This window comes from Chanodichthys erythropterus, chromosome 9 (assembly GCF_024489055.1).
Source record: "Chanodichthys erythropterus isolate Z2021 chromosome 9, ASM2448905v1, whole genome shotgun sequence".
NCBI lineage: Eukaryota > Metazoa > Chordata > Actinopteri > Cypriniformes > Xenocyprididae > Chanodichthys > Chanodichthys erythropterus.
The window spans coordinates 4,899,333-5,124,060 of record NC_090229.1 but is presented as its reverse complement, the minus strand read 5'-3'; the positions used below and the strand labels follow the sequence as shown (position 1 = coordinate 5,124,060).

Sequence of the window (224,728 nt, the reverse complement as noted above, 5' to 3'; positions counted from 1 at the left end):
CCATGTGGCCGGACGTTGTTTTGTTGGTCACTTAAGCTGATTTGGGTCATTCAACAGAATTGGTTTAAAGACAGAGTTGGAAACATCTTGGGAAAAAAAATGTCTTTTTCCACAAATTTTGTATGTATGCAAATTATTTTAATATTCAAGGTACACATTTCTGGTAACTGTACAGTTAATTCTCATATTGTATTTTCAGAAAGTTTTGGAATATTTTCCTCTCTCCGAATTTGTTACTAATGAAACACAATAATAAATAATTTAATAAAAATATTCTTTTTAAATTATTATATTCACAATATTTCAAGTGTAATTTATGAGATTTATTGTATTTATTCTTTCTTTGTAAAAGGCAAAAAGTAAATCATACTGATTTCAGAGTGAACGATTCATTAGTTTGAATATATATTGAAACGAAACACTATAATAACATATTGGTTGATAATTTAATATACTTTATTTTTGACAAAACATCCCATGTTTCAGTCGTGACTGCACATTTTCAGTAGTGAAAGTAATGTGTTGGTATTGACCACATCACGTTACACAATTTTAACTCGCATACTAAAACACCAATAAAACATTAAAATATTAATGATTTGCATAACCAGGGCTGGGTGGGTTACTTTTAAAATGCATTTCACTACAGATTACAAAATACATGCTAAATTTGTAATGATCATCCAGTAACGACAGGACAGTTAAGATTCAAGAGTTTGTACATTTTTTAATGGGGCAATTTTTATAAATTCAGTTATTTTGTCTTGTGGAGTGTATGTAAACATCTATTATGTGAAATAGTTTATTCAGGACAGGACTAAATAAAAATAACATGCAATTTTTATGATCCCTCTTATTTTGTTAAAATGATTTTACATATTCTGCAAGGGGTAAGAAACTTTTAAGCAGAACTATAGCTTAGGATGCTTTTGCAGACTGTCAGAGTCGGAGAATCACCAATTGCTGTTTTCATTAATTGCCCGCCACAGTTTAGATTAATGTTTAAATGACATTAAAATTCAAAGTAATCACTTTGGTAATCTAAAATACTTTTCAGATGTAATTGTAATTTGATTACCACCCATTTAAAATGTAACTGTAATGAAATACAGTTACTCAATTTTTTGTATTTTAAATGCCTAACTTAAGTTACGCATTTTTTTCTTTACTTCCCAACCCTGTGCATAACTGTACTATAATTGTATTTATCTCCCCCAAATAAAGGATTATTCACTTTGTCACTACCAAAACTTCACCACGTTTTGGTCGTGACTGTTTATGGAATAACGACCCAAAAAGTTTGCTTAATTGCAAATTAGTGCAATTTAGTGACGTTCCTTGAAGTTACACACAGATTTTCAGACTTTAACTCAAAATTATGGACTTACTATGAAAGAGAGGCTATGAGAGAGAAGGACACGCAAATATTTCCTGATCAAAATGTAGAAGTGTGTTAAAATCAGTCTCAGCCAATGGACTAAAACATTAGTCGGAAGTGACATGAAAATGTGGGAGTCAGTTTTGTTTTGTTTTTTACATGAAGATTCATGATTTAAAAATAAAATATAAAATATATTTTTTTTAACTTCACTTTAAAAAACAAAATCTATTTTTAAAAACATTGCAAAAAATTGCAAAAATTATTTCAATATTTTCACAAGTTGAAATTAAGGGGTTAGGGTTCAGGACAGCCACCTCCCGATTGAAAATAGCCAATAAATGATGATTTTAAATATATTAAGCATACTGATATTTTAAATATTATTGTGAGTTTCAATAGATAATAGAAGGATCTTAGTAAACATCTAAAAATTTGAATACTTAAACGCTTTTTAAATGTGTTTTTTGGTTGTGGGACAGCAGTTTGCACCAATTCCGTAGAATGGCCCATATAGGACCGCAGCTTGCGTTCATTTCTGAGACCCACACAAAGAAAAAACATAAAAATATTTTACAAAATTACAGACACAATCACTTCAGCATGATTGCTCATAATGTATGTAGCAGCTACACATACAATTCACCCTTTACCTGTACAAACATCACCACATTCTCTCATGTCTTACCTTTAACCCTTCCTCTGATAACTCCAATCCGACATCGCAAAGAAAAAGAGAACATCCTCCTTTTCCCTTTAACTCCTCCAGCCAGTCCTTTCTTCACAGTCCCCCATGTCTGGACCCCATCCGGGAGCAGTTTAGGATTAACCGAACAACTAACACGCCACATGGCTCCTCTTTCCATCTCCTCTGGCCCGTACCACACGAATCTTCAACCTAGTCTTTGCTTTGAGTCTCTTCCTCTCTTATCTTCCTCCTCTCTTCATCCTGCGAGAGCTCTTCGTTCATTCTCTGTGGGAAATCCTGTAGCTTACTCAGATTCGAGGGTTTCAGAGAAACACGGCTGATCTCATTTCACCCTCTTCAAAGTCAAGTCATGGAAATCTGGGTATGACTTAATAACAAATCCAGTTATATAGTGGGCAGGGCTGGTAACGCCGTTGGGGTGCATGTGTGTTTTTTGGCCGCCCAGAGATGAGACAGATGGACTGAAGCGGCCTGCTACAGAGACACAGGCTGCCTGAACCACAGGAGACAACAATAAAGTACCAGAAACTACTATGGTAGTACCATGTTTTGTTTTTAGATGTGTAACGTCTGGACCAATCAGCCACACAATTATTCATTGTATTTGATGAATTACCCATAAACTCACTCTCACTATCAAAGTTCTCTGAACTCATCCCCCTAAAACTATAACCAGCATCCCAATGTTGCTAGCACACAGGCCAACCTAGGTGTCCTGTTACAGTTATATGGTACTTTTATGATCCAGAAGAATTCTGGAGAGACTAGTGACTCATTCTTCCTGAGAAGGACGAATAAACTCTCTTAATCCTATGTATTCTCTATATAACCACTTGGGAAATGTATAAACATGTATCCAATTTTCCCATCTCATGACTTTCCTTTTATAGGCTTTATTCTATGTATTAATTCTCTCTTTTGAACTATTTTGGTATTAATGTTCCATAGTTGCAAATGTATAGTTAACTGAGATCACATTGGCAGCATGCTTGGTATCTACGGACTCCAACTTTCATTTCCTATTTGGTAATTTATGTTACATGTTACTAACTCTGTGACACATTAGTATTATAAGAATCTAGAGGGTTCTTCTCTCAAACATCCAATCCAGTGTCTTATGCTAATATCTTGTTACAGAACAAAGACTCGTAAAACTTCCCTCCGAGGGGGCAACTCCTTATTGGCTCAGACACCTCAAGAGGGTGTGACATCTTCACCCCTTATATTTACTGATCACAAGACCAAGCCTTCTCTTCCTGCTCTTCCTCCTCTTCTTCCTTTTTTTACTGACAAATGCTGACGTTAAGATGATGCTGTAAGAAGCTAGAAGCTTCTAAGGAACCCCAAGCTTGTGCCAGGCCTCGGCCTAGACCTTCCATTCACCAAAGATCCTCTGAATCCAACTGGTTCTCTTTCATCAAGACAATATCAGCAAAGATTCAATGGGAGCCTCCACAAATTGCATCAGGACAGTTTTAATTCAACTTGGAGAGACATGCAAGTATCAAACTTAGTCTCATTATCGGATACATTGAGTATCCTTACCCCTTTTAAAGAAGGGCCTGTTAAAACTAAACTGATGGTTTGCTCAAGGCTGTTGATCTGCTGAATGTCCAACAATGCTGTAACTTCTTGCTTTCCTGTACTCTGCTTTAGCTCTCTCTCTCTCTCTTGGTAAACTGTATGCATGTATGTGTGTGAATGTTAGAGTAGTTTAAGTGTTTAGTCTAGTTAATAAAGTCTTGTTCATGTCACATGTAAGGTTGTCCGTGTTTTGCGCTCATATACGGGAGTCCCTATTCATGTCGGTCCTGACTACAGGCTTTTAGTAGAATAAGATTGTTATTTCCCATAACCTGGAAATGAACATTTCTTAGAATTAATAAACAATTAACACTGTGTGTTCATTGAACAACAGGTTAATTGATTGTAATATTAATTTTATTACATTAAGTTAATTGTATTAACTGATTAAAATATTAATAATTAATTATAACTAGTTATGATTAATTATTCATATTTATTTTGAGCTAATTTGCTACAGATGTTTAAATACCATAGTGGTTACTATACAATATAATTGTGGAGAGACTGGGGCTAGCTGTCACATGAAAAAATTGTCAAAAGTTCTGTATCTCAGTCAAATAATGATATTTGTTATAATCAACAAACAATATATCATCACATTTTTTTGTTTCGGCTCAATGAACAAATAAAACCACAGTAAAAATGCAAGTTAATTAAGTCAGGTCAGGTTGTCATCTGGTGTAATTTTATATTCATAATTAAAATATGTTAGCCAAAACAATGGTTTGATGAATGTATTTTTTTATGTTATTGTTTGCTATTTCATAAATCATTATGTGCATCATAATTATCATAATTATCTCATAATTATCTTATAGTGTGAAATAATCCAAAGAAAATCCAAACACGTCTTAATGTTTTACCTTTCCTTGCAATTCAAGGTTTATATAAAACACATTAACTCCTGAATACATAAATTCTGTTTCAAAAATAAACCCGCTGATACGAGATAAGTGTAAAAAGTGTGACAACTAGCCCCGGTCAGAATCACGAGTACCACTCACCAGCTCTATAAAACGCGACACTATGGAAATGTTCTACAGCGTGTTCATTCAACTTAATATTTAATCAATATCGCGCGAGCAAGAGTGCTGTTGTTTACTGAATGTCTTTGTTGTTATTGTTTTACTCTGCCAATGAAAATAGTTCCAGAAAAGACGCCAAAGTAAGATATGGAAAGTATGTAGTGATGCTAACAGCGTTTAAACGTCATAGTGCTGATGGACCCTTGGGAAATCTAATTAGAGCACAAAAACTAACTGTTGAATAAATATTTTTTGATAGACGCAAATATAACAGTTCAACAGCGCTGGGATTTTCGCTGTTTGTATCGCTTTTGCTGTCTGTGGAGGCTTTCCAGACAACAATATATCTAAACTCGCAATTCCCTAAGTTAAATGCTTAGTTCACCCAAAAATGAAAGTAATGTGGTTATTTACTCACCCTCATGCCGTTCCACACCCGTAAGACCTTTATTGATCTTCGGAACACAAATTAAGATATTTTATAAATCCGATGGCTCAGGCCTGTATAGCCAGCAATGACATTTCCTCTCTCAAGATCCATTAATGTACTAAAACATATTTAAATCAGTTCATGTGAGTACAGTGGATCGATATTAATATTATAAAGCGACGAGAATATTTTTGGTGCGCCAATAAAAAAATAATAAATAACGACTTATTCAGTGATGGCCGATTTCAAAACACTGCTTCAGGAAGCTTCGGTGTAATGAATCTTTTGTGTCGAATCAGAGGTTCGGAGCGCCAAAGGCACGTGATTTCAACAGTTTGGCGGTTTGACACTCGATCCGAATCATAATTCGACACACTGATTCATTGTGCTCCGAAGCTTCCTGAAGCAGTGTTTTGAAAACTCACGGAGCCATCGGATTTCAACAAAAATATCTTAATTTGTGTTCCGAAGATTAACGAAGGTCTTACGGGTGTGGAACAGCATGAGGGTGAGTAATTAATGACAAAATTTTTGGGTGAACTAACCCTTTAAGATTGACAGGCGATGTGACCAATCATGACGCTAAATCCGCCATTTTATCTGACAAACAAACAGTAATAAATTAATGTTAGTGGACTTAAAACTTAAAAATGTGTGTATTGACGTCTTTCTGCAGTTGAATATATCATGCAATTATTTATATCTCGCAAATGTGAGAAAAATTGTGAGATAAAAAGTCGCAATTACCTTTTTTATTTTTTATTCAGTGGCGGAAACAAGCTTCCATAGTTGTTCTGCACATTTTATTAAGGCAGAAACACACCAAGCCTACCGTCGGCTGAAGTTGGTCCTCGTCTGCTTTTTTTCGGCCGATTCGACATGTTAAATAGGCATCGGAGCTCATCAGTCCGCCGGTCCATCTGATCATTCTGATTGGCTGTTCAGCTACTGCCACCTGCTGGTTCGGAAAGGCATTTCATCTTACGCAGGTGCAGAACGAACGTGCTATTTGGCCGTCGGCTGTCAAGCAGAGGTTTGTTTGCTTTCGTCGCCACTAGTTCGTTGGCATCAGCTTGGTGTGTTCCTGCCTTTAGACATGTATAATTATCGGTGGGGATTTTTCAGTGACTGCTGGTGAGTGTTGTTGTATGTTTATGTGTTTTATGTGGAGCATTGCTGCAAATCCAATTTCCCTTTGTGGGACTAAAGGTACTTTTACTTTGACTTCCTACCTATTGCTCCGACAAGCGAATACTCACACTTGACTCTTTTTGCAGGTTACATTGTTACACCAGTAGGTGGCGCCAAGTGACCGTTTTCGAAGCATTCACACAACTGAATCTTTCAAAACATACTGATTCATTAAAGAACAAAATCGGTACGTTCCAAACGGGATATATCGCCCTCCGAAGGGCACTTCGGAGTGAAAATAATCATGGCCGCCATGTTGAAGGGTCATTCCAAACCGAAGTGCTCAAAACTAGCCACTTCAAAGGGCCCTTTGGAATGAAGGATTTCAAAGGGTACAACTGATGGACACTTCGGGCCCCCATGATCCTTTGCACAGGGAAGTTGTTTGACATCACAGAATGGGTACAGGAGGTTATAGGAGTTTGATTTTAACTATAAATGTATAATATTTTTCTATACTACTGTAATATTTATACTTTATCAGTCCATTCAAATGTTTAAAATACATAGATACAATATAGCCTACGTGCTAATAAATAAACTAACGTTAAACAAAAGGAGCCGCTTGCACAATCTACTCCTCCTTGATCGTCTCGTTAAGATGACGCAGAAGTGCGTTTCAAAAGAAGAGTTTTTTTGACCCCTACACCCTTCATCCCTTCGAAGCTTTCACTCCGGAGGGTAAACCCTTTGAAGGGATTAGGGCATAGGGATGAGCCCTTCCGAATGGAACGCAGGGAATGTCTTTATGAGTTGAGTCATTGAGTCATTCATTCAACCGATTCATTCAAAAACACGGCATCATTCAGTGACATTTATGAGTGAGTGTTTACTGCAGTAACTTATTTAAAATTTGTCATTTAACTGTCCTTAATATTTTATTATATATACAGTTTATGCATGCATTTATATTTATTTATATATTATTTAGTAAAAGCAATGGAATATTTTAAGGTCATGCTGTATTGTTGTGAATATAATCACTCTGTTGTACACCTTGACTAGGCATTCATCAGCAGAATGACTATGGAAAAATATGTTCAGTAGATGAGGAAGAGCACAGCTCCCTCCAAAGGTTTGGGAAGGAATTACACAGAAAGATTGTTGTAGCCTTCTTATATAAGTGCTGTATGCTTGAGAAGATGCTTCTTCAACAGCTCAACATCTGCAAAAGTGTGGATTGTGTAACAGCATTGAGAGTCATTGTATTTTCTCTTAGGCCTGGTAGAAGAGAGCTGTGGGATAGTCTCTAGTTTAGGAATATGACTCAGAGCATTATGTAAACGCTCATGTATTCAGCAAAGAGCTTCCACAAATGTATTATAAATCAATCATACTGGAAAAATAATCATCAGGGCATTTAGAAAGCCCACGTCCTCCAGAGCTTTCAAGAGCGACTGAAAACAAGTACTGATATCAAATTAAGCTGATAATATGAACTGAACAGTTGATATGTTAATTGATTCATATTAAAAAAAAAAGTATTGCCATACAACATAACAAAAAGATGTATTAAATATTTTAATTGTAAAGATGTAACTGAATGTGTAGTAATGTACAGATTTAACATGCATTCAGAGGAAATTGCTTTACCATAGAACAGGTTTATGAAGTTGCCTTGAAGTGCAGCTATTTAGGCGATATATTAATTATTCAATTTATGTTCATGAATAAATGTATCACACTTACTTTTTTAAGGCTGACTCAGAAGAAAAACTTTCAGCATCTTGCTTAATTTGTTAAGTGCACTTGTTTTCCACCAGATGGCAGTATTGCTCTTTGTGTTTGTGGTTCAGCTTCATGGCTGTGTTTAGAACTGAATACTTTTTTTACTGCTTATTGCACAGTATATAATGTATACTGCCTAAAAGTTTCATTTTGTATAGAAATGTATTTTGGCAGATTAGATAACGATTCAACAAAAAGATGTTAAAATTACTGCTACTATCCATTTAAAGGGTTAGTTCACCCAAAAATGAAATTCTGTCATTAATTACTCCAAAGACTAGAATAACACAAGACAAGTGTATTGTTTTTATCAAAAACATCAACCGGTATTTTATGAGTGCAAACAGCTAATATAACAAATTGAAGTGTCTCAAAATGAATGAATGAATGAATTTATTTTTTTATTTAATAGTATGTTTTTTTTATTTTAATTTTTATATATACATTTTCATTTAAAAGATTTTTTTTTCTTCTACATATTTTTTATTTACTTATGGCTAATTTGTTTACTTTTCTCCATGTTTACATTTGCTTTGTTTTTCCTCTTTCAAAAGAATGTTCGTTTCTAGTATTTAATGTTATTGCACTTCATTATTTCTTCTCTCACTTGACCGGTTTGTTTCCGATGTTTTCATGCTTAAAAATTTGTATCATAATAAATATCTTTACATCCAAATATAATTTTTAATTCGACATGTGACTTTGAGGTGCATTAAAACACACTTAAAGTCAGTGTGAAATCAAAATTGACAATTCTTGTTTTTGATGAAATATTACAGTAATTGTAATAAATTATTTATCCATGCACATAATTATTTTTTAAATCTTTAATCAAAATAACTTCCCCTTCCTTCTTGCCATCTCTTCTCTGATGATGAGGGTGGGGCAACCTGTCACTCACACGAGATCCACCAATAGCAAACCACAACAATCCAATCAAAATCAAGCCCCGCCCTACATTTGTTCTTGTTCGAGAAGCCATTTCACTCAGATATACATCAGAATAGGCAAGAAAAGACTATCGCAACTTCCGTTTCATGCCGACTTTAACAAAAGCTCAGCAGATTGATCATCAAGCATGTGTTGAATAGCGAATGCGTTTTAATCTCAAGGATTACAAAGGCAGCCTCAATCCCCTGAAGCTCCTACTCCCCCAAACATGTTGTTTTCTGCCGTTCATCCTTCAGTAAATGAGCCGTCAGTGATTGGATGGCCAGTCTTGGGGTTTGTGCTCTGGAATGACAGTGACCCACTTTCCTTTGTATGTCAATATTATGGTCCACAAGTATAGCCTTTGTATCTCAATAATCCCTCATTCTTTCCTGTATGTTTCCATCTCTCACTGAAACACACTCATCACATGGTGCAGGAGGAGCACTGAACCATTAGAAAACACTGAAGCACTGAAGCATGTCTCACACTAGGACGATTGCGGTCAATATTGTGAAATGAGATTAAATGAGATCTGTTAGCACTCAAGCAGATTGAATCACTGGGAATCATGTTTTCCCGACAGTACTGATGTGCTGCTGCTGTTGGGGAATGTTTTCAGTAATCTGAATGTTTGTAATATGTTGTTTGTATGATCATACAGAAACCCCGCTGTGTCATAATGAGGTCAAACCCTTTCAAACACAATGACTGTATCAGTGTGTGTGCGGCTGTCATTACAATTACATTCCTGTCATTTGCACATTTGTCTACAGTGATCAAACAAAGTTTGAAACTATTTGAACTCAACCATAATCCTGGAATAATTCAATGTAATTAAAGGGTTAGTTCACCCAAAAATGAAAATTCTGTCACACCCTCATGTTGTTCCACACCCGTAAGACCTTCATTCATCTTCAGAACAAAAATTAAGATATTTTTGATAAAATCTGATGGTTCAGAGAGGACTGTTTTAAATATGTCTTTAGTAGCTTTCTGGGAACTGAAAGTGTAAATTATCTTGCTGACAATGCAGGCCTCACTAAGCGATTGGATTTCATCAAAAATATCTTAATTTGTGTTCTGAAGATGAACAAAGGTCTTACGGGTGTGGAACGACATGAGGTTGAGAAATTATTGAACAAATAATACACAAAGTAGAATAACTCAATGTATTTGGGAATTCATTGCTGGAACATTCATTGATATTCTTTCAAGAGACCTAAAAGATAATTAGCTTCTAGGAGTAATTTCACTTATGTGTGAATTTATGCATCATACACTATAAAAAAGGCTGGGTTAAAAACAACCCAAGTTGGGCTGAAAATGGACAAACCCAGCGGTTGGGTTGAATGTTTGCTCAACCTGCTGGGTAGTTTGATTTAACTCAACTATTGTTTAAAAATTACTGCATTGCTTGCTTAAAATATACCCCAAATATGTTGGAAATGAATATTTATTAATATGTTTAATAAATTAACATTTATTAATATGTTTAATTAATAGTAATTAAACAAAAAGCATTTATTAAATTGCTTATGAAAATGGAGAGGATTATTGTTGCCTCTAGTAATTGTGTGTCTGATTTTTAATTTCCAACCTATTTTGGGTTCATTTAAAGCCAGCCATATAGTCATTTTTAAACAATAGTTGAGTTAAATAGCAGGTTGGTCAAACATTTAACCCAACCGCTGGGTTAAAACTTCCCATTCGCTGGTTTTGTCTATTTTCAACCCAGCATTTTTTTAGAGTGTAATGTTACATTCCACAAAAAAGTAAATTAAAAGAAAAAAAAAATAAATATTTTTTTAAATTAAAATATATAAAGTTTTTACATTTACATCCACAGATGTTTTACTTTTGAGCTTGTTTGTAGTCTCATTAATGTCAAGAACACTTCTTATTATATTCTCATGACTGTAATACGGTCATACAACTCATTATGTGCAGACAAAACGTTTAAAAAAAATAAATTAAACGCAGTACAACAAATATGACCTGTTGAATAAATTTGTTATAGTTTAAATAAAATTTCTAATAATAGTAATAATATATAAAATAAATATATAATGTATATCCAAACCAGTCGAGTGAGATGGGAAATAATGAACTATGATAATATTAATTATACATTTTTTAAAAACTGTAAGTGGAAGTAATAAACAGAAAGCTAGAATAATTATTCAGACATTTTTGATATATTTTTGCAGGACACTATAGTTCATTTATGTAAGTGAGGATAGCAAAATAAAGTAAACTTTGACATATTATACCCAAAAATTATTCATACAGTGGACTACCAGTAAAAATTTGGGACCAAAAATTATTCAGATTAATTCATTTCTGACACAGTTTAACTCTGAGAAATTGTAATATTTTACTAACACATTTTTAAACTATAGTGAATAAACTGTATTAATGAATGAAATGTTCAAAGTGTCTGAATAACTTTTGGTTCGACTGTGTATATATACACACACGCACACAGGAAAACAGCTTATAAATCATACTAAACGATGTTTTTTTAAAATGTAAAAATGCATAAAGTTTTCTGTGATGGGTAGATTTAGGGGCGGGGATAAAATATACACTTTGTACAGTATAAAAATCATTATGTCTATGGAATGTACTCATAAAACATGAAAACACTATAGGCCTGTGTGTGTACAGCTGATTCAACTCTGAAGCAGTATTGGGTAAAGGCCACATCAGTCTTGAGCTTATCTAAGAGAGGTCATTAACCATCCAGAACATACTGTGATCCCCAACACACCATCAGCAGCAGCAACATTCACATGTCTTTCACCCAGTTCTTCTATAGCATATGGCGTTATCACAATTGACCAATGGGCGGCTACGAGGAGCAGGTTGATTAGCTGACGTCACGGGCGCAGAGAGAGCGCGCGCGGGGTTGGGAGGAGGCTCGCGCACGAGAGCAATCCGTGTATTTGTGTGTCGTATAGGCCAGGGATGTGAGCGAGGGGCGACGATAATGGGGAATAACCGGGACCCCGGTGCTCTGGAGTGGACACAACGACTGGACGGTGATCATCAAGGGGGTTAACGTGAAGATCAGCCAACTCTACAGTGTTTTAAACAGATTCGCAAGGCTTGATGGATTTTATTGGGTTAAATGATCAATTGATTGTCACTGGAGACGTTGAGGCAAGACACCAGATAAAGCTCACATAACCATACTGGATACGATTCACCCATTTCCATGGCGCTATCATCGACCCAGAGCCGAACAGGTCACCCGGACCCAGGACTAAAGCGGGTTCACCGGGTCTAAAGCGCTCAATCTGTCGTGTTTCCGGCGATGTCCGTGTCCTGCCTCGATCTGCGCAGCGCGATTTCAGCACCACCGCAGCTGGACAGCGACCGCATGGAACGAGCGCTCGATCCCAGCCGACAAAGCTCGCCAGACACCGCCGGGGAATATCAGACCCTCACGCTGCTACACACCGCGCCCGGGGGGCTCGGCATGGCTTTGGAGGAGGAGCTGGCCATGCTCACCGGAGAACGGGAGGAGGATCTGGAGGTATCCGCCTCAGAGACACCTGTGAGCGGACAGGACTCTGACCTACTGTCGCTCTTCCGGCAGAAAGAGAAGGACTTGGTCCTCGCTGCTAAACTGGGCAAAGCTCTACTTGAAAGAAACCAAGACCTCACAAAGCAATATGACAAAATGACCAAGGATTTAAACGACAAACTGGAGGTGAGGAGATCTAAAACTGCACTCGAGTTTAGAACAGGGTCCAGTCTTTTGCTCAATAAACTCCTAATTTCTGCTTATGAATAGTTAGTAAGGTAGTTAAGTTTAGGTATTGGGTAGGATTAGGGGATGTAGACTATGGTCATGCAGATTCATATGTGCTTTATAAGTACTAATAATCAGACAAAATAATAGTAATATGCATGCTGTAGTTCATGGTGAGATTTGAACCCTATAGGCTAAAGTGTAAAACTAACTCTTCCCATTAAGTTACTAGTGAAAACGTGACTACAGATGTAAATAAAACTGCACTGGGTTAAAAACAACCCAAGTTGGGTTAAAAATGAACAAACCCAGTGGTTGGGTTAAATGTTTCCCCAACATGCTGGGCAGTTTTATTTAACCCTATTGTTTAAAAATGACTGGCTTAAAATGAACCCAAAATAGGTTGGAAATTAAACATCAGACACATAATTACTAAAGGCAACACATTTTAATCAAGCAATACAATCATTTTTAAGCAATAGTTGAGTTAAATAAAACTACCCAGCACATTGGTCAAACATTTAACCCAACTGCTGGGTTAAAACAACCTAATCGATGGGTTTGTCCATTTGGTTTTAACCCAGCATTTTTTAGAGTGTGTCAAATGCAACCATAGTAAGTTTTGCATGCTGGGAAGAGGACTGAATCAACTGAAAATAGAGAAGTAACCACCTCCAAATATCAATAATCAAGTGAATTTATTGGTAACACTTTATTTTATTGACGTAGTTACACGTTACACCATGCACTTACTATATTACTTTAAAAAAATAGACAAACCCCGCGATTGGGTTGTTTTGACCCAGCAGTTGGGCTAAAATTTGACTCAACCGGCTGGGTAGTTTTATTTAACTCAACTATTGTTTAAATATGACTATATTTCTCGTTTAAAATGAGCCCAAAATTGGTTGGAAAAGAACATTTATTAATTTGTTTAATAAAAGAACAATTATTAAAATTTCATAAATAATAATTAAATAATAAAAACTGTTTTTATTATCACCTATTTTTAAGGTTATTAATAATTCATTTTAAGTGAGCAATATAGTAATTTTTAAACAAAACTGTTCAGCAGGTTGGGCAAACATTTAACCCAAACGCTGTGTATGTCCATATTTAACCCAATTTGACATTTTTTGGAGTGATTAATAATAGTAAATTATGCACAAGTAACTAACCATAAACCAAACCCTAACTTTATAGTAAGTATGTAGTTAATTAATATTACTTAGTACTTACTTGAGTAATATAACTCCATCACCTTAAACTTATTTTAAGGTGTCTTTACTACAGTGTAATTATACATTTAAGTACTGAGTAATAATAATTAATTATATGCACTTGCTGTAGAATTAGGGATTGGTTTAGGGTTAGTTGCATGTAGTTTTGCAAAAATTATAGTTATTACTAAAGTAACTACATGTAACAATGACACTAAAATATTTTTAAGAGTGTAATTTAATATTTTATCACTAGTGCTGTGATTGATTTCATATGCATGTGTTGTTTACATGTGTATACAGTCAGTCTGCTTTTTAAGGTATTAATCAGGAAGATGTATGATAATATTAACAGCATGATGGAGCAAATCATTTAAATGACTTGAACACATTTAATCTCATACTGTGCTAGTATGTAATATTATTCCTCATGCTGAACTCCTGAATATCTCAAGACTAAATCCACATTTGGTTTTTAAGACTCATATTATCTCTTTTATACAGTCATAAAAATGATAACTAAGGCATGTCTATGATGGTGGACGGCATCATGAGAACACCAGAGCGAACGGCATCCATACATGCTGCTGTTCTGCATCTGAGAAGCGTTTATTGTCATTAAATGTAGACCGTGTGAAGATGTTGAACCTCGTTCAGATCTGTATGGGCCTTGATGGTCGTTTCAGCGATGCTGCAAGCAAAGCTAATGCGCTTTGGCTGCTCTCACCCATCTGAGGGCCAGACGCTCGACAGATCCCTGGCAGTTCTCCATGCAATTGTCTCTCAGTTCACATCTTTGACTTAAACCCCTCGTCTTAATCTACATCTATTCATTTTATCTGATGCTATTTCTTTCTTTACTCATATTTTCTGACAATTGAGGAATCCTTATTTTTTCATATTAACATCCTCTTACAAAAGCAAATAATCAGCACTGAAATGACTTCTAACGGTTAATTGGTTTGATAGACTTCACAGTGGATTTCACAGGCTTTAATCAGTGCCAGATTTCATTTTCTGCAATTACAGCTAATGCTCTGAGAGGTGCCTGGGACTGAACCTGCATGACCCTCCATAACTTGAGAACTTTAACTCTCAAACCATGAAATCCATATGCTGGCCCACTTACACAGGAATAAGACCATATGTCCAACATGTAAAGCGACCAATCGCATGCTGTTCTTTTACATGCCATTTAGGGGCGTGGTTATTTAAAATAGTTGATGCCATGATAGCTTAGCAGGGTGGAGATAATACTGATAACACAGATAAACAGAAGTTTAATTAGAAGTTCTGTCTGTCCAAAAGTACTAAATACAGATTATTTCACAAATATAGAAAAGTTTGCGGTTGGTAAGATATGAGTTTTTGGAAGAAGTCTCTTATATGCTCACAAAGGCTGCATTTATTTAATTAGAAATACAGTAAAAGAGTGAAATATTATTACACTTTCAAATAACTATTTTCTATTTGAATATGTTTATTATAATTTATTCCTGTGACCAAAGCTGAATTTTCAGCATCATTACTCCAGTCTTCAGTGTCACATGATCCTTCAGAAATCATTCTGATATGTGGATTTGCTGCTCAAGGTACATTTATTATTATTATTATTATCAATTTTTATCTATTATAATCGCATTTTTGTGGAAACCGTGATGCATTTTTAATTAGGATTTTTTTCATGAACAGCATTTATTTGAAACAGAAATCTTTTTAACACTCTTTACTGTCACTTTTGATCAATTTAAAGTATCCTTGCTGAATAAGGTATTAATTTCTTTAAAAAAAAAAAAAAAAATCATACTGACCCTAAACATGTGAATGGTAATGTAACTCATAAAAAGGAGAAACATACTGTAGTTTTATCACTTTTACAAGTTTATTTGCTACTAAGAAGCTTGAAGAAAACTATAACTTTCAAAGATTTGATGTCACTAACCTGGTAACTCCAGTGATTAGTTCATCCTCAAATTCAGGATTTCAGCTGGTATTTCATGACCCTGTTTTTCTTCCAGCTCCTGGAGCAGGAAAAACACGAGCTGCGGCGTCGTTTGGAGAATCGCGAGGGTGAGTGGGAAGGCCGGGTGGCCGAACTGGAGACTGATGTGCAACAACTGCAGGGGGAGCTGGAGAGACATCAGGTGCAGCTGCGCGAGGCCGACCGCGACAAGAGCCGGGCCATCAGCGAGCTGTCAGAACAGAACCATCGCCTGCTGGAGCAGCTCAGCAGGGTGAGTGTGTAACCCCTCCAGTTCTACGGGACGCGAAGTTCACTTACAGTTTGCAGTGGGTCAGATGGGGACAAAACACATAGAGGGGTTTGCAAGAATGCAGCTTTGCAGACCTTGAACTAAACGATAGAGGAATGTTTTGAAAACTTAATGCCGAATGGATAAATACTGATTAAAGGGTTATTTCACCCAAAAATGAAAATTCTGTCATTAATTACTCACCCTCATGTCATTCCACAGACCTTCATCATCTTCAGAACACAAATGAAGATATTTTTGATAAAATCCGATGGCTCAGTGAGGCCTGCATTGACAGCAAGATAATTTACAATTTCAATGCCCAGAAAGCTACTAAAGACGTATTTAAAGCAGTTCATGTGACTACAGTGATTCAACCTTAATGTTATGAAGTGACAAGAATACTATTTGTGCGTCAAAAAAACAAAATAACGCCTTTATTCAACAATATCTAGTGATGGGCGATTTCAAAACACTGCTTCATGAAGCTTCGAAACTTTACAAATCTTTTGTTTGGAATCAGTGATTCGGAGCGTGTATCAAACTGACAAAGTCACTGAAATCACTGTTTACTAAAGTCATACTACTGAAATCATTTACTGAAATCATGTGACTTTGGCAGGTTGATACATGCTGATTTGAAACAAAAGATTCGTAAAGCTTCATGAAGCAGTGTTTTGAAATCGCCCATCACTAGATATTGTTGAATAAAGGCATTATTTTGGTTTATTGGCGCAGAAAAAGTATTTTCATTGAACAACTGTAGACACATGAACTGTTTTAAATATGTCTTTAGTAGCTTTCTGAAAGTGTTAATTGTCTTGCTAATGAAGCTTTGAAGCTTTATGAATCTTTAGTTTTGAATCAGTGGTTCAGAGGGTGTATGAAACTGCCAAAGTCATGTGAGGCATTGAAATTTCTAAACATTTCGAAACACTTACAACGTAACGAAGCTTCGTTTACTGAAATCACGTGACTGTCAGTTTGATGCGCGCACCGAATCAGATTTGAAACAAAAGATTTGTAAAGCTTCGAAGCTTCATGAAGCAGTGTTTTGAAATCGCCCATCACTAGATATTGTTGAATAAAGGCGTTATTTTGTTTTTTTTGACGCACAAAAAGTATTCTCGTCGCTACATAACATTAAAGTTGAATCACTTTAGTCACATGAACTGTTTTAAATATGTCTTTAGTAGCTTTCTGGGAATTGAAAGTGTAAATTATCTTGCTGTCAGTGAGCAATCAGATTTTATCAAAAATATCTTTCCGAAGATGAATGAAGGTCTTACGGGTGTGGAACGACATGAGGGTAAGTAATTAATGACATGAATTTTAATTTTTGGGTGAACTAACCCTTTAAATGCACATCCTGTAAGCTTTGGTTAAAACTGTCTACCAAATGTAAAATGGCACTATGAAGGTGAAGTTCAATGGTAATGGCTCTTGATTTGCTCCTTATGGAGATCAAACCAGTAAATCATTGTCTAAAAACCACATAGGTAAAGCAGTGTTCTCATAAAAAGCCAGAATTATTATTCTGGTCATTCTTTGAATTGAAATATTGATTATGGTGGCTGCAAATCCAAACAGAGGCAGGTAGAAAAACATGCATGCAGCATGCTATGAATAAATTTCTTGGCTCTGGTACACAGGATGTCCCCTCACCTTCCTGAGACACTACCTTATGCAAACTCATCAAAATTACACCACGCTCTGTTCCGGTTTCAAAATTATGCAATCTACCTGTTTCACAGTCCAGCAGGGCGACCTTGAAGATGCACAGGACATTTCACTGCGGTGTATCTTTAAATTGTGGCCAACGAATAAAGCTGATGGAAAAAAGACTCAAGATTTTGTATCTTTGGATGTTTTGTCTTTGACAAAGACAAAATCTGTTCGGTAATATGCATTGTGTGAGAGAATGCAGTGTCATATATCACCTCTGGTTTCTTGATTGTGATATTTGAAACATGCCTTTTCTGTAAAGATGCTTTGAAACAATTTGAAAATACTTCAAATGAAGAATATAAACATTTCACTAATGTAATCATTTTATATATATATAAAATATCTTGATATCAATAAATAGGATTTGCATGATTACATGTGTCTCACTTCTAAACATGATGAAATTTAAAATGATTACCTTCAGAGAAATTATGGTTTATCATTCTAAATCAGTGAATGTGTAATGATGGGAAACTGGGGTTGATTGATTTGGCAGGAAATTGAGATTTAAATGCCACACTGAATTTAGTTTGTGTTTCAGTAATGGCTGGTTCTTTGTGCGACTCTTGTTCACAGACACATTTGAATTGTCATTGAGTCTCATTGATTTTGCCCCAGGATGGCTGTGGTGTTGTGGCAATGACGCAGCTGAGGTCAGACAACAATCTCTTCCTTTATCTAAACACCAGCGTTCCCCTGACAGACTGATGTTAATGTCCTTAACGTTCAGATTTACTGCAGCTGTCCATAACACTCACACTCATGCCTCATAATTCTTTAAAGCTGTCAATCCTAGTCAGTTTCATTCACTCCGACACACACACAATACACACGTCCTGTTATTACCACATGGGGTTATATTAATGGTCACACATAATGGCAGAAAAATTGATGATGATGAACTAATCAAGACTGGCAGCACAAGGGCTTCCAGCTGAGGGCAATAACACCAGCAAAACCAGAACATGTTCTCAGAAAATTATGAAAAGAGAATATAGGCCCACATCAGGAACTATAGTAGTTTAAAATAAAAAAATAATAATGAACCTCATTGGTTCTTGGGGAAGCTCAAACGTGATGCGTAACACGAGAATGAACCTCATTGGTTCTTGGGGAAGCTCAAACGTGATGCGTAACACGAGAATGAACCTCATTGGTTCTTGGGGAAGCTCAAACGTGATGCGTAACACGAGAATGAACCTCATTGGTTCTTGGGGAAGCTCAAACGTGATGCGTAACACGAGAATGAACCTCATTGGTTCTTGGGGAAGCTCAAAGTGATGTGTAACACGAGAATGAACCTCATTGGTTCTTGGGGAAGCTCCAAGTGATGTGTAACACGAGAATGAACCTCATTGGTTCTTGCTGAAGCTCAAACATGATGCGTAACATGACAATGAACCTCATTGGTTCTTGTGGAAGTTCAAACGTGATGCGTAACATGAGAATGAACCTCACTGGTTCTTGCTGAAGCTCAGACAAGATGCGTAACATGAGAATGAACCTCATTGGTTCTTGTGGAAGTTCAAACGTGATGCGTAACATGAGAATGAACCTCATTGGTTCTTGTGGAAGCTCAAACGTGATGCGTAACACGAGAATGAACCTCTTTGGTTCTTGCTGAAGCTCAAACGTGATGCGTAACACGAGAATGAACCTCTTTGGTTCTTGGGGAAGCTCAAACGTGATGCGTAACATGAGAATGAACCTCATTGGTTCTTGGGGAAGCTCAAACATGATGCGTAACACGAGAATGAACCTCATTGGTTCTTGGGGAAGCTCAAACGTGATGCGTAACACGAGAATGAACCTCATTGGTTCTTGGGGAAGCTCAAACATGATGCGTAACACGAGAATGAACCTCATTGGTTCTTGGGGAAGCTCAAACGTGATGTGTAACATGAGAATGAACCTCATTGGTTCTTGGGGAAGCTCAAACATGATGCGTAACATGAGAATGAACCTCATTGGTTCTTGGGGAAGCTCAAACATGATGCGTAACATGAGAATGAACCTCATTGGTTCTTGGGGAAGCTCAAACGTGATGCGTAACACGAGAATGAACCTCATTGGTTCTTGGGGAAGCTCAAACGTGATGTGTAACATGAGAATGAACCTCATTGGTTCTTGGGGAAGCTCAAACATGATGCGTAACACGAGAATGAACCTCTTTGGTTCTTGGGGAAGCTCAAACATGATGCGTAACACGAGAATGAACCTCTTTGGTTCTTGGGGAAGCTCAAACGTGATGTGTAACATGAGAATGAACCTCATTGGTTCTTGGGGAAGCTCAAACATGATGCGTAACACGAGAATGAACCTCATTGGTTCTTGCTGAAGCTCAAACGTGCTGCGTAACACGAGAATGAACCCCATTGGTTCTTGAGGAAGCTCAAACGTGCTGCGTAACACGAGAATGAACCCCATTGGTTCTTGAGGAAGCTCAAACGTACTGCGTAACACTAGAATGAACTTCATTGGTTCTTGCTGAAGCTCAAACGTGCTGCGTAACACGAGAATGAACCCCATTGGTTCTTGAGGAAGCTCAAACGTGCTGCGTAACACGAGAATGAACCTCATTGGTTCTTGGGGAAGCTCAAACGTGATGCGTAACACGAAAATGAACCTCATTGGTTCTTGAGGAAGCTCAAACGTGCTGCGTAACACGAGAACGAACCTCATTGGTTCTTGGGGAAGCTCAAACGTGATGCGTAACACGAGAATGAACCTCATTGGTTCTTGAGGAAGCTCAAACGTGCTGCGTAACATGAATGAACCTCATTGGTTCTTGAGGAAGCTCAAACGTGATGCGTAACACGAGAATGAACCTCATTGGTTCTTGGGGAAGCTCAAACACAAGAATGAACCTCATTGGATCTTGCTGAAGCTCAAACATGATGCGTAACATGACAATGAACGTCATTGGATCTTGCATGCTTGCTTCTGTTTACCATAACTGATGTGTGTGCTGATGAATGTTCATATGTGAACATAAAAGTAGAAAGGTTGCTAACTAAATTGTTTGGTTGGTTACCTTCAGTAATTCCCCTGGTGTTTTCAATTTTTTAAAAATGAGCAGCTAGTTGTCTGCTGATGGTGATGTTCTCTGAAGCAAGAAAGAGGCTCTGAATATGAGATAACTAGATGGGCTTGACAAATCTGCTAATGGATCTATTGCAGCAGACTCAGATGACCTTCCTTCTGTGGGACAAGCAACAGGAAGTGACATAAGGCAAAGTGACACATGGATGAACTCAGGTGGGATTAGGGTTTAATCCAGATCCTCTTTCCTTTACCAACAACATAAGGTACAGCCGACTGAAACAGAGCAAGAGAGGACAGAAAGAACTGTGTGCTGTTACATAAACAAGAACAACCTGAATGAAACAAAATCACAAATGAGATCTCATTAATATCAGCACTAAGATTTATTTAGGAAAACAGACTCCTGCTTTTTACAGTAGATGTTTCTCCTGAAAAAGAAGAGTTTTAGAAGAGATATTAAAAGCTTTGCTCTCAATATAAATTTCCCAGTATAGCACTATACTTTTATTATATGCAACAATTGCATTTTTAATTTTTTGTCTCAAGGAACTTTTAGTATAAACATCGATAACACTTTACAATAAGGTTCAATTTGTTAACAATAATAACTGCTTTATTTAACAAACTTATAATGAAACATATTTAATAGACCTGAGCTGACATGAACTAAACAGTTTTTTTTTTCTTCCCGGGTTAGTGACATCACAAACCCCAAAATTCACATAAACCTGCCCCTGAGAACGCAACAAAGGGGGTGGGGCCATGTTGGGCTGCTTTAGAGAAGAGGAAGAGTTGTTGTAGTAGAGTGTTGTTGTCATTTTACACCGGACTGCTTCACAAACGAGGGTCAATTCAATGCAGGATTTGCACAAAAGATGAACATGACGGCACATGCTAGTGGATGAGTTGAATCAACTCCACAGCAACTACAGAAATGTATCCACTAACCATTCAGAAACGTCCAGTTTCATTCTAAAAGTTGTAACTTCTTCCTGAGTCTCTCCATCAGTGTCGACTCCGGTTTGAACAATGTAAGGCTGAACACCGTTACTGACAATCCTCATTTTGGCTGCGTGAGGTTCTCCAGCTTTGTTGTTGTTGAGCTGTTAAAGCTCCGCCCTCTTCTGGAAAGGGGGCCGGGAGCAGCAGCTCATTTGCATTTAAAGGGACACACACAAAAACAGAGTGTTTTTGCTCACCCAAATAGGGGCAAATTTGACAAGCTATAATAAATTATCTGTGGGGTATTTTGAGCTGAAACTTCAGACACATTCTGGGAACACCAGAGACTTATTTTACATCTTGTGAAAAGGGTATTATAGGTCCCCTGTAATGTTCATATCATGTAGTTAGCTTTGAAAAACAAACATTGATATGAAAAACAAGGATTGTAGCCGCTTGCATTGCCAAATGCTAAACATTCTATAGTTGCCTTGACAAGAATTTTTAAGTTCAAAAGACTACCTGTTACTCATTAGATGAACAAAAGTATTTAATTTGACTTTAATTGGAGCAAATTGATTGAGTTGACTTAACTTAAGCTGAATGTGATAAGTTGCCTTAGTTTTTCAACTTAGCTCAACAGCATTGTTAGTTAATGCATTAACTAATTGTAAAAGGTTATCAAAACATCTGAGTCACAGCTGACATGTAAATAAAATATTTTCTTCTGGAGGGACAGTGACAACTTAACTAGATAATGAAGTAGAGCTTAACAAGTAGGTAAAGCCTAGCAAATACAGACAGCATAACTGTTTAGCTAATGTACTGAACATATTGTGTTGTGTTGGACAGATGCTTTCTGTTGCACACACACATACACACGTCTGTCTGCCAGTCCTGGAAGCAGGGGGTTGTCAAAAAAGCCAGAACCCCAGCAGCCTAATCTGATCAGTGAGAAGCATTTCACTAATTACATTACAAAAGGTTTAGAGAGAGAGGGAAGGAGGGTGAGGGGAGATGGACACCGAACAAAATAGACTTACATTTCATTATCAAGATAGGGTGATTTTATAAATGATCCCATTGATTATATGTTCACTGGTAGATTGGAGTGGGCTTCATTGGAAATGAATGGCAAAGTAACATCAGTAACAGGTTGTGGGGTCAGACAGCAGAAGCGCTGATACAGTCGTTCAGAAGAAGGAGAAAAACTCTAAGGTTAACCTTGCTGAGACGTATATGATACTGAGTCGAGTCAAGAACCCATTACAACTACAGTAAACTAGATTTTTGAATGATGCAAAACTCATTGCCATGATGGTGGGGTGTTGCCAGGGTGTTGCTATGGAGTTGAGATGCTAGGTTATGCTGTGTGGTTGCTAGGAGGTTGCAGAATCATTGCTAGGGTGTTATGTGTGGTTTCTAGGTGGTTTATTCCTGCCTGTCTGATGTGAAAAGGTGTTGTGGGTGGTTGCTAGGATGTTGCAGAATGGTTTCTAGGAAGTTCAGCGTTGTTCAGAATGGTTGCTAAGGAGCTCAGAATAGTTGCTATGCAAGTACCAGGCTGTTCTGTCTGGTTGCTTGGTGGTTTCTTCCTGTCTGTTGTAAAAACAGCGTTGTTATGTTGTTGCTAGGGTGTTGTGGTTGGTTGCTAGGAGGTTGCAGAATGGTTACTAGGAAGTTCAGGGTTGTTTCTAGGTGTTTGCAGAATGGTTGCTAAGTGGGTTATTCCTGTCTAGTGTGAAAAGAGCATTGCTATGCAGTTGCAAGGGTGTTTTGAGTGGTTGCTAGGAGGTTACAGAATGGTTGCTAGGGAGGTCAGAATGGTTACTATGCAGTTACTAGGCTGTTCTGTCTGGTTGCTTTGTGGTTTCTTCCTGTCTGTTGTGAAAACAGCATTGCTATGTTGTTGTTAGGGTGTTGTGAGTGGTTGTAGAATAGGAAGTTCACAGTTGTTTCTAGAAGGTTGCAGAATGGTTGCTTGGAAGTTCAGGGTTGTTTCTAGGAGGTTGCAAAATGGTTGCTAGGAAGTTCAATGTTTCTAGGAGGTTGCAGAATGGTTGCTAGGAAGTTCGGAGTTGTTTCTAGGAGGTTGCAGAATGGTTGCTTGAAAGTTCAGGGTTGTTTCTAGGAGGCTGCAAAATGGTTGCTTGTAAGTTCAGGGTTGTTTCTAGGAGGTTGCAGAATGGTTGCTAGGAAGTTCGGAGTTGTTTCTAGGAGGTTGCAGAATGGTTGCTAGGAAGTTCAATGTTGTTTCTAGGAGGTTGCAGAATGGTTGCTAGGAAGTTCGGAGTTGTTTCTTGGAGGTTGCAGAATGGTTGCTAGGAAGTTCTGTTTTTTTTTTTTTTTTTTTTTTTTCTAGGAGGTTCCAGAATGGTTGCTAGGAAGTACAGGGTTATTTCTAGGTGGTTGCAGAATGGTTGCTAGATGGTTTATTCCTGTCTGGTGTGAAAAGAGCAGTTGTGAGGGAGTTCTGAATAGTTGCCAGGTGGCTGCTAGGGTGTTGTGAGTGGTTGAAGAATGGTTACTAGGAAGTACATGGTTGTTTCTAGGAGGTTGCAGAATGGTTGCTAGGAAGTACATGGTTGTTTCTAGGAGGTTGCAGAATGGTTGCTAGGAAGTTCAGGGTTGTTTCTAGGAAGTTGCAGAATGGTTGCTAGGAAGTACAGGGTTGTTTCTAGGAGGTTGCAGAATGGTTGCTAGGAAGTTCAGGGTTGTTTCTAGGAGGTTGCAGAATGGTTGCTAGGAAGTTCAGGGTTGTTTCTAGGAAGTTGCAGAATGGTTGCTAGGAAGTTCAGGGTTGTTTCTAGGAAGTTGCAGAATGGTTGCTAGGAAGTACAGGGTTGTTTCTAGGAAGTTGCAGAATGGTTGCTAGGAAGGACAGGGTTGTTTCTAGGACGTTGCAGAATGGTTGCTAGGAAGGACAGGGTTGTTTCTAGGAAGTTGCAGAATGGTTGCTAGGAAGTACAGGGTTGTTTCTAGGAGGTTGCAGAATGGTTGCTAGGAAGTTCAGGGTTGTTTCTAGGAAGTTGCAGAATGGTTGCTAGGAAGTACAGGGTTGTTTCTAGGAGGTTGCAGAATGGTTGCTAGGAAGTACATGGTTGTTTCTAGGAGGTTGCAGAATGGTTGCTAGGAAGTTCAGGGTTGTTTCTAGGAAGTTGCAGAATGGTTGCTAGGAAGTACAGGGTTGTTTCTAGGAGGTTGCAGAATGGTTGCTAGGAAGTTCAGGGTTGTTTCTAGGAAGTTGCAGAATGGTTGCTAGGAAGTTCAGGGTTGTTTCTAGGAAGTTGCAGAATGGTTGCTAGGAAGTACAGGGTTGTTTCTAGGAAGTTGCAGAATGGTTGCTAGGAAGGACAGGGTTGTTTCTAGGACATTGCAGAATGGTTGCTAGGAAGGACAGGGTTGTTTCTAGGAAGTTGCAGAATGGTTGCTAGGAAGTACAGGGTTGTTTCTAGGAGGTTGCAGAATGGTTGCTAGGAAGTTCAGGGTTGTTTCTAGGAAGTTGCAGAATGGTTGCTAGGAAGTACAGGGTTGTTTCTAGGAAGTTGCAGAATGGTTGCTAGGAAGTACAGGGTTGTTTCTAGGAGGTTGCAGAATGGTTGCTAGGAAGTTCAGGGTTGTTTCTAGGAAGTTGCAGAATGGTTGCTAGGAAGTTCAGGGTTGTTTCTAGGAAGTTGCAGAATGGTTGCTAGGAAGTACAGGGTTGTTTCTAGGAAGTTGCAGAATGGTTGCTAGGAAGGACAGGGTTGTTTCTAGGACATTGCAGAATGGTTGCTAGGAAGGACAGGGTTGTTTCTAGGAAGTTGCAGAATGGTTGCTAGGAAGTACAGGGTTGTTTCTAGGAGGTTGCAGAATGGTTGCTAGGAAGTTCAGGGTTGTTTCTAGGAAGTTGCAGAATGGTTGCTAGGAAGTACAGGGTTGTTTCTAGGAAGTTGCAGAATGGTTGCTAGGAAGTTCAGGGTTGTTTCTAGGAAGTTGCAGAATGGTTGCTAGGAAGTTCTGGTTTGTTTCTAGGAAGTTGCAGAATGGTTGCTAGATGGTTTTTTTCCTGTCTGGTGTGAAAAGAGCTTTGGTATGCAGTTGCAAGGGAGTTCTGAATAGTTGCCAGGTGGCTGCTAGGGTGTTGTGAGTGGTTGAAGAATGATTACTAGGAAGTACAGGGTTGTTTCTAGGAGGTTGCAGAATGGTTGCTAGGTGGTTTCTTCCTGTCTGGTGTGAAAAGAGCTTTGCTATGCAGCTGTTAGGGAGTTCTGAATAGTGAATAGTTGCCAGGTGGCTGCTAGGGAGTTGCTAAGTAGTTCTGTGCGGTTGCTAGGAGGTTTCTTCCTGTCTAGGGTGAAAAGAATAATGCCGCAGGACGACGCACAGGATGATACACAATACTAATACTTAGTGTTAGAGATTTGATCACATCACTATCAGCACTAATAGTAATGTTCACCTTAGACAAGATTAGTAATTTACAAAAAATGTTTGTCTTTTTTCATACTGCTTTTGCCACAGGTACCCCCCCCCCATTTCCGTTAAATGTGGTAAAATCACTGTGGAGCAGCTTGTTTTTGCGATTCAGCATGTGAACTGCCCAGCAGTCAGACATTTCATATTGAGTGTCTCCAGTTTATATTGCAGAAATGTCACAGGTTTCCTCCTCTGACAGTATGACTAAGGGATGTCTCAGCACCTCCAATCACTATTCCCACATATCGCTATGGCAACCCCAAGTGTTATGTTCAATTCCATGTGTTACCATGGGAACGTGATTTCCCCCCTCCGTCCGACTCCCCCGAACCCCCACCCCCCACCTCGGCTCTAACGGATAAGACACTCTAAACGAGTCATTGTAAATCTAGATTTTAAAAAATCTGTATACTGTAAAAAGGGGTTCCTTTAGCAATGCTCTTTGTTATGCAAATGAGGTAGAAATGAAAGAATAAGAGCCGTTAAATGCAGGTGTCCTGGATCCGCAGTCATAAAAGAACATGCAACCTCACATCGTTCCACGTGACAAGCGACCGAGCGCGTACCATGTGCCGTGGGTCATGTCAATCTGTGAGTGCTTCCCTTCTCCAGCTCCGCCCACATCCATCAGTGTTTGATCAGACACGATTCACACTGTTGAATGGACAGCCACCAAAATGACTAATGGCTTTCTGATTATCATTTGTGAAGATGATGCAAATGTAATTACACTTCAGTTTTAAATGCCGTCATGAATGATGCTAGATCCTGTGGGAAAGAAAAATCACAATTAAGATTCAGCAGAGATGTTAAATTAAATCTCCTGCTTCTCAGATTTCAGTCCTGGGAAAAAAGACCCCAACAATGTCTCAAACTGTGCTCAGATTTGTCAAGACATCAGTCTGCGATCAAAAAGTCAGATCAGTTCTCATCAGCTTCTTCACTGAATGATCTGAGCTGCTCCACATTCATTATATAGCTGTATATTCTTACTGTATGATAACTATTGACTCATTTATGTCTTTTATTAAAGTTCCCCTGTAGTTCTGTAATTTTATCCATTAAAACTTATCTTTGATCACCAAAATGGCATATTTAAAAGTTTTTTTCATCTGAAAAAAAAAAAAGATTTCTTCATGATTAAAAATAGCTTGAATGTAACTCTACACCTTAGTATATGCAGATCTATGAATATGCTAATTAGCCCCGCCTCCACTCACTCACACAGGCTCAGAGATCTACATGGTCAAACGCTGCACAATGGTATCACTCTTTACAACAGTAATTAATATGATTAGCCTTTTGCTTGACTACATTATCAAACAGCTAATAATGTGTTGCTAAGTTTCCTGAGCAATCACTTTCATCTCGGCTCAATGCAAGCTTGAAAAAAATCAAAACACTATCATTGTAAAGGTAAACAGGAAGATACATATGACTGTCCTTCCTGTTTAACCACAAACCAGCAGATGTTTATTTCGGTCAAGACTATAAAGTCAACTGTAAACTGTTCTCAAAAGATACCAATCATTTTTGGATCTCGGGTTGTGCCTTTTAACCAAGGTTATTATCATTAACTAAACTTAAAAACTTAAAAACATTTCTGTTAATTGAAATAAAGCTGAAAAAAATGTTTATCTACACTAAACAAATATTAAAAATGCAACTAATTGAAATACGTTTAAAGGTGCCGTAGAATGTCTTTTCAAAAGATGTAATATAAGTATAAGGTGTCTCCTGAATGTGTCTGTGAAGTTTCAGCTCAAAATACCCCATAGATGTTTTTAAATAAATTTTTTTAACTGCCTATTTTGGGGCATCATTAACTATGCGCCAATTCAGGCTGTGGCCCCTTTAAATCTCTCGCTCCCTGCCCTCCTGAGCTCTTGACTATAAGTGCAGTTATACAGTGCATAAACAAAGTTCACACAGCTAATATAACCCTCAAATGGATCTTTACAAAGTGTTCGTCATGCATACTGCATGCATGGGTCGAATCATGTGAGTATAGTATTTATTAGGATGTTTACATTTAATTCTGAATGAGTTTGATAGTGCTCCGTGGCTAAAGCTAACATTACACACTGTTGGAAAGATTTATAAAGAATGAAGTTGTGTTTATGAATTATACAGACTGTAAGTGTTTAAAAATGAAAATAGTGACGGCTCTCTTGTCTCTGTGAATACAGTAAGAAACGATGGTAACTTTAACCACATTTAACAGTACATTACCAACATGCTAACGAAACATTTAGAAAGACAATTTACAAATATCACTAAAAATATCATGTTATCATGGATCATGTCAGTTATTATTGCTCCATCTGCCATTTTTCACTATCGTTCTTGCTTGCTTACCTAGTCTGATGATTCAGCTGTGCACAGATCCAGACGTTAATACTGGCTGCCCTTGTGTAATGCCTTGAACATGAGCTGGCATATGCAAATATTGGGGGCGTACATATTAATGATCCCGACTGTTACGTAACAATCGGTGTTATGTTGAGATTCGCCTGTTCTTCGGAGGTCTTTTAAACAAATGAGATTTATATAAGAAGGAGGAAACAATGGAGTTTGAAACTCAATGTATGTCTTTTCCATGTACTGAACTCTTGTTATTCAACTATGCCAAGATAAATTCAATTTTTAATTCTAGGGCACCTTTAAGTTGAAGCACTAAAACAACTAACTGGAAATAAACAAAAACTTAAAGGTGCAGTAAGCAATTTCTGAGAAATGCTGTTGAAAGTCAATCAGACTGAACACACTTGTAGCCAATCAGCATTAAGAGGTGTGTCCACTCATGAGGGGGAAGGTGCCTGTGTTGCATAGCATGTTTGTGAATTTGGGGGCGGAGCTATCAAGGTAGGGGCGTGTTTGTTTTAGTGATTTCAAATATCAAAAGCGTTTCTCAGAAATCACTTACTGCACCTTTAACTAAAACTGCCATAAAAATCAATTAAACCTAAATAATAATATAAAAAATATAAAAAATTACAAGCATGTAACAAAATTACTAAAAATTAAACAAAAATGAAAACTGAAAATATAAAAGTAAAATCTAATTTAAAATATTAATAAAATTATATAAATAACATAATACTAGTATATAAACAACACTGCTGTCAACAGAGTAAATACAGATAACAACCATACTTGAACTTCCTCAAATCCCCTCCTTGCTTCTCCATCATTTCATGAATCAGCCGGGCAATTAAGTATTCTTGATGGCTTAAACCTTAAACAAAATCAAACTAACAGGAAGTTCAGCAATCTGATATGAGTCAAAGCGCTCCACAAGTGAAAACCTGCTGCTTAAAACATTTCTGTATCTGACTCGAGTCTTTATCTTTGGCAACAGAGAATTGAATCCAAGGTCAAGGTTGGTGACGTTTTCTGAAACAGTTTCCTCTTTGTTCTTAAAATAGCTGAGAATTATTTTTAGAAAGACTCTTATCAGGAGATTCCTCCTGCAAGGGAAAACGAGACTCAGAATGAAAAAATGAATACATTTAAGAATCTATAACTTAGACATATTGTGATGCATACTGTCAGAAAAAAAAATAAAAAATTTGCAGAAATTGTACTTTTAGTGGTACTTGTGACTTGTCAGTATATTTAAAGGTGCAGTAAGCAATTTCTGAGAGATGCTGTTGAAAGTAGATCAGAGTGGGCGCCACAACACATTACAAAAGAGAAAAGGTCAGAGGAATATCACTGGGAAGCTTTTGGACCTGCATTAATCAGAACCAATCGGAATCAAGTATTCCACAAAGCCATGCAATAGAGTGTGATAGTGCCCGCCCACTTTTTCAGCGGCGCTGGTTCCGGAAGTATTTTTTTAATTCATTTTTCCCATGAGGATTTTAAAATTGCCTTGGTTAAAGAGTTATAAGCTGTGAAGCAAACCAACCAGCTACTCAACAAACTCTGATTTGAAGCAAAAAGCTTTTTGAGAATTGGACAAAAAGACAAAGGTACAAGACTGTGTACTTAACGGTTCTAGTGAGGGAAAGAACTATAACTGTATAAAAACAATATTTTTTACGTTTTTTGCAAAATATGCATATATATACCAACATTTAATTATTTTAAGAGCATGCTTCATTGGAGTGGGCGGAGCTAAAGAGCTATTTTGGAGTGTGTTGCCTTTCTCAACTCTGATTGGTGTAATTTTCTGTACAGCATCATGGGTAATGTAGTTTTTCACCAGGAATTCCACTGTTAAACATGATTATTTTTGCAGAAGCAATTACCACCGGTTAACAAACTTGTAGCTCGCAGTAGGGCTGTCTTGAAAAGTTTATAAGTAATCATTTAAAATCCTTATAGAGAAAATGAATGGAGTTTTACTTCCGGAACCTGATAAATAAAATTTGCATGTGACTCTACAGTATGTGAGTTCCTGTGTATATATGAAAAGACAATTAAAAGTGTGCATTTTGTGTGAACGGCCCCTTATAGGTTATTGTTAAATCACAGAGCAGCAGGTTACTGGATCCTGTGCTTAATCTGATAAAAACATGTTCAGTGCGAGATATTGCAAAGTTCATACGGACGTGAGTGTCATTGTTGTTTTTGTACGTAGCCAGGACTCGTGGGTTGCCATGGTGACAGTCACAGATTATGTGAGTCAGTTTAGCGACTGCAGTCTCACTGATGGTAATGAGTGTTTCTCACAGCTGCAGTGGCCTGATCGCAGCCGTCCAATCGGCTCGGAAAAACGCAAGGATCTCGGCTGGAATGTTCTACAGACGCTCCAAAATGCCAAGTGTGATCAATGAGTGTGTGTGTGTGTGTGTGTGTGTGGGAGGGGTTTCTCTGTAATATGACTCATGCTCATAGATTATTAGGGCAGCAGCAACAGGCTTCGTTTTTCTTTTAATACATTTCTGTATGAAATAATCTAACGCTAGCTGGCTTACTGTTAAGAATGTGTTATGAATGTGTGTGCTAATGTTATGAAGATACTTATTTCATGTAACAGGCTCTGCTAGTTATCAAGCAATATCTAGTTAACATGCTACTAATTTCTTAATTAATAACTTAATGCAAACTGGCAAACTTTAGCTAATCCAGTGGCTCAAAACCACCTATAGTATCAGTTGGATAACTTGTAAACCTGATTTTGTAATACATCAATCAAATAAACAAATTGTTAAATACAGTGACTCAAAATCAGTCATAGTATCAGCCGGGACCTTGTAAGAAAGAAAGAAAGAAAGAAAGAAAGAAAGAAAGAAAGAAAGAAAGAAAGAAAGAAAGAAAGAAAGAAAGAAAGAAAGAAAGAAAGAAAGAAAGAAAGAAAGAAAGAAAGAAAGAAAGAAAGAAAAGAAAAGAAAATAGTTGAAATTTGAAAAATGGTCATAGTATCGGCTGGATATACCTTGTAAATCTGATTTTGTCCAAAAAAAAAAAAAAAAAAAAAAAAAAAAAAATATATATATATATATATATATATATATATATAAATAAATAAATAAATAAATAAATAAATAAATAAATTTATTGTTAAATACAGTGGCTCATAGTATCATAGTATCAAGGTTTGTAAATAAAATAAAAAAATTATAAAATAAAATAAAAAAATCAAATCAAATCAGCTGGGTACCTTGTAAACTTGGCTAAAAAACTTATTTGGCTAAAAAAAATAAAATTGAAAAAAAAAAAAAATAATAAATAATAATAATATTAAAATAAATAAACATAATGTTAAATACAGTGGCTCATAGTATCAGCCCCATACCTTGGAAGGTTTGTAAATAAAAAAAAAAATAAAATATAAAAAAATAAAATATAAAAAAATATAAAAAAATAAAATAAAATAAAATAAAATAAAATAAAATAAATCAGCCAGGTACCTTGTAAACTTATTTGGCAAAAAAAAAAATGTAATTTTAAAAAATAATAATATTAAAACAAATAAACATATTGTTAAATACAGTGGCTCATAGTATCAGCCCCATACCTTGGAAGGTTTGTGAAATGAAATGAAATGAAAAAATAAAATAAAATAATAATATAACATAATAAAATAAAATAAAATAAAATAATATAACACAATAAAATAAAATAAGGCAGGCACCTTGTAAACTTATTTGGTAAAAAAAAATTAAATAAAATATATTTATTTAATACATTTTAAAATGTATTTTATAAATAAATATATTAAATATATAATAATATATAAAAAATATATTTTTTAAATAAATAAAAATATTGTTAAATAAGGTTTGTGAAATAAAATAAAATAAAATAAATAATATAATATAACATATTAATAAAATTTTTTTTTTAAAAAAATTTAAAAAAAAATCAAATCAAATCTGCCGGGTACCTTGTAAACTTGTTTGGCTAAAAAAATAAAATTTAAAAAATTTAAAATAAATAAACATTGTTTAATACAGTAGCTCATAGTATCAGCCTGGTACCTTAGAAGGTTTGTGAAATGAAATGAAATGAAATGAAATGAAATGAAATGAAATGAAATGCTGGGTACCTTGTAAACCTGATGTGGCCGAACAATTAAAATAAAATAAAAAACTAATTGTTAAATCCAGTGGCTCAAAAACAGTGTCAGTACTTTGTAAACCTATAATAATAAAAAATAATAATAATAAAAATGAAAGAAATAAGTAAATATAAAAAAATTGTTAAATCCAGTGATGATCATATAGAATCATCCCCCCCCCCAAAAAAAGAAAAAAGGACCCTGGAAATAAATGCTCATTGCATTGTGGGATACAGTACCTCGCAAACTGGTTGAAAGTCAAGTACAGTATGCTGTTCCAAATTCATCCAGTGTGCTCTGACTGTATACTGCACCTTATGGCAAATGTCCTGATACTACGTGCATGCAGGCGATTGGTATATTATACTGTAAATACTGCACAAACTGTACAAGTAGCCTATATAGACTAGTTATCTATGGGAAGCTAACACAAGTTTCTATGTTTGTGTCCACAGGCCGCCGAGGTGGAGAAACAGTTGTCTACTCAGGTTCATTCTTTACGGGATGATTTCAAAGAGAAAAGTATCTCCACCAACCAGCACATGACGCGCCTCGAGACCATACAGGCCGAGGTGAGGCACTACGGGATCTGGACTATTTTTATTTAATGAGAGTCATGAAACCATGATATATTTCAAAATCTGCTGTCATCTGTTTTCCTTCCTCAAATTATTATTTGTCTCACGCACTAAACAGCAAGGGCTTGAAGTAAGTGCTCATGAACCGCTTCCTCTTTTCTGCATGCTCATTCTGGATGTGTGTCTTCTGTGATGTGATCTCATTGTGCGCTGCTGGATCATATCCTGATTGCTTTGTAATGTCAGAGCTTCAAAGCAGCCCGAAAAAGTGAATGCGAGTCTTCTCGCTAACTCGTCTATGAAAGACGGCCATGTAATTGGCTCCTGGAGTCTTTGATGTGACAGCGCAGGACAAACAATGTCAGTGTGAGTTTCACAGGCAGTCATCAATGGACGCTGGTCTATTCAGAACAACTATCTCAAATCAAAGCTTTGCTAAATTCTGAAATAACACACCTAAGGAAACTGTATTAAGCGGAAAAATGTGGATCTGCTTGGAAGCTTCTGCCTTCCAAGATATCAGTTTTGCAATTTGTGTCCTTAATAAAGAAGGCCGTCCCAGAATGCAACGAGTCCGTGCTTCCCGAAACCATAAAGTTCCAACACATATTCACAAACATCATCGCAAAGTTGTGTGGAAGTATAGTTTCTTGTTTGCATGACATTTGGAGTTAATAAATCGTTATCTTGAGGAAAAATAGCAAGCTGACATTCAGTACAATCTCTATCATTTATTTTGAATGTATTCATTTACATCTTTTAGTTTGTCGAGAGATATACAGCGCCGTTTTTGAAGAGTGTGCATGTGCGTTCGTGCTCTGGTACAGAAGAAGGAGCCTATGATTGAATCTGGAAATAAAGCAGAATAACTGAGAAAAATGAGAATTAGTCCTCAGATGCCATATCTGTCATTTATAGCAAAAAATCTAGCATTAATTCAAACTCAAAAGGATTCATTAAAAGACATTATTACTATCATCACCTGCGTGACGTCTTTCACCAACATGGTTGAACGACACATTTGCGTCAGTACGGTTTCGGGAAAGAGTCGTGACTAGCTAGTTGATTTTTTCAACGATGCATCGTACTATGGTAGTTACGAGAGAGTTACGAAATCTTAAATTTAAGCAGGGCTGGGTAAGTTACTTTTAAAATGCATTTCACTAAAGATTACAAAATACATGATTTAAAAAGTAAACGTATTTCGGTAGATTACCCAAGTTTTGTAACTTAATTTAAATACTTTAGAATACTTTGGAATACTAATAAATATGTAACATAAAAAGGCAATTGTGACTTTTTTTTGTTGTCTTTATATTGTGTGATATAAAGTTGCAATCGTGAGTTGTAAAGTCAGAATTGTGAGATATAAAATCAATTTTGAGAAAAAAGGCATAATTGTGAGTTAAACTCATATTTTTTCAGAAAAATATCTGAATTTCAAGAAAAGAAGTCATAATTGTAAGATTTAAACTCGCAATTGTGAGAAATAAGTAGGAATTGCATGTTTTTAATCACGCAATTCTGACTTTATAACTTGCAATTATGAGTTTATCTCACAATTTTGAGAAAAAAAGTCAGAATTGTAAGATGCAAACTCGCATTAGAAAAAAAAAAAAGTCAGAATTGTGAGATAAAAAGTCGCAATTACCTTTTCTACAATTACAAGGGACTCTCAACTATTGCAAAACATGAAAACAGTCGTAGATCATCCAGTAACGTTTGTAAGAGTTTGTAAATTTTTTAATGGGGCAATTTTTATAAATTCAGTTATTTTGTCTTGTGGAGTGTAATTAAACATATGTTATGTGAAATAGTTTATTCTGGACAGGACTAAATAAAAATAACATGCAATTTTTATGATCCCTCTTATTTTGTTAAAATGATTTTACATATTCTGCAAGGGGTAAGAAACTTTTAAGCAGAACTATAGCTTAGGATGCTTTTGCAGACTGTCAGAGTCGGAGAATCACCAATTGCTGTTTGCATTAATTGCCCGCCACAGTTTAGATTAATGTTTAAATGACATTAAAATTCAAAGTAATCACTTTGGTAATCTAAAATACTTTTCAGATGTAATTGTAATTTGATTACCACCCATTTAAAATGTAACTGTAATGAAATACAGTTACTCAATTTTTGTATTTTAAATACGTAACTAAGTATTTCGTTACTCCCCAACCCCGTAGACAGCACAGTTTTGCAACAGAACTAATGTGTCTAGAAGATTCACTATGTATTGTTTGTACAGGAGAGTGTTTTATTTATTACAGCCACATTAACAGACGAGCGCCCACATTTACATAACAACACATATTCATCATTCAGCAACTTGGACTGAGCTGATGATCAACAATATAGAGGTTAGCCTATCATAACAAACATCATTTATGTAGAGAAGTCTTAAAGGTACAGAAGCAAAACCAGCCTGATTAAGAGTCAGAGAGGGGAAGGAAAACGATCATAAAATAAAATAAAAAACGATCCTTCTCAATGTCCTAAGTAGATTCCAGGAGAAAAAACAAAATGCCAAAAGAGGAAAGAATATGGATCCTTTAAGGAAAAAAAAACTCTTCATACATACACATCTAATGCATGTCTGGTTTTGTATGCATGTGTCAACCATGTTGTCTATATTTTGAAAGGTTTAAAAAATTGGTGTAGGATTTACTTTGAAACAATTTTCACAAATAAATGAATTTAAATGTTAAATTTTGAAGTAGAAAGACTGAAATAGTATTTTCTTGTAAAACATACGTATATAATCTTTTTTTATTTACAACTTTACAGTGTACAGTGGAGCTGCATAGTCAATTCAGAGCTTAACACAAGTTTTGCACCTTTGTAAAGTGAAACTGTCTGCTCTTAAAGGATTAGTTCACTTTCAGATGAAAATTAGCTCAAGCTTTACTCACCCTCAAGCCATCCTAGGTGTATATGACTTTCTTTTCTGATGAACACAATAGGAGATATTGTAATAAATATCCTGAAGCATCAGAGCTTTAGAATGGCAGTGAACGGGACCAACGAGTCTGAGCTGAAGAAAGTGTCTCCATCCGAGTAAAGCTTGGGCTAATTTTCATTTGAAAGTGAACTAATCCTTTAAGTGAACAGTCCACACTTCTCCCAAATGATTACTGACTGGCAAGTTATCCTGAAACATATCTGGTCAACCAAAGGGGCTGTTTACACCCGGTCTCTGCATGCGATTTATGGTACTGCCACAGTTTAACTCAGAAGTCATAATATAGAGAACTACACAAAACTGAGATGAAGTGTCAGGGTTTACTCACCGAGGGTAATTAGTCCCATGATTAGTGTTCGATACAGGGATGAGCTGTCCGTCAGACCAGAGCTGATTTACAGGATCAGCTGAACCGTCCGTCAATCTCTCTCTGATCAGATACAGTAGAAAGAAGCAGTGAGTTAGAGACAAAACATATAGCAGCTAGACGTACACTCACCAACCACAAGTACACCAGTGCCTGGTAACGAAAATATCTAATCACCAAATCTATGGAAGCACATGTGTAGCAATATTCAATTTAAAATGTAATATGCAAAATGGCAATGCATTTCTGTATTTAAATTTACATTTTCCATACTATATGTGCAATGTTTGGAGCAAATTCAAATTCAATAATATAATTAACATTTGCTGTTTCCTACACTAGTTTTAAAATATAATTTAAACATATATTTTAACGCTTTATAAGTTGCAAAATTAAAATGAAAATGTATTACAGAATGATTATATGTTTAAAATGTTCAAGCAAAACGACCATTTAAATGTTATTTTTTTATTTGCAATTTGCACTCACAGTAAAGACACTTGCGATTGCATTTTCATTAAATGTGATTTAAGTGACTTTGAACATCTGAGTATTTAAAGGTGCCCTAGAATTAAAAATTGAATTAATCTTGGCATAGTTGAATAACAAGAGTTCAGTATATGGAAAAGACATACATTGAGTTTCAAACTCCATTGTTTCCTCCTTCTTATATAAATCTCATTTGTTTAAAAGACCTCCGAAGAACAGGTGAATCTCAACATAACACTGACTGTTACGTAACAGTCTGGATCATTAATATGTACGCCCCCAATATTTGCATATGCCAGCTCATGTTCAAGCATTAGACAAGCCAGTATTAACGTCTGGATCTGTGCACAGCTGAATCATCAGACTAGGTAAGCAAGCAAGAACAATAGCAAAAAATGGCAGATGGAGCAATAATAACTGACATGATCCATGATATCATGATATTTTTAGTGATATTTGTAAAATGTCTTTCTAAATGTTTTGTTAGCATGTTGCTAATGTTCTGTTAAATGTGGTTAAAGTTAACATCGTTTCTTACTGTATTCACGGAGACAAGAGCCGTCACCATTTTCATTATTAAACACTTGCAGTCTGTATAATTCATAAACACAACTTCACTTCTTATAAATCTCTCCAACCTGCAGTATGCATGACGAACACTTTGAAAAGATCCATTTTGAGGGTTATATTAGCTTTGTTTATGCACTGTTTAAGGCAAGTGCGAGCTCCGGGGGCGGAGAGCGCGAGATTTAAAGGGGCCGCAGCCTGAATCGGTGCATTTCTAATGATGCCCCAAAACAGGCAGTTAAAAAAATGAATTAAAAATAAATCTATGGGGTATTTTGAGCTGAAACTTCACAGACACATTCAGGGGACACCTTAGACTTATATTACATCTTGTAAAAAAACATTCGATGGCACCTTTAAGAAACTGCTGATCTACTGGGATTTTCTCACATAACCATCTCTAGGGTTTAAAGAGAATGATCCAAAAAATAGAAAATATCCAGTGAGTGGCAGATCTGTAGCCGAAAATGCCTTGTTGTGGTCAGAGGAGAATGACCAGACTGGTTCAGCTGATGGAAAGGCAACAGTAACTCAAATAGCGAGAGCATCTCCGAATGCTCAACACATCCAACCTTGAAGCAGATGAGCTCCTGCAGCAGAAGAAGCAAACTGAGGCTATAGTTCACATGGACTCACCAAAACTGGACAATAGAAGATTGGAAAAACATTTCCTGGTCTGATGAGTGTGGATTTCAGCTGCAGCATTCAGATGGGAGGGTCAGAATTTGGCGTAAACAACATGAAAGCATGGATCCATCCTGCCTTGTATCAGCGGTTCAGGTGGTGTAATAGTGTGTGGGAGATTTTCTTGGCACACTTTGGGCCTCTTAATACCAATTGAGTATTGCTTAAATGCCACAGCCGACCTGAGTATTGTTGCTGACCACATCCATCCCTTCATGACCACAGTGTGCTCATCTTCTGATGGCTTCCAGCAGGATAACACACCATCTCGAACAACTTAAATGTCCTCCACAGCCACCAGATCTCAATCCAATAGAGCAGATTTAGGATGTGCTGGAATGGGAGATTCATATTCGACAAATCTGCAGCACTGTGTGATGATATCAAGACAATATGGAGCAAAATCTCTGAGGAATGTTTCCAGCAGGTCCAACCTGACACTAACAAGGTGTACCTAATAAAGTGGATGTTGTGTAGATGTAAAGGCTCTTTAGAAGCGACTCTCCCATGTGGAGTGTGTGTACTCGAGCGAGGAAAACTTCTGTTCTATTTTAAGAGCAAATGCTGCAATGTCTGGGTGTTCCCGAAACTGCAGCCAGTGCCAGGCAGAGAGAAATGGGCGTCTATTCCAATCCATGACGCTTCTGATCCGACCGGGACATAAATGTCACTGTCTGGGTCGGCTGATTCAAAATTAAAGTTTGAAGATCAGCAGAAGTATGCATTAAATGTCCAGTTGTTCTGTAGGCATACGGTTAATCACACAGAATCCCTCAGTGCTGGTGAACTGGGTTAGCAGATCTAGGTCATAACATGAGGGAGAGACACCAAAACTTCTGCTCATGTTTGTTTCATCTGCTGCTCACACAAATCAGGACTGAGAGGAGGAATGAAAAATCTTTTTTGAGTGAATCTCATGAAATCTTTGTCTGTATTGTGACATTATTTTCAAGACAATTGAAGACATTAATGTAAATGTAATGCAGCCAGATGTTTTAATTCTCACAATGATTCTCTTTCCATTCCCATCAGGGTCATTATCATTATCTAAAACTATTAAAAAAAAATCTGTTAATTGAAATAAAGCTGAAATAAAATGAAATATTGATATTAGTTGAAAAAGTAAAAATTAGAACCTTGGTAATAAACTGAAATAAGTTAAGTTGAAGCACTAAAAATATTATTTGGAAATAAATAAAAAGTAAAACTAACTAAAACTGAAAATAAATTAAAGTGGACCTATAATGCCCCTTTTCACAAGATGTAATATAAGTCTAAGGTGTCTCCAGAATGTGTTTGTGAAGTTTCAGCTCAAAATCCCCCACAGATCATTTATTATAGCTTGTCAAATTTGCCTCTATTTGGGTGTGAGCAAAAACACACCGTTTTTGGGTGTGTCCCTTTAAATGCAAATGAGCTGCTGCTCCCGCCCCCTTTCCAGAAGAGGGCGGAGCTTTAACAGCTCAACAACAACAAAGCTGGAGAATCTCACGCAGCCAAAATGAGGATTGTCAGTAATGGTGTTCAGCCTTACATTGTTCAAACCGGAGTCGACACTGATGGAGAGACTCAGGAAGAAGTTACAACTTTTAGAATGAAACTGGACGTTTCTGAATGGTCTGAATCTATTGTGCAAAACCCGTATGGACGCCCACTACACATCAGGTACCAAACAGAGCCATACACACCAGGCTAACATTTATGATTGCTATCAAATGCTGTAAATGGTCTAATATCTTTTTTTTCAAAATATCGCTTGGACAGAAACGCTCCTTTTTCAGTAACCAAGCTTGCCAGGGTCAACTTGCAGAATATTCGAGCTAACGAGACTCTAAATAGTGTCTGTGTTCGTCTGTGCAGCCAATGACAGAACAGTTTTCTGCCATGGCGTTAGAACTGGTTCACCATTTTCACTTGCGAAAACAAAATGGCGGCGCCGAGCGGATCGTGGAAAGGCTTGCCAAAACAAAGCTACTGGGTTGTCCTTTTTCACGGTTTTTGGGTTGGTAGCGAAAAGCGAAAATGCGGCTGCTGCCATCTTAGCTGCGCATCACCACACATCACTCCCGGATAACTGAAAATGGGCAAAGAGGCGGGACGTGGTTGGAGCCCCATGATGTGACTGGTTGCTGAAACCACGCCCGCCTAGCACGACGTGACCATGTTAGCAGGAGCTATCTATCTTACTATCTAAAATATTAATGAAGATCACAATATCATTAGAAAGTACTAAAGCTTTACAGTCAATCTACAGTGTTTTTATTTTATTTTTTCTTTTATAAGATATAGATGCTCCAACACCAGTGATTAATTTGTGTCAGGTGTGCAAATAACACGAAAAATCAAACGTAACTTCATACCTTCATAATGAAATAGAGATTGCGAGATGAATCCAATCTGTGGCACTTGGGTAAAATGTCCATTGCAAAACAAAAAAAACAGTACTTTTTGTCCACGAAAGCGTTAAATTCATGAAATATTGATATATTATCCATTGTTTGCATCACATTTCTTCTGAATGATCTGCTCTCCATCATCGTTCTTCAAGAAATAATGCAATCTGAGCAGCGTTTATGTTGTAAAACTGTGTGTGATCGTATCTAACAAACAAATGAGCCCGTGTCCAAAGTATAATTTTTCAAAATAGTACAGCAGTTTTCGTTATAATATCCAAGCAGTGCTGTTGTATATCCTCCTGCTATTGTCATTGTAGTAAATATCAGGAACTTTTAGCCAATGCCAATCCAACAACGTGTGTTCTGTCCCGCATGCGAGCACATCTAGACGCGCCTCGACTATTAATGCAGCATGCCATATATTATAATTGTAATAAAAAAAAAAGGAGAAAAAAAGCACAAATACGGCTGAGATGCCAAATTCACTGGCTGAAATGAGCTGCTGAGGTAACATGACGGCTCACTGACAGCAGCGGCAATCCACCTGTCACTCAAGTGACCACGCCCTTAATTATGCAGAACTTTAAGGCTTGGTATAATTTAAACGGATGAGTTATAAAAAAATTCACCCCCCTCAGAGTTGTCATGAAGAGCAAAATTAGCTATACAGATCAAAAACACAATTTGAACCAGACTGTGAACATGTTTTTTTTCTGCTGTAAACTTGGTTAATTTAACATGATGGTCAATGAGATTCTGCTCTCTTCTGCAGCCTGTCCCTAGCGGCCAGTTGATGAATCGCAGTTAAGTCACTTCCGTATTGGCTTCACAAGAAACTGGGGGAGGTTGCCGCTTGACTTAAACATGGAAAAAGTCAGATTTTCATGATATGTCCCCTTTAAACCTTAAAAGCAATATTTAATAATAATAATAATAATAATAAAATTAAAAAAGCACATAAAATTTCTAAAAATTAAACTAAAGAAAACTACAAATATAAAAAAGCTAATTCAACATATAAATAAAACTATAATAAAACTCAAATAAAAACTAAAATAACACTGATTCTTTTAAAAAAAAAAATATATATATATATCCCAAAAAATAAAAAATTACAAAAATACAAAAAATTCAAACTTTTAAATGAAACAAAAATGATTGGAGTATGTTTTACTATTGCTATAGAAAATACTATTTCAGTTTTTCAAAATATCAATGTCAAATTTTAATTTTAATTTATTAATGTGTTACTTGTTGTGTGAAAAGTGTGAAAATTGTTTCTATATTGTAGAAGAAACCAGTGAGACAATAGTTGAAACACAACTGAGAAGAACTTCTGATCAACAGCATTTTCTTGGGGCTGTTTTGAACAGAAATATTCCCGTTATCAAGCGCACATTCCTGACTATGGAGGTGTTCGTGACTCCCTACTGATGATGCCTGGCAACACGGCATTCCAGAGTTCAACCTAATCCACTAAACCACACTTGAGTTTTTCTTGAAAGCCTGATAAAGGCTTAGATATATTGTGAAAGTTTTAAGTCAAGCATTATTTTTATAGTTTGCAGTGTTTTGGTCTGAATAGCTCTGAATCAGAGACTAAAGCTGGATAATGAAGATGATGATGTCCGTAACATGGTGTTTTTCCCGGTCTCGTTGGGTAGATAAAGATGTTGTCGGAACGTAAGCAGGAACTGGAGCGACGTGTGAACGCCATGCTTGAGGAAAACGAGCAGCTGCAGAACACGGTGGAGGAGCTGAGAGAGCGAACGCTGGTGCTGGAGAAACAGTGTCACGACAAGGACTTACAGGTGAGCGGCTGGTGCACTGCAAAACAAACATGTTATTCATCAGTGTTTTTGTCCTGCTTTTCACTAAACAACATGAGAAGCAAAACTGGATATGAGTGGACTGGCAAATTAATGAGCATACATGTCATAAATGCAAAAATGTTTCAAACATGAAAAGAATGGAGATAAAAATAAAAAAATAATAACTCTTAATATATTTTGCTTCTCCACATGAGAGTTGTAAAATGCTGCAAAACCATTCGAAAAAAATATTTTCAGATGCACTTAAAAATATACAAATAATGGCCAAAAATATATTATATTTTAAAATATATTTACAGGTACTTTTAGTACATTTTCTCATATATTTTTTTTTTGCCATTTTTATATACTGTCAATCTAAATATATGTATACTGTCTAATATACAGTCAAAACAAAAATTATTCAGATATTTTTGATATATTTTTTTACTAGTGGGTGCAGGACACTATAGTTCATTTATGTAAGTGAGGATAGCAAAATAAAGTGTGACATATTATACCCAAAAATTCTTCATACAGAAACAAATGATAAAAATTTGGAACCAAAAATTATTCAGACACTTTGACCTGACCATGTTTTGCTTAAGTGTTATCTGACATTATTAATTATTTCTGACACAGTTTAACTCATATGTTTTTTTAAACTATAATGAATAAACTGTATTAATGAATGAAATGTTCAAGGTGTGAATACATTTTGGTTTGACTGTATATATGTATATACACAACTTTGCAAATGTACCCAATATTTGCAAATGTATTTTGCCTCTTAAAGTACATTTTAGAATATGTTGATATTTGAAGGTTTGAGTGAAATATTTTGAATTTAAAAATATATATTTCATGAAACATGCTCTGTTTACAACATGTTTGAAATATATTATGCCCAGAATTTTAAGCCAAAAAAAGTAAAAACATTGCAGTGCATCTTGTGTTACTTTGGGTGAATCTCATGAAATGTCAAGAACACAAACAAGTCCATGTCACAAATATATAATATTGTTTATAATAAAAGAAACAAACAAGACATTACGATTAACAAGAACCATTAAGATTAAAGGTGTGTTCACACCAAGAACAATAACTATAAAGATATATATATATATATATATATATATATATATATATATATATATATATATATATATATATATATATATATATATATATATATATATATAAAAATATAAGAGAATCCGTTATAATTTAAGGGCTCACGCATTTAAAATGACATTGAGGTGAAGTTAATCGCAGAGGTCCAGAAAAAGTTACCACTGTTCAACAAGTCAAACCCCCTTTTCAAGGATACTTTAAAGAAAATTAATATATGGAAAACAATTGGTTATACCTTCGGAATAAATTATCAGAAGTATTAAACATGAGATCATTATTTCAGGCTAGCAAACAGTGTAAAATAAAATTACCTCAGATATTCAGCGCTGGTTTTGACAACTGCTTCCTCTGAAGTTTTTATTCCACTATATTGACTTCGTCAGTTAAATTCACTGTTAGATTAGATCGATTACACTAGCTATTCACTCCAAACAGAGCACGCTGAGGACATCTGCTGGTTAAAGCGTGTAAATGCAACAAGAATTTGAAATCGTTCATTGGTGTTATTGTTATAGTTATCTTTATAGTTATCATTTGTTGGTGTAAACGCAAATATAGTTATTTTTATAATTATCGTTCTTGGTGTGAACGTGCCTTGTTCTGTATTGTGACATTATTATAAAAGACAATTAAACATATTTCCCTCAAATTCTCATTACTGTAATGCATCCGGATTTTTTTTTTCTTTTTTTTTTTGTAATTCAGTAATGAGAATCATTATTGAGAATAAAGAGAAATACAGTAATGAGTTTTTATTATTATTAAAATGACTACATTAAAAGCAATACAAAAATGCTACCATGACTTATACAGTAAATTACATTTTTGCACTCCAGAAATGAGAATATTTGGGGTAAATGCATTTAATTATTATGAAATAATGTAAAAATTCTTAATGGCCTTGTAGAAAAATATATTTTATTAATTTGTACTGGTACTGTACATCTTGACAAGTTTTGTTCATTCATACATTATATTAAGATGACAAAACCAACTGAGAAGTTTGTTCTGATTGATCTTCGCTTGAAATGAAATACGAATGAAAGGAAATCATTGAAAACTCAGCAGATAAAAGCTGGGATGGAAAGAAAAATAGTCATTCTTTTTCTTGCTCAATTTAATTCTGTGCTATTGTAGATTAGCAGTTCATTGTTTTGCCAGAGATTATTATTATTTGTTTCGCTAGACGGCCTCTTATGGTCTGTTTAATATTTACTGAACACACTGCTCTTAAAAGGCCATTCATTGCATCATTAAAAAGATTTACCACTAAATAAATGAAAAGTACTTTTTAGAAATCGTTTTAAAGTAATGGTCTAAAATAGAGCATAACAGTGAGAGATGAATCACTACATTAAAAACACTGATTTATTTCTATTATCAGACACTTCCGGTTGTGGAATGAATGAATCATAGGTGATTTACACAATGACACACGTTTCAGATGATATATAAAGAGAGAGTGGCGTTCAGCTCGTTTATTTCTCGGGGGTGAATTAAATCAACTAAGCATCCCTCGCCGACCAGCTTGTTTTTTGTACCCGGTAAACTCTCGTGTTTCCCTCAGGTGTGTTTTGTGTGTGTGTGTGTGACTCTCCCGTGTGTTCGTACCAGCTGCGGCAGAGCCAGCTGGAGCTGCAGGAGGTGCGCGTGTCTCACAGGCAGCTGAGCGCTCGTCTGGAGGAGCTGACGGAGGAACGCAGTCTACAGGGCTTCAGTCCGAACCCACACAGCCTTCTCTGTGAGATCGAGCAGAGTATGGAGCAGGAGGAGCTGGAGCAGGAGAGAGAGCAGGTACATCATTATAACAGCATACAGACGGCTCCATGTTACTGATTATTCTGGACATGAGACTCTCTGTCTGACACATACAGCCATGGTTTGATTTTTGCGGAACTTTTCATGGATCATGGGTGGCCAAGGCTCATTGATGCACGTGGAGAGCAAAGGATGGCCCGTGTGGTCTGATACAACAGATGTTAATGCTGGTTCTGATAAAAAAAAATAAATAAAAAAAAAATATATACATTTATGTTAAAAAGTTTTCTATTACAATAAATGCTGTTCTTTTGAACTTTCTATTCTTCAAATAATCCTGAAAAAAATGCATCAGTTTGACTACCAAATCAAAGCCAAATGTCTAAACAAGTTGTGTTCCAAATTTGAAGTTGATATCACAAAAATTAAAGTTCCCATGAGATTTGGTGTAGGCGCTGTACCAAAAATATCCACCAGGTGTCAGTAACATTCTATTGATTTTTTTTTTGATGCACTCTTTGGTAACAAATCCAAATATCACTTCTATCACAAAACAATCAACAAATATGGAACCTTGAGACTCAGACCTTTCCGACGATATGTGTTTTGTAAAGATTAGAAAAAGTTTTTTTAATTTAAAGAAGCTAAAACAAAATTTAATATGAAACCTGACACCGCCCACTAGGGGAGGAGCCCGCTAAAAGAAATTAGAGTACCGTTTCCATGGTAACGTTTTCACAGGATGAATTTTGAGTTCGTAAGCTTCCGGGTGATACCTAATTTATGATGATTTTATGAAAAAATGCACTAAATAAAAAGAGCGCCAAGCCTTTACTTTTAATCCACATAAATACCTTGTAAAATGGACAGAATTGACCCTTCGCCAGGAGTTTGATTGACAGGCGATCTAACCAATCATAACGCCGAATCCACCATTTTGTCCGACAAAGCAGTCAGGGGAGTTAGCATATTAACGTAGATGGACTTGAACTTGAAAAAAAGGTGTGTACCGATGTCTTTCCGTGATTAAAACAACATTTCTTAATTTCTTTATGATTTTCATTCATGTTTATTTGATGAACTAGTAGAAAGAGATGATTGGTTTCCACGATGTATTTTTCACTGCGTGAGAACATGATGTGTGGCGAGAGATTTGCATGGCTTGTCGGACATAGCAACAGTAACTAAAGGGGGCGGGTCTTTGCAAACTGTCAATTGCTCTCCTTTTACTGAAGACACATGGATTCAACAGTCTTGGAAAACCAGGAAATATCAGGGAATTTTAATTTCCCAGTCCTGGAAAAGTCAAGATACCATTTTAAAAATTTATGGAATGCATATACTATACATCTTATGCTCAGCTCTTGAAATATTTCACAAACTAAAGTTGCTTTTCACATGAACAAATTTCTGTAAAATGATCTTTATAAATTGCCATCACAAATGCTCTCTCCATCCCTTTAGCTTCGGCTGCAGCTGTGGGAGGCTTACTGTCAGGTGCGTTCCATCTGCTCACAGCTGAGAGGAAATGACATCACAGACTCCGCCTTATCCACAGACTCATCCATGGACGAGTCTTCGGAGACGTTGTCGGCAAAAGACGTCCCCATGGGTAGTTTGCCCGCTAGTCTTGTGGAGCTGCGCAGACTTACGCAAAACCTGCTGGACGGCAATGAATCCACGGTAACAAACGTCACATCGAAATCTGCACGTTTTATGCGGAAAAATTCACATTAATCTTGTTCAACGTGTTTTGGATGCGTTTAGGGTTCACGGCGCAGTGATGAGGAGGTTCTAGAAGAGCAGGTTCGTAAATTGAGCGAGGAGCTGCGCGATCTCAGAGAACTGTACGAACAGGAGCAGGAAAAAACACGCAACAGCCAGGAGGAGGCGCTACAGCTCCATAATCAGGTACACACACACATTTTCTAACAGTTATTATATGCATTTGTAGGAGTTTCCCTTTCAGATGTATTTAAATGAATCATGCTAAGCTTTGCACGAGTCAATTTACTGCTATTTGCGCCATTATTTACCACCCAAAAAAAGCACGTCTTAAACCAGATTGCGTTGGTCATTATGGAAATGATCCGGCTGCGTCTGTGTTCTTTAATAGGTTGTTTGCAATCACGTGGTTCTGGTGACGCGCGAAATTCCAGTGGAGGGCAAGCAGTGAAAATTAGAATGGAAGAGATGGGCAAAAGTCCTTTCTTTGCTGGTTTAGAAAGGTATAAATAGAAAATCACAACACATGTTGGACGCGATCCTTATGCTATGAAGAGGAGCGACTTTTCCGCTTAATTAAAAGACGTTCCTGCCATCGTGGAGGCAGATATAGAGGATGTGAAGCTGCCGTCACGCCGTGTTCAGTTCTAGTATGGTTTTTTTTATATCGCGCTGCCTTTCTACTAGTGACGTTAGAGCAGTATTTTGATTTTCTGTCGTGATTGTGAAAAATGTCGCCATTGTAGGTCATTTATGCTGAATTGAGAATTGTAATAGGAACTCACGATATCGTTCGTGGAAAAAAAAAATGGATGGTAGGCTAATACAATTTTCGCCTTGGTTGAGAAGGTGAGGGAAGACGACTAGCAAATGTAATAATGTCACTAAATAAACCCACTGCCTTTCACTTAAAATAATCACATACTTTGCTGAGTTTTGTATTTGGTTTTTGTGTAGCCTAATAATTAACATTATGTTTTAGAGTATGATCACTCGTCTTGTGAATAATTATAACTTGCACACAGCCACTTCAAAACTGTTCACGAGCTTCTATGGGTTTGATTTTGGTTGTCATTTGTTGAAATAAATACAAAAATACAGTCTGTGTCCTGAACGTGACCCTCCGATTCTCCTCCGTGATCATATGGGAAAGGGAATATTTACAAAGACAACATTAAAACTAAGTTAGTTACGTTACGTTTACACGCTTCCAACAAATAAATGGATCGACTTCTGTCAGCTTGTTGAACACATTTATTTTATTTGGACATTTTCTACCATACGACGGCTGAAGCAGCAGCGCGTGACACTGTTCTCATGGTAACCAGATCAACATTGTGAACGGAATACTACAAAACTGAAGTGAAAAAAACAAAAACAAATTATAATTAAATAGGATAAAATATCTTCTCCTCCCTGCAAATGATAGCATGAAGAATGTGAATATTTAACCAAGTCAAAAAGTAAGCAGGTATCCATATTCATTTAAGTATCAGCAGACGCAAAACGCTATAAAAGGCGACAACTTTTAAAGTTAAAAAAAATAAATAAGTTATAAAAAACAGTATAAGTTATGTAAACGATATAAACAACTTCTGGGTTCTCTATTTTATCGATTTGAGCAACCATAAACGACGTAAAACATGCGAATTTTGAGTTTTTGATAGCATTCCTATGGAGTCAAATTAATGCCTTAAAGTTTTGCACAAAAATAAAGTTTTGCAAAACACAAAAAAGAATTGAGCAATAAAAAAATGTTTTGCAAACAAAAATAAAGAATTGCAAAGGAAAAATAAAGTATTGAGCAGAAAAAAATAAGTTTTGCAAACAAAAATAATAAATTGCAAAATAAAATAAAGTAGTGCAAAAATAAAAATATAATCAATTACAAAAATCAATGACAGCTGTAATCCTATTTTATCCTTGCCACATATTTTTCATGCTCAAACCTACTAAATCATTTGTAACGCTCATTTTATTCTGCGTTTCAGTCAAGCGCGCGCTCACGATGCGGGTTTTCTTTTGCGCTGCACTGTTCTGTGCGGATCTCTTTATGGCACTGGTTTGACGTGGGGGTGGAGTCAAGAAACGGGGGCACGCCCCCGCGAAATACATTGGAGGGGAACGTAATCGGCGACAGGTGAAATAATTCTTTGACATGGGTAAAAATAATGAATGGTTTGTTTTTTTTAGCATATGTTGTCACCGATTACGACCCCCTCCAATGCATTTCTTATAGTAATATGACCCGTTGCACTCTGTCTCACTGCCTGTATCCACTTTTGTGTCCTTAAATATTCGTTTTTTGGGGTCGACAGCTTATAAAAACTTATTTCTGGGTTTTTTAGTTTGTTAGCTGTACACCTTGTCACACAGCACCTTTTAGGTATTGTTCTGTTTTTTTGTAATGAGTCAGAAAAGACAAGAAGGCAGCCTCACGTCAATGGAGACGGTTGGATTGTTTTTCCCTCGGTGGGCGTGGTTTTCAGATTATAATAAATGCGCTCTGTCTCTATCTGCGTCTCCTGCCGATGACGTGTTTCGCAGGGGCGTGCCCCCGTTTCTTGACTCCACCCCCACGTCAAACCAGTGCCATAAAGAGCGCAAACGAAAGCCGGTATCGTGAGCGCACGCTTGACTGAAACGCAGAATAAAATGAGCGTTGCAAATGATTTAGTAGGTTTGAGCATGAATAATATGTGGCAAGGATAAAATAGGATTACAGCTGTCATTGATTTTTGCAATTGATTATATTTTTATTTTTGCACTACTTTATTTTATTTTGCAATTTATTATTGTTATTTGCAAAACTTTTTTTTTCCGCTCAATACTTTATTTTTCCTTTGCAATTCTTTATTTTTGTTTGCAAAACATTTTTTTATTGCTCAATTCTTTTTTGTGTTTTGCAAAACTTTATTTTTGTGCTAAACTTTAAGGCATTAATTTGACTCCATACATTCCTATATAGAAACATCACTCCCTGCCCTCCAGACTCATTCGCGCTGCTGCTGTGACGTCATGTGCAAACAACCTATTTGCATGTTGTCAGTAGATCACACGCAAAACTTTCCACTCCCATCAATGCTTTTATGGGATTGCGCTCTCATGCTTATTTGCCTTCAGTAAATCTGGTACTTAGGCTCCACTTTTAGACATACACTCGCAAACTTCCCTAAGCACTTCTCCAAAATGGATTCCCCGCCGTCATTGCGTTCAATTTCGTCAAGTGGATGAGGGAAGTTTATTTGGACAGACCTTCAACCACTTTTGTCCGAGGGAGTATGTCTAATCATTTGTACACTTCAAGCAGATCCATAGACCACAATACAACACGATTGTGATGTCACATCAGCAACCTAATTTACCCACAAGTGATCAAGGGCTTAGGGCATTCCATTTAAACGCACTGAAAGGGGTCCGCCAGTAGTGGGCACTTATGCAGCATAAGCAGTGGTGTATATATCCGAGTGAACGAGATTTTAGTGAGGGAAGGGCATAAAAAAAGTGGCCTTAAACGCAGCCTTATATAAACACCTGAGCTCATCAGTTCATCTGTCCTCTGGTTCTTCTCTGGATCCTGTAGGTGGCGCTGCTCTCTGTGGAAGTTTCTTCTTCAAGAGAAGAGAACGAAAGGTTGAGAGCGATGGCCGAAGTACACGAGCCCAACGAGCAGTTACAGAGTGCTATACGAGACAGAGATGAAGCCATTGCCAAGTACGAATGACACACATATACATGTTTAGAGACTTCCTGCTAAAAGTTATTTTTTGACTGGTATTTTTAGCCATATTTTGGGGTAGTGATTTGAACAAACAAACACTAAATATTAAACTTCAGCCTGTAAGTACACTTTAGCATACTTTTAAAGAGTTAGCTACATGTTACAAAGATTATACTTTAAAGAGGATACTTAAGTACAGATTGAATGTTGTTTTCAACACTTAATTATGTTAAATGCAAATGTATAGTTTAAATTTATATTAAATGCACTTAGCTGAACTTTAGAGTGCTTTTTGACCCACTTAAGTACATCTCTATATGTAATTTCTTAATTACTTTTGTTTTATTTGAAATAAGTGTACTGTTAAAGGTGCCGTAGAACGTCTTTTTACAAGATGTAATATAAGTCTAAGGTGTCTCCTGAACGTGTCTGTGAAGTTTCAGCTCAAAATACCCCATAGATTTTTAATAAATAAATTTTTTTAACTGCCTATTTTGGGGCATCATTAAATATGCGCCGATTCAGGCTGCGGCCCCTTTAAATGCTCGCGCTCCCTGCCCCCGGAGCTTGCACTTGCCTTAAACAGCATAAACAAAGTTCACACAGCTAATATAACCCTCAAAATTGTTCTTTACAAAGTGTTCGTCATGCAGCATGTCTAATTGCCTAAGTATGGTATTTATTTGGATGCTTACATTTGATTCTGAATGAGTTTGATAGTGCTCCGTGGCTAAAGCTAACATTACACACTGTTGGAGAGATTTATAAAGAATGAAGATGTGTTTATGAATTATACAGACTGCAAGTGTTTAAAAATGAAAATAACAACAGTCTTGTCTCTGTGAATAAAGTACGAAACGATGGTAACTTTAACCACATTTAACAGTACATTAGCAACATGCTAACGAAACATTTAGAAAGACAATTTACAAATATGGATTATGTCAGTTATTATTGCTGACATAATTATTTTTCACTATTGTTCTTGCTTGCTTACCTAGTCTGTTGATTCAGCTGTGCACAGATCCAGACGTTAATACTGGCTGCCCTTGTCTAATGCTTGAACATGGGCTGGCATATGCAAATATTGGGGGCGTACATATTAATGATCCCGACTGTTACGTAACAGTCAGTGTTATGTTGAGATTCGCCTGTTCTTCGGAGGTCTTTTAAACAAATGAGATTTATATAAGAAGGAGGAAACAATGGAGTTTGAGACTCACTGTATGTCATTTCCATGTACTGAACTCTTGTTATTCAACTATGCCAAGATCAATTCAATTTTTAATTCTAGGGCACCTTTAAATGTACTGACAAGCAACTAACTAAAATACACTTTAATGCCATTTCTATGTCACATACATGTATTTAAATATATTTGTAAATACACATACATTTTGCAGTGATGAAGTTGCTGTTTAGTACATTTGAAATATATTAAAACTTCAAAAATTAATATCAAATGACATTTTAAACTTAGAATAAAGTATGTATGCTTTAATAAGTTGGTCAACACATAAAAATAAGTACTTGAACGACTTGAAAAATAAAAATTTAGTTTAAAACTTTTAAGTAAAACTTTTAATTTGAAATTATTACAAATTGCACTTTTTAAAAGTGTGTTAAGAATCACTCTAAGCAAACTTAAGTGGCTTTTATTTAATTAATATTGTATTATCTGCAAGTAAAGTTTTTTAAAATGTTTGAGATTTTAAGATTTGAATCACACTACAAGTGCACATTCAATACATTTAAGCCATTTCTTTTTAAAAAATTTGCCCTACAGACATGAATAATTCATCAAATCAAATGACTTGATCCGATTTATAATTTTACCTGTAAGCAACTGCATTTAGCAATGAATTAAAAACTTTTCAGAACACCTTAGCAACATCCTGGCAACCACCCACAACACACAACTGTTTGCATTTTTAGAACAGAATAAAGACATTATTTAATATCGTTTGAGAACTTCTCCAGACGGGTTTTCTCTGATTTACTAGACTCTGGGTCATTTTCAGAAATGTTGTACAGCTACTGGAGATTAGACACTCACACACTCACGTTTTTGCAGCCTGTACCCGTGACACCATTCTGTCAGTCACAAGATTAACCGGAGATGCAGTTGAGTAACTCTTTTGTTTCTTCTTTTCCCCGTTACAGGAAGAAAGCCGTGGAGATGGAGCTGGCAAAGTGTAAGATAGACATCATGTCTTTGAACAGTCAGCTGTTGGATGCGATACAGCAGAAACTCAACCTGTCTCAGCAGTTAGAAGCCTGGCAGGTTAGTCTCGCTCTCACACACACACATTAACGCACAGAAACGCCTCAAGTTCAACAGATCATGTGAACCTGAAAGAAAATAGTAGGTCAGAAAATCTGATGTGTGTATAACATGCACTGATTAAGCGGCCTGGGCTTCTGGAATTATCTAGAAATAAAAAAGGGGGATTAAGAACCAAGTATGTGAATGTAAACACTAGAATATCATAATGCAAATACATGTTGCATTCTCAATATTGTCAAAAGGGCCGCTTTAGCAGCATTAGCATTAACTGTCTTCCTCTATAATCGGTTTTCTCTTTCAGATCAACACAAAATTTATGAAAACGTCGACAAAATTACTAAAAAGTTAACTAAAATTGTTCAGCAATATATAATAATAAAAACGAATTCAAAATATTAATAAAAACTATTATAGTATCTCGATTATACTAAAATAACACTGGTTGATATATTAATTATTAATTCACAAATAAAAAACAATATTTCCTTTTACTTCAACACTAATAATTTTATTGTTAAATATATCAAACAAAATCTGGTAGGTGTTGTTATTGGAACTTAAAGATAAAAAAATACATAAAATATAATATAATAAGGGATTTTAATTTAATAAGGTTAACCAAATAACAAGTAAACAACAATTGTAGCTTTTTTTAATATATTTTTCCCCTGTTAAAATGACTAACCTTCTACAGTGACGAATATAATCATGCTCTTTTCCCTAAATTATGTATTTGCAATAGAAGATAATTATCAGTATGACTTGAGGCACCACTTTCATCAGAAATACTGAATTTATGTTATCATAATGTCAGCTATATATAAAATTATAGGAAAGGGTTATGCAACGACTTCATGGTGGTTTGATTGTGACACATCACATCCTGAATGGTTAAAAATGGCAAACAAAGTGACATCAGAGGGTTAAATACATCAGGACTGCATGCTTGAAATACTTAAGTCAAGCTTTCATGTCTGCATTTGCATACTGGTTTATAATGTGTTTCTGCTCAAACAACCAGCTCTGAGATGAATCGCATTACAGAAGGTTATTAGACACAAAATATCAGAAACAAATACAAAGGTAAAACCTTCTGTGCTTTTTGTGCACATGCATGCTGCGAGATTTAAATATATATATTAGGCATGTGACGGTATCAAATTTTCATGTTGCGATTAATTGATGAAGCTTTTATCACGGTATACGGTATTATCACGATATTAAAATAAGTTGCAAAACCATTTTTGTCAGTTTAGTAATAAAACAAAACAACTCTGACTGAAATTTTCAAACAGATTAAAATGCAAAAGAATTAGGCTATAAAGAACAACAGATAACACTTTACTCTATTTAATGCATTAACTAAGATTGAGCAATAGCTACATTTGTTACAGAAAGTGTTATTTTTTGTTAATGTTAGTTCAGAAACACAACTGATCATTGTTAGTTTTATCTCAGGTCCATTAAATAAGTTATTTTGATTTTAGTAATGTTATTAAACAGTAACTAAGAAATTAACATTAATTAATAATAATTAATACTTTATAAGTATTTTTATTGTCAGTTTAGTGATAATGAATTAACATGTTAACTAATGAAGCTGTATGTTTTCAAAGTTTTACTGAACCATAACAAATAATCAGAACATTTCTAATCATTAAGGCATGTTGTAGTCAAGATTAAAATATAAAAATGTTTAGGTTTGAAAATAAATATCCTTTTAAGTCTTTTTTCAGTATTCAGTATTTGGTGCTGTGATGAACAACACTGAGATTACAAAAAAATGAATGGCTGTTTGAAGCATTTTAAAAACTTCACTAGCGCAGTTACTTTGTTTGCACAGTTTCCGTGGTAACCGCTGCATTCTGCTGTTCCATCAGCGCCCTCTGCTGTCAGAGAGTGAACGCGCACTTTCATTCAGCTCGTCTCCTTCACTCGTTCCGTCATGTGCTTCTCGTGCACGTTGGGATTGTTTACATCTGAGTGCGTGTCCTTTTGACGCAGAATACAGCGGTGTTGTGCATTTTATACGACTGATGGGTAAAGTATTCTTAATTGCCTTATAAAAAAATTAATAATTGGTAATAAATTATTATTTACGGTATTCTGAAGTGCCGACGATTACAATATCGTGCATATTCATTATCGCGATTTATCGCATTACAGAATATATATATATATATATATAGTGTTTCTTGAGTAGAGAAAATACTGTACTTATTAAAACAACCAGTTCTTTATTTACGATTGCATTGCAAACAAGCAGAGATGCTCCACTAAAATGTGTGTTGCACTTCATTCATGATTGAGGCGGGATGGAGTTAGGAGGTTTGACTGACAGTTTGAGGAGCCAATGAAGTTACGAGGTTTAGTCACAAGCTGTTTTTATACTTTCATTGGTTAAATATTTGCAAACCCACAAATGTACAGGGTGACCAATATGAAAATAATTTTAAAAATGGCGAAATATGGATACACGATGCCTGACAGCAATGATTTTTTACATGTTATTAATTTATTATCAAGTAATTGTCTTACAAAGTTTTAGCATTAGTCAGAAATAATAACAATAATTAAGAAATATATTATTTCTTCTCATTATAATTGAGCCCCCTGGACGTGCCTAGAACGCCTATGCATGAGTCCGGCCATCCGCAGCCTCTAACAACACTTGTTAGTGCGCCTTTTGAAGCCAGGGGAGCGAGGTTTACTCGCACAACTCTTACTAGCTGGCCTCTGTTACACTCACCCCTAATACACCTCACTCCCATCCGGGTCACGGCACCAACGTAAGCCCTCCGGTTCCACTCGGACCGCTCCGAGGCTAGAGGCTGTGCTCTTTAACGTCCTTGTTTGCGGGGAGGGGTTACACTGGTGCCATTGGGTTACAATTAACGATACTTCAACAACTCCAACCTGTGAATACTCACCACTGTACAAATAATAGAAAGAAATACTTGCGAGAATACATGCTACATTCATTAACACAGTAAACAAGCTTTTTGCGACGCAAAACTGTAATGAATCGCAGCGGTCAGCCTCTTTGTCTGTTTCTCTCCCCTTTTGCCCTTTATGCTTAAAGTCAACATGAAGTCAACCTTATTTACTTTAAGACACGTTCCTGATCTTATTGCACACAACTCAACTTTTTTCCAGCAGTTTTGTATATACAGTCTTTGGTAACACTTAACAATAAGATTTCATTAGTTAACTAACATGAACTAACAATGAACAATACTTCTACAGCATTTATACATTTTAATGTCAACATTTACTAATACATTATTAATGCCAGTTACAGATGTCAGATGTGTTGTGAGTGCAGTTTCATGTTGACTTTAACTCTCAGTATGTGTGTGTTTGAGTGTATGAATGTGTGTCCCTTTCCTCATTTTAAAGCCAAGATGACAGCGGTTCTGTCGCTCTGCTTCACCCGTATCCCGTGAATGTGAGTGTGTGTGTGTGTGTGTGTGTGTGTGAGTGTTTAACTCTTAGCTTCCCTTCTCTCTCTCCCCGCCTGCAGTTTGCCTCCTCAGGGCTGTTCACTGTGTGGCTCTTGTGGTTTCTGATCTAGTGGCCTTTCTCAGCTTCCATACAGACCCCTTCTCCCCTATGGTAACTCCCTTCTGCCTTAGAGGTGAGCTCGGGTTCGCCGTCTTACCCGTATCCATGTTCATCCCGGGTCATGAGGTCACGAGGTCGCCGTCATGTCATTGTGGTGTAGTTCTTCACCTGTTCTTCAGGGACTTTTCACACTAGAACAAACATGACAAGTGAATGCTTGTGTGATAAGAGACCTGAGGGGTAGAGAAGGAAACAGTGTTATTTTACTATTATTTATATAGTTTTATAATATTAATCTTTTTAAAATTAACACATTTTTATGTTTTCAGTTTATTTCATTTTGTTCTTTTGTCATTTTTATTATTATTTTTTACAAAGAGTTCTAAGTTAACAATACGCATTAACAATGAGCTATACATTTGTTAGATTATTAATCTTTGTCAACATTAGTTAATAAAATACAATTTATTAACAGACAACTAATGTTAACAAATGAAACCTTATTGTAAAATTTTTTATATTTCTAATTAGCTATTAAATTATTTTTATGTTAGTTATGGAAGCTTGTTTCCGCCACGGATTAAAACAATTTAATAGATAATTGCGACTTTTTATCTCAAAATTCTGACTTTTCTCTCACAATTACGAGTTTATTTCTTCCAATTCTGACTTTTCACGCAATTGTGAGTTTATATCTTGCAATTCTGACTTTTTTCTCACAATTGCTTGTTTATATCTCGCAATTCTGATTTTTTTCTCATAATTGTTTATATCTCGCAATTCTAACTTTTTCTCACAATTCTGACTTTTTTCTCACAATTGCAAGTTTATATCTCGCAGTTTTGAATTTTTCTTGCAATTGTGAGTTTATCACAATTCTGACTTTTTTCTCACAATTGAGTTTAGATCACAATTTTTAATTTTCCTCGCAATTGTTTATATCTCGCAATTCTAACTTTTTTCTCGCAATTGTGAGTTTATATCGAAATTCTGACTTTTCTCACAATTCGGACTTTTTTCTCACAAATCTGACTTTTTTTCTGGCAATTGCGAGTTTATCTCTCACAATTCTGAATTTTTTTTCTCGCAATTGTGAGTTTTTATCGCAATTCGGACTTTTCTCGCAATTCTGACTTTTTTCTCACAATTGAGTTTATATCTCGCGGTTCTGAATTTTTCTCGCAATTGATTTTATATCTCGCAATTCTAACCTTTTTCTCGCAACTGCGAGTTTGTCTTCCAATTCTGACTTTTTTCTTGCAATTCTGACTTTTCTCCCAATTGTGTTTATATCTCCCAATTCTAACTTTTTTCTCCCAATTCTGACTTCTTTTCTCAGAATTACGATTTTATATCTCACAATTTTATATCACGCAATTGTGAAAAAAAAAAAGAGTCGGAATTGTGAGATAATAAGTTGCAATTCCCTTTTTTATTTTTTCTTCAGTGGTGGAAACAAACTTTCATAGGAAGGGAACTGAGTTCTGGTTCAGACCAAACAATGTTACAGAAGTGTGAAACAGCCGTCATGTCCGCCGCTCACACAGGACTCATGTTCATCCATTCTCACTCCACCTCAGACTGTCTGCTGTGGCCGCTTTTCTGTCTTTAAATCAAGTGCTGATGTCTTTCTCTCTCTCTCTCAGGATGATATGCACAGAGTTATCGATCAACAGCTGATGGATAAACACCAGGAGGAGTGGAAGGATCCTCCGTTCTCCTTCAGCGGGTCACGAGGCGGAGCTCCTTCCAGACGAGCGCATCGCCTCTCGGACGGAGACAAGCGCCTCTTTTCATTCTTCAAGAAGAACTGAGATTATCTGAAGACATGCAGGAAGAGAGTGTGAGAACAGACATGACAGAAGGGTACAACAAATGAAAGATAGAAAGTCATTAGATCAGTACTTCTCAACTGGTTTTTCTCACTTATTGTGCAAACGTAAAACGAATATCGTAAAATCAAATACTAAAATGCATTAATTGATTGCATATTTAGGCCTAAATTTAGATTTGATATATATTTATATATTTTGATTTATGTGTTTGAATTGCATATAAAATTCCCATGCATTTGGATTACGATCTAATAAACAGCATTCATAAACTGAATTTTTTAAATACACAATAACCACATTTATATATTTATCATCAATAAATCCAGTTAGTTTTTTTTTATCTCATACATTTGTATTTGAATATTGCTGGTTCCACAGAGAAGCCATATTTTAGTCATGTTCATACTTTTTAACTGAAAACATATTAAATTAGTGCCCAATTCTCACTATTAACTAAGACTTTTGCCTCAAACTCCTAATTACTGCTTATTAATATTTAGTAAGGTAGTTTTTAGGTTTAGGTATTGGGTAGGATTATAGGATGTAGAATTTGATCATGCAGAATAAGGCATTAATATGTGCTTTATAAGTACTAATAAACAGCCAATATCCTAGTAATATGCATGCTAATAAGCAACTAGTAAATAATGAGAATTGGACCCTAAAATAAAGTGCTAACAAAAATATGATTATTAAAATCAAATAAAATGAAAATTGTTAATAATGAATAACACCATGCAGAAAGCTCAATATGCATCACATTAAGTTTATTAGTTTATGTTAATGTTGTAATCTAAAAAGATGGAAATTTTATATGCAATTCAAATACATAAATCTTATATTTTTTTTAAACAAGCATCAATAGTTTTATGCTCTCGGCACCCAAAAATTCACTGTCAAAACACAGAAATCGAGGCATTTTTGGGTCACGACCCAGCGGTTGAGAAGCACTGCGCTAACAGACGAGCCCTCTGACGGCTTTGAGCCATTTTGCACTTTATCTGTACCCTCAAACCTCACTCAGAAAGCTTCAGGAGTGGAGTAGAAATCTTACGAGACACGCTCTGATAGGGTGAAGCCCTGCGTCAGGGTCTGTTCAACAGGGTTCCCAGAATTCTCCAGTCCTATCAGAGGTCAGTTTCCCCCTGCGAGTGCCTCGGAAAGCTTGTCCTCACCTCACTGCCAGAAACTGACGGAGACACATCCGCTTACAGACAAATCACGGGATTCGCTAGAGACTCAACTCAGGATGAACTTCAGACGGTTCAGGACATCACGCTGTAGTTACAGGCCCAGACGGAATCTGTGAACGTCTTCTGCAGTTTCTGTGGGATAAAATATGAGCGTACTACAGTATTATTCAAATTAGCCAAAATATGGATGGCGACATGGATGGCGTATATTGGCATACATGTGTCATTTTCGGACACAGATTCCGTGTTGGCCTGATTATAGATGTTTGAATGCTGCAACAGTCGTTCTGCTCTTGGGTTCATTCACAGAGCCATTTTATATATATATATAAAAAATAACCAGATGAATGTAATTAACTTTCTAACAACCATATGGATATTATATAAAATTAACTTTCAGCAGCTGCTTACATATATATAAAAAAGATCATTATACAGTAAGAAAACACCAACATGAAAATAATAATAATGCAACAGGAAAATGTGTTGTGGCTATTTTATCAAAAATACCTGCTTGTTTGTAACAAATTTCTTGAGAAAAGCATTCAGGACAGTATTATGGCTGTTTCAGCTGCTTGATAATAAACTTCAGGCCATCAGCATCATGATCTGTGATGTGAATGAACCAAAGAGCAGATGAGTCGAGCTGTAACTGAGGCTGTAGACCGTATCTGAAAAATGTCGTTTACACACTTACAAACACACACGCAGCAGAAATCAGAGAGAAACACCAAACTGAATACCATTAGAAAACAGCAGTCCTCCGAGATGCACTAAAACCACGGCTGTGTTCAGAATGCAATATTAGAATACTGTGCAGAATATACTACATATTATATATTTTTAAAAATAGTGTGACACTGTAGTGTGAAACAGCTTGTTTCCAACATGGAATAAAAAAAAAGATAATTGAGACTTTTTATCTCACAATTCTGACTTTTTTCTCACAATTGCAAGATATAAAGTTGCAATTCTGAGAAAGTCTTTTTTTTTTCCCCTCAGAAATGGACTTTATAACTTACAATTGCGAGTTTATATTTAACAATTCTGAGAAAAGTAGTCTGAATTGTACGGAAGAGGATTAGGGCCAAGCACTAAAACAATAAATAAAACCATTTCAAGATTAAAGTTGTTAAATTTCAAGAAAAAACTCGTTGAAAAAAATGTTGAGAATAAACTCGCTAAATTACGAGAAAAAAATCGTTAAATTTCAAGAAAAAAGTCGAGATAAAATTTTGAGAATAAACTTGTTAAATTATGAGAAAAAGCTAATTAAATTATGAGGAAAAAGTCGTTAAATTATGAGAACAAATTTTTAATTTAACGAATTTGTTTTCGTAATTTACGACTTTTTCAACATTTTATCTCACTTTTTTCTCGAAATTTAACGAATTTGTTCTCGTAATTTACGACTTTTTCTCATAATTTAATGAGTTTCTCAACATTTTATCTCTACTTTTTTCTCGAAATTTAACGAGTTTTTTCTCGTAATTTAATGACTTTATTCTCAACATTTTATTTTGAAGTTTTTTCTAGAAATTTAACAACTTTAATCTTGAGATGGTTTTATTTTTTTTATTATTGCTTGGCCCTAATCCTCTTCCGTGGAATTGTGAGATATAAAGTAAATTCCGAGAAAAAAAAAGTCAGAATTGCAAGTTTGTATCTCGCAATTATGACTTTATAACACGCGATTGCAAGAAAAAAAGTATGAATTGTGAGACAAAAAGTCGCAATTACCTTTTTAATTTTTTTATTCAGTGGTGGAAACAAGCTTCCATAGTATTCAGAATGTAACAGTATTTCAAAGAGCAGTTTGCTACATTGTAGTAAAAAAAATTACATATTTTAAAAAATTCAATTTAACTTTTAGTAATCCAATCAAACAAGTCAAAAAATGTTACTAGAGATTTTTATTTTATTACTTCCAGTTTATTAGTCATACTGTAAATGGAAGGCTAAGTTAAGTGCATTGCATTGTGGGATAGTATTCAATGCAGTGAATAATATATATGGATAATGCACATTTTGGCAACTGTAGGAGGTCATTTCAGTATTGTTGCATAAAAAAACAGCGTGCTAGTATGGTATTCTGAACACAGTCAGGGTCATTTTTAGTGTGTACTTCCTCCAGCCACTGGTCATGTGGAGATCCCAGCCTATGAGAATGAAGGGAGCACTTGTGTCCTGATTTTGCGCTGTAATTGTTTTCTGTTTCTTTGAAACATGCTTGGTGTGTGTGTGTGTGTGTGTGTGTGTGTGTGTGTGTGTGTTTGGGTTCAGTCAGTGAAAGTTGGGCAGATTTTGAGCAAAGCTATGCAGCTGTCTTCTATCTCGCAGAGGTGATTTCTGGTTTGGAGAAACCCAAAGAGTGATTTTTTTATTAACGTACAAAGACACAAATAGGTTTGGAATAAGAAAAGGAATCAATATATTTGTAAATGTATAACTTTTGAATGATAAATCAACACTTTTTTTAGAGCACTCTCCATGTAAGCACGTGTCTGTCATGTTGTCTGATTTGTACGTGTGTCTGGAGGATGGATCAGGTCCGGTTCTGCTCCGCTGTCTGATTAGAGTTGAATGTAAACCATCTAAAACCACCAGAACTCCAGACTCAATAAGTATCATTCTATATTGATCCAGATCAATGTGAAATAAGATGATCAATCCAGTCTGTAGGAGAGGTAATACAGGTGAACAATACAAAAGTTTTGTTGTGACAAATTCATATGAATATTAACCATAGTGACTGTTTTCAGTATGCAAATTAGGCATAATCTTACTAAATTTGTAAAAATATGCATAACAGATTGTATTTGATTGAAATTCTACAGAAAAGATCAGCTGAAGTCTTTAAAAGGTACACTATGTAACTTCTGGCCCTCTAGTGGTTAAAAAATAAAGCTGCATGTATTTTGTGGAAGAGCATTGTTTTGGTTGAGCTTCGGCTCTGCATGCGTGACTGTGCGGATGAACATGGTTATCCTGCTCATAAATCATTCCTTATTAATCATCCCTCAGTTCTCGCCGTCTCTGAAAATCCAAGCTAATGTTGATTCTTGTTTTATTACGAGCTCTGTCGCATTATCTTTTTGCCAGCAGACTCTCCTCTGTTTGACATTCGTTTAAAACGGGTGTGTTATAATGACCATTAATGTCTTTTAAATGTCATGGTTCATATACTAGTATATCACTGAAGCTATAGGTTGTGAAATCAAGCATTTCTCGGGGGGTTTTGAACAAAGTTACATAGTGTACTTTTAAGTATTTTTTTAACTAAATACATGCATATGTGCATGTAAATAAACATTCTGTTCCATTTTAGAAGAAAAACATCCTGTTAAAATATTTAATTTACTCTGAATTTTATTTACTACATAAGCAAATTGGGAGATATAAACTCACACTTCAAAGAAAAGAAGTCAGTCTTTCTTCCTCAGAATTGGATTTTATAACTTGCCATTGAGTTTATATCTCACAACTGTGAGAAAAATAGTCAGAATTGCGAGGAAAAACGTTAGAATTGAGAGTTTATATCTCACAATTGTGAGAAGTCAAAATGGTGAGAAAAAAAGTCATAATTGTGAGTTTATCTCAGAATTGCGAGAAAAAATTCAGAATTTTGAGTTTATATCTCAGAATTGCGAGAAAAAAAGTCAGAATTGCGAGTTTATATATCAATTGTGAGACAAGTCAGAATTGCAAAAAAAAAATCTGAATTGTGAGTTTCTCAGAATTTTGAGTTTATATCAGAATTGCGAGAAAAAATTCAGAATTTTGAGTTTATATCTCACAATTGCAAGAAAAAAAGTCAGAATTGCGAGTTTATATCTCAAGTTATAACACGCAATTCTGACTTTGTTTCTCACAAGTGTGAGAAAAGAAGTCAGAATTGTGAGATATAAACTTGCAATTGTGAGAAAAGAATTGGGAGATAAAAAGTAAAATGATCTTTATTTTTTATTTCGTGGTGCAAACAAGTTTCCGATCAAAATGCCACTTCAGAAAATTGCTTTGAAAGATCCAAACTAATGCTAATGTATATGCCAAAAGTGATAAAGGAAAAAGAAAAGGATCATGTTTATAAATGATTTTGGAAACCTGTAGTGTTTCTCCTGACTGACAGCGAATGAATTAAACATGTTGTGGTATTAGCAGCAAGTCAAACATAAATCACTGATGTGGTTTAAATCTCCCAGACAGCAGCCGCAGCCTGAATCGCTCCACGTTTAGAGTATTAATCATCTGTTTTTCTGTTGTTCTCTATGTAAAAACATTTCAATAAGAGCCTCTTCTGTCATTTCTTTAGATTCTTTTCTTGCATTTCACACACACTGTTATGTAAATGTCTCATGTCACATTGACTTTGTACTATTTGTCCTTTTGCCATTTAAACACTGTTTTTGCAAGTCTCTCCGGTGTGTCTTAAATCTGTGTGAGCTGCTGTTGTGAATGTTTTTCCTACTGCCATCTCTCATTCCCAGAAAAAAAAAAAACTCTAAAATGTCACCCAAATTAGCAGTACTTGTTCCTTTACATGCATGTGAGTGGATGTGCATGTCTTTCTATGTATATTTCATTCATAAGACAAAGTTCTTTGAACGCAATCACTGAACTTTCTAAAGAAATATTGTGTATTAAGCAATTCTGTCCTGATCCCATTGACATGATTGTTATATAAGCAATTCAAAAAGCTTATTTTACATAGAAAATTGAGGAAGAAATTTATTTGATAAAAGGATGAATTTAATAACTATGTGAGTAAAACAAATATTAATGGTTCTCACCAGCCTTTCATTAGTGCCACATTTCCTTCCCTTAAATGCACTTTCTGAAAATTAACGTATTAAAAACTCTACATATATATTTATCTTTGCAGTAAATCTTCTCAAAAATGGCTGCTAAAACATCAACTTCATATAAACATGAACCTCACTACATTTACAGTAAAAATCATAGTCAAGTCTGAATTATTCATGCTGATCAGAACAATCGTCTGTTATTGATTCTCAAAAGAAAGAAAAAACAACAAAATGTCATGGAATTATAACACAGATAATATTAAGCTTTTTGTAATATTCTTCACTTCCAGGCAAAGACTGCAGACAAAAGTGTATTTATCTGTATATTTGTAAGTAACATCATGGTAAACATGTAAATATTAAACATATTTTTTACTTTACATAAATGTATGCTATTTATACTCATAGTAAGTACAATACGGTGTATGTTTTTATAATGATCAAATTCTTATTTTTCCAAACAGATTCCTTGAAAATACCAAGTTATATACAAATGCAAACATGTCCATGTTGAAAAAAGCTTCCAATGTCTTTGCGTGGAACGCACTGTGATGTATCACAATAAAAATACACATGCAAAACGTTCTCAATCATCAGTTATTTCAGTAAGAAAACTGAGGAAGCGCTTTAAACATCAAGACAGAAGAACGAGGAAAGCTTGTAAACAAGATGCTTAATAAAGACGAGGACAAAAATGCTTGTGTCAAATATTAATTCTTTAAAATATTTATTAATGATTTAATTCATAAAGGGGAGGTCCATAATACATTTCTCCAGTGTATAATATAACCACAGCTGAAAAAAAGTGTTTCAACCAGCACAGTTTGCATGGACGTGCTAATATGTCATACGTGCAAGTATACGCACATATACGATGAACACAAGTCACATAACCGGGTTGAATTTGGCTCACAGCACAGCCAGGGCTTCTGGTGTGTTTTGGCTTACTGAATTAATACTAATAATGAAATTATTCCTGTTGGGGAATCTCACAAAAACGCTCAAAAGAAGAAACGAAACCAGTGAAGCACATTTTAGGTTCTTTGTTTTGCATATTTCAATTGTAAAGCATTTGTATATTATTATACTATTAGTTGTAATGACATTAACGCAGATCTAAATTTATTGCATTATATATATATTTTTTTTTTTAGATCATTGTATTGCAGCATTTTTAATTATCTGCAAAAAACACAATTTAACAAAAATTAATGTGCTTAAAAATGGGCTTCTTTATTTTCTTTAGGGTTGAATTGTGACATGGTCACGTTTTGGTGAGATTCACCTCCGATGGAGAACGCCAAAGGAATATCAAATCTGTCAAAGGATCTGCCATAAGGACTCTATTCAGTAAAAGTGTCAAGAAAATTCAAGAAATTTGTCCGTTTAGGGATGAACACTAACAGATTCACCCCTTTGGCTTAAACACATTAACATAACATCTCCCGTCCACATATAAAAACATATTACATTTCATATTAGCAATATACCCTTTGCAACTGTGCATAAACATGTTATTTTTTGGGGGGGATCAGAGTCTTCTGAGTACAGATGAGTTGAGGTCCTTGTGCTCCATACAGGACTCGTAACAATGTGTTACAACCTCGTATGACACAATAACATCAGCAGACCAAATCTTGACATCAGCTTCAATCAGGTGCATCCATAAACCCAAAGGTGCGACTCCAGCGTCCGTATGAATACTAAACTCTATGGCAACACTGAACGAGAGGGCAATTCTGTCATCATACCATCTGAGATTATGGCAGTATCTTCCGCCCGCATCGTTTTCATCTTCATGGGAAGCACAAAAGCAGAAAAACACAAGCCTGAAGCGGCAGAAGACGTCTGTGAAAGCTGTCCTCGGCCTGAAGACATTTATCCAGATCACTAATGCTGTGAATCTCATGAAAACATGTTGAGCCCTAAATCTAAAGGACAAAAAGAAACTACTTTTTACATGGCCTATTTTAAAGCCAAGAATTTTAGGGTTTAAATGGACATTTTCATGATAATGTAACGCATCCACATGTTTTAATGCGCTACAGTACAAAATGACTGAGGCAACACATTTTTTTTAAATGAGCACTAATTAAAGGCAGTACAACAAATAGCATTACAAATGATAAACCATTTTTCTTGTGTTTGGGTTGTGCTTAATTGTCTTGGTCTTAAACGGATTTAATTTTCTTTATGCAAAATATTAATTTCACATTTAAAACATGGACATGCTCATTTTGTGAGATTCACCCAATGAAAGAAAAAAGATCAAACGAGAGAATCAAAAGACTGATATTTTGACGGATCACTGATTAATATGGTCTAAAAATGAGCTAAAACTGAAAAAGTTGTTGGCATCTGTCTTGCATGGAGTCCACGATGAGCGAATGTCTTTAATTGCATGATTTCATAAAAAAAAAAAAAAAAATGCAAAAAGGGAAAAAAGGCTCAAATTGTTCTTGCAGAGGAAAAAAAAAAACACGTGGCATTCCACAAAAAAAAAAAAAAAAAATGAGAGAAAGAGAAGCAAAATGAAGAAGAAAATAAAAATCACTCCTGAGATGGTGGATAATAGAGAGTAATTCTGAAAGCATACAGAAACCTGCACGGTTTGGCGATCATGTCAGCTTGCTGGTCCTTCAATAAAGAAGGAGGATCTTTTATTAAATATCACGAATTCCACATGAAACTCCTCGACTCCGATAAAATCTGTACATTTTCTTTTAAAAAGTCTTTGTGGTTTGTCTCGGTCCAGAAGGGACTGCATTCTGTCCGCACTGTGTTTGTGTGAAATCGCAATTGAGACGATCACAGTCCGTCTGCATGTGCCGACCGCCGTGCAGAGGAACGTCTGTTCGTGCACTAGCAGCATTTTTTCTTTCGTTTGCTATTCTTGCCGAGTTTAATCACATCGTTCTGCTGCTGTTGCTGCTGTTTGGCCACAGACTCTTTCTTTGCCCGGAGCACCAGCTCTGTGATGCAGTTAAACATCTACACAAAGACCAGAAACACACACGTACACGTTACTGTACCATCTAGCACTGAATTTGATGAAGATTAACACATTTTATTTAACATATCCAGCTGTGTTTGAAGCCGCTGTAAAATAGATGACACACAACACATATACAAACACACACACATACAATGTATACATATAATTTTCTTTTAAAGGGGTGGTTCAGTGCGATTTCACTTTTTTAACTTTAGTTAGTGTGTAATGTTGCTGCTTGAGCATAAACAACATCTGCAAAGTTACAGCGCTGAAAGTTCAATGCAAACGGAGATATTGTCTTTTAAAGTTATGGCAGTTTAATGCCTACAAAAGCGACCGGTTTGGACTACAACGAGCTTCTTCCTGGGTTGGTGACATCACAAACCCTGCAAAACACGCCCCTGGGAACACACAACAAAGTAGGCGAGGCCATGTGGCGCGGCATAATGGAAGCGGAAGAGTTGTGTACACCGGACGCGAGCAATGCGACACGTCAAAAGATAATCTGTGATATTTTCTACACTGGATGCGACGCTGAAGACTCGCAGAATCTACACGAGATCAATGCTGGATTTACTGAAAGAAGCAGTTCTCACTTTAAAAGCAGAAGCTGCTGTTTATTGGCTTCAAACTGTAAGTAGGTTTTATTGTTTGTACATGTCTTTTAAACATAGTTCTGTAGCTATTTTTGGTTGCATCAATGATGTAAACAAAGACCAACGCGTTTTTGCTTCGTTAGCCAAAAAACACCAACAAATGTCTCTGTTTATAATAGACAAACAGTTGTTCATGCTATAAATTTAACACTACCTTTACAAAAATGCGACTACTCAGTCATGTATTCGGCTACAGTAAAGCTTTAATCAGGATAAAACTGTATATTGAAAGCTAACAAACAGCAGTGACAGCATCTAAACACTTTGACACAAATACTAAATGAAATACCATTCATAAACGTCCTTTAAAAGCCGCGATTACAGAGGTTCTGCTTGACTCTTCATCTGGGTCTGATTCGGCTCAATTTAATAGAGCAATATAGATGCCATTATTTACATTTCCACTGAAGCACATGTAATGGCTCTGGTAACAACTAATGGTAAGGGGCATGGTGTTTCCGGACGCTTCAGCGAATCACAACACAATGGGCCAGCTACCCAATCTGAGCACATTACGTATTTCGGAGGGAGTGGCTTCATAGAAGCAGGAAGTCAAACGAGCCGTTCGAATGACAGTAGAAACAGAGGTGTAGAATAGAGGGTATGCACGTGACGTCACCGTCGACCGTTAGGACTGCGGTCACGCACGCTGAGTGGCAAAAGACTGAACAACAGCATTGGTTTTCAGCGTGAATGTCCCGAAAAACACACAAAACACATTCAAAACGGGAAAGAGCTTTGTGGCTGACTGTACAAATAGATTTGACACAATCCCTGAGGTATATATTTAAAAACGAGAGAAAGCAACAGAAAAAGAAGCAAATGGATCACTGCAATTCACAGAAACAGCTCGACTCCAGCAGAGAAACATGGATTTGCAGTTATCATTTTGTCGAATTGTTGGATTTTGAGTTAAAATCGTACCTTATATATTGTATTGTTATATATTATGTTGACGACTCATCAATTAAATATTTTCCATCTTATATTCTGCATAATTGGGTGTTTTTAAATAAACAACACTGTCAAAAACTATACTATAAAACTATATATGTTTTAGGGCTGGACAATATGATGATATAACATTGATATAAGTGATTAAGCAGATTTTAACCTACCGATATTGTAGTTATATAAAACATTCACAGCCAGATTTGCTTTATGTATTTCCCCGACGTCAAATCAGGCACATATATAAATGTCAGGAAACACGACTCCTGGCTGCATGTCAATATCCATGGATTAGGTTTATTTGACAAGTTGTAAGAAACACTTTTGAGTCCAACCTTTAGGGTAATTCGTTAGGAGAAACGGCGAAAACGCGAGTAAAACTACTATTCCAGTTACGCAGCAGGTTCTTTTGCCACTCAGTCCAGCTGAGGGAACGCGTTTTCGGCGGGAAAGTGATGTATACCCTCTATAAAAGGTAAAATATATGAAAAATACGGCTTTTTTTTAAAAAACGAAGCATTAAGACATGTTAAACTGTGCCCCAAAAACACAAATCAAGCCTAGAAAAAAACACTGAACCACCCCTGAAATTTCAATGTTTAGTTCATTTCAATGCGCCAACTTTAAACTAGGGATGCACACAAGTAACTAATTATCTAAGTACTCATTCTGTGAAATTTGAAATACCTACAACAGAGCAAAACTACATTTCAGTGAATTTTCCAGACCCAGAAGCTGCGCATATTTGTGATTTTACCAGTCGGGTGTGTTTTAAGTGTTTTTACAGCACAATCTGAATGGTCCTGAGACAGAACCCTGAGGAACTCACCTCCTCCACGTTGACGTTCTCTTTTGCACTCGTCTCAAACAGACTGATTCCCATCTGCTCTGCGAACTTCTGTGCGTCATTCGTCTCCACAACCTTAGAGTTTGGATCGTCGTTTTTATTGCCCACTGAAGGGAGAACATGACAGAAGTGGAGAGAGACATTAATACAGAAGCCACCACTGGACTAACTCGGTTCATTCAAGACAATTCTACTAATTCATGTACTGAAGGTGTCATATCATGGAAAATTGGATGTTTTTTATTTAAATAAATAAAAGTTTCACTAATTGCACCCCCCACTCCCCAGTAAGCGAGAAAATGACTTGTTAGACGCCCCAGTCAATACCAGCAACCTGTTCACTGAACTCCGCACCCATTATCCTGTGGATTTACCCACTATAAAGAGAGTAAGTTGCAATTATTTTGCTAGTCCTGTAATGAGAAATGTTAAATTAACCTGTTAACTGCCTTTTATATTAGCATCCCTTGAGGCTTTTAGTCCAAAAATGTGCTCATTCGGATAGAAACTTACGTATTATTTTTCACTAAAACAGGGCGAAGTGAGCTAATGTGGAGTGCTAAACTCTCACATGTAATATGTTTTATTCATACTCGACACCGGAGGGAGCCCACAAGTGAGACCCAAAGAAGTGTTCAACTTTTGACGTTCCAGGAAATTCCTAATATGGACAAATACATCTATTGCTTTAGCTGAATAAAATGCAGATAGAGACGTTTTGACTGATTAAACATGAAGAGAATTAACACACCATTGTGACAGTATATGGTTTATCTGTGTTCTTCAAGCCATCTTGGGTTATTTTCGTGAGGATAATGTATATTTATAATCAACATCACCCATCACTATATAAAATACTATAAAATAATCAAATTTTTGCCTCATTCTGTGATAAGAAGCCACATCAGTTCACAGAAGGATGTTATTTTAATCACTCGACTGATGCTATAAAGCGTTTTTGGAGTAAAATATGCTGTTATTCTCATAAGTTGCATTTTCACGCTGTGCTAAGCTAAAAACGGTTAGCGTTTTTGAAGTCCAAAGCCTTCATGAACTATGAATTTCAATTTAGGTAAGCCATTTCAAGGATTTGGGTTGTGTTTAGTTGTGTTGTTAAAGCTTATTTATAATGCTGTTGAACAGTATTTTTTTCCCTCCTGGTTATTTCTTAGGCAGTATCAAAGAAACTAAAGAAAGCTCAGTTGTGTGCAATGGTTTGATTCATTGGTAAACAAAAAAAAAGCAAAACACAAAGTTAAGTAGAGATGAATTTGACTGATAACATTGTTTTTTCCCCAAGGTTTCTATAGATATCGTGATATATTGTTAATGGGAGTAATTTTGGTCACGATAACCGTGGTGTGAAAAATCTGATATTGTGACAGCCCAAATCAAAATTGAACAATTAATATATAGAAGTGGACTTGAAAATATATAAAATAAAATGTAACATGTAGAGTCTGCAATGGTGAACTGACCCAATATTCGACAGACGTCATCGCAGTTCTGGTTGATTTCATGCAGCCATCGTTTGACATTGACAAAGGACTCGGCACTGGTGACGTCATACACTACTATGACCCCATGGGTTCCTCTGTAATACCTGAGAATGGAAAATCAAGAGTAAAGACATTAGTTTAGTTTTTAAAGTAAGAGTTTAGTTTTCAGTAACCAACAGAGAACAGAGGAACAGGCCTCTGACTTTAAAACACAGGCCATCTTCTGTCTCCAACCAGAGACACAAAGAAAAGTGCACACACAAAGAGCTCTTTGAGAGGTCTGTAGGGACCAAGCCCTTCTGTCATTGGCCGAGCCTGTCACAGTTCAGCCTTAATAGCAGATCAAACCACATAAACATGCAGGAACATGTACTCACACTAATGAGACACTAATGAAGCGACATACATTCCCTTGTTAGCTACGTAATGACCATCCAGCCTCAGGCCATTATACACAATGTCGCCACATTAAAGGTTTAGTTCAATTCTGAATGAAAATTTCCTGATAATTTCCTCACCCCAATGTCATCCAAGATGTTCATGTCTTTCTTTCTTCAGTCGGAAAGAAATGAAGGTTTTTGAGGAAAACATTCCAGGATTTTTCTCCATATAGTGGACTTCACTGTTGAAGGTCCAAATGTCAGTTTCAGTGCAGCTTCAAAGAGCTCTACATGATCCCAGACGAGGAATAAGAGTCTTATCTAGACAAACCATCAGTCATTTTCTAAAAAAAAAAAAAAAAAAAAAAAAAAAAAAAAAAAACGTAACCACAAATGCTCATCTTGCACTGCTCTGCGATGCACCGCGCATTACGGAATCACGTAGCAACGGTCACACGTGATGTAGGCGAAAGTACCGCAGTAGGGCAAAAAACTCCATCTCATTTTCTCCAACTTCAAAATTGTCAAACATCATTGTTTTACCTTTTTTTTTTGTAAAGGCCCTTTGACTATGTCTTTGCACGTTCACTTTGTAAACACTTGCTCCGTACTTCTGCCTACGTCACACATGACCTTTCCAACATGATTACGTAATGAGTGGCGCATACACTCAAAAAAATGATTTTAGCTGCTTGCTCAGTTTATTTAAATAAAATAAGTTGAACCAACACAAATCTTTAGTTTTTTACTTAATTGGCATTTGCACTCAATTGTATTATGTTATATGAAATTAAATTTGCAAAATGTTAGGTTAACCTAAACCATTTGTGTTGGGACTACATGAATCATTTATGTTACATTGATTGAAACTGGGCAGTGGATTTCTAGTTCCCAGCATGCTTTGTGTAGGGATTGATCGGGACAGTAAATGTTGAAATTAAGTGTTGTTTAATGTGTTTTTTAGTAAAGGGAAATACTTTTTAAACTTTGATTTTCAATTATATTTGACATTTAACCACAGTCTCCACAGACCCCAGGCAACAAAATGCAATTTTGTAACAAAATACTTTTTTTTTTTTAACAAATGTAATTTTATTCTGTTTATTAATATTTTTACTCCATGTTTGTGCAGTTTTTGGAGAATTTATCATATTTATTAAATTTATATAAATACATTTAAAAATATTTTTTTAAATAGGTTTTTGTACAAAAACAGCTTTTTATGTAAAATTCACTTTATAAAAGACCCACATTTCTAAATTTCATTCATGGGCATAACATGGATAATTTGACATGGTTTAGTGTAAGATTTTTGCCCATCTTTTGGAAAATGCAGCTTTAAAAGTAAAAAATTATCACTTTATCCAGTAGATGCTGCCCAACTCCACTATTTGCTATTTGACTGACTGAAAGACATCTTTTCATAAGTTTTTTTAAGTTGGATTCATATCTAAATATTCTGAGATCACAATTATAACAATAAAGCTACTTTTTGTCAAAGTTTACTACTATTTGTAATGGAAAATAAATCAGTTTTTCAATATTGTTACATTATGACGAGACTCCACTTAGAAAATTGACAAAATTCATCCTCAAAATCAACATTTTTTTCAGTACATAAAAAATGCTAAACTTTGACAAAAAGTCTTTTTTATTGTCTTTTATTGCCATAATTGTGATTTTTATAATATTTAGATATGAATCCAACTGAAAAATACTTGTGAAAAGATGTCTTTCAGTCAGTCAAACAGCACATAGGAAATAGTGGAGCTCTGCAGCCGTCTACTGGTAAAAGTGAGATTTTTTTTTTACTTTTAAAACTGCATTTTCCAAAAGATGGCCAAAAAATCTTACACTAAACCATGTCAAATTATCCATGTTATCCCCATGAATGAAAGTTAGAAATGTGTGTCTTTTATAAAGTGAATTTTACATAAGCTGTTTTTGTATAAAAAAAATATTTATTTATTTATTTATATAAATTTAAAAGATATGACAAATCCTCCAAAAACTGCACAGATATGAAGTAAAAACATTAATAAACAGAGTAAAATTACATTTGTTTTTTAAAAAAACTATTATTGTTACAAAATTACATTTTGTTGCCTGGGGTCTGTGGAGACCCATTTTTTTTTACACTAACATAAAAACAAAATATCACTCCAGTTCTTTTTTTCTTTGTAGATCTAGAAAGTGTTAACAACTGTACAAAGTTTCATGTCATTTGGACAAAGAGAACATTTTTTTTAATTGAGCAAACGTTGTTTGGGGTCTGTGCAGACCCCAAAGACCCTATAAGGGTTAAAAGAGTTTATGTTATGTTGATTTTTTGAGGTTACCATTATGCTGAAGTGTAGACCTTGTGGTTAGGCTCTGGGTGGCTACATAAAATAAATCTATGTTGTTCTCAACAAGCTTTAACTGTGCTAAAGCCAGTGATGAGAAGTTCTTTTTCTGATCATTACTTGCATGCTTAAAATGTTACACTTAGCACATGAAAAAGTGTTGTTTTAGTTTAGTTTTTATAGAAATAAAAATAAAATAGTTTGAGGGCCAGCACATAATTTACACAGTTTACATATGGTCATCAGCTTTACCCCTCTCAACGGTCATGGAACCTGTATGTCTGTGTACAACAGCTACTCACATCTTCACCACGATGGTAACAAAAAAACCCAAACAAAAAACATTTTATACCAAACTCTTTTAAATGTTCAAAATAACTAAACATTAAACACTTAAATGGAAACAGGTCTTTCCATTTCCTTAAAAGCGCAGAAAACTTGAGCAACACTGCACAAGGGCACCAGTCTGAATTGCAATAGCACTGGTTGGATCAACAAGAGTGAATTATGTTCAGGAAACATTCACAGAATACATCAAACGAAACTGGTGTGATATCATTCAATTATGATGAATTTTACTCATCAGTACAATTAACCTAGCTTAAGTTCAAATAAATCAGTTCAACTGTGTGGAAATGTGTCATAATTGAATTAAGATAGACCAACAGGTTATTTTTTGAGTTTAGCAAAGCAGTGCAAGATGAGCATTTGAGGTTAAAAAGTATATAATTATTTTTTTTTTTTTTTCAGAAAATGAGCAATTGTTTCTCTAGATAAGACATATTCCTCATCTGGGATCATGTGAAGCTGCACTGAAACTGACATTTGGACCTTCAACCTGTTGAAGTCCACTATATGGAGAAAAATCCTGGAATGTTCATTTCTTTTCGACTGAAGAAAGAAAGACATAAACAACTTGGATGACATGGGGGTGAGGAAATTATCAGGACATTATCATTCTGAAGTGAACTACTCCTTTAACACAAGTCCAAATCCTACAACAACAACAACAACAACAAAAAAAGTCTTTCCATTTTGACAGGCAAAAATGTAGTTTGAAGTCTTTAATGAAAGCCATATGTTTTCAGGTAAAGCTGCTTTTAACAATAATCCCCCCAGAAATCTATTTTAGTAAGCATTTTCTGTACGAAAGCTTCTACACAAATGAAGTTTATTACGTAATGGTGTGTTTTTCGCCAGTTTGTTGTTTGCAAATGTACAATGCATCCAAACATCACAGTGAATGAATCCTCTCGCCACAGGAACTGTGAACTACAGCCCATGGAAAGCTTCAGTCCCAGAGTACCAATGGTAGAAATGGATTCTCAGTCAAACTGCAGCTATAAAATGTTACACAACTAATGAGAAACTTCAAACAGATTCCCTGAGGAGTTGTTAAAGCCATGCTGGCACACATAAAAACCATCTTGAAACATCCTGTTCACTTTCTTAAGTAAAATGTTATTACTGAATCTAAGAGTGAAAGCACTAATTCAATTCACTGTAAAGAGAACTACTAAAAATAATTTATTCTGACCGAGCGTTTGGTTTGATATCTACTGGACTGATTACTAAGAGCTTCCTGTCAGACAATATCAAACACAAACTTTATTTGGGCATGTTTCAGTTCTGTTCATGTTTCTCAAGAAAGCTGAATACTAAATCTGAAAATGTTTAAAGAAACCCCTTTTGTGTTACGGTTTGTTTTGAAATAGAAAGCACACGTGTGAGTAGACGTGTTCAGCTCAGCAGCAGGAGTTTGATCACGTGTTTGACTCACGTAGACGTGATGGTTCTGAAACGCTCTTGTCCGGCTGTGTCCCATATCTGCAGTTTCACCTTCTCTCCGTTGATTTCCACCGTCCGGATCTTGAAGTCGACTCCAATAGTGGTGATGTAACTACCTACAACACAAAACAGCAATGAACAATGGACAATCATAATAGATTAGGTTGGGCTTTTTCTACCCCTTAATTTTTAGTTCTTCAAACATTGTCCAGAAGGTTATTTTAGGAACAGCACACTGCTGGCCTACATTGAGCTTCCACATCACATGACACGAGACAATGATTTCAGCTTAAACAGTCAAATTTAAGAATCCCTCCTTATATTTACAGTGATAAATATTTTCATTTTTGTTCTTTGCCTTGTACAGCAACATTCTATAGTCTGGGGTCACTAACAATTTTGAAAGAAGTCTCATGCATTTATTTGATCAAAACACAATAAAAACAGTAATATTGTGAAACATTAAAGTAGCTGTTTTCTATTTAAATATATTTTAAAATGTAATTTATTCCTGTGATCAAAGCTGAATTTTCAGCATCATTACTCCAGTCTTCAGTGTCACATGACCCTTCAGAAATCATTCTAATATGCTGATTGGCTGCTTAAGAAAAAAATATTATTTTTATATCAATGTTGATATAAAAATAATCAGGATTCTTTGATGAATAGAAAGTTGAATAAAAAGCATTTATATGAAATATAAATCTTTTGTAACATTATAAATGTCTTAACTGTAACTTTTGATCAATTTAATGCTTTCTTGATGAATAAAAGAATATTTGAAAATATATAAAGTCTTACTGACCCCACAATTTTGAATGGGAATATGATTCATAAAATTATTTTATTTCTATTTGCAAATTAGAATAAGAGTTACAAAAGTTACTAGAATTTGTTAACTTCCATTAAAGCTGCAGTCCGCGATTTTTCCTCTTTGTCGCCATCTCTGTTTGAAACATGCGATTGCAGTCATATGCGGAACAGTTATCTGTACGTGCGTTGGGCCTCGGCACAGATGAATCTAATGTTTGCTGTCAGTCACCGCACCGGTGTGGATAGTGAACTTCAGAATCACAGATTCTACATCTTGAAAGTATGACCAATATAAGAATTTTCACTGGAAAATATCAGCTGAACAAGAAAGTAACATTTCTGCCACTTTTGTTTTGACCAACTGAGGAAAAAAGCATTAGGCCTACAATAAATGATGATTAAATCTAATGATTGCTTAGCTTGGATCACGCAAAACCGTGCAAATTATTATTGCTGTTATATTGTTCTCAAATCGTTATTGTTAACAACATCAGCACTGCGTGGCAATGTGTATTTAGTGTGTATTAGCGTTACCTGTAGATTTCAATTTCTGTATCCACTCCACAGTCCGAAGTCTTTTGCTTTTTGGCTAAGGCTGAATCTCCAGTTATCACTGATGATTGTCATTTGGATCTTTCTGGATTACAATCCGCCATCAAAATGATAAGTTTAATTATTTCAGCTGCTGAGAAAAGGCTATAAATGATCCGCTACCGGCAGCATCCTCACATGATATAACTGACTAGCCTTTCGACGGGACTCCTTCCTTTCTGTTTACGGACGTGACGTAATGACGCACAGACGAACTGCTGCATGCTCAAATTTCCCGCGGAAATCCACCATGTCGCTATTATTATAAAACATTATTACAAGATTACATTGAGAATCGAGACAAGATAATTAGATAGTTTTGAACACTGGCTGGTTATGTACTTGCTCAAAAATTGATTTTGGATCATTTTCAACCAAAAAAGTTGCGGACTGCAGCTTTAATTAAATAAGATTTGAACAAGAACTTGGTATTTTTTGTTTGTCCACTACCTGCCGCTCATTAAAGGATTAGTTCACTTCAGAATTCAAATTTCCTGATAATTTTCTCACCCCCATGTCATCCAAGATGTTCATGTCTTTCTTTCTTCAGTCGAAAAGAAATGGTTTTTGAGGAAAACATTCCAGGATTATTCTCCATATAGTTGACTTCACTGGGGTTCAACGGATTGAAGGTCCAAATGTCAGTTTCAGTGCAGCTTCAAAGAGCTCTACATGATAAGAGTCTTATCTAGAGAAACCATCGGCCATTTTCTAAAAAAAATTTAAATTATATAATTTTTAACCACAAATGCTTGTCTTGCACTGCTCTGTGATGTGCCACACATTACGTAATAACGTTAGAAAGGTCACGTGACGTAGGCGGAAGTACCACGGCAGGGCGAAAAACTTATCACAGAACAGTGGAAAACAAGCATTTGTGGTTAAAAAGTATAGAAATTTGTATTTTTTATTTATTTTTTATTTTTTTTAGAAAATGACTTTCTCTAGATAAGACTCTTATTCCTCGTCTGGGATCATGTTGAGCTCTTTGAAGATGCACTGAAACTGACATTTGGACCTTCAACCCGTTGAACCCCAGTGAATCCTGGAATGTTTTCCTCAAAAACCTTTCTTTTCAACTGAAGAAAGACATAAACATCTTGGATGACATGGGGGTGAGTAAATTATCAGGAAATTTTCATTCAGAAGTGAACTAAACCTTTAAATAAGCATAAACAAAAAAAAATTCTCCAACACAAACAGCAGCTGTAACATCGTCCCGCCCCTGGCTTCAAAAAACATCAGGGCTGTCTGTACTCAAACATGATAATAAATCAAACAGATGATCTTACCTGAAAAAGTGTTGTCTGCAAAACGCAGGAGAAGACTGCTCTTCCCAACACCTGGAATGAAAGACAACAAACAAAACGAATGATGCAGCACATTTCAGATGAATATGATAAATACTGACTCCAGCAAACCAGACAAAACCTCCAGACTAACGCCTGCTCACCATGTGGTTTCTCACAGCTTTCAGATTTACTGCTTGCAGACAAAACCGTACATTTGAGAAATGTGGTGTCTTTAGTGGGAACCTTTTCTCAAATAAAGTTAGGAATAGGAACAAAATCCACACTGCAGATTATTGTAAGGAATTTGAGACTGTCTGCAATATGACCGTGCCACTTTCTTCAGCTCTCATGGGTTTGCAGGCATGTCAAAATAGCAAAGTCATCGATCAGATTGGAGCAGACTGAGCTCTTGAGATATTTCTGTGGAATACGTAACAGGCGGTTTATGAAGGGTCTGTGGACGTGCCGTCTGAGACTACAGCCAACTGACACACCGACCGCGGACTCTCAGAAAGGAAGATGAACCAAGCAAACATCCTCTCCTGACAAATGACATCACTAACACGCAGGATAAAAGAGTTCACTTGCTTTATTTAGTGAAGGACTATAGAAAGGCATCCAAATCACTTGGATAAAAAAATACAGATACAGGAAAAACATGGACAAACATGAATACAGGACTTGGACATCCTGAATTTTTATTCTGCAGAGAGATACTCATATCAGTTTCAGGTCTCTCAAAAAGAGCACATAATCTAACAAATCTAGCCACAATTAAACATATCAAATGTTCAGTTTAAAACTGAAATCTTGAGTTATATTACATGCTAGACAATCAGTGTCCAAACTGAGCCTCGGTCAAAGAACAGCAGATATCTTTCCTCACAGACTATAGATCTGCAGCATTTCATTCAGTCCCTTTATTAGAGTTCAGATCTGAGCCAGAGGGCAAATAAAAGTCCTCAGAGGACAGAAACACTGAGGCCTGTGTGTCCATCTACTGTACCGTCAGCAGCGGACGGGACAGTGTCCATTATTCATGTAATGTATGGACAACTGTGGTGACTCGGGCTGGGACGACATCGATTCTCGTTCGATGCAATGAATCTCTAATCGATTCTGAGCTTAGTTTTAACAGCAGATGGCGCTCTAGGCTAACTGCACACTCTCAAACGCTCACAAAGAAGACTGATGGACAGTTCTGGTGTGTTCGGCTAAAGAATATACACTAACAAGATGCGACACTCAATAGCTCGTTCCATTGCAACACTGACGCCCAGCACTGCGTTTCCGCCATTTTGGGGTGAAAGCGAATCGTCAGTCCACTAGTTTCTATGGCGATATCAGCTGCTTTGTTAAAAAAAATGTACATTAAAGCTGAAATCCAACCTGAATGATGACAACACAGAATAAAATACTATCACTAGTGATCATCAAATCCTTTTTACACACTTTGTGTTTAAGTCTTCCATTTTTTTCACAAAACCTTTGCTCTCTAGAAAACCAGTCAGTTTGGGTTAAAATTCTTTAAAAGGCTTATAAACACTGAATTATTACCAACATATGAAATTAAATTAAGGACATGCATCAGAAAAATTGGGAATGTTGGACAATAAATATACGAGTTGCACTGTTGTCTAATGTCTGTTAAAGCAAAAGTGTACAAAAGTGGGAATTATGGGCTAACGGACACAGCAATGCATCATGTGTTATAAGATCATTAAGTTTGTAGCGTGATCCATTAAAACATACATTATAGCCTATTTCAATTCAGACCTAGATATTATTATTACTTTACTAGGTCTGAAATATATAGTTCGCTGCAAACATGATGATCTTAAATGGATTAATTATTAGTTTACTATTAATAAATGTGTAAAGTTGCATGAAATGGAAATACTCAATAACTGTTACCTCAGATGGATGAATAAGATGGATGAATACCTCAACTGGTAAAATAAAACATATATAAGACAATACAACATTTACTGTAGGAGCCATACTACTGGTGAAAAAAAACTTCTATTGCGCTTCTGATTTGGCAGTGAAATTCGCCATTTTTGGGTGCGTAATAGGGCTGCACGATATATCGCATGAGATTGTCACACGCATTTCGTCAGTAAAGCCGGTTCCCTGATTACCGCTAAATCGGCATCACCTGCTTTCAAATGGAGCGGCATTTAATAGACAGAGCCGTAGTTCACTGAAAAGCCACGCAATATCGCGTTCATTATCGAAGGCGATTCATCTGCGATATGAACGCGATATTGCGTGGCTTGTAAGTTGGCCGCTCCATTTGAAAGCAGGTGATGGTGATTTTTTTAGCGGTAATCAGGGAACCGGCTTTACTGACGAAATGCGCGTGACAATCGAATGCGATATATCGCCCAGCCCTAGTGCGTAAGATGTGAAGGATTCAATGATCCAGTTAGTATTTTCACCCCATAATGGCGGCCGCTACCTGAGCGCCATACCCACAAAGTATCAAAGTGTCGCCTCTTGGGTTCTAAGCTCTTTGGTTCGGCTGAGTCTTGTAAGTGGTTAAATATACTTGCACCTTGGCTAAAAATGCTTTTATGATGCAAGATTTGTAATTTGCGTCAACCTTTTCGAACTTTATTAATGTATTATTTTAGGTTTAAGTGGCTTGTGTAAAGGAACTGGAAGCAGGCAGTGTACGAGTGTTTCTAAACACGTATAGTAGTGCCACATGCTGTGCTCAGAATCGATTTGAGAGAGAATCGCGATACATCTGTAAATACCAGAATCGCTCCAGATTCTTTATATCGCGAATCGAGATTGGATGTATTATCCAAAACCTAGTGGTGACCAAAGACAAATTGTCAATATTAAAACATATGACAGTAAAGAAATTCTGTAAGCTGTCCCTGACTAAAAACAATAAAAACACTATGTCTCCAATGATGTGTATATATACATATACACACACACTGTATGTATATATAAATCTATACACATGATGTGTTTATATACACTACTGTTCAAAACTTTGGGGTCAGTATTTTTAATTAATACTTTAATTCATCAAGGATGCATAACATAAAGAGAATTATCATGTTCAGTGTTGGGGAAAGTTACTCTTCAAAGCAATGTGTAACAATACTGCATTACATCCTAAAAAAGTACCTAATTGTGTTACTTAGCTACGTTTTATGGAAAGTAATGTGTTATGTTACATTTTGCTATTTATCATCTGAGCGCGGCAAGCTGATTTGTTTTTTTATTAACAAAAAAACCCCAAAGTTCTATTTTTGGCAAGTGTAAAGACCCTTTCACACCAAAAGTGCAAATGCAAAATGAAATGCAAACTCATTTCTGTACAACAGAGGGTGCAGCCCAAACTAAAAACTTTCAGCTGTGCTGCCATTCTGGATTGCAATAATAAAAAAAGAAACACAAACGTGATGTTTAGTTAAAGTCATTTTTGCTTATTCGTATGGTTGAACTGGATCATTCAAGGTCAGCAGGAAAGTCACTGGATAGTAAAGTAAGATTAAATGCATGTAGGCCTGGTTTCACAGACTGAATTTCACAGTTTTTCTTCGTTTGGAGGAATACTGAATCTGCTAATGAGATTAATAAATGTCTAAACATTAGTCTAAAACTACAACACCACCTCTGCACTTTTACTCTGGATTTCTCTCAACATGCAGACAGGAGAGCTGTCAGACAGTAAATGGGAAAACAAAGTCTTTTTTGAAAAAGCAACTCAGATATGTAATGCATTACTTTACTAGTTACTTGAATAAAATTATCTGATTACATAACTTGTAATGTGTTACCCCAAAACTGATAGTTACAAATGATTTAAATTTCAAATAACTGTTGTTCTTTTGAACTTTTTTATTCATCAAATTAACCTGAAAAAAAGTATCACTTTCTACAAGAACTATTTTCAACATTGATAATAATCAGAACTGTTTCTTTTGTTCAGAAATGTTCTTCAGTTGTTCTTGAGCAGCAAATCAGCATATAAAAATGTTTTCTGAAGGATCATGTGACACTAAAGACTGGAGTAATGATGAGAAAACGATGAGACGGCAGAGCAAGTATTTGGACTATAATAGTCAATTTCTACACATTTAACGCTGTTGTTGGTTATATCAAATATCTAATAGATGAACTCACTCCTCAGTTGGACTCATTTATTTATGCAATCAATGTCAATCATGGTAAAACTTGAGCGAGTGAACATATTCAAGCAGCTACTTTAATCTGAATGACAAAAACATTTCAGGATTCACACTTGTAAGCAATTGCTGCTCTAAATCCCAAAAAGCAACTGAACACAGCCATAATAAACACCTTTCCTATTTAGGTCTACACTGCATAAACCTTATCTTTTGTGATCAACAGCTAATATCATTAGGTAAAAGTTCATACATAGATTAGTTACGGTTATTATTAATTGGTAAATTATTTTTTATTGGTCAATGAAACACAGGATTAATCAATTATTCAGTAAATAATCGATTGAGTGGGCAACAATTATATTAAAGGTGCCCTAGAACGTTCTTTCAAAAGATGAAGGTGTCCCCTGAATGTGTCTGAAGTTTCAGCTCAAAATACCCCATAGATTTTTTTTAATTCATTTTTTTAACTGCCTATTTTGAGGCATCATTAAATATGCACTGATTCAGGCTGCGGCCCCTTTAAATCTTGCGCTCCCCGCCCCCTGAGCTCTCAACTATAAAACAGTGCATAAACAAAGTTCACACAGCTAATATAACCCTTAAATGGATCTTTACAAGATGTTCGTCATGCATACTGCATGCATGCTTCGGATCATGTGAGTATAGTATTTATTTGGATGTTTACATTTGATTCTGAATGAGTTTGATGGTGGTCCGTGGCTAAAGCTAACATTACACACTGTTTGAGAGATTTATAAAGAATGAAGTTGTGTTTATGAATTATACAGACTGCAAGTGTTTAAAAACGAATATAGCAACAGTTATGTCTCCGTGAATACAGTAATAAACAATGGTAACTTTAACCACATTTAACAGTACATTAGCAACATGCTAACCAAACATTTAGAAAGACAATTTATAAATATCACTAAAAATATCATGATATCATGGATCATGTCAGTTATTATTGCTCCATCTGCCATTTTTCACTATTGTTCTTGCTTGCTTACCTAGTCTGATGATTCAGCTGTGCACAGATCCAGACGTTAATACTGGCTGCCCTTGTGTAATGCCTTGAACATGGGCTGGCATATGCAAATATTGGGGGCGTACATATTAATGATCCCGACTGTTACGTAACAGTTGGTATTATGTTGAGATTCGTTTTTCGGAGGTCTTTTAAACAAATTAGATTTACATAAGGAGTAAACAATGGTGTTTGAAACTCAATGAACGTCTTTTCCATGTACTGAACTGTACTGCAAAGGTAAATTAAATTTTTGATTCTAGGGCACCTTTAAGTTAATCAAAAAAAAAAAAATCTATCTATTACATTTTATATTACAATAGAAAAGTTTAAACTTTTTAAACAAATTTAAACTGTAGAACTATTTCACATTATGGATTTTACTTTATTTTTGATCAAATAAATGCAGCCTTTGTGCAATTAAGAGCCTACTTTCAAAAAAATGTGTTAAAAATCGTACTGAGCCCAAACTTTTTTTTTTTTTTTTAAGATTTCAAGAAAAAAAATGTATGACATTATCATAATACTGATAATATACAGCTCCTCCAAACAGCTGGATTGACCTCATTTGTGTCGTCTGCTTCACACAAGAAGGTGCACAAACTCAAACCACAAGAACCGCAAACTGTGAAGTGTTGCTGGTTGTTAACCATACCATGAAAACAGGACACACTCGCCTTCGCTTTTGTGCAAAGACTAAAGCAAACTCTAGATCTCCTTCACTTCAGTTGTCACACACCACTGACAGACCATAAAACACACTGTGTCAAAATCAGCACTTATAAACACTTCAGATTTCATTATGTCTGAATGCATCTCAAATTGTTTCGGTTTCTTCATTATTCTTGCATGAATATATATATGAAGTCAGTTATCAAGTGTGGAGAATCACATTCACCATCAGAAAGTTTCACAATACCTTGTTAATTTTTGACTAGACCTATAATTGTATCATTTTAAACCAGCTATGCAAGTTGTTTTGATTGTAAAGTGTTTAAATAAATGACTTTGCTTTGATAATGTGTTATCTAATGACATTCAGACACATTAAGTGTGACTTCAAATACTTTCAGGGGTCACTTAAATCAATGCACTTCTGTTCTAGGACTGAATAAGTGATGCTACAGCAGGACTGATGAGCAGCAGATCAGACTGTGGATCTCCGGCCTTCGCTGGGATCAGCTCGATCAGCCCATAAAGCAGCAGAACAATGACATAAACACAATCATCTGTTCATTAAATCAGACCTGCGTTCATTTACAGCCTCTCGGACCTCACAGCTTCAATATGAAACACTGAAACCCCCACAGAGCCTCGCCCCGGCCCGCTTCCCGTCACACATCCGCGGAGTCTCTTACCGCTGTCACCGATGATCAGCAGTTTGAAGAGGTGATCGTAGTCGCGGGCCATGCCGGTGGAGTGTGGCTCAAACCCCGCGCCTTCACTTCAGCTTCACGCCTCTCTCCAGCCGAACGCTTGGCTGGAAGCCGTCTGACGTCCCGCCCGGATAAGAGCGGACAATTTCACCCCGATAGAAGCCAAAAGCAGCGGGTTTGTCGTCGGGGTTTGGCGGTGTCAGCAGTCAGTCGCTCATTACCGGAAACGGCGCTTCCTCCTCCTGCTGCAGCAGCGCGGCTACGGACCAATCAGAGCGCGCCGACGCCATATGACGTAACAGTCCTCAACAACATATCTATATTGTATGTCTATGGTCAACAAGCCCGCGTCGAGGTACAAAGGATCACCTTTTTGATTTTATATATTTTTTTAATATATATTTTTTTGTTGTCTATATGTCTATATAATGATCTTAAGAATAATAAAAAAGAGAGATACAAAGGATCAAAAGATGTCAATAAATTATTATTATTTGAAAAAAAAAAACATAAAATAGGTCAATAACAAATCCAAAAATATTTTTGAAGTGGTGTCAGGATGTCATTTTTCTTTTGAAAAACGTTGTTTGAAGGGAAAAAAAACAAAAACGCTTATTTTGGAAGAAAAAAAAAATTCTACACATCAACAAAAATAATACTTTATTCCTTGTTTACACAATACATAATATTATTTTCAAAATATTTTTCACGTTTTTTTCTTGAGGTTACTCCATTTTCTAGCATCTTTATTTGTGTCTTAATGTACTAAATTAGTGTGACATTAGTAATAGAGTCATTCCACACATTTTTAGAATTTTTTTTTATGAAAATGTATTAGTTTTCTGAACACCACACAACATTAATGACATATTTAACTTCCAGAAAAACATATTTTCCCATCTCAGACATCAAATCCCTATTATTATTGGTCATTATTTTAAGTTATGGACACTATGGGAGCTCTCTGAATATTATTTGTGATCAAATCATCATTGTCCTATTAATCAGACGTCCCTCATACTAATTCAGTAATTACAAATATAAAAGTTACATAAAATCTCACTTTTGCTATTAAAGCCTGAAATGAGCACTTTTTGTGACAGCAACCTCATCATTTTTGATCAAAGGCTTAACTTCAGAATTTGAACTAAAATCAGTTTTCTTATGATTGCTCTGAACATTTCAGAGTTCAACTAACTTTAAATTACTTTTTCATAAACTTAACTTAATAAAAAAAATAAAAATAAAATAATAATATAGGTGTGACGGGGTTGAGATTTTTTGCCCAAATTGGCCACTGCTCTAAATCTAGTGAATAAATGGCATGCATGATATTAAGAAATTATGAATAATGTTGAAATAACAAAGTACTTATTTTCACAAGTAATCTTTAGTAACAGGGCAACGTTGTGCATTAAGGAGTACTTTTCGAGGATGTTTTAGACAACACCTCACATTGGCCACAATGTATTATAAGAAGGGAAGATGCAGGGTTCCTGGGTGTGCAGGAACACTCAAAGTGATGTGCAAAAATTGTAAAATAAACCACTATGTCACAGCAGAGAAAAAGTGCTTTTTGAAGTTTCGTACAGAGTGAAATCTTACCACATGAAGTACATTATATGGCATAGCACACTACATGATACAGACATATGCATGTATCAAATTCAATATATCAATGTCTTTCAAGTTTTTTTCCCTTTTTACTTAATGATTTCTTGATTTTTTTTTTTTTTTTTTTTCAATAAAATGTTCCCAAATGAACCAAAAAATGATGTGGAATATGACAGAGAAGCTGTCAATCTCAGCTGTCAATCATGACGTCAAAACCTGTGTTTTTATAGCATCAAACAACTTACTAAAACTTATTTTAAGAAGGAACACTTTAACTAACATCAGTGTGAGGGTTAGGGTTAGATAAAAACTATCCTAACCATCTTTGGAAAGACATATTTGAAGTGTAATAATTTGACTTTAGTTTGTCTCGCGTCCCGTTAGATTACAAGGTTAGGGCGACCTATACTGCATCCAGCCACCTGAGGCGATCGAGACGCTTTGGCTTCACTTTTCAGGACTCGTATGGCACGCTTGGGCCTTATATAAATGTAATATATGTAAATTTGTATTTATACCATCATTGCAGCAAAATGAAGCTTTTTACCATCCACTAAACCTTAAAGTTTGAATCTGTCACTGAAATTTAAGGCACAAAGCTCAGATTTAAAGTCACATACTGATAATGTACTAGCTATTTAAACAGTTTTAATGGGTCAAAATATTTTATTACCACAATATAGCTATATAATACCGTTTTTTAAAAAGTACATTGCATATACCATGGTATTTGAATGTTACTCATTAGGGCCAAGGACTGTAACGGCTGCCATTTCCACTTTGCATTTTTCAAAATTTTCATTAAGAACAAACTTTTTTTAAAACAAACCTATAACTTGAAAGAGATGTTAATCCTCCAAAAAACAAACATATTTTCCCACCTCAGACACAAAATCTTTATTAATATTATCCTTTTTATTCAGGCAAGGAAGCCATTCTGGTACCACCCCGTCACGGACAATATGTATGCCATAGGAGTAGTAAAACAAGAAATGGATTTTTAAAATCTAACGTTTTCCTAACAGTAAAATGTCCCTTTTTTAGAAACCATCAATAGAAAGTCTGTAATTTAATATATATATATATATATATTTTTAATCTTAGATTTTTAATCTTGAAATATGAATTTGACATTTCAATGGCCTCATTGTTTGTACTGAAAAAATGAATTCAATTAAGAAATACAAATAAAGTTACATTTACCTGACAAGAACATCATTCAACATTCATTTATGAAATATTTCATTTTCTTTCCATAAACTTTTAACAAAATGAACCTGTGACAGTGTGGTAACTGATGTGACGGGGTGGTATGGACGAAGTGTTTCTCTATATTATCTGCTGGTTTTAAACTTTAAAAACTAGGGGAGGGGAGACATTCAAATTGAGTAAAAGTGTGTGAGTGATATAGTGAGTGAATGAACCAAACAGTGTTGCCAAGTCTGTGGTTTTCCCGCAGAATTAGGCTATTTACACGGTTGCCGCAGGTTGTTTTTCCATGTCCGCAGGTTGAAGCGAGCCCAAATAACATAATATTTAGCCCTTGGAATGCACATTTTACCAAGGGAACCCGCCAAAAAAACGTTTTACCCCACAGAACGTGATTTTTATCAGGGGGACATCTTGGGATGAAATTTACCACCCTGTCACAATAAAACATGACAGGGTGGAACATTTTTTCCCAAAATGTCTGCAAATCCCCCATGTGGTCAAATTTCTCACCTAACATACATGCATTCAATCTGAAATATAATTTTCTTTGTATTAATATTGTAAAAAAATGAATAAAAAAAAAATTCCCTATCTATTTTGTGTGACGGGGTGGTTGGGCCCTGCTTAACATGAAAAAGCAACAAATAAACAATGTTTAAAAAGTTACATAGTTGCCTGCTTTAGTTCTTGGCGGCTATAAGGCTCAAATGATGTCACTTCTGCTTTGTGATGTCATTTAAAGGAACAGAGCATTATTTAGTTAGTGTGACGGGGAGGGGAGTCAAACTGAGGGACGCGCACCAATCATGAAATATTTACAAAAACAATAAGGGTCTATTGTGAATAAATATATCTTATGTAAACAGGGACACACATATAATCCTCAAAACAGCATATGTTCGTAAAAATAAAGAAACATAACTTATTTGGTGATATTTTAGATGCAAATATCATGTTGGTTAACACGGACATGTGAAATTGGCTATGTAATAATGAAAAATGATTAAAAACAGTATGTTAATCTTCAAAGAAAACCCCACATTTTATCATATATCATGTTAAAAAGAACACTTGGGGACTTTTTTTGTGCCTTATGCATCCGATCAAATGTTGCAAACCCAAATGGCAGCCGTTTCGTAGAATAACTCTGCTATAACTGTTGGAAATATTACCATCTGATACCATGGTACCACCACAGTGCCTTTTTTAAGCAATCTCTCATTCTTTCTTCCTTTGTGCCAACACAGAAATACATTCATGTCATCTCAGCGAGAGCCAGAAAACTTTTCAAAGCAGTTTAAACTTTGACAGCCTGTCAGAAAACTGTAGATTGTATCCCAGAGGATCAGCTGAAGCTGAATTATATCACATATGGGCTCAATATTGACATGAAGATGGGTTTGTGATAGCACTAAATTTACAGATGTGTTTGATCGCTCTTTACACCTTCAAACCTTTCAAAAAATATTTGGCTTTTTGATGGAAACTCTTGTCAACTCCTTTACCTTTTCTTTTTGTCTTATGCTCTTATTCTTCCGTAATAATTCACTTTTAGGTACACAATCAGTCTAATGATTTCTCTTGAATGACGGTACTTCAGTGGAGTTATTAATCTTGTGTTAATATGATGCATGAAATGTTAAGCATTAAAACACAAACACAGAGGTCATTTCCTTAAGTCAAACCGTTTATTAAATCAAGGTTTTCATTTTCTGTTTATTCATACAACCATTATTAGTGGACACAGCGCTAACTGGAAAAATCAGCATCACATCCTTTGGGTTGTTAATGGCTCACACGTCTCTCTGTCTCTCTCTCACACACACACACACACATTTACAACAGCCGGACACAGCGAGAAACTGCTCACCATCAAAACTAAATAAAAAAGGGCATCAGAACATCAATGTTTGTAAAGAATTGGCACAAATTAATACTTCATCTCTCAGAAGAAAACCAAACGAAAAATATACATTTACAAACTACCAGCCAATTAAGGAAAATGTCAATTTTAGATGATGATTTTAGGGGCTCGGCACAAATACTTTCCCAGGCTTTACTTGTGGCGTAAATGATGAGGACAATCAAAGCTAGCGTGAGGAGAGCGTGTATGACCGACTGACGCAGGTTCTAGAATGATCCCGAGCGGGGCTGAAGCTGTCAATCATGTGAGGATGGTGTCATCGATCTCTTCGTTGGAGTCGGGAAGACCGGAGATCTTCTTCAAGGATCTGCGGTAACATTCTGACAGCAGCTCGTTACTGGCCGAGTCCAGGATCGCACTGATGCTCTGAAATTAATATACACATGCAAATGTTATTTGAATTGCTGCACTGTGATTGTTCACATGGAAAAAAAAGCTGTGAATATTCGCCTTTGGATTGCTTAGTCAAAGTTTGAAAGACACTTAATATTCAGTTATATTATTATTAGAACCGAATTCTACTGAACAGAATTAGATTTGACTGCACTGACACTATCAGATGAGAACAAAACTTGAACTTAATTCAGCTGGATAATATGGAAGCTTGTTTCCACTACTAAATAACAAAATAAAGGTAATTGCAAGTTATTATCTAACAATCCCGACTGTTTTTCTCGCAACCATGAGTTTCTGTCATGCAGTTCTGACTTTATAAGCTCGCAATTCTCACATTTTTTTCTCAGAAATGTGAGATAAAAACTCACAGTTGTGAGTTATAAAGTCAGAATTGCTTGATATAAGTCAGAATTGTGAGTTATAAATGTTTATCTGAGATAAAAAGGTGCAATTACCTTTTTTGTTTTTTATTTCATGGCGGACACAAGCTTCCATAGGATAATGACCAGTGTTTGGGGGTAATGCATTAAAAATAACATGCTTCGAGTAATCAGATTACTTTTTTGATGTAACCAGCAAAGTAACTTGTTACTAAATTCATACATTAAAGGGATAGTTCACCCAAAAATGAAAATTTGATGTTTATCTGCTTACCCCCAGCGCATCCAAGATGCAGGTGACTTTGTTTCTTCAGTAGAACACAAATGATGATTTTTAACTCCAACCGCTGCCGTCTCTCAGTCAAATAATGGGAGTGAATGGGAACTCTATTAATAAGAGTAAAAAAAACAAAACATGCATAGACAAATCCATATTAAACCCTGCGGCTCATGACGACACATTGATGCCCTAAGACATGAAACGATCGGTTTGTGTGAGAAACTGAACAGTATTTATATCATTTTTACCTCTAATGCACCACTATGTCCAACTGCGTTCAGTACTCGTTTAGAAAGGTCTGATCTCGCTCTGACAATGGCAGTGATGTCTAGCACTCATTAAAGTATAAGCGCGAGACATCACCGCTGTTGTCAGAGCGCGATCAGACCTCACTAACCGAGTGCTGAACGCAGTTGGACATAGTGGTGTATTAGAGGTAAAAAAAATTATATAAATGATATATGGTATAAATGATGTAAATACTGTTCGGTTTTCTCTCACAAACCAATTATTTCGTGTCTTAGGACATCAATGTGTCGTCACGAGCCACAGGGTTTAATTTGGATTTGTCTATGCATGTTTATTGACTCTTATTGATCAAGTTCCCATTTACTCCCATTATTTGACTGACAGACGGCAACGGTTGGAGATAAAAATCATCATTTGTGTTCTGCTTAAGAAACAAAGTCACCTACATCTAGGATGCCCTGAGGGTAAGCAGATAAACATCACATTTTCATTTTTGGGTGAACTATTCCTTTAATGTTTGGGTAACGTTTTTTTAAAAAGTAATGCACGTTACTTTTCAGTTTAATTAATTTGCAAATGTTTAAACTGCTGAATTGAAAATCTCTCTTCTCCATAATGTGGTGAGAATATAATAATATTCTAAATGTGTTTTTAAAAGAAAATGGAGGTGATTGTTGTTGAATGCATTACACACTTGCAAAAAAATTAGTTTCTGCAGGCTTTTACGAATATAAATTAGTTATAAATTATAAAACTTTTTTTCAGGACCTTTTTAAGACTAAGTAAAGAAAATTTAAGGAATATATTGAAAGGAAAAACAATACGTCAACATGTTCTCTAAATGTAAATGTCTAGGGAGAAAAACAATGAGTTCTATTAGCAACACTTCAGAGCTTGAAAATACAATTTACAACAGATATCCATGACTTTTTAATTCATTTTACAAAAAAGCAGCTTGAATACTAGAATATGGACAACTTTTACTGTATCTTCTGATCACACTGCAAAAAAGTGATGTTCCTCCTCAGTATTTTGTCGTTTTCCAGTGCAATTGTCTAAAGGTTCTTAAAATTAAGAATATAAAGTCTTGTTTTCTGTGAAATTGATAAAAAAGTAAGTTTTGCATAAAACAAGAGCAAGCATCTGCCAAAGGGGTCAGAAAAATCAACTTACTTCAAAGGGACAGATATAACTCACTTCATTTTGTTAGTCAAGTTTTCAAGACTTCATTTTATATTTGCATCTCAAGTAAATTAAAGATGTTTGAATATTTGTATTGGAAATTGTACAGGACAAAAATACAGAGAAAGATACGCATTTTTTGCAATGCATGCAACATTTAATGGCATAACTTTATTCATTTTAGATTTTCTGCTCTGATTTAAATTTGTGTCAGGGTGCATTTTTAGGACCTGCAGAAATCCTGAAAAAATTATCTGCAAGGCCTTGAAGAGAGCGAGCCTTGGTCAGATGAGAAAAGTAATGCATAAGTAATGTAATTAGTTACTTTAAGGATGTAACATATGATTGTAACACATGGCTTTAAAAAGTAACTTTAACCCAACACTTTCCCAAATCTTCAGCAGATTTCATAAATGATGAATTTTGCACCATCGACACTGTTATTGAACTGAATTGAATCAACAATGACTCAAGCTGAATAACTAATGTCTTCTGCATGTATTGTATAAAGCACTTTATAAGAAAATGTGACTTGAATCGACTAGCATTTTTGGTTTTCCAGGAAAGAAAGAAACCTCATGCGTGTGAGTGAACAGTGACTGACCTGCATGCCCTCCTCTCCCTGGCGCAGTCGCAGCAGGCTGACGAGGGTGTGTTCGCTCTGGGCTCGGACGCTGGTGTTCTTGTCCTTGGTGTTGTCCAGCAGGGCCTTGATGACCGGTTTGACCAGACTGGGCTCTAGAGTGGGAGTCTCCGCCTCCTTACACACCCACCACAGCACGCGCTCCGTCACCAGACGAATGTCGCTCGACTGGTTCTGCAAACTCTGTGGGAGGAGCCAAGGCAGAGTCACACAAACAGATCACTTTAGCACAAATTCAACATTTCTGATGTGTGTTTGTTTAGGTTTGCAATGGCATGCCAAGAAGCATCTTTCCGCCTGCATCAAGCGTGACTTTTCCTATGTGATTATGTAATGTGTGGCGCATCACAGAGGAGTGCAAGAGCAGCATTTGGGGTTAAAAAGTATATAATTTTTATTTTTTATAGAAAATGGCCGATGGTTTCTCTAGATAACACTCTCATTCCTCGTCTGGGATCATGTAGAGCTCTTTGAAGCTTCTTGTGAAGTCCACTATATGGAGAAATATCTTGGAATGTTTTCCTCAAAAACCTTCATTTCTTTCCGACTGAAGAAAGAAAGACATGAACATCTTGGATGACATGGGGGAGAGTAAATTATCAGGAAATTTGAATTCTGAAGTGAACTAATCCTTTCAATGAACCTGAAACTTTCTTGACTGAAGAAAAAGTTCAAGTTTACAGAGTTTTAGTGTCAATATTACATTAAACTACCGTATATGTTGTTGAATATAAATGTATAGTAATGCAAAGGGGGAATATTTGTGGTTCCTGATAATGCCAAATGTCTTATGCTACCAGTAAAAAGTGGCCACATTATTTTAAATATATCTAGTCAGTGACAAACAAGTAAAATAATTCTGTATTTTTAGTTTCAGAATCATGAATATTTTTATTCTGGTGTCACCACTGTCCTGTGCACTGGGTTACCAGCACCAAGTTCAAGCCTATTCATTTCCACCCTCAATGTAATACCAAATTTAGCATTTTAATAAACAGTTCATAATTATATAATTCATTTGTTACATTAGTTAACATTAACTAACAATGAAAAATATTTATTAATCTTCATGGTAATTTCAACATTTACTTACACATAACAACATTTACCAACAATAAAATCTAAATTTCATATTGTTTAAAGAATCTGAGCTAAAAGTTGCAATAGTTAAAAGTACAACAGTCGTATGCAGTATGAAGTGTGCAGTGTAACATTATGCATCAGGCTGTACACTAGTTTATTTTATGATAGCCCACAACACCTGTTCTGGACCGTAGGCCGTTTATCTCTGGGTACGTTGGCGTCAGACTCACCTTAACGAACTGTGTGATGACGCGTGGCGACACGGCCTCTGATCCTCCTGTGCGGAGCTGGTGTCTCATCAGGTAACCCATGGCCCGGATACCGCTGCAGGCGATGGGGATCTGCAGAAGACACAGACATCCATGTGAATTAAACATCTGCACCACTTGTCTATGCAGTATTTATTATAAATGTATATTATTTTTATATTCATGTGCTTCATAATCTTGAATCAAAATAACCTCCCCTCCCTCTTGCAGCGAACTCTCTTCTCTGATGACGAGGGCGGGCAACCTGTCACTCACATGAAATCCACCAATAGCAATGGATTTAGCACAGTTTGTGAGGTTCAAGCAATGAACAAATGTCTGTATATTCAAGCATTTCGACTGTTCTCATGTTTTTCAGATTTACTTGACACACTGTAAAATGCATTTGGTTTACAGCATGAAGCAGACTTTATTCTGATATTACAGCGGCTCTTACTCGGTCTGCGGTGGCACTAGATAAGACGGCCTCCAGCACAGAGGAGCTGTATTCATCCGTACACAGCTGATCAGGAGCGGACTTCACTGCGATGGCCAGAGCCAGACTACGGCCATGACGCACCATCCAGTCCACACCAGACACATCCGCTACAGAGACAAACATATAACGGAGGAGAATGTCATAATATGCCACATGTCATAACATGCCACACTATTACCAGGATGATGTGTGTGATCTTACCAAGGACATGCTGCTGTAAAACACTCTTGAGCTCCTCTTCTGACAGGAAGGCACAAAGTTCACCAACGCAGCCTGCAGAGGCCATTCTTGTGGCATCCTACACACACACACACTCACAGGTAAGGCTACAATGACACTCTGACAACCACATCCTGTGCTAGATACTGTTATAAAGACGAGAAAAAAAACATGCATTGACGTTCTCATGTCTCAAAGTGTAAAAATAAAAATGAATAGGAAAAAAAAAAAAAAAAAAGATAACATTCATAAATGCATTTATATATTTTATTATTAAATGTTAAAACATTTAAATATTACACAAAAATAAAAACTGTACTTCTATAAAATGAACAAAGAATCTGCATCGTGTGTTTTGCTTTTTATGTTTTTAATTAATTTATGAAGCCACTGTATACCTTATCGTATTGTTGTATTACAATGCTATCAAATTTTGTGCAGGCAATTAGCTTATTTTGTTACACACATTTTGAAGTATTGCATCAGAAATGTGTGATGGAAACGGGGGGGTGGGGGGGATCCCTTAACTCGCAAAAAAAGTTTACACATTTGCTTGAGGTGGATTTTGACTTGCGAATAATGGGTGATGGAAATGCAGTTTCCGAACAAATTCTGATGTAGCAAACATTAAACCCACCATTCTTTTATTTACTGTTGGGTACCACTACCACCATCAGCTCGAACAACGAGATGGAAACGCACCTAATTCACTTTTTTTTCCTGCAAACTTTGAAAAGATTCGCTTCACGTTTGGAAACCCAACTAATATCACTGCTAAATACCTTTACGTATTGTGATATTCCGCTATATTTCTCTCTGACACAAAGAAAATCCTGAGCTTCCCACTAGTATTTTGTGGCGGCATTCATATGCATTCAATTCATAAAGTCCCATGCAATTGTTAGTGCATGGGAGTTTATTGTAAAGTACTACTTTCATTTTGAACGATTTTTAATATCTCAAATAAAACAAAAACAAAAATGAAATACTTGCTTTACCTCATCATGTCCCAGCATGCCCAGCAGTGTGGTCATGATGTTCTTCCTGATACTAGGGTCGACCTTTGCCCCAGCTCCCTGGATGACGAAGCGCAGTGCCTGTAGCATGGTCTCCCTGCAGCATATACAACAACAGAGTGACTGACAAATACAAACTAGAGTTTTACATTTGACAAACATTTAATGTAATAAAGAAATTGTCCATATGCATGGTTACTTCCTGGTTTTCCTTAAGCCAGCTTGGGCATTTCCGGTGTACTGTTAGGTGTCATTTTTAATTGCTGTATATCGACACAAAACCATTGATGTTTGAATTTTTAATGCTGTATCTATATTTTAATGCAGTTATCACATTTGCCAAATTTGCCAATAAACCAGTTTAATTGACTGCAATAAATACGAAGCTATTGGGAACGTTTGAATAAGAAACGCGGTGTCTGTAATTAGACTCGCACATGCAACGTTTTTCTAGCACTTCAAATTAGGGCTGTCCAGCGATTAATCGCATACAAAATGAAAGTTTGAGTTTGTATAATATATGTGTGAGTACTGTGTGTAATTAATATGTATATATAAATACACACAAATTAATGTATATATTTAAGAGAAATATGTTATTAATGTACAAAAAAATGTATTTATATATAATATAAATTATATAAAAATATAAATAAATACATATACTTGTAAATATTTCTCAAATATATACATGGATGTGTTTGTATTTATATATACATATTAATTACACACAGTACACCCACATATATTAGGCAAACTCAAACTTCTATTTTGTATGCGATTAATCGTGATTAATCGTTTGACAGACCTAGATGACCACAAACATTATTTGTTCATCCTTCTGAGATTGTAACTATTTGTAAAACCAAACATTAACATCATAAGCAGCAGAGGAGGATTTATTTAAGCATATATCAGACACTTCCTGTAATAGTTTTTCACTTTTGAATAAATGTTAAACATTATAAAATCACTAGGTTTAAAACTACATTTTGTCAAGGTGAAATACTCACAAAATCTCATGAAAAACAATAACTTTTCTTGTGAATTAATTACACAGAAAGCGCCGCACTTTTAATTTGTAATCACAGCAGCTGTCAGTCAGTGCAGCGCAAGCTCAATGATTTTGGTGCACTTGTGAAAACTCACATTTTATTCAATGAATGAAGCGAAACGATCGGTCATTTTGAAAAAAAATGTAAATGTATATGCTTTATATAAACAAATGATTGCCTTCCAAATGCTTCCGCCAAAACCACACTTTCATATTCTTCAAAAAGTTGACGCTGTATGTCCTACGCCTTCCCTATTCTACTTACGGAACGACTGCAGCGCCAGTTTTGAGAAAAACATTCCAGGATTTTTCTCCATATAGTGACTTCACTGGGGTTCAACGGGTTGAAGGTCCAAATGTCAGTTTCAGTGCAGCTTCAAAGAGCTCTACATGATCCCAGACGAGGTATAAGGGTCTTATCTAGCATAAAAATAAAGATTTATATACACTTTTTAACCACAAATGCTCATCTTGCACTGCTCTGCGATGTGCCACAAGTTACGTAATCATGTTGGAAATGTCACGTGTGATGTAGGCGGAAGTACTGATCCAGTGTACCAACCCATTGGTAACTGCTGAAGTCCACTATATGTAGGGCTCTACAATATCTGCGATCATGGAATCGCGGACGGAATTGTGGAATCCAGTCATAAAAACGGAATTTACTAACCCTAATGCGGAATGTCACGGAATTTGTCACATTTTTGATGAATGAATTAAAAGCAGGTCAGCACACATAAATTAAATCGTGATATAGACTAGTGACTGAATATTAAACCGCAAAAACACTGTTAAACATGAATCCTGCATGCCTGTGTGCCTCTGAAATGAATGACGCGGAAGCGCAGTTTAATTTACCTCACACCACCTCACACCGCCTCACACTCAATCGTGCGGGCACACACACGCACGCTGAAGCACATGCGACGCTCACGGTGTTTCGTTTTCTCACTATATGAATGCACAAATTAATCTCCAGAGCTGCTCTGAAAGTCATTTAACCGCTTCATTTGAGAAAACTACCGTCATAAACACAGAGAAAGTCAAAGCTCTAGGCAAACCGTCAAAATAAAAGTTCGATTTAACTTGACAGAAACATATTTTTAGATAAGAATTTAGATAAGTTAATTTAACAATAAATTTAAATATATTTTAAACAATCTCAGTGTTCTTCCATGTTTTAATTTTAACAGTAAAGCTCTGTTGTGCAGCACACTGTTTGACAAAAAAGTTTAATTCCATTATTAAAAGATAAATTAAATGGTATGCGTTCATTTGATTGCCAGAAAAACAGAACTTCTGAAGAAAAAAAAAAATCATAAAAATATATATTTTTTAGTTAATTAATATTGTTGTTTTTAAGAATTCAATTAATTAGACATGCTTTTTGATTATTAAACCATTAAATTGGAATCCAGAAAAAAAAAAAAACGGAATTTGGGAAAAAATAAAACAGATTTTATAGGGCCCTATATATGGAGAAAAATCCTGGAATGTTTTCCTCAAAAAACCTTAATATCTTTTCAACTGAAAAAAGTGAACTAATCCTTTAACAAGAAATAGCGTATTTGCAATCTTCATGCCTACCTGACTCCAGAGTCCTCTGCGTTGCGTATGGCCGACAGCTGTTCGGTGAACAGCGGATCTACTTTAGTGTGTATGGCGACCAGCTGACCCAGAGCCTCTGCCGCCCGCAGCCTCACCGCCCGGCTGGAGTCCTGAAGGGCCTTCAAGAAGGTGGTCTGGAGCTGCGGCAGGAAGGGTTTCAGAGCGATGCCCACCTGCACGGGACAGAGAAAACAAGCAGAGTGTGAATGAAGGGTCTAGATAAGCATAAGGACAGAGGCATGATGGATACTGACTTTGGCCAGCAGTAGAGTGAGCGTCTCGAGTAGAGCGGTCTTCACAGTCCAAGTGAAACGGTCTCCTAAGATACGGATGAGCGGTCCAGTGATGTTGACCACAGAGGGCCGGAGCGCCTCCGCTGATGTTAGTTTAATAACTCCTCCCAATGCACGAGCAGCTTCCTCCTTCTGCTCCGGACTTCCTGTCAGCACGCCTTCCCTCAGCACGGGGAGAATACACGTCACTCCCTGAAGAAAAAGACATGTTGAGTAGAGAGCACACACAACATTTCATATCAGTCTTACTAATATTTATATACTATTAAACTTATTTTTTGTTTTCAGTTTTTCATTTTAAGTTTTAGTAATTTTGTTATGTGCTTTTTTTACATTTCATTTCAGCTTCATTTTTATTTCAGGTTTAGTCATTTTTAGGGAAGCTTATTTCCGCCATGGAATAAAAAGGTAATTGCGATTTTTTTTATCTCACAATACTGACATTTTTTCAGAATTACTAATTCTGATTGAGCTTATATCTCACTATTCTGAGAAAAAAGCTCACAATTGTGTGATAAAAATGACCTTTTTCACTTTTCATTCCATGGAGGAAACAAGTTCATACATTTTAGTACTTCGAATTAAACATTTTACTTCAGTTAAGTGTTTCATCTAATATTTATATTTTATTTCAGCTTTATTTCAATTAATGAAAATGTTTAATGATTTTAATAGTTAACAATAAAAATGCTCTTTCATATTATACATAGTGCAGTATGCTAGTACTACTACAGTATTTGAAAAATAGCATGTAAAATTGTGTGCAAAATGTAGTAAGTTTGTTAGTGTTATCAAATGACATCACTAAGTTTAATTGAGCAGTGTTGCCAACTGGTTTCAATTGAAAGTAGCTGGTAGCTAAATGTCACGAGATGCATCATAATGGCAAATTCATTGATCTATATAAATATGAATAGGAGATCAGTGGGTAAAATAAGAATCTAGAATCTTGATTGGTCCCTAAACAAGTCTCAAAAGGGGCGGGGAAGTCACTAAATCCAGCGACAAAATCCCTAAATTGGCAACACTGTTAGTGAGTGGCCTCCAGTTATAATCTTGACTATAACAATTGTTATTTTGCACTTTTAGTCTAATTTGGGTGGCATTTTATTTTACAGTCCTGTTCTGCATGTACATACTATGCAATTATTATAGTGGTTGTAACAACTGGGTAATAACTAGGTACTAACCCTGAACCTAACCTTAACCCATGGAGTTATTACTTTCTTAGGGAAGGCAGTATGTCATTCTGAACACTTGTAAATTGATTATGTGTCATTAGAGACGATATGTGTGGACCTTTGTTCTGTAGTTTATCTCTCCAAGTGATGCTCACCTTCTTGGGCAGACAGAAGCCAGGTAAGTGTTGACCTTTGACCTCAGCGGCAGCAGAGCGGATGTCCCTGTGTAGGTCATCGATCATGGACAGCTGGCTGGCAGCATCCAGTTTCTGTACAAACACACACAGTTTTATATTCACAAATCCAAACACAATGAAATGATGAGAAATGTATTAACTAGACAAAGATGCCACAGTCATATTTCAGCACATTTCCTGTTTAATCCTAGTAGTAGCAAAAATTTAGTAATAAATATAAGTTGTCTCTTTTGCTCAACAAGGCCACATTTATTTGATCAAAAATCAGAAATCAGAATTTCAAATAAGTTTTTGTATTTGAATTTACTGTAAAATATAATTTATTCCTGTGATCAAAGCTGAATTTTCAAAGTTTGAATGGTAGTGCATATAAAACAATATAATGATTCTTAGTAGTAACAGGGTTCCCACTCTTTCATGAACACCAGATTCAAGCACTTTCAAGGACTTTTTAAAGCACCGTTTATTTTATATCAAGCACCTACCAAATTCACAGCCCAGCATATGGAGCGTCATGAACATTACAATACTTAACATTTTAACCCTCCTATTGCATTTGCATCCATTTTAACCAGGAAGAGGTACAGAATCATTTGTACAGTAATTTTGGAAATATATTAAAACCGTTTGCAGCTTCCTTATCTCTAATGATAACAATCTTTTCACACTAGATTTGGTTTTAATTTTTTATGGATCATTACTTGAGTAAAAACATTATTATATAGAGAGAATATTGTAAAAAATAAGTTTTGCAATTGATTGGAAAAATTATATGGGTTTTAAGGATTATATGGATCGTAATTGTGGCTTATAAAGTTAGAATATATACAATATATTATATAGATATAATCTTGCAATTCTGAGAAAAAAGTCAGAATTGAGAGATATAAATGAGCACTTCTGAGGAAAAAATCAGAATTTAAATTTATATATCACAATTCTGACTTTATAAGACACAATTGTGGCTTTATAATAACGCTATTCTGACTTTTTAACTCGCAATTGTGAATTTAGGGCAGAGTAAACGTTATTTCTTCAGAAGCAGATCGTGGAGACCTTTTAATCATCCATGATCAAAATTGCACACGACATTCGCATCTGATTGTCGCATTTCGCCCCCTAGCGGCAGTCGCACAGAACTTTGAAATTGGTCGTGAAGAAACCTTTCCTCCCGGCTTTAAACCATGGCAAACAACGATTTTAATGAAAGTAACATTAATGCATGTATGAATATATCCAAAATGTATTTCAAATTTAATTCAAGCACTTTCAAGGACCAATATTTGTACTTTCCAGGCCTTGAATACATGTCTCTGAAATCCAAGTACTTTCAAGGCACGTGGGAACCCTGTAATAAACTGCATGGATGTAAGCTTCGTTTACCTTAGTGATGGAGTTGATGGTGTCCCAGCTCTGGTTGAGCACTTCAGGGTTGGGGTCGTTCATGAGCCGCATGAGGCCGGACAGCAGCGTGCGCGTGTGAGTGCTGTAGTCCAGTCGCGTTCGCGAGAAGTAGCCGTTGAGGATGGTGACGGACGCCTGTCTCAGCCCGGCGTCTGCTCCTCTCGTGGCCTCCAGGAGATCGTCAATGATAATTCTTTGGCCGACTTCATCCTCCACCGAGAGGATCACAGCCTGACAGTTGCTCAGCTCCTGCAGAAGACCATGAAAGCCACATTTACACCATCAACCTATTGTGATTCTTCATCATTTCGTTTTCAGAAAGAGCTGATAGATCAGTATGAATGATTGAGAGCTGCCATGTTCACCTGCAGGCACTCTTCTGAGCCCAGCTTGTCTTTGAGAGAGGAAAGCAGCGCGGGCAGAATCACCCCAAGGTGGCGCGTCAGAGCGTCTCCTGCCACCGCCGACAGGAAGGCCAGAACACGCGTGTTTACAGGAGGAGCCGTCAGCTGTAGAGGATCAAAATAAACCATTAAATAACACTGGAATAGACTCCAAATTTAACAGTAGCCTCAGTCTGAGACAAAACACCCACAAAAACGTCAAGAGCTTTCTATATTAATGGTGAGATTTGCTATATAGCATACATTAGTGTTCTGCATGTGTGCAGGTAAAGTAGGATGTACCATATTTACAACTTTTCTGACCAATATTTTGCTGATATAACAAATCAAGCAGTTTAGATTATTATAAAGTACATACTGCTTAATGAATTTTACTACTACTGTATGCATATCCAACCTTACCCAGATGCATACAGTACTCTCACATTATTAATTAGTTAATTTTCATTGTGTGGTGATACTAAATCTGTGTGAACAGGGAAACAAAGCCGGATTTAAAGGCACAATATGTTGGATTTTTATATTAAAATATCCAAAAATCACTAGTATTTTGTTGACTTGTGTACTTATAGTACATTATCCCAGATGTTTCCAAGAATGTTTAAATCCAGAGAAATAAGCAATTTTAACCAGGACACAGGCTTGTCCTTGTGTCGCCTATCGATGACATCATACCCGCATTACCATGGAAACACCAAAGATGCATTAATATATTATGTACACAGGTGAGCAACTGTTTGGATACATTCATCGACAGAAAACTAATCATGTTATATGGCTCAACATGTTTAGTCTTAATTAGGGCTGCACGATTTGGAGAAAAAAAATCTAATTGCGATTTTTTCTGGTTAAAATTGCGATTTAAAATGCGATTTCTTATAAAACGTATGACTTTTCTTTTTTTTTTTTTGAAACGATACCAGGCTTGTTTTGCTTGTTTTTAGGGCTGCACAATTTGGCCCAAAATTGTGTACTAATATATTATTTTGACTAATAATTTATTATTATTATTATTGCTAAATAAAAATATTAAACCAAATAGGAAATATTACTGTTGTAATAACTTTCATTATTAAAGCATTTAGCATTAGAATTTAATTATAAATAACTATAATAATTAATATTTAATAAAATAATATTTAAAACTTGTATGACAAAATGTGGGGTAACCTGTTGATATGCAAGCAGCATATCTATAAATCATTAGAAAGGTTTTATTATCAAAAAAAAAAAAAAAACATGCACATGCTGGAGAAAAACATATTGATTATATATTTCCCTCAAAGTTCTTTAGAGAGAGGAATTATTTTTCCTATTTTTACCCTGAATAGGATTGAGTGAGCTTTACTTGGCCCTAAACATGTCTGTTTCATACTGTATATGCAGATACTCCAAATATTATGCAATATAACAAAAGCTGTTCCAGGAAATCCCCAATGGGCATCATGCTATCGCTGTGACTGAATAAAAAGAAGGTAGAAACGCTTTGATTGATCAAACATGAATAAAATAAACAGACGACTACAACAATACATGGTTTATGTTTTCTTCAAGCCTTCTCAGGTTTTTCCGTAGTAATAAAGTATATTTACAATCCAATGCTAATCAAAATGCTATTTCAAACACTCACCTGACGTTATGAAGTGGGTTTGGAGTAAAAGCACATTAAATGTTGTCTTTTGTTAGAAAAGAAGTTCATATAGGCTTCTCATGTTTGGAAAGTTTGTATATTTAACATGTGCTGCATTTCTAATGCAGTGCTCTCAGATGGAGCGTCATTTACTACTGATCACAGAGCAGCTCTTCACTAACACGCTGTGTACATATTTATATCATTAAAAATCGCAGCCTTTGCGATGTCATAATCGCACTGAGCCAAATTGCGATTTCGATTCAATTACGATTAATCTTGCAGCCCTAGTCTCATTGTTTAAATCTCGTTTTCTTGATTTACCGTGAGTACCACGTTTTACCATGCCTAATATCGATCTAGCTTACTGCAGTGACCATTAAGTGTCTCATAGCAGCCGCCGCGCGAACGCAGAGTAGCACTATAACGACTTTCAACACACAAATGTATCTAATATGATAAACAGCGCTGCGTTACCCCACAGACGCATGACTGGAAGAAGCAGAAGCGCTCATCTGCGGCATAATAAAAGCTCTGCTGTTCTCGAGCCGTGTGTCGCACTTATCTCTCATTAATCGCTCCAGCGGCCTCGTTCTGCTCCACCACCCTGCTTTATACCACAGTAATGTTAATAAATCTTTAATACATTAGCTCATCCATTAATATGATTTCTGCTTGAGTCTCATCCTGATTCTTTTCCACAGGCTGTAGACATGAAGACAACACCTCCCATGATTCCACCAAATCAAGGCGCCTTTGTTTTAAAAAAGCGACCTCTAGTGGTGAAAATTACATATTGTGCCTTTAAGGGGTATTGGGTGGAAATTAGCAGCAAGAGAAACATCATAGTTTACATTAAGATATTTAGAACAAGTAAACATATATTGTAAATAATGACATTTAACCCCCCCCAAAAAACAAACAAACAAACAAACAAGAGAGCAGTTCTTGGCCAGAGAAAACGGCTTTTATGGAGTTAGTCAAAGCCTGTATACATAAGTCTACAAATCTGTGTTTATGCACAGATTAGTTCAAAGAGGCCACTAGTAAAGAGAGCTCACCTTGGGAACCAGATAAGGCAGGACTGACCGACTCTTCACAGCCATGACCTGTTTCAATCCATCCAGCGCAAACTCTGAGGTCTCCTCGTCCTCCTGCAACAAAAAGCAAGTAGATTTTAGTGCTTTTCACAAAACATATTGCTTCAAAGCAGCGTAGGTGGATAGAAACTGGCAGCTAGGGATAGAAGTTTGACATTTTTAAAGAAATTAATACCTTTATTCATCAAGGATGCATTAAATTGATCAAAAGTGACAGTAAAGACATTTATAATGTTGCCAAAAATTCAACTTCAAATAAATGCTGTTCTTTTGAACTTTCTATTCATCAAAAAATCCTGAAAAATTGTATCACGCTTTCCGAAAATAATATTAAGCAGCACAACTGTTTTCAACACTGATAATATGAGCAGCAAATCAGCATATTTCTGGAGGATCATGTGACACTGAAGACTGGAGTAATGATGCTGAAAATTCAGCTTTGATCACAGGAATAAATTACATTTTTAAACATTAAAATAGTAAACAGTTATTTTACAAATGTAATAATATTACCCAATTTTACTGATTATTTACTGTATTTTTGATCAGATGAATGCAGCCTTGGTGAGCAGAAGAGACTTCTTTCAAAAACATTAAAAAATCTTACCGACCCCAAAATTTTGAACGGTAGAGTACATATACTAAATCTACTGAGTACAACTTAAATTATTTATCCTTTTTATTTTTTAATATCGTTCTGTCTCTTTAAACATCACTACTGATTGTTATTTAATTTTCCCTGCGATGCAAGGTAAAGCGAGGATTGTGGGTAGGAGGCAGTACCAGTTGTCTGAGCAGTGCAGGCAGGATGTCGTCGAGGGCCTGGTGACCGATGGTGGCGTGGAGCTGCTCGAAGGTTTTGGCAGCCGCTTCACGAACCTCCTCCAGAGGATCACACAGGGCCTTCCGCACGGTGGGAACCAGAGACTCGGAGAACACCAGAACCTGACACACAAACATCAGTCATATGATCAATGATATAAACATAACGAACCTGTTGAGCATTATATTATCAGCTGCAACTCACTGCATCTTTGCTGGTGGACTTCATAATCTCGCTGAGGCCGATACACACGCCCTGCCTCTCGTCGCTCTTATCTGAGCGCAGACCCTCCTCCAGGATGGGAATGATCTCAGGCAGGATCTTCTCACCCAGTTTCCTTACCAGGTCTCCCAAAGTACGAGCAGCGATCTGGAGCAGGATAGACGGGAAACACAGACCATAAACTTCAAGAACACATGCAATGCATTACTGACTGTTATTCATCAAAATCTATGATGAAAAAAATTCTATTAACATTACACACCGATTTCAAAATGACAAAAAAAATCCTACTACAATTCACTGCTGTATTCATCATCATAAAAAAATATAAATAATCTAGACCAAAAAAATAATTATAATAATTTAAATGCCCATTAAGGCACATTGCGGATAATGCTGAATATGCAATGCTTTCCAAATTACATAAAAGTCCTACTACAATTCATTACTCTATTTTATTAATCAAAACCTAGACCACCAAAAAGGTATGCATGTCTAGATAAATAAATAACATTACAACACAATGTGTATGATGCCAAATCCACAATGGGCTCTTTTCCACTGTCGGGCCAGTGTGAGCAAGGGCTAACAGCATGCCGGGTGGGGCCAATAGCCTCTGACCTAGAGCTGCAAGGCCAAAATCAAGCTGCATTTCCACTGTCGGACCAGCAGCCCCGCAGTGCTACCCTAAAACCCGCCCATAACATGAAAGACGTCACACAAACTCCCCATATCACCAGCTGACTGAAAACTAGCTAGACTGCAAAATGAACATGACAGAGTGAATGTTTGGTCCTTACTTAAAGACTACACATTCCAGCATTGATATTTGACCAATGATTCACACAAAAAAAAAACGTTTAAAAAAATAGAAAACACATTTTTCGTAATAAGAATGCACAAAAAAAAACAAAAAAACATAGGTGGTTTTTAATATATAGTATATTTTCTCCACAAAGTGGACTTCACTGGGGTTCAACGGGTTGAAGGTCCAAATGTCAGTTTCAGTGAAGCTTCAAAGAGCTCTACATGATCCCAGACGAGGAATAAGAGTCTTATCTAGAGAAACCATCGGCCATTTTCTATAAAAAATTATTTAAATACCATTTAACCACAAATGCTCATCTTGCGCCACACATTAAGCAATCATGTTGGAAGGATCACGTGTGACGTAGGTGAAAGTACCGCACAAGGGTTTACAAAGCGAACAGCCTTTACAAAAAAACAAGTAAAACAACAATGTTGGACGATTTTGAAGTTGAAGGGAGAAAATGAGATTGAGTTTTTGGCCGTACTGCGATATGAAGTCCACTATATGGAGAAAAATCCTGGAATGTTTTCCTGAAAAAACCTTAATTTCTTGTCGACTGAAGAAAGAAAGACATGAACATCTTGGATGACATGGGGGTGATTAAATTATCAGGAAACTTTAATTCTGAAGTGAACTACAATTCATAACTGTATTTATTCATCAAAATCTAGACCCCCAAAAAAGTTATGCATGTATTGATAAATAAATAACATTATGCCACAATGTGTATGATGCTGCTACATACACTGCTTTCCAGTTGATATAAAACTCCTACTACAGTTCTGATGTAAATGTTCGCACAGAAACCAGTTTCTAAACACCATATATACATCTTTTTCTGCTCAGACTAAAATCAGACTGTAGTCGGATGTGTGTTTGTACCGTTCTCTTGTCTGGGCACGTGGAGGCCAGGAAGCCCAGCAGCAGCGTGAAGAGTGTTGGCAGGATTTCTCGAAGCGTGCGTGGCGTGTTGGACACCACAATCTTCCACACATGGAGAGACGCCTGTCTCACCACCAGCTGTGTGTCTGAACGGCCCATGTAGAGCCCCGAAAGCACCCGGTTCCGTCTCTCTGCACCCAGCGCTCCAATGATGGCCTGGGCAAAGTCATTAAAAATACAACATTTACACACATTGTTTCCTAGAACACGGACACAACAGGAAATGAGGAATATATTTTGGTATTCTAATGAAAGCACAGCTGTCAGAAGCTGTCCTGAATGTCCTGGGGCTCATTACGTGTTACCTTATTAGACTGGGCAGTGCCAAAATTGTCATCCTCTGATGCCGTCTCTGTTGTCATCTTTCCCGATACCCCGGAGATATGGAACAGCAGGTCTCCTAGCAACTGCACCGAGCTGAATCTAAGAGAACACAAACCCTCAGCATCAGCATCCGTCGCTATGACAACAGTCTAAACTTCTGAAATGATGGAGGGACCGTTTAAAAGGCTGATGGGAGAGAGTGTGTGTGTGCGGTACCTGATCCTCCAGAGGTCGTCAAACAGGCCCTGCTCCAGCTCCGGCAGCAGTAGAGCGATGGCGGTCTCGGCGTACATGCTGATGATGCGCTGGCCCGCGCGCAGGGCCGTGTCTCGCACATACTCGTTCTCATCGGCCAGAGCCTGAACAAACACACAACACACAGATCTTACTCTACCCCAGAGTCAATCACACAGAACAGCTTATCTGTGTTTAGGAGGCTTCAAAAACTAGATGAGAACAATATCCCTGTATAAACAACCCATAAAAACAGTAACAGATCAAAAATCATGTGCAATTTGAGAGTGAAATGATATTTTGTGGGAAATAACAGGGAACGAACCAAATTCCAATTGTGAAAAGTAGTCTAGGATATTACTGGTTAATACTTTTTCCACCCACACAGCCTTGTTCAAGTCAAAGAAAAATACAGGTAGTGAGAGTTATTAAATTATAATTAATGTTTTACTTTAGAGAAACACGGGCTGATCCATCATTGCACAATAACCAGCAACATTAAGAAAATAAATATTTTCTTGCATTTATTAGGAAAATAAAGATCTTAACATTTATTTTCTTAAATATTATAAAAATAAACATCAATTCATTAATTTAATAATTTTTTACTAATAAAATGACATTTTTTCAATTTAAATGATTACTTTAATAATAATAATAATAATAATATATAATAATGTATTACTAAGAAGATATCTTAATTTTCTTAAATATTATGAAAAACAATTCATTACTTTAATAATTTATTACTAATAAAATTAGTTAAATTAAATTACTTTAATAATAATAATAATAATAATAATAATATTATATTACCAAGAAAATATCTTATTTTCTTAAATACTATGAAAATAAACAATTCATTACTTTAATAATTTACTAATAAAATAACTTAATAAAAATAATTTAAGACCTACACGACGCATTACCAAAAAATATTCAAATCAAAGAAATTCTGAAAAAAGTCATTTTATTTCAATGAATTCAGTCATTGAAGAAGCATTAATTTAATTTACAGATAAAACAATCACAATAGTAACCTTCCACACACATCAATGTGCCAAAAGCCCAAAACCTTAGGCCCAAAATGAAAATAGGCTAAAACAAACTTGCCCTCAAACAGAATAGATTTCATCTCATATTTATTTACATTACAAAACAGCATATTAATAGCCTAATAGAGATTGAACAGGCTACTCCAACCCATGTAACAACCAATGTAGCGCACACACACACACACACACACACACACACCAGATAATCCATTTTAGATAGATAGATACTTACCTCGGGATGATTAAAGTATCTATCTAACATGGATTATCTGATATATGTATGCATGTATGTATGTATGTATGTATGTATGAATGAATGTATGTATGTATGTATGCATGAATGTATGTATGTATGTATGCATGAATGTATGTATGTATGTATGAATGAATGTATGTATGTATGTATGAATGAATGTATGTATGAATGAATGTATGTATGTTTGTATGAATGAATGTATGTATGTATGTATGAATGAATGTATGTATGTTTGTATGAATGAATGTATGTATGTATGTATGAATGAATGTATGTATGCATGAATGTATGTATGTATGTATGCATGTATGTGTGTGTGTCCTGCACTGTCCCATGAACTGTGAGCCCAGGTACCTCGACTTAACAATTCCATTGTTCCAGAACAATGGTCCTGGTGGTCTGATTTTGGCTTTCATTGAACGTTACGACATACGGCCCGGTAAGAGTACGAATCAATTCCCTCTATATAGCCTAAACTCCCCCAATCCAAATCTCGCCATAAGCGATCTTGTTGGGCCCGCAAGAGAACAGCTTCGCGATTACTGAATCAGGGAACATCACTTGGAAGAGATCGCTAATCTCACTGTTGAGTGGTGTTTGTTTAGTCACCTTGTGTAGTATACAAATCACCTCGGCTTTCGATGTGTCAGTCGCTCCAAAAGTACCCCGAAGGTTGTTCGACGGAGCTGTGATGATATTGCGCTGGAGACCGGAGGGACCAGGCATTGAGGAGGACGACAGCAGTGGTGAGGCTAATTGGCCGAGTCCGCTGAAGGGATTTTGCGGCTAGCTTGTGTTTCTCCGCTCTGGTGTGTGACTTCAGCGCCTTTACACCGCTTCACACCCAGACTCTCTAGCTGATTTTTTTTTCTTCAAAGTTTGCAGTGAGCCTCGTACCTGGAGCTGGGTACCGCTTGTAACCAACAGCAGTAATCGCTGTGATCTAGCCATGTCTCGTTGAAAGTACACTCCCATTTTCCACACATAGCCGAACTTTAACAAACTCTGAGGAGATGCAGACGTATTTCACGGGCAGGTATTGCATTTACCACGGGATTTGTAGTTTTATCACAGCGTATACCAACACCAATATACCCCAGAAAGAACTACGACTCGCTACTTTTATGCTACTTTGTAATAACTTTCAGCAGGTAGTGTTTCTGGAAATGGGTAAAAAAAAATGTAAGACCTGACTAAATGAAATTTAAGACCTCGGATGAATATCTGGCTGTTTTTAAGACTTTTTAAGGCCTTAAATTTAAAGGTCAGAATTTTAGACTTTTTAAGACTTTAAGACCCCGCGGAAACCCTGTTTTTATTTATATAATTACTTTAATAATAATAATATTATATTATATTACCAAGAAAATATCTTATTTTCTTAAATACTATGAAAATAAACAATTCATTACTTTAATAATTTACTAATAAAATAACTTTTTTTTTCAATTTAAATAACTTTAATAATAATAAAAATGTATTACTAAGAAACTATCGTTATTTCCTTTAATATTATAGAAAAACATTAATTCATTACTTTAACAACAATCTATTAAGAAAATAAATACCTTAATATGTATTTTCTCAATTTAAATATTACTAAAATGATGAATATTACTATTAAGTAATTCATATTTAAATTGAGAAAATAAGTACATTTTAGTAATAAATTATTATTACTAAGAAAATTAATTTCTTAATATTTATTTTCATAAATATTAGATAAATAAACAGTTACTTTATTAATAATTTATTACTAAGAAAATACATTTCTTAATTTTTTTTTAAACATTAATTTTTTTTTAAAGTAAACATTCTCATAATAAATCTATTTATACTATTAAGAAAATAAATAGAGCGTCAAACTTTTTTAACTTCTGCTGAACTTGAAAATGCAGGAGAGAAATTATGCGAAATTACTAAAAAGTATTCAGTCGTGTCGTCTTACCTTTAGAATGCAGGGAATGATGGGACCCACATACGGGGTGAATTTGTCCCCAAAGGTCAGAGGGAGGTAGATGAACATCATGATGTATCCGTCTCTGACGTGAGAGGCGATGTCCACTTTACTGGCCGTCTGAACCACGTCTGGCATCAGTTTATCCAGCTTCTCCACACCTAACGCTGCCATCACCTCAGCCAGACCTAAAGATGAAGATAAAGAGGAATAAAACACAACATTACATCAATATGCTAAAGCAGAAAGACAAACACATGTATGCTGGTGTAATTATTATTTAAAGTCCTTCTTGGGGAAAAAGTGCACTTCAAGCCCTGGTAGTTTGTGTACTGCAGCTCTCTGCTGCCCCCTAATGGTGCAGTGAAGCAGCACAGATCCGCTCTCACCTTGAGCGGCACCAGAGCGGTCCACAGAGCTCTGTTCTGACGCCAGCGTCTCCATGAGCCACGGCAGCAGATCGTCGAAGCAAGTCTCGCCCATACCCTTCACCATGGCACCTAGAGCCTTGGCAGACACGGTCCGCACCTGAGGGAGGTTGACAGGCGGTGTTTATAACAAAGTTTATACCAGTGGGCTTTAAGAGTTTCCACGGATCAGTGCAGGCTGTATTACCTCGGGCACAGGGTCCAACAGAGACGCTTTGAGTCCTGGAATCACGCTGGGCAGGTACGGAGACAGATCCTGGAAAGCAATACGTCACACAAATAAAGATATTAAAGAAATGAGCCACTTACAACCATCTACAACATAAATACCAAGTAAAAATTGTCATAATTCATCAACAGTAGATCATAAGCAATCTATCGGCATAAATGTGTGGTATTAATTGATTGTGAACTGCTCTGAAACCACGTTGCTTCTTTTTATTTAATATAATTAATGAAATCTTTGCCTTTTGAAGTTTAATAATCACATTAGGCTCTATCACAATCCCTCAGCTTGGATATCTTGGGTGGAAAAAAAGGAACCCGAGGTTGTAAAATCAACACAATATTTAAATATTTAGGTCAATAGAGGTCATGTGAGAATCACTTCCTACCTTCTGGTCAGTAAGAGAGTACATGTTTCCAATGATCTGCGCAGCCATCTTGCGTGTGTCGGTGGATCGGTCCTGGAACGCTCTCTGGACGATGGGCATTATCAGAGCCAGAGACGGAGCATCAATGAAGTGCACAAACTTGGTGTCCAGCAGCGTTTGCAGGCAGTGATGCGTCTTATGAGACGGGTCAGTCAAAGCGTCCAGCAGGATGGGGGTGATCGCTGTTGAATTCACAATATCAGTTCAGTGTCAGCACAACAGAACGGACACATTAAAGCCCCACTGCTTTAACCACCGTGCTACACCTCCCACCCGAACAAAAAAAGCAGATTTACACAGCAAACAGAGCGCTGGAAGTCTTTCACACATCAGGAAACATTCTACACTGACAGATAATGATTTAAGCACTTCTGTCAGCTCTTTCTTTAAACATTTATATTTCATACCCAGGATTTCAGGGTTGCGGATAACAGAGCCGATCTGTCGGAGCGCTTGCTGACCGGCCTTCTGCACCTTCACGTGAGAGTCCGTCAGAACCTCAGTCAGCTTGGGAACGATGTTCGGCAGACATGAGGACAACTGCTTAGGAGCACAGTACGCCATCGCACCCAACAACTCCACTGACCCTACACACAGAGTGATGTGTTATAAATAAAACTAAAACAATATGCTTCTGCATTTCCATGTGAGTGAGTGATAATGATTAATAAAAAATAAATAAACAATAATAAAAAAATACATATATTATATATATTTTAGATAAATAATAATAATGAAAATATATAATTATAAAAAACTAAAAAAACTAAAATAAAATAAATTAAAAAACAATTTGTATTTATTATAAATAATAATAATAAAAATATATAATTGTAAAAACTAAAAAAAATGAAATAATTTAAAAACAATCTGTATTTCAATGTAAGTCAGTGATAATGATTAATAAAAATATCTAAATAAATAATATTATTAATATAATTTAAAAAATACTATAGTAAAAAATAAAATAATTAAATATACAATTTCAATGTGAGAGTGATATTGATTGATAAAAATATAAAATAAATAATAATTATATAGTAATAATATATTCAAATTAAAATAATGAAATAAAATAAACAATGCTCTACATTTCCATGTGACAGTCATAATGATTAATTATAAAATGCAAATTATAATAATATAAAATACAGAACTATGAAACAAACTTTAATTATAATTAAAATACAAAATCCTATAAATATAATTAGACGATACTCTGCATTTTCATGTGAGATGGTGATAATCATTAATAAAAAATACAATAATAATAATAATAACAATAATAATAATGAAATAAAATAAACAAAATTATAATAATAAAAATATAACAATAAAAAATAAACAATGCTCTGCATTTCCAAGTGAGACAGTGATAATAAATGTTAATGATTAAGAATAAAACAAACATAAAAATAATATACCAAAAAAATCTAAAATTAAAAATAATTAGAATAAACTATCATTATAATAATTAAAATAAAATATACTATTATAAAATATAATAATATTCTTGCTTCCCCAGAACTCACATAAACAACAAAATAATTTTTACATATTCATATAGTAATATCAATATGGGTAATATGGTGTTAACAGTGGTTTGCAGTGAGCAGCAGACCTGCTTTGGTTCTCCAGGACTCCTCCTCCAGAGCCACCAGCAGAGACGGCAGCACCAGCTTCACCCCGTGAGCGCTCAGATTCCTCATCACGGCCTTGGCACAGTCATCCGCAGCCTGACACATATGAAACCATGAAATCATGATGCAGCATGTACCAATGAGACGTCACTGTAGGCGGGGCCACCCAGTGCAGCTTGACGAAACTTGAATAGTGGCAAACCAAACAAAAACTGGTTATGACGCAGTATGAGACAGGATGAGTGTTCGTACCTCTCTGACGTACTGGTTCCCATCACCAAAACAGAGCAGCAGGTGAGGGAGGACGTGAACCACGTACGGTTCAAATAACTTCCCCAGCATGTTACACAACATCTCAAACGCGAACAGAGCACCTGTGAGAGAGAAGATGACAGGCTTAGCATGACCTTCAACTCTGACTAGAATTCTTTGTACGTTTATCGTATGTTACTTTATTTTTTTTCTTACATTTTTAACATTCGTTGTTTATTTAATACAAGAGTGTGGTACACAAGCAAAACTCGAACCTGCTTCACCCATATGTGAACCTCATGCACTAACACAGGAATGATTGTTATATCATTATTTAATCAGTGGTTTACTTCATTTGCATTGTTTTTGATTTCAGTATAGTTTTTGCTTCATTTAATGTATTTTTATAGTGCTGTCAAACCATTAATCATAATTAATAACTGCCAAAATAAAAGTTTGTGTTTACATAATATGTGTGTGTGTACCGTGTATATTTATGTATATATAAACACACACATATGTATGTATTTATTTAAGAAATATTTACATGTATAGATATATATTTATATATAGTTTATATTATAAATATAAATATTTTATAAATAATTTATTTTTGTTAATACATGCACATGTTTGTATTTATATTTAATAAATATACACAGTACACACACATTATGTAAACAAACTTTTATTTTGGATGCGATAAATCACGATTAATCATTTGACAGCACTAATTATTTATTTATTATTAATAAACAACCTTTTTTTAATGATTTTTTTTCAACAAGCTAAACAAGTAACTTGATTAGCTGGCTGTGTTTTGGAGAAAAAAAAAATGCAAATATTTTAATATAAAATATATAAATATTATATACATATTACATAAATGCATAAAACATTACATATTTTTAATAAATATTAAAATATATATATAAAAAATAAACATTATTTGTCATGGCAATACAGCACACTTTAATGCAATCGTTTGTTTGTATTTATTAATAATGCTTCATAACCCTCACCTTCTCTGCGTCTGGAGTTCTTCTTGTCCTGTATGGCATCTGTCAGAGTGCTCATGATCTCCTGCTGTTTGAGAGACAGGATGCCCAGACCTTTGACCAGCCCGGCCAGCCCATACGCGGCTCCCTTCCGCTCGGCGTATTTATCGCTCTCCAGCAGAAGCTGCAGGAGCTTCCGCACCATCCCACCGGCGTCCTCCTTTATAGCAGGAACCAGAGGAGGGAGACAACTCGCCACCGACTCCTGAACCTGAGCAGGACCAGACAGAGAGAGACACGTGTTAATATTTTTCACCCTGTTGTTTATATGCATCATTTCAAATGATTTTTGAAGCTGTAAATGAAAGATTATTAAGTACATTTTGCATGAAAATGCTATTTCAGTCTTTCTGCATAATTTCTCATTTAATTCAATGTGTTACATGCAGTTTCTTTGTAAAGATTAAGAGCATGCTAATCAAAATAGCTGCAGACCTGTTGTGACGGAGTTGAGAGGGCGGTGATCAGCTTGGCCATGATGGGTTTGACTTTCGGGTCGCTCTTGTCCAGATGTTTGGCCAGCGAGCCCATGAGGATGACCACGCTCTGCCGCACGGAGTCATAGCTGGCGTCCTGCGGCGCGTTCTTCAGAAACTCCTCAAACACGGGCAGCAGAGAGCTCACGTTGTCCTGAGAGACAAAAACATCATCAGAGAGTGAGCGTCGCTTCAGGAGGACGAGGCTGGACGGGGCATCCGATGGAGGAGTACCTTGCCGTGCGTGTTGAGGGCGGACAGCGCCGCTTCCAGCATGCAGCGCCGCACCTCTGCGTGTCTGTCGTTCAGAGCATCAGGCACAAAAAACAGGAAGAGGGGTGTCACCTGACTCTCATCCAGGAACTCAGCCAGTTTGTTCAGCGCCAGAGCAATGCCACACCTGCACATAGGAAACACATCACTCACTGATACATGACAAGAAATGCATTATAATGGATGTTCTGTGGGCAAATGTGAAGCACTGTGAATGTTTAAAATACATTTTGAAGAACATTACATGTCTTTGTATGAGACTGACATGACAAGCCTGTCAAGTTTTCCATCCATTTACCTCATGCCTTGAAAGTAAACTTGTTCTCGGTATCCACATAAGAGTTGTAAAATGATATTAAGAATGAAATCAAAAATTAATAGCCTACCTAAACTTTATAATAACTAAAAACAGTCAAAAAATAAATAAAAAAACTAAAATTAAATCAAAAACATCAAAAATGATACACTATTATTTAACTATATTTCCTATAGTAACTGATATTGCCACAGATGTTGTCCAAAGACGAGATAGATAGATAGATAGATAGATAGATAGATAGATAGATAGATAGATAGATAGATAGATAGATAGATAGATAGAACGACAGACAGACACACAGGTAAAACGACAAACAAATGAAAAAGAGAAAGAAAGAATGAATGAACAATAGATAGAACGACAGACAGACAGACAGGTAAAATGAACAAACAATAGATAGATAGATAGACAGACAGACACAGGTAAACGAACAAACAATAGATACATAGATACCCAAAATGAAATAAAAGATACATTTTGTAAGTAACCATAATTTCTGTAATAACTCATTGCCACAGATGTTGATCAAATACATAATAAATAAATAAAACATTTCTAAATGTCTATAATAACTCCACAGCTATTATAGAAATGCTTTCTTACCTTGCCTCCCATTGGTCTGGAGGAGCTTCAGAAATGATGCGTCCCAGAGCGTCCAGAACCGGAGGAGGTCTCTGAACACAAGAACACACAGAAATCACTGAGCATCAATCAAAGTCATCCCATTCATGCAAACAACAATCCAGAGTGATTCGCCTTTACAACGACAGCCATTCAATTTAAATATTAGGGCAATGAATTAAAAATGTGAATTATAAAAGCCCCTCTGAGTGATTTATGACACTTAACACAACGGCTTTAATTTCACAGATGAATTTCAATCAAGTCTTGATGAAATATTCATGTCTGGCCCTAAATCTCCAGTGTGTGAGACTCACGTAGAGTTTCTGATGGTAGAGCTCAGTGAGTTGGGCCAGAACGGTGGCCGACTGCTCCTGGTACTGGCTGACGGCGCTGGACAGAGCCTCCGCACCGGCCGACCGCACCGCCTCCTCGTGGTGGATCACATCCTCGATCAGGAGCGGACAGAGTTCAGGGACGAGATCTAGACACAGAGCCTGCCAGAGTCTGAGACAGAGACACGCACAGCATGAGCAACACTCACCACTGCAGTACTTTAACACAATGATCAAGGACACAACATGACTTTTCCAGTCGCCCATCACTGCTGGATTATGCATTTAAAAAAAGTTTAGCTGGTGAAATAATGTATTATAATTATATAATTTCAGAAATGTCTATTTTAGAAGGTGATTTTTTTTTTTTTCATTTTATATCAACGTGCATATTGACAGTGGTGCATAAAATACTCGAAAACCATACTCGAGTAAAAGTATAGATATCTTACCAGAAAATGACTTTGGTAGAAATTAAAGTCACTGTTTAGAATGTTACTTGAGAACAAGTTTTAAAGTATGTGATATTTTTTGTACTTAAGCACAAGAATTATTTTTTTTTTTTTATATTAAACATACTTAAGTATTGAAAGTAAAAGTACAAGTAAATGTAAAATACAAAAGGAGCAAAAAAATATTATTAAAAATTGTTTGAGCAGCAAGATTGTGTTCAGTTTTAACTCTTTCTTACATTTTGTATTTTGAATTAAAAAAAGGTTTAATGTTTATTGTAATTTTTTACTATATAAAAAATACTAGTATATTATACATACATTGATTGTTCAAGTGCATTATAACTAATGTAAGAAACAACTTTAAAATGTTGAAATGTAAATGTTGAAATTAAAAATGAACAATACTTTTATTAATCTTATTTTTAAATAACATGAAATAATAATAATGAAAATAAAAAAAAACATTAAAATGTTACAAATGTTACCATTCCATATAAATCCAGTCATGCTTAAAAATTACCATCTTCACACACAAAGTCATAGCATAGGTCTATTATATGTATACTTTCACACATTATTTGCCTCTATTTTAGAAAACTTGATTATCTAATCACAAAATGTGTTACAGTGCCGAAAAAAAGAACTGAAATCGAATGGCTGAATGAGGATACAGTTTAAATATTCAACTTCGATGGATAATGAATGCATAACAGCAAACAAATGGATATAAACTAATGCAAATGAATGATAACAATCGTGACATTGAACAGTTGGTTTATGTATAATGACAGCGCACTCTTCTCAGCCGCTCTAGCAACGGACGCAACCCGGAAAATGAAACCAACCGTGGTTGTGCGAGCACTTGTTTGCACATGCTTGCTTGCAGTCTGTGTTCTTCTGACTTTATTTTGTAGTAAGTATAACAAAAATGCTTTGGGAAAATGTATCGAAGTAAAAGTATACATTTTATTTAGGAAATGTAGTGGAGTAAAAGTAAAAGTTGACAGAAATATAAAAACTCAAGTAAAGTACAGATTCTCCCAAAAAATACTCAAGTACTGTAACAAAGTATTATTACTTCCTTACATTACACCACTGCATATTCACTTTTGAAATGTACACTATTTTAGCTGGTTAAATAATATTATTATATATTTTATTTTCACAAATGAATATTCACTTTAAAAATGTCTATTTTAGAAGTTGATTTTTTTTTTACACAAATGCACATTCACTTTAGAAATGAATGTTATTTTAGCTGGTGAAATATATTTTTATTTTATTTTCACAAACGTATGCTCATTTTAGAAATGTCTATTTGAGCAGGGGTTTTTTTATTTTACATTGACACGTGCATATTCACTTTTGAAATGTACATTTTAGCTGGTGAAATAATATTTATGTTTGTTTTATTTAATTTATTTTGACAAATGCATATTTACTTTACAAATGAATGTTATTTTAGCTGGTGAAATTTTATATTTTTATTTTATTTTCAGAAATGTATGTTCACTTTAAAAATGTCTATTTTAGAAGGTGATATCCTTCATTTTATTTTGACACATATGCATATTCACTTTTGAAATTTAGCTGGTGAAATTATATATATATATATATATGATGACAAATGTTATGAGAAATATTTGCTATAAACACTATCCATCAGCAGCAGTTCATTCCCACAGAATAACCTGGACTGCTTTCCTAACAACTGTGAACTGCGCTGGAGTCCACATGATGAACCATTTCCCAGAGCCCTGTTCAAATTAACTTGTGTTGTTCCCTGGAGTGAGTTTGGAAAACAGCTTTAACACAAACCAAACTCTGATGTGAAACTGATTAGCAGCAGCACCAGAGGCTGCAGTGTGAAAAACTGATTCTACACTTAAAGTGCATGACTCACTTCTCTGCCAGAGCTCTGGCTTCCTCCTCCACATCGAATTTCGCCACCCACAGTCTCCTCAGCATCTTCAACCCGTTGGCGTCAGCGCTGTCGGTGGGTAACGCCAACTCCATCTCCAGCAGACCCTACAAGAGCCAGTTCACAGGTTTCATAATATACTGTCAAAACAAACGTGTTCAAAGGCAAGATGACATCAGAAAGGTACTGACCCTCAGCGCGGCGTCTCTGACAGAGAAGCACGGGGACAGTAAAGCCTCCAGCAGAACGTCGATCTCAGGCTGTTCGGCGAGCGCACATCCCCCCTGCCCTCCAGCGCTGGCACACAGAGCCGTCAGACAGTCTGCTGCCAGCACCTACAACAAACACACTGTCACAACACAACTCTCATCAAATACAGCGTGTTTGAGCGCCGCTCTTGATTCCAGGCTCTACCTGAAGGCGAGGGGTGGACGTGCCGATCACTTTGGTCAAAAGCAGCAGCATACTGACCCTGGGCAGCAGCTCTGGGCCGTTCTGGACAAATAGAAAAAGACATTCATTATTAACTCCTAGGGGTTCAGTTATACAGACATGGATAGAATCATAAATATGCACGCATGATAATTTATGGACACATGAATGAGAGGTTACACTATTTTATAGTACATATACTTACAGTGTACTTAACTAAGAAAGTACTGGGTAATATAAGGTAACTACATGGGTTAAGGGTAGGTTTAGGGGTAGGTTCAGGGTTAGTACCTAGTTTTTACCCCGTTATTGTAATAATTATAATAAGTACATAGTATGTACATGGGGAACAGGACTGTAAAATAAAGTGCGACTGAATGAGATTTTACTTTATGAACATGCACAGATATAACTGGATTTGTTTTTATATCTTTTTTTTTTAAATAAAATATAAATTATATAATAGAATTTTTTTATAATTTATAATTTATTTAATAATGTCATCTTAATAGTTTTTTTAAATTAAATTAAACTTTATAACAGAAATTAGAATTGATTTTTTTTAGATGTAAATGATTCAGTAATGTTTAATCTCATTTTTTAGATACAAATGGTGATTCTGAATGAGCCACTGACACAAAACATACATAACCACAACAAAATTCAGATTCATATCCTAATATTCTAGTGCACCTAATTGCAGTCATTCATTCATTAATTCCCTCAATAACTTACTAAAAGTCATCAGAAAATCAAATCACAAGATCTAAGCAATACAATAACAATTCAATCAATTTCAAAATACATAATAAAAGTCCCATCCTCCATTTTTTTTCTTGTTCCAGAAGCCATTAAATCGGATATACATCATAATAGGGGGGAAAAGACTATCGCAAAGTCCATTTCATGCCCATTTTAAAGACCTGTTAACATCAAGAACGATAACTATAAAGATAATAACTATTAGTTCTTGTTAGTGTCCTGCATTTTATAAGCACACACTGCAGTTTTGTCATCTGCCACTTTAAGTGCTCAAGCTCTTAAAGCAGGATGGATTCTGATTGGCTGTCAATGTTTTTATCATTCATAAGCTTGAAATAAAAAAAAATGTTGTGAAAGTGATTCATATGATATTGTTTCTCTGTGTCGTTATCATTATAGTTGTAGTGTGGACTCTGATATTCTTTTATATACTTTGAATGAGTTTTAGAACTATATCTTTATAGTCATCACTGGTGTGAAAAACTCTTAAGAATGGCATTCATTTGCATGCTAATTAGTTATGTAAAAGATTATTAATCTAAAACTGAATTCAAAAATTCCTGAATGACTTCAGTTAATGCGAAGTTGATGAATCATTAAATCAAAACCACAGATTAATGTCAAAGCAACCAGTTGAGAACCCAGCCGTACCTCGTCTATCAGTGTATCGTCCGAATGCGCCCGCAGCTGTGCGTGTGTGTTGATGACCTGTAGCGCGCGGGTCATCGTGAGCTCCGACTCCTCCGAGGATCCGCTGCTCTGACTCAACACAGCCTGCAGCAACGGGAAACAGAAGGAGAACGCCGGCGCTGACAGGGCAAACACTTCTGACCCTGCAATGATTGAGAGGTTTGCCAAGTTACAGAAGCTCTTTATTATTGTTTTGGTCCACTTTCTTGCACTAAAACCTGTTGTAATTTAGTTTTCATGTCCATTTTCGACCCTCTCCTGCATGTGGGTGTGTGTTATTCACCGGTTTTGCCATCTCTCTGTGGTGCTGTGTTTGTGTGCAGCAGTAAGATGGTTCGCTGCGTCGCCGTGTTCAGATCTTCTTGAGCCCAAGCAGGATCCAAATCACACTCTGGCTTCAGCTGACGCAAGGTCACATGACCCACGAGAACCGCTAAACATATAAAACACAGATTTCAGTCACGTTCACACATGAACCCAAAAGTAAGACATCTGATAAATCACACATGCTAAAATCTGACATATGAAATAATAAAAAACAAGGACCCTTAACACAAGTGAAGGTTTATAAACATAGGAAAAGGAAGGCTTACCCAAGTAGTGCAGCTCTTTAGGCATCAGAGTGACGCCGATCTGCAGGAACACCGGTTTGATGCGTGGAGCGGCCACAGGAGACTGCAGGAGGGGCAGAAGTACCTGCACGACTGCAGGAAGATGAATCCAGATCAGAGGAGGACGACGGGCCAGAGCCGCCTCCAGCAGACCGACCACACACTGCAGCTCCACGTCCAACTGAGAGAGAACAAGAGAGACAGAGACACGTCTTAGTGGTTTGTTCACACTGATCAGGTGTCTCAGGTGGTTTACAGTAGCGCATGACCTCTCACCTCCTGCAATTTCTTGCGGATGCTGGACTCTTTCTCCAGCTGGTTCTGCATCATCTCCTTCTGTTTGCTGGTCAGCTGGATCTCCTCTTTGATGCCTTTCTTCTTCTTGATCTCCTGAAGGACAAACACAAGGAGAGGCTCAATCAAACGTGCGGCATAAAACCGAACAAACTTCACTGGATACTGTATCCCAAAATGCATTGTGCTTAACTTTGTTTCATTTTTCAGTGTGGTGGATGAACCAGATGCAATATTGGCCATGATTTTTAATGTCTAGACCAAAATAACCCTTTTTTTCTGCAGCAGATCTTGTGCTGTATTTCTCTCTTACCTCTTGAAGCTCCAGTTCAATGATCTGCTCTTTGAAGGAATAAGCCTTGTTCTCTCTTTTCATGTTGCCTTTCTTTGTGCTCTCCTGCTGCGCACTGCCAAAAACAACAATAGTGTTTGCAGATCCATCCATGTGATTCTCATTCACTCGACCCAACCACAGATAATGAAGTTAATTAATTTCATCTGGACTGATTTAGTTCACTTTACCTCATAATGATGCTCTTGTCGTAAAGTTCTCCCTCAGGCGTTTTCATGATAGCATATTCCTGACGCGTCACCTGGATCAGCGCAGGATTGGACAAGCGCTGGGTCACGTGATCCATGACACGCGGCAGCAGTTTAGTTGGAGACAGAAGCGACAGAGAGCCGACAGCATTCTGAACAGCCTACGGTGAGAGACAATGACAGCTATAAATATAAAATAAATATGACCGAATCTTAAATTTGTCCTACTATATCAGTGCAATAATTAATGTTTTTGAAAGAAATCTCTTATGCTCATTATTTGATCGAAGACACAGTATCAGTGCTTCCCACGCATAGACTTTACTTGGGCGGGCCGCCCACATATAATAACGGCCGCCCAAGTATATTTGGAGACGCATTTTTGCTTTTATTATTTTTATGCTTTTATATTTTTATAAGATAATGAAACCATCCGCGATCGATAAACTAGTCGTTTCATACCTGCTCGTTACGTGTGCGTCAGAACAGTTGACATTCCCACAGGCGCAGCATTTTGTAAAGTCACAAGGGGGCGCTGTTGTGCGTTCTACAAGCTCGCGCAACAGCGCTTCAGTCTGCTTCAAAGTGATTCTCAATCAATGAAAAGCGCAGATTTATGCCAAGCGATTGCTAATGAACTCAAGTTGATGAATTATTACAATGTCTACTTTATGGCCTTTATATAAAATGTTTTAGACGGTTGTAAGAATCTGAAGGATCAGCCTGCAATAGTACAGACATTTCAAAATAAGAGTACCTGTGTATTTCGGGCTTGTTTATAATTAAAAGTCACACGCTAAGTTTTTTCTTTTGGGCATTATTGGCATTTTGGTTACACAATAAATTGTATTTCATTTGATTTCCATTTAATTCATAGTAAATTATTGTAGTGTCCCCCACAGGAAGAAAAGACTAAGAACATTATTTGACACATATATTATTCATTTTATAAATTTTACTAATAAAATCTGTGTCCCATTCACTGAGAGAGACACTATATGACAGCAAGGAAAACATAGGAAAAGGTGAACCATTTAAATGCTGTAATTTTGCATAATTTACAATGCATAATAATGCATAATATTAGTATGTAATTAAATGTAATATTTTATTTAATTAAAATTAATTTCAATAAATAAAAATACTGTTAAAAATCACACATTAGTTGTTTGTCACATGTAGTAGACTATTTTTGTGCCGTGGGTAATAGGAGGATTTTTCGCCCGGCTACCACCGCAAGTATATTTCAAACCTGTGGAAAGCACTGCAGTATATACAATATATATCAAATATGATGTACGTTAAAATGCTGCAATTAAATAAAATATATTCATTATAAATTTTACACAATATTTAATTAAAATTCATTTAAAATATTATTTTTTCATTTAATATTATTTATAAATTATTATGGAATATTTCAGTAATTATTATAAATGATTTATCCATGCATGTTTTTTTTTTTTTTAATTCATGTGCCTCGTAATCTTTTTAATCAAAATAACTTCCCCTCCCTCTTGCAGTGACATCTCTTCTCTGATAATGAGGGCGGGGCAACCTGTCACTCACATGAGATCCACCAATAGCAAACCACAACCATCCAATCAATTCCCCATGTACAAAATCAAGCCCCGCCCCACATTTGTTCTTGTTTGCGAAGCTGTTTCACTCTGACATACGGCACAATGGGCAAGAAAAGACTATCGCAACTTCTCATGCTGACTTTAAATTCACCTGGTTGTCTGTGTTGGCTTCTAGCAGGCGAGGTAGAATCTTCTCCAGGTGTTTGTCGATGAATTCAGCAGGGTTCATCTTCATAGTGGACAGCAGAGAAGGCCACAACTCAGACCTGATAGCCACTGAAAAAGAAAGAGCATGATTAACAGCTGTTGAAAAATTCCTGTATGGATGCAATCAAATCTACTGGGACATCAAAGAGACGAACCGATTGAGGGATGATGGGTAACGATGACAATATCCAGGGCCAGATTCTCAGTCTCCGCCAGGTCGTTCCACTGGGCCGCCACAGAGCAGATAACGCTCAGAGCGTCCAGCAGGATCCGCGGAGCAACATACGAGCGTCCGATCTCAGTTAGCTCACCTGTCTCCGTATAAAGAGCATCTGATGGCAGAATCTGATTTAAGAGATGTAAAAATTAGCAAATTCAAAACACGTCAGAGTAAAGCAATCGTTCAACTCCTCTTCATCCCTCACCTTGTGTTTGTTAATAATGACACGCAGTTCTCCCAGAAGGCCGTGGGCCAGGCTGGATCCGCCCAGCGAGGACAGGAGCTTCTTTACGGACTGCTGAGCACGTTTCCGCACACGCCACTGACGGGACAGCAGCGCCATCACTGTGGCCTGATGATACATCCTGAGGACAGCAGACAAGGGTCTGAGTCACATGATCGCTCACAGATACTTATGAAAATGGCAACAGTTTCTGCACTATTTTTGAATGCCAAAATTCAAATTTACACCCGATTTACTTTCTTAACCCTAATTATGTGCAAATTTCAGCAATGCTTTTGTGACATCAAAATGCCCCCAGACATCACCGATTGGGTAAAAATGTGTACAGGCATTTTGACAACTCTGTAAAACAAGATGTGCACGTTTATGAATTCTTCATAAATATAATTATCATATTTTTCAGAATTGTCAATTTGACACCAGATACTACGGAAGGTAGGGCTGCACAATGATTAATCGCGATTAATCGTTTGCAGAATAAAAGTCTGTGTTAGGTAATATATGTGTGTGTTCTGTGTATAATTATGTATGTATAAAAATACATGCACATACATGTATATATTTAACCCTCTGGAGTCTGACGCTGATTTGGGGCCTGGAGAACTTTTGACATGCCCTGACATTTGTGCTTTTTTCAGTTGTTCATAAACATATTAATGGAAAAAGTGTCATTACACTGTATTCAGCACAAACTAGGCTACAATAATATGTGAGGAACATGTATGTACATGTTTGTGTTTTTGAAGGAATAACATTTATGCGTGGTTGTTGAAAAAACAAAAAACTTAAGTCACTGAAATAAGGCCAAAAAAAGTATAATAAATCTGTGTTCATAAGACTTTAGGGTATTGGAGGTTGTAGACTAGAGTTTTTGCTTCAAAATTATGTAAAAATTATGCTGCCTACTCCTTCATATTTAACAATATATTGATTTAGTTTTTGTAAGACACTTTTTGCCAAGAAACACAGTATGCAAGGAGGCGTGAATCACCACTGAAAATGGGCCATTCTCACCTGAGAAGACAAAAGAATTGGATAGTAATGAGCTGAAATGACTTGCATATTAATGAGGCATTTCAGTCAGGTAGGCTGTGAAAAAAAACCTTCTGTGATGTCTCAAGCTCATTATGATATATGAAACATACAGAAAAATATTATTACAATATAAAGTAATGGTTTTATATTATACTTTAAAATATAATGTATTTCTGTGATGCAAAGAGTCTGAATATAGGCTTTTAGTTTAAAAGCATGCACATTTGGAGAAATATTGGATTATCATATGCTTATGTCAATTTTCTATACAGAGGAGTTATTTTTATTTAATATTCACTGTCATTACTATGAGCGCTGGTGTTTTCAATTCATCCTTGAAGTCGGAGGGCGCTCTGTGCATTTTAGTCCACAAATTCATCTAAAAGAAGAAGAGGCTATTCCATGAATGGAGTTTCCAATACATACAGCAGCAGGAGGGCGCTAAAGAAACAAAAACTCATCTAAACTTAATCTGTAGAAGACAAGTAAACAGGAAGTAACTGCATGTCTTCTAGAGATCGCTAACCATGACTTTTACATCCAGATAAACACTTTTCAAGACAATAAATACACGATTGAGATAATAAATGCATGTATTGACTGAATTAGCGTCTGAATAGCGCTGGCTCCGTGGGCGTGGCCGCATTAGCAGATAATGAGCTGAATCACGGATTTCTGACATGGCTCTCTTTTCATACAGATTACATAAACAAAGAAGGTTTGTTTTCGATTTGACTTACATGATTTAAAACCTGACATCTTAACGTTTTTTTAGACATAAGTGTAATTTTTTTGTCATTAGTATTCACTAAGTTACAGTTCATTTTCTGAGAACTATCAGATTGGAGTTCGTTCAGAGGGAGAGGAGAGATCACGCATCATGTTAGTTTTCTTTATTTTACAAAAAGCACAAAATTCTGTTTTTACTCTGAGTGTACACAAATGAAAGAAGATATTCCACAGATTAAAATGGTGTATAACTCTTAATTGTATGTGCAACATTGACGGAGTATTTTGAGTCTCTTTCACACTGATAAGAAAAAAACCACGGTGGTATCGCCGGCGATACCGTCAGACCTCAGAGTGTTAAGAAAAAAATTATATTTATATCTAAAATATTTATATTTATGTCATATAAAATATATATAAATATGTATATTTATACATGTATATATTTCTTAAATTTATACATGTATGTGCATGTATTTATATATACATAATTATTATACACAGAACACACAGATATATTACGTAAACACAGACTTTTATTTTGCAAACGATTAATCACGATTAATCGTTGTGCAGCCCTACAGGAAGGTTAATAATATTCCTGGTCTTTTTGTAACATTGTACATTATTGTATAGAAATAAACATGTCCTAATGTTTCATTGGACCTGATCTAACTTTTCTGTTGATTTAATAACATTATTACACATCTCTCTGGAAAAACGTATTGCCATTGGCAATAACTTATTAAATAGTTTTTCGTTAACTGAAATAAAGCTGTAATAAATTATAAACATTACATGAAAAACAAAGGTTTAAATGTTGCTTTGGCAACTAACTGAAATAAAACAAGCTGAAGTACTAAAACTACTAAAACTGAAATAAAAATAAACTGAAGCTAAATAGAAATATATATAAAAACTCAAATGATAAAAGCAAAATAATATTACGAAAACTAAAAATGAAAAAAACTATAATAATTAAAAAATAATTTAAAATATTAATAAATACTGTAATTGTATATAAAAAAAAAAACAACACTGGTGATTGGTCAATCTCTATTTTTACAGGATGAAGTAAAACAAATCAAATGAAGATTCATATGCATTTGTGTATATGTTAATGCATTTGTGTATAAGTGTATATTCGTTTAACAAGTGGTTTAACGGTAAAGTCAGATGATCAAATCACAAAATAAACTCTTTCAGGGTGATACAAGATCCCATTAGGCTTTATTTGGCATATCATAGCCTACTTTTAATGATCCAAGGGTTGCCTTAAAGTTTTCTGACTTTATCATTACAAAAGTAAAATGATTTACAAATGCTTAGTTTACATTTTTGTTCACATTTTTAGTAACAAAAACTGTAAAACTTAAAATAGAACACAGGAAATGGAATTCCCTCTGCCAGATCAATAAATTATTAAATTCTACAAAAAACATTTCAGGGAAAATAGTAGTGACTCACTGAGACTTGCTGTTGTTGAGTCTTTGTGGCTGATCCAGGAACAGTCTTTCACACAGCAGCAGGATGGTGCACAGAGCTGTGGGTACAGGACAGGTGTGTGAGAGAGTGATCTTCATCAGATTTACAACTCAGTGTTATTGTTAAACTATAAAAATAATTTTCATTAATGAAGCTGAAATTAAATAACAGATGAAAAAACTAACTTTAGACATAACTGAAGTAAGTTAAAGTCCTAAAACTACTAAAAACTAAAATAAAAAAAAAGCTAAACAGAAGTAAATAAACAAAAAAAACAATCAGTGATCTCTCTTTATGCATGCAGAAAACAGCAGCTGCAGTAAAATACCTGAGGTTATTTGACTCTGAATCCTCCCTTTACCAGTTGTTAAAATCTTAATATGCTTTTTTACATGTTCATCTCTCTTTAGTGTGTAATGTTGCCGTTTATGCATGAAAAAGGTAAAACAAAGTCCCTCCAGCGGGAGTTATTCTCTATATCAGTGTCAGTGTTTCCAAACTCCCTGAAACTCCTCTATTGTAGTCTTGAGTTTTCTAATGGGAACAAACACGTCACAATATTCTCATTTAAATAATTACCACCCACAGAATAAAGGGGCGGGGCCTGGTTGAGTTAGTTAGTATAGTGTTAAAACTGGCAGTTAATGGTAAGGGGCGGGACAACACAATCGAAGCGGTTGACCAATCACAACACACTGATCCAGCCGACCAATCAGAACACACTGAGCTTTTCAGAAGGAGGGGCTTCATACAGACAGGAACTAAACAGAGCGTTACTGACAGACTAGGAAGAGAGGAGCTGCAACAATGCAGTAAAATAAAAACCTGTTCTAGTAGAGCCCAAAAACAAAATCAAGACTTTAAAAAAGGGCATAATATGGCCTCTTTCTATTTGTTAGACTAAATATTTTCGTCTAACCACTTAAGGCAAAAAAAATAAGGCCACATCAGTGAAATCCTAGAATCGCCTCTGGAAAAGCTGGATAAATGGAGCGTTTCTGACCTTCTTCACTGGCCTGAGAGAGGAACTTCTCAGTGGTGAACAGAGGCTTCTTTTCATCCAGTATCATGTTCCAGAAAGACACCAGCTTCGCTTCTAAAGACACAGAAGAACATGAAGACACACCAGCATGAGACACAGGAGGATGTCAGCAGAGTCTCAGTAGCTATGTTGGAATATTGTATAAAACATTTGCAAATAAAGCAGCATTTCCATCCCATGTGTTCAAGAAAACAAAATCATCACTAACTGGGAAATGGGCACAAAATATCCGTAATAAAAATGGAAGTTGCTGCAATCGGGGAAGCCACTGTGCCATCATAAATTACTCGCATCTCAGAGCGTGAAGAATGTTCTCGGGTTTAGGGGATTTATTCAGTAAATGTGTTTCCATCATTGTTTATGCTCATGTCTTCTTATTGGAAAAAAATAAAATAAAAATGTATCCGTGTCAGCACATAAGTTTTTTATGCATATTTATAGTATTTATGCGATACCCCAGTATGTGCATAGCTAGTGTGAACGCTCACCAGACACAGAGTCGAGCACAGACAGCCGACAGAGCAGCACAGACGCGGTCACGCCCTCAGCCAGCAGTGCATGCTGGGTATTCTGAGCAGCAGCTTTCTCCACAGTCTGGATGAGGAGAGGCAGGAAATCAACAGCCTGACTGAGAGTGTCACCTAAACAGGATGAAGACACACAAACGCTGTTTATTTTGACAGAACATCAGCAGCACACGTATAAATCCATGTGAAACATCCCAGCAGACCGACTGACCTTTGAAAGCCCCGAGCATGGCCTGGAGATACGCCTGACGCACAAGGGACGTGGACGTCTTGAGGGTGAAGGCTTTTTTAAACCATTCCCTCAGCTCTGAGGGCACGTCCACCGTCAAACGGCCTGTCCACTGGGATAACACAGACACTGCGTGTACCAGCGTCCCCTCGTGGACTGCAACACACAAACACAACAATCAGCAGATATTAGGTTATGATGCATGTTTCAGAAATGGAAGAAATTACAAGTTTAAGACCAATTTTGCAACAACACAGAGTCAAAAATTCATATTAAGTCATTCAATAGCAAATTGGGTAAAAATGAATAAAATCTTGATATTTTACTTCAGCTAGTTACATGGAAACATTTCTTATTTCATTTAGATTAACTGGATGTACTTATATAAACTAAAGCTGAAATAAAATAAATATAAACTAATAAGAATTTATGAAATGCAAGACCTTTTAAGATTGTTTAATGTAAAACAAATAATGAAATTAAAAAAAAAGTTAAAAATTCATATTAAATCATTAAATAGCAAATTGGGTAGAAATAAATAAAATCTTTATATTTTAAGTCATGGATTCACAAAGCGTTTGTTAATATTTAATAATCAATATTCAATGACAGGGTTATAATAGTAAAAAAAAAAAAGAAAAAAAAGCTACTTAAAAAAATAAACATTAACCAGAACAAAATAAGTACATAAAAATAATAATAAATAAATAAATAAATAAAATATATATATATATATATATATATATATATATATATATATATATATATTTTTTTTTTTTTTTTTTAATTTCAGCTAGTTGCCATGGAAAAATGGTTTAACTTGATGTATTTAAAAAAAAAAAAAAACTTTAAAAATTAAGTAATAAAATGAATAAAAAATGTAATAAAAATGACTAAAAACTATATAGGCATTAAAAAACGAATAAAACATAAAACTACTAAAACTAATTAAAATTAAAATGGAAAATATAAAAATAAATACTAATTCAAACTATTAATACAAACTATAATAGTAACTGAGTGATAATAAAATAACACTGTTCAATGATTAACAACGAATTTGCATGTTCTCGAAGTGTACGTAAACAAATAAAATATTTCAACTTTTTTAGTGATTTTTTATTTTAAAATAATTTATTATTAATTTTAAATAATTATAATAATTTAATTCATTATTAGCGATACATCAACTTACAAACCCCTGCAGTACCCTCAAAAACCCCAGTTTATGAAAACAGTCTAAAGTAGTCATACTCGTATGAATGGTTTCTCACCTTCCTGTTGCAGGTATGGGATGAACATCACAGCCACACTGGAGCTCAGAGACTGAGAAGAAGCGCCAGAGACGGCATGATGACTGCAACTTCTGATTCCTGTTTCAAAAACACACATAAATGATGCTCAATATGACAGCAGGCGCTTACTTGAATAAAAAACTCACATATTCATGCAGAAGTGAGAATGAGATTTGGGAGAAACTGGAAGGAACAACTTTCAATCAAAGCATGTGTTTTTGCATTTAAAAACTCAAGATGTACAGTAGTGGAATGGGAGAGTAAGCACAGCGGTCAAAGATGAACCAATGAAAGCAGTGCAGGAGAACGCAAAAACATGTTTCCTGAATTAAAAGCAATCAAAAGACAACTTATTTCAAGATTAGCTATTAGAAAAGAAAAAAAAAGTATGTAAAACCATTGCTGTCCAAACAGGCCTGATGAGCATATGAGAGAGACAGACAGACAGACAGGATATTCACCCGAGAGAACACTCATCTTCTGGGCCACAACAGTCAGCTTCCCCTCTGAGCCTGCGCAAAAAAAACCGAACAATTAGGAATATCCTGCTTTAAAAAGCGAGCAGGATCTGGTTATGTGTGTGAGACATCCTACACCAACATCCTATTCATGACCTTCCAGTCATTAATGATTATTGGATAAGTTTCATATAATAATAATTTTATTGAGATAACAGGTGTGGTTTTCCATGCAAATGACTACATTTATTGCTTTCACAGATAGATCTTTTCACTCAACACAAGCATTTTTAAATGTTTTTTAAAAGAAGTCTCTTCTGCTCACCAAAGCTGCATTTATTTGGTCAAAAATACAATGAATCAGTAATATTATGAAATATTATTACCATTTGAAATAATTTATTTCTATGTGAATATACTTTAAATTGTAATTTATATCCTGTGATCAAAGCTGAATTTTCAGCATCATTACTCCAGGCTTCAGTGTCACATGATCCTTCAGAAACCATTCTGATATTCAGATTTGCTGCACAAGTATCATCAATTATTGGTGCTCAATTATTAATAATAGTTCCTATTATTATTATCAATGTTAAAACGAGTTTTTGCTGCTTAATATTTTTGTGGAAACTGTAATACATTATTTTCTGGATTCTTTGATGAATATAAAGTTCAAAAGAACAGCATTTATTTGAAACAGGAATCTTTTGTAACATTATAAATGCCTTTACTGTCACTTTTGATCCATTTAATGCATCCTTGTTGAATAAAAGTATTATTTTATTTTTTAGTATTTTACTTAGCCCTAACTTTTGAATGGTTGTGTATTTTTGTACAGTTTCCACAAAAATATGAAGCAGCGCAACTGTTTTCAACATTGATATCAATCAGAAATGTTTCTTGAGCAGCAAATCATCATATTAGAATGATTTCTGAAGGATCATGTGACACTGAAGACTGGAGTAATGATGCTAATGTTGATTGTGATTATGATTTCCAGCCATAGAAATCTTAATTGTAAAAGTTCATGGCCACACTGACCTCCAAGGATGCCGAAGAGGTGTTTGACGAGGTCCTGGACGGCGCTGGGGTCGCTGCACTGCTGGGCCAGATTCTGAAGGGCCACCACCGCCTGCTCCATGAGCTCTGGGTTATTGGCCTTCAGCTGACCTGAAACACACAGACATGACATTAAACCTGCACGTGACACCTCAGACCAAAACATCTCAAGCACACTGTCGACGACTCACTGGAGATGCCCTTCCCGATGTCCAGCGCATACTGACTCAGGTCAAGTGTGAGAGACGCCAACATGGAGGAGATCGCTGGAGGAAAGACCAATAACAGAGATGGAAATATGAGCAAAAGACTATAAAACACAGGATTCTGAATTATTCAGAAATTAACAATCAGTATATAGTAAAAGTAATATCTTGTTCATGCTTGGTAGACAAGAGGTTTCAAAAAACCTTTAAAGTTTTTAATGTTGTTTATATATCTATGTGTTGTTTTTAATGTGCTTTAAGACAAACCACGTGCAAATTCATAAGTCAACACCAGTACAGAGTATTTTCTCTTTAAAACCAAAGACAGTCTAAAAAACGCTGGTTTTCTGACATCACAAACTTCCATGTAACTAATCACATTAAAGCATGATCGTCAGCAAGTGGATCTCTGAGCTGGTGTGAGTGAGTGGAGGCGGGGCTAATTTACATATTAATAGAACTGCATATACTAAATGAGGCATTCAAGTGAGTTACATTCAAGCTATTTTAAGGCATTCAAGGGAAAGAAAACATTTAAAAATATCATTTTGGTGATCAAAGACGAGTTTTAAGGGGATACAATTATAGATTGCAGGGGGGTCTTTTAAAAAAAAAATTGTGAGCATTTCTATAAACAAAAGCAATTATTAATGAACTGTCAGAAACACTATTTTTTGACAACAATATAATTTTATTATACTTAGGGCTGCACAACAATTAATTGTGATTAATCGTTTGCAAAATAAAAGTGTGTTTGCGTAATATATGTGTGTGTTCTGTGTATAATAATTCAAGTACATGCATATACATGTATATATTTAAGAAAAAATTATATTTATATGTAAAATATTTATATTTATATGCGTTACGATATTCGGCATCTGTATTGTTTTATGTGTGTAGTTTTGTCTTGTTTTTTTTTTCCTTTCAAATGTCTGTGCAGGGATTGGCTGCTGGGAACAGATAGTCATTGGCTGAGCTTGCGGCTGCTCCGTTTAAAAGGGCGGCACTCTCGGAAGATGGGGAGCTCATTCTGGCGTTGGCCTGCTGGCGTGAGGAGCTCCGGATTCCTTCTCCCGTCGGCAGATCGCGAACCACAGTTCCTGTTTTGTTTAAAGTGCTTCAAATACGTTTTTGTTTATGCTTTAGGAGCGTAGGGGTGTCCTGCCATTTATTTTGACTTTCTTTGTGATTTGTTTATGTTAGGGAGTTAGGGAAGTTGATTGTATTTTTTTTTTTTTTTTGTTAGGGTAATTATTTATTTTATTTTTAAGCTGTTATGTTTATTGTTTTGGCCTTGGGGCACCCTGAAGCCATGGCTCCTTTTATTTGATTTCTTTGTGTTCCACCTTAATAAATTTTGTGTGGATCTTAGTTTGCTGTCTGTGGTGATCTGTCGGCTGGAGTCGGTTTCTCTGATATCCGACAAACTCACGCCAGCCCCTTCTATTAAATAGAACGGGGCGTAACAATATGTAATATAAAATATATATAAATATGTATATTTATATATGTATATATTTCTTAAATTTATACATGTATGTGCATGTATTTATATACACATAATTATTATACACAGAACACACACATATATTATGCAAACACAGACTTATTTTGCAAACGATTAATCGTGATTAATCGTTGTGCAGCCCTAATTATATTTCCCCTTTTAATCATTAAAATTAACCAGGGATATTATATTTACTAAAACTAAAAGCATACAAAACATTTTAGTCACTTAAATAAAATAAAAATTAACTAAAATTTAAAAAAGCATGTTTTATATCAGCTAGCTGCTCAAATTTCTCATTTTCATTTAGTTTAACTTGCTGTACTGAAATAACTAAAAATGAAATAAAAAAAAAAATATATAGACATTTTAAATAAGGTTCCTTTTGTTAACATTAGTTGACATGAAAAATGCTTCTGAAGCATTTATTAATTTTAGTTCATTTTAATTTAAACATTCACTAATGCATAACTAAAATTAAAAGTTCATATTATTTAATGGACATGAACTAACAATGAACAGTCGTATAATAAATACTGTAACAAACTGTATTGCTCATTTTTAACTAGTGGGCTAATGGACAAAAAGCAAAATGATTAAAACTTTAATATTAAAATGAAAACTGAAAATATGAAAAAAAAAAAAATCATTCAAAATACTAATAAAATTACAATAGTATCTCAATTATGCTAAAATAACACTGACAATAACACTGCGTCATGATAATTTATTCTGAGCAGTATAACAATTGCATCTAATGATGATGACATCATGAAGCATCTGTGTCTTGATGAATCACAGCGCGAGGCAGTTTGCGATGCGCGTGTTTGAATGCGTGTGACTCACTGTGCATGCAGTTCTCAGGGCTGCGCAGCAGAGCTTTCTGTAAGGTGGGCAGCAGTTGCTCTTTAAACTCTGAGTGAGACATGTGACGAAGCATCGAGCCGCTCTTCTCCTGAAACACACATTCAGCTTCAGGCTTTATGATCTCGGCACTGCAAAGAGTGTCAATTCAACAAAGTCACGACACAGATTCTTACCAGTATGTGCTGATGTGGTCTGGTCTTACTCATGAGGACCGTCTTCATGTACAGGTCCAAGAGAGCCGCCTAAAACAGAACAGTGTTGGCATTGTTAAATTAAAGTATTAAAGGTGCCCTAGAATTCAAAATTGAATGTATCTTGGCATAGTTGAATAACAAGAGTTCAGTACATGGAAATGACATACAGTGAGTCTCAAACTCCATTGTTTCCTCCTTCTTATATAAATCTCATTTGTTTAAAAGACCTCCGAAGAACAGGCGAATCTCAACATAACACCGACTGTTACGTAACAGTCGGGATCATTAATATGTACTCCCCCAATATTTGCATATGCCAGCTCATGTTCAAGGCATTACACAAGGGCAGCCAGTATTAACGTCTGGATCTGTGCACAGCTGAATCATCAGACTAGGTAAGCAAGCAAGAACAATAGTAAAAAATGGCAGATGGAGCAATAATAACTGACATGATCCATGATATCATGATATTTTTAGTGATATTTGTAAATTGTCTTTCTAAATGTTTTGTTAGCATGTTGCTAATGTACTGTTAAAAGTGGTTAAAGTTAGCATCGTTTATTACTGTATTCACGGAGACAAGAGCCGTAGTTATTTTAATTATTAAACACTTGCAGTCTGTATAATTCATAAACAACTTCATTCTTTATAAATCTCTCCAACAGTGTGTAATGTTAGCTTTAGCCACGCAGCACTATCAAACTCATTCAGAATCAAATGTAACATCCAAATAAACACTGTACTTAGGTGATTAGACATGCTGCATGACGAACACTTTGTAAAGATCCATTTTGAGGGTTATATTAGTTGTGTGAACTTATGCACTGTTTAAGGCAAGCGCGAGCTCTGTGGGCGGGGAGCATGAGCATTTAAAGAGGCCGCAGCCTAAATCGGCTCATATTTAATGATGCCCCAAAATAGGCAGTCAAAAAAAAAAAAAAAAAAAAAAATCTATGGGGTATTTTGAGCTGAAGCTTCACAGACACATTCAGGGGACACCTTAGACTTATATTACATCTTTTAAAAAGACGTTCTACGGCACCTTTAAGTCAAAGTTCTAAAATTACTAAAACTAAAATAAATTAAAGCTATATAGTTTTTTTTTTTTTTTAATGAAAAAATTCAACTAAATTAACATACAATATTCAAGTAAAAGCTAATTCAAAATATTCATAAATACTAATATATTATTAAATATTAAAATAACACTGAAACATTTGCACCACTACAGTCAACACAGTTTTAACACACAGGTCGAGTTTATCACCTTGTGTTTGTTGATGGTGGCGATGTCTTTCTGCGCAGTGCAGAAGTCCACACACAATCCCAGCAGCGGTACAGACACACAGCTCTGATCCAGACTCAGCAGAGTGCTCATGTACTGATCCACCAGACCCGGGTTCTGCGGAAACAGAGACAAAACTTCTAAACTGAAGGACTGCTGTTATATTACAACCAAGCAACACTAACTATTGAATAGATATGAGCTTTTACATACACAGACAAAGATCTACACTACCAAAAGTTCAAAAGTTTGCATTGAGTTTGTTTAATAAATTAATACTTTTATTCAGCAAAGATGCATTAAACTGACCAAAAAAGACAATTACAATGTTACAAAAGTTTCCATTTCAAATAAACAGTTCTTTTTTTATTTTTTTTATTTCTATTAATCAAAGAATTCTGAAAAAAATGTATCAGTTTCCACAAAATTATGAAGCAGAACAACTGTTTTCAACATTGATAAGATGAAATTGATATTAGAGTGATTTCAGGAGGATCATGTGACACTGAAATCTGGAGTAATGATGCTGAAAACTCAGCTTTGATCATCAAATAAATCGACCCCAAATTATTAAACGACACTGTATGAGACATCAGACTGAATTCATTTAGTTTTACCTCCTTCCACAGCTTGATAAAGCGCTTGCTGGTTGACTTGAGCGCGTTCCCTGAGGCTCCGCCCACCGCCTCTGCCAGCAGCAAACTCTGAACCTCAACCTGATTGGAAAAGAGAGAATATGATTGGACAGATATGTAGAGATCTAATAAAGTCATACAGGTTTAGAACAAAGGCTAAACTAAATTATGACAATCTAAAGTTCAAAACTCACCAGTTTCTTCCAGTTGGCTCCTTCTCTTTTGTCTGCGGTGGGAAAGACAGTCCGAACAATCAAACAGGTCCATGGCAGGGCGCAGCAGGCTCCTGACGCTGTGCTCTTCCTGTGGGTATTTTTGACATAATATCATATATATATATATATATATATATATATTATAGCTTGGAGAAACTGGCATCTGATAACTATAAGATTTCTGCGGTCACTCACCCGGGCATCACGCCCCTGCTGACCACCCCACAGCTGAGCAGACCGGGAGGGAGGTTGCTCGCAATGGCATCAGGCTGTGATTGGATGAGCACCTCGATGACCGAGAGCAAAGCTCGCCGAGATGCAGCATCCCTGAGAAGACAAATCAAACCCAACTGCATCAGAAGAACATACTTGCACACTTTAAAGAGGACACAATATTCCTCATTTAAGTAATTTCCACCCGAGGCATACGCAGAATAAAGGGGTGGGGCCTGGTTGAGTTAGTAGTGTGTTGAAGCACGCAGGTATGGTAAGGGGCAGGACATTTCCAAAACACACTGAAAGCGCTTGACCAATCACAACACACTGATCCAGCTGATCAATCAGAAAGAGGGGCTTCACAGAGACAGGAACTAAACAGAGCGTCACTGACAGCCTGGGAAGAGAGGAGCTGAAACAATGGAGAATATGAGGAAAATAATGTGTTTTTTTTTAACATTCAAGCATGAAAACCTGTCCTAGTGGAGCCCAAAAACAAAAACAAGACTTTGTAAAAGGGCATAATATGTCCTCTTTAATGCAGGGGGGGGGGTCCAGGGCCACAAGGGAGTCCTAGGAGGTCCATGGAAAAGTTTAGAGAAAACATTGTAAAAAATAAATTATGAAAATTAAAACAAATAAAATAGGATTAAAATAAATACTACAAATTAGATTAATATAAATTAGATAAGTACACAAAAATGTGTTTTATAATAAATAAATACATTTTAATAAATATAAATATTTTGATTGGTTGATTGATTACTTTTATTTCGAGCCATAGAAATACAAGTATTGTTCAACGAAAAAAAAAAAATATATATATATTGTGCAATTTTATACATTATACCCACATTGGGTAAAGAAAAAAAAACAACAACAAAAAAAACAAAAACAAAAGAAATTCTCAGAATAACTATCTATAAATATATTTCATACAAGTTCACAGTTTATATATTATTATATTGTAAAATGCTAATTAATATAAATAAATATACAAATTTTATTGATTTGGATTTAAATAAGCAGTAATTTTTTTATTTAAAGTCCTCCTGTAGTCAATTCAATAATTATATGCCTTAAAACACATCTTTAATCACCAAAATGACATTTAAATTAGGACTGTCAATCGATTAAATTTTTTTTAATCACGATTAATCACACACTTATCGTCAAATTAAGCATACACCATTTATCTTGTTTAACATGTCCATTTTGCCACCATTTTCTATATCCAGCAAAGTAAACCACTAGATTGAAGTGTGATTTTCACAAAACTGTATTTTACAGCTTTTTTCAAGGTAAATTTAGATGTCGTTCCAAAAAAGGACACTTGCAGACTCCAAAAGGACACCAATCAACCAAATGATATGATTTCATATAACTCATACATTTTTGTAGGCTACACCAAAGTACCCATAAAAAAAAATAAAATAAATAAATAATCACAGCACAAAAAAAAAGAATTTCAGAATTCACAGTGTATAGTATGTGCAAAAGCAAAGAGCTTGTTTACATTTTAGACAAGTCACAGGACCACATGGAGATGCCAAAAACACCTATACCAACCGCCTTGACCTGCATATATACTAAAGTACACAGCAACATACACAGGACAAATCCAAACATTATCCTGAATGTACTGAAATGTGTCTGTGCATAAAAACAATGTGCGTTCAGTGCATCGAGAGCACTCATACATGATTTGTTTGCGCATCAATATAACGGGCTCACGCGACTCCTGTATGTCACCACAATGCCTTTACTTTGATTGCAATCCTTATCCATCAAAACTTTCATAGCAAGAAGTTGGTTTGCTTTATCCAGCCGAGAAACATAGTTTTCATGTTTCGCATTCTGTCCAGACAGGAACAGAGCGATGCAGGGAACCGGCTTTACTGACGAAATGCGCGTGACAATCGCATGTGATATATCGCCCCAGCCCTACTCTAGACCCTTGCTTCATTTACTATACGCTGCTCAATGAATATGCTAATTAGCCCCGTCTCCACTCACTCACACGAGCTCCATTCTAAAGGCATATAGTTCTTCATAACATCGCAATATACATCATATACCTGCTATATTGCTAAATCTACCCCATTTTTCATATCAACAGTCAAATGTACCGGGAAAACCTGGCTTCTCTTGAGACTCCCCTACTTCAGAGCGGTCAGTTAACGATATGCTAAAGCCTGCCGACATGTTGACGCGATTGGTTACAGGGTAATTTGTGTCGTCAGAAACACCAGTAATTTCAAACCACCGGTTTGAGACTGTCTTTGGTTCACTGCCTTTTAAAGAGAAAATACTCAGCAATGGTGTCGACTTATGAAATTGCACATGGTTTGTCTTAAAGCATATTAAAAAACATATAAACAATATTAAAAACTTGATTTTCACCACAGGTGAATTTAAAATAAATAAATAATACATTTAACAGTAGAGTACTACAGTGAGTAGAAAAACTTATAAATAATTTCCACATAATACTTTAAATTAGTATAGTCTACAATTAAAATGAGTATAAATTGGGTCTTTAGACATGAAAATTATTTTTTTTCCTCACAAGGATGATCATATTTGATGGTCCGTAGCCTCTAAAGGATTGTAAACCCCTGCTTTAGTGGACAGATGAGAAGAAATCGCTCACACGCACCTGTATCTGTGCAGTGTGAGGCAGAAGAGTTTGCACAGTCCTTTAATGGCCGGCTCAGGAAGATCTGAAGAGAGAACAAACAATTAAAGGCTTCAAACAGCGCAGACACAAATGTAAGTCATTTGTAAGTCACTTTTGAACACATGTATGGCTTCTGATGACTTGAAATTCAGTGTATGAGTGGTATGGACAACTGTTATGAAGCTTTAACAGTGTTTTTATGCCTTTTGGAGCTTGACAGCCACTAGACTTCATAGAAGAAATAAGTCATATTATTCCTTTATCCTGATACAGCAACAGAGAGAGATCAACTCACCCTTTCCTTTCACACATTCCTTCAATTCTTCAAGAATCTCTCTGCGCTCTTTAACGCTGGATGACGTGACTTTCACAGCGAATCTCTTCAGTGTGTCTGAAATCTGCCCCTACAAACACAAAAACAAGAGCCATCAGAGAGTTTTTTTGTAATCTGGGCATCTTAAGCACAACTTACCATGGTAAATGTTGTTTACAATACTTATCACTACATCTATTGTTACTATATTAAAGTTCGAGATAACATCATATTAGTCACCGCTGTCATAAAACAACGATGAAATTGACAAATATTTTGAAAGCATCATGTTCTGACAGAAGGATATTCATTTATTATAATTTTACATTAAGCAGTTCAGGCTAATTTTATGATTACCGTGGTATATTTTCATAAGTGACCCCTTACATAAAATAATGATGGTGTCAGGTGAATATTTTTATTTACCACAGTATATTTACACGGCATTTTGAAGATTACCACGATAATACAGTGCTATATGTCCAAAAAACATGGTTTTACCATGATACCATGTCCACAAAACATGGTACTTCTGGCACTTTCTTATTAGGATCTGAAGTGATAGTGTGTTTGAGATCAGCAGATACACATTTAAGTGAGTTACAAAAGTACAACAGTCTCAATCTCTCTCACATTAGAGCAGAATCACAATACATGTGTTTATTATGCAACTCTGCTATAATTAATGCTCATTTTGTCATTTCACGCACTATCGCGCGCGCACTGCGATTTCTGGTGTCTGAGCATCACGCGCTCGCAGATCACACGTCATCTTTTTTGAAAACACATAAAAAAAAAGTGGTGAGATACAGAAGAAAAGTTTGTGTTTTAATGTTCATGCAGCAGTGGATCGATTCACACCAACCTGCGTGTCCGCCGCCATCTTGCCGGCCTCGATCTGGAAAGGCTTTAAGTCGTCACTTCCGGAGTCATTACCGTCCTCAGCCACGTGCTTCTCAGAGCTTGAGTTTGTATTTTCCTCATAGCGCCTCTAGAGGGCGCCGGTCAAACGGACCATCACACGTCATAGATTCAAGGGGGCTAAATATTTTATAAATTTTATTAATCTTCATTTTATTTAAGCGGTCTAATTATTAAATATATATGAAAAATAAACATTAAAATAAAATGGACAAAATAAAAATATATGAAAATAAATAAAACAAGCCAAAAAAAAAATATATATATATATTACTTTATTGATTTACTACTAAAAATATATATAAATAAAAAAAACCATTACAAAGTAATAAAGTAAATGATCAAACCCAAATAAAGATTACAATAAAATAGACAAAAAAAAATATATATAAAAATAAATAAAACAAGCAAAAACCCCCACCAAAATTTAGCCTAAATACAAAATTAGGAATTGTTCTAAAAATTAAATGGTATATGCTAAACATGTTTTAAGAAATTAAAACTAATTTACTACCACAAATATAATATAAATTTAGCAGATTGTCAACATTGTTATATTGTATATTTTTGTTAGTCAAAAAAACACCTGAGGATTTAGTGTACAGTCAAAATGATCTGAATATTATTTCATAATAATAATAATAATAATAAAAACAACAAGAGGAGGAAAATATTCAGTGCATTAAAACACCAGATTTATTTGTATATAATTGCATGAATTGAAACAGTAACCGATACTCACAGAACAAAACGTGACAGTGTTACAGGAGAAAAAAATATGCATAGCTGTTTTCACATTGAGTAAAGATAATATTTGTAAAGGGATACTAAAATACTTACTTATGAACAGAAATAGAAAAGCTTCAGATCGATTTATATGATAGAAAATCTCAAAATAAACAAAGGCACAACATTCGACCAGTGTAAATGTGTGATTAAAACAGATAAGGACATCATATGATCCCGAGATTTCCATTTTGGCACAAAGCGATTAGGAGCAAAACGAACCGCGAAAGACAGGACAGATCATTACAATTGAGTTATCAAAGAAAAGTGGATTTAATAAAACAATTATCTACTTTCAAAGTTCTCTCAAGAGCGGATGAGACTGATCTCTGGCACATCGGGTCATGTAAAAGCTTTCATATAATAAACACTTGCTGGTGTATTTATCCAATAAATCATATCTTGCAATCTTTGTTGACAGGCATCCAGAAAGCCGCACCATTGCAATTGATATCAGGGATCATATATATATATATATATTTAATACTCTTGATCACAAAATCACTTCTATTCCAGTGACAACATGTTTCTAAAAATATAAGAAAGTCTTCATCAGTTCACCACTTAGTAACTTCACAGCAAGTTTTCAAAACTCGCCCTTTAAAATTAATGAAAGACACTTAAGACTTTCATGCAAAATGAAAAAAGAGAGAGAAAAAAAGAATATACTGTAATATCACAATATCATAATACAGCAGTTACAATATTGTCAAGAATTTTCTCTGAGAATGAGCAAGACAATATCAGATATTCATTTCCAATCAAATCATATACTGTATTCAAGGGTTGAGAATTGCACAATATTGTCACAGCTATTTAGATAAACAATATCACATATTTGATTTCTATTATTTCTATCATCAGTGGTTGTGTAGTGACTGTTTGTGAATAAAACCTCAATACAGTCATTCTCACTACAAAACGTTTCCCAAGATTTCATATGTGACTGGTTCCTTCAAAAGAATATTATGGGTTAATTATATATATAATTAACCCATAATATCCATAATATTTCATAACTGTAAATACATTTCTCCTTTGATTTAACAAACTGAAGGACGAGTAGAAATTATTTTCTGTGGTAATCTTATTCTTTAGATGTCGTCCATAAAGCTCAAGTTGTATTTAACCCCATATATTCCTTTAATAAAATACAACTTCAACATAGATTAGAAACGTCATGTTATATCTTGTATGCAAAACTACATGTTTAGTATACTTTAAATGTCTTTTAAAGACAGTTGAATTTGTAATACAAAACAAGGCACTAAAAGTAGCAATTCATCGAGGTGGAATTCAACGTTAAAATGACGCAAATGCAGCAAATAGACGTTTTCATAACAGGGTAAAGTCTACAAATCTGTCATGAACATGTCCGGGTCATATTTCACTCCAAAATACAAAGAAATAGCAATAAATAACAATAAATTATATTTAGCTTAAAAGAACACAACGCCTATTTTAGGATTATTAACAATGAAATTTTATTATTTGTTTAATTTATTCTAATTTAAAATTTATTATTATATTTATGTCTCAATAATGAGAATTTGGGCGGAAAATGTGTTTAATTTTTCTTAAAATAATGCAAAATATCTTAAGGAGTCATAAAATGTTTTTAAAGGATTAGTTCACTTTCAAATAAAATTTTCCTGATAATTTACATGGGGGTGTCATCCGAGATGTTCATGTCTTTCTTTCTTCAGTCGAAAAGAAATGAAGGTTTTTGATGTAAACATTCCAGGATTATTCTCCTTATAGTGGACTTCAATGGACTCCAGACGGTTGAAAGTCAAAATGTCAGTTTCAGTGCAGCTTCAAAGAGCTTTAAAAGATACCAGACGAGGAATAAAAGTCTTATCTAGCGAAACGATCAGTCATTTTCGAAAAAAATACAACTGTATATGCTTTATAAACACAAATGATCGTCTTGCACTTGCTTCCGCTTTCTGTATTCTTCAAAACACTTACGCTGTATGTCCTATGCCTTCCCTATTCTACTTACGGCACGAATGCGGCGCCAGTTCCTTTTTTCTTTAAGCAGAATAGGGAAGGCGTAGGACATACGGCGTAAGTGTTTTGAAGAATACAGAAAGCAGAAGCTTTTTTAAGAAAATGGTTTCTCTAGATAAGACCCTTATTCCTCGTCTGGTACTGTTTAAAGCTCTTTGAAGCTGCACTGAAACTGTAATTTTGACCTTCAACCGTTTGGAGTCCATTGAAGTCCACTATAAGGAGAATAATCCTGTAATGTTTTCATCAAAAACCTTCATTTCTTTTCGACTGAAGAAAGAAAGACATGAACATCTTGGATGACATGGGGGTGAGTAAATGATCAGGAAAATTTCATTCAGAAGCGAACTAATTCTTTAACGCAAAATATAATTTCTTATTTTTCCTTTAGGTTTCAGGCTGATATATGACCTGGATATTAGTTCATTAAATTCACCCAGCAATAATTGGCTCAAGTTGGTTATTCGGTATATTTCCAGTTGTTGTTTATCTCAGTTGATTGTGTATCAAACATTCATTTCCCATCATCCCTCCTGATCCGTTCTCTCCATCAAACAGTTTCTCTCCAGCTCAACCAGTGAGCAGAACACATTTTTCACACACTTTCTAAAAAAAAAAAACATCTTTCCTCTAATACCCTCTAAAAACAACCTGGATTTTGAGAGCGCCCTTCATGTCACCATCTTTTCAACCTGACCAGCAACGTCATGTGGGGATGTCGAAAGTCAGACATAAACCTGAACGACAAATACACACACACACACACACACAAAACAGTCAATACAACATGCAAACTTTACACCAAATCATACAACACACACACACAAACACTCAATCAGTCAGTCATCTTTCTAGCTGAACAGCTTGATGAAGCAGCCCTGGCAGTAAGGCTTGTCGTTTTGCTCTTTGAAGGTGCCCTTGTTGAGCTGCTTAAGGCAGAAGGCACAGACAAAATGCTCGGGATGGAACTTCTTGCCCATGGCTGTGATACAGCGGCCCGTGATGGGCTTCTGACAGCCGGAACACAGCGACCCACGGCGGGCGTGATAATGGACCTCGCAGTAGGGCTGACCGTCGTGCTCGAAGAAACTGCCGTTGATGAAGGGTGTGAAGCACTCCTGAAACACATAACCAAAACACATGATTACTCATAAAAGAACTGATTTACAAATGTTTGGAATAGTACTTATTAAACGGGACCTATTTCACTAGATGTGTAATCTCTATATGCTAATCTCTCTGTAAAATCCAAATCAAAGATACTGTACATTGTTCGAACTGATATGAAAATGATTGGACTGAAAGACTATGACAGTATCCAGACTCTGTATGAGCAATGTACTTTGAACAAGGCTAAAAGGATTTTAAGTGACCCGTCCCATGTACTCTATCCTATGTACTCTCCCTCCGGAAGAAGGTACGGAAGTCTCCATCACAAACGGAACAGGTTTAAAAACTCTTTTGTGCAGGTATCTATCAGACTGTTGAATATGGATTAGTATTGTATGAATATTGTCTATTTTTGTCTTTTGTGTCTAATTTTTAATGTAAGAGGTTGGTCGAAATGCTGGCTATTGATTCCACTACAAAGTATAAAGTATATTTCTAAGATGTAATATAAGTCTCTAGTGTCTGCAGGATGTGTCTGTGAAGTTTCAGCTCAAAATCCCCCACAGATCATTTATTATAGCTTGTCAAATTTGCCCCTATTTGGGTGTGAGCAAAAAAAAAAAAAAAAAAAAAAAAACGCCGTTTTTGTGTGTGTCCCTTTAAATGCAAATGAGCTGCTGCTCCCGGCCCACTTTCCAGAAGAGGGCGGAGCTTTAACAGCTCAACAACAACAAAGCTGGAGAATCTCACGCAGTCAAAATGAGGATTGTCAGTAACGGTGTTCAGCCTTACATTGTTCAAACCGGAGTCGACACTGATGGAGAGAGTCAGGAAGAAGTTACAACTTTTAGACGTTTCTGAATGGTTAGTGGATAAATTTATGTAGTTGCTGTGGAGTTGATTCAACTCATCCACTAGCATGTGCAGACTCGCATGCATATCCAAAACCAAAGCAACAAACCATATACTTCATAATGGTACACTCACCCTGCACACGAAACACTCTGGATGCCAGAGAGAGCTCAGGGCAGAGATGTAGTTCTCCAGGATGGCACGAGCACAGCCGCCACATTTAGGAGCGAAGAGGTCAAAGTAGTCTTTACGACAGTACGCCTTCCCATCCTTCTCATGAAACCCTGAAAAACCAGAACAAACATGTATTTCTAATAATAACAACCTAATTAATGTGGAATAGTTTTTCGATCTTTTTATGAACTTTTTGAAGAGTCAAAGTGTCAGTTGCATAGTTGTCAACAGAAGAACAGAAATCTCTCACATTTAATTAAAAATATCTTCATTTGTGTTTTGAAGATGAACGAAGGTCTTACGGGTGTAGAACGACATAAGGGTGAGTATTAAATGAGATTATTTTCATTTTTGGGTGAACTAACCCTTTAATGACAAAATTTTAATTTGTGTGCAATGATCAAAACAGAAAAAATTGAGTTATGCGTTCACTCACCTTCAGGACCAAAGAATGCCCCGCACTGGGCACAGAAAAAGTGTTCAGGATGCCACGTCCTGTCTAACGCTGTTACCACTTTCTGTGAGGTGAGAAAAAAATAGCACTGAATTTTTGTATGGGGTGTTTTGTGTTAACACATCTGTAGCAGGCTGTCAATTTTTAATTGCATCCACTTAAGCATCAGATTTTATGTGCTTTTTTTGCTGCTCAGTTCAAATTAATCAATGAAGTCACAAAATTTGTTCTCACATCCAGTATGGGTCCATTACAGTAGAAGCAGCGCGGAGAGAATAAATGATGGTAATCTCTCTCGCAGTATGGCTGACCTTCCCTCTCAAAGAAGTTTCTGGAACCAATCTCCTCCTGGCAGTGTGTGCACACAAAATGCTCTGGATGCCATGTGCGCCCCATGGCAGTTACTACCTGTACAGAAACACACACACCTTTGTTTAGATGTGTCCAACTCTTTCAACTTCGGCACATTTAATCTTAGCTGGAAGCTAAAATCCTCTCACAGCTCTCCTATATGTGTTTGTGTTGTAGCTCTCTTGCACCCTCACCTGGCCAACAATGGGTTTGCAGCAGGCGCCACACACTCCCTTGGCAACCGTCTGCACTCCCAGCTTGTGGAGGTCAGACTGAAGACTGCCCAGCATGTTGTCTAGTTTATTAACTTGTCCATGTGGACCCTTCCCCTGGGCCATGATCTACAGATAGGTGGGACAATAGATAAAGAATCAAAAGAAACATGAAGTCTTCGATATTTTACAAAAAAGCACAAAACACGTGGAGCTTTTTAAAGGGTTAGTTCACCCAAAAATGTTGTCATTAATGACTCACCCTCATGTCGTTCCACACCCGAAAGACTTTCGTTCATCTTCAGAACACAAGTGAATATATTTTTAATTAAATGTCCTTCCGTTGACAGCTACGCAACTACCACTTTGACACTTCAAAAAGTTCATAAAGAGATTGAAAAACTAATCCATATGAATTGAGCAGTTTAGTCCAAAGTCCAAGAGACTTGATCGCTTTATATGATGAACAGATTGAATTTAGGCTTTTATTCACAAATAAACATTCATCAGCGCACACATCAGTTGTGGTAAACGGAAGCTCAAAAATGTTCGCTTAACGTGCAAGAACCAATGAGGTTAATTTTTTTGTTACGCGTGTTAGTGTGTTACGAGCTTCCGCAAGAACCAATGAGGTTCATTCTTGTGTTTCGCAGCACGTTTGTGTTACGAGCTTCCGCAAGAATCAATGAGGTTTGTTCTCGCGTATCAAGCATGTATGGTTGAGTTTCTGTTTATGTTCGCTGATCAATGTTTATGTGTGAATAAAAGCCTAAATTCAGTCTGTTAATCATATAAAGCAATCATGTCTCTTCAGACAATTTGAACTAAACTGCTCAATTCATATGGATTAGTTTTATGATCATTTTTGTTTTACTTTTTGAAGCGTCAAAGTGGTAGTTATGTAGCTGTCAATGGAGGGACAGAAAGCGCTTAGATTTAAATCAAAATATCTTCATTTGTGTACCAAAGATGAACAAAAGTCTTACAGGTTTGGAATGACATGAGGGTGAGTAAATGACAGAATTGCCATTTTTGGGTGAACTATCCCTTTAAGCACCAAAACCTTAAAAATAAATAAATAAATAAATCAGTGAGGTGTTAGTTTCTAAAATCAATATAATTACTATAATAAGAAGTTTTTTGATCATGTGAATATAAAATCTATTTTGTGTCAACATCCCAGTACATAGCAAAAAACTATACCAAAACTGAATCGTGACCATATTTTTTGATACTGGAAGCATAATTTAGAACAGAATTGAAATCCAATCAGACCCCAAAATCAATGCAATGTGTTCTCAACCAAGCCCTTGGTCCAAACTCACTGGTGCGCATCTAATTTAATCTAATATTTATGACCAGGGTAAGAGTAATGCACACACACACACACACACACACACACACACACAAATATCTCCATACTCTGAAGCATACAACATTCAATTTACAAATCCATCAAAGTTTTGTTATTTTTCTAGGAGTGGACAGTAAGACAGAAGCTTAGTCAATGACAGCACGTCTGCACCTGCAGCGGAGGGAAGAGCGGGTCGTACTCCGTCTGGCAGCCCACTGATGCCAACACTTTGGGAGGGGTCACAGAGGCAGGTGGTGGGGTGGGTGTGGGCAGGGGTGCAGGATTGGGTTTTGGGGAGGGAGCTGGAACTTCCACAGCTTCAGGGGTCGGGGGCTTGGGTGGTAGTGGAGGTGGTGTTGGCTGGGGAGGAGGTGTAGGCTCTCTTGGAGGGGGGGAGGGAGCAGGTGGTGGGGGTGGAGGCACAGGAGCAGGAGCAGGAGCTAATTTGACTGGAGGGGGGCGCTTTGGCTCCTCAGCAGGGGGTGGGGGGCGAGGGATTGGGGGAGATTGGGGAGGTAGGATCACCTTCCTCTGAGGAAGTGGAGACTCAGGTGGTATGATTATCTAGAGGAAGCCGGAAGAAGAAAGAGGAAGAGATGGAAAGTAGGAATGAAGAAGAAAGAAGCAGGTGATTACAGAGAAAATTTTATGCAATTAAGCAAGTCTTTAAAAAGGAATTGAATGGAAACAGAATTTTCTGAATCTGTAAATCCTTCCCGTCTACCTTATCCACCTCTCTGTTGTGGTCTTCCCGTGAGCGTTTGGGGTTGGACATGACGATGACGCCTTCTGTGAGCCAATCGTCTGACTGCTGCTTTTTTGGACGATCTTTACGGGCTATTCCCAGCTTTCCTTGCAGTTCCTCAATGAGCCGGTCCTGGGAGTTGCTCTTGTGGAAAATGAGGGGGCCCATCTTCCTACGTATCAGGCCATCTCGGTACATGGGGTGGACATTTTGAATCTCCTTGGTGCGTCTAATCACTGATTTGATCTGAGACAGTAGTAAACTTCTTGAGATGCCACAAGCCTCAAGAATTGTTGCTTATTGTCCAAAGAAACCAATCACAACAAGCAGGGATCTAGGGAAGCATTCAGATGCGATCCAGTTGCAGAATCCGTTAGACATTTATAGCATGAAAATGGTGGTGGTTAACACTGGTTATCAAGGTACTACTGCTTATCAAGTGCACAGAGGTACTACTTGTTTTCAAGCACACACACAGCAACACTTAAGTGCATCTACTTTTCTTATAGTTACAATTTACCATAAATAAAGTGAAAATTAAAGAATAAGAGGAAGGATAACTCAGGGTGCAGAGTTAGGAACAGTTACAATACAACTTTTAGCCGACTGACTAAAATGTTTAATTTACATGCTGCTACACAAACCACTACAAGCCTTGCTTGGAATAAGTCCAGACCACACAGCATTCTCAATCAACAAGCATTGCAGTCTCATCCATACGTGTCCTGAGGCTGAGATTCTGTCCATTGTGCCAGCCATATGGAGCATGGGAAGGTCCATTTGGGCATCTGGAGTTCCAGGGCAAGACGACGGAGTGAGAGAGTCATCCATCCAGCTTGCTTCAGTCATGGGGGTCATGGAGCCATCAAGTCCTTCGTAGGCCATCTTAAGCTCCATGTCAGCCCAGTCAAGATCGCTCCTGCAGTCTGACTGATCCTCCAAGAGCCCATCCCCCATTTCGCTCTCCGTGTGTGTGTCAGGATGAATGTCGCAGCGATCCGTCGGCACTATTGTCTCCTCATATACTTCTGGTTGTACTTCTAAAGTGAGCCGTGAAGCCGCTGAAGCTGTGATTGGAGCCTCGTTCTCAGGCCTGCTGAAGCTCATGGCGAGAAGTTTATCTAAAGCATCGTCAAGAGAAGGCTCATAGGTTGGTGGCTCAAGCCTAGTGGCAGGAAGGGGATTGAGAGAAACAGCTGGCTCATGCTGTTCTGATGATGGTTTTGGGCTTGGAGACTTGGGAGCTGCTAGAGATGGGGAAGAGGAAAGGATTAGAGGAGGTGAAACAGCTTTGGGGAGCGACATTGATGGTGATTCAGAGACTGTAGGAAGTGGAGATCTGGGAAGAGATGGCACTGGGCTCAAAGGTTTTGCTTCAGAACTGGAGAGATACAGATCAATAGATGCAGGTGTCATCAATGGACTAACTCTTTCAGGGGTTCTGCTGACTGCTGGGGCATTTGTTGGACTAGGAGACTTGGTGAGAGGCGAATAGGACTTCAGCTCAGAGCTTGTCAGTTTGGCAGAAGGACTTCCCTCCCTGAGAGGACTATGATCCCGACCTCCAGTTGTGGTTATAGTCTGAGATAGAACCACTAGAGACTCCACTTGGGAGGAGAGCATGGAAGCAGAAACATCAATGGCAGAATCCAAGCCCAGGTCAGATACCGGAGAATAACGAGGACTAGATGCTGCAGGTGGAGACAGTCGAGAGGATGGCTTCCCACTAGATAGTGGATGCGCAGCACCCAGTTCACCAGATTCCTCCACAATGTGCAGTTCAAAGTTTAAAGAAGGGGAGAGACCTGGGAAATATCGGCTTGGTTCCGTTGGGAGGCAAGGGGACAGGGATTTGGACACGGCAGTCGCGGGAGGAGGGTGGATTTCAGCAATGGTAGTAGTTTGCTCAAACAGTGGCTCAGAGTTCAGGGAGCCTAAGGAACTTGGCTGGAGGACATAAAGAGGTCAGAGGGAAAAAAGTGGGGAAACAGAAGAGATTGACAGATTAAGGGAGGCAGAGAATGAGAAATAATTAAGAAAAAGCTTCAATGAGATGTACAGAACAGCTCAGGAAAAAAAACAAAGCAGATTCTGGAGACTATGTTGAAATAATGAGATGAAACTGAATCTAGAAGTCAAAGACGAGCAGGAAAAGGTTTAAAAATAAATGAACTGGTAAATTTTTTGAAGTTGAGTTTCCCAACAGCAGCAGTAGCCCAATAAGATTGTAGACACCACTAGTACCAATGGTCCCAAAAATATGCTTACAATAGGGGCTTTCACACTGGAGAAGCCGTTTCATAATTCCTAGAAATAATGGAGGAAGTAACCGCTTTTTGGTGTGTTCACACTGCAGGAACTGGGAATGATTTTAGTTCAAGGAAATCCTGTTAGGGGAACTAAATTAGCTCCTACTTCACAGTAGGTCTCACCCCGCACAATAGGAACTACCAGTGACATAAGGGTATGCCGATTGGCCAAAGCTACTGTGTCTTTCAACATATTTTCATGTTTTTCATTCTGCAAAGAGGAAAGGATGATCAAGTTATTCAAGATGAAAACTGAGAAGTGACACTGTCTTTGTTCAACTTTCTTTTCATAATATAAATAAATGCATAGCCCAGGCCTATTAACTTATCCTGCAAGTTCATTAATAAAAATGAAAATGTGGACGAAATCAGAAGCTATTAAATGTCTTATCATTATAATATAAAAATTTAAATGACGGGTAATAATTGATTATGCCAGATTTTTTACTGTCCGTTAAAATATATATATATATATATATATATATAAATTATCGTCATTGGTATCGTTATCGCAATAAATACCTGAAATTATCGTGATAATTTTTTTAGGCCATATCGCCCATCCCTAGTGTACACACAGATTATAGCATATATATTTACTTCATGAACAAACTCTACGAACATGGAAAGCAGCGATAGATGGACCTCTCAACCTTTACGTTAAGGAGAAATTCCAACACGACTTTGAGGGAACCATTTCTGATCAAGATTGCGACATTGGGCATGAACCACACGGCAAACGCTAATACTTTTTCATATACTGTTTACTTTCTTTGTATAACAGTTCTATCTAATAACATATTTACATGTATTTAACGACAGTTAAACAGATTGTAAAGAACTGTGTGTTTAGGCTCTGCTGTTCTCAGCGTCATCAAAATAAATGTCCGCCGTGTCGTCAAAATAAAAGTCACAACAACAATTGCGGCTTACGTCACTTCAGAGTTCCTACTGGCGGTGCAAATGTAACCAGGAAAATGACCCTAGGGGAACATTTAGTTCTTGGGGAACCACCCTGGTGGCTAGTTCCTATAACAACTACACGGTACGAAAGCCCCTAATGCTTTTGGGAAACGTAGCCCAGATTGTCGAGCAGTAAGTCCTGAAAATAGATCACCCAAACAACATAGTTCAGCACACATTCCCAGACACAACGTCTCTACAACTCACTTACACTGTCCTAGTAAAGCCATTTCATATTACACACGCACACATACACACACTCACATTGCTCTGCACCTTAAAATCTGACAAACAGGCCATGAGTTCATCCAGTTCTCGTGTAGCGGAGGTGGCTGATATTCTGCCCTGCTGCTCAGAAGGTGTGTCCACCTGTCCGTCCGTCAAATCACTTGTCAGAGCACAGGGGCTGGGCCTGTTTACACAAATTACAGCATTCCATTAAAACCCACAATGCAAATCCATGTTTCCCCATCTAGAGATGAACGTGTTGGTGATCTTACGTTGGGGAAGGCACTGAGCTTTCCAACTCATTCAGAAGACTTTCCACAGTGGGACGACCATCTTCTGTCCCCTTCGTTCCGTTCTTCTGAGGCTTGTCCTGTGCTGCTGGTGTCAGTGTGATGGCTGGGTGGGCTCCATTTTCCTGTATATAGTGGGCAACACTGCAAGGTGGCAATGGAGGTGGTGCATCCTCTGAAGAGAGGAGATTACATGGGTTTTATGTCTTATTTTTTGCATTACTTGCAGCACTATTGGTGTGAACAGGCCCTAAGAGTGTCTCTGTGTTTACCTGTACTGGAGAAAGATGGGGCGTTTTGCTGTACAGCATTAAGTTCCAGAAGAAGGCGGTCCAGTTCAGACAGGTTGCTGCCCAGGGCAGAAGTCATGGCTGTGGACGATGAGTCTGAGTGCTTCTGCTTGTTAGGAAAACTGGACAAATAGTAATGTGTTAATATGGGTTTCAGATTTTTTTTATTATACATATAGAAAGTGTGATTAATCGTAATTGATTTTCAATTTCGACTTTGGCTTCCAGCGATTATGAAAACAAGAAAATCAAGGTAAAATGTCATTCCGTCTGGCACACCTTGCTGTCCTTTACAGCGGTGTGCTTTCGTTCCTCTATAAAAGCCCAAACTTAACAACCAAATCAGCCAAAGAAGTGAGTGATGTAAAATGCAGTCTACTGTAGCTAAACTGCAGGACATGTTTGATATTAAACGGTGTTAAAGGTCCCATTTTTCGTGTTTTTTTGAAGCTTTGATTGTGTTTATAGTGTGCAATATAACATGTGTTCTTGTTTTGCGTGTAAAAAAACACAGTATTTTTCACATAATTTACTTATCTGTATACCGCTGATTCCACTGTCATAAAAACGGGCTGATGACTTCCTTGTTCTATGAAGTTCCTCCTTCAGAAATACGTAACGAGTTCTGATTGTGCCAGCGGTTCCTGTGTTGTGATTCGACAGCATCTTAGCGCTCCTTGCCCGGAAAGGTCATGCCTCTTACCATAACGTGGAGATGCATGCGCTCAGTGTTACTGTAAACATGTCTTTATTTTTACCCTATCAATTTGAGCCGGAATCAGACCCGGTGCTTGGACTGCGGGATGAAAATAACAGCGTTTCGACGACATGGCGACAAACACACTCTACAAAAGCAACTCTTGTGTATTCCTGTGGGCGGAGGTTAGTCAAAAAACTGTTTTAGTGACGTCATTAAAGGAGGAAGTAGAGGGATGTAGTCCAAACTGGCCGTTCGATGTAGGCGACTGCTGTTAAATAAAATATCTTGCTTGGCACTGAACTTTGAGCTTTAAAATTTTACAGATTTTATTTATACTCTAACAACAACATTACACACTAACTAAAGCTTGAAACATGGGATCACGAAGAACGGGACCTTTAAATCATCTTTAAGCCGCAAAGGGGGCACTGCTACCCAGGCAGCTTCTGTCCGAGTCTGAGCTGAACGCGGAAAAGCAAATGGCTTCAAAATACGTGCCTAAACCCATCCACACAAAATTCTTCATGTAAATACAGTGAGTTATGTCTTAAGTTAACGTACATACAGTACTTAAAGAAAACACGCATGTAACAGTATTTTGGATCCATGCATTAGCTCTTAAAGTGACAACAGCCTAATAAACCTACCGCAGTCTATCATTAATGATAACAAATGACAAAGGAAAATCACTCACTGATCTTGACTAAATAACTTAAGTAACTTTAATAAGGATAAAACTAAAATGAATGTGTACAATAAGACTATGCAGTTTTATTTTACATATTTTCTTACTACATTTTTTGTTGTAGGCATTATTTATCTGAATACCACTGTTAGTACATCTTCCTGAAAAACTTAAAACGCTTTAATTTGTATTTTCATTCTGTTGTATTTTTTTGTCCGTTTTATTTGCAATTAGTTTCTTTGTTCTTTTTGTATTACTGACTTTTTTCTTGTCTTATGTAATTATTTTGAGGACCTTTTTCTTACATTAATTACACTGATATTTAAAATTACTCATTTTGTGAAGTAAGACTTTGATCATATCGCCCACCAGAAATCGTGTTAAATAACTGTGATTTCAATATTGACCAAAAATAATCATTATTATGATTTTTGCCATTATCGAGCAGCCCTAATAGAAGCAATATTATAGTGGATCACATCGTAGAATGACAGATATTTCATAATCATTTTGCTTGACTATTATCAGTATGAGCTGTTGTACTGTAACACACCTGTAAACGTGGTCTTCTTCTGTATGAGAGGCTGGTGGACTGCTATCCCGAGACAACGTAGTTTTATGAGCAGATCCCAGAGACTGAATTTCAACAGATGAAAACCAAAATGCATACATTTTTAAGCAAATCTACACTGAACATGTAATACATTCCAATACATTGATTCTCATTCTCATAATCATTAATAAACATTTTAGGTCAAAGGGGTTTGGCTGACAAAAAAGTTTGGCAATCCAAAATGTTGGATCACCACTTTATGCCCAATGTAAAATATGGGCACTACGTAAAATCAGTTGAGAACCACAGATAAACCACATACAGTGGAGACGTGGATATTATATGTGATTTTGTAAAGCTCAAAAGATAATTTGTGCTGAACCTGTTGTGAGGAGTGCTGGGAGTCTTGCCGCGGGGAGATGGATCCGTTCAGGGCCTCAACTGAGGGCGGTGGGGGCAGAGGCGGAGGAGGGGAGTCATCCTGAAAAAGGTGCCCTCCAGTGGGATAGGAATATGGCGTCTCCTCGGGTAGAAACACTGGGCACTTGGAGATATGGGCAGTGGAAGACTCGAGATCTGCAAGCAATGCGTCTGTGCAAAAAGACGAAACAAATTATTAATTGTACATTGTCTTTAAGTTACTTCAGGGAAAGAATAAAATCCTTTTAAAAGTTTGTCAAGGCTTTTTTTCTCCTGTTTTAGTTTTGCATGACCTCCTTCTGTTTTGACAGATTTTAAGACAAATGTTAAGAGTCACATCAAACACATTTGTTTCAAAAGACCAAAAAAAAAAAATGTAATAAAAAAAATACACTGCAATTCAAATGTTTGGGATGATTAAGATTTTTATTGTTTTATAGAGAAGTCTCTTATGCTCAACAATGCTGCATTTACAGTATGTGATCAGAAAACTGTAATATTAATAATATGTAATATTATATGTAATATAACTGTTTATTATTTGATTAAGTTTTAAACTGTAATTTATTCCTGTGATCAAAGCTGAATTTTCAGCATCATTATTCCAGTCTTCAGTGTCACATGATCCTTCAGAAATCCTTCTAATATGATGATTTGATGCTCAAGAAACATTTATGATTTTTATAAATGTTGAAAACAGTTGTGCCGAGTCATTTGTCGAAACCATGATACTCTTTTTTTTAAATCAGGATTTTTATTAATAGAAATTTCAAAAGAAAATATAAAACCGAAATCTTTTGTTACATTATAAATGTCTTTACAGTCAAAGTATTAATTTCTTACCAACACTAAACATTTAAAGGATAGTGTATGTTTGTAAAGAATGATATTTTTATCATGTAGCTAGACACATGATCAAAGAGGAAAGTTTAAAATAACAATGAACAACAGGCTTAAAAATAAATGGAACAGTAGCATGATATTCCTCTCCAGCAGAGAGAGAGAGCGCCTCCAAACACAGATATGATGTTTGCTTGTGCAACTCAGTCGTGCATTCCAACCTTTCTAACCATCCTCAGTCATGTTACTAAATACAGTGCGTCAGCGGCATCTATGCCAGCTGTAGTGCTCTCTAAGGGGATTTTCTCACAGAAACTCAATGGTTCGGTTCAGTTGAAAACCACAAGAGGGGTTTCAGGTTTTATTTAACCCGATTTGGTCATTGTCTATGTGTTGTGTCCGCTGGCAGGTAAAACGCAGATTGTGATGGAGCGCAGAGAACCTGTCAACACATCCATCACACTGAGCTGATGTCATCGCACTCCTCTGGTCCTGCAGTAAGAGCGGAGATATGAACCCAGTCTGTCCCTCATCAACACCCTGAGACCCTAAAATATGATGAACTATCACAGAATTATAGGTGTTCGGCTGCAGTCGGACAAGGGATGAGCTGCATGACAGTATATACCCGTTTAAAACATACATCATCAAGCAGAAAACTACAGTCCACTCTGCAAATACTGACAGCTTTGTTGATTTTAATGGCAGCAATTTAGTTTTGAACCACTGCACCACTGTGCCCACTTACAGAACGAAATTATATTTTCTTGTAAAATGTACTCCAATAATTATTTTTTTTTATATTTACAACTTAGAAAAATCATATTTTACAGTGTAATAATAATAGTTTGAGCACCGATGTGTTTAAATCTATGGAAGCTTGTTTGCACCACTAAATAAAAAAAATTAAAAAAGGTAATTACAACTTTTTATCTCACAATTCTGATTTTTTTCTTGCAATTCTGACTTTGACTTTATATCTCACAATTCTGACTTTATATCACAATTCTGACTTTATATCTCGCAATTCTGACTTTATATCATGCAATTCTGACTTTATAACTTGCAATTCTGACTTTATGACTTGCAATTCTGACTTTATATCTCACAATTCTGACTTTATATCTCGCAATTCTGACTTTATCTCACAATTCTGACTTTATATCTCGCAATTCTGACTTTATATCTCGCAATTCTGACTTTATGACTTGCAATTCTGACTTTATATCTCACAATTCTGACTTTATATCTCGCAATTCTGACTTTATGACTTGCAATTCTGACTTTATATCTCACAATTCTGACTTTATATCTCGCAATTCTGACTTTATATCTCACAATTCTGACTTTATATCTCGCAATTCTGACTTTATATCTCGCAATTCTGACTTTATGACTTGCAATTCTGACTTTATATCTCGCAATTCTGACTTTATATCTCGCAATTCTGACTTTATAACTTGCAATTCTGACTTTATGACTTGCAATTCTGACTTTATATCTCACAATTCTGACTTTATATCTCGCAATTCTGACTTTATATCTTGCAATTCTGACTTTATATCTCACAATTCTGACTTTATATCTCGCAATTCTGACTTTATCTCACAATTCTGACTTTATATCTCGCAATTCTGACTTTATATCTCACAATTCTGACTTTATGACTTGCAATTCTGACTTTATATCTCACAATTCTGACTTTATATCTCGCAATTCTGACTTTATATCTCACAATTCTGACTTTATGACTTGCAATTCTGACTTTATATCTCGCAATTCTGACTTTATATCTCGCAATTCTGACTTTATAACTCGCAATTCTGACTTTATGACTTGCAATTCTGACTTTATGACTTGCAATTCTGACTTTATGACTTGCAATTCTGACTTTATATCTCACAATTCTGACTTTATAACTTGCAATTCTGACTTTGTATCACGCAATTGTGAGTTTATATCTTGCAATTCTAAGAAAAAGTGTCAAAATGTCACAATGACCTTTTTTATTTTTTATTTCATGGCAAAAACAAGCTTCCATATAAATCATTTGAAATGTATGGTTTGCATCCATAATATTCAGAATAAAAACAAAAATAATGAGATGAGATCTATTATTTGCAGTTTTTAATTCACTGGATTATCCTATAATAGGCGTTACTGCATGGTTATGTATTTTTTAAAACATTTTAGGGCTAAATTTACAGGAAAAACAAACTACTTTGTGATATACCTTTATCATTATAAAATATTTTGGTCATACAGCCCATGCCTACTGTGAAATCAGCCTGCTCTTTCCAACCATACAACCACCAAAATAAAGTCTAGAAAGACGGACAGAATGTCAGACATGCAGCTAGTCTAAAAGAGCCTGATAAAGCTCTTACCTCACTCTTTTTTCATGCACCTATTCATCCATTCATCCAAGCGGTCAATAATAGCCTGGAGACATGCAGCCGTCACATGCCATACAGGCAGAGATCTCCTCACATGCAGCACGCACCGGTAAAGAGCGGCGTGGTGCTGGCGCCCTGACAGAGACACCCGAGCTACTGGAACTCTTACTTGAGTAGACACATCAAAACCAACCTCACAGAAGACGCTATAAAAAAGCGTGACGGTTGAAGATCAACTATGACAAGATAGTAAATTAACACCTAGAAAGATCAGGGATGAGAATACAAAACACTTTAAAACTAAAGTGCAGATGGAGTCCAGCTTCCATACAGCGTCTCTTGAGATCTTCACAGTGTTGGTTAACAGACAGTTAGTGTTGGCAAAGCTACAGTGGAAAACCTGGAAACATCAAGATATATTACAGGCTTGGAAGAGAATCATGGAAATGAATAAAATCTCTATATTTGATTTGATTCATTCTAAAGAAACATTAAATTCCATTTGAACTTGAATGATCCACTTTTGAATCAATCGGAATCTACATAATTTTTTAAAATGGATTGATTGAATCAAAATTATTTCTAAAAACCCTTATCTAGTAAATAAACAACTAGTCATTAGAGCTGCATGATTAATCACTAAAAGACTGCATTCTCGAATGCAATATTCCTAAGATTTGGCTCAGTTCATTAAAAGTTTAACAACGGTTAATAGCAAACATTCAGATCTGTGTTCGCGCCGCTGCTGATCCAGAGAGAGCAGCTGTCATGTATAGGTATGAAACAGCTTCACAAACAGTCTTTTCTGTCTTACAATAATTCAAATCATCTCATAATTCAAAGCTTAGAGTTCGGATATAAACACTGATTCACTGGAAACATTAACACATTAACTTGCGTTTCAACTTTGAACAGAAACAGTATCTAAACATCTCTTTCTTGAATTCACTCTATTTTTAACAGTGAAATGGAGTACCGTCTCCTACTATCCTGGTCTAGAAGTTACCCAAGGGTCAAAATGTACCACAAACACCTAAAGCTTTAATGTTGCCTACAGCGAGGGCATAAAATGTGTACTCACAGAATTTAGAGTATTCAAGAATGTTTCCCAGTATTCCTTCACACCTGAGTGTGAGCGCACAAGTGTGTGTGTGAGAGAGAGAAGAGAGAGGGAGAAGGGGAGGCACACACAGCAGACGGCTTGCAATTAACCCTTTCCTGCCCTGAGAACTTTAAACACAGTGTTTACAACATTTCGTTTTATGTCTATATTCCACATTTAAGTACAGTCATAAAAACAATGAAATTGGAAGTATGGGAATTACAACATGAACAAAACATGCAATAAAATGGCTGCTATGCGAAGAAACAATAAATGCATAAGCAGAAGCTTTCCGATTAAAAGCATGAGTCGAGTACGTCTTATGCTCTCACTTAATGGAGACTTCTTCACATCATCAAGCAAAATATGTGAGAAACTCAGCGGATACAGCAAGTGCTCCTTAAATGGCAGTCGGATATGTTTTACTCCCAGGAGCCTCTTCCTGGGAAACGGCTGCCTGTGTCAGCAGGACTGCGGTGGGCCTCTGACGCCCACATCTGCGCCTAATTCTGGCACCCTAAATTAATCTGAAATATTAGGTGTGGTCAATTAAAAACTGCATGGAAAATGTGCAAGTTGTGTGAGGACTTTGTACAATACACACACACACAAAAAGAGGGAATGTCTAACAAAATCCATGTTTAACCCCTGCCGTTTAACCGCATAGCAGCATACAGCCCGTCTATTTAAAGCACGGAGATCAGTGCGCAAGTCAGTGAAAACATACTGAAAATAAACTGAGAGACTCTTCAGGGCCCTAGAGGACCCGCACCTGGTGCTACGCGCCCTCCAGAACCATTACAACCATACAGAGCACATATACTGGCAATGCCACACATGCCTGAAGCATTGCATTATATGCAGCAGAAGAGACGATGACTAATGGTTATTGTCTAATGCAGTGGTGCATGACTGATGGGTCACGTCCAAAAATAAATCACAGGTGCGTTTGATGGGGTCAGGGAAAACGATGCTAAATGCAAATAATAAAATGCAACTAACTTGTCACCTGACCTGACAACTTAAAACAGAAGAGAAAACATAAAAACTCTGTCCAAACAAACTCTACAGTCACAAATATATCTATATATATATATATATATATATATCTATATATATATATATATATATATATATATATATATATATATATATATATATATATATGTATGTGTGTGTGTGTGTGTGTGTGTGTGTGTGTGTGTGGTACAACATAGTCAAATTACACAGATGTCAACGGACAGGTTGTGTGACGTGCTCTCGTGCTCGAAAAACATAGGCAAAACTACACAAAGGCAAAGAAAATAAGATTATAATACATAAGGGTTGAAATGAATATAAACATGGTTTGAGTGACTTCAGTGTGTTTTACAGTATGTGGTGAATTACCGGCTGAAACCAAAAGACATTTACAAGCTAAAACTCAAACTATAAACACAAACCTGTTGTGCTTTCTCAAATAAAAAGAAACAGATTCTACACACTACAACAAATTATCATAAAAATAAGCTTATGCATGCATGTTAAAGTGCCCCAATCATGCTTTTTGTGATATTACCATTCACGTAGTGTGTATTATTGTTGTTTGTAAATGTAAAGTTTCAAAGGTCAAAGTGCAGATAAATTGAGTTATTGTCTCCAAAAAGAAAGAAATGATCCTAAATTGCATGAAGACTGGAGTCAGTAACTTACTTGACCAATCAGAGCAGAGAAGACCAATCACAACAGACTGAACCATCTGACCAATCAGAGCAGAGGCGGGGCGGGGCGTGATTTAGACAGCGCTGGAACACTGAATTGATTCCTCTTTCTGGTTTACTTTCTCTTGAACGGACACATACACACAATTATCTAAAAAAATACCTGTCTCAGCAAGTTATGCAAGGTTATGTCATAAGTAGAGATCAACCATTATATCGATTTACCAATATTTTTCCTGATATTTAAGCATTTTACCATAATTGGATATCGGTTTTGTAATATCGGATTTACCGATAAACGCCGCCATCTTGTGGGTGTTTTGAGAATTTCGCACATGATCGCAGTTACAGCGCATCTGAGGGGAGACGAGACAACGGCATGCACAGGTAAAGTAGCCTATACTTACCTGCTTTGCTGTAATTACTGAACTTTATTTAACATAACAGCCATTAATGCACAAATTAGACGTGATATATAAATGCCTGAAATGTTGCTAGTTTATGCAGCTTGAGAAATAGACAAGCTCACAGAGCCACACAAGATGATCAGTCATGTCCTGTCACAATAAAGATGTAACTTTACATGAATTAAATAATACAGCCACGAATGAGCACATGTTGGAAATAAAAGTGCTGAATTGAATTCTCTCTCTGTTATCTATGCTTATCATTAGTCTTGTGAAGTCATCTGCATTTTGCTGTTCATTCAGTGGGTTGATGCTCAGAAAATGCTCCACGGCCACCGCATGTAACTTTTAACAAGATTCACTCGTTTAAAACACTGTAATTATAAAAACATTTACTATAAAACCATTGATTCACCAATAAACCTCCAAGTAAACAACTCTATGGAAAAGAATTATTTATTATCTCCGTGAGCGACTGCAGTTTAAGTAGGCTATAGTTCTGTGTAAATGCATAGATAATAAAGTGCTTTGTCAGCAGATATTTCATAATCTAGAATGACAAAAACATTATTATTAATTCTGATATAACATACCAGTTGAGAAATGCAATAAAATATGATGTTTTGTTTGTTATATTCCAATATTCCAGACAATATTATTCAGTTATTTCACATTATCCAGTGAATTATGCTTCACTCTTTACTTTAGCCTATTAAACAGCTTAAAAATCTACTTAAACTGTAGTTTAAAATGAAGTTTACATTTGTGCAAAGTTGATATGACTCCTGTCTTTAATTTATTTTCTCCATTTGAAAATATTAGACATTCTACATTTATTTTGCTTATTGTTAACATTAGTGTTCCTGCTTATGCTTTTAATAAATAAAATTATTTTTGTAATATGAAGATTAAAATTAACATGAAAGACTAATTTTCAACAAAAACAGTTTAGTAACAGTTCACTTCTTTTTTTTTTTTATTAATTTTTTGCACTTTCAGACACCTCTGTTTATTGGTGCCTAAAGATTTGTTTTGTTTTCTATGCAAGGAGGGAGAGATTGTTATAAATAAAATGGTTTGTTCAGTTCAGTGGTCAAAAACAGAAGTATAACAGTAAATAAATATCGGTCCTGCATATCGGTTATCGGACACATAAACACACAAATTATTGGTATCGGTTGTAAAAAAAAAAATCATTATCGGTCGATCACTAGTCATAAGTGAACAGTTGAGAAAGAAAAAGTTGAATAACTGTGAATTATTTAGGTCTATTCAGTTCAGTACTTCAGTTCATGGCAATATTATTGAAAGTAGTTTTACTTGAGTTGAGATGTGTGGAAATTAAATCACAGTAAAAATATTCATGACTCTTTAGAAAAATAACAAAATTCCTCTTGTTGGAAATTGATAGCAGATCAGTTAGAGTTTGACAAGTCTGTTTTTAGAGAGTTTATTTTCTAAAGGCCCACAAAACCAAACGTGCCCAAAGATGAAACACTTTTTCAGCAATAATGTGCATTGGAACAAAGAGCAGAGAGGTGCAAGTACAGACAGGATATCCTGTGCACCACATGGCTATCCTGTTTTGGGTGTTGGCAGATTTGTAAAAGTAAAACAAAGCAGTCTAAAATGCTATGAGAAATTATTAAATGTAGGTCATTTCATTAGATTAGCCTCTATACAAGACTGCAAACTGACTGACAGTGTTAAATGCTTCATTGACATGCAGTTGTATACTCCCCAGCAGGTGGCAGTATTGAGTCAGGGATTTATTATGTGTCAGGGAGGGTCTGACCACTCATTTAATGCTGCTGTTTATGGAGAACATAACCGAGTGGTTAGTTGATGTGATTACAAATGCAAACAGGAGTGTGAAGCCAAACTTAAACTTGATCCACTGCAGAACAGCGGTCCACATTCACCTAAACAATCCGGCCTAGTAGATTATATTCCACATTTGAAGAAATCCACAGAGTCCTAGGTTTACTAAATGTCAAACTACAGTACTTTTTACTGAAATATTTTGGGATAAACAACTCTGACATGCAGCAGAATATGAATTTGGATGTGTAATTAGTTGCAAAGATGTGTAAGTGTATTACTGTCAACATGTTTGTAAACAATCAATTAACACTGCTTTTGTCAATTTTTACAAGATGGACAAAATTTGTACCAAAAAAGTCATTCGGTTTAACCAAAATTTCGGTTTTAACGAATGACACTTTTGGTTATACCGAATGACGATATTTTTAAACAATGCTAACAGGCTGATATCTAGCTAGCTAGCAAAAGGACAATCAAACATTTTATATTTAGTACAAGTTTTTAAAATATTACAACATTTTCCATGTTTTATCGCGGTTGTACCGAATGACCTGATGTTTCGGGACATGCGTATGATCAAGTGAAAACATGAATTTTCCAAATAGTCAAAAGAGAATTAGTTACTTTGCTTCACGACTTTGATTCTTTCGACTAGTTACTTTTGATTCTTTCTTATAACAAAGCAACGACTTCTACACATAATTTTAATACAATTTGCACAATGTTGATATTTGATGTTATAAAATCATGCAAGAATAAAAAATATATACATTTATTACATTTTAAGATATTTTAATCACAAATGAAATGGCTGTATTTGGCTTTGGACGGTTAAACCGAATGACCTTTTGACACTTCAAAATCTTTAAAACACCTTTATATGTAGCAAAATATGATTAAAACCTTTTGGATTCAATAAAAAGGATCTAGTTATACTACCTTACATACTTTGGATGTCATATCTTTGTTTTTTATTATTATTAAGGCCTTTGGACAAAAAAAATGAACCATGTATATTATATTATATTATATTATATTATATTATATTATATTATATTATATTATATTATATTATATTATATTATATTATATTATATTATATTATATTATATTATTATACACACACACTGCCATTCAAAAGTTTGGGATCAGTAAGATTTTAAAATATTTTTGAAAGAAGTCTCTTCTGCTCACTCACTATTTGACCAAAAATACAGTAAAAACAGTAATATTGTGAAATATTTTTACAATTTAAAATAACTGTTTTCTATGTGAATATATAGTAAAGTGTAATTTATATCCTGTGATCAAAGCTGAATTTTCAGCATCATTACTCCAGTCTTCAGTGTCACATGATCCTTCAGAAATCATTCTAATATGATGATTTGCTGCTCAAAAAACATTTCAGATTTATCCATTTTTATAAATAGCATTTATTTGAAATAGAAAACTTATTTAAAGTGAAAAATGACTTATCTAACATCCTTGCTCAATAAAAGTATTGATTTCTTTAAAATAAAGAGTATGTTATATGAAAAGCAGCTGCATGTTAAACATGTTCACAGCATCATACAGGTTTGGAGGGTCACTGAATGATTAAGTAATGAACACTTATTTCTTATTATGCCAGTTACGTTCTTCTGCATAGCTGAGCATAATATGATAATATAAAACTGAGAGCTGAGAGAGGTTATAAAAAACCACAGGAGAAATGTAATACGAATGCACAATACTTGAACAGAGGCCAGGTGTGACACTGATATCTTCTGAACAGGGAACACACAGTATAAAGTGCTAGAGAGAGTCTTGTTCTTCTCGATTCTAATCGCATTATTCCTTTATGAGGTCGTTACTCACTTTATCGCTTTCATACTCGGAATCTGAGCAAAGAATTCCACACATTCCATCAGGGAGCTGCCACAGAAACACTATAGAGGATGGAGAGAGAGAGAGAGGGAGGACAGGCAGGGGGCGTGTGGGCTGAACTGTGACACGGCGGAGGAATGCAGCGCGAGCGGCCTCACAATGGCCGGTGTTCATTTCACTGTTGCGATCCATCCCACCCACCTATATTTAAAAATACCAGAAACCGTGAAAGCACTACAGTCCCACCACAAGAGCAGAAAACCAGCCCTAATGGGTAAACAGCAACACAACTCCAACTGAACTCCTCCCATTAAGCACTGTCGTAAGCACTGCTTCTGAAAGCATCATATGTGTGCAAGCAGCATGAAAAGAAGGCAGATATTTACAGTTTGTTTCATTTTTGCATTGTACTCCTGAGCATGTGTTGCATATTTTTGTTTTTATACTTTTAAGTGTAGTTTTACTCTTTGATGAACTCTGCATTAATTCAATCATAGTATTGTTAAGCAAAAAAGTAAATAAAACTCAATAAAAGATGTATATGTGATAAAAAAAAAAAAAGTCCTTCAAAGTTTGTACTGATACTAGTGTTGTCACGATACCAAAATTGAGACTTCGATACGAAAGCTAACTTAAACGATACTATGGCAAAAACCTAAAACAGCAGGAAAAGTAAATAAATAACATATGACAGAACTGTGCAGACTGATAATTCTGGATTTGAGCTTCATTGCCGTGAAGTTAGAGTTAAACATTAAAAATTATATTAAATCTATTATTTTCATGCTCAATAAAATTGTAAATTATTTGCTGTTATGCTTTTTTTTTATACATGTCGGTCTTTTTGACAGTAAGATTATTGTAAAAATTAGATTACTGTAAATACTTAGAGCAATGTTATTAAAGCATAAATTGGTTTAAAATAACTGTATATACCCTTCACATATTTATGTATTTTTAAATTAATTTTATTTTTGCAACCAGATATCACTTATTAAACTTAGACTCTATAATTCACCTCTTTGCGGAGGTCTGCTTGCACGAGTAAAATAAATAAAAAACAGTCATTTAATGTTTGAGAGCATAAACATAATGCTGGGATCACATTCACTAACCTGTCGCTCTTTAAATTCTTTGCACAAATCGGGATGTTTGACGGCACGATGCTTTTGACTCCCTTCGATTGCGCTTTTTTGTAACAACAATTTGTGGACGGTCTGCAGGAGCACCTGTATTTGCAATCACACCTCTCGTTTCGTCACCATAAAAGTCGTTGCGCAGTTGAGAGGAATAAACACGCACTCAATGTGCCTTTGAAGCAGCGCTCTGCGCGCACACTGCCCTCTACTGTCGCACTTTAGGAAATACAGCTGGCACTCAAAGTACCGGTACTAATAAAATGAAGAACCGGACCATTTTAGGTTGCGATACCTTTCTAGTACCGGTATATCGTGCAAAACTAACTGATACAAATCATTGCCAAGTGATATTTAAAAATGAGCAGACCAAAAATACAAGATATGTTTATGTAATATATATGAAGACTTCAGATGCAAAAACCTCTTAGTCCATCTGACATTTTTCTCATAAATAAGCATTTTCATGATTTAAATTTTACTCTTATCAGTGACAATAAGGCATTTCAGTAACTGACTAATAACCTTTTCATTGCAATTAATGTGAAATTACTGAACCTAAACATAGGAGCCTGACAAAAATGCTCATTTATAAGAAAAATGTCATATGGACTTAGAGGTTTTTGCATCTGAAGTCTTCATATATTAGATATAAAGACATATAATATGTTTTACAGACAAGCTAGTGCTGACAAAATAAGTGAAAAATTCAAGATTATGGATGAAGCGAAAGTGTCATGTATAATCAATTTAAAGGATTAGTTCACTTTAGAATTAAAATTTCCTGATAATTTCCTGAGCCCCATGTCATCCAAAATGTTTATGTCTTTCTTTCTTCAGTCGCAAAGAAATTAGGGTTTTTAAGGAAAATTTTCTCCATATAGTGGACTTCACTGGGGTTCAACTAGTAAAGGCTGTTTGACTAAGTCTTTGCACATTTGCTTTGTAAACACTGGATTGGTACTTCTGCCTACGTCATGACCTTTCCAACATGATTACGTAATGCGTGGCAGATCGCAAAGCAGTGCAAGACGAGCATTTATGGTTAAAAAGTATACACATTTTTTTTTTTTTTTTTTTTGAAAATGGCCGATGGTTTCTCTAGATGAGACTCTTATTCCTCCTTTGGGATCATGTAGAGCTCTTTGAAGCTGCACTGAAACTGACATTTGGACAGTTGAAGCAATCCTGGAATGTTTTCCTCAAAAACCTTCATTTCTTCTCTATATCAGTTTTTGTGTTTCTGAACTCTCTGAAACGCCTCCGTTGTAGTCTTGAGTTTTCTTCCGGGAACGAACATGTCACAATATTCCTCATTTAAATAATTAATGCGCAGAATAAAGGGGCGGGGCCTGGTTGTGTTAGTTAGTAGTGTATTGAAACTGGATGTAATGGTAAGGGGCAGGACATTTCTCAAAAACACTCGAAGCGCTTGACCAATCACAACACACTGCTGCTGCAGCCGACCAATCAGAGCACATTGTGCTTTCAGAACAGAGTGTTACTGACAGACTGACAAGAGAGGAGCTGCAACAATTAAGAATATGGGGAAAATAATGAACATTCAAGTATGAAAACAAGACTTTTTAAAAAGGGCATAATAGGTCCCATTTAAGTCCTGGTCAGCGTAACCAGTTGATGTTCTCCTGCAGGTCATAAGAGGCCAAACTCTGCCTGTTTATGACTGGAGACCAGAGGCCAAAGCTGGCGACCTCACCAAAGGAAACTCTATACCGTCTAACCAAACTTACTCTGATATTTATAACAGAGAGGCAAGAGGGGGTGAGCGAGGGGGCCAACAGGATGACTGCAGGACAGGTCACAAAAGAAACAACAGAGAAAGAAAAAGCAGCTATTATTACAAGACAGCCGGGAGCAACAAGAGATGAAACGAAACAAACGGAGGGGGGTCATGGAAGTCTGTGGAGGAGAGAGAGTTAAAAAAAAACATGAAACGTGGTAAAGGAGAGGATTGATGGATATTTTAGAGAGAAATCTCAAGTACCCGACCCCACCCCTGTAGAAAGTTGACACTTGGCACCCAAAATAAAAGCTCTTCCCAACATTACTTCAAGCCAAGCAGACTGGGGGTCCCTTGTCTATTCTGGACACCTACGTATACACAGAAGTGAGAACATCCAACCGACTCGTACGCGCACACGCAGGTCAAATCTGATTGGATGGTTATTTCGATAAGTGCTGGCTGACTCTCTATCTGAGTTCAGTGTGTTAAACCTGGAAAAGACCCACAGAGACCATAAACACCCCACAAAAACTAGTAACAGAGTAATCAGAGATTATGACTGTTGTATGATTACTCATAAGTTAATTTGGATTAAAGCACCTGCTTAGGCTTGATAATAAATAAAAAGAAAACGCAATATTTAACGATTAGCTAATTAAAAATGGCTTCCTAGTGGCCATTTAAACACCGAATGCGTTTGCATCCCACTGCGCTGTTTTTGTTTCTCTATATAAGACTCTTATTCCTCGTCTGGGATCATGTAGAGCTCTTTGAAGCTGCACTGAAACTGACATTTGAACCTTCAACCCATTGAACCCCAGTGAAGTCCACTATATGGAGAAAAATCCTGGAATGTTTTCCTGAAAAAACATTAGTTTCTTTTCGACTTAAGAAAGACGTAAACATCTTGGATGACATGGGGCTGAGTAAATTATCAGGAAATGTTAATTCTGAATTCTTTAAACGCATAACTGCTTTCCGTGTGAGTGACCCCTTATTAAGTTTTTAGGTAGGCTTTTTTGACTTGTTTCCAGTATCTAAAAATGCTTGAAAGTAGATAAATTTGCTTGGATAAGACTTGATTTCACAGAATGCATCTTAAATACGAGTGTATTTTGTCTTGCTGTTAAAACAAATGAATTAATCTGCTTACTTTAGTGTATTTTTACACTGAACTTTTTTATACTGGTGTAGTAAAACAATGTATACTTATATCCAATATACAATCTGTAAAAATAAGTCTTTATATCTTGTGCAGTGCTTTTTTTAAATCTTGTTTCGAGACATTTTAACTGGAAAACAAGACAAAAACATTCATTAAGAATATATTTTTAAGATCCATCTTCTGTCGTTTTAATATTCAACAATCCTGCAATGCAAAAAAAAAAAATCTTCTAATACAAATATCTAAAAATTCTTAAATAAAGATGCATTTACTAGAGAAGGCAAATGAATTTAAGATATTAAGTCTTGTTTTCTGAAAAAATTAAGTAAGTTTATGCCTAAAATAAGAAAAAAAATATATCAATGGGGTCAGAAAAACAAACTTAATTCAAAGGGAAAACAAGATTATTTTTCTGACCCCACTGGCAGATATTTTTTCTTTATTTTTTTCATTTTTTTTTAAGACTTAATATCAAAGTCATTTTGCTTCTCAAGTAAATATATCTTGATTTAAGTATATTTAGATATTTATCTTGGAAAACCAGACAAAAATATTAAGAAAATATATTTTTGCAGTGTGTTTCAAAGTGACTAAATAGTAAATAAAGTAAGTGTTCTTTCAATCTGACATTTGTATGTATTCGCTCGGCAAACACGGGCAGGATCTTTTGGAATTTGCATTGATTTTGGGTGGATGTAAACATGACAAAATGCGTCAAATTGAGTTGAAAGCACTGCATTCTTTCTGAAAGCATTATAATTAAAGGTGCCCTAGATTCAAAAATTGAATTTATCTTGGCATAGTTGAATAACAAGAGTTCAGTACATGGAAAAGATGTACAGTGAGTCTCAAACACCATTGTTTCCTCCTTATATAAATCTAATTTGTTTAAACGACCTCCAAGGAACAGGGGAATCTCAACATAACACCGACTGTTACGTAACAGTCGGGATCATTAATATGTACGCCCCCAATATTTGCATATGCCAGCTCATGTTCAAGGCATTACACAAGGGCAGCCAGTATTAACGTCTGGATCTGTGCACAGCTGAATCATCAGACTAGGTAAGCAAGCAAGGAAAATAGTGAAAAATGGCAGATGGAGCAATAATAACTGACATGATCCATGATCTCATGATATTTTTAGTGATATTTGTAAATTGTCTTTCTAAATGTTTTGTTAGCATGTTGCTAATGTACTGTTAAATGTGGTTAAAGTTACCATCGTTTCTTACTGTATTCACGGAGACAAGAGCCGTTGCTATTTTCATTATTAAACACTTGCAGTCTGTATAATTCATAAACACAACTTCATTCTTTATAAATCTCTCCAACAGTGTGTAATGTTAGCTTTAGCCACGCAGCACTATCAAACTCATTCAGAATCAAATGTAAACATCCAAATAAATACTATACTTACATGATTAGACATGCTGCATGACGAACACTTTGTAAAGATACATTCTGAGGGTTATATTAGCTGTGTGAACTTTGTTTATGGTGTTTAAGGCTCTTGGGGCGTGGAGCACGAGATTTAAAGGGGCCGCGTACCCTGAATCGCACATTTATAATGATAGGCAGTTAAAAAAATTAATAAAAAAAAAAAACTATGGGGTATTTTGAGCTGAAACTTCACAGACACATTCAGGGGACACCTTAGACTTATATTACATCTTTTGAAAACATGCTCTTCGGCACCTTTAAAAGTTAATCAAAATATATTTTACTCTCCTATGTGTAGAGCTTTGTTTCAGTCCTGGTGAGCTTTCTGTGTGCGTGGACTCACGCCACAGCCGACCACGATGAACAAATATAACATCTGTGGATCTCACACCCACACCTTTGATGACCATTATGTGTCCAGTGGAACATTTTACACAGGCAGCGCTTACAGCGAGAATCTCCCAAATCCACTCATGTGGGAAGAATTCCGCTGTAACTGAGTTCTGGAACATCCAAGGCCATCAGGAAAACAATCACCGCTGTGTCTCGAGCCAGACGCCCTGCCAAGGAGGAGAGGGGGAGCGGGGCATCCAAAAGGAGGTCGAAGGAAATAGAGAAAGAAAAGGCCAACAGAGAGGGACGCGTCCGAGTGTTTTCATCTAAATCACCTCATAACAGCAGGCAAACACATGGCAAAGTCTTGCTTTGATCGCCCCTTCAGCGCCCGCCCGCCGCTCCATCATCGTAATTGAGAACAGATAGGCCAATACTCTGGAAATGACAGAATTATGAGTCAAAAGACTCTCCACTGATAAAAGCCCGTAACTTTATTAAGTTAATTGTCAAGGATTCTGCATGCCTTGTTTATTGGCGCACATAAAAAGCCCTTGTTTCAGATGTGTGTGTGTGATTTGTGTGAGATTATAATTCCATAAAAATGCTTTTAATGATGAGGACTGAAAATAATCAATGCAAGAGAGAAAAATTGAAAATAGTTTTCAAACAACCAAATTATATGATGCTGTATGTTTGGCATCGCTGACCTCAAGCCTGTTTCTCACACAAGGCACCGAATGACTTCATAAAACCTGGAGCACATATCAAATGGGGTGCTTTTATGAGTTGTAATGTGGGTCTGCATGATTTGGGGGAAAAAAATGTAATTGCATTTTTTCTAAAAAGAAAAAGAAAAATGTGATTTTAAAAAGGTCGATTGTACTTATGTTTAGAGCTGGACAATTAGAAAAAAATTGTGTGATTATATATGAATATGACTAAAGAAAATAATATTTATTATGAATTATACTACTAAATTAAAATATATTCAAATATAACAATTATTAAATAATAAAATAATTTTATTTTATCTTAATTTTTCCATTTTCAAACGTTAAGCCGTCAAACTTTTATTTAGACAGAAAACAAAAGGAATCCCTTAAAGCTTCTCTTTTGTTGGTATGCACTTCTCATTTCAAGTTTTGGAAGACGTTTGGCACATTACAATTTCAAATGCATGTTAAAGCGACTTTCACACTGTAATCCGATTACTTGTGAATAATTATTGACATACACACTATGTATCGCAACTGCCCTTACAAATAAATAAGTATACTTTAAGAATATTTTATTCAAGTCAAAGTTCAAGTATATTTTAAGTATACTTATGTGTTTCAATACTACTTGGGACTAAATTGGCCCACTTAATAGTGTATAAAAGTAGTATACTTTTAAAGTATGCTTTTAGGTAAACTTTAAGTGTAACAGTAGTAAACTTTGAGTACACTACTAGCTTACAAATAGGTTTGTACTGCAACTGTACTACAAGTAAACTTATAGATATACTGAGAGTTTACTAGTAAAATACTTGATGCACATTTTTTTAGTTTATGAAAGTGCACTATGAAGTATATACTACAAGTATACTTTTATGTTTTCTTTAAGGAAACATAACATCATACTTATAGTTTACTATTTATATATGATTTTGTACTTTAAGTATACTACTATGTTACTATTTAGGTATTATATTTTATATTCAAAATATGCCTTTAACTGTACTTTATTTCACTCTAAAAAATGCTGGGTTAAATATGGACAAACCCAGGGATTGGGTTGTTTTCACCCAGCCATTTTTTTTCAACCAATTTTGGATTTATTTTTTTAGCCAGCAATATAGTAATATAGTAAAAGGCATGTTTTTGCTCAAATTTGTGGGGTATTTTAAGCTGAAACTTGCCCAGACCAGAGACTTATATTACATCTTGTGAAAGAGGGCTTAATAGGTGCCCTTTAACCCAACCTGCTGGGTTTGTCCATATTTTACCCAACTTGGGTTGTTTTTAACCCAGCATTTTTTAGAGTGTTCCACTTTAAAAAACATTTTATTGTAGCTTCATGCATCCTTTTTACCAACACTTGAATATGTGTTTCATAAAAAAGCTAAATTTTAAACAAAAAGCTGAGAAAATCATGTTTTTGTCAAAGATTACGTCAGATTGGGACTCCAAATGATGATCCAAACACAGATGAAGTAGATCGAGTCCATCAACACCCCTAAAGCTTCTCAGTCATTAACCCTTCCTGGGTGGACATTTCATTCAGTAACGTTAGGCATTTTTTAACTTACATGCTGTTTAATGTTTGATAATTGCGAAATTTTAACATTTGAGTAAGCAATCTTCTATCACTTGTTTCTGCTTCATCTTCACCTTTGTTTTGATCTGGAGATTCTGTACTATTTCAGAAGATGTATAATAGCACCCCCTACCTTATAACAGTGAAAACATGGATAACCAGAAAATTCAGTCAATGTGGGGAAAGAGTGAAGTAGATTTGAAGTAAATTTCTATGTACTCAACCAGTGGACTAGCCTACACAAAAAGTCACATACTCAGAATTAGGAACATATCGGTCTTCTTAAGCTCGAAACGGATTTGTAAAAATCACATTTCATGTAACTTTTGGCCATTCTCACTTGCTAAATCTGATTGGATTTCGATCGGATATGCACAAGAATCAGCAGATGAAGATAGCAATAAATGCTGCTTCACAATGAAGCCAAACTAAGACAATGAAAAATGGTAAATAAACACAGTGCCACGCTTCACTCTGAAACAAGCAGCACATTTATTAAATTAATTTGCAGCCTTTGTGATTAAATAATCACACTAAGCCATTTCACTATATCAGTTTTATTCGAATTAATCGTGCAGCCCTATTGTATTGTATCGTTTATTCACCTTCATGTCATTCCAAACCTGCATGACTTTCTTAATTTTGTGAAACAAACAAATGTTGTCCTAAAAAAAGTCTTTGTTCTTTTGTCAATAAGATGCTGTCTGGACCCCAACATTCTCCTTTTTGTGTTCCACAGAAGAAAGAAATCCATGACATGACATGAGGGTGAATAAATGTTGACAGAAAGTTCATTTTGGGGTGGACTATGCCTTTAAAAGACACACCAGCACTGTCCCGACTCTTCTCAGAATCTCTGAATGTCTTCAGTGGGTTAAAGTGTGGTCATAGAGCTCAACACAAAGCCACTTCCTTTCTCCACTGTTTCCTGAGGAAGTGAGGCTGGACCCTGAAGCCTTGGTCTGAGGGCAGGTTGTGCCATGGAACAGTGTGTGTGTGTGTGTGTGTGTGTGTTGGGAAGGGGAACTGATTTAGTCTGTGTCTGCGTCTCTGCCATGTTGCTGTTCTAATCCTCCCTTTTCCTCACACTGTTTTAACCAGCACAAAATGAAAATATTCCAGTGACAAGCACTTTTTCTATGCACACAGACAGTGAAAGTATCATATGATCACTCAATCGGATTGATGTGAGGATGAGTTTTGTTTGTTTGCATGATCACAATGCTTCTGTATTTAAACTAAAAATGACATACACTACAATTCAAAATTTTGGGGGTCAGTAAGATATTAATACTTTAAAAAAAATGCATAAAAATGATCAAAAGTGACTGTAAAGACTCATTGGTGAGTGTTAGGGTTGCAAAATTCCGGGAATTTTCAAAGCTGGAAACTTTCCATGGGAATTAACGGAAATTAATGGGAATAAACAGGGAATTTGCAAAATTGCAGGTTAGCCTATAACAGGGTACTTAAATGTAGTTAAAAGAAAAAAACATCTTGCAACATAATTTTGGTTAAAACAACCATATTTAATGCAATTTTAGTTTAATTTTTACCCTGCACATTCCTCACACAGCACACTACTTACTGCAGGGCTATTCAGGCCACACCCCCTGCATGCACTGTGCATTCCCCCAGTCCATAACATGCACATTTGATAAAAAAAAAAAAAACTGTAATATTGTGAAACATAACTACAATTTAAAATAACGGTATAAGAATTGATATTTTATAAAAAATATAATTTACTCCTGTGATCAAAGCTGAATTTTCAGCATAATTTCTCCAGTCTTCAGTGTCACATGATCCTTCAGATAACATTCTAACATGCTAACACAACTGTTTCCATCAATGATAATAACAAATAATAAATTTGAAACATCAAATCAGCAAAATTAGACTGATTTCTGAAGGATCATGTGACACTGAAATAAATAACACATAATTGCTGCAATAAAAATAGATTTAATTTACATATTTACTAAATTAGAATTAATTTAATATGAAAAATAAATAACTGTTATTTCATGTTATGACCAAACAAAATGTTTATATTTGTTTTATATGATACATTTTATATAAATATTATAAATCTGTATAAATTTCCCAAAATTTCCAATTAATTCCCATAAATCCCCATAAATCCCCATAAATTCCCATAAATTCCTGTTAAGTTTCCAAATTTGAATATTTCCAAAATTACCCAGGTTAAGTTCTCGTGGAAAGTTTCCGGAAATTTACCGGAAACTTTCCGCCCCTTTGCAACCCTAGCGAGTGTAGACTTTAGGGCTGGGCGATATATCGAATGCTTTTGTCACGCGCATTTCTTCAGTAAAGCCGGTTCAATCAGGGAACCGTATTCTGTGTCAAAAGGACACGCGCTCAGATGTAAACAATCCCAACGTGCACGAGAAGCACATGACGGAACGAGTGAAGGAGACGAGCTGAATGAAAGTGCGCGTTCACTCTCTGACAGCAGAGGGCGCTGATGGAACAGCAGAAATGCAGCGGTTACCACGGAAACCGTGCAAACAAAGTAACTGCGCTGGTGAAGTTTTTAAAATGGTTCAAACAGCCATTCATTTTTTTGTAATCTCAGTGTTGTTCATCACAGCACCAAATACTGAATACTTAAAAAAGACTTAAAAGGATATTTATTTTCAAACCTAAACATTGTTATATTTTAATCTGGACTACAACATGCCCTAATGATTAGAAATGTTCTGATTATTTGTTATGGTTCAGTAAAACTTTGAAAACTTACAGCTTCATTAGTTAACATGGTAATTCATTATCACTAAACTGACAATAAAAATACTTATAAAGTATTAATTATTATTAATTAATGTTAATTTCTTAGTTACTGTTTGATAACATTACTAAAATCAAAATAACTTATTTAATGGACCTGAGATAAAACTAACAATGATCAGTTGTGTTTCTAATCAAAAAATAACACTTTCTGTAACAAATGTAGCTATTGCTCAATCTTAGTTAATGCTTGAATAAAGTGTCATCTGTTATTCTTTATAGCCTAATTCTTTTGCATTTTAATCTGTTTGAAAATTTCAGTCAGAGTTGTTTTGTTTTATTACAAAAAGAGTTCTCAAACCTGTTAAATTATGACAAAAAGGGTTTTGCAACTTATTTTAATATCGTGATAATACCGTATACCGTGATAAAAGCTTCATCAATTAATCGCAACATGAAAATTTTATACCGTAACATGCCTAAGTGAGTCTTATCTTGTCTACTAGAATGTAAAAAAAAAAGGGCCTTGTCAAGCGTTTAATGTTTCCTCAGGCTGTGGTTGTGTGGGCCAAAGCCAAATTCTTTATATATTTATATACAGACAAATCATCATTGTTCTGTGATTCTCCACAAATTACTACCTTGACAGCCAAGATGAGAAACGGCATTCACTTGAACAACACCCTCATTGTGCACCTGTGTGTTGTGACCGCAACAACCTGTTGTGTGAGTGTACGAGAATACTGAGGTTTAGGTGAATTACACTCATGCTCAGGGCGTTGTGTTGGAGTCGGGACTATTAGTAATCACTTGCTATGGCTTTTCTTTTTTTAATGCACTTATAAACAAACATACGAGTAGGGCCCTATGAGAACACAAAAATGGAACTGTGTCATAAAAAAAAAATATTTACAGTATAACAAGGAATGTGGCAAAATTTGGATGAATCAATCAAAAGTAGGGCTGTACAATTAATTATATTGTGATATGGACTCATTTGTGTGAATATTAAGACTGATATTGAAATATGAAGTCTGCTTGTTCTGCATGTCTCAGTTTGGTCTACCTCACATACTGAAGCACACGTGACGCTCATGAACTTCATCTCCAGAGCTTCACCAGCATTTCACCATTTCATTTGGAAAAATTATCATCATATATACACATAGGGACTCAAAGGTCTTCATGACCAACCATCGAAATAAAAGTTCAGTTTGACTTGAAAAAATTATGAAAGAAATACACTGCCTGGCAAAAAAAAGTTGATGACAATGTCAAGATTCATCAGGCCCAAACTGTGAAAGAATGCTTGGGAGGGAGAATGAAGAATTATTTTCACACATGAATTAGCATCTCTTGATGGAAATAAATATTGTGATGTTGTTTCCATCAAGAGGTGCATCAATTTTTGGCCAAAATCTTGTATTGACAATACAAGAGGTGAGCACTCTGTTAAGTCTCCTCCAGCACAAGCCAAAGACTTACACTGAAATTTAAGGTCTGGACTCAGAGGTGCCAATTCATGTGTGAAAATGATTCTTCAAGCTCCCTTCCGACCATTCTTTCACAGTTTGAGCCTGATGAATCTTGACATTGTCATCCTGGAATATGGCCATGATGTGCCTTCCTAAATGGTTGTTTAAGCTTCACACTCCATCAGTTAGGGCTATTGCCAAACATATAAAATGCTAGAAACATACTAATCACTGCAATAATGATCCAGTCATAGACTCTTAAAAAGGAACATATCATGAAAATCTGACTTTTGCCATGTTTAAATGCTATAATTGGGTCTCCGGTGCATCTACCAACCCAGAAAATGTGAAAAAGGACAACCCAGCAACTTTGTTTTGGCAAGCCTTTCTCAGCAAGCATGTGAAAAAACGAGCCGCTCAGATTTCACTCCCCTTGTGAAGTAGGAAGGGGATTTTATTATAATATTACCACCCCGTAATCTGCGTGTTTCCACCCACGGTGCCTCCATTTTGTTTTCGCAAGCAACAACTGTGTGCCAGTTCTAACGCCATGGCCAAAGTTTGAGCAAAGCATGCTAACTGTTCTGTCATTGGCTGCACAGACGAGCGCTGAACACTGTTTAGAGTTTCGATAGCTTGGATAGCCAGAAAGTTGACCGTGGCAAGATCGATTCCTAAAAATGGAGCGTTTCTGTTCAAGCGATATTTTGGAAAAGATATTAGACCATTCACAGCATTTGATAGCAATCATAAATGTTAGTCTGGTGTGTATTGTAGAGGTCTACAAAAAGGACCCGAGACGGGTTCGGGTCTATATTTTAAATGGTCAGCCGGGTCCGGGTCGGGTCCCAATCTATTACTTCGGTTCCCGGGTCTGTTTAACATTGCGTGTATACCCGAGCCGATCTGATTTGGAGATCACCCGGCCGTGTTGAGAGTCAGTCAGCGCTGTGCGTGTGTTTTGTAACTTGCAAAGTATGAGCCGGAAAATAAGGTGAAATTAAACACGTGCGACCCCAGCCATCAGAAGCAGAGCAGGCGGAGTTAAAGCAAGCGAACGGTGATCATGGAGCTTTCCTATTCCTATCGTGTGCAACAGTAATGCAAACAAACTTCAAATCTCACATTTAAATAACATATTTCAAATCACTGACAAAATCTGAGATGAACTATCACACAAATGTTTTCTATGATATGTTTCAGGTTGCTCCAGCTAACACTAGATATTGTAATCGGCACTTCAGAATACCGTAAATAATTATTACCAATTATTAATTTTTTATAAGGCAATTAAGAATACTTTACCCATGAATCGTATAAAATGCACAACACTGCTGTATTCTGCGTCAAAAGGACACGCGCTCAGATGTAAACAATCCCAACGTGCACGAGAAGCACATGACGGAACGGGTGAAGGAGACGAGCTGAATGAAAGTGCGCGTTCACTCTCTGACAGCAGAGGGCGCTGATGGAACAGCAGAAATGCAGCGGTTACCACGGAAATCGTGCAAACAAAGTAACTGCGCTAGTGAAGTTTTTAAAATGCTTCAAACAGCCATTCATTTTTTTGTAATCTCAGTGTTGTTCATCACAGCACCAAATACTGAATACTTAAAAAAGACTTAAAAGGATATTTATTTTCAAACCTAAACATTTTTATATTTTAATCTGGACTACAACATGCCCTAATGATTAGAAATGTTCTGATTATTTGTTATGGTTCAGTAAAACTTTGAAAACTTACAGCTTCATTAGTTAACATGTTAATTCATTATCACTAAACTGACAATAAAAATACTTATAAAGTATTAATTATTATTAATTAATGTTAATTATAAAATAATATAATAATAATAAAATAATGTTAAGTTACTGTTTAATAACATTACTAAAATCAAAATAACTTATTTAATGGACCTGAGATAAAACTAACAATGATCAGTTGTGTTTCTAAACTAACATTGACAAAAAATAACACTTTCTGTTAGGGATGTCCCAATCACGTTTTTTTGCCTTCGAGTCCGAGTCCGAGTCATTTGATTTTGGGTATCTACCGATACCGAGTCCCGATCCGATACTTCTATAATAGCCTACATGAAAAAGAATAAAGAAGAGTGAAAAAACAGATCCAGGAACAGTGCTTTTCAGGTTTTTCAGGTATCTAACAGTCGTTTTCACGTACAGAAAATGGATAAAGTAATCAAATATAAAATATCACTTCATATTATCTTTACTGTATAAAATAAATAAAGATTAATCATTATTGAAGTTACAAAAACTATTCAGTCAAGAGCAGTAAGTGATTTCTTTGTTATTTGTTGTTTTATTTAACATTAAAAACAGGCAGCAAGAATAGTTTTTCTCCCTTTAAGACATGCACAATCCAGTACATACCTACTGTTCCACATGCGCTGTCTTTCTCGACTAATATACGTTCACTTAAGACATAACCGACTATGTTTACTAGGATATTAGCTAGGACGGGCATTTTTAAATAATGTTTGTATGAATGTGGCCGCCGAAGCGCAAGACGTGAAAGAGAACTCAGTATTTGCGCGCTGACTGGAATAAGCGTGTGCGCGCTTCGGATGAGCGCACACAAATCTTCTCACAGCACGTGCGAGTTCACTTTCGCGTCTTGTTCTTGAAGGTTTAAATCAGCAAGGCTTAAATGAGTTAGTTTAAACACAGATAGCAACGTGTGCTGTTCCGGTCTCACCTGTTTCAACACCCGGGTGATGACGGCGTAAATGACTGGACATGAGAGCAGACGGCACTCGCAGTCAACAGTTTACAAAGAGTGACTGTTTTGTCCACGCTTTTTGATTATCGTTGTTGTAACGTTTTGTGCATCCATCGACTGAAACATACATTATTTGAACTCTGTCTGTCTGTTTTCCACGTTGCTATTTTAAACAAACCATACGGTACGGTTCGATTTTTTACCGAGAACCGTTGCACCCCTAATACATATATATCCGAGTCCTGATAGGGAGGTAACGTCCGATTCCGATCGAGTCTGAAACCACATGATCGGATCTGGACATCCCTACTTTCTGTAACAAATGTAGCTATTGCTCAATCTTAATTAATGCATTAAATAGAGTAAAGTGTTATCTGTTGTTCTTTATAGCCCAATTCTTTTGCATTTTAATCTGTTTGAAAATTTCAGTCAGTAGTTTTTGTTTTATTACAAAAAGAGTTCTTAAACCTGTTAAAATATGACAAAAATTTTTTGTAACTTATTTTAATACCGTGATAAAAGCTTCATCAATTAATCGCAACATGAAAATTTGATACCGTCACATGCCTATAGCCTACTAACATTAGGTAAGACAAAACGTTTTATTTTCGCAACTTATTTATTGACTTATTAATAGTCAGACGGGTCTGTGTTTTCCCGGTCGGGTTCGGGTCCAGCTTTCAAAAAATAGAGGGGTCCGCGTTGGTCCCGGGTAGTGCATTTATGGCATTTCTCGGTTCTGCACGGGTTTGGGTCCAACTTTCAAAATAATAGTTGGGCCGGGTCGGTTCCGTGTAGCACATTTATGGGTCTCTTCGGGTTCAGGTATGAATTTTTGGACCCGTGAAGACCTCTAGTGTATAGCTCTGTTTGGCCAACAGATATGCTATGTATAGTGGGTGTGCATACGGGTTTTGCTTAAAAGATTAACATTGGCTGCGTGAGATTCTCCAGCTTTGTTGTTGTTGCGCAACTGAAGTGTGAGCTGTTAAAGCTCCGCCCTCTTCTGGAAAGGGGGCGGGAGCAGCAGCTCACTTGCATTTAAAGGGACACACACAAAAACGGCGTGTTTTTGCTCACACCCAAATAGGGGCAAATTTTACAAGCTATAATAAATGATCTGTGGGGTATTTTGAGCTGAAACTTCACAGACCCATTCTGGAGACACTAAAGACTTATATTACATCTTGTGAAAAGGTGCATAGGTCCCCTTTAAATCATAAAACACATGATCCAGAAACACAACACAGATAGCATGGAATTTTTGATAAAATAAAAGACCTTTCATAGGGCCCTATTAATGATCAAATTTTAATAAACTTTCAAATAGTTAAAGTTTTATGAATTCAACTGATTAGACATCCCTTTTGGTTATTAGAATTTCATGAAACCATTAACAAACGGAACTCAAAACAATTAAAACGGAAAACGTGGAATTCTGTAAAATTTCATGGGCCCTGCATAAGCGTCCAAACACATTTGAAGCCATTTGGCCTCATCAACAGGCTAATTCTAAATCCGAAACACTGATCGCCTCTAACAAAGCTAATAAAGCATTCCACTGTGAGCAGCTGGTTGGAAAAACTCCTCTCATTCGCCCTTTGACCCTCGAGTGAGTCAGTTCAGTTCCCTCCCCCACTCCAAACACAGGCACTGGATTTCCCCGTACTCACACCATCATCATATCCAAACTCACTGACGGCACGCACTCGTCTGTCACTTGGGCTACACTAGGACTGAATGAGACACGTAACAGTGCTCCGGACACAATCGCCTCTTTCTCCAGCCCCAAAAAACAACAACATGCACTGAATTACCACCATCAAATATCTTCTATCTTTAGATGTCAAACAATCAGTGCGGTTTGCTAAAGTACTGTTATGATCATGTGCAGTCAACCAGTCATTATTGCAAAGCTGTTAAGTAATAATGACCGTCTAACTTTACATTACCCCACTTATAACTTATTAAATACCATTTATGCATTTGTCAGATGCTTTTATCCAAATCTACTGCATTGCATTCAAGGCTCAACAGTTGCATTTAATGGGAATTAAACCCATGACCTTGCTGTTGCTGTACAGTTTGAATAAAAACTGATATGAGATTAAATTATTGCTTTATCTTATTTGTAGAAACAGCAGACACAGAAAGACCAGATGAGAGTGGTCTGTTATATAGTGTTGCCCTGGACAACGGTCATTATTTAGAAATATCTGACCGCTGAAAACTGCAACTGACCAATCAGAACAAGAGCCATGTGATAAAAGGCAGTGCATAGTTTGGATAGGACAAGAAATAAGCTTTTGACTCATGTCTTTTGGTTTTAATGTCATAGCTTGTGCGTCCAATCAGTTCTAGTCATGTGGTAATAACACACTAATATAATAATGCATAATGGCTAGTTTTCCTATTCAGCCAATGGCAAGATAATAATTTTACATATTGTGACTATGAAGCTCATGGTCGTTGTGATAAATTGTGTTTGACTTTAATAACATTTTGTACAATACACTATTTTGGTACTTTGTTGAGTCATCAATAAATTAGTAAAATCTGAGTCCTGAAGCAAAACTAGTTTGCTTTAGGGCTGCAGTGGGAGGGGCAGGCAGCACTTAATACCCTAAGAGGACACGCCCATCCACATGGAGTTCAGCGAGTTATTATCTGATCTCGGGGGTATTTCAGAAAGCAATTAACTTTGAACTCTCAGTTGATTAAAGGATTAGTTCACTTCAGAATTAAAATGTCCTGATAATTTACTCACCCCCATGTCATCCAAGATGTTCATGTCTTTCTTGAGTCGAAAAGAAATTAAGGTTTTTGAGGAAAACATTCCAGGATTTTTCTCCATATAGTGGACTTCACTGGGGTTCAACGGGTTGAAGGTCCAAATGTCAGTTTCAGTGCAGCTTCAAAGAGCTCTACATGATCCCAGACGAGGAATAAGAGTCTTATCTAGAGAAACCATCGGTCTTAAAAAAAATAAATAAATAACAAAATAAAATGTATATACTTTTTAACAACAAATGCTCATCTTGCACTGCTCTGTGATGCTCCACACATTATGTAATCATGTTGGAAAGGTCATGTGTGACGTAGGTGGAAGTACTGTGAACTTTCCAATGTGATAACGTAATTTTTTTATTTTAGAAAATGAGCGATGGTTTCTCTAGATAAGACTCTTATTCCTCGTCTGGGATCATGTAGAGCTCTTTGAAGCTGCACTGAAACTGACATTTGGACCTTCAACCCGTTGAACCCCAGTGAAGTCCACTATATGGAGAAAAATCCTGGAATACTTTCCTTAAAAACCTTCATTTCTTTTTGACTGAAGAAAGAAAGACATGAACATCTTGGATGACATGGGGGTGAGTAAATTATTAGGAAATTTTAATTCAGAAGTCAACTAATCCTTTAACACAAGCTTTGCTTACTCGAGTTATGCAGGTTCCGAAACCGCGGTTTGGAGTAAGTTCAGTCAACCCGGAGCATGAAACTCAAGAGTTTTTCGTGACCAAACAAATACATTCTCAACTGAGCGCCGAATCTAGGAGTCATCACGGAAATGGACATTAAGAAGAAGCGCTGTACTTCTTCTATTTTCTTCTTTTGTTTAAAGGCGATTCCTAACGCATATCGCCCACTACCGGGCGGTTTTGTAATCTTCTTATCTTTTAATCTTTCTTTAATCAGTTTTTTATTACTTTGAATAAGAATTTGATGCAAAATATATGTAAGATGGATTGACCTAAAAAAGTCTGTGCTTTCAAAGATAATATGGCTGTATAAGTTTATTTTTTATGCTTATTGTTCAAACTAATCAAATGGAGCTCTAATTGGAATGCATTATCGAGTTAGACAAAAATACCGAATAGTAAGCAAAGGGATGTGTGGAACTGAAAATGACGTTCCATGATGTTCCATGTGGGCCTGCTGATGAAGAACCCGCTGTGACTCTCAGACACTCAACTTAAATTCACTTATTTTTTACTGCTAAGGTTTCCAGGTCCATCTGTGCACACTCATATTAAACTACACACTGCATATGTCAAATGTGCTATTTTGATTGTTAATACACTTTTATACCCTTATATACATATGCATACTGTATATTGTATTTTCTCTTGAATTTTTTAATGCTTACTTTTCAAGTCTTAGCTCATATCTATGATCCTATTTGTATTTTCTCCTCATCACTGGAGCTACAACCTGCGATTACTGATAAACTTTGACTTGACTCGTGGCAACAACGCTTTTTGGCTCCGACTGAATGTATTAAGGAAAGAAATACAAACTGAAAATGCAAACAGCAAGATTTCACACAAGCAGCATCATTTAAAAAGAGATGAATAACTATTTAATGACTGAAGATGTTTCCCTCAGGGGGAAAACAGCGTACAGCCCAACACAGTCAACCTCCGTGTTTTTTTGTGACACATGATAGTCTAATATTGTAACTGTAACAGAAACTAATAACGCGTTCGGCAGGATGGAACGCGAAGAGTTACAATGTATCATTATGACATCGCGTTCGGCGAAAGTATTACTTTGTATCTCTGATCTTGTGCGTTAGCTCATTGGCTACTGTAGTTAGCCTCTCTCTCCCTCTCCCTCTTATTTTTCCGCTATGTTTGTGTCTGTCTGGAAACAACATGTGGGAATATGCGTGTTTTACCTAGATCATCCATGTTCGCGCGTTTCCAGAAGTGCTCTGCTCCTAATCCGACTCTGGAGACGATGTGTAGAGCTCGTGATCTGAAGACAAGTCTCTGCTGAAGTTTTTTCCTGCTGTTCTAGACGCAGGTCTGTGTGGCTGGACCGGACTGGACCCCCGAAACATCACAGAACAGAGAAACTCACTTCACTGCAGCGACCCCTGGCGGTCGAAGAGCGCAACACCGGGGTCAATGGAAAACAGAACTTTTAATTGCAATTATATTGCATTTGTTAATTATTAGCAATAGCTTTTTGTAATTTGTATTGCCATTGTGTGTAAAAAAAAATGAGAAATTATATTTTGGATTGTGACATTATGTTCATAACAAATAAAGAGTTGCCAAATACTGTCTGTAATGTATACATTTTAAATTAGCTTAAACCAATGGCAATGCAATTATGCTTGTGACTTTTTTCTAAAAACATAAGAATGTTTTGCATTACAATACTAATATTATGACAGGCAATGAGCTTATCAGCCATGAAAAAATTATCTTAAAATAGCAAAATATAAGCAAAATATAATTTTTTTCTCTTGAAACTTTAGAGCAAATGAAGATAGTCAGTATTGTGTAATGTTAGTATGTTGATATTGAATGTGATTCTCTATACCTGTAGTTCCTCTGCTAGACACCTCAGTGAACTTGAGAACTGACTTGAAACATTCACTAAAAATCACCCAAATACCAGCCGATTAAAAGACATTTTTGGTTGCACTTTATTTCAGATTTTCAATAGTCCATTGTAGACATTCTGCTAACTATTGCAACTACAGTCAACACCAGAATTAATGCCCCCTTGGTAAATACGAGCAAAGGAGGCTGTGGAAAAAAATCTACATTGTTTATCCTTTTGATCTTTCATTCAGAAAAATCCTCTGCTCTCATCCAGAATCAATCTCCAGCATATTCAGTTGTCAGACACGACTGGAACTTCAAATGGGACCGACTTCTATGGTCAGATGAAACAAAAAAAAAGAGCTTTTTGGCAGCAAACCCACCAGAAGGGTTTGGTGCACACATGGATAAAAAGTACCCCATGTTCACGGTTAAATATACTGCTGGATCTTTAATGTTGTCGGCCTATTTTTCTGCTGGAGATCCTGGACATCTTGTTCAGATACATGGTATCATGGATTCTATCAAATACTAACAGATTAATAATTAAAACCTGACCGCTTCTGCTAGAAATCCAATAATGGTTTGTGGTTGGATCATCCATCAGAACAATGATCCAAAACCAACACAAGAATGGTCAGTGAGCACAAAATGAAGCTTCTGCCATGTCCATCCAAGTCCCCTAAAGAAATTGAGTGGTGTGAACTGAAGAGAAGCTGGGAATCTGAAGGGTTTGCTCATATTTACCAAGGGTGCCAATATTAGTGGAGGGCATTGTAGTAGGCGAAACTACTTCCGGCGAGATTCTGAAGTGTGCAAATGATGGACACTTTACAATCCCATGAGGCCACAGGACAGGATTTGTGAATGACAGCGAAGCAATGCAACTCTGATGCTGGTACGTCACGTGACAGTGACATTGCATTCATACTACAGATATTCATTCTATATAAAACTTTTTTAGCGGTCACAAAGTTATTACTTATTCAAAATAAGTACCTGCTCAAGAGAATATGAGATTTTGGACGCAATCTAAATGACTTTTCACAAGATGTAACAATCTCTGGTGTCCCAAGAATGTGTCTGTGAAGTTTCAGCTCAAAATACCCCACAGATCAAATTTGCCTCTATTTAGGTGTGAGCAAAAACATGCAGTTTTTGTGTGTGTCCCTTTAAATGCAAATGAGCTGCTGCTCCCCGCCCCCTTTCCAGAAGAGGGCGGAGCTTTAACAGCTCAACAACAACAAAGCTGGAGAATCTCACGCAGCCAAAATGAGGATTGTCAGTAACGGTGTTCAGCCTTACATTGTTCAAACCGGAGTCGACACTGATGGAGAGACTCAGGAAGAAGTTACAACTTTTAGACGTTTCTGAATGGTTAGTGGATAAATTGATGTAGTTGCTGTGGAGTTGATTCAACTCATCCACTAGCATGTGCCGTCATGTTCATCTTTTGTGTTGAATTGACCCTCGTTTGTGAAGCAGTCCGGCGTAAAATGACGGCATGACAACAACGCTCTACTACAACAACTCTTCCTCTTCTCTAAAGCAGCCCAACACAGCCCCACCCCCTTTGTTGTGTGTTCTCAGGGGCGGGTTAGTGATGTCACTAAACTGGGAAAAAGCTTGTTGTAGTCCCTACCAGCTGTTTGTTGTAGTCCTTAAACAGAGAATTCTGTAAAAGAAAATATCTCCCTGCTTTGAGCGTCGTAACTTTGCAGATGTTGTTTATGCTCAAACAGCAACATTACACACTAACTAAAGTTAAAAAAGTGAAATCATTATCAACCACACCTTTAATAATTTTATTGTCATGATCTTAAGTAACAAATCTAAACAAAACATAAGCATCTGATATGTTTCTCCTGAAGTGAATGTGGTGCAAGTTCATGTTTGTCTTTAAAACGAGTATCTCTGGTTTTGAATGGCAAAGTTTGTAATTTGCTCTTATCTTATTAAGATATGTGACTTTCAGTTCGCTGTGGATGAAATTCAAACAATCTCTGGAGACTGACACGTTTTGAATAAAACAAATGAAAACATTTCACATTCATCCCAAGCATCTTAAAAAACTCAAATGTCCCATTTTTTAAAATCTAGTCTTGATTTGGTGTCAAAAGTCCACAGCCTTCAGCTTCTTCTCTTCCTGTTCGGTCAGAGGCTCCTGAGCCAGTATTTTGCCGTGCAGACGGTGATGTTTTCCAATGCCCAGCTTGGGTAAACCTCGATTCAAGCCCTCCAGCAGAACACAGGACTTACACAAGGCCTGACTGGAAATATAGCCGCAGCGTGAACACGTTCCCTGGACCGGCATCTTCACCCCGTCCTTTACAGAGAGCGTCTCCCCGGAGTGGATGACGTCTATGATGGAGCTGGGCCTGATAGACTCCAGGTCTTTGAGGAAGGCGCGAGCGTGACCCCGGTAGGCGTTTGGAGAGTAGATGCACTCTGTGGAAAAGTAATCAAGCTTCTTAAAATAGGCGTAGAGGACGATTTCTTTCTCATAGGCGTATTTAAGTGGCTTGCAGCGTGGAATGGCGCCCTCTCCTTCGCTGGCCGTGCTGATGGCGGTGCAGCGCCGAAGACGTGCGATATCCCCACGCAGGACATTCATCAGCACCGTCTCTGCCACGTCGTCTGCATTGTGACCTGCTCATTACACAAAACAAATGTCAGTCTCACTCTCAGCTGTGGAAAATGCAATTTGTTTCCATTTATCTATTTCTGAGAGAATAGCATCTGAGAGACTCTAAGAGTAGTTCAGAATAATTTTAATGCGAGTTAAAATGTATAAGACTCATAAAATCTAAAATGTATATATGCTTATGAATTTAGGTTAGGCTTCTGTAGGTGAAATCTAATGTTTTCAGGATGATTCAGTCATATTAAATAAGATTAACTTAAATAAAATTACTAGTTAACTTAGACGTTACCACATTAAACAAACATGTCATGGTCATATTTCAGCCCTGTTTTTCATGTTTTTGAAAGAAGTCTCTTATGCTCTGAATTTATTTGATCAAAAATGCACAAAAAAACAGTTATATTATGAAATATTATTACATTTTAAAATAATGGTTTTGTATTTTAAAATTTATTTCTGCGATGCAAAGCTGAATTTTCAGCATCATTACTCCAGTCTTCAGTGTCACATGATCCTTCAGAAATCATTCTAATATGAAGATTTGATACTCAGTTATTTTTCAATGTTGGAAACAGTTGTGCTGCTAAATATTTTTAATAACCTGTGATACTTTTTTTAAGGATTCATTGATAAATAAAAAGTTAAAAAGAACAGAATTTATTCAAAATGCCTGATGAAAATTCAGCTTTGCATCACAGAAATAAATTATATTTCAAATTATATTAAAATAGAAAACCATTATTTTAAATTGTAATAATATTTAACAATATTACTGTTTTTTCTGTATTTTTGATCAAATAAATGCAACCTTGAAGAGCATAAGAGACTTCTATCAAAAACAGTAATGTGTCCAAACTTTTGACTGGTATTGCACATAATAATTTGTACAAAAATGCCTATTTTAGGAACATTAATATTTCATTTTTTTGCACTGTGACATTATTTTGATAAAAAGTAAACAATTGCCACTTGAAAACCAATGTTACGTATAAACCATTTTAATTTAAATGAGCATAAATAAAAGGCAGTACAACAAAAATGACCAGTGATAATTTCTTTTAAAAATTAAAAGTTTGCATTCTGTCTTTATTGACTCTTTTAGCTGCCTAAAGCAATGAATTATTCCACATATCAATAATGACGTCATCATCCTTCCAACAAGTGAATTTAAGGAAAAATTAGAGTGTACTCTCTTTTATTTTAACTTTATCTTGTTTAGTATTGTTCGCCTCTAGAGGATGATCTTAGAATTACCATAACGTTGAATAGTAAATGATTAAAAATTGAAATACATTGTGATTAAATTATCTAAAGTGGACACACTTAAATGTACTAATTAAGCCTGAGATGCCACAATGCAATTTATTAACACTGAAACACATAATTTAGTTGGAAAAGTCAGTCAGAAGACATTACTCGCCTGTGCATATCTTGTCAACTTTCAGCATCATGGCTCCTCTGTCCAGCGCCTGTCTGCGAAACACACCACAGAACGTGCAGTTATTCTTCAAGCCCACCTGCTTCACGATGGCATCCATCGTCCAGCCGTACAGCTCTTCATAAGACACGATCTTCAGCGGCAGCTCATACTGCTGCTGGTTCCTCTTCACCGTCTCCAGGGAATCGTCTCTGTAACCTGTGATGCCCTCATCCACCGACAGCAGCAAAAGGTTCAGCCCGTAATCGTAGCGCTCGTTCAGGACCTTCATCACATGGGCCAGGACGGTGGAGTCCTTCCCACCCGAGGCACCGATGGCCACGGTCTCCCCGCGATTAAAGAGTCCAGCAGACACGATGGTTTGATGGATCTCCTCCTCGAAAGCCCAGAAGAAGCAGTCCTTACAGAGGGAGTGTCCAGTCTTGGGCCGCTTGAGCACGGCCCGTCTCTGAACGCAGTTACTGCACTGGACGGGCATGATGACACTGCAGAGCATTTCAGAGTAATATCAGAGCTGAACTCATCAAAACACTCGCTAAACTGATCTTTAACCCGCTTTTCAATCTTTTAGATGAGACCACCACCAAAATATGATCGTCTGCTAATTTAAAAGGCAGATACATACAGTGGGTACGGAAAGTATTCAGACCCCCTTACATTTTTCACTCTTTGTTATATTGCAGCCATTAGCTAAAATCATTTAAGTTCATTTTTTTTCCTCAATGTACACACATCACCCCATATTGACGGAAAAACACAGAATTGTTGACATTTTTGCAGATTTATTAAAAAAGAAAAACTGAAATATCACATGGTCCTAAGTATTCAGACCCTTTGCTCAGTATTTAGCAGAAGCACCCTTTTGATCTAATACAGCCATGAGTCTTTTTGGGAAAGATGCAACAAGTTTTTCACACCTGGATTTGGGGATCCTCTGCCATTCCTCCTTGCAGATCCTCTCCAGTTCTGTCAGGTTGGATGGTAAACGTTGGTGGACAGCCATTTTTAGGTCTCTCCAGAGATGTCAATTGGGTTTAAGTCAGGGCTCTGGCTGGGCCATTCAAGAACAGTCACAGAGTTGTTGTGAAGCCACTCCTTCGTTATTTTAGCTGTGTGTTTAGGGTCATTGTCTTGTTGGAAGGTAAATCTTCGGCCCAGTCTGAGGTCCTGAGCACTCTGGAGAAGGTTTTCATCCAGGATATCCCTGTACTTGGCCGCATTCATCTTTCCCTCGATTGCAACCAGTTGTCCTGTCCCTGCAGCTGAAAAACACCCCCACAGCATGATGCTGCCACCACCATGCTTCACTGTTGGGACTGTATTGGACAGGTGATCAGCAGTGCCTGGTTTTCTCCACACATACCGCTTAGAATTAAGGCCAAAAAGTTCTATCTTGGTCTCATCAGACCAGGGAATGTTATTTCTCACCATCTTGGCAAACTCGATGCGGGCTTTCATGTGTCTTGCACTGAGGAGAGGCTTCCGTCGGGCCACTCTGCCATAAAGCCCCGACTGGTGGAGGGCTGCAGTGATGGTTGACTTTCTACAACTTTCTCCCATCTCCCGACTGCATCTCTGGAGCTCAGCCACAGTGATCTTTGGGTTTTTCTTTACCTCTCTCACCAAGGCTCTTCTCCCCCGATAGCTCAGTTTGGCCGGACGGCCAGCTCTAGGAAGGGTTCTGGTCATCCCAAACATCTTCCATTTGAGGATTATGGAGGCCACTGTGCTCTTAGGAACCTTAAGTGCAGCAGAATGTTTTTTGTAACCTTGGCCAGATCTGTGCCTTGCCACAATTCTGTCTCTGAGCTCTTCAGGCAGTTCCTTTGACCTCATGATTCTCATTTGCTGTGACATGCACTGTGAGCTGTAAGGTCTTATATAGACAGGTGTGTGGCTTTCCTAATCAAGTCCAATCAGTATAATCAAACACAGCTGGACTCAAATGAAGGTGTAGAACCATCTCAAGGATGATCAGAAGAAATGGACAGCACCTGAGTTAAATATGAGTGTCACAGCAAAGGGTCTGAATACTTAGGACCATGTGATATTTCAGTTTTTCTTTTTTAATAAATCTGCAAAAATGTCAACAATTCTGTTTTTCTGTCAATATGGGGTGCTGTGTACATTAATGAGGAAAAAATGAACTTGAAAAATGGACCACAAAACCAGTCATAAGGGTCAATTTTTTGAAAATGAGATTTATACATCATAGCTTTCCATTGATGTATGGTTTGGATATGACAAAAAAATAAGACTAACTAATAAATTAAATATGATTAAATAAATTGATTTAAAAAATTTGATTCAAAGTAATACATTCATCTACATCTTGTACAGTATTATAGTGAGAAGAAAAAACAATTAAAACTAAATATTTTCCATTTTATGCATTTTTTACAGTATAAATTTTGTATTTACACATGAAAATATATATGTGCATTTCAAAATTGAGGAGGATGGTCATATTTTTTGGGGTCTGTGGCATCTAAAAGATTGAAATCTCTGATTTAACCCTTTCAACACTTGGCATAACAGTTTAAAACATTAATATTTCCATTTAATGAACGTAAATGTTTAATGTTGTTTAGGTTGGGGAAAAGTAGCTGGTGATGGTCCTTATAGTGAAATATAGTTATTTTGAATATTACACAATTGAACACAATACTGTAAGTTTTATTCAAAAGTAACATGTTACAGAATATAAATGTATAAAATTACTTATACAAGCATATTCATTTTAGAAATGTGATGGTAGCGTTAACTATATAGATGTAACAACACCACATGACAGAAATGGAAGTTGTTTGGATTGAATTGTATGCATTGTATGCATCTGATTCTAGTAATTACAAGCACATTGTGTGAAATAAAATACCTGAAATAAATTCGATGTCTGAAAGGGTTAGTCAGAAACTATATTTGAGAGAATTTCAGAATCATTTTAGTGGTGAACACATTACTACACATAAAAAACTGAACTTTAAAATAGCAGTTAAACTGTATGAAACTGGTAAAATATAAACGACAAACCTTTAATATTTCCTACGGGCTGTAATTCATTTAAACAAGAGTGAAGACGATGAACGATGAAGTTTTTAAGTAAATAAAACGCGAAACAAGGCTTTTAAAACAAAGAGCTGATGGCTTTACCGACAAATTAAAAATAAATCGCATGACTTAAAATACAACAGGACTGTTTTTAACCCAGAACATCTCGGCTTCTGCACTACAAAACATGTTTCAAGCACGTCATGAACGTCACACTTCCTGTTTGACTCTGAGTTCCGGCGCCCTCTTTTGTCCTGGAATAAAATGTTACGATTATGAGATGGCATGGCATATATTAAATGTACAATACGTTTGCCAGTGTAAATAATGTTTTAGACCATGTGTAACTTGCTTCATTTAAACACAGAGTGCAAATGCTAAGAAGGTTGGACATTTTATGGAGTCAAATTAATGCCTTAAAGTTTTGCACAAAAATAAAGTTTTGTAAAACACAAAAAAGAATTGAGCTATAAAAAAATGTTTTGCAAACAAAAATAAAGAATTGCAAAGGAAAATAAAATATTGAGTGGAAAAAAAATAAGTTTTGCAAACAAAAATAATAAATTGCAAAATAAAATAAAGTAGTGCAAAAATAAAAATATAATCAATTACAAAAATCAATGACAGCTGTAATCCTATTTTATCTTTGCCACATATTTTTCATGCTCAAACCTACTAAATCATTTGCAACGCTCATTTTATTCTGCGTTTCAGTCAAGCGCGCGCTCACGATGCCGGTTTTCTTTTGCGCTGCACTGTTCTGTGCGGATCTCTTTATGGCACTGGTTTGACGTGGGGGTGGAGTCAATAAACGGAGGCACGCCCCCGCGAAACACGTCATCGGCAGGAGACGCAGATCGCAACAGAACAGGGCAGCGTTTCCCAAAAGCATCATAAGCTTTTGGAAACCAATGGAGCTACGATCAACTTAGGCTTACGATGCTTTTGGGAAACGCTACCCAGATCAGATCAAGCATAGAGACAGAGCGCATTTATTATAATCTGAAAACCATGCCCACCGGGGAAAAACAATCCAACCGTCTCCATTGACTTTGTATTGCGTGAGGCTGCCTTCTTGTCTTTTCTGACTCATTACAATAAACAGAACAATGCCTAAAAGCTGCTGTGTGACAAGGTGTACAGCTAACAAGCTAAAAAAAAAAACAGAAATACGTTTTTATAAGCAGTCGACCCCAAAAAACGAATGTTTAAGGACACAAAAGTGGATATAGGCAGTGAGACAGAGCGCAACGGGTCATATTACTATAAGAAATGCATTGGAGGGGGTCGTAATCGGTGACAACATATGCTAAACAAACCAACAAAAACAAACCATGCATTATTTTTCACCATGTCAAAGAATTATTTCACCTGTCGCCGATTACGTTCCCCTCCAATGCATTTCGCGGGGGCGTGCCCCCGTTTCTTGACTCCACCCCCACGTCAAACCAGTGCCATAAAGAGATCCGCACAGAACAGTGCAGCGCAAAAGAAAACCGGTATCATGAGCGCACGCTTGACTGAAACGCAGAATAAAATGAGCGTTACAAATGATTTTGTAGGTTTGAGCATGAAAAATACGTGGCAAAGATAAAATAGGATTACAGCTGTCATTGATTTTTGTAATTGATTATATTTTTATTTTTGCACTACTTTATTTTATTTTGCAATTTATTATTTTTGTTTGCAAAACTTATTTTTTTTTCCGCTCAATATTTTATTTTCCTTTGCAATTCTTTATTTTTGTTTGCAAAACATTTTTTTATAGCTCAATTCTTTTTTGTGTTTTGCAAAACTTTATTTTTGTGCAAAACTTTAAGGCATTAATTTGACTCCATAACACTGCCTAAATATAATAATAGTACATATATAATAAATAATACATAATAGGCTATATAATAAAAATAGTGATTTAAATTGCTAACAAGTTGCTACTACACATAAGGATGAATCAGTGTTGTTCTGTATCTTTATTTGCAGTTGTAAATTTTTTGAAAACAAAAGACTAATCTATATAAACTACTGCTTTTGTTCCAGCAAATTTCTTAAGATGTTTAAATATTTGTGTGAACATAAAAAGATTTATCAGCGGAGACAGAATCTGAACAAATTTCAGACGTTTGATGAACAGGAATTGAATAATGAGTCCCTGAAGAGAGCAGTAGCAGTGTTAGTGTTGGTGGTAATGCATTACAATTAGCTTGAGTTATGTAATCAGATTACTTTTTGAAGTAACTAGTAATGCGTTACTTTTGTTTTCACATTTATTGACCGACAGCTAAACGTAAACATGCATTTACTTACCTCACTTGCACGAAAACATTCAGTATTCCTCAAAATGAATAAAAACAGTGAAATGCAATCTCAGATTTTTATGCACACCTGTAATAATCAACTATATTAAATTAAACAAATATACTTTATGTATTTAATCTCACTTTAATCTGCTGACTTTCAATAGCCTAATTCAACCATACTAACAAACAAAAATGCCTTTAGATTAGATTTAGAAATAAGGGTGTTGAACTTCCTTTTCCTGTATCCTATTCTTCTTTAATCCAGAATGGCAGCACAGCTGAAAGGTTTGTTTGAGCATTCACTCTACTGTACAGGCGTAAATATGCATTTCCTTCAGCCTGAGGCTTATTTATTTCAGTTTTGCTGTGAAAGGGTCTTAAAGGGTTAGTTCACCCTAAAATGAAAATAATGTCATTTATTACTCACCGCCATGTCGTTCCACACCCGTAAGACGTTTATTCATCTTCAGAACACAAATTAAGATATTTTTGATGAAATCCGATGGCTCAGTGAGGCCTGCATTCACAGCAATGACATTTCCTCTCTCAAGATCCATGAAGGTACTAAAAAACGTTTAATAGGAGATCTGAATCACTGATTCGATTCGTAAAGCTCCAAAGCAGTGTTTTGAAATCGGCCCATCACTATATTGTTGAAAAGTCTTTATTTAGTTATTTTGGCGCACAAAAAGTATTCTCGTCACTTTATAATATTAAGATAGAACCACTGTACTCACATGAACTGTTTTATTTAGTACCTTTATGGATCTTGAGAGAGGAAGTAACATTGCTGTGAATGCAGGCCTCACTGAGCCAACGGATTTCATTGTGTTCTGAAGATGAACGAAGGCCTTACGGGTGTGGAACAACATGAGGGTGAGTAATAAATGACATTATTTTCATTTCTGGGTGAACTAACCCTTTAAAGAATTAGTTCACTTTCAAATGAAAATTAGCCCAAGCTTTACTCAGCCTCAAGCCATCCTAGGCATACAAGTCTTTTTTCTGATGAACACAATCAGAGATATTTTAATAAATATCCTGATGCATCCAAGCTTTATAATGGCACTGAATGCATATGACCAACGAGTATGAGCTGAAGAAAGTGAAAGTGCTTCCATCCATCATAAACATACTCCACACAGCTCCGGGAGGTTAATAAAGACCTTCTGAAGTGAAGCAATGCGTTTGTGTTAAAAAAATATCCATATTTAACAAGTTACAGTAAAATATCTAGCTTCCGCCAGATCGCCTTCCGTAATCAAGTTACGAAGAAACTGGCGTCGCATCTGTCACACTTGTTTCGTAAGTTGAATAGGGAAGGCGTAGGATGTAGCGTGATGTACCGTGAGAGTTTAACTCTTTCTTTGTAATTTTAATACGGAAGGCGGTCTGGCGGAAGTTAGATATTTTACTTCATAACTTAAATATGGATATATTTTTTTTTGCACAAATGCATCACTTCACTTCAGAAGGCCTTTATTAACCCCCGGAGTTGTGTGGAGTATGTTTATGATGGATGGAAGCACTTTCTTCAGCTCATATTCCTGGGTAAAAAAAAAGAAGAAATGGCTTGAGGGTGAGTAAGTAAAGCTTGGGCTAATTTTCATTTGAAAGTGAACTAATCATTTAACATTTGCCAAAAATAGAACTTTTTTTTGTTGTTATTAAAAAAAAAACCAAGCCCAGCCCAGGTGATAAAAAGTAACGCAAAAGTAATTTAATGCATTACTTTACATAAAAAGTAACTAAGTAACACAATTAGTTACTTTTTAGGGAGTAACGCAATATTGTAATGCATTACTTTTAAAAGAAACTTGCTCCAACACTGGTTCACATCAGGTGATCAGAGACCTTGCATCTTTCTCTTGTTTTTTTTTTTTTATTTCCAACCGCTTGTAATCCATAAGTGTCTTAAGAACTGTTTCACAGGTGCATGCTGGGCCGCATTAATGCACGGGCTTACCTGGGCTTAAGCCCAGGGCCCCGGGTGAGGGAGGGCCCCGGTGATGCCGGAAAAAATATAACCGCATTTTCTAATGTGATGACTGTCGCTTTAACATCGCTTTGATATGAATACATGTGCTGTTCTGCGCGTGAAGTTCATACGACGCGCTGCGTCAGCAAGCAACTAAGTAGGCTATCAGTATCTGGACAACGCGGACAGACCCAGTGGCGCTGCCTGTGTGCGTACACAACGCGTTTTTGCTTTGAAAAACGCGAGACGCGGGCAGTGGAATGGGGGAAACCGCAAGGTCTCGAGACGCTTTTTAAAACTTTTTTTAAGCTGAACTGATTCATGGCTTTAGATCGCCATGTCATGCATCAAGACGCGAGCGCAGCGGTTCTGCACGTCCTTCTAGCGCATGTTTACATAGAAAAACAAAGAAAAAGTAACGCAGAAAAGCGCGTTCTGTGTGAACAGCCCCAAAGAAAACAATGTGTTCGAATTTTAAAGACGTGGTGCGTCGCTACGCTTCTCGACCGATGTGCGCCCCTTCACTCACTGAACCCTGCAGAGAACTGAAATCAAATGCATTTCTGATTTGTTTAGATATGTCTGCTGCATGACGATACAGTTTGCTTTCTCATGACACTAGTTTTAATTATGCAACTTTGCTGCATAACGAATCAATAAAAGCAACCAGCTGGATATAAACTAATGCAAATAGATGGTAACAATCATGACATTAAACATTTGGGTAGAACTTGCGTGTGTTTTTGTCACATTGTTTTAAAGATCAAAGTACAGGATAAAAAAGTAGCCTAATTTTTGCCTTAAAGAATTAATTGATTCTGAACTGCCGAAATGAGCAATTCCAGTCTCACTTCCTGTTACAAACCTACATAACAATGTAAAAATTTGTGTAATGGCAGCCGGTTGCTCGTGAACAACATCTATTTTGGCCCGCCTTCAAACACTGAGACTGGAAGACTGAGACTTCAAAAAGCTGAGACTGGAAGAGTTTGGTTTGTGTTGTTGACATGTTGACATGACATCTTTACGGTGCAAAAGCAAATCCACTTTGCATGCACTTCCAAAAGACAAGGACTCACACTGGAATTGAAATGGTAAAACTGGCGCCTTTGTTACTGTTCGAATCTGCATCTCGTTTCAGAGGCTGCGTCCTCCAGAGCTCGCATTTGAAGGGCTGCATACATCATTAAGGATGTCTTATTTAAGAAAAGTAACCATAATAAAATTGATGGTTATTCCTCATGAGGTGCAAAATGCTGTATTTTCTTTCTTACTTTGCAATCCAACGGTTGTTTTTCTTAAATGAGCCGGCCTCAATGACGTATACAGCCTTCAAATGCGACCTCTGGAGGATGCAGCCTTCGAAATGAGTAGCCTGTACAAATAGTTCAGACTATGTGCCAATATGTAGTTCATGCAGTGATATTTATATTTTATAACAGACCAATAGATTTGGATGTTTTGGTAATGGCATTTATTCATGCAAAATAAAAGGCTGATAACTTGCACTTTGTGATTAAGAAGATTGAGTGAATGTAGGCAGGGGTTAAATTGGGATTTGTTATGTGGGGGGGCTCTGTGGTTTCAGGCTTTCGAGTGGTGCATGTGTATGCAAAGACTTCAAAATCGTATCATTTGACAAACTGTAAAATATAACAAGTTGAGAGAGCCCTCTGCTATGAACAATAAAATGCTGATCAAAATCATTCTATAGATGCTGGTAGTGTGAAAGCTACATCTGATGACAATAAAATATTTCTGTAGGCCTGTGCCTTCTCCTTTGTGTCAGTATTAAATATAAGTGATGCTACCATTAAAGAACAGAATATAAATACAAAATACAGTGCTCGACATTAAGCCTGGGTTCGTGCTTGTCCTTTGGACAACTAAATTGGTAATTTACTTGTCAGAGTAAAAAAGTAGCTTGTCTGGAAAAAAATAAAAAATTGTATTACTATGCAAATCTTTTATCTTTTATTTCATATTCTTACATTTGATAAATTAAAATAGTAAGACACTAGGGCTGTTACCAAATTAAATAATTTACACTGAAAAAGTACAACTGCGTTCAATAATGTTATGAGATTCTTTAAATATTTTTGAATAAACAAATAAGAAATGTTGGTGGGAAATTTATACTTTTAAACATGAAATTAAACCGCCAGTAGATGGCGACAAGTGACCGTCTTAATGAGTGAGCCACTGAGTCATTTATTCAAACGATTCACTCTGAATCAAGAATGAAGCAGTTGTTTATGAATGGGCGATTGAATCTTCACCCAACCGATTTGTTCAAAAGGCTGAATCATTCAAAACGGCTGAGCGCAGCTGCGAGATGCGCTGCTTCTGCTTTGTTTGGAACTATTTTCGCTGCTACAATAAAACAAAAAACAGGCATATTGCATCTAAAACTTAAGTGATTGATATTAACTACTTGTTTATTGAATTGTTGTATGAAATTAGTGTCAATTTCAATCGAGGTGATATTCAGGAATTCAGCACTTTCGGTCGTGTGATGCTTAACTTTATCATATGTCGTAAATAGCAAGCTAAACCCCATTGAATTTTTATTGCAACATGATAACTGAGTTTCTTTGTGTGAACAGAGCTCATTTGTTTTGAATTCTCCTCAAGAGGTTACATCCTCAACAGCGCAATATCACCGCCAGTACATCCACTAAGCTAGATTAATCATTCTCGCGTTTTGGTTGTTATTGACATTTTAATCAAGCTACTTATCTGGTCAGGCAAGTAAAATTCTCTTTCACTTCAAAAACTCCACTTGTCCCGCAGTCCCGGACAAGCGTATGCCGAGCCCTCGTAAGCCTATGTGCCAGGGCTCAGCCCCGGACGGCCCCGGCCCAATTTAACCCCTGAATGTAGGTAATAGTGCTGGTGGATGAAGGGCCCCCTCAAGAGGTAAAGCCCAGGGGCCCCTTGTAGTCTTAATGCGGCCCTGGGTGCATGTGCAATAATTGTTTGTGTTTTATTGAAAAAGCATGAAAAACATGGTTTAACCCTTTCCAATAAAGATCTGTAAATCTTGATCAGTCATAAAACCCTTCAGAAATGTTCATCAAAAATATATTTGTAATAAAAATCTATAACTGTTTGTAACTAACTCCACAATCTCTGGTGATTTTAGTTGAAATACCATTCATAAATATCGTGAGCTTCTTTATATTCTCTGTGTCTTGCTATATAGTCACAGGCAGTGCAGATAGCCAGAACAAACTCTTGGTTCTGTTGTATTAAATGAGGAGTTGGAGTGAGATGTTTCCTCCAGGTAAAGAACTTGCCATATGCTTCATCGTCCTTGTCCAGCTGAAGCAGATATTCTGCTAGTGACTTTGCATCTGGGAAGTCATTCACATGAATAAATGCGTTGCCAGGAACAAAGTTTTCATAGTTTTTTCTGGGAGGACCCAAAACCACAGGTACGGTACCTGCAGCAAGCGGCCCGTTGATCTTCTCAGTGATGTAGTCCTTGTGGATGGAGTTCTCAAAGGAAAGGTAAAACTTGCAACTCGCCATAGTAGGATAGTATTCGTTATAATCCAGAAATCTTGCATAAGCCTTTCCGAACTTTTGCACTTCGATGTGCTTGCTGAATTCTCTGTAAAAAACGTTCCTTGCGCTGACACCTGTTGAAGGATCGTTGTTACTCACAATCCAACACACCAGTTTGTCTTTTTTGGGAATCACAAACTCCTCAGGTTTCTTCCTGGGGGTCAAGTGCATCCGTACAGGAATGTCCGCATCCTGTCTGTAGCTGAGAGTGAGATTGAACAGGTTTTCCAGACCTGGTATTTTTTTCGTGTTGGTCGGCGATTCCAAATGTAACCAAATCCACCTCTGGAACGGAGGACGAGGAGATGGAGGAAGGTTGGACAGGTCCCAGCTGATGCCCCTGTGATAAACCATAACAGCGTCTGCATCGCTGTAGAGAGATCTATCATCCGTCAACTGACAGTTATCAATTTTGTACAACGTTTTGCAGTCACTCAGGTCAAACCTGTAATTTTCAGGCCAGGTCCACAGCAAAAGTACAGGTTTGTCTTCTACTGCATCAGTAATAGAGCTTTTGCTTTTGACACATTTGTTTTGATCAGGTCTAGGAAGTGGAGGTGGACATTTCTTTGAAGGTGAGAACCAAGAAAACATGACTATCAGAAAGATGACACCTGCCGACGTCACTGTTAGACCCAGACGACACAACGATGAGCCATTTTTCCTTGACATTGTCTGATCTAAAAAGAATATTGAAAAGGAAGTGATCAGCTTCAAACACAAGTATAATACGATATTTAAAGGAATGTTAAACTTATTTTCAAAAATAATTTTGAATTAAATATAAGCTAGCACTGTTTCTGTTCTGTAAGAGACAATAGCAGCACATCAGTGAAAACATAAATTTATTTCATTGGCTAAAACATTTGACTCATGCGTCAAACTGTACAGAATGCTTGCTGTAGTAAACTCCTCCTCGCAGCTTTAAGAGCCCTTCATTAACAGAAATGTGCAGCTATTTGTAGCATATAAAGACAATTCCGCTCAAGAGGAGGAAGTAGTCTATCTAAAGTGAAATCGCCATCAAAAAACATACGAAAATCAGCGCCGACAATCTCACGGTCTGCTACTCACCCACAGCGGTCGAGCTTTGAAAATAGCACAGGTGTTGCGCTGAATTTTACTTCCCTGTCAAATGATTACCCCCTTGTTTAAGCCGCTATCTGGTTGCCTAATGCTGCCTTCACGGAATTACTCGGAATTATCGTGTTTCCTAGGTAAACATTGCACATGAAATGAATGCACATGAATACGATGACCTCGTAATCGTCATTCAAAAGGCAGCATATTTCTAACCCCAGCCCCATCACAACACCGAATCCTAAACCTACCTATACTGGGCACTCAAGGGGCGTAAAAATCTGGCGGGGGTCCGAATTCGGCAAAATACATATGCACGCCAAAACTCATTTTGACGTATATATTCCACGAGATTACACACGTGCACTACTGATGCGCATTCTCATCTCATGTGATCAGGTAGCAACGTCATGACTCTACCTGTGTGAGTCCATAGCTAGCCTAGCCTATTCAGCCAGGTGAAAAAAAGTACACTTCTATAATGTAGGCTACCTAAAGTGCTCTATTTTCGTGCACTAATATTGTACTTAATATGCTAAAAATTATTCTTTAGCATTTCTTAAGACAATCTTCAGAACATCTAAGTGTGCTCAACTGCTATTTTGAGACACCTTGAAATAAAATGTGCTTTTAATATACTATCTCTGTATTTAAAAAATGTATTTAGATACCACTTATAGTAAACGTGGTAACTAAATATATTCTTTAAATACAGAGATGGTATATTAAAAGCACATTTTAGTTCATATTTCATGGTGTCTCAAAATAGCACAGTTGAGTACACTTAGATGTTCTTAAAATTATCTTAAGAAGTAGTAAAGAAGAATTTTTAGTATATTAAGTACAAAAGTAGTGCACCGAAATAGAGCACTTTAGAAATGTACTTCTTTTCACCTGGGTGAATAGGCTAGCTGTATGGACTCAGTATGACGTTGCTAACTGATCACATGAGATGAATGCTTATCAGTGGTGTAATCTCGTGGAATATATACGTCAAAATGAGTTTTGGCGTTCATATGGTACGCACTTTATGGCGTGTATATAATACGCTTCTTGGGTAGGATTAGTGTAGGGTTCGTGCGTATTACACTTTTCATACAGTAGGCTATATCTAGGGTTGGGCAAAAATACATCAAAATGTATTTTAAAATAAAATACCAAATACCTTAATTTTAAGTGTATCAAAATAAACTACAAAATACAGCAGCCACACCATGTGTCAATAAACTACTGTATTTTAAAAAATACTTTTACAAGGGAGCATGGAATTTCTTAGCAAACCTTCCATCAGCTGGCCTATTTGATCGATCCCTTCACCATTACACTGACTCATCTGATTAAGTAAACAATGTTTGATAGTCATGCAATAAATCTGACATGCAACCAGTTAAAGGCACAATATGTTGGACTTTTGGATTAAAATATCCTAAAACCACTAGAACAATGTTATATATTTTGTTGACTTGTGTACTTACATTATTCCAAATGTTTCCAATAATGTTTAAATCCAGAGAAATAAGCAATTTTAACCAGAACACGGGCTGTGTCCATGCGTCGCCTATCAATGTTATACTAGTGCTGGGCGGTATACCGGTTCATACCGAATACCGGTATTTATTTTTGTTATTATACGAATTTTGATGATACCACAATACCGGTGTCGCTTAACCAACGTTCGGAACGTGGCGCAGCGTCACTTAGGGATGGGCATATCGATATGAAGTATCGATATATCGATACTGATGTTGAAATAAAAATAAAAATATCGATACTAAGGTGTTTTTTTTTTTACTAGTGATTTTGTTTAATTAACAGTAAATGTAATGCATACAATATGCATTGAATTGGACAAATAACCTATGTTAGCGAATAAATGTGTTGTAGAACTATTTTCCTGCTCATCTGAACACAAATGCTGCAAGTCAGAACCAATCGATCACTGCCGACACTACATTCAAACGGCTGCATGCATTTAATATTGTTAGAAACCATTGATGCTTTTGGAAAACGCAGCCCAGAACAATGCTTAACAGCAGACAGAACAACATAATGTGTTTGAGTTATTTCACAACAAACAAAATTAAATAGTAGGCTACATAGTTTTATTTGATATCGTATTGATGTTCTGTTCTGAAACTACACTATCAGAATACAAAGTTTGCATTTTATGGGTGCAACAGCCTGTCACTGGCAGTCCCTTATGAAACTGAACCATTACTACAGTGAGCATAGTTCAGCTAAGCCTATAGTATTTGTAGATTTCCATGGTTACCACTACAAATAAACATTTTAACCATGTGTAAACAAAAATATAATTTAATAAATAGCAATTAAGGCGTATTTGATGTTAAAATACCTTTCAAATATAATATGTTAAGTGGGTACCATTACCCATTTTACTCATATAATTAAATAATTTAAGGACTTAAATTATTAATAATTTAATAACTTAAATTCAGACTAGAGGTATCGTATCGGTATCGGCGATTCTGGCCTTGTATCATATCGAAAACAAAATAAGTGGTATTGCCCATCCCTAGCGTCACTGTTTGAGAGTGTCCCGTTTCACTGTTGCACTGTAGTGAGAGCACAGCTGAGATCGCATCACAGCCTATGGAAAGTCCGAAATCAGCCCCTAAGCCTCATTCACTATTCCCCACGCTATCCACTTTGTTCACTTGAAAGAGTGAATGAAAACGGGTGAGTGAATTCGGACAGCCGTTGCGTGGACATCGGCTGTACACTCATTGCGGTGTAATGTGAGATTGAATCAGTGCACTCAGTAACGTCCACTATGGTTTCGGACACCGCTACAAATGGCTGTCGCCTCAAATAATGCCCTATTTGAGGTTATAGGGGGCGATTTCGGATTCAGCCCTTGATTACAGCGGAGAATTCAAACTACACGCGGCGCGCGAGATATCGGATAGAAGCGTGATCAAAAATAAATCTGATCTTAAATAAACTACCAATTGATTTTTTTTTTGTATTACTATCAGAAATTAAGAATTAGGCCTACAAAGCTGAAATTGTGGCATCTGCAGCCACTTTCTCCGGCAGCTGTCGCTGTTTGTGGCACCTTCCGCTGATCATTAATTCGGTGTAATATTTTCACTTTAAAACTACGTTTGAAGAAATTAATATTAAGCTGCTATATAGTACACAGAACTGTCATTACATTATATAGCTATACCATAAGACTGTACACGCAGTCATTTCAGCGTGCTCTGATAGCAACTGCAGCGTCAGAAAAGGCCTACATATTAACAAAATTAATGATAAATGCTTACAAATGACAGTCCTGTGATATATAATGCTATTTTGTTGCAATGTAGCTTTTTAAAATTAGAAGAATATCCGTGGCTGCTGGAGATGACACCTGAAATGCCGCTATGAGATGCCGCAATTCAGCTTTGTACAGCATAGTCTATCAGAAATTAATTTCTGTATAAATATCAGTTTATATTCATGTGCATTTCAAAGCAATGGATAACATTGCAGTTTTATTTTATCAAAACATGTGATTTACTTTATCTGATGTAGTGGAGATTCAGAACGTTATTAACAAAATTTGTGATAAATGCTTACAAAAGATAGTCTTCTGGTATATTATATTATTTTGATTAAATGTAGTTTTTAAAATAAAATAAAAAACAACATCGAATTATATTGGCCAGCGGCAGGTGCTGCCGAATAAAGTCCCTGGCTGCTCTAGATGCCGATGCCGATGCCGCGGCCGCTGATGCCGCTCTAGCGACAGCTGCCGAATAAGTCCCTGGACGCTGGAGATGCCGCCGGAAGTGCCGCTGCGAGATGCCGATGCCGCATTTTGCGCCAGCCCTCTGCTGGATTCTTTCTGTGTTAAACGTACGTGTGTCATTTGTTCAGAGACTGTAGTGCTCTTAAATGTACTGAAAATAGTTCTTCCGCGTTTCTCCCTCGTTTTGGCAGTTTGTTTTTATAAAGGGTTAGATTTTTAAAATGCTTAAGGTGCCCTCAACTGCTTTATTTTCTATCTCCATGGTCATATTTTAATATTCATGTGTATGTAATGAGTGTTGCAGGTATGTGTTTTATTGGTTGTTGTCTCCCCACAGCATCGTTTTGTGGGGCTTTGTAAACCTGTATGAACTCTAGTGTGGAATTTTTCACTCATCATGACAGTAAAACAGGGCATTCTAGTCAATCTACTGCAGTATTTCTTCTCTCAATCAATAGAAAATGTGGTTAACGCCTGGTCATGCATAGGGGCAAAAAATACCGTCATATACCATGAAACCGATATAATTTTGAAAAATATCGTGATATAAAATTTTGGTCATACCGCCCAGCACTATATCATACCCATATTACCCTCAGTTTCCGGTTTTCAGTTTTTTTATTTTTCTCAGTTTTATTTTGTAGAAACCATGGAAACACCAAAGACACTTTAGTATATTATGTGATTTATTACACAAGTGAGCAACTGTTTGGATACATTCATCGACACATTCAAACTCATATTATATGGCTCAACACAGTAAGTTTTAGTCTGACTACCTTCTTCCATGGATCAGTTTTCTGTTCTGAACTTAAGTCTCTGCAAATTATTGAGTAAGCACCAATCAGATGCCGCATTTTTATGATGTCATCATGTAGACTTCTTACAAAGTATTTTACAGTATTTTAAAACTACAAAAATACAAAACACTAAAGTATTTTGATACAAAATACGAAGCCATTTTCATCAACTATCAAATAAAAAATGTCAGAATCCGTGTGCAGATACTTATTGCCCAAGTTCAACAATAAAGAGTTAAAGTCAAATATCCGGGACAGAAAGATATGTAACCAAAGACATGCAAGTGTGTCAAACACAAAGAGTATGATCAGACAAAAGAGACAGTTGTAGTCTGGGAACATAAATACACAGTGAGTAACACAGGCAGGCAAATACAGGATACATAATCAAATTAGGTGAGAACATTAGCGAAGTCAGAACTCACTTCTGTTGGAGATATGGTGATTGTGCTCAAAAATAACCAATTTGTGTTTAAAATTATTTTTAAAATTATATTATTTACTACAGTATGGTTCAAAAATACGGAGCCCCTAAAGGGACATGGTGGAAGAAAAAAAAAAAAAAGGGAAGGAAGGAAATTTTACATGGTGATGGAAAAAAAAAAAAAAAAAATTGGGATGGGATTTTTTTTTTTTTACAAATCTTTTGCGTTCCCTCGTGTGTCCCGGCCATACCCAAAGATCGCACTTGAGTCCAACTACGCCACCGTTTTTTTGTTTTTTTTTATACCCATGGAAATTTTATAATATAGCAACAAAAATTCCTTACCAATTGGTGGGTGAGTAGAGACACAGGCAAAGGATTACGCAGATGAGGCAGCTTTATTAAAGTGTACAAAAGTTAAAAACTGTCGCATCATCTCACAAGGGTTCCATAATAACAGGTCACTAAAGAAACAAAAACGACTTTACAAAAACAATATACATAAAATAAAGAAGTTTAAAAAAAGGAGATGGTCTGCCGCAACCCTTTAATTGTCACACCACACTTAAACCATAAACCACATCACTCCAACCTATAAAGCACAGCACTCAATGTGGACGCCATTAAACGAGCCAATTGGCTCTCCTCCCATTCTTCTGCAAAATAAAAAAAAAAAAAAAAAAAAAAAAAAAAAAACTAAAATTTAAACTGACAAAGAAAACATTACATTCAGTGTTTTTACAATTCAAAACAAATACAAAAGATAAACAAAAAGGAAACCAAACCACGATCACCCGCACACTCGAGGCACAAAACGGCCAAAGAATGGCCTCGCTTGACGCATGTGTACTCAATCCACGGCGAGCGATAATTTGGCCTGCAGTTACACACACACGCGCACACAGACAGTTGACAGGATTGAAACCCAGGCAAGGCAGCAGTGCGTTATATCACTAGACATTCCGTCGCATCGTACAGCGATGAAACCCTTGAGCATTTAAAAATCAACCTGCCAACAGAAATAGCAGAGTTACGAATAAAATCATAAAAATACAAACAAGCAACCTATTGTCGCACATACCAGGAGACGTTCACAGCGCGGTACTATGCGTGGTTGCTGATCATAGAGTGCAGTTCATTATTCGTCGACAAGCTACGCCAAAAAAACAACTTTATAAATAAATATTCCCTGAAAAAGCCTCCCCAAAACATGCAGCAGCATGAAGCAGGGATGGCACACCAAACATCCTTCCATTCATAAATGGCGGACTCCCGTAAAGGGGCGGCACGGATGACAACGCATCCCAGGTAACCAATGCCCTCCCATTTTATACCATCCTATCATAATTATAATATTTTGAACAAAAATAACATTTAAGTAGCTGCTGGCATGAAGACTGTCATCAAAACAAAGTTCCAAAGATATATTCTAAATGAATATTTTATTACCTTTTCGAAATAATACATTAAACCGATGCGATTTGAGAAGCATCTACTAATATTTTCAGTTCCGTTCGCTTGCGCGTTGTCTCAAGGACACGCCCACAAAATGAGGATATCATGGGTGCTTCTCAATATCCCTCCTCGTCTCCTCGCTCTTCCGTCCTCCATCCTATGACCCGGAAAACGATGGAGCTCAGCCATCTTGAAGGACATCTCAATTCTCTAATTGCACCGCGAGGAGGCGAGGATCGAGGAGTGAGGAGGCTTCCTGAGGAGTCATGAGCGAGGATACACCGGTGCATCCTTTGCGGAAGTCTTTCTCGTCGAGAAACCTGACGCACGCATAAATTCTCCTCCACCCTTCATATCTGTCACAATAATTTAAATGTATGCTTTACTTTTACAGTTTAAATAAACTTTTTACCTCATATATTTCAACGAGGCATCTTGCTTTATTAATATTTATTATATTTTTTTAAATAACCAAACTTTAACAACATGTGGATAGATTCCTCGAGTGCAACTGATGACGCTTTGAAGTGACGCTAAAGAGAGCGAGGATATATCATTTCACTTGATTCAATTCCTCCATCCTCACTTCTTTTCCTTGCGTCCTTCCCTCGCATCCTGAAGGGGTGGAGCTAAGACGAAAGGAAGCGAGGAAAGGAAACGAGGATGCACAAATAAGAATTGAGAAGCACCCCCTGAATATTCACGTAAGCGCCACCCAGTGGAACAGAATGGCTGCGTCCGAAAACTGGAAAATGCTGCCTTCCGAGGACACATTTCAAGGTAGTAAAGCATCAAGGCACGTCCGAATCCAATGTTAGCGTTACTTCCTCTCTCATTAGATACCTTCCTCAGATCGATTTTTGAAGGAAGCAAAGATGTATCCTTAGCTGCCTTTGATATCCCACAATCCTGTGCTTTCCATTCTGTGACAGTTGAGAAAAATAAAGATGGCGTACGAAAGTTGCGTTTGCTGCTCATTTGTGTATAAATGTACGATTTTGATCAACATATTTCAATTTTGATATAATTTCTATCGAGAAATTACTACTGTAGTAATTAAATATTTGTTTAGTTCTCTCCAAGCTCGCGCTATATTGCTGTAGATCATTAAACTGTTATTTCGTGAGGTACCTTCATGCACAAATGCTGTCGTACAAGTCATTCTCTTATAAGATAGCGAGGCAGCAAGACAGCTACCTAGGTTTTTGGACGCAGCCTATATTTCAGGAACCGAATATATTATAACACCGGTCCTGATAGGTTCACAGTTTACCTGACAGCAACCAATAAACAACCGAGGGTACTTCACAAAGATGTTTTGCGTTCCCTCACAAAGATTGCGTTCCCTCACAAAGATGTTTTGTTCCCTCGCAAAGTTGTAATCGTTCCCTTGTGAGCTCGGACAAACTTCCTCTTTAATGTCCCGCTGGCTGGCAGTAGTGTTTCAGTTAGTAACATACAATAATGCACACAAATAATGCGCGGCTCATAAAGTTTGAACTTGTTGGACTCAAAAATGAAGAAATGCAGTCAGTGCTTATGTCAAGCAGTTCAGTTGGCAATATATTCACAGATTCGAGCTTCCCGGATTAATAACTCGTGAGCTAAACGTTGTTAAAACACAAATGCAGCTACTTCCAACCATATGCAAGCTACAACAACCCAATTTTCCTCAAATGTGCTTTATAATAAATTGGTCTCTATGAGCAGGCAGCGGAGATACACGCCTGAAGGGACCGTCTGAAAAGTGCAATAGACTGCAATAACTGTTCATAGAGACCAAACCATTTTTTAGTCCAACAAGTTAAAAAACTGCGCAATGAGCCGCGCATTATTTGTGTGCATTATTAACGTATGTTACTAACTGAAACACTGCCAGCCAGCGGGACATTAAAGAGGAAGTGTTTGTCCGAGCTCACAGCAAGGGAACGATTATAACTTTGCGAGGGAAGGCAAACATCTTTGCGAGGGAACGCAAAAAATCTTTGCGAGGTGTCACGAAGATACTCCGTGACCATGTGCGGACTATGGGGCACGTTCCCTCATTTCACATGTACATGCACACTTTCTACATTTACACTGACCGGGGATTTTGGGAAGAGATGTTGGGGGCAAAATATCTGGAGTTGTGTAAATATATAGTTATTTGTGGTGGATGTATGTTGTCTGTATTATGGCATCTTCCATAGGTGGGGCCAGGATGTTAAGATGGCCACAGTGGGGGTGTGGTAAATTGACGTGAGCGTGGTCGGAGTACCGCCACTTTTAATACTGTTTGGTGTCCCTTGTTTGTATAATTTATTATTTATTTTTGGGTAACACTGCTTATTTTCTTTTTGCATCTTGGGATTTATTTTTTTTGTGAAATAAATTTTTGGGCGTCAAATGGAAATTATGTTGTCTTCCTCACCTTTAACCGCAAGGTTCATCCACGACACGAGGGAACGCAATCTTTAAGGGGAACGCAAAACATCTTTGCGGGGGAACGCAAAACATCTTTGCGAGGGAATGCATTCTTTGCTAGGTAACGCAATCTTTGCAAGGGAACACAAAAGATTTTAAAAAAAAAAAAAAAAAAAAATCCTCCCATCCCAAATTTTTTTCCACCACCACGTAAAATTTCTTTCCTTCCCATTTTTTTTCTACCACCATGTCCCTTTAGGGGCTCCGTACAAAAACACTATTTACTATAAATTACTATAGTATTTTTTTCACCTGGGACCAATAAAGCAGTACAATGTTTTTAAAAAAATCTGCTGCTATTTCAAGACAAACACATCTTTCTCGGTTCACTTGCATGTGCCAGTGAATGTAAATCTTCCTTGCAAATAAACGCTTTGCATTTGCATACTGCAGAATAATTTTACCTTTTTTGCAACATGAAATTGTTAGCTCTCTCTCTCTCTCTGCTGATCTTAATATTGTATATATACTATTGTTCATTATAAGTACATTCACAGTGCACACAAATGCACAGACATTTTGGGGGGCAGGGGCTCAAGTGGAAAAAAGGGCACTTCTTAACTATTTATTTAAAAAATAATGAACCTTTAAATATATTTGATATATATAGAGCGTTGGTATGCTGCCTGTTATTTTTTTTTTTTAATTAAAAAAAAAAATCTGTTGTATTTGAGGCGTTATTGGATCATTTATTTCTTCTCTATCTATCTATCTATCTATCTATCTATCTATCTATCTATCTATCTATCTATCTATCTATCTATCTATCTATCTATCTATCTATCATAACTTTATGGAATTTATAACCATTCATCAAATTCTAACATAACGGAGTGATCCTAAAAAGAAAGAAATTGTTAAATATTGAAACCGCAGGTGGCAGCGATTCGACGTTTTAATATACTTAAATCGTTCATTCAGCCAATTCGTTCAAAAGTCAGATTAAGGAAGAAAACAAACACCGATAAGAATACTTTTGTCATTGATAAGACGCTATTGAAAAATGAAGTAAAAAACAGACGGCTGTTTTAGTAATTGGTTACAGTTACACTGATAGTTATGGGTAAATTGCAACGGATTAGATAGCTAAAATATATGTGGAGTGTACCTACAATGTTTTCATGCCTCCTTCTCAGTACATGCTTTATTCTTTTTAATGTCCCTCTTTGAACAGAAGTTTAATATAGTCGGCTGGGCAACGGTTCTCTTCATTTTTTGGTGCTTCCCGTGCTCTCCATTCAAACAGAACTCGCGTTGTTTTGGTGAAAATGCGACGCGCATTGGTTGGGCGTTACCAATCGGTTCAATGGAAGGGGGGTACTTTTTGACTAATTTATTATGACAAACTCATATTCGATTAGAAACAAAATTATTGTTACAAAATAAATGAATTAAATGATCTTCTGTGATTTTCATGTTGAAATATTGGGGGGGTTGTAACTGATGGATTTGAATATTGGGGGGGTTGTTTTAACCCAACCGCTGGGTTAAAACAACCCAATCGCTGGGTTTGTCCATTTTCAACCCAACTTGGGTTGTTTTTATCCCAGCATTTTTTAGAGTGTAGTCTTGCTGCAAGTATACTTAGCATACTTTTTTTTTCACTAGGGTACAGCTATGGTTTTGGGCAAATCTTGATGAACTGGTTTGGGTGTGTTTGGTCATGTCTAAATGGCAGGAGGGATGGTATCATAGATATCTGTATACTGAATTGTGATTAGTCTGTGTCATAAATCTTTTTTTCAAGCACTGGTATATCCTGCAGGTGTTACAAACACCATTAATTACAATAATTACAAACTTTTTTTTTTTTTTTTTCTTCACAAAAATCTAGTAAAATTTGTATCTATCTAATCATCTGTGTCCAATTCTGTTCCTCTAGTTTAACTCCAGCCCTAAATAAACACACCTGAACTAGCTATTCAAGGTCTTACTAGGCTAGAACCTCAGGTGTGTTGAGGCAAGTGGGAGCTAAGCTGCAGGGCAGTGGCCCTCCGGGAATGAGTTTGGACACCACTGATCTAGTGTAATCCTCAGACGCTGGCTTTATATGTGACGCCAAACTACATTTTATTCAGGTGAGAAACTGAATTAACTGCATTCATTTAAAAAATGTTAAAAAAAAAAAAAAAACTAAAATTGTTTAAAACAAAACTGAAGTTTCAGGTTTTTTTTTTTTATTATTAAGGCAATGATTCGTTTTCATCTCACACTAAACTTTTACTATTATTGTGGAATTTTTCTTTTGCTATTTGTGCAAATGGAAACACAAAAAATATATTTAATGAAGTCTCTCATTCATCGCCATAAAAGTTTACCCAACTACAATGACTTCAGCTTCTGAGAAACCCGGAAAAGTGAAAATGAAGGGTCTAATTTTTAAAAACTAACTGGTTAGTCAAATACTAAATTCTTTTATTAAAAAAAAACCTTGTCAGTTATTTTGGTACGTTCAACTCAAACTATCAAGTAAATGATATTCAGAGATTTTATTAAGTTAATAAAGTTAATTATTAATTTAATTAATTTTAGTAGCCTTTGTCTCCCACAGAGCTGTGATTGTAGTCTTTTTATTGAGGAATTTATGTTTGTTCTTGTCTGTGAAAGCAAATATTGACTTTTTTTTCTTTTTTTCTTCAATAATTCCTTTCAGATCCAAAAATGTCAAGGTCAAATGGCTCATCGTTGTGTCGTCTGGGTCTAATAGTGACGTCGGCAGGTGTCATCTTTCTGATAGTCATGTTTTCTTGGTTCTCACCTTCAAAGAAATGTCCACCTCCACTTCCTAGACCTGATCAAAACAAATGTGTCAAAAGCAAAAGCTCTATTACTGATGCAGTAGAAGACAAACCTGTACTTCTGCTGTGGACCTGGCCTGAAAATTACAGGTTTGACCTGAGTGACTGCAAAACGTTGTACAAAATTGATAACTGTCAGTTGACGGATGATAGATTTCTCTACAGCGATGCAGACGCTGTTATGGTTTATCACAGGGGCATCAGCTGGGACCTGTCCAACCTTCCTCCATCTCCTCGTCCTCCGTTCCAGAGGTGGATTTGGTTACATTTGGAATCGCCGACCAACACGAAAAAAATACCAGGTCTGGAAAACCTGTTCAATCTCACTCTCAGCTACAGACAGGATGCGGACATTCCTGTACGGATGCACTTGACCCCCAGGAAGAAACCTGAGGAGTTTGTGATTCCCAAAAAAGACAAACTGGTGTGTTGGATTGTGAGTAACAACGATCTTTCAACAGGTGTCAGCGCAAGGAACGTTTTTTACAGAGAATTCAGCAAATACATTGACGTGCATATGTACGGGAGGGCGTATTCATCATTTCTGGATTATAACGACTACTATCCTACTATGGCGAGTTGCAAGTTTTACCTTTCCTTTGAGAACTCCATCCACAAGGACTACATCACGGAGAAGATCAACGGGCCGCTTGCTGCAGGTACCGTACCTGTGGTTTTGGGTCCTCCCAGAAAAAACTATGAAAACTTTGTTCCTGGCAACGCATTTATTCATGTGAATGACTTCCCAGATGCAAAGTCACTAGCAGAATATCTGCTTCAGCTGGACAAGGACGACGAAGCATATGGCAAGTTCTTTACCTGGAGGAAACATCTCACTCCAACTCCTCATTTAATACAACAGAACCAAGAGTTTGTTCTGGCTATCTGCACTGCCTGTGACTATATAGCAAGACACAGAGAATATAAAGAAGCTCACGATATTTATGAATGGTATTTCAACTAAAGAGAAGTTATGAAATATAATTTTTTTCTATGAATTATTTTTGATACTGGGGTTTTAGTATGTAGTATTTAGTATTTTGATGATCAATCAGTACTGATGTATGGTTGTAGCTCTTTTAAGATGATTTCATTTTATATACTTTCAATGAAATAATATAAAGGAAAAAAAAGAGCTTCAAAGGGATGAAGGGTGTAGGGGTCAAAAAAAACTCTTGGAATGCACTTCTGCATCATCTTAAAGGAGACAATCAAGAAGGAGTAGATTGTGCAAGCTGCGCCCTTTGTTTAACGTTAGTTTATTTATTTGTTTATTTATTTTCGGTTTACCGCACCATATTGTATATTGTGTCTATGTATTTGAAACATTTGAATGGACTGATAAAGGGAGCTTTAAAGTATTTTTGTTGAAGTACAATGTTGTTTTGACCATAATAATATACCAAATCTAACTCCTATAAATATTACAGTAGTATAGAAAAATACTATACATGCATGTATAGGTAAAATCGAACTCCGAGCCTCCTGTGACATCAAACAACTTCCCTGTGCAAAGGATCATGGGGGCCCGAAGTGTCCATAAGTTGTACCCTTTGAAATCCTTCATTCCGAAGGGCCCTTTGAAGTGGCCTGTTTTGAGCACTTCGGTTTGGAGCGACCCTTCAATATGGTGGCCATGATTGTTTTCACTCCGAAGTGCCCTTCAGAGGGCGATATATCCCATTTGGAAAGCACCGTAAAAGGCTTCAGTCACTGGACAAACCGGCTTCGCACCTCAGACTGAAAGGCTTCGGGTCAGGAAAAATGACGTCAGGTGTCAGGTCTTGTACAATTAGGCATCGAACTAAACAGCCTCAGACCAAAAGGCTTTAGACGAAAAGGCATCGGATGAAACGGACTCAGACTAAAAGGCATCATGTTTTGTTTTTGTTGTTGTTTTTTTGTATAGCTTAACTTTCTATTGGCTTTTATCCCATCATAATGCTGTCCTTCAGTTGTCCTTTTCTTTACTGTTACTATTCCCAAATTGATGTAAGGTGTGTGTGTGTGGATGCTATGTACAATCTATCTGTTTATGGTATTCTTGTAGGCTATTCGTTACTGTTCGGACGCTCTTGCTTACAGCTCCGCGCTTTGCTCTATTGCTTTTATATTTTATCTCCTAATTTTAACTTCAGCCAATCAACACAGTGCTTAAACGACAAATCTTTGCAACAACAATCTTTTTAACTGGAAGAATTGCTACAAAAAAGGAGAATTTTTATCCAACCAGCCTCCCACTGACGGCAGCCATCAGCTTACATTCCGGAGAAGGGAAAACACAGCTGCCTACATCCAAAAGGATTAGAAATAATATGCCTCCTCTGGTTGAAGAATCTACCTGCTGCACAAACTGACACAGACTTCTACAAAGGATTGCAGTTCTTGAAACAAAGTTACTTGCGGGACTACCAAAACAGAAGGAACACACAACATAGCTTCATCATGGACGTCCTCAGCCCACAGTGCACGTCATGATTTTGCCAAGTGGTTGTTTTCCTGAGACCAATATTTTTAATGATGACCCAGAGACAACAACAGCGTCATCCAATCAACGTTTATGACGTCATCACCGTGTGCCCCCCTGCAGAGCCCGCCAAGGTGCAAAAAAAAAAAAAAAAAACCTGTAAAACACGCTTCTGAGTGCTCAATTTACAAGGTAAGACTATATGCTTTTTACTTTCTCTTATTAATTTACAGCAGTTAGTTAGGTGATGATAATAGTGAAAATAAAATGATGAACTAAAACAATCTGAAAGAACAGTTTAGGGTTTTTATTTTAATTTATTATTATTATTATTATTATTATTATTATTATTTATTATTATTATTATTTAGCGCGCCTAAGTTACCTATTAAAACGGCTAACGTTACGGACTGCATCTAAGCATTTTGCGAGCTCATTTCATGCCGGCCAGTTAAATATGTTTAATTGGCATGTGCGGTGTCACTGCCAGTTTCTGTTGCGTCCACATCAAACCGCAAAAAATGCGGAACAAAACAGCGCTAGTTTGCACTCCGCGCAGACAATTCAGCTCGTAATTATTAATTCTGTTATGATGATGTCTTCAGTCCGTCACATGAATATGATGACCTCAAGTCATCACTGATTTATTGTTACACGATGATGTCTTCAGTCCGTCATATGAATATGATGACCTCAAGTCATCACTGATTTATTGTTACACGATGATGACTTCAGTCCGTCATATGAATATGATGACCTCAAGTCATCACTGATTTATTGTTACACGATGATGTCTTCAGTCCGTCATATGAATATGATGACCTCAAGTCATCACTGATTTATTCTGTTACATGATGATGTCTTCAGTCCGTCATATGAATATGATGACCTCAAGTCATCACTGATTTATTGTTACACGATGATGTCTTCAGTCCGTCATATGAATATGATGACCTCAAGTCATCACTGATTTATTCTGTTACACGATGATGACTTCAGTCCGTCACATGAATATGATGACCTCAAGTCATCACTGATTTATTGTTACACGATGATGACTTCAGTCCGTCATATGAATATGATGACCTCAAGTCATCACTGATTTATTGTTACACGATAGTCCGTCATATGAATATGATGACCTCAAGTCATCACTGATTTATTCTGTTACACGATGATGTCTTCAGTCCGTCATATGAATATGATGACCTCAAGTCATCACTGATTTATTCTGTTACACGATGATGTCTTCAGTCCGTCATATGAATATGATGACCTCAAGTCATCACTGATTTATTCTGTTACACGATGATGTCTTCAGTCCGTCATATGAATATGATGACCTCAAGTCATCACTGATTTATTGTTACACGATGATGTCTTCAGTCCGTCATATGAATATGATGACCTCAAGTCATCACTGATTTATTCTGTTACACGATGATGACTTCAGTCCGTCACATGAATATGATGACCTCAAGTCATCACTGATTTATTGTTACACGATGATGACTTCAGACCGTCATATGAAAATGATGACCTCAAGTCATCACTGATTTATTGTTACACGATGATGTCTTCAGACCGTCATATGAAAATGATGACCTCAAGTCATCACTGATTTATTGTTACACGATGATGTCTTCAGACCGTCATATGAAAATGATGACCTCAAGTCATCACTGATTTATTGTTACACGATGATGTCTTCAGTCCGTCATATGAATATGATGACCTCAAGTCATCACTGATTTATTCTGTTACACGATGATGACTTCAGTCCGTCATATGAATATGATGACCTCAAGTCATCACTGATTTATTCTGTTACACGATGATGACTTCAGTCCGTCACATGAATATGATGACCTCAAGTCATCACTGATTTATTCTGTTACACGATGATGACTTCAGTCCGTCATATGAATATGATGACCTCAAGTCATCACTGATTTATTCTGTTACACGATGATGACTTCAGTCCGTCACATGAATATGATGACCTCAAGTCATCACTGATTTATTCTGTTACACGATGATGTCTTCAGTCCGTCATATGAATATGATGACCTCAAGTCATCACTGATTTATTGTTACACGATGATGACTTCAGTCCGTCATATGAATATGATGACCTCAAGTCATCACTGATTTATTCTGTTACACGATGATGACTTCAGTCCGTCACATGAATATGATGACCTCAAGTCATCACTGATTTATTCTGTTACACGATGATGACTTCAGTCCGTCACATGAATATGATGACCTCAAGTCATCACTGATTTATTCTGTTACACGATGATGTCTTCAGTCCGTCATATGAATATGATGACCTCAAGTCATCACTGATTTATTGTTACACGATGATGACTTCAGTCCGTCATATGAATATGATGACCTCAAGTCATCACTGATTTATTCTGTTACACGATGATGACTTCAGTCCGTCATATGAATATGATGACCTCAAGTCATCACTGATTTATTCTGTTACACGATGATGACTTCAGTCCGTCACATGAATATGATGACCTCAAGTCATCACTGATTTATTGTTACACGATGATGTCTTCAGTCCGTCATATAAATATGATGACCTCAAGTCATCACTGATTTATTCTGTTACACGATGATGTCTTCAGTCCGTCATATGAATATGATGACCTCAAGTCATCACTGATTTATTGTTACACGATGATGTCTTCAGTCCGTCATATGAATATGATGACCTCAAGTCATCACTGATTTATTGTTACACGATGATGACTTCAGTCCATCATATGAATATGATGACCTCAAGTCATCACTGATTTATTGTAACACGATGATGACTTCAGTCCATCATATGAATATGATGACCTCAAGTCATCACTGATTTATTGTTACACGATGATGTCTTCAGTCCGTCATATGAATATGATGACCTCAAGTCATCACTGATTTATTGTTACACGATGATGACTTCAGTCCGTCATATGAATATGATGACCTCAAGTCATCACTGATTTATTGTTACACGATGATGTCTTCAGTCCGTCATATGAATATGATGACCTCAAGTCATCACTGATTTATTGTTACACGATGATGACTTCAGTCTGTCATATGAATATGATGACCTCAAGTCATCACTGATTTATTGTTACACGATGATGACTTCAGTCCATCATATGAATATGATGACCTCAAGTCATCACTGATTTATTGTAACACGATGATGACTTCAGTCCATCATATGAATATGATGACCTCAAGTCATCACTGATTTATTGTTACACGATGATGTCTTCAGTCCGTCATATGAATATGATGACCTCAAGTCATCACTGATTTATTGTTACACGATGATGACTTCAGTCCGTCATATGAATATGATGACCTCAAGTCATCACTGATTTATTGTTACACGATGATGTCTTCAGTCCGTCATATGAATATGATGACCTCAAGTCATCACTGATTTATTGTTACACGATGATGACTTCAGTCTGTCATATGAATATGATGACCTCAAGTCATCACTGATTTATTCTGTCACATAGTGTATGTTTAACCAATTAACAGAAAAATATAGCAATTTCATTATGATCAACATCATGGCAAGTCTGGTGTAATAAGACACCAGACTTGCCATGATGTTGATCACAATGAAATTGCTATATTTTTCTGTTAATTGGTTAAACACAGTTCCCATTCAGTCGGTCACGTTCGACGTACGTCGGACAGACAGACGAATAGGAATCTCGCTAGAGAGGCCAATCTACTTCGAGTGTAACTAAACGAGCCAATGCACATTGGCATGCAATCATATGCATCAGCTGCTCGCCTCGCAGCGCGGGTATATAATGAGCAGCAGGTGCGTTGCATCTTCAGCTTTTCGCTTCGGAGCCGAACGGTGTTGTTCCTGTTCTCTGCAAGCGAGTGTCTGCTAGAAGACGAGTCAAGCTTTTGGTTGAACTTCTCTTTTTTTCAGAGTGCGGGCGAACAGCACAGCAGCGGGGTCGACGTCCTCTCTTTTTCTGTTTCGTTTGCCGTTTTTGAGCAAATAGCTGTTTGACAGCGTCAGAAGGCTGTTCTCACGGCCGGTACGGTGCGCTTTTGAGCGCTGAAATGCCGTTTTTACGGCTGGTAAGAGTGAGCGCCTTCAAAGAGAGAGAAAGCACATGACAGGCTGCACACAATCCCTGTCTGTGTTGCGGTGGCCGTTCCCCTGCGTGCTTCAGCACTTCTAAAAGAGTAAAGTCCCTGAAAGAGCTTACACAAGTAGATTCGCGTCTTTTTAAAGACGACATCCTACTTGTGTTTCTGGATGCGATCGTTCCTGTCCTCACTGACGGCCACGATCACCGTTTCGCATGTCTGGGCGCGTGCTGAAATGATGTTCGTGGGTGTTCATGTTTTCATATGAGAACATGATCACGTCGACACGCCGGTCGTGACTCTTCTTTCTCCGGGAAGCTTGAGTCCCCTCTGTTGTTGGCCAGCTGCCGCTTGTGTGTAAAAGCACAGCCGCGGCTCTGCCCGACACTCTGGGAGACCGCGGAGATCAGCGAGGGCAAACCTCTCGCTCCTCTGCGTGTCGTGTGCCGTCGAGCTGCCGGGCTGCAGCGCGGGCTGTCACGGCAACCCAGCGCTCGCTCGGCGCTCTAGATGCGCGGTTCCCTTGCGTAATCTCCATTGTAGCGCCCTCTCTGGTGCACCAGAAGAGGTCTACTTTGCTGATATGGCTTGGGTGACATGAGGTTGAGGGGTTCCTTCGGGGAACCAACCCCCTAGGGCCCCTCCCTCTCTAGCGCATTGCAAGCTGTGCAGTTTCTGGATTGGATTGCTGGTCCTTTTCATAGGGGAACCTAGCATTTCATTCAGAGCTCCAGCTGAGGGACAGACGTCGATTGCAGCATCGGAGAGAGTGCTGTTATGCTCTGGAAATGAGGGTGACGCTGTCCACTGTAATGGTGTGTGCTTATGCTGACTCAGATTCAGAGTTTACAGCCATGCTTTCCTGGGTCTTCCAGATGTGCATGGAAAACTTGGCAGTATGGGGGTATATTGGTGCCATAAATATGGAATGCCAAAGGTGCCAATCTGCATAAGTTTTTCCTCTCTCACTACCCTCTTGGATGGGGTGGCTGTACACAGACCACACCCACCCTGCATGTGAGGCCAAGGCACTCTTTTTGCATGAGGGTAGTTCTGTGCTGGGGTTGAGCTGCGCTTGTTGACTAACCGTGATCAAAGTCACGGCGCAGGCCCTCAGCCAGACGATGTCCACCTCCGTGGTCCAGAAGTGCCCCCTGGCTTACCTTGTGAGGTGTGAGAGGTTGTCAAGCTAAATGCTTTCTCAATGCTCCCATCTTACGAGGTGGCCTTCGGTGACACTGTCGAGGACTGAGCCCAGCGGTTCTCCTCAGTTAGTAGCGGATAGGGGAGCTTCCCATGACAAACCATTGAGTTCCTCTTGGGCCGCCCCTCAGTCTGCTCGTCGCCAAGGGTGTCGTCCCCTGCAAGAAACTCCGGCCCAGCAGGCTCTGCTGTATCCATTGCGGGGAGATGACGCCTCCCGTCTCTGCAGCTGTTTAACTGGTTGGTGAGAATCACCCCTGAGACGGGCGACCCAGAGATGGGTGGGGCTGCTCTTCCACCCCTGGAGGAGGGCCAGGTGGTAAATCCTTTATTGGGTTTGTTTCTGTTCCGCCACTGACCCAAGAGGCAGCGGTACCCAAATTTTAAAGAGCAGTTCCTCCATTTCCAGGTCTGAAGAGGGTTTGGAGAGCAGTGGGAGGAGAAAAACCTCACCACTCTCATCCCCCTCTTCTGTCGCCAGCGGACAGCAGCGAGCAGCGGGCAGCCAAAGCCTCGACTGCTCCCTCTGTCCATCCGTGGAGCCAGGTAAGTGTTGCCTAGCACACTGTGACGCCGCTTCGGGCCGCCTCACAAAGAGAGCCCCCCGAGCCGCGTCCCTGTGTTCCACCTCGCTGCCCTGCTGCGGGTACACCGGTGGTCCCTTTGGTCCTGCTTGTACGGTCTCTGCGAGCCGGGTTAGCGCTCCCAGTCCGTCTCGCTGGCTCCTTCGGACCATCAGGGTCGGCTTTGCGATTCAGTTCGCCCGGCTCCCCCCCAAGTTCAGGGACGTCCTCTTCACTACAGTGAAAGATGCCGATGCCCCTGTCCTGCGTGCGGAGATCGCAGTCCTACTGGCGAAGGACGCGATAGAGCCGGTCCCTCCAGCCGATTTGAGGTCGGGGTTCTACAGCCCCTACTTCATTGTACCCAGGAAAAGCGGCGGGTTACGACCGATCTTGGACCTGCGAGTTTTGAATCGGAGCCTCCACAAGCTACCATTCAAAATGCTCACGCAGAAACGCATTTTCGAGTGCATCCGTCCCCGAGATTGGTTTGCAGCGATTGACCTGAAGGACGCGTACTTCCATGTTTCAATTCTTCCGCGACACAGGCCATTCCTGAGATTCGCGTTCGAAGGTCGAGCATATCAGTACAGAGTCCTACCCTTCGGGCTGGCCCTGTCTCCCCGCGTCTTCACGAAAGTCGTGGAGGGAGCCCTTGTTCCCATGAGAGAACGGGGTGTTCGCATTCTCAACTATCTCGA

General features: G+C 36.6%; 7 protein-coding genes across 10 annotated transcripts; 2 read left to right on the top strand and 5 right to left on the bottom strand.

Moving 5' to 3' along the window:
• The first annotated feature begins 12,297 nt into the window (after positions 1-12,297).
• Positions 12,298-64,712, top strand: bicdl1 (BICD family like cargo adaptor 1). Its single transcript, XM_067394329.1, has 11 exons — positions 12,298-12,696; positions 15,977-16,192; positions 33,350-33,466; positions 33,591-33,602; positions 42,605-42,751; positions 45,500-45,679; positions 47,108-47,326; positions 47,411-47,554; positions 50,952-51,082; positions 53,253-53,373; positions 58,587-64,712. Exons 1-11 carry the CDS (start codon positions 12,298-12,300, stop codon positions 58,752-58,754), a joined length of 1,854 nt encoding a protein of 617 aa, XP_067250430.1. The 3' UTR covers positions 58,755-64,712.
• Positions 64,713-65,455: 743 nt separating this feature from the next.
• On the bottom strand, positions 65,456-85,718 carry rab35b (RAB35, member RAS oncogene family b). Its single transcript, XM_067394330.1, has 6 exons — positions 85,470-85,718; positions 78,931-78,981; positions 76,227-76,350; positions 71,701-71,825; positions 70,205-70,329; positions 65,456-67,764 (listed from the first exon to the last, which is right to left on the bottom strand). The coding sequence occupies exons 1-6, from the start codon at positions 85,519-85,521 to the stop codon at positions 67,636-67,638; spliced, it is 606 nt and encodes a 201-aa protein (XP_067250431.1). The 5' UTR covers positions 85,522-85,718; the 3' UTR covers positions 65,456-67,635.
• Positions 85,719-89,986: 4,268 nt separating this feature from the next.
• Positions 89,987-142,835, bottom strand: gcn1 (GCN1 activator of EIF2AK4). Its single transcript, XM_067394328.1, has 58 exons — positions 142,787-142,835; positions 141,904-142,012; positions 141,588-141,651; positions 138,908-139,039; positions 138,692-138,800; positions 138,480-138,578; positions 137,845-137,979; positions 136,557-136,625; positions 136,363-136,471; positions 133,992-134,066; positions 133,783-133,911; positions 132,745-132,795; positions 132,263-132,361; positions 130,971-131,144; positions 130,721-130,873; positions 130,194-130,286; positions 129,173-129,248; positions 125,903-126,062; positions 125,633-125,822; positions 125,422-125,546; positions 123,670-123,848; positions 123,461-123,554; positions 123,130-123,243; positions 122,836-123,034; positions 122,526-122,675; positions 122,204-122,385; positions 120,773-120,853; positions 120,550-120,693; positions 120,341-120,465; positions 117,965-118,154; positions 117,630-117,700; positions 116,669-116,834; positions 116,394-116,588; positions 115,923-116,169; positions 114,901-115,022; positions 114,630-114,744; positions 113,416-113,595; positions 112,970-113,190; positions 112,543-112,611; positions 112,317-112,455; positions 111,919-112,115; positions 108,642-108,784; positions 108,407-108,524; positions 108,042-108,257; positions 106,331-106,495; positions 106,087-106,248; positions 105,265-105,357; positions 102,535-102,678; positions 102,149-102,418; positions 100,724-100,837; positions 99,349-99,579; positions 99,074-99,267; positions 96,415-96,529; positions 95,399-95,495; positions 95,156-95,304; positions 94,681-94,791; positions 93,329-93,550; positions 89,987-90,603 (listed from the first exon to the last, which is right to left on the bottom strand). The coding sequence occupies exons 1-58, from the start codon at positions 142,802-142,804 to the stop codon at positions 90,478-90,480; spliced, it is 8,019 nt and encodes a 2,672-aa protein (XP_067250429.1). The 5' UTR covers positions 142,805-142,835; the 3' UTR covers positions 89,987-90,477.
• Positions 142,836-145,402: 2,567 nt separating this feature from the next.
• On the bottom strand, positions 145,403-187,372 carry pxnb (paxillin b). Of its 4 annotated transcripts, none has more exons than XM_067394324.1 (14): positions 187,236-187,372; positions 157,294-157,502; positions 156,912-156,994; positions 154,956-155,095; positions 154,666-154,858; positions 154,430-154,577; positions 151,614-152,840; positions 150,873-151,139; positions 150,320-150,712; positions 148,777-148,923; positions 148,466-148,639; positions 148,214-148,295; positions 147,739-147,887; positions 145,403-146,759 (listed from the first exon to the last, which is right to left on the bottom strand). In XM_067394324.1, the coding sequence occupies exons 1-14, from the start codon at positions 187,246-187,248 to the stop codon at positions 146,493-146,495; spliced, it is 3,492 nt and encodes a 1,163-aa protein (XP_067250425.1). In that variant the 5' UTR covers positions 187,249-187,372; the 3' UTR covers positions 145,403-146,492. The 4 variants fall into 4 exon arrangements, with proteins under 4 accessions (XP_067250425.1, XP_067250426.1, XP_067250427.1 ...); XM_067394325.1 differs by having other exon boundaries at positions 154,442-154,577; XM_067394326.1 differs by lacking the exons at positions 150,320-150,712; positions 150,873-151,139; positions 151,614-152,840.
• A 2,316-nt stretch (positions 187,373-189,688) lies between these two features.
• On the bottom strand, positions 189,689-195,241 carry ctu1 (cytosolic thiouridylase subunit 1 homolog (S. pombe)). Its single transcript, XM_067393471.1, has 3 exons — positions 195,009-195,241; positions 191,958-192,460; positions 189,689-190,542 (listed from the first exon to the last, which is right to left on the bottom strand). Exons 2-3 carry the CDS (start codon positions 192,451-192,453, stop codon positions 190,007-190,009), a joined length of 1,032 nt encoding a protein of 343 aa, XP_067249572.1. The 5' UTR covers positions 192,454-192,460; positions 195,009-195,241; the 3' UTR covers positions 189,689-190,006.
• A 7,176-nt stretch (positions 195,242-202,417) lies between these two features.
• On the bottom strand, positions 202,418-203,543 carry LOC137026208 (4-galactosyl-N-acetylglucosaminide 3-alpha-L-fucosyltransferase 9-like). The gene has a single exon (XM_067393470.1). The coding sequence runs from the start codon at positions 203,541-203,543 to the stop codon at positions 202,443-202,445; it is 1,101 nt and encodes a 366-aa protein (XP_067249571.1). The 3' UTR covers positions 202,418-202,442.
• Positions 203,544-215,514: 11,971 nt separating this feature from the next.
• Positions 215,515-216,615, top strand: LOC137026207 (4-galactosyl-N-acetylglucosaminide 3-alpha-L-fucosyltransferase 9-like). Its single transcript, XM_067393469.1, has one exon. It carries the CDS (start codon positions 215,515-215,517, stop codon positions 216,613-216,615), a length of 1,101 nt encoding a protein of 366 aa, XP_067249570.1.
• The last annotated feature ends 8,113 nt before the right edge of the window (positions 216,616-224,728 follow it).

Excerpts from the sequence above, each read along its gene's own strand:
- bicdl1 (XM_067394329.1), top strand. The coding sequence starts at position 12,298 with ATGTCCGTGTCCTGCCTCGATCTGCGCAGCGCGATTTCAGCACCACCG. Across the intron at positions 12,697-15,976 it reads ATTTAAACGACAAACTGGAG|CTCCTGGAGCAGGAAAAACA; the intron begins GTGAGGAGATCT and ends TTTTTCTTCCAG. Across the intron at positions 53,374-58,586 it reads AGCAGTTAGAAGCCTGGCAG|GATGATATGCACAGAGTTAT; the intron begins GTTAGTCTCGCT and ends TCTCTCTCTCAG.
- rab35b (XM_067394330.1), bottom strand. The coding sequence starts at position 85,521 with ATGGCCCGCGACTACGATCACCTCTTCAAACTGCTGATCATCGGTGAC. Across the intron at positions 76,351-78,930 it reads TGCAGACAACACTTTTTCAG|GTAGTTACATCACCACTATT; the intron begins GTAAGATCATCT and ends TTTGTGTTGTAG. Across the intron at positions 67,765-70,204 it reads AGAACGTCAACGTGGAGGAG|ATGTTTAACTGCATCACAGA; the intron begins GTGAGTTCCTCA and ends GTCTTTGTGTAG.
- gcn1 (XM_067394328.1), bottom strand. Across the intron at positions 112,116-112,316 it reads CCGCTCTGGTGCCGCTCAAG|GTCTGGCTGAGGTGATGGCA; the intron begins GTGAGAGCGGAT and ends CTTCATCTTTAG. Across the intron at positions 99,580-100,723 it reads GCTTCTGTCTGCCCAAGAAG|GGAGTGACGTGTATTCTCCC; the intron begins GTGAGCATCACT and ends CTTTTTCTTCAG.
- pxnb (XM_067394324.1), bottom strand. Across the intron at positions 154,578-154,665 it reads AGCTCAGTGCCTTCCCCAAC|GCCCAGCCCCTGTGCTCTGA; the intron begins GTAAGATCACCA and ends TTGTGTAAACAG. Across the intron at positions 148,640-148,776 it reads GCAAACCCATTGTTGGCCAG|GTAGTAACTGCCATGGGGCG; the intron begins GTGAGGGTGCAA and ends GTTTCTGTACAG.
- ctu1 (XM_067393471.1), bottom strand. The coding sequence starts at position 192,453 with ATGCCCGTCCAGTGCAGTAACTGCGTTCAGAGACGGGCCGTGCTCAAG. Across the intron at positions 190,543-191,957 it reads AGTTGACAAGATATGCACAG|GTCACAATGCAGACGACGTG; the intron begins GCGAGTAATGTC and ends TGTAATGAGCAG.
- LOC137026208 (XM_067393470.1), bottom strand. The coding sequence starts at position 203,543 with ATGTCAAGGAAAAATGGCTCATCGTTGTGTCGTCTGGGTCTAACAGTG.
- LOC137026207 (XM_067393469.1), top strand. The coding sequence starts at position 215,515 with ATGTCAAGGTCAAATGGCTCATCGTTGTGTCGTCTGGGTCTAATAGTG.